Source organism: Rhinopithecus roxellana, chromosome 8, assembly GCF_007565055.1.
Source record: "Rhinopithecus roxellana isolate Shanxi Qingling chromosome 8, ASM756505v1, whole genome shotgun sequence".
NCBI lineage: Eukaryota > Metazoa > Chordata > Mammalia > Primates > Cercopithecidae > Rhinopithecus > Rhinopithecus roxellana.
The window spans coordinates 32,451,060-32,704,274 of NC_044556.1; the positions used below are offsets into that span (position 1 = coordinate 32,451,060).

The 253,215-nt window shown below is 48.7% G+C and overlaps 4 protein-coding genes and 1 pseudogene across 10 annotated transcripts; all 5 read left to right on the top strand.

Moving 5' to 3' along the window:
• The first annotated feature begins 22,043 nt into the window (after positions 1-22,043).
• UBL4B (ubiquitin like 4B) lies at positions 22,044-23,601 on the top strand. The gene has a single exon (XM_010386255.1). The coding sequence runs from the start codon at positions 22,199-22,201 to the stop codon at positions 22,721-22,723; it is 525 nt and encodes a 174-aa protein (XP_010384557.1). The 5' UTR covers positions 22,044-22,198; the 3' UTR covers positions 22,724-23,601.
• A 37,147-nt stretch (positions 23,602-60,748) lies between these two features.
• On the top strand, positions 60,749-61,249 carry LOC104680330 (40S ribosomal protein S16-like). Its single transcript, XM_030936384.1, has 2 exons — positions 60,749-60,847; positions 60,897-61,249. Exons 1-2 carry the CDS (start codon positions 60,749-60,751, stop codon positions 61,185-61,187), a joined length of 390 nt encoding a protein of 129 aa, XP_030792244.1. The 3' UTR covers positions 61,188-61,249.
• Positions 61,250-63,324: 2,075 nt separating this feature from the next.
• On the top strand, positions 63,325-112,688 carry SLC6A17 (solute carrier family 6 member 17). The gene is made up of 12 exons (XM_010386256.2): positions 63,325-63,689; positions 79,767-80,139; positions 84,679-84,836; positions 86,584-86,710; positions 87,390-87,571; positions 89,253-89,363; positions 104,928-105,169; positions 105,454-105,646; positions 107,532-107,724; positions 108,524-108,683; positions 110,379-110,541; positions 111,028-112,688. Exons 2-12 carry the CDS (start codon positions 79,854-79,856, stop codon positions 111,394-111,396), a joined length of 2,184 nt encoding a protein of 727 aa, XP_010384558.1. The 5' UTR covers positions 63,325-63,689; positions 79,767-79,853; the 3' UTR covers positions 111,397-112,688.
• A 94-nt stretch (positions 112,689-112,782) lies between these two features.
• LOC104680332 lies at positions 112,783-115,053 on the top strand (annotated as a pseudogene). Its single transcript, XR_750444.2, has one exon. The product of XR_750444.2 is annotated as an uncharacterized LOC104680332 (transcript).
• An 8,089-nt stretch (positions 115,054-123,142) lies between these two features.
• On the top strand, positions 123,143-173,231 carry KCNC4 (potassium voltage-gated channel subfamily C member 4). Of its 6 annotated transcripts, none has more exons than XM_010386259.2 (4): positions 123,143-125,004; positions 135,798-136,734; positions 138,785-138,988; positions 145,649-146,778. In XM_010386259.2, the coding sequence occupies exons 1-4, from the start codon at positions 124,336-124,338 to the stop codon at positions 145,708-145,710; spliced, it is 1,872 nt and encodes a 623-aa protein (XP_010384561.1). In that variant the 5' UTR covers positions 123,143-124,335; the 3' UTR covers positions 145,711-146,778. The 6 variants fall into 6 exon arrangements, 4 of the variants coding, with proteins under 4 accessions (XP_010384561.1, XP_030792129.1, XP_010384562.1 ...); XM_030936269.1 differs by lacking the exon at positions 145,649-146,778 and adding an exon at positions 173,151-173,231 and having other exon boundaries at positions 124,124-125,004; XM_010386260.2 differs by lacking the exon at positions 145,649-146,778 and adding an exon at positions 160,097-160,139 and having other exon boundaries at positions 124,124-125,004.
• Positions 173,232-253,215: the final 79,984 nt, after the last annotated feature.

Consider the following 253,215-nt stretch of genomic DNA (forward strand, 5'->3'; position numbering starts at 1 on the left):
GCATTTGCAGCATTTGGGGGATACCATTGGTAACAACATCAATTTTGTGGCCTTGAGATGGTAAGAATTGTTTATCAGAGAACTTTTCCCTTTGGTAAAATCCCTGCACAGCAAATCCCAAAGCGGCCTGGAAGAGGGCAGGTTATCCACCTGTGGCCTGCAGGGAGCCGTGAAGGGAACGGGAATGTTCCCATCTTTGGTCTTAGGGTGGCTTGGGTGATTATGAGATTTGTATATGAATATGAGGCTCAGAGCTTATATATATATGTGTGTGTGTGTGTGTGTGTGTGTACAATGAGTTAAAGAAAAATGTTAATGATACAAGTGGCACTCAGATGTGGCAAAAATCATGAAGGTTCTTCTCAAGTCACTAAAGTCTGAAAAACATAGCTCTAAAAGATGCTAAAACAAAAATATGAGCTCTGTCTGTAATCCCAGCACTGGGAGGCCAACACAGGCAGACAGCTTGAGCCCAGGAGTTAGAGACCAGCCTGGGAAACAAAGTGAGACCCCGTCTCTACAAAAAATTCAAAACATAGCCAGGCATGGTGGTGTGTCCCTGTAGTCCCAGCCACTCAGGAGGTTGAGGTGGGAGGATTGCTTGAGCCTCCTCCCTACCCATGTGCCGTATTTTTGGTGACCAGATGTAGCTATCATTTAAAGGACGCATTATAATCAGTCAGGAAAGAGGACGGGAGAAGAATGACTTTCTCACTCTGTGTTGAGGGTGCCAGCTAAAATTATCTCAAGTTCTGCCCAGGGTTACTGAGGGGTTCCATGGGCCTCTCCAGGAGGAATATTTCCCTGGCCACTGACCTAAAGTGTCCCTCTAGGCTCATTCCTGACTGTCCTTTCCCCAGAGCACCCTGCCATCAGACATCTGCTCCACTGCAGCCACATTCTCCACCCCACAGGGGGAAAACGAATGGAGTTGCTGGAGACGGGAGTACTGATATTGCTCAGAATATTCCATCTTTAATGAGGCAACCCTAGAAGGATTGTTTCCACGTTCCTCAGTGGAGCTACAGGGAATCTTCCCAAATGACGATGCGACAATCCCAAGCATGAGAACATGCAGAGAATTCAAGCAACGCTCCCTCTGTGGACAGTTGTTAAATGATTTTCTCAGTTCCACATACTCCCCTGCCTTCTAGACTTGAGTGTCCAGTTGTCCATTGGTCCTCCCCATTGGCAGGCCTAGTGGGCATCTCAAACTTAACCTGTTCAAACAAAGCAGCAACTTTGATTTCCCCCACAAACCAGTTGCTCCCTCAGGTCCCTTCTCAGTTAAAGGCACTGCCAGTTTCCAGATGTTCAGGCCCAAAAGGCTTACATGTCCTTTTATTTTGTCCCCACACTCCAGATCTAATTCAATCATCTGTCCTGTTGGCTCCACCTTCCCAGAATATCCAGAATCCAGTGACCTCTGCTGCCCTCCTGATCCAGTCCGTGCCCCCACCGTCTCTTGCCTGGACTACCCCAAATTCCTCCTAGCTGGTTTCCCTGTCCCTGCTCCTCCCCATTTGCCACACACCAAAGCAAGAGTGGTCTTTTGAAGACTTAAATGTGATTCTATCACCACTTGGCTCAAAATCCTCCAGTGGCTTCTTGTGACACTCAGAGCAAAATCCAGTCTCCTTCCATGCTTTCACTTTTGCCTGCCTTTCCTTCCTGACCTCACAACCCCTGTCCTGGCTCAGCACATGCCAGTCAGGATGAGCCAGCCAGGCTGGCTTCTTTCTGCAGCTCTGACATTCCATCCCACCTCAGGGACTTTGCCCTGCTGTTCTCTCTGCCTGGACCACTCTCCCCTGATCCTCACATGGTTCCTGCCCGTCAGCTACACTTGGTTGGAATATGAATAATAATGGTGAACCATTTACTGAGTAACTACTTCATGCCAAACGGTATTTGATGGTTTTCACATGTGTTAACTCATTTACTCCTCACAAGAACTCTTTGAAGTAAGTATGATTATTATCCTCATTTTGGAGATGAAACTGAGGCACAGAGAGGTTAAGTAACTTATTCAAAGTTGCACAAATACTAAGAAGTAGAGCTAGAATTTGCATCCATGACATATGGCTCCTGAGTCCGTGAGCTTAATGTCTGACTTCTGCCTCTATTTACTTTTTCATTGAGATGCATCTTATGCAAGCAAGGTGCACTGATCCCAGGTGCGCAGCTCAGCAAATATCTGCGTGTGTTACATCTGTGTATCCGCCTCCCAGACCTGGAGCCAGAACTTGGCCAATGTGCCCCAGGCCGCCTGCTATCGCTTCAGTCAGTTGCCTTGAAAGTAACTCCTAGTCTAACCCCTGTCACTGTTGGTTGATATTGGGAAAGACTGTCTTTTATCTAATCCTGTTTGTTTTCTTAAAAAGTGCTGAAATACCTTGTTTTTGTTTGTTCTTTAATGCTCTTGCTTGATTCAATGAAAAGAAAATTAAAGTATTTCATGGACTGGACCGGGCGCAGTGGCTCATGCCTGTAATCCCAGCACTTTGGGAGGCTGAGGCAGGCAGGTCACTTGAGCTTAGGAGTTCAAACCCAGCCTGGTCAACATAGTATTGCAACTGTCTCAACAATTTCTTTTTTTTTTTTTTGAGATGGAGTCTCACTTTATCGCCCAGGCTGGAGTGCAGTGGCATGATCTCGGCTCACTGCAAGCTCCGCCTCCCAGGTTCACGCCATTCTCCTGCCTCAGCCTCCCGAGTAGCTGGGACTACAGGCACCCGCCATCACGCCCGGCTAATTTTTTGTATTTTTAGTAGAGACGGGGTTTCACTGTGTTAGCCAGGATGGTCTCGATCTCCTGACCTTGTGATCCGCCCGCCTCAGCCTCCCAAAGTGCTGGGATTACAGGTGTGAGCCACCGCGCCCAGCTTTTTTTTTTTTAATGAGTGTAGTGACACCTGCCTATAGTCCCAGCTACTTAGGAGGCTGAGATGGAAAGATCGCTTGAGCCCAGAAGTTTAAGGCTGCAGTGAGCTGTGATCACTACTGCACTCTAGCCTGGGTGACAGAATGAAATCCTGTCTCAACAACAACAATAAAAATCTGTTAATACCAAATTTGGGAAGCAGCAATTTAGAGCCCTCACCCCCACCCTGCCTACCTCAGCAGTACCGTCCTTAGTCTCCTAGATTGAGGGAGAGGTGGGCTGTTTGGGGACAATCCTGCATGTTTGTCGCAGTGCTGGGCCTGTGGCAGGTGTTTGGAACACCTGCTGATGGGTTGACCACCTGTGGTAGATGGTGCATCGCTGCCCTTGGAGTTCCTGGAGATTGAGCTTTTTTTGTCTAAGGAGGAGGCACCAAATTGCGGGATGGTGAGGTTAGATGCTCCAGGCTGCCAGCCTTGTACCAGGAACTGTCCTTTCTTTCTGGGGGTCCCTGGGTGGACTCCCACTGTCACCAGCCCGTTCTCACTCAGATGCTCATCACCCTCCTGCACTCCATCTCCATCCGGTGGCCCCTCCCCACATTCCACTAGACCTACCTCTACCTCTCACCTTCCTCATCTTCCTGCTTGGGACAGTTCAGGTTCAAAGCTATGGTGATGTCACAGCCTAGGAATGAGGGCTTTCAAGTGGGGGGGATGGGTGTAGTTCAGAAGGAAGAGAAATCCACAGATGTTTCTTTGCAAGCGGGTTGGGCTCAGCCTCTTACAAGTATTGCACTTGAAAGCCCCAGAGTGCTCTGTGTTCCTGGTCATTCTGTCCATGTGCACACACACACACACACACATGCTAGCATGCATACACACATGCATGCACATGCACGTGCATGCGCGCACACACACACTTCCTAGTGTAGAACAGGGAGCGGGTGGTAAGAGTTGGGTGACCTGAATTCCCAGTCTGAGGATCCCTCCCCACCATCTGCCATTTACCTCCAGCCCCCTCTGTAGTTTTTTTCCAAATCTTTGAAATGCTCAGAGGTGCCTGGGAACCAAGGCATGTTTTTATTGTGACAAATACAGCACAGAAGAGAGACAGCGGGGAAGTGAGAGAGAAAAGGCTGGAGTACAGACCCAGGCTGAGGACATGGAGCAGGCTGCCAGGACATAGAGACAGGCCAGGGAAAGACACCATCCTCCACAGGTTAAAGCTGCTGGGGGACCTTTGAGTGTGCACATGGCCCAGCAAGCGTGGGGCAGCCCTGGCTTTGCCCTAAAGGAGACTGAGAAGCAAGTTTGTACAACTTTGGGGGTGGGGATGTGGAGGAGTCCTGGGCCCTCAGATGATGCTGCCCCTTCCCCTCCATGCTCATCTCACCCCACGTGGCCAAGCTGGTCACAAGCTCCAAGGTTCCCCAGCCTCCTGGGGCGATCCCAGGAGAGACAGGATGAGGATGGAGAGACTCAGGGACCCAGCCTGCATGGCAAGAATCCCTCTCAGACCTATAGCTATCTCCCCTGCTCCAGCCCGACCTAGCACTTGCTTAGAACTTCACAGGCTCAGACTTCCCAATCCCTGGCCTCCCTACTCCTGGGGCCTTTCCCCAGGTGTCAGCAACAATTTCCTGCCAGGCCTGGTGACAGGAGCCTGAGCCAGCCCAGGGGAAACCCAATGCCATGGTGTCAGCAGTGAGCGTCCTTCAGTGTCTGGGGAATGGGGCTGAGAATGTGCAGATCTGAGCAGCTCGAGGGGGCAGGGAGGACTGCTACCGCCCCCACTCCATGAACCCCTGCCCCTTCCACACTTAGTGGAGACCACTGTGCCCACTCCTCTTGCACCCAAGGACCCTGGCAGAGACACCTCTTTCCTGCCTCATAACTGGACCAAGGCTGGAAAGAATCACCCACACCTGGGAGGCAGTGCCTGGGTGGGCAGTGTCCTGCTCTGGGCAAGCTCATCCTTCCGTCTCCATAGTGATGTAAGGATGCTGCTTTGGGGTGGAGTCAGAAGGGCCTTACCCCATCCCCTCCCCTCCCCATTCTAATCTAGCACCAGCATTCAGGGAAATGTCTTCATCTCAGGCTCCTTTGATGACCAGCAGTTCACATCTTCTGCCTTTGGTTTTGCCTAGTTGCTAGATGTGTGCAGGGCACCCACCTTCTCCTGGGGTAGGCCTGGGTCTCCTCTCTCCTCTCCATCCCCCTTAAGATCAGCAGGGCTACTTTCTAAGAACTGGTCCTCGAGCATAGAAGCTGATCACACTCATGTGTGATCTGTACCCTGCTTCCTTTCCCTTTGCATCTGTGTGCTCTCTGTACCCGGAGCTGTGCTAAATACGGACAGAATCTCTGTTCTTGGAGGACCCATTATGTAGTGGCGGAATCAGACTGGAAAACTTATGTAATAGAGTGCGAGAAGGACTGTAATGAAGAAAATGCTGGCTTTAGGGCCAAACATTCACCCTGTAATAATGTGAGCTTGGGAGATTTGTCAATGGTACATAACAGCATAACCCAAATGAGATATTTTATTTAGTCTAATTGCCTCTTAACAGGTTTGGATGCAATAGATACATTGAATACATAGATTCAAAATGTACATTTTATATCCCTAATATATTCAGTCTTTTCCTAGATATTGCATGTGTCCGCCACCCTTGGCACAGAGCAGGGGCTAAGTCAAGGTTTGCTGCATTGGATTGGATTGACTTACCTACAGTGGAAGCAGGAAGGGGAGATGACTCATGATTGTAGGAGACACTCTGAGAAATGAGACTAGTCTCAGCCAGGAGGGGCTGGGAGATGCATCCAGAGGCTTGGGACAGTGGGCAGGGGGCCATTGTTTGGTCTGGTCCCAAGTCCCGGCTGATGTCAGATTAGCTGTTTTCTCTTGGTTGGCAGGCCCTTTGTTGTTGTTGCTATTAGAACTTCTCTTGCATAGGCTGCCTGAGTGAGTGTCTCCCCTGCCTCCCTTCATCAGAAGTCTTCTGCCTGGGGCACAGCTGTGTGCTCAGTGCATGAGACTGGTCCAATACCTGTCTTCCATGAGCTCAGCTGTGGAATGCTGCTGCTGGGATTCATCTCAGAGGTCACCTTATAGTCCTGTCTCCTCCTTTTGCAGAAGAGGAAACTGAGGCTAAACATAAAGTAATTTGCTCAGGCCTGCCTACTTGAGGTTCCAGATTCTAGAGCTCCCAATCCAAGGCCTTGCTGACCCCAGGTATGATGTTGCCTGAGACAGTCATTCTTCTCCCAGCCTCTTGCCCCGCCAGGCCCTTATTCCACCAGCCTGGTCCTGACATTTATTAAGTACTTATAGCACGCAGCACTCTGGACTGTGACTCATGCTAGGTGAGAATGTCTTCAAATAAAACAATGTAGTCGTGGAAGAATCACCTGAGCCCAGGCGGTCAAGGCTGCAGTGAGCTGTGATTGTGCCACTACACTCCAGTTTAGGCGGTGGGATCCTGTCTTGAGGCCACGCTGGCCAACACAGTGAAACCCCCTTCTCTACTAAACATACAAAAATTAGCTGCGTGTGGTGGCAGGCACCTGTAATCCCAGCAACTCGGGAGGCTGAGGCAGGAGAATCACTTGAACCTGGGAGCAGAGGTTGCAGTGAACCAAGATCGCACCACTGCACTCCAGCCTGGGCGACAGAGCTAGACTTCATCTCAAAAAAACAAAAAACCAAAAACAACAACAACCAAAAAGAGAAGGAATGATATCATTTCAAATTTTTTTTTTTTTTTTTTTTGAGACAGAGTCTCGCTCTGTCGCCCAAACTAGAGTGCAGTGGCCGGATCTCAGCTCACTGCAAGCTCCGTCTTTCGGGTTCACGCCATTCTCCTGCCTCAGCCTCCCGAGTAACTGGGACTACAGGCGCCCGCCACCTCGCCCGGCTAGTTTTTTGTATTTTTTAGTAGAGACGGGGTTTCACCGTGTTAGCCAGGATGGTCTCCATCTCCTGACCTTGTGATCCGCCCGTCTCGGCCTCCCAAAGTGCTGGGATTACAGGCTTGAGCCACCGCGCCCAGCCCATTTCAAAATTTTAAACTAAAATGTATAAAATGTAGCTGTACAGAGGATTCACTACTTATTTTTCTGCTTCACCTCAGACTGGTACAAGCATTATCATGGACCAAAACACTTCTGTGGGCCTGAATTAGACCCAGATCTGTCCCAAGGAGCCCATGCTCTGGTCTAAGGTGGGTCCCCCAGCCATCGCCACACAGTCCCCTCTGGGAAAGGGCTGCGCAGAGCATTGGAGTCAGGTTGGGGCATGGGTAGAGCCAACCCAGGCCCTCCTCCTCGTGTCTGGTAAGAGAATGGAGGGCTCCGGGAAGGGCCTCTAGAAGCTCTGCCCTCAATTGTATGACATCATTGTTTCTATCCAGATCCTTTGACCTGCACACTAACCCAAGGCCGTTCCACCCTGGGGTTGGGGCACTGGCTGGATGTGGGCATTTGTACCAGCTGCTTTTCACACCGACTGTGTGACCTTGGACCAGTCCCTGAACCTCTCTGGGTCCCTTTCCTTGGCTCACTGAGCTAATGTTAGGTTAGCCACGAATGTAGCAAATGTACAGTTGTATGGCCATGGGGACTTTTTAAGAAGTGACTAAATGTCCCAGTATCCCAGAACACTTAGCTTGCACCCCACTGCTCTGTCTTATGGGTAAAGAGACCAAGCCTAGTGATAGAGACCCGCTGCTAGCAGCAGATACAGAGTTGATGCTGGGGCCCAGGTTCTTGGCTCCCACTTCAGAGCCCTTCTTCACACCCCACAGCCTCCAGGTCTTCATCCAGCTTGATATCTGCCCAGGAATGTAGTTTTTCTGCAAGCCTCTTGCCCTACCAGGCCTTTGTTCCCTCAACCTGGCCTTGACACCTTCCGCTTTCCACTGGATTCTGCATGTTCAGCTTACTCAGCTGTGTCCTCTCAGTGCCAGAACATCTAGGCACAGAGCTTGAGTCCAGATGCCATTGCTCGGCTGCCACTGGGTGGTGGAGACCATTGTTGACACCCCCCCCCACCTCCTTCCCATCATCCCTCATTCCAAAGGCCAGGAGGTAGCACCTCCTCTGAAAAATTACTCTCCATTGGCTCCTCTAGGTCCCTGGGGTATCCCATGGCTTTCCATTGTCACCTCCCCTCCTGCCTCACTCCAGGACAGGGATTGTGGGCAGCCCTGGTCCCTCTTGACTCTCAGGAAAACCCGTGTCTTCCCTCCCTCCTCCCCATTCTTTTTATCCTCCCTCTGCCCTTGGCCCCAGGTCCTCTCCCCCAGCCTTATCTGCCCAGGATTTGACCTGCAGATGCACTTACTGCTCTGCGTGCTCCTGACCCCAGGATGGCATCACCGCCCAGCCTGCCTGCCCTGGGGCCAGCTCCGGCCTGTTCTCCTTTCCTCTAAAAGCCCCCATGTCTTGAAGCTGATTAAAACAAACACAGCTCATATTTTTGTTCTTAATCCAATTCTGTGCTGGGCTAGGGTCGGAGAGGGAGGATAGGATGACAGAAGCACATTCCTCACTATGCCAGAGGGGAGAGGCAGGGCCAGGTATCTGCCAGGAAGTACCCAGTGTTGGGAGACCATGGTCCAAGTGGGGTGCTGGTGGGCAGAGGTGGATGGGCCCTTCCCCGGGCAGGACTCAGCTGCTGCTCCCCGGTGAGGGGAGCAGAAAGGTCAGAAGTTCTCCAGGGCTTTCCCAGCAGCAGGGGCAACAGGCCTTTCCGGGAACAGCCAGCAGGGGTAGGGGCTCCCAATAGAGGCCTTTATTCTCTCTTGTCTGGGAAAAAGACAGGATCGTCTTGTCTCAGCCGACCCCTTCCCATGACATCCCTCCTCAACACTTTGCCTTAGGGTTCCTCAGGACACACAGACCTGGATATGTGCCATGGACACCTTCATATCCTGTAGGCAGGGCTCACAGGCCTCTGAGTTGGAGGAGAGGGTATGCAATGGTGCATACAGTCTGGAGGCTCAGCACGTGACTGGGTTTGAATCTTGTTCTAAGACACTAGCTGTGTGACTGTGGGCAAATTCTTTAATCTCTTTGCACCTCAGTTTCACCATCTGTAAAATGGGTGTGGTATTAGTACCTACCTCATAGGATCATTGTGGAGAAGTATGGACCTACAGCATGGACGCTAAGAATAATATCTGGCACCATATTGCAGACTATACTAAAAGTCCTCTCTAAAAATATAATAACAAACATGAGTGTGCCTGACACTGTGCATGGCACGTGTTGATTGGATCTTAAAGTTGTGTGATTTCATTGCTAACTGAAACTTTAAGAGACATTTTTGTCCAAGAGAGAAGGGAAGAGATAGTTAACGCAGGGAAAAGGGAAAAGGAGAAAAAGAAAAAATTTTAAAAATAGAATGATTTGGAGGATAAGAGGAATGAGACTACAGAATATGAAAAGGGAAGAGTGAGGAGGGACAGGAAAAACTGCCAGGAAGGGAGGGAGGGAGGGGGCCAGCAAGGAGGGAGGGAAGGAGAAGAAAGCAAACTAGATACGAGGATAAAGAGGGGAGGGGGTAGTGGGAGAAAGATGGGAAGGGGCCCAAAGAGAGGGGACTGCTGGTGAGGGGCCTCAGTGACTGCCTTGGGAATGTGCAGGGCTGGGATTTCTTCCCGTCCACCAGAACATAAGATTTCTTCTTCCCCATCCCCTGGAACAGCCTCATGCCCACGTCCAATCCTCCTCCTCCACCCCTGCCTTGCACTTCGAGTCAGGATCCCTGCGAGAGGTTCCTGGACTAGCTAGGATCAGAGGACCAGCTGGGGAAAATCTCTCTTGGGCAGTAGGTTTATAGTAGGTTCATAGAACTGTAAATTCATAATCTTTCAGGGCTAAAAAAAATGCTGGCATTGATAGCTCACCTGCCTGGCCTCCTCCAGAATGGCCTGTGTACCTCTCAGGACAGGGCCCTCACCACCCATTCGGAGGTGTTTCCTGGGCCCCTTCCGAGGCTGAGCTACAGCTACTATGGCTGCAAATCAGTCGAATGATAAAATTTTGTGAGGACTTATTTTTTGCCCCATGAGAAGGACAGAGGGCAAATCAGAGGGACCCTAGCATATGCTTGGCCCACAGAGGGTGGCTGCATTTTCAGCCTAACTGGTCATCCTTGCCTCCCAAGTTCCAGGGGTCTTTCGTCTCCTTCCACACCCCATGGCTACTTGGCTTGGGCTGTGACAGTTCCCCACACCACAGCTGGAAATCAAGATGTGTCAGCAGGTCAGAGGAAGGGGGACTAGAGATGGCCCATAAAAATCTTGGGCTCCCTGTAAACGGAGAGAGTCTTTGAAAGCCCAAAGCACTTTTATGTGCTAGTTAAAGGGCCTTCCTGTTGTGTCACCAGGATTTATAGGGACGTGGGTCGGGGAATGGGGGAAGGTGAGGCCACGTGCAGCCTCTACCTACACCTCACTTCCTGGGCTTTTTGGAGCTGCTACTCTCTGGGTTCCAGGGGAGAAGGGAGGAAGGGGATATCTTAGTAACTTCTTGGTTATCACATCCCACTTACCAAGCAGGGACTGTGAGGCTCCTCCTTGACGCTTTAAGATCCTAAACCAGCCCCCTGGGGCCACATTGATGACCAAGGCAGCAAGCACATATTCCAGGCCAGCAGTGTCTACAGCTAGGGGGAAGGAGGCGCCAAGACAGAGCCAGAGCTCTCGAGGTGGAGGCCAGGCTACCGTATGCATTGTAAGGGTACAGGACTAGGAGAATCCAACTGTTTCATGGCAACTCTTTCCCATGCCCTGTGCCTGATGCTAGCACCAAGGGATCACAGGGAGTGACCATGTGTCAGTCCCATCTTGATTCTGTCAGTTAGGGATGCCCATCCATTGACCTGCCTCCTCGTGACACTTTGTAGGAATGTGATATCCATGAATTTAAACTTAAAAAGACTGGGCACAGTGGCTCACACTTGTAATCCCAGCACTTTAGGAGGCTGAGGCTGGTGGATCCCTTGAGCCCAGGAATTGGAGATAAGCTTGGACAACATAGTAAGACCCTGTCTCTGTTACAAAAAAAGAGGAAAAAGCTCCACACAATCAATGTGTTATTCCAGCCCACTCTCCCTCTTGGAGTTATGAGCAGCATATTTACTTTCTTTCTGGGAGAGGAGGACCCTCCCTGTCCAGTGTCACGGGAGGAAGCTGCCCCTCCCTGCTGTTCCACAGCAGCCTGCGCTTATACCCTACTGGGCCTGTCACAGTGTCTCTTACAGACCATGGGTTCTCCTAGACTGAGCTCAGTGCCAGTGTTCACTGCTGTCCCCAGAGCCAGGCGTGATGCTGGGGGATTTCTGCACACGGACCCCTTTCACCCTCCCTCTGCCCTGCCGGGGAAATGCTAGTATCCTCCCTGTTTTAGAGTTCAGGATGGGGAGAGCTGGCACCTGCCAACCTCTTCTCCTTTGTCAGCCCTCTTCAAGAAGCAGCACATGTGTTCTCTCCTTTAATCCTCCTGGCCTTCCCGCTGGGTCATATCCACCCCAATTTATACATGAGGAAACTGAGGCTCAAGGAAGTTAGGTAACTGGGGAATGTTCCAGCCAGGTGGAGTCCAGCCCAGAGCTGTTTCCCTGTCCTTTTATTTCCTCTGAGCTATAGGTTTCCTGATCTCCTCCTCCCAGGATGCCGGAACATGGAGAAAATACCTGCTCCCGGCTGATGTCAGAGGTGCCCCAGCGTTTGTTGCTCAGGCCTGCGTGTGTCTGTCTGTCCTGCAGCCCATGCCCTTGGTGGCCCACTCTGGCTGCTCTTCCTGACTTTCTTCATCCTCATGGGGATCTCCCCTGCCTCCTGGGGAGCAGCAACCAGAGCCACACTTGGCCTCCTAAGTCTGGGGCCCCCGGCTCTGTACCCAGGCAGGAGGATTTCTGTACTGGCCTCACCGTGACCTCCGTCTCCAGCCTGCCAGCCAGGGGTGCCCATCGTGGCCTCAGGCCTCTGGCATTCTTCCTTGATGCTGCAGTTCCCCTCTGCTCCTCTGTGACCCTATTGAGTTTCCCCAGGTCCGGCCAACCAAACACTGCCATATGGGGGAGAGTTACATTTCCTGTATATGTGTCAAAATATCTGAGCGGATGTGAAATAGATCAGACATGTATAAAAATAAACTTTTACAGGGTAACTGACTACTCCCCTCCAGGGAGAACCAGCGATTCACTCTTCATCTGGGGCCCAGAAACTTGGCTGGGGCCTTGGGGACCACTCCCCATGCCTGGCTCCCCATGGCCATCCTGCTTCACTTCCTTAGGCTTGGGGCCAGCTCCTCTCCTGGAAAGCATTCTCCCCAGTGCTCTGCTGGCATGGAAACCCCTCCCCAGTGGGCATGGAGTTAGCAAGTCACCTCTCGGGGCCCCAGTTTCTTGATGGGGGTGGTAGGGGTTGCTTTTTCAGCTCACCGTTGTCTCTGACAATCCACGACTCTACAACCTGGGAGTCCCCAGTCTAGGCTACAGCAAGACCATCCAGTCACCTATTCTGGTTTGCAGGAAGCAACATCCCCAGCCTTATATCAGAAATTTCTCCCTAAATGTAATTCTCAATCATTCCGGACTCAGATGCCACCCCTTGTAGAGAAGTAGGGGAGGGGTCAGTTGTAAGTGGGAGCTTGAGGGGGTGCACTGTGGTTTTGGATAGCTCCGGAGATTCCTGCCTTGACCTCTCTGAGACCCTGAAGCAGCTTGGGCAGAAGACCCTATCTGTTCACCTGTGTGATTCCTACCAAATCCCATTCTAGGGCTGTTTCCTCCTGTCTGGTAAAGAATCCAGTCTGGCCATGACATCTGCCTTTGCCCAGCCAAGGGGCTGGAAGGTCCCAGTGCTGAGGACCCAATGCCTGGCACATAAACTTAGTCAGGACCCAGAGGCTGGGTGCTCATTTCTGTTTTCCTGCTACCCCATCCTGGTTGGAGGTCTCTTCTTCCTTCCCAACTGGGCTACCAGGAGGCAGGGAGGGAGGCCAGGGCTACCCCCCATGACTCTTCCACCCTGCTTCCTGGCCTCTGGGACATCACTGCAGGTGCATCACTCCCAACAGAGACTGGCATTGATGGGCACCTGCCAGGAACGTGGTGCCCGAGCTTGGGCTGTGGGACTGGCCCTCAGCCTCAATTCAGCCAGGCCTTCCCATCATCTGACCCCTGCCTGCTGCCTCTGAGGCCTCCTTTGAGTACCTTATGTCCAGGCCAATTGCAAATGCCAGAGATAACTTCAGGCCAGCAGTTACTGATTCTGGGGTCCAGGCTTCTGCTGGGTGGGAGACAAAGGGAGGCAGTATTTTGGAGAGGCCAAAGGAGAGGCAGGGCTGATAGCTGGCTCTCTTCTCTCTCTCTAGTTCTCTGCAGGGCAAAGACCCCATGTAACATTCTTGCCAGCCCCTGCCACCTCCAATTCTGGTGCCAGATGCTCTATACACCCCACCTTACCGCAAGTCCTGTCCCTTCCAAGACACTTACCTCTAAATCAGGTCCCTGTTAATGAAAGTAATGGGGTGACTTGTCTGTGGGTCCTAGGAGCATTTGTTAGGTAATATACTTAATGTACAAAAGGTAGGCCATTGTGTTATTCTTGCAGTGAAGGAGGCACTTCAGGGCAGAAGCTTATATTGGTGACCCCTGGGATGGCCATCAGCTAGGATTTGAGGCTGCTGGTCCAACAGGTAGTCACTTGGGTTTTGATACCAGGAATGACTCCACTGACGTAGTTCTGATGGTCTACTATGGAGCTTGAGGCAGCCCCTGATCAGGCCGGTTTTTCCATACAGTCCATGCTGCTTGTAGGAACATCCAATTAGTAGTTGGCTGGATTTAAATATTCTCCCTCTTGCTTTTGGCTCCAGTTTCTTCTGATGAGTGGCTGCATGTAGTTAGTGCTACCAGCTAGAAGAACAGGAAGTCAAACAACATAATAGGCCAACCCTAACTGTAACCCTAACCCAACATCCCACCTACCAACTGGACTTCCTTAGGGTTAATCAAGCCTAAGTCAAATCCAAGTTTACTAGCGCCTTGTTCAGCTGTAGTTCGGTCTCTCTTCCCCTAGCAGAGATCTGTCTCACAAGTAGCTCAGTTCCCCCAAGCCCAGCTTCACTCTGTTCCCAGCTTTCTCACTGTTTCTCCCTTGGTCCTTCATTTTGGTTCCAGCTTCCTCTGGGGCAGAGGTCATGCAGCTTGTTCCATGCCATCTTCTCTGGCAGGAGCCTGCTTTCCTCAACTGACAGAAGGGGTCTTGTTGGCAAGACTCTCACCCGAGGACTGGCCTTAGCACCCTTAGACAAACGAGAGTCAGGCTGAAAGGCTAGCACAAGCTGCCCTGGTGAAAGACCAGCCTTTGTATCTCGCCAGGAGCAACAAGGACTCTCTTTGGTCCTGCGCGATCCATGTGGCAGCATCTTTAGATTGGCCACAGGCTTCTCCACCCAGACCCGGCTGTAGACTTGTAAGACCAGCAAGAGCAGGAGGTGTTCAGGGCAGGGCTTTGTGGGCCCCTTCTTGGTCCTGGCTTTTAATGCATCATGTTTGATCTTTGCCACATGGTGGAGGGTTCCTGTCACTGTGGTTGATGACACAGATCTTCAAGGAAGCAGTCACCCCTGTAGGAAGGGGAACATTTATCAAAGCCATTCCCAGGGGGGTGCCTGCCAAGTCCAGGCCCTCAGCTGGACCTGTGTAGAATGTCCAGAGTATAGCTACCATTCTGCCTGGCCCAGGAGGCCCTCTGCTTCTCCATCTAATCTGGCCTAGATGGGAAGAAATCTTTTTTTCCTTATTCTTGCAACCAAGATAAAATTGTAGATTTTTCAGGAAGCACTTTAAGAGGAAACAAAAGGGAAAAAAGTACTCAAGAACCAGATGGAGACCAGTGGCTCGTGCCTATAATCCCAGCACTTTGGGAGGCTGAGGCAGGATAGTAAAATTGTAGTGATCCTCCTGCCTCAGCCTCCTCAGTAGCTGGGACTATAGACACACACTACCATGCTCTGTTAATTTTGGTATTTTTATGCAGATGGGGTTTTACCTTGTTTCCCAGGCTGGTGTTAAACTCCTGGGTTCAAGCCATCTGCCTCTTTGCCTCCCAAAGTGCCAGGATTAGGAGTGTGAGCCACCGCGCCTAGCCTGTTTGGTATGTTTAAATGCATGGCAGTCCCACGGCTACAGGTTGAAGCAGACTACTTTTTGTCAGCTGAAATCACACAGCCCAGAGTGCAGACGGGCACAGGAGATGCCCCTGTGTTGATCATGATTAAAGCACCCTTGACAGAGATAATGGGCCACCAGCCAGTGTCTCCTCCAGGGCACACCAGAGAATGCACTGAGGGTGGGAGAAACTCACTCTTGGCACCATAACACTGGCTGGGGTCCTGGTGTTCTGAGAGCCCCAGTAGAACTCAGAGACTGTGTGGGAAAGAAAGCCGCCTGCTGATCCCAGCTTTGGTTAGCAGGGCATGTGTGTGCATGCGTTTGCGTGTGTGTGTGTGTGTGCGTGTGTGTGTAAGAGAGAGAGTGAGCGATAGCTGTGGGCTGCTCCTTGGGGACTCCTTTGCTTGTGCACTGCAGGGATACAGAAGTCTCGGCTCCAGGAAAGAGCTCTTCTGTGAAGGTGATGGCCCTGCCTGTTTCCTGGCTGCCTCACCTCTCTCTCCTTTGCTGAACTCCAGCTCACCGAGTCCCACACTTCCACATGGACTTGCGTGTGCTGGGTCCTCAGTCAGGGCATCCTTCTTCATCAGGGCAACTCCTGTTCGTCCTTCACACCCACCCAAGCTCCCTCCCAGGTGAAGCCTGTGATCAGGCCCCACCTCCTGCTGGAGTTAGAACTTCTTTGCCTCCATAGTAAAGTTTATGCATGGTGCTAAAATGACAGGTTTATGTGTCCCCCTACAGGGACGTGTCTTACTATCCTGTTCCTGCCTCAGTGCTAGGCGATGTCTGTGCTCAGACTATGACCCCTAAAAGGAGGGCAGGAGGATGGCTGGTGATTTGCGGGAGAACCCCTTCTCCCCACATGAGACCTTGTGCCCAGGCCCCAGGCTCCCTTGGTTGGTGTCAGCCGCTGGAACTGGCTGGTGAAGTCACCAGTGACATCTAGTGGTCACAGCAGGCTACAGCTCGGTGAATTCCATGTGGGCTCTGGAGCCAGGTTTCTGAGCTGCTCCCAGCCAGTGTCTGACTTCTCCAGGGCTCCAGGACACCAGCAGAGGGCAGGACTTAGGTTGTCTGGTGTGAGGACTGAGGACTTTCAGATGTTGGACTGCCCACTGTCAGCCAGAGAGGGCTGGGACTGTAAGTGATGTCCCCTGGGCTCCTGTGGTCCCATGAGATCTGCTGCCTTCCTCCTGCTCCAGCTCCTTGGCCCTGCAGGCCCCAGGCTCAGGTTCACCTGGACCTTGGCTCCCTGAGACCCGGGGAGGGAGGAGGCTTTAGGGCCCTCATGGGAGAAGCCACAGACCCATTTTGGTGCAACTGCTGAGACAGCCAGTGCCAGTCAGTGGATGAGGGGCAGGGAGTGGGCCACACCTACTGAGCACCTACTGTGGGCCCGGCACTGTGGAGGGCAGCCTGGGTCAGGGGCCACCTAAAGAGCTGCCAGTCCTGTCCTGCGCTAGGCCTGACAGGGCACAAAGCAGCCCTTTTCCTCATCGGCAGCCCTAATGACAGTTACAGGAGGTGGCACAGGCTGAGTGGGGTCTCCAGCAGCACAGTGGTGGGCCTGGGGCAGCCCTTGCCACAGGGCTGTGTCTGGGGACCTGCTAGTCTTCACCTCACCATTGCAGGTGCAGGCACATCATAGGCGCTCGAGACACACTGTTGAGTGATGCGGGTACATGGGCTGGAGGCAGCAGGCTGTGCTGAGGACCACAGCTTTGTGCTCTCAGCTTCCCAGGTTACACTTTCTCTGCCAAAGTTTCCCCATGAACCATTTGCAGACTGTAAGGAGAGCGGGGAGAAGGACCGTGTTCTTAGAAGGGAGGCCTGCAGCGCTACTGACTGCACTTGGTTTGCATGAACTGTCCCTTCCTGCTCCTGCTTCTCCCGCTCCCCCCACCCTGGTTCTTTCCTTTTCTACTTTCTTCCCTGGTACTGCTCCCCTGCCTGAACTTTTTATTTCATCTGCTTTTCCTTGTGTCCCTTCTGCTGTTCTCTTCTTTCCAAGCACTTCCTGCACTCAGCTTCCTTATTTTCCATTCCCTCTCTGTTTCTCTGTCTTGCTTTTGCCCTCCTCTGTCTCCCCAGGTTCTGCTCCATCCCAGGCACCTTCCTTGGAAGGCCAGCCTGACATCATAAAGTACAATAACTTGATCATTTGCCAGGGAGTGAGGTGGGCAGAGGCCATAGTTTATCTTCTGTATGAGCCTTTCCTGTGGCCCCTGGGAGTGGTTGTAAACTTCCCACCTCCTGGAGCCCCCTTAGCAGTCAGCAGAGGCCTCTGTGCAAGCAGTGGGGCCACCCCGGCCTGTGGGGATTCACACTTTGGGCACAGTTCCAGGCACAGTGGAATCTTCCTTCACTATTGAGGGGTGATGGTAAGAGCTGCCGTTTACATTTATAAATTAAATCTATACCTCTGGATGTCTTCATGGGTCAGACGCTATGTTAGGTTCTGGGGGCATGCCCTGCCTATTTTGGACCTCACAGCAACCCTGCAAGGGAGGCTGGGCAGTGACCACACTCCCATTAGACAGAGGAGGAAAATGGGGCTCGAGGAACAGGATTGCTCAAGGCAGGCCCCAGGCTGGCAGCTGGACACTTGGCTTTTATCCTGAGGAGTTCACACCCTCAGCATTCAATGTCCAGTTCATCTGCTCAGGAGATTGCAAAGGGCTTCTGAGGAACCCAGATGTTCACAGACCTATTCCAAAGCACCCTCCGACACCCATCCATCTCCCTGCCAGACACTGTGCTTGTTTCCCAGTGACACAAATTGCATTTGCAGTTGTTTTCAAGAGGGGTCCAAGCCTAATACTATCCAGCACTGTCTGCACACATTGATTCCTTTCCCCAAGTCACCAGACCCACTTATTCCCAATAATCTTCCCCCACTAATTATGGCAATCATTGTCTGATTGCATGCTCCGATTACACAATTACATTTTCTATTGCTAATTGCATAATTATCACAAGCAATTGCGTGGGAAAACATAAAATTTCCAGGCTCCAAATGTGATTTGAGGGTCCAGCAAGGTGCCTCCACTGTCCCTCTTAGGAAAGGCAATGGGGTCTCCTGGGCATAGACACAGGGGCTGGGTAGTGACCATCTCTCTCAGCTTCTCTAAGCACCATTAATTCTGAAGCTTCTGTCTTCATGGCCCAGCTAGGACTCTCTAGAACAGGTAGCCTGGTGTAGAAAGTATGACCCAGCAGACATGATTCTCTAAGCCCCAGTCACAAGGGCCTCTGCCTGCACACAGCCGCTGGTCTTAGAGAAACAAAGCCTGAGCTGTGGTGCTCATGTGCTTCTAGAAGCCCAGGCCAAGTGTGTCTTCTTCAGTGGCTTCCAGTGTCCTGGGCAACATCTGGCTGGGTGGATGTGTCAGAGGAGGAGATGCTGGAGGCAGGCAGTTGATTTTCATCTTTCTGCTCTGCTCAGGGCATCACCCATGGTGTCGCCCCAATTCTGTCCATCTGATGGTTTGTCCACCACAGAGTCCTCCCCTCTCGAGGCTGGGAGTGCCCACATGCCAAGAAGAAACCTCATCCATCCCCTTGCTCCCTCTGCAGGGAGGCCCTGCAATCAGAGAGTCCACAGGTCTCCCCCACACTGTATGTACAGGTACGTTTACAAATTCTATCTTATTTCAAATGCATCAGAGGAGCTGGCTATTTAAAGAAATGCTATACAAGATCCTTTGGTAAAGACTGGCCTCACTTTCTGATTGATTTTTTATGTAATTTTGTATTTTCATCTCTCTAGGGCAGGAGGTGGGGGTGAGAGAGAGGCTGCAGGTGGGTTTATATCTTTCCACAGCCTGCTGCACTGGACCTGCCTTGCATGCCCCTGGATGGCTCAGCATGTCTCAATTTTATCTTCTTCATTTGACAAGCGGGTATTCAAGGCATTCTGTGTAGGCTCGTGGTGGAAGTGTGGAATAGAAAGGCAGAGAAGACCTAGTCCCAGTCTCTGAGAGCTAAAGAGCGAGACACAGATGTGTGCTAGGTGCATTCACATAAGTATGTTCAAGGGGAGCAATGGTTGCATGCAGGGAGGTGGGATTATCTTTTCCCAGGGCTGGGGAAAGCAGGGAAGCCTTCATGGAGGAGGTGGTTTTAAACCTGAAGTTTCTTTTTTCTTTTTCTTTCGTCCTTTTTTTTTTTTTTTTTTTTAAAAAGAGGCAAGATCTTCTTATGTTATCCAGGCTGGCCTTGGACTCCTGAGCTCAAGCTATCTTTCTTTCTGCCTTGGTTTCCCAAGTAGCTGGGACTATAGGCGTGCATTAACCTGAGTTTTGAAGGATGAGTTGGAAGAGTTCAAATGTGACAAGCAAGTAGAGGAAATACAGATTGGTGTGGCTACAGTGGAGAATGCTAAGTGAGGAGACATGAGGCTGGGTGACAAGCAGGGCTCGGCCAAGGAGATCAGTTTTGATTCCAAAAGCAGAGGAAACTAAACTGGATGGTGTTACTCAGAGGGGTACACAATCTTGCTTTTATTTTGGGAAGATCCCCTTGGCTGTGGTATGAATGGACCCAAGGTGGTGGGACTGGTGGAGGAAATGAACTATGGGCTGGAGGGAGTTGACAGCCTGAACCGGTGGGTGGTGGGGATGCAGAGGAGGAGGAGTGGATTTCAGAGGCATTTTCAGGGAAGAAGGGGAATAACAAGGGGGCTCATTTAGTGGGGGAAAGGAGAGGAGGAAGGAAGTGAGGAAGGGACAGAAGGTCAGGGAATTCCCGACTTGTGAGCTCTAGTTTCCCTGTGGACTAGAATATAAGTCACCCAGCAAGAGTGAACATGGGGCTGGGGTGAGGGGTGAGGGCCAGCTGAGTCTGTGGCATCCATGGATATTTTCTCCTTTTCTTTCTTTTTTTTTTTTTTTTTTTGAGACGGAGTCTCTTTCTGTCACCCAGGCTGGAGTGCAGTGGTGTGATCTTGGTTCATTGCAACCTCTGCCTCCGAGTTTCAAGCGATTCTCCTGCCTCAGCCTCCTGAGTAGCTGGGATTACAGGTATGTGCCACCACGCCCAGCTAATTTTTGTATTTTTAGTAGAGACGGGGTTTCACCATGTTGGTCAGGCTGATCTCGAACTCCTGACCTCGCTATCTGCCTGCCTCGGCCTCCCAAAGTGCTGAGATTACAGGCGTGAGTCACCGTGCCCGGCCCCATGGCTATTTTTACCAGCTACCCTTGGCTGCCAGGTTCAGAAGACAGGGACAGAGCTTGCAGCCACCTTCGGGCAGAGGTCAAGGCTGGGTGCTGCGGAAGGGCAGTTCAGGAAAGTCCAAGGATGTTGACAACAGCATCATGCCACTGTAGCTTCCAGGCAGGTGGAAAAGGAAAGGAGGTTAGATGGGAGGGAGGGAGAGGGTGAGTGAGAAGAAGGGCACAGTCGAGCACAGAGCTGGTTAAGAGTTGAGGGGATCCCTGACAAAATCAGCCCACTGGCTGTGAGATGTTATTCAGGTCTTCTCCAAGGTTGCTCAATTCTAAAATGAGACAGTACTTTCCTCCCAGGCTTAAACGTGACAACATATGTAAAGGGCTTGACCCAGAAGGCCTTCAGCAATGCGTTGCACTGAAAACTACCAAATGCAACAGAAGCTGCAGACACAGAGGAGGCCCAATCAGTATCCTCTTTCATATTCACCTTTGAGCTGAGGGTGCCTGCTCAGGGCCTGGGCCACAAAAGGCACTGAGCAGAGATTTGTTTAGGAGGCAACATGAGGTACCAGTGAAGACACGAGCAATGCTGCCTGCTTGCTATAGGATCAGCCAAGCCTCCACTTTCTCCTCTGGCAGATGGAGATCATGGCAGTGCCTGCCTCGTAGGTTGAGGGGATTCAATTAGGCAGGCCTGTGATGCAGATGCTGTTGGTGGTCCTGCCCCATCACTTCAGCACTCATGTTCCTGAAGGCCCAATGGCTTCCTACTTTTCTCTGATCACAGGAGCATGCTGCTCACACCTGTGGACCAGAAGTGCCAAGGAGGTAGCACTTCCATTGGCCAAAGACAGGAGTCAGAGCATAAAGACACAGCGTCGGCCAGGTGCGGTGGCTCACACCTGCAACCTCAGCACTTTGGGAGGCCAAAGCAGGCAGATTGCTTGAGTCCAGGAGTTCGAGATCAGCCTGGGCAGCATGGAGAAACCCGTCCCTACTAAAAATACAAAAATTAGCCAGGCATAGTGGCGTGCAGCTGTAGCCCCAGCTACTTGGGAGGCTGACACAGGAGAATTACTTGAACCCAGGAAACGGAGGTTACAGTGCGCCGAGATCAAGCCACTGCACTCCAGCCTGGGCAACAGAGTGAAACCCTGTCTCAAAAAACAAAAAAACAAAAATCCACACCTGGTACAACTCAGGTGTGTTCCATGCAACTTCCCAGAGCTCCCCAGCAGAATAACATACTAGTTGCCCACAATGGCAGCCTGCTCATGAATGCACGTTCTGATTTTCCTCCCTTCCTCATCTCACTTCCTCACTCCCCTCCTGGTGCCTCCAGGGATCGCCTCCTAATTGAGTATTTGTGCTCAAATCCCTGTCTCAGGGTCTGCTGCTGGGAAGCCCAATCCAAGAGAGCTTGTAAAGTGCTTGACAGAAAGAGGACACTTGATAAATGTTAGCCGGCTCACTAGTGTGAAAGTGTCATGAAGGCAGAAGGCATCCATTTGAATATGACTGTCTCCCCAGGTCCAGGTGCTGGCACAGAGATGGCACCTAATACACATGTGTTGAAGAAATCGATAGACCTGCTCCTCCGGCCACCCTTCCCTTTCCCGCCCTCCCTTTTCCTAGTCTCACTCTCCTTTCTCCCAGTCCCACATTTTCTCTCCTGGTGCTCTTTTTCTCCTCTCATGGAGGAAGGATGGTCTGGGCCCAAATACCCCTCTGCTGTCCCTAAAGTTCCACTCCGGAAATGAGCCCTCCTGCAGCATTGTGACATCACTGTGCACTAGCCAATGGCTGCCTGCCTAAGCTGGGTTCCTGGTCTCCTGGGACTACTAGCCCTCTGTTGATAGGGAGAAGCCAACATCTCCTGCAGGACCCCTTAATCTTCAGGGCAGCTCCCAGAGCATGGGTCCCTCCTGATTCCACTGTTAGCCTGATGTTCCTCACAGTCAAGCTGCTCCTGGGCCAGAGATGCAATCTGAAGGTGTCAGGGCAAGAGAGTGTATCCACGCTGAAGAAACTGGTATCCAAGCGGCTGAAGGTGCCTGAGGAGCAGCAGCACCTGCTTTTCCGCGGCCAGCTCCTGGAGGATGACAAGCGCCTCTCCGACTACTGCATTGGGCCCAATGCTTCCATCAATGTCATCATGCGGCCCTTGGAGAAGATGGCGCTAAAAGAGGCCCACCAGCCCCAGACCCAGCCCCTGTGGCACCGGCTGGGACCTGTCCTAGCTAAACACTTTGAACCACAGGATGCCAAGGCCGTGCTGCAGCTGCTGAGGCAGGAGCACGAGGAGCGCCTGCAGAAGATAAGCCTGGAGGACCTGGAGCAGCTGGCCCAGTACCTCCTGGCAGAGGAGCAGCATGTGGAGCCAGCTGGAGAGAGGGAGCTCAAGGTGAAGGCATGGCCTCAGAGTTCCTGCGACATGGAGGAGAAGGAGGAGGCAGCAGCTGATCAGTAAACGGGCCATCCTACCCATTTGCACTCTAGAATTCTCTCGGCCTCATCCTTATGTGTTCCCTGGTGACTTTTCCTACTACTTCCTGCTGGTGTGGATGCATCCACACCCCTTTTTGAACCTTCCAAGCAGCTGGAGGGTTTTTGGATCCCTGTCCCCTCTTGGGCCTGAGGTCCTTCCTCCGAAATGCAGAGTGACCCGACCCTCATCACCATCCTTCCCCTAGAAGGGTTCTGATCAGTGGAGGGCAGCCCCAAAGGCCGCAGTCCCCTCCTTTGCTGGCAGCTTTGCCCACACACACCCAGCAGCTCCCCAGGCTGAAAGCAGCCCTGGCCCAGGGTCTCCATGGTTCTAGGCAGACCCTGTTTCTCCTTTGGAACAGAAAGACAATGTGAGTTCGTTTTCCTCCATCCTCAGACCATGACGTCTCCCCTAGTCTCCCCAGCAGCCAAGAGGAGAGGAATGTCAGGTAGCTGCCCCTTGCCTTCTGGGTGAGGCTGTCCCTGATGTTCTCCTGCTTGTGCTTCCAGCTTAAGGGACAGGCACAGCAGAGGTGGGATTGGGAGGAGGGCACCTACCGGGTGCCAGTCCTGGAGCCCTCAGGGAGACAGACACAGACCAAGAATAGCAGGAAACTGAGCCTTGGGCAGAAAAAAAGTTCAGCAAAGTCACACACTCCCTGTGGCCAGCGTGAACAGAGCCATGCCCCACCCTCCCAGACTGATCAGTCAGTAGGTATCACAGCTCACAATACCTGCCAGTGCTGCCAAAGGCTCCCTGGAAGGAAAAATGGTATCGTCAGTGAGGATCCTTGCCCTCACAGAGCACGCAGCCTAGATCCAGAGAACTGGTATACACATGAAAAAAGTGGTGACATGAAACTAGAGTCTAGCCTCTGTGACTGAATGCCCGGCGCCTCACAGGGCCCTGGGTTCAGCATAGAGGGGCCAGTCCCCTGCAGACTACAAGGAAAGCCAGGCCCTTTACTCTGTTCTTGGAGTGAGAGAGTGGCCCTTGCAGAGGCTGAGGAGTCCCACACTCTGTGTGTGGATGGGAGGGAGAGGGGAGCTGTGGTCCCCTGTTCACTGCTGAAGCCCCTGAAATGCTGTTATTGCAAAAGTTTCAGCCCTGAGTGATGCGGATGGAGGGAAGGGGTGGAGGAAAATGTCTTGAACAAGCGGGGCCCCCTTCCCTAGAAAGCATTCTGTCCTTGGCCTGCAGGGCCCCTCGTCTTCTCTTCCAGTCCTAGTCCCGCTGTGTGGCCATGGGTAACCTGCTTTTCCTGTCTGATGTTCAGGTTTCCCACCTGTTACATGGGCATCCTTATAATAGCATCCACTTACCCCATGAGTGTTTGTGAGGGTTAGAGGCAAAGACTATCCAACTGGGAGGGACGTCTTATAGCGGTGGGCTCAGCGGCAGTGACAAGGATGGATGCGGAAAGCATTCTGTTTGTGGGAGCCTGCTTAGCAGCCATCATTCCCTCACTTCCCAGAATAAGACAACCTCGTTCAGCTTATGGCCCAGCTTCTTTCCCAGTGTCCCACCCTCTGTCCCAGCCAAGAGAGGAAACCAGGGACACTGAGGAGACTAATGACCTCTCCCTGGGGCACCAAGGACCCAGCACGCACTGGCTGCAGCCAGCACTCCCAGGCTGGGGTTTAGGGGGCCCAAGCCTGCTCCTTGGTTCCTGTCCTGGTCCTGCTCCTGGGCCCTGCGTCCTCAGCAGGGGAGCCCTCTTGACAGTTCTGTGAGTGTTTTTATGCTGGGTCTGTGCCATTTGCCAAGGGAGATGAGCCTATTATCTTTACATTAGGGGAACTAATAGCCCATTTCCCAGGAAATCCGTGAGTGATAAAAATAAGTGGGTTGTTTTATTCCTTTTGCTGAGAAGCTGGCATGAAGGACAGGGGAAGCCTTTGTTTTCTCTCTAGTTAGTGGGAGTGTCAGGGCTGGCTGAGAGCAGGCCAGGAGAGGCAGTCACCTCCACTGTCTGTGCCCAGCACTGCAGGGGAGGATGTCTCCAATCCCAAACGGGGAAGAAGGAAAGTTGGTTTGCTCTTCCATGCACCTCCCACTATTGACTTCCCCCTTCCCAAGGGCCCTGCTGCCTCTGTTCCTACCTTCAAAACCAGGAGACGATGCACTGTCACTTGGAACTTAGCAGGAACTTGCATCTGTTTGTCACTGCTCCTAGGAATAGTCTTACTCAGTGCTGTGTTTCTCAATGAGAGGTGACAGGCGTTGTCCCCTAAAGGATGTTGTTATAGTCATCAGAGAACAGAGGTTAGGGGTGTATTGAGGGGCTAGGGGCAGGATCAACCCCTAATACTCCAGCGATGGGTTTGGATCCCATCTGTGTTGAGAACCCTAGCTCTTGGGCTGCCTGCTACGGGACCCCTCACCGTACCTAGTTTTGCCCCATTTCAAACTGAAACCTGTACCAGTGCATGCGTTGAAGGCTCCCTATTTCCTCTCTGCTTCACTAGGGGGAAGGCACTTTTTCTAAACTTCAGCCTTGGGCAGAAACTCTTTCCCCTAACTCCCCACAGCACCTCTCCCGTACCTACCCTACAGGTAACAATTTTGCTCCTATTGGGGGCATTTCAGGACATCCACCACATCCAGTAGCCAGCTTTGTGTTTCTATCTACAGGGAAATCTAGCTTCTCATCCAAGCTCCTTCCTGGATCACCTGCAGGCCAACACCCCTCAGTCCACTGGTCCATGGCAAAATAGTCTTTCTGATGGAAATAGGCAGAGCATCCTGGCCCATGTGCTATTTAGTCAGTCCTTTGCTTTTCGATCAATAAACATGTATGGGCCTCTGTCTCAGTCTGTTTGCGCTACTATAATAAAATACCTTAGACTGGGTAATTTACAAACAACAGAAATTTGTCGTTCACAGTTCTGAAGGCTGGGGTTCCCGAGAAGAGGGTGCCAGCAGATGTGGTGTGTGGTGAGGACCTGTTCCTCAGTGACAACGCCTGCTGTGTTTCCTCACATTGCAGAAGGACAAACATACTCCTTTCAGTCTTTTTTTTTTTTTTTTTTTTTTTTTTGATAGGGTCTCCCTCTGTCACCCAGGCTGGGGTGCAGAGGCGTGATCTCAGCTCACTGCAGCCTTGACTTCCCAGGCTCAGGTGATCCCCCGACCTCAGCCTCCCAAGTAGCTGGGACTACAGGTGCACACCACCACACTCAGCTAATTTTTGTATTTTTTGTAGAGACAGGGTTTCACCACATTGCCCAGGCTGGTCTCAAACTGCTGGGCTCAAGTGATCTGCCCATCCTGGCCTCCTGAAGTGCTGGGATTACAGGTACTAATCCCATTCGTGAGGACAAGCCGTTGTGATTAATCATGTCCCCAAAGTCCGTACCTCTTAATACTACCACACTGGGGATTACGTTTCAACATGTGAATTTTGGGGGACACCAACATTCAGACCACAGCATCCTACCATGCGACAGGCTTTGTGCTGAGATTTAGGCTGGTAGACAAGAGTCCTGTCTCCTGGACAGACAGTAGGGCACCCCCTGCTGTCCCTTGCAGCATGGTGCAGCAGAGGGGCTTCGGAAACCCCTGACCTCCAGTCCTGGCCTCTAAATAGGATGCGGTGATGTGTTCGTAGGTAGCTGTGTTGCTTTTACCACTAGTCCTGAAAAATGGGGCAGGCAGTGGTGTGTCAGGATGCAGTCTTGCAGATACGGAAGAAGCTTTCAATGTTCCAGGGCTCCAGAAACCCCGGATGCCTGATTTTAGAAGCAAATCCAGTCCTCTCCTCTCTTTCCACTCTGACTTGCTCCCCTCCATCAGTCTTTGTTCAGGGTTAAATGAGATTTTAGTTATCATATAAAGCTTCCAGCCATTTTAAACTGGGGAAGAGAGGCCTGGGTAGAAGGAAGTGGAGGGCAGGGTGGCACCTCCTCAGAAAAACAGCAGACTCCAGTTGAGGTGTCTGAGGGAAGACATGGTGACATTGTATTGAGATGTACACAGACAGACAGGATGGGCGGGCTCTGGGCATCTTCCTTCTGTGCTGGGAGAGGTGCTGTTATAATGGGCAAGGACTAGGGTAGAGCGTTAGTGTTTTTTTGTTGTTGTTGTTGTTGTTTTTTGAGACGCTGTCTTGCTCTGTTGCCCAGGCTGGAGTACAGTGGTGTAATCATGGCTCACTGCAGGAGCCTTGAACTCCCAGGCTCAAGCAATCCTCCCACCTCAGCTTCCTGAGTAGCTGGGACTACAGGTGTGCACTACATGCCCAGATAATTTTTTTAAATTTTTCTTTCATAGAGATGGTCTTGCTCTGTTGACCAGGACAGTTTTAAGTCCCTGGCCTCAAGCAATCCTCCTGTCTAGACCTTCCAAAGTGCAAGATTACAGGTGTGAGCCACTGCACCCAGTTCAGTTTCTATTTCTCTATCTGGGACTTAGCTTGAACACAACTGTGCTTTTGCTAAATGAAAAATATTGACGCCATAATAAATGCAGTAAGCTCTCTTGGGCGCAGTTCTAAAGCTGTTGAATTCTTCATACTGTGGGGTGGCCCCATTAATGAGAGAATCACTGCAAATGGAAGTCCAGAAGTACTGAGTCTAGGTCTTCACATCAGGACTAGTTTGACAAAAGCACTGGCTGTGAAATGGAATGATCCGGCTGTCCCCTGAGTAGGTGCACTCTGACAGCCAGAGATCCCAATGTGGGAAGCCCTGCACTGGACAGGGACCTGGGACCCAGTCTCGGCTCTACCATTTGCCTTGAGCCTCACACAAGTCACTTTATATCTCTGGACCAGTGACTCCCTCATTTGCAAAATAGAAGAAGGGATTGGATTTGACCCCTAAAGTACCTTCTGACACTAAGGTTCTGTGATGGTGTGAAGTCATGAACAGGAGCTGCTGATGCCCCAGACTGGGGCAAAGCCCTGCACTGGACATGGACCTGGATCCAGTCTTGGCTCTACCATTTGCCTTGAGCCTCACACAAGTCACTTTATATCTCTGGACCAGTGACTCCCTCATTTGCAAAATAGAAGAAGGGATTGGACTTGACCCCTAAAGTACCTTCTGACACTAAGGTTCTGTGATGGTGTGAAGTCATGAACAGGAGCTGCTAATGCCCCAGACTGGGGCAAAGCCCTGCACTGGACATGGACCTGGACCCAGTCTTAGTTCTACCATTTGCCTTGAGGCTCAGACAAGTCACTTTATATCTCTGGACCAGTGACTCCCTCATTTGCAAAATAGAAGAAGGGATTGGACTTGACCCCTAAAGTACCTTCTGACATTAAGGTTCTGTGATGGTGTGAAGTTATGAACAGGAGCTGCTGATGCCCCAGACTGGGGCAAAGAAACAGGAGCTGGCCCTCACGGGGGCACTGTGAGGCCTTGAACACACATCAGGGATGGCCATTTATTATGAGGATAGACAATGGCAGGATGGTCAGGATGACTTGCTACCAAATAGCATGGACAATATAAATGCATTTTTGTAATGAAATATGAAGCTCAAAATCATGCAAAACAACATTACAGATATTATTTAGGGACATATGCCTAAGAAAACATTAATAAATGTTTGGTAGGAAGGGAAATGCAACCAAGGAAACTTTCACGAGGGCTTCAATTATAAAGTTTATTGAGTCAAGTGGTGGGTACATGGGTGTTAGTTTTCTATTACTGTACAGTGAACTATAGTCATCCCTTAGTATACACAGGAGATTGGTTCCAGAACCACATCCCCTCCCCGCATTATACCCAAATCCACACATACTTAAGTGGGCCCTGAGGAACTCGAGTGTACAAAAAGCCCTCTGTATACACGGGTTTTGCATTTTGTGAATATTGTATTTTAAATTTGCAGTTGGCTGGAAAAATTTCATGTATAAGCAGATCTACTCAGTTCAAACCCATGTTGTTCAAGGGTCAACTGTACTGCAAATTTAGCAGTTTTTTAAAACAACACGCGTTATCTCACAGTTCAGTGCCTTGTCTTACCTGGGTCCTCTGCTTAGGGTCTTAGGCTGCTGCTGTGAAGATATTGACTGGGCTGTGTTCTCCTCTGGAGGCCTGGCAGTGGAGGAATTGGCATCCAAATTCCCATGGTTGGCAGAATTGATTTTCTTGCAGTTGTGGGACTGAGGGTCTGGGCTTCTTGCTAGATGTTGGTGGGAGGTCACCCACAGTTCCTAGAGGCTGCCTGCAGTTCCTTGCCACGTGAGCTTTTCTAGCATGGCTGCTTGCTTTAGCAAGGAGAATTTCTAGAGTTAGCTGGCAAGGCCAAGTCTTCTACAACATAATGTAATCATGGGAGTGACACCTCACCACGTTTGCCAGTTCTATTAGTTAGAAGCGAGTCATAGGCCCTGCCCATATTCAGAGGGAGGGGATTATACAAAGGCTTGGATACCAGGAGGTGGAGATCACGGGGGCCCTCCTTATATTCTTTCCAGTGCAGTAGGTGTTGATTATGTCATTACATAATTTTGTGTGTACAAAACCATGATTCATAAACCAATTAAAGTGGTCTGTGGCCCAGGAGCTGTGGGAACATAGCGTAGATGAGGAGGGACTGCTCTCAGATGTGGTCAGGCAGACTTCAAGGTAGCATCTGAGCTGGTGACTACCAAGTGACTTTTCCTGACACCTAGGGGCCCACAACTACACCTGGGGAATTGTTACTTGGCTCAACATGCCCAGCATATGACCTTGCTGGATGCCTCATGACACCCAGAGACATATGAACACACCCAAGGCACGTATCCACAAACACACAGACAACCCCTCCTAACACCTCAAACCCGAAGTGTGGGGGTCTACAGTGGCAGAGCTGGGTTTGCCGTAGTGAACTTTAGGTTCAGCAGCACTTATGGTGTCAGTGGTCCAGACCTTGCCTTTTGGGTTTTAGGCTGTTAGAGCCCCACTGACTCAGCCCAGCCCAGGCAGCCCATCCAGAAGATCTCACAGACCAAATTCAAGGACAGAAGAGGAAGACTTTACAGATTCAAGTTCAGGAACTGCTAGGGCTGAAGAAAGAGGTCACCTAGACCACCTCTGCTATCTTCAAGTGATGCATCATGTAGTCAGGACAGCAGTGTTCATAAGAGTTTATAGGGAGGTCCCCAAGCATATGGAGATGGATGCATGTGTGCACACATTCACGCATTGGTTTCTAGTAGGCTTTCAAGGGTATCTGCACATGCACATCAGTCCATGTATGTCTGAGGGCAGAGACCGCCTTCTCTGTGTGAACTCTCCAAGATGGCATGTTTGCTTTCCTGATTCCTGCTCCAGTCTGGCTCACTCTCCCTGTGCTCTGGGTTGGACTTGGGTGCTGCTAGCCTGTGGCAGGGGAGTGGCCAGAGGGCAGGCTGCCCTGGCTCCTGCTGCCGAGCCAGCTATAACTCATGGAGGCAGCTGAGGCATGAACAGCTGCAAAGCCCCCTTCCTGGTGCCTTTGGAGCAGATGGTGCTCCCTACTGGCTGCCTCGCTCTGCTTCTCTCTTGGGTCACCTTTCTCCTTTCTCTGTATTTTTTCTTTTCTTCTTGTACCTCTTCACTACCATTTCTCTCCTGTCCTCTCTAGTCACATTTGGGGCTAATTTGGCTGCATTGTATGGCTATCTGGGTGCTTCCTTTCAGTTCTTTCTCTTTCTGTTCCTTATATCACTTTCTATCTACGCCCTGCCCACCTTTCTTTCTCCCATTTCTTTCAGCCATCAGTAGCTGCCCTTCTGTTAAACACCATCACCACCACCATCACCATCACCACCATCACCACCACAACTATCATGATCACCACCATCACCATCACTACCACCATCACCATCACCACCATCACAACAACAATCACCACCACCACCACCAACAGCACCACCACCACCATCACTACCATCACCACCATCGACACCACCACCATCACCACCATCACCACCACCACCATCACTACCATCACCACCATCGACACCACCATCACCACCACCACCATCATAACCACCACTATCACCATTACCACCATCTCCACCACCACCATCACCACTACCACCATCACCACCATCACCACCACCACCATCATCACCATGACCACCACCACCATCACCATCACCACCCACTACCACCATCACCACCACCACCATCACTACCATCACAACGACCACCACCACCATCACCACCACCACCACCACCATCACCACCCACTACCACCAACACCACCATCACTACCATCACCACCACCACCATCACCATCAGCACCATCACCGCCACCATCAACACCACCACCACCACCATCATTGCCACCACCACCATCACCACCACTGCCACTGCCACCACTATCACCATCACTACCACCACCCACTACCACCAAAACCACCCCCACCATCACTACCATCACCACCATCACCCCCACTACCACCACCATCACCACCACCATCATCACCACCACTATCACCACCACCATCACCACCACCACCGTCACTACCACCATCACCACCACCAGCATCACCACAACCACCACCACTATCACCACCACCATCAGCACCACCACCATTACCACCACCACCACCACCAGCACCACCACTACCACCAGCACCACTACCATCGCCATCACCATCGCCACCACCATTGCCACCACCAACACCACCATCACCACCACCACCACACCGCCATCACTGCCACCGCCACCACCACTGTCACCGCCACCACCACTGCCACCACCAACACCACCATCGTCACCACCACTGCCACTGCCACCACCATCACCACCACCGCCATCACCATCACCATCACCACCATCACCATCACCATCACCACCACCACCACCACCATCACGACCGTCACCACCACCACCATCACCATCACCACCATCATCACCATCACCACCATCACCATCACTACCACCATCACCACCACCATCACCACCAACACCACCGCCACCACCAGCACCACCACCACCATCATCACCACCACCATCACCATCACCACCATCACCACCACCACTGCCACCACCATCACCACTGCCACCAGTGCCACCAGCACCACCATCACCATCATCACCACCACCATCACCATCACCACCACCACCATCACCGCTGCCACCACCATCACCACCATCACCGCCACCACCATTGCCACCACCACCATTGCCACCACCGCCACTATCACCACCAACACCATCACCACCACCATCAGCACCAGCACCATCACCATCACCACCACCACCACCACCATCACGACCGTCACCACCACCACCATCACCATCACCACCATCATCACCATCACCACCATCACCATCACTACCACCATCACCACCACCATCACCACCAACACCACCGCCACCACCAGCACCACCACCACCATCATCACCACCACCATCACCATCACCACCATCACCACCACCACTGCCACCACCATCACCACTGCCACCAGTGCCACCAGCACCACCATCACCATGATCACCACCACCATCACCATCACCACCACCACCATCACCGCTGCCACCACCATCACCACTGCCACCAGTGCCACCAGCACCACCACCACCATCATCACCACCACCATCACCATCACCACCACCACCATCACCGCTGCCACCACCATCACCACTGCCACCAGTGCCACCAGCACCACCATCACCACCACCACCACCATCGCCACCATCACCACCACCACCACCACCGCCACCACCATCACCGCCACCACCAGCGCCACCACCACCACCACCACCATCGCCACCATCACCGCCACCATCACCGCCACCACCATTGCCACCACCACCATTGCCACCACCGCCACCATCACCACCAACACCATCACCACCACCATCAGCACCACCACCAACACCATCACCACCACCACCACTACCATTACCATCAGCAGCAGCAGCAGCTCTTCTCCTTGTCCTTGTGTGTATCCTCTTTGTTTTATTTTCCCAGACTCACAGTGAGCAGGCATGTGCAGGGATTCAGAACCCACTGGCTTTGAGTATGTGTCTGATGCCTCAGTCCCCACTCACTTACAGTACTTGTTCGTAAGTACTCATAGCCAGCCCAGTGCTCCAGTACAATAAAAAATGGTCTTATTGTATGCATGCACCTATTTGCTGATGTATACCCCTGAACAGACGTGACATATACCCAGAGAAGGGGCACAGACACCTGCACATTCTGGGCCACACGTACACTAGGGGCATCTGACCAGGCAATCTCCCACAGCCACAGCAACCAGCAGGGTGGGTGCTGGGTTCCTGTGCTTCCTCCCATGGCTCTGCCCCTGCCAGCCCAGCCCTCGTTCTCCTGCAATTCCTCCTGGCTCTTCCCCAGGGATGCTGTATGGCCCCTCTGGGTTCCAGGGCTGTAAATCCCCTCTGGAAGGGACTGTAACCTGAGGAGCCAGCAGGAAGCCTGAGCCCCCCGGATGGCTCCTACCTAACCCTCTGCTCCCTCCGACAGCATTTCCCATCACTGTGATTTAAGGGCTCCCTGGCAGCCTTTAGCAGTTCCCACTGCCCTTGTAGAAGGGTGATAAATCTGAGGTAACTACTGTCGGTGGCTGGTCATAAACCCGTCACGGCCTGCTGCAGTGGGGCCAGGCCTGCCTGCTGCAGCCCAGCGGAGTCTGTCTTGTCAGCCAGTTGCCCTTGGATGAGTCCCAGGGCACCCGTGCCTGGGACATTATTTATGAGCCTCAGACCCCAGGATCAAAGCTGCTGTCCATCAGAGAGGGCAGGGCCACCCTGCTGGTCCCTCCTTTCACCCAGACAACCTCAGGCTGCTGCTGCTACTTAACCTTGAACAGTAACACGTTAGACAAAGCCTCAGTACTCCTGGCTTCCCCTGAACCCCCTTCCCCACCATCTCCAAGTGCACCCCACCTTCTGCACCCATCAGGACAAGGAGTCTGGGGGACCTTTGGTGACAGAGTTGGGGCCAGGGCTTCAGCTGGAGAGGGGCCTTTCCTGACCCACTGCTGCCTCTCCCTGCAGCCCAGCCTGGCTAGAAGGAGGGAAGCATTGGGTCCCCAAGGCCCAGGATTTTGTCTAAGCAGCCCTAAACTTCCCTTACTGGGTGGGGAAGTTTGAGGAGGAGGCACTCATCCTAAACAAAGAGAGGGATGTTTCTCCAGACTCTAACTCTCTGGGCTGCCTGATTTCCTGAGGCTGATTTAGCTCCAGACCCTCCCTCATTTGTGCTCGGAAGATGGCAGTCCACGAGGAGAAGGGGGCACAAGGCGGTGACAGAGAACAGTGTTGGACCTGGAATCTGAAGACTTAGGAGTCAGTCTTTAGATACTTCCTAACTGTGCAAATTTGGGTGGGTCACTTGGTCTCTCTAATCATCAGGGGCCTCATCTGTACAGTGGGGATAATAGGGCCCTCCTGGTGGGGTAGTTAAGAGCACCCAGTGATGAGGTATGGGAAAGTGTTTTGTAAATCCTACAGAGCTATGCAGAATTTAGCCTTATTTGTATCCCCCTCTTTCTCTACAGAAATCTCTACTGCAATCAACAGAATACACTTAGGACAGTATATATATAGAAAAATTTATTGAAGAGGTGGGTGGTTTATTGGGAGGGCCAAGGAACCAGACTTGGACACTTAGCCAGAGCACTGCAACCAAGAGGAATGCCTGACACACCATGACCACCTTGCCTGCTGCTTGGCCCTGTGGTTCCAGGGGTGAGAGCCCAAAGCCCCCAGCACGGGTTCTTAGGGGACCCCAGTGGCCCAAGCAGCACCTGGAAGAGCCGTCTCTCACCTGACTTTCTTCCACCCAGAGGTCACATACAGCAGCGTCTGACTGGGAGCAGCCAGATTGCAATGAACCCTAGCTGAAAGGGAGTCCTGGAAATGTAACTTCTAACTTTCCAACAAACTGGAAAGGGAGTTGGGCTGTGGGAAAGCCTGTGCAACAAATGACCCAGTTTCTTCGTCAAATCAATTGCTACAGGAAGAGAGAGACAGAGAGAGAGAAATCTATAGATTAAAAGTAATTGAACAGACATAACAAATAATTACAGTGTGTGGAGTTATCTTCATTCTGATTTGAACAAACTGTTCCAGAAAAAAAGCAAGACAATCAGGGAAATCTGAACATCAATTTGCTATTTGATGCTAGTAAATATTAGTATGCATTTTAAAAATGTGTGATGATAGTATTGTAGTGATGATTTTTAAAAATCATCTTTTAGAAATGCATGGTGAAATATTTTTGGATGAAATGATACATAAGATTTGCTTCAGAATAATCTGGTGAAGTGAGACAGAGGCAGTTTCTGGAGCCATGGAGTGTCAGTGTGATCACCTTAGAAGCTGGGTACAAGGTGCATAGGGTTGTTCATACTACTTCATTTTTGTGTTTGTTTGAAATGTTTGATAACACAAGATTTTGACAAGCTTTACCTCAGTGCTGCTCAGTTTGCTGAAGCCTTGCCTCTGACAGGTGGCATGCTGCACAGCCTCAGCCCTGTCAGTAACAGTTTCATTACAGTGAGCCACCCACCACCAGCAGCCTGTCCTCTGACGCTGACCAGCTCCCTGTTGCCTCCAAATGCAACGTGTTCAGAAAACCAGTCCTAGATTCTCATTTCCTTAAGAGTTTCTTGCTTAGAATCTCTTCTGGTATGAGTTACTGTTCTAAACTGGGGACAACAGATTTCACTCTGGCTGATTTAAGCAGAAAGGAATTTATTAGAGGATATTACATAGAATCTTAGAGGGGGCCAAGACACTGCTACACGGCCCGGAAGAGCACAGTCAGGAGAAATACCCGAGCATCTCACAGGACAGATCTGGTGGAAATACCACTCTGCTGCCCACTCCTTAGGGGAGACATGCTAGAAACCCCCACAGCTGGCCTGGAGGGCTTAATCCCCCTGACCTACCACTGCTTTCCATTTTTTTTTAACTCTATAGTTCCTCTCTCCATCCCCTCCCCAGGTTCACATGGGAATTCTCTTGGTGGAACTGGGTCTCACATGAACCCTACCTGCAAAGGAGTCTGGCAAATGTGGTTACACTCTTTCCAGTCTCTTTGGTGCAGGAAAACAAACTCTGCCTTTGTCTCTAAGACAGCTTTTTCCTTGGTTCTCCAGCTCCCAGCAGAGGGACCTGCCCTCGCCACTGGGTGTTCTTTTGTGCCTGTCAAAGAGGGGGTTATTAAACCCAGGCATTGTTGAGGCAGATGTTCTGCTCAATGTCCTTAACATGTAACATCTTCACAGTCGTAGAGCATATGAAGAGCTCTCATATACTTTTTCTCTGTTAGTCCTCTCAGTAAGCTTGAAAAGTTGTCATTATCATCCCCATTTTATATGTGAGGAGATTGAAACTCAGGTTAAGTGAGTTCCCAAGATCATAGAGCTGGTACATAGCAGATCCAGTATCCAAATTCTTTACTTCCATTCCCTACTCCCCACTTACATAGGTGGAACAATTTATTGCAGCTTTAGTTTGTGGCTTGATCTCGCTTTTATAACTAATCATCCTTCCCCACCTCAGGGCTGCAGCCAGTCCTTTGTGCAGCCTTGCCTTATACCAGATTTTGGTGAGAGATGGCACAGAGTAGCAGTTAGGGCATAGGTCCTTGAGTTAGAATGCTGGGAGCTGCTTGTGAGCTGGGCTGACCTTGGGCATGTTACCTTAACCAAAGTGGCTAATAATAGTGGTGTTATGGTCTGAATATTTGGCCCCACCAAACCTCACATTGAAATTTGATCACCAGTGTTGGAGGTGGGGCCTAATGGGAGGTGTTTGGGTCATTGGGATGGATCCCTCATGAATGGCTTGATGCTATCCTTATGGTAGTGAGTGAGTTCTCGCTCTGTTAGTTCCATGAGAGCTGGTTGTTAAAAAGAGCCTGGTACCTTCCTCATTTCTTTTGTGATTTTGCTCTCTTGCTGTGTGATCCCTGCATGCACCAGGCAGGGATCCCACCATGAGTGGAAGTAGCGTGAAGCCCATACCAGATGTAAATACCAGCACCATGCTTCTTGTACAGCCTGCAGAACCATGAGCCAAATAAACCCGATTTTCTTTATAAATTACCCAGTCTCAGGCATTCTTTATATAGCAACACAGACTGAGAAAACTCATGATATCCTATCTTGTTATCATCCAGACCGAGACAAGTAGCATCTATTACCTTAGTGACTTATAGATAGGATTAAATGAATGGTCACAAGTGAATAGCTTAGAACACAGTAAAAGTACAGTAAATTTTACTCTTGCTACTGTTCGGGGTGGTAGAGCCAAAAGCAGCAATTGTTAATCACTCAGAAGACTGTTCTCACACATTCCTGGCTTTTGTTTTGCCAAAATCTAGGTTCATTGATGAGATTGTCCTGGATTATCTCGGAGAAGGGGGCAGTAGGAGGAAAGTTGGAAGGAAAGCAGACTAAAGGGACGTGTTGGAGGGGGGTCCACGGTAGCTGGGACTGGAGCCATCCTTCCTTATGGGACCCCAGGGAGGTGACAGGGCCTTAGGGCAATGGCTGCAGGGTACCCCATGAAGATTGACTCTCAGCAGAGACCCTTCTCCAAATTGGCCCAGAAACAGGGACCCATCACCCTTCATGAATCATGAGAATTGGTCAATGAGCATACCTGTGTAGACAGAATGTGCAGAGACCAGCAGACTCTCCTCTAAATATTCTGCAATGTGGGAGACCCCAGAGTCTTTGCTTGCCTCTGATGGTGCATGGACAAGGAAGCTTTAATATGGCAAATTGAATTTCCCTCTGGACTGGCAGGATGGAGGCTTGGAGCGGATTACATTTAATCTGGAGAAAGAAACGAGACCTTTTAAACATCATACGTTGGAGAGCAAAATCTCTTACTCATGATACCCTATCTGGTTATCATCCAGAATGAAGTCCCAGCAAAACCAAAATTTAGGCAAAGATTGCCTTGGAAACCTAGGTCTCTATTCCTCTGGCCTTTTCTGGGGTACAGCCAGAAACCAAAGCTCTTTTCTCTTCCCTCTCATTATCAGACTCACACCCCAGTGAGGACCTGAATGAGTCAGGTGAACACAGATTCAGATCCCAGCTCTGCCACTTAGCAGCTGTGTGTGAGGTTAAGTCATCAGTGAAATGAAATAATTAAATTCCCTTCAAAGGTCTGTCATGAGGATGGTGCAAGACAATGGAACTCAAATGCTGTTTGTAAGCTATGCCTGTAGGTCGACGTGCAGTGTGGCTACTGTGCTCTTGTGCAGATTTAAGCCAGTGAGGTATGTGAGGGCTTTGCAGTGTGTTAGCTTGGCCGGTCAAAATTACATTATCCAGAATTCATTCTCCAGTGTGCTTCCGGATAGAGTGGGCCACAAGTGATAGTCTCTCATGAAAGTTGGGGGACAGAAGGAGGCAGGGCCATTTTGTTACATGTACTCCCCTTCTTTCTCTTATTCAGTCAAACACTAATCTAGGTGCTGCTGTAAAGGGATTTTGCACATGTAATTACAGTCCCTAATCAGTTGACTTTAAATTAGGGAGATTATTCTGGGTGGGACTGACTCAATCAGTTTGAAGCCCTTTAAGAGAAGGCTTAGCCCTTCCCTGAGAGAGACTCATGCCTGTGGGATTAAGCCTGCCATGACTTTCCCTTTCTGACCACCAACTCCTCACTTGCATGAGCCAATTTTCTGCAACAAATTCATATACATCTCCTACTGGCTCTGCTTCTCTGTGGGCCTCTGACAGGTACAGGGTGCTTCTCCTGGGACACAGAGTGGTAGGAGGCATTGGGGAACAAGGAATCAGGTGTGTCTGGTGGAGGAACCCCTGTGGAAGCCCCTGCAGTGGTACCAGAGGAATGCATAGGCTGTGGTAGGGCAAGCCCTGCCTCTGCCCACATGTCTACAGTGTTTGTGGAGCCCTTACTGTCCATCTGCTGGCCTGGCACAAACACAGGGCCACATTATGGCATTTAAACACTGAGTGAAACAGGCATCATTATCTCTGCCTTTCAGATAAAGAATCAGACTCAGAACTGAGTGACTGGCCTGAAATCACTTGGCTAATAGGTGGTGGAAGTGAGTCCTGGCTTACCCGAGGGGCCCTCACAGTCACCCAGCAGCACTGTTTGTCTTCTTAGCTGCTTAATAACTGCTCTGCCCCTGAGTGTCAAGTGTCTCTCATGCATGGGCCAGGCCGGAGCTGGGGATGGAGACTTAATAATGTCGGCCAGACCCTTTCCCTGCCCTCCTGGGGCATCTAGTCCAGGGATGCCTCTCTGGGGAATGTGTGGCTGCATCAGGGCTAACACTGGACCTGCAGGAAGCTGCAGAGCTGGCTTTCCTAGCTGGTCCTGGTTGCCCTGAGCAATACTCAGGCTTACTGCCTTCAGGTGAAGCCTCTGCGGAGGTAGATACTCTGGGCCTGCAGGAAGAATGGAGCCTCCTGACACCAGCAGGAAGTGGGTGGCAGTCCCCCAGGGTCCCCTGGGCCTTGTTAGAGGCACTGATAATGACTCTGGAAAGTGCCCTCACGAGGGAGGCCTTGAGGAAGAGGAGTGCAGGATGCAAGGGATTACCTTCCACCTTTCCCTGCAGGCTGCCTCCAAGTAAGCCCTCCTGCCCATCCAGCCCTGAGGGGGCCCTCCACAGATGTGGGGATACTGAGGCAGGTAGATCTTCAGCATCGGTCAGAGTGATGTGTCTCAACACATATCACAGCAAAACTGACAAGAGAGTATTTCCTGATCTGGGTGGTAAATTGCTTAGTTTTAAAACATTAAAAGTTTATCTGTTCTGGCTATCTGTATAAATCAAAGACTAGCTCCTGGCTTCTCCCTACTTAGTATGATATGTGTAGACCAGCTTCTTCCTCACTGACTCAGTAAATATTGTTTGAGGGTCCATGTGCATGCACCCCCACCTAGGCAAGGCCCCACAACTGGCTGAGGTGCTTGCTGAGGGCAAAGGAAACATGGACTGGCCAGTGGAAGAGGTGGTCATAAGCGCCTGCTAGGGCCACATGGCCAGTTGTAGAAACAAGGACTGTATTTCCTTATGAATATGTTTTTACATGTGTTTCCAGTAAGCACTTTTGTTTTCTTTCCCTCCCTCATTTCCTACCATTTAACATAAGATGTCTTGATAGTAGTTAAGTTTTTATCTCAGAACTTAAGTTACAGGATATTAAAGGGGGGAGTATGAATCAATCAGGAGAAGAATGAGTGTCAAACAGCTAAAAGTTCCTACTCTAATTCAGCTTACATTCTAGTCAGGAAGAGAAATAAAGAAACAAATACATAAAATATATAGGTATCAGTTGGTGATAAATGATACAAATTAAAGTAGGGAAGAGGGACAAGGAGCATGCGTGTGCACATGTGCATGCATGTGTGTGTGTGCAAGTGCAGGTGTGTGCATGTACGTGTGTATGTGTGTGTGTGTAATTTCAAACAGGGTGGGTGGGGAGAGAAGACCTTTCTAGAGGTGACATTTGAGCAATAGGAGAGAGCAGGTGCCAAGGTCCCGGGGGAGTGGTGTTAGAGGAGGACTGCTGTGGCTAGAACAGGAAGAAGGAGGCAGAGCACAGCCTGGCAACAGTTGAGAGGTCATGGGGGCTGGATCACACAGGGCCCATGCTGAGGACTTTGGTTTTTTACCCCAGGTGAGATGAGGAGCGGGACAAAACTTTGAGCTGAGGAGTGGCATGCTCTGACTGACTTAGGATTTCATTCTAATGTCATAGCTGCCCTGAAGCCTGACCCTGCACATGGCCATCTAGATAAGGAGGACTGTCCCCCTGGACAGTCACATGGTACTGGCTGCCTCCTGCTTCCCACCCAGACCTATTGCAGGAGTGTCAGAGGCCTGAGGTCCATGGCTTTGTGGACAGGTGGCTAGAGAAGGGGAGTGTGGTGGTGCCTCTGCCTCCTAGCCCAGGGCTCCAGCCCTTTGTTGGCTTTGTAAGGTTTTTGAAAGGCTGATGTGCAAATGAACCTTGTTTGATTCGATTCCATGAACATGAGCCAGGGCCTTCTTCTGGGCAGGGCTGAGCTGAACACTGAAGTTGCAGAGATGCCCAAGGTGCCTCTCTACAAATCAGAGCCTTGTAGAAGGAGACAGACCTGTCTGTGACACACTCACATCAGTGTGACGGAGCCCTTCACATCAGAGGAGGGAGCAGCCATGGTGCTGGGGGTGGGGAGTGAGTGGGGGATTTAGAGAGTGGACCACACTGGAGCGGGAGTGTTAAAGGCTGACCAGAAGGAGGGAACACCGTGAACAAGACCCAGACATGAACATGTGTAGAAGAGTCTCAACCTCAAAATAGATGGGAAGTCAATCAAAGTTCTTTATTTTCTAAAACAGCTTAAATTCTTTCTGTCTCTCCCTCTCTTTCTCTCTCTCTCTCTCTCTCTCTCTCTGTCTCTCTCTCTCTCTCTCTCTCTCTCTCTCTCTCTCTCTCTCTCTCTCTCTCTTTTTAAAGACAGAGTCTCACTCTGTCACCCAGGCTGGAGTGCAGTGGTGCAATCTTAGCTCACCACAACCTCCACCTCCCAGGTTCAAGCAATTCTCTTCCCTCAGCCTCCAGAGTAGCTGAGATTACAGGCACGTGCTACCACGTCCGGCTAATTTTTGTATTTTAGTAGAGATGGGGTTTCCATGTTGGCCAGGCTGGTGTGTAGCTCCTGGCCTCAAGTGATCCTCCCGCTTCAGCCTCCCAAAGTGCTGGGATTACAGGTGTGAGCCACCATGCCCAGCCTAAATTCTCTTTTGACTTTGTTGCTTCAGGGGAGTGAAAACTTAACCTTGGTAATTTTGGGTGGGGACATTTGCCTTTGCCATCGTCTGGTCCTGAAGGCCTGATCTGGTTGCCTTGTAAAGCCCTAATCCCTGACTAGCCCTTGCAGCCTGTGGCTCCTCTGCTCCTTTGACCCCAGTCCGAGGGGGATGCTGGGGTCTCTGAGAGCAAGCGGGAGGGAAGTCTGGTCTCTGAGAACCACATGCTGCAGAGGATTCAGGGTCCCTCCCTGACATCCACCACTCGTGACTCTTTGGGCCTTTGGGGTATGGTTTGGGAAATCCTGTCCCCAGCATACTGTGTCCTAGCCAGATGCCCTGGGCAGGGGTGGGGGTGGGGAAGGGAACACTGGACCAGCTGTGAGAAGTTCCCCCACGTCCCCTCTTGGTGCCCCTTCCTTCTCTGGGCACTGGCCGCTCTCAGGAGTGTGTGCAGGTGCCAAGGTCCTGGGGGAGTGGTGTTAGAGGAGGACTGCTGTGGCTAGAACAGGAAGAAGGAGGCAGAGCACAGCCTGGCAACAGTTGAGAGGTCATGGGGGCTGGAGTGTTTGCAGATGTTCTGGCCAAGGGAGCCTCTGAATGGGGCATTGGGGACCCCGAGACCTCTCAGCAGGCATTCTAGAGGCTTGTCGGCTGGCCCTGCTGTTTGGAGACTCTAAAGAGCTAGGATTTATGTCCCTTCCCCGCTCCCACGCCTCTGGCTGGGGAGGGTGGCTCATTTTTCACGAGTGCCGCGTGACTTTCCAGACTGTATTTTCAGCCTCGGTTTGACGTCAGGCTCTCACGGTCCCAAAGGATGGGCTTTGTACATTTCCAGGCCGCAGGCCGGAGCCTCCCATCCCTTTGGGCCTCTTGGGCGGTCCCTACGGCCACCTCCGGCAGCTCCCTGGGGGTGGGAGGACGCTGGATGAGGGGGGAGGGGAAGTAATGCAGGCAAGGGGCGGTTGGTGGGAAGGAAGTCCAGGTGAGCCAGGCCCAAGTTGGGAGGGGCGTGCGCGGTGTGTCGACCGGCAGGTGGGGGTGGTCCGGGCGCAGGAGGCAGGCAGAAAGCAGGAGCAGCAGGGGGAGCCAGGCTGGCCGAGCTGGGAGGTGGGCACGTTTGTCTCAGGCAGCTCATTGCCTGACACCCTCGGGAACGGTTCTGCCCCAAGGCCTAAAATGAGGGGAGGGAAGATGAGGAAATGGGGGTGGGGACGATGGAGAGGATGGAAGGAGCTGGGGCTGCGGTGGTCTGCGCGGTGCAGCTGCATCCCTGTGGGTTCCCCTCATTTAGTCCTCAAAGCAACCTTGCCGCGGGTTGTGGTTGTCTCTTTTTACAGACGGAGAAAAATTGTTGCGGGGAGACTGCTCTTGGCCTCGCCTCAGCTTTTGTTCAGCATTGAAGGGACATCTGCTCTCTAGTTGGGTGCCCAGGTGTGCCTGAATTTCATCACAGCGGCCCCAAAGTGCTGACCATGGCTGTGTCTGGGTGTCTCCATCCTCATCCGTCTGTGAACTAGGGCTCCATCTGTGCCAGGTACCCCAAATACTGTCAGGAGACGTCAGTTCCATTTTTTGCCCTAACACTTTCTGTGGGACTCCAGGATAGGCATTTACCTGTCTGGGCCTCGACGGCCCCATTGCTTTGTGCCTGAGTAGGTGAGCGTGTCCTGAGCTGAGGAAATTTTCTCTGCAGCCTAGGCCCCATGCTGCTCCTCATCCCACACCTGCTCTCTGGTTAATGTCATCCTTGGCCCTTGGCAGTCCCCAAGCAGGACCTCTGGAGTGGTCCTTCGGCCCTCCCCTGCCTTACCCAATCCAGGCAACTGCCAGGTGCTGCTGAGTGTGCCCATTAAATACCCTGCATTCAGGGTCCTGAATGCTGCCCTCAGCCCAGGCACTCATGGCAGCCATCTGACTGGCCTCTCGCTTCACAGCTGCGCCCCCCTCCAACCACCACCCGCAGCTCATCCTCTGGCTTAAAAAAATCTCCTGTTCACTCATGGAGTAAATTCATTACCTACCTCAGCAGGCAGTGGAGGGGATTAGGTGGGATGATGGACAGAAAGTACTGCACACCAGGCCCGGTGTTTGGTAGATGCCTTTCTTCAAGGCTAGTTTTTGTTTTTGTCACCAGTCCCTCTTTCTGCTATGAAAAGTATCAAGTGATCTGAAAATGTGAGTGTCAGCCAGGCGCGGTGGCTCCACGCCTTTAATCCCAGCATTTTGTGAGGCCAAGGCGGGTGGATCACCTGAGGTCAGGAGTTTGAGACCAGCCTGACCAATATGGTGAAACCCTGTCTCTACTAAAAATAAAAAAATTAGCCAGGCATAGTGGTGTGTACCTGTAATCCCAGCTACTTGGGAGGCTGAGACAGGAGAATCACTTGAACCAGGGAGGTGGAGGTTGCAGTGAGCAGAGATGGCGCCACTGTATTCCAGCCTGGGCGACAGAGTGAAACTGTCTTAAAAAAAAAAAAAAGAGAGATAAATAAATAAATAAATAAATAAAAGAAAATGTGAGTGTCACTGTGACACAGCCGGATTCCTGAGCCTCCCTTCTCACCTCTCTACCTGTCATGGTACCCCAATCCCCACCCCAGCAGCTGAGGCTTTAAAACAGTCTATCACCCAGTTCCCATCACATGGCCTGGGGCCAGGCTCTAGTGGCCCCCTGGGTGGTAGTATGCTAAAGTGGTTAAGCACAGAGGCTTTGGACTCCAACCCCAGTTCTGCCACTAACTAGCTGTGTGACCTGGGCCAAGTTGCTTAATCTCTGTGCTTCAGCCTCTTTACCTGTAAAATGGGAGTGATATTAGATACTATACTTCATAGGCTTGTTACACGAATTACATTAATTTATATATGTAAAGTAGTTAGAACAGTGCCTGGCCCAAAAAAAAGCAACCCACAAAAAAGCATTCAACAAATATTAGCTTTTGTAATTATTGCCTAGAGTACAATAATAACCTCCCAAATGGTATCTTCCTGCTTCCAGTTTTGTCCCCTCCAATACATTCTCCACTCAGCGCCCAGAGAACTTTCTCTGTCGGTCCCATGCAGGATTGCTAGATAAAAGACAGGATGGTCAGTTCACATTCAAATTTAACTGGATGTCTGGTATTCTTATTTGCTAATTTTGGTAATTCTACACCCATGCTTAAAATCTTCCCCTGCTTCTCCATTAGCTTTAAAATAAAATCTAAGCTTTGTAGCATAAAATTCAAGCTCTCCATGCTTCAAGCCCCTGCCTTCGCCATTTAATCTCGTCTCTTTATTTCTTATCACCCACAGCCCCCTCATCTTCTGCTCCAGCCACTTCCAACTGCCTTCCTGGAGTCCCAGAGAATGAATCAGAGCATTTTGGAGCTAGGCAGACCACTTGCCACATTTTCAGCTGAGGCACTTGGGGCCCAGAGAGGTTAAGGGCCTGCCTAATGCCACACAGCCAGTGGGTAAAGCCTACAGTGCTCTTACCAGGACCTCAAACCTTCATTCTGAAACACCAAAAGCCACTGTCAGGCCAGAGAAGGACCCTCTTGAAACAAACGTATTAGCTTTGAAATCCCTGGCCTCAGGAGGATCAGCCATGTGCTTCTCATCTGGGGAGTAGAGGGGAGGCTGGATCTGCTGGCCTGGAGCAGTTCCTAGGGACTGGCCTGGCAGGCTGGAATGCCCAAGAGGTTTTGAGGGGGCAGGAGAGATGACTGGAAGTATTTGGGACTCAGGTAAGGACACACCTAGGGTATAGGAGAGTGCTTCTGGGACTTAAGGCTGGAAAAGCAAGGCCCTATTTGCAGACCTGTACTTGGGGGTTCAGCCTTAAATGGAAACTTATTTCCTTGACTCCAGGCAGCTGAGAGTGAGGACACGTTAGGCTGGGGATTCTGAAATGGGCAGAATAATCCTCTGGGCAAACACTGAGTGGAAGTCATCCTGATGGGACTGGACGCCTTTCCCACTGGGCACCTGGGCAGGTCTCACCATTCTGCAGTCACCCCCAGCATAAAATATGAAGTGGAGCAGCTTCCCTGCCAGATCCCTGGGAGGCTCTGGCTCCGTTACAGCGACTCGATGAAAATATCTCTGCTCAGTGCTGAGAACTTGGTCTTAGTAATTGACTTGTATAATGTCCAAAGACTGTGCATATAACTGGCCCAAAGTGATGCATCATCTTTCGCAAAAAGATTTATCATGGAATCTGCAGCAGCCTCCTGTTTGTCTGGAGCAGAAATAGGAACAACTCCCCTTGCCAGGAGTCATCCTTTGTCTTCAAAGCAAATTCCTCCATGGTTGGAAGCTTCCTGGGCCCAGGCTGAGGCCTATGGCCAACTTCCTGGCCAAGGTCCCAGAGTCCCAGCATCTCTATCTCAGGAACCTCAGCCACAGGCAGCAGCTCCACAGAAAGTGGAACACTGGGTTTAGGAGTCCTGAGTTCTAGGACTGACTCTGCCATCAACTGGCTTGTGACCTTGGACAAGTCACTGAATACCCCCGGGCTTTTCCTTCTCCATCCATAAGATGGAATTTGTGATTTCTGCTTGAACTATCTCACAGGAGAAATGGATGAGGAATTACCCACCACCCACTGTGTAGAGGGGCCTCATAGAATCATGGTTTAGAGCATGGGCTTTGGGATCCGAAGGATCTAGGGTCAAATCCTAACTCTGTTGTTTGGTTATGTCACATTGGACAAGTTTCTTAACCTGTTGAGAAAGTGGGAACACCAACAGTATCTACTTTGCAGCGTTGTAAGGAATAAAATGAACAGATGCACAGGGAGCTCTTAGATTATGCTGATATGCACTCAGGTATTAGCTGGAGCTTTCATTGTGTACCCAGCTGCCTGGGAGCAAACAGGAAGCGTGAGTGCAAATGCTATTATAAGACAGCTCCATCACTACATGTCATATCATTTAAACAAACCCTTCAGTAACTCTAGATGAGGAAACTGTGATTCGGAGAAGGTAACGACTCACACAAGGTCGCCCACCCAGTCAGTGGCAAAGGCAAGCTTTCAATCCATTTCGAACGGACTCCAGTGACTGTGTTTTTCCTGACACACACTGGCTTATAATGTAGCTGGAGAGAGTCAAGGTGTTCAAGTGAGTAACAGTAAGGATGTGGAGCAGTGATGTGCAGCGTGTGTAAGCATGGGACTGTGGGGCTTGGGCTTATTTTGCACTTTTGCCACCTTTTAGCTGTGTGATCATGGTCAAGTCACTTATCCTCTCCAAGTCTCATATATGTCAGGTTCTTGGCACAGTAAATGGTGTTCCATGCGATACTTCTCATTGTTGCTGTTAAAGGCAGGGTGTGCTATGTGCTGAAGGATGGTGCTGCGGCCACTCATAAGTGCTGGCAGAGTTGGCCTGTGGAACATCACTCTGGGTTGGAGGTGATCGAGCAAGACAGGTAGGAGTGACATTTAAATGGGACTTTGAAGGACAGAGAGGCTTTGGATGAGTGGAGCCAAGTGGAAGGACCTTCTGGGCAGAAGGGATGATGCACAGAAAGGTGCTAGGTATGAAGTCTCAGCAGAATTCGAGGTGAGGTGGAAGCTGGAAACCCACAAGGAAATGCTCACATTCATCCACCTACTGTAATAGAAGCAACTGCCTTCAAAATCACTTTCTATGTGCCACTTTGTAATCATCACGTCTACTGTTCACAGCCATTCATCAGGGAGGTGACATTATCCCCTTTTGCAAGATAAGCAGTTGAGGCTCAGATAGACTAAAGAAGGTCCCCAAGGCCATGAAAGTAAGTGACAGCCGGGACTGAGATTCAGATCTGTCTCCAAGGTGTGCCCTGTCTGCACCGGCATGCTAAATACCAACCCCTCCCAGGCCCACCCAGATGACTTTGTACTTCCATTCAATGCCCCCTGTTACAAGCCAGAGGAGGGGTTTATAGAAATAGGTTGGGCGTTGTCTCAGGACTCCAGCACCTTGCAGTTCTGGTAAACACACACAGTGTGGGTGCTCAGCTGGTTGAGAAGCACAGAGGAAGTGTGGCATTCACATGGCTGGCACAGCCTCCCTTATCAGACTACGTGCTCTCACCCTTCCATGTGGGAGGAGGCTGTGATGGTCAGTCTGCTGGCAAACAGATGGTGGGGTGGGGGCAGGTGAGGTGCTCTGCCCTCTGCTTCACCCCTGTCTTCTGCCCTTACCCCTAAGATCCACCAGGACGATCTAAGTGAAGAAGGAGGGAGGCAGAACCTCAGGCTGGGACACTCTAGCTGCTACCAGGCTCCAGCATGGGGAATTTTAACCTCCGTGAAGCCTGCTGGACTGCTGTCTCAAGACCAGGTGGTGACAGAGCTCATAACTGCTGCTGACGGTCTTCCGGCTTATTGATGATGTCTGCTTTGTTCTTGGTCTCTTTCAGGAATATTTCAAAGCAAGTGTTTTTTTGTCTTCTGTGAATCCATCTCCTCCTGGACCCTTGCTGCCAGCTGCTTGCGCCCACGTGATTGAACCATATGAATCAGCTATGCGGTTGGCAGCCGACCTATCTGAAGGCTTGGTCACCTCATTCAAATATACTCTCCCCTACCCCGCCCACTCAATTCCTGCCCCACTATCTGGTGCCCCTGAGAATGCTCCTTCTCATCCACCTGCTGGGCTACCTCCTTCTCCTCACCTCCTCCTGGAAGCCTTCCCCAACTCCGGTGGCCTGTCCTATTTCTAGACCTGAGAACTCCCTGGAGCATAGCTTGTTGGGTAACAACATTCTCTTCTACTTACTTATCCACATGTACATAAGCATGGGAGGTCTGTGAAGGCAGGAAGTGTTCTTTTCTTGCCTCTTCATCTTATCCCCAACACCCATCAAGGAAGGGTACAGGACTTGGTGATGTTTGAGGGATTCAGCAGTGGAGGCAGATCTGAGACATTCTGATCAAAAAGATTTCCACGGATTACCAAGGATGACAGCTAGCTTTGCTCAATAATGCAAGACCTCTCATGATGTGTTAGCCACTGTCTCCCACATTTATTAGCCAAGGGGCCAGGACTGAGCCTTGGCACAGATGAAATGATCTGTTTTCACCTTCTTTGGAGAACCGATGACTCCAACTGTGTTGAACCACCTGGTGATTCAAAGTCCCACTCATCAGAGTCACACTTAAATCTGTGGCCCACTACGGACCCCAGCCCAGAGGCCCCAGTTAGATGGAGAGGAATCTGACAATGACACACAGCCTGGTTCTTGCCCCAGTTTTGCAACTGACTTGCTGTGTGATCTTAGAAGAGTTAGTCTACCTTTCTGGGTCTTCCTGTTTTCATCTGTATAAACAAGGGTAGTGGCCTAGAGGATTGTTACGATGCTTTCCAGCTCTAAACCTTTGATTCCCTGACTCAAAGGCAAGGCTTCTTGAAGAAATATATTCCTCTCCTGACAGCCAGCCTGGGGAAATCGATAATTCTGTCAGAGCATCCTCGCAGTGAACCTAGAGCTCTGCAGTCTCCCCCAAGACTGGAAACTTTATCTTTATTCATTGTTCATCCTTGTTCTCCCTCTCCTCGGCCCTCCCTCCAGCCCTGCTTCACTACCCCACCCCCAATCCAGGACACTGCAACCTGCCATGAATGAAGAGTGGCTGGTCACATGGCCCGGTCACCATGGTGACGGATCCCCGCAGACGAAGTAGGCATCAAAGTCACATGAGAACCCCGGAAAACTGGCTGAGGTATTTATAGAAGCAGCGGCTGGTGCCTTTATGGAAATGGGTCTATATTTGACTCTGATACTGAAACCTCCATGCTGTTCCTGGGGCAAGGCAGGTTTTGCATCTGATTCTCTCTCCTCATGCCTGGTGGGGCAAACATTCCCCTCCCCTTCCTGTTGTCTCCTGGCACAACCCCCCACCCCCACTCCCAGCTGATACCGGTCCTGTCAGAGCTGACTCCCCTAGTCTGTTTACATTGAATGATGCTTCCTTCCAGGCTGGAGTTTGGGGCCCCAGGATGCTGGGTGTGTTGGGAATTTGGGACACCCTTTTCCTCATGTACAAACTGGAGGAATGTCCTTGCTGCTCTCTAAATATTAGAGGGATCCTGTTTTCCTCAAAGCCTTTGCCCCTTGTTTCTTCCTTAAGAGTTTGGAGGTTGCTGGTAAAGGGAGGGAGGATATTTCTGAGTCCAAGCAACAGAAAGGTTCAGCCACCTCTGCCCTTCATGGGTATGGCAGTCGTGTTCCAGAAAAGCGAGCCAGCAGGAACTGTTGTTTTTGTGCACTCACTTTATAAGTCATCTCATGTAATTCTTACCACACCCTATAACAGACTGCTTTTATCCCCATTTTACAGATGAGGACGAGGACACTCAGAGTCAGTGTGAGAACCTGGATCATCCAATTCTAAAGTCTATGCTCTTCCCACGGTCCCCTGCCATGGAGTGTGGCAGATAGTGTGTCCAAAAGGAGGAGGCAGGAGGGAAGGCTGGCGCTGAGGACAGAGTCACAGAAAGGGCAGTCTAGAGGAGCGGGGAGAAATGCATTTTGTTATTTTAATGAACAGGTAACACATACACATAGACAAGAAAAAGAAATCGAACAAAATTAAAATAAGTCCAATACTAAGTTTCCCTTCTCATGGTCCTCTAGTGTCCAGTCCCCCTCTGCAGAGGAAGTCACTGTGGCTGGTTTCAGATATTCTCCTTCTAGAGATCTCATGTGCATATAGGAGCAGATATGGATGTACTGGATATATATGGTACAGACATATGGCATGAAATTCAAATGGTGGATGATGAAAAGTAAATCTTTCTCCCGTGCCTGCCCCCACTCATGCAGTTCTTCACCCTAGAGGCAAGCACTATTATGTTTCTTATGTCCCATTCCAGAAGTATTCAATGCCTCTGTAAGTATATGTATCATATACAAATGGCCATACCCTCTCTACACTATTCTGCTTTTTTTCCACTTAACAATACATCTTGGAGATGTTTCCAGATCAGAACCTATAGGGCAGACCTGTTCACTTTAATGGCTGCAAAGAATTTCATTCCCGGAGGTACCATAAGTTATTTAAATGGTTTCTTGTTGATAGACATCGAATTGTTTCCTTTTTTTTATTATTATTACCAACACTGCTGAAGGGGTATCTTTAAGTGAACATCTTTAAACAAACACATGTGCAAAATGAGTAGGTGACTTCATAATTTTGATAGATATGGCCAAATGATCAATGGGTACGTGCCCGTATAATTTTAATAAATATGGCCTAATTAGCTTCCACAGAGATTGTATCATTTAACTCTTCTCTCATTAGAAACATGTGTGTTATTAACTTTTTGTCATTTGTTTTAATTATTTGCCAACATAATAGGTAAAATGGAATCTCATTATTTTCCAATTTGCATTTCTCTGATTATGAATGAAATTGAACATCTTTTTACATGTGTAAGGGTCTTTATATTTCATTTCTATGAGATTCCTATTCATATCCTTTTCTGTCTCTTTCTTACTTGATTTTCAGGAGCTTTTTGCTCATTAAAGAAATCTGTCCCCCTTCTTTAACAATCACTCAATGAATATTTCTGAACACCTACTATGTGTCAGAACTGTTTTAGGCGCTGGTGATATGGCTTTCATCCAGTTTGCTTTCATCTTCAAACAGATGAACAGGAAAGTGAGTGGAATGCCAGATGGTGATACGTGGTTCAAGAGCAATAAAGCAGGATAAGGCAAAGGGGAAACCAGTGATGATGTCATATTTAGAGAGATCTCACCACCCATTTCACCCAACATGATAACAATTTTTTCTGTTTTTTCTTTTTCCATAGTATTTTTATGATTTTTTCTTAAATTGGACTTTGCAAAAAACAAACTTTTTTTGACACAATTGTACATATTTTTGAGGTACATGGTGATGTTGTAATACGTATAATGTATGGTGATCAGATCAGAGTAATTATCCATGATCTCAAACACTTCTTTCTTTGTGTTGGGAACATTCAATATCTTTCTTCTAGCTATTTGAAATCATATAATATATTATTGTTAACTGTAGCTATAGTTAACTATAATGCTATAGACACTAGAGCTTATTTCTCCTATCTAGCTCCTGTTCCTCCCTTCCTCTACCCTTCCCAGCCTCTGGTATCCCCTTTTGCGAAGAACAAACTTCTGACTTTGGTAATCCTTTCTATTGTATGTTTGCTTTCCTATTTGATTAATTTCTACATTCCCTCTTTCTATTTCCTTCGGGTCTATTTTGTAGTTCTTTCCCTGCATTTTTGAGATGGTTGCTTGGTTCATTGATTTCAACCTTTCTTCTTTTCTATTTAAAGCTATAAATATCCCTCTACGTACCGCTTTTGCTGCATTCCTGTGGCTTAATTTTTTCATATATCAATATTGATATATCTACAATTTATTTTGGTGTGAAGAGTAAGGTAAGGAGTCAAACTTAACTTTTTTCAAATGACCACATCAATATCATTGATTAAAAATCCATCTTTTCTCTGCTCGTTTAAAATATAACCTTTATCATGTTCTAAATGACTGTACCTGAGTTTATTTCTGGACTGTGTGTTCTTCGTCTTGTATTTCTCATAACTAAGTCCATACTTATTTATTTATTTATTTATTTTTGAGACGGGGTCTCACTCTGTCAGCCAGGTTGGAGTGCAGTGGTGCCATCTCTGAGTCCACGCTAATTTAAACTTGTAGCTTTGTAATGTGCCTCACCCTCTGGTAGGCTAATTCCTCACCTGACACCCACTAATTCTCCCTTTCCTAATTCCCCTGCTTTTTCTTTGTTTCTTTTTCTATATGAGGGTTAGTTTAACTAGCTTGTTTAGTTAAAAAGAAGAAAAGCTTTTGTTATTTTCACTGGGGTCATTTTAGAATTATGGATTAATTCTGAGAGAATTAACATGTTTCTTCTGTTTTGTCTGCCACTCTGAGGACATATAATTTCTTTTCCTATATTCACACCTTCTTCTGGATCTCTGAGTAGCATTCGGAAGCTTTCTTCACATAGATTTTTTTTTTTTTTTTTTGAGACGGAGTCTCGCTCTGTCGCCCAGGCTGGAGTGCAGTGGCCGGATCTCAGCTCACTGCAAGCTCCGCCTCCTGGGTTTACGCCATTCTCCTGCCTCAGCCTCCCGAGTAGCTGGGACTACAGGCGCCCGCCACCTCGCCCGGCTAGTTTTTTGTATTTTTTTAGTAGAGACGGGGTTTCACCGTGTTAGCCAGGATGGTCTCGATCTCCTGACCTCGTGATCCGCCCGTCTCGGCCTCCCACAGTGCTGGGATTACAGGCTTGAGCCACCGCGCCCAGCCTCTTCACATAGATTTTCTACAAATCTTTTAAAGTTTGTTCCTAAGTATTTTTCTTTTTTGTTGTTCTTGCTATTGTAACTGAAGCATTTTTTATATCTTCTTACTGGCTGTTGTATATCTGAAGGTGTAGATATTTAATGAGTTAATTTTGTATCCAACCATGTTACTGAATTATCTTGTATAAGTTTTTTTGTTGTAAATTATTTTTTATTTTTATTTTTATTTTTTGAGACAGCGTCTTACTCTGTAGCCCGGACTGGAGTACAGTGGTGCGATCTTGGCTCACTGCAGCTCCACCTCTCAGGTTCAAGCGATTCTCGTGCCTCAGCCTCCCAGGTAGCTGGGATTACAGGCAGCACCACCACACCTGGCTAATTTTTGTATTTTTAGTAGAAACGGGGTTTCACCATGTTGGCCAGATTGATCTTGAACTCCTGACCTCAGGTGATCTACCCGCCTCGCCTCAGCCTCCCAAAGTGCTGGGATTATAGGCATTAGCCATTGAGCCCAGGCAGTTGTAAATTATTTTTTAAATGAAGCTTTCAGCCTTTAAGGGAACAATGCACATTATATTTAAACCCCCCAGGGTAAATGGCTATTTAAGAATTCAATGAGCTAATAAATGTAAGTTGCTTAGAGTAGGGCCTGGCACATCTTACGAGCTATCGCTAATAGCAACAGTGATAATACTGCCTTGAGTTTACAGAGTTTCATCTCATTTAATCTTTCCAATGACCCCCATGAGGTTAGAGGACAGATTTTACTTCCATTTTCCAAATAAAGATTCTGAAGTTCACACATAGTGATATGTCAAAAGTCACCTGCTAGGCCAGACATCGTGTGGCTTATGACTGTAATCCCAGCACTTTAGGAGGCCGAGGTGGGCGGATTGCTTGAGTCCAGGTGTTTGAGACCAGCCTGGGCAACCTAGCAAAACCCCATTTCTACAAAAAATACAAAAAATCAGCTGCGTGTGGTGGTGTGCACCCGTGGTTCCAGCTTCTTGGGAGGCTGAGGTGGGAGGATTGTTTGAATGTGGGAAGTGGAGGTTGCAGTGAGCCGAGATTGTGCCCCTGCACTCCAGCCTGGACGACACAGAGTGAGACTCTGTCTCAAAAAAAAAAAAAAAAATGTCATCTGTCAAGGTAGTGCTTGGGTGAGAACCTAAGTTTTTCTGACTATATACATCACATTGTCTTGAGGAAAAGCAAGAGGGGGTGAATCTTTTTGTAAAGTCAAGGGTCCCTTAGAATCACTTATTCCAAAGGTCTGCTTTGATTTTCACTCCGGATGTTCACACGTAGGTATGTTTAGCTGGGGGCACGCCTGCTCTGCTCGGTAAGGAGTCTGTGGAGTCAGATTCTCCAGGGGCAATGTGCTGTGCCTCTGAGCTCCAGCAAGCCAAAGAGGCACGGCCGCCTTGGGAGTTTGGGCAAGGGGGCCTGACCTTTATTTGCGTGTGCCTCTTGCTCCTGTGAAGAGTCGTCATCTCCTTCATCATTGGGCATGGTGGTTCAGAGGCTCCTCTGAATCACGACGGAGGAAGGTGAGGTGGCAGGCATGGGAAAGGGTTTGGAGGCACTTCCTCTTGTCCTCCAGGGCCTCTGACCCCTCTCTGCCCCTCTCTCTCCTCACATTCCGCCCCATTTCTCCTCCACCTCCCCCAACCCTGCTCGCCACTGGGATTTATTAGTGTCAGGAATCCTCCTCGGACCCTGCAGGGAGGCTTCCATTTTGCAGTCTGAATGAAGAACTTTCTAGAAGTTGCTGTGAGGTGGAACCTGGGAATAGAAATTGATGTCTCCTCTGAAGGAGCAGGGATGCTTCTGAAGGGTTCTGAAGTTTCCACCTCCCATTTAAGCCTAGATAGAAAGTCATCCCCACAATGTCACTATCATGATCTAAAACTTTCAATGGCTCCCTATTATCCTCTGACATAAGCAGAGGCTTTCCACGTCAGGCTTTCCATGTCAGGCCTCCACATTAGAGAATCAAGATCACCTTCCAGCTTTAGTTTCCACTAGTTCCCTAAGCCCACAGCTTCTCAATGGCCCACCTGGATCCAGACCCAGTTCTGTGAGATCGGGGACATGCTGATCTTCCTGAGCTAATCCCTGCTTGTTCTCTGTTTCTTTGCAGTGGTTTCCTAGCTCCAGATAGGAAGCTAGATGTACTTGTTTAATCCTTTTTTTGTCTGAAAAAATGTAATTCTATTAATGCATCTCAAATTTAAGTTTGCTGTTTCAGTGGCTGTTTCACATTGTTGCCTCACTTTTCTTTAGCTTGAAATAAACTAAAACTCTAGGTAGTTTTCATATAAACTCTGATGGAATTGAGAGATATATATGGAGAGGGAGAAAGAGAGAATATCAATTTTATATCCTTCTTCAAAGCAACATAACAAAGTCCCCTTGTCACTGCTTTAGGAAACGTCAGGAAACATCTCGTATATCTGAATGAAGTTTATCACTGTCTCCATTCCTCTGGGGCTGCTTTGGGGCTCTTACTAGGCCCTGGTCCCTACAGAGGAAAGTTCTTTAGCTCCTTGACATCTTCCAAGTTGTCCTTGGATGACTGTATAAACCTTTCCTCTGGATTCTGCCAGGGGCTGGCTGAACTTGGCACAGTACATGACAGACAGTAGATTTCCCCCAAATATGACTTGCTGGACTTGAAACCCAGACCACTGCCTGCAGACAGGAGCAGATGGGCATGGACCTGTGGGAAGGGCTGCCACACCCAAGCTTGGCACCAGGTGGGCCAGGGGAGGGGCAGCTGCCCACTCTCTCCTGACTCTGCCCAAGGAAGTCCCTGTCCCCTTTCAGATTTTCACTGCTCCCTGCTCAACACACGGCTCATGTTGGGACAGATGACCTTCTGGATGGCCTGGCTTGCAAGGCAGAGCTCCCTCTGCGAGATCAAAGTTCTGTTCCATCCACACAGGATCCCGGGATGAAGAGCTCTGACCTGAAGCACCCCTCCCCACCAACCCCCCGCCTTCTAAGCTCCTGATCCTGCCCCTCACCATGTTGTTATCTTCATCTTCATCATCATCATTATCACAGCAGCAGCAGTTTACATATATTGCGTCCTTGTGGTGTGCCAGGCTGCTGTTATAAATGTGTTGCTTGGAAAAATCTCATTTATTAACACCCTGTGAGGGAGGGAACTGTTATTATCTCCATTCCACAAGTGAGGATATGTAGGCCCTGCGACGTCCCAAGCTGCTAATATAGGGTGAGACGATGAACCCTGGCGCCTCCACTCCTGGGTCGAGTTTTTAACCACACCCTCAGTGTGCCATCACACTATGCTGCCCCCTCGTTCCTGCCTCTGAGAGTTGAAGCTTCATGTCTCCTCATTTTCCAACTCAGGATGGCAAACGTGCTTCATTTCTTCTGCTGACTCCAACTGATTGATGACATAATGAGGCCAAGTAGGGTCTCAATGGGAAATCAAACCAAAATGTATTAGGGATGATGGCCATGGGCAAGGAAAGGGAATGAAGGAAACAGAAGTGTCATGGATGTGGGTTAGCCCTGCAGAAGCATGGAGCTCATGTTCCAGGTTCCAGTTTCTACTTCCCCCAGGGAATGACACTGGCATTTGCCTCTTCCTTCAGGTAGAATGCCACCTACCCACACAGATCAGCTTTTTCCTCGGAGGCCACAACAGGATAACCATATCTCAAGGTACCACATAGCCTAGCATTCATTCTACAGATACATTTATACAGTAATGATGGTGGCTGGGGACTTTCTTATCAGCTGTGTTTGAGATTTTGAATGCTAATTTGGTGAGGTTTACTCATCCTCTTTGCTGATCTAACACAATCTAGGAGGATGGGGTTCCTATGATGGCTACGGGAAGAGGCCCCACTTACTGCTTCTAAGCCAGGGGTGAGGGAAGTCACAAAGGTGTGGAGGAGCAGGTGGATAAGTGGTCCCCAATGATCTTGCTACTTCCACACTTATTCAATGATTACATGGCTGTTCTGGTTAGTTACTGCTGCCTAACAAATCCTCCTACAGTGTAGTGGCTTAAAACAACAGTCATTTTTTCTCCGTCATAGTTTCTATGGGTCAGGTGTTTGGGAAGGACTGAGGGGCAGTGGTTTCTGCTTCATGCAGTGTCAGCTGTGAGGCTCGGCTGGAGGCTGGAGGAGCTGCTTCCAAGATAACTCACTCACATGGCTGGCAGGTTGGGGATGGCTGGAGGTCAGGAGCTCAGCCAGGGCTGTGGGCTGAGGGCCTCAGTTTCTCTCCCATGGGCCTCTCCGTAGGCTGCTTGGGCTTTCTCACAGAATGGTAGGTAGATTCCAAGAGCAAGCATACCAAGACAGAGATAATGGAAGCTACTGTGTTCTTATGATCTGTGTCCAGAAATAAACATGATATTAATTATCTTGTTTACATAGTCTCAGAGCGTAGATTCAAAGGGAGGGAATATAGACTTCACTTCTTGAAGACGACACTGTCAAAGAATTTTGAGGCCATGTTTTAAAATATACACAGTGAGGAAACTCTAATAACTGTGCCACCAAAAACAAAGGAGAGGGCGTATCTTAGTATCTGTATGTTTAAGACACTCAGAAACACAAACACGACTTAGGTGAACTGCAACTTGGGTTGATTCCATGTCCTGGGAAAAGGCCAATATGTCCTCCTACATCTTCCTACTTAACATATTTGGGAATAGTATCTTTGAGGCTTATGTAGAAGGAGAGAAACATTAGGAACATCACTTCAATGTCTTTCTTTTCAGGAAAGCAAGCTTGAGTGGATGGGGGATAGCTGGGAAGGAAAGGTTAGCCATACATGTGTCTCTTCTTTCAAGAAGGACCAGTGCTGGGATGAATGGCTTAGGTCATCGTGTTGGACCCACCATGTTTGACAGGGCTGCCCAGTGTGTAAGCTTTGAGTACCTACTATATGTAAGTCATTGTGCTGGGGCTGTATGGCATGAAGCTATGAAGAAGAAAAGGTCCCTCCCCTGTAAGGAATCACACTCTGATTTGAGAGGAAGCCATAGACACGTGAAGGCAGACCTATGTTATAAGGCCCTGAAGGCCAGGATTGAGAACAAGGGCTTTAGACCCAGGATACATCTCACTGTATGACTTGGACAGATTATTTAACCACACTAAGCCTTGATTTCCCCTTTAGTGAAACAGGAATTTGAGTAATATTGACCTTATAATATTACACTGTATAAGTTTATGTATTTCCATATGCCATAGAAAAGGAAGAATTTGTATTCTAGATGCTCAGAGGAAAGCTGGCCACTGAGAGCTGGAGTGTTCAGGAAGATTTCATAGTGGAGGCCTTACTTCCCGTTTCCATCTCAGCCCCTTCCTGTGGTTTCAGGCCCACCTCCCCATGAGTGCTGTCATCGAGGACACCTCTCAGGCTTCATCTTTTTAACTTTGCTGAAGATTTCAACACTGTGAACTAACTTTCCTTCTTACAATTCTCTTTCTTCTGTGATACATGTTATCTTCTCAGCTCTTGACTCTTCTTCTCTGTCTTCTTTCCTGTCCCTTCCTGCCCCTCCTCCCCCTCAGAAATAAGCACTTCCTGCCAAGCCTCTATCCTCATGACTGTCTTCTGCGTACTTCCTTCAGAGGGTCTTGCCTTCCCCCAACCCCTTTATGGTGATGACTTCCAAGTGTGTGTCTCCTGCCCTCTTTCCTGGACTTTCCACCCATATTTCTAACCACATCTTATGTATTCTTTCACCAACTATTTATGGACAGTCCACTGTGTGTTAAAGTTGGGCATGGCCTCTGCCCTGTGAAGCTTCCACATCAACCAAAGAGACTGTCCCTAAGCAACCAGTCATGCCATCAGTACTTAATTACAATTGTGGCAAGGACTAAAAAGGAGGAGAAAAGTCCAACTGGGAGGTTGACCCAGTTCTTCTGCATGGTCAGAAGAGGATCCAGTTCAAGGTGAACTCTATTGGACGAGTGGGCAGGCAGTGAGGGAAGAGGACAAGGGGGACTGAGCAGATCCCTGTCAGAGAGGGCTTATGGGCTAAAGTCTGAGTCAGGAAGGAGTGGGAGGGTGGGAAAAGCTGAGAGAAGGGTGGTGTATTAGGGGGCTACAGGGAAGGCCATCGGGGGAAGGGTGCGAGATGAGGCTAGAGACAGGGAAGGTCCCTGAAAGACATGCTAAAGATGTGGGTGCAACTCTGCAAGCTTGAAAAGGGTGCGATTATATTTGTACTTCTAAAAGATCACTCTTGCTGCTATGTGGAGAGAAGGGAGTAAGACTGGAGTTGGTGTCAAGAGGGGACTGTGAGAGTTCAGGTGAGTGATTATTATGGTTTGGAATAGGCGGTTGGGGGCGGGAGCTGGTGGCAGCAGTATTAAAGAGAAACGCCCAGATCCCAGAGGTATGTAGCAAATAAGATCTCCAGGATTTACTGATAGATTTTATGAAGTGGGGAGTCTCAAGGGTGATTATTGGGGTTTTGTCTGACTCAACTATTCACAGAACCAGGGAGCAAAGGAGGAGGAGTAAGAAGCCAAATGCTGACTGTTCTGCAGGGTAGATCTTTGAATGGTGAGTTCATTTCTTGAACATGTGTAGCTCTGTGGAGCAACTGGAAAGGTGGAGTTGGAGGGTGAGTATGTGGAGCTCAGAAGACTGTCTGGAATGGAGACAGACACGCAGAAGTCATCAGTGTAGGAGATGGTCTAGGAAGGGTACAGAGTGAGAAGAGGTTGGGCTGGGAGATGTCCAATACTTAAAGATCAGCAACGGAAACTGAGGGGTGAGCAGAAAGCTAGGAGGAAAACCTGGGAGTGCAGAGTTCCAGAAAGGGAGGGAAGAGAGTGTCAGAAGGAAGGAGCGGGCATCCATGATAAGCATTACAGAGAAGCCACTAAGATGAGGACTGGAAGATGTCCTGTGGATTTAGTGACACTGGTGACCTTAGTGAGACACTTCTTGGCAGCATGATGGGGCAAAAGTGTGTTAAGCAGTGTGTTGGGGTGAGGAAATGGAGGCAGAGAATGCAGAAGAAATGAGGGATGAGAGCCTAGTGACATTTTTTTTTTTGAGATGGACTCTAGTGACATTTTAAAGGAAGATATTTGCATATGCTCACGAGCTGCTAAAAAGGATCCAGGAGAAAGGGAAAGTTGATGAGACAGACAGGAGAGACTGGATTAACTAATGGGTGGCTGAGGTTCTCAAGAAGGTGTGGGGCCATGGGACCCAGGGGATAGCTGGGGGCTGGTCTAGAGAGAAGGAGAGACTCTCCCTACTGTATCTGGGGAAGAGGGAGAAGAGGGTATGCGCAGATGGAAATGGTTTAATTCTCATTGGAAAACCGAGGGGGCTTCCAAATGAAGTAAGGCAGTTCCTGACACAGCAGGGAAGTATGTGGCATCGGCCGGGGGGCGGCGGGAGGGGGAAGTAGGATGAGTATTTGGGGAGAGTTCTGGTTGGAGCGGCCTTGATCAGAGTGGGGAAGTAAGTTGACAAGAGAATCATACGGAATCCCTTAGGAAGCGTAAGGAGCCCACTTGAAGTTGGTGGCCATGAAGGCAGTCGGAGACTGGGCTGTGGCGTGTTTCTGTCTAGAGAACTTGGCACATAGAAACCAGGTATTAAGTTCTTTCAAGGTTGGGGTTTCACTGGGTGGATGTGATAAAAGGCAGTGAGACAAGGCATCTTCTGGTTGTCACCTTGATATCCCAAGGACATGCCATTTTCAGTATGTCCTAAATCCATTATTTCTTTACCTTATTCCCCAAATCTGCTCCTCTTTCTAAATTCCCCATCTTGGTTAATAACAATACAATCATCTAGTAATACCCCTAATAACAGTTATATATTAAGCACATGGTATCAGATATGATAACAGATATTTTACTATTTTTTTTTTTTTTTTTAGAGATGAGCACTTGCTATGTTGCCCACGCTGGTCTTGAATTCCTGGGCTTAGCTTTTCTGGTTGGAGCGCCGCGCGGTTAGGTTCTCTCTTCCACGCTCGCATCAATGCCGTCCAAGGGCCCGCTGCAGTCGGTGCAGGTCTTCGGACGCAAGAAGACAGCCACAGCTGTGGCGCACTGCAAATGTGGCAATGGTCTCATCAAGGTGAATGGGCGGCCCCTGGAGATGATTGAGCCGCACGCTGCAATACAAGCTGCTGGAGCCAGTTCTGCTTCTCGGCAAGGAGCGATTTGCTGGTGTGGACATCCGTGTCCGTGTGAAGGGTGGTGGTCATGTAGCCCAGATTTATGCTATCCGTCAGTCCATCTCCAAAGCCCTGGTGGCCTATTACCAGAAATATGTGGATGAGGCTTCCAAGAAGGAGATCAAAGACATCCTCATCCAGTATGACCGGACCCTGCTGGTAGCTGATCCCCGTCGCTGCGAGTCCAAAAAGTTTGGAGGCCCTGGTGCCCGTGCTCGCTACCAGAAATCCTACCGATAAGCCCATCATGACTATCAAAATTCTTCTGTGTAATAAACAGTTTTTGAGGGAAAAAAAAAAAAAAAAAAGAATTCCTGGGCTTAAGCAGTCCTCCCAACTTGGCCTCCTAAAGTTCTGGGACTGCAGGTGCAAGCCATCATACCTGGCCAATACCAGATATTTTAGAACAATCATCTCATGATCATCATAACAACCTTATGGGGTACGTATCATTCATTTTACAGACACGGAAACAGAAGTTTGGAGAGGTTATGTCACTAACTGAGGTCTCTAGTAAATGGCAGTCAGGATGAAAACTTAGATCCATGAGCCTCCAAAGTCCTTCCCCCTTCCCATGGCCACACCACCTGTAAGTTCTCTTGCCTTAACACTGCCTGTCTCTGATAGGTTCCTTCCCTCCATCTTCCACACCACGTCAGTTGTCACATTCTATTTGTTCATCTCTGTTCTGTCTCTTGCTACTTCCTGCTATGCCATTCCACCCCATCTGCTTCCCAGGTTGGTTCCACCAGAATGTAAACCCTATAAGGGCAGAGATTATTATCTGTCTCATTTTTTGCTATCTCCTCAGGGCCTGGAACAGTGTAAAGTTACCATTAGGCTCACTAAATAGTTGTTGAAAGCATTTTTTTATCAGGAGATAATTCTCTATGGGTGTCTTGTGTTCCCACAAGTTTTGTGGGCAGGCGCACTGATGGCTTTTTGTTCCCATTATCTTTTGGAGGATGGTTGCATAGCAAACAGCCTCCAATGAGAGCATCTCCCTCGAGCGGAGGGCACTTCTGTTTGCTGTCTAGTATAATAAAGATATGTCTAGGGCAAATGTCGGCCAAGTTTGCTTGCAGCACATTATAAAAGATTGGGGTTTCCTAAACTTGGAGTTCCTCAGTGTGTGTGGTCCAGTCTCATGTCCCTCCCATGGGACTTCAGAGTTAAGGGAAGGTGATCTGAATGTGAAGCTCTTGCAGCCTGCTGTGCCATGAGTAATTAAAGTCCTTTGTGTCTGGCCCAGAGTTTCCTGTCTTCTGCTGGCATCCATGAAACTGGCAGGCTAACTTAGATTGTAAGTGTAAAATCTCAGACCCTTCAGATTTCTTGACAATGCCTCTTACCACCTTTCACTAAGACAGCTGAGACAACCTCCATCTCCCATTCCTCCCAAACACCTGCCTTGAATGCTAAAGGTCCCCTTTGTGTTCCCTAGAGGAGAGGGAATTCATCCAGACTCCCATAACAGCCACCCAAGGCCCTAGCAGGATGGCTCCTGCTTCCCTGTCTAACCTCACCTCTCATCATCCCCACCTCTGCTCCAGTTCAGGCAACCACTACCCCACCCCACGCATACATTTCTACTCTCTTGCATCTATGCCCTTGTCATGCTGTCCACTCCACAGGGGTCATCCTTCTCCCCTTCTGACTGTCCATCCTTTAGGCCAGGATCTTCCAAGAGGCCTACTCAAAAACCAGTCAGAATTTCCCTGTCACTGTCTCCCCACTTTACTCATCTTGTACGGTTCTCCAATCCTTTTGCTTTGTATTGTGAAGACTTGGGTCAACCCACACTGCCTCTCTAGGAGGTTCCATTCCCTCACCTCTGTGATCCTTTCAGCCTCTGCAGCCCCTGGCACACAGTAGGTGCTCAACAGATGAGTGATGTCCTGAAGAGTTGACCTGCACAGGGAACAGCCTTGTGGAATGGTAGGATGGATGGACGGAGGAGTGGAAGGACATCTCAAGGAAAGGGAACAGAAGCACGGAGGTGGAAATGTCCAGGGCAGGGGAAATAACCACATGAATTGAGATTGAGTTCATGAAGGAAGGCGGAAAGAGGTGAGTCTGAAAAGAAGAAAGTGAGGCCCAGGGTCCAGGAGGGCTTTAACCATTGGGACCCCATTCCCCTCCCAGGGCAGAAGCCCTGGCGAGGGCTCCAGGGTCTGCATCTCCTGACGAGTGGCCTCAAGAAGCTAAGCCCCCTGGCAACTCCCTCTCCTGCCCCCCGCCCACCCTCTCCGCCTACGTCGGCCATCAGAACCTCGGTAGCTGCCCGAGAGCCTCGCATTGACGCGGGCCCGCGCGTGAGTCAAGCCTGCGTCACGGCGCCCCGCCGCCAGGGTGGCCTTTCGGAAAGCGAGGGAACAGTGCGCGCAGTGCTCCGCCCAGCTCCGTTCCGCTCCGCAGAGCCGGCGCGGGCAGGGCGCAGGGAGGGCGGCACTCGGCCCCAGTCTTCGCAGCCCCGCGTGCTCTGCCGTGGGACCTGGGTCCCCGCGCCGCTCCCCTGAGCCCCGAGCGCGCGGCGGGCGGGTGCCGGGTTGAGACTGGCGGTGAGACAGGGAGTGAGGAGCGAGCGGAGTCGCGTGCGCCGCCGCGCAGCCCCGGGTCGCCCCAGCCCAGCCGGGGGCCTGTGGCCCAGGGGAGGAGTTGTGCGTCCGCGACCCGTCGGAGACCGCAGCTGCTCGGCCGGAGTGCATGGGCCGAGTCTGCGCGACTACCCACGCGTGACAGGTGAGTCGCTGGCCGCGCCCCACCGGGCTTTACCGGGCCGGCCACTGCAACTTTCCCTGTTCTGGCCCCGCCCCAGCCAGGGAGGGCTGAAAACCAAGGTGCGAGGCGGCGCTGCCCCGGCATCCGCCCGACCCTGCGCTGGTCCCGGGTTCCTCTCGCCGCTCCAGCCGCGGTTGCCTGGCGACGGAGCCCCGAGGCCCGCACTCCTTCGCGCATCGGGGTGCCCAGCGGCGCACGCACGGCTTGGACACCAGGCTTCAGCTTCTGGTGCTCAGAAGGGCCCAAGAACTCCGGAGGAAATGGGCTGACCTGCGGAGGCAACCGCCCGCGGAGAACCGGGAGGGGGCCTGCCCAGTCCATCCACGGCTTGAAACTGCGCGCCCTGGGCGCAATTCCATTGGGAGCCTCCTTCGCAGCTGGAGACCCCCAGCCCCAGCCGCTCGGCCTCAGGCCTGTGACCTTGACAGTAACATTGGCAGGCGAAGCAGAACTCTCACGTCCGAGATGAATATTTAATTATCAGTCCTGGGTCTGGTCCTCGCTGGATTCGGAGCTAGCAGAGAGCCCTTCCTCCCTCGTGGGAAGCGCATCTGGGGAACGGAATGGCTGAGACAGGGAACGTGCGTGGGGTGCCCATCTGGAGTGGGCGCCGTCCTGGCCGGGCGAGAGGCCTCTGCTACATTTGTGCCTGTGTCCGGTGTTCTGAAGCGATGCTGAATGCTCGCAGTACTACAGGGAGGGCCGCTCCCCCAGGGGCGCGGCCGCCTTGGAAAGAAGCGTGATGTTTCCTTTTAAGGCCCAGACAGCCCTGTCAGAAATCAAGTTCAGAAATCCCAAGGCCATTCACCTTACAGGACCTAGGTCCTGTCAAGTTGGCTTTAGAAAATATTTTTTGATCCCATTCCTCTCTCCTTTTTTTTTTTTTTGTTTTGTTTTTCCCAGAAATACTTTAACAGGCGTTTTGGATTAGGAGATTTCTAACCAGAGCTACCTTTGGGGCAATTCAGCTGTAAACTTGAGGCAGGTGGGGGTGGGTTGGGGAGACAGGGAAGTGTTAATGAGAAAGAAGATTCTTTTCCAGGCATTGTCTTTGTTAACGGGAACTTCAGGAACAAAGACAATCCTGTAATGGCTCCAAAAAAATTCAACCAAAAGTTTAGTTAGCGCCTGTTAAGGCCTTGCTGGACACACTCACTTATGTCTGGAGAACAAGGTCAGAATGTGTTGAGGTTTACAGTGGGGAGTTCTTGTGTCTCGTTCTGTGCTTACATTATCCCATGGCTCTGTGAGGCAGACCCATCACCTGGGCAGGAAGAGCTTTGAGGTCACACCTGGTTGTCCTTGGCCATGGCTCATCCACAGGGACCATCAGAGGCTTTAGCTCCACTGCCGGATTTTTCTCTAATGGAACATCTGTGGCTAAGTAGGTGGTTGAGTTTCAGCGAATCTCTGCAGCTCAGCCTGGAGGGTGACTCAGTGCAGGAGGCAAATCATGCCCACTAGCTCTGATTGGAGTGAGTTTGTTTGGCCTGAGTCACACACAGAGTCGTGTGTCAGCTGTTTGTGAGTTGAATGGAGTTCTTTAGCAGGACTCGTGAGCAGGAATGACCTGAGCCCAAGTGTTTTGGGCAGAGGTGGGCAAGTCCTCTGAGGGAGCTAAGCACAGCTCTGGCTGCTGAGCAAGGGTCCTGGAGCTCTGACTCCATGGGAAGGTGAGCAGGGCCAGGCTGGTCTGGGCAGGGAGATGGGGAGAGGTGAAGGGAGGGTGAGGAAAGGCTCTGTGATTGAGGTCAAAACTGGGCCCAGTGTTCTGCCATGTGCCGGTGGGGTGACCTTGGGCAAGTCACTTTACCTCGGGAGTCTCAGTTTCCTCAGTTGTAAAACAGGGATGCCTATGATATTATTTCTGCCGGCCGGCTTATTTTGAGCCAGGTGCTAGACACAGCATGTGCTCATTAGATGTTACTTCCCCATCCCTTCCCTTACGGGCCTTAACCAGAGGCAGTTCTTTCTCATTGCCCCTGCTCCATCATGAAAGGGGATGTGGGGAGACATGAAGGTTCCGTGCTTCTCATGTGATTAAGAAGGACCCAGAAGGCCGGGCGCGGTGGCTCAAGCCTGTAATCCCAGCACTTTGGGAGGCCGAGGCGGGCGGATCACGAGGTCAGGAGATCGAGACCATCCTGGCTAACACGGTGAAACCCCGTCTCTACTAAAAATACAAAAAATTAGCCGGGCGTGGTGGTGCGCGCCTGTAGTCCCAGCTACTTGGAGGCTGAGGCAGGAGAATGGCGTCAACCTGGGAGGCGGAGCTTGCAGTGAGCCAAGATCGCGCCACTGCACTCCAACCTGGGTAACACAGCGAGACTCCGTCTCAAATAGACTTGTTTCCAACCCTCAAGTCTCCCCATGAGACCCTAAATTGGGAAGCCTGATTAAGAGCAGGATTAGTGTTGGGGTAGGGGTGGCGTTCAGCTGTGCTGGGTCTGCTGGCTGCTCTTGGCCACCTGCAACAGCTCTCGGGTGACTCCAGCACAGACCTTGACTCCTTGGGGTTGTTTCTGACTGGCCTGGTCCCAAGCTGCCGCACCTGCTGGGTGGACTTCAGGGGTCATTTCTCTTTGTTCAGGTCTTGCCATCCTCCTCCTCACCCATTATATCCATAAAGAATTGAAAGTTACAAGAGAACTGTTCAGGAGAGCTGAGGCTGGCCTCTCCTGGAGAGGAAAGTGAGGTGTGTGACTCCTGTTTTCCTGAAGGACCCTGAGTCCCTAGTTTTCTCTGTCTGTAAAATGTCCAGATTTGGTGCTGAGCTAAGATGTGTGTGCCTTAAGAGTGAAGGAAATAAGGGGATTCCCACTGCAGCAAGAAAGAAGCCATGCTGGCTCAGGGGACTCCAATCTGCTACTGGAAATGTGTGTGTGTCTGTGCACGCGCGTGCGCGTGCATTGCATTCACCATTCATTCTGGAGCCAATGCCCTCCCCATTGGATCCAGGAGCAAATTCCAAGGATGACAGAAACAGAGATGAGAAGATTCCAGAGAAGCAGGTTCCTTCTGCCTGTATACCCTCCCTTCCTTTATACTCCTTTTCTGTCCAGGTTTGCTGCAGCAGGACAATTCATCATTAATCCCTTTAAAGCTGCTAAGATAAGCAGCGGAATAGTTTGAAGGGAAGATGGATTTAAGCTTTTTTGCTAGAACTAGCTCTGAGTTATCACTCGCTCCCAGGCTGAGCTACAAGAAGTCCTCACAGCCAAACATCTGGAGCACCAGGATGGGGGAAAAAACAACCTGTCACCTCAGCCCCTGTGTTTCCCTTCCCTGACATGTTGCTGGCTGCCAGAGGTCAGAAGCACAGTGCCATAGGTAGAACTGATTGCTAGAGCACTATCCCAAACTCAAGTGGGGCAGTGATCTGTGAGGAAATGCCTACTTTGCATGCTTTTAGGAGGGGCGAGTGCAGTTCTGGATTCCAGTAGCTCACACTGTGCTTGGCACAAATTGATAATATCCAGTTGCTTATTGAGGCTTCTGTGCTGTGCTAAGTGCTTTATTCCCAGACCATCTCATTTAATCTTCACTACAATCCCAGGAGACAGATATTGCTATCTCCAGTTTACAGATGGTAAAATTTAAGGTTCAGAGAGGTTAAATGATTTGTTCAAGGTCACACAGGTAATGAGTGGCAACCAAAGAATTGGAACTCTATCAGTCCAAACTTCATGTTCCTAACCTCTATGTGATACTTTTCCATAATACATTCTTAATAGATGCTGACAACCTAGGCATTTGCCCAAACAAGATTGTCTAGAGCTGTAGGTCCAGTTTTTTTTTTAAGTTAGTGCCCCGGGAAAAGGGGAAATGGGCCTGTACTCATTGGAAATTGGTGGAAAACTAACATAACCAAATGTCCAAGGTTTGGGGAATATGGTATTTGGCTCCAGGTGGGTTGAAATCCAGAAAAAGATCCCAGGCTCCATCTTGGTGCTTTCTTGTCCTTTCCCTGCCCTTCTCTTCCTGACCTCTACTGCCCTTGACCTCATTCCCTTAACATTTGTCCAAGCTAGGGATTCGTGTGTAGACCAGTGAGAGGAGTCAGAGCCAGATGGATGTTGCCCTGAGAATTTCTGCATGTGCAGAATCAAGGACGGCCACTTGCTGATGGGAGCTTGGTGGATCAGGTGTCTCTGCTGGAGAGTGTATGCCAGGGATTTGTAGCCATTTCTGGTGAGGCCCCAGACCCCAGAGAAAAACTGCGAACACTTCAAGGTTATTACAGCAGCTGCTGGCAGGGCTGCTTGGGGAGATGCCACTTGCTTCTTCCTGGTCTTGTCCCATGGAGAGCCCACTTTCTCCTCACTCCAAAACTCTGCCATGCATGTCCGTGGCCGTTCTGGGAAACATGGCACCTGATTCCTCCAGTTTCTCTGTCTCTTCTCTTTCTCTGAAAAATCGCCATCTCCAGAACAGGTCCATGCTGTCCTAGCCTGCCCATCATCTCCAAACCACCTGAGATCTCAGTGGGGAAGTTCCTGCAGGTGAATAACTGAATGTAAGTATTAATGTTCCTCACTGGCAGTGGACGAAGAGGACTTTCCAGAAACCCTTGCTTCATAGGCAGCCATTTTGTGGAGATAAGTCCTTTGATAATTCTCATTCTTTTCCTCCTCCTCCCGTGAGTGATTCTTAAAACATTGCTCATTTATGGGCAAATCCAGTTTTTTTTTTTAAATATATAGTTAAACATTCAATATGTACAGAAAATTAACATGTGAGAACATAAGCTCCGATGCAATATGAATTACTGTATACACTTATTCTCATGTTCAGAACCAGGTGTGTTTTGTTAGAGAATAATTCTGGGTCAGGTGAGTCCTAGGCTACCTGAGTCCCCAACTAGGGAGTTGAGGCACAAAGCCCTGTCCATTCTGTGTCCTCTTGTGGAGTGGGAGTGAGGCACATATAGAGTCAGGGGAGTGAGTACACCAGCTCACAGCTCATTAGCTGCAGTTGTCCCACTGAGCTGCCACTCTGCCTTCCTGAGCCTACCTAGCAGTTTATTTGAAGATAACAAGTTGCCTGTCACTCTACGCCATCGTTTCTATTTACTGGTTTAATTAGAATTTCTGCTGGATTCTGCGTACCACTAATTTACCACCTTCTATTTTGCTTACAAATGGAATTCACTGGTCCACACCCCAAAATTCTGCTGGTTACATTTTTCTTTAATTACAAGATTCCTAGGTTCCTGAGGCTTTAAATCCCACACCAGCTCTAAATGGAGCAGAAGCAATGTTTGCTGAAACTACCTTGCAAGAGGAATGAATAGTCACTCCATAGGGTGGTTAAAGAATGTACTGTCAAGTGAGTATTCATTGAGGACATGGGTCTGCCTTCCTTTGCCCAGATCTAAAGGAAGAAGAGCAGATGTTCTGTACTGTGTGCGCAACCTGGGGCTGGCTCTCAGAAATGACCGGGTGGGCGCTGTCCATGGTCCTGCCACACCACGGGGGCCATCTGCCTGCTAGTAATTTGGGACTCCAAAGAACAGCTGGAAGGAATCTCCTTGACCAGTTCCCCAAATTGCTTTATATTGTGAGTTTTGGAAGAGAACTCGGTCAAGTGAGGAAGATCCTGATCTCTGGGAGAAATGGTGGTAGATGGGTTCAGTCCACAGGTTGACTTCCTGAACGTATCATTTTGCAAGGCTGCATGGAGCACTGCAGAACTTCCCAACCAGTGCTACAGATGGGTAACATGTGGCCCAGAAATAATGATGCCCTCATTCCTTGGAGTAGCTTGGGATGGCCTAGCATGGTGGTGTCCCCTCCATGTACCCCAGTGTGCCATGCTAGTGTTATTTTCTGTGTCATGACATGCAAAAGATCGGAACATACCAGTATGTCAGAAAGAAAATAGCTACAGTTTGGTAGATGACAGTCTGAATCCCTGCTCTTCTATTGTATGGCTGGGTAATCTTGTACGTGATAGAGGCTTCTTTGTCTTGAAGATAAGAATTGTATTTTATCTCAAGTTGTTGTGAGGATAAATAACATATGTAAGCACAGTGGGTCACCTGTGGCTTGTCCCAGTAGGACACTTTTCTGCCCAACACTCTACAAAGCTGCACTGAAGGCTGGTAAGGAAAGAGACATAAACCCTTCTCATTTTCAGGAAAGAGACATCATGCTGGGACTGTAATTAAGGGTTTCTGATCACTATTCCTTCAAGAGCTCTTCAGCAGTCCGTTTGGTAACTCAGGTAATTGGACACCCTTGGTTCCCTCTGTCTCTTTCTGAGACAACAGAAAATAGTGGTTTTAAGACAATCCAGGTCAGATGATTTTTGGCAGATGCCGTGAGGAGTCATCTGTCCCCATGGTGGTCCCCCCATGAATGAGGAAAGAAGGGAATGAGGCTTTCATTAGTTGTTCCTGGACTTTTATATGCATATCTGGTCTTTAAAATTTTTCTTTTTCCAAACTGGTATACTCTCATGGGTCCTTTATCTGTCTGAGACCTGGTGTGCCCTTCAGCACCTCAGGTCCTCAGTTTCCCTTTCTCTTCAAAACTCAAGTCTCATCAACAGCCTGATACACATCACCAATATTGCTTACCTACCCTCCCTGTTTCTTCACTTGTCCTACCAGCAGCCATTGATCCCTATAAAAATAGGTCAGGCGAGGCACGTTGGTTCATACCTGTAATCACAGCACTTTGGGAGGCCGAGGTGGGTAAATCACGAGGTCAGGAGATCCAGACCATCATTGCCAACATGGTGAAACCCCGTCTCTATTAAAAATACAAAAATTAGCCAGGTGTGGTAGCCTGTGTCTGTAATCCCAGCTATTCAGGAGGCTGAGGCAGGAGAATTGCTTGAACCCGGGAGGCGGAGGTTGCAGTGAGCTGAGATTGCGCCACTGCACTCCAGCCTGGGCAACAGAGCAAGGCTCCATCTAAAAAAAAAATAAATAAATAAAAATAAAAATAGTCAGGTCACATTACTCCCCTGCTTGAAAACCTCCAATAGCTTCCTATTAGCCTTGAAAGAAAACCCTAACTCCTTTCCATGCTCCATGAGTCCTGCCTGCTCTGAACACTCACTGTCTTCCTAGCCCAGCACCTCCCACTCTTCTGTTGTTCAGGGTGCTGTAGGCACATGGCCGTCTGTCTGTTCCTTGTACTCACCAGGCATTCAGGTCCTGCCCCAGGGCATTTGCACTTTCTGTTCCCTCTGCTCTGAATGCTTTCCCAGGACATCCACATGGCTCACTCTCTCACTCTGTTCAAGTCTTTATGTCACCTTATCGGAGCATGCTTCCTTCGCCCTATCTCTGTTGCAGCATTCCTGCTATGCTGCACCCCCTCATACTCTATACTGTATATGCTTATTTGATATACTTATATATACTATCAGATATAGTGTATGTTTTTATGTACACTATAAATTATATATTTGTCTGATTTCTATTTGTCCCTCTGCACTAGAATATAAATCCCATGGGGCAGGGACATTATTTGCTCTGTTCTCTGTTGCACGAGAACAGGGCCTAGCACGTAATGTTCAGCAAATATTTGTTGAAAGAAGTAAAGGAAAAGAAGAAGGGAAAGAGATTTAAAAAACAGCAAGAGGAATATTTTAAAATCCCATATTTTAGCAGTACCTCTAGTTTATAGGAGTTGCTGGGCTCTATTCTCCTTCCAGGCCAAAAGGCGAGTAGAAGTCGGAGAACTGAGCCCCAGCATCCCTTGTCAGCCCACTGTGTCCTTGGGCTCACACGTGCATGTCTCACCCAGCTCCAGGGCATTGTGGTATGTGGGTGAGTATGCCTTGATTCCTGGCTAAGCCCATTTCCCACATGTTCTCACGTGAAGGTGGTAGCTGGCACTGGTTGATGGCATGCCCCTGAGGGCCTGGCCTGAGTTGAGCACAACTCTTGTGTTACCTCATTTTATACTCATGACAACCCCACAAGGTGTAGCATCCTTCATTCCTATCTCTTCGGGTCCAGAAAGTAAAGCCAAGAGGGATTATGTACTTTCCCAAAGACTAACATCTCATAAATGGCAGAGCAGGACTTTAGGTTTTCCTGGCTCTGAAACCCATGATAGCATTGAGGTTGAGAGTCAGGCTCCAGGGTCAGTCTGTCAGTGCAGATCCAGGGGCTTTGGATGACTTGCCTTACTTCATCAATTCCAAAATGCATATAATGCATATTTTTGCACATTACCACATCGTAAAATCAGGACATGACATGCAATCAATAGCTGTTTCAACATGGCTGTGGGTCTATGACAGCTCACCCTAGTTGGGTAGAAACCTTCGATGGATCCTTTCTGGTAAGTTCAAGAAAGTGCTAGCATCACAGGATCCTAGATTCAATGAAATATAGGTAATTATCCCTCTGAGCTTCCATATCTTCATTCGTAAAATGGGAATAACAGTGGTATCTACCTGATATAATTACTGGCAGGATTAAAGGAGCTAATATCTGTTTGGTGCTCAGCATGGTGGTTGCCACAGAGATGGGACTCAAGAATTATGGCCTATGTGCTGTGTTATCATTGTTATTATTACTACACCCCACTCTGCCTTCAGAAGTTCCCCCAGTGGATCCCTCAGCACCTGAATTCCAGTAAAGAGAGAATGCATGGGTTGGCAGGGGGTAGGTCCTGGGGCTGCCCTTGTTTACATGCACACAGAGCATGTGTTCTCCCACGTGAGATGGTAAAATGGAACCACAAGATCTGTTTGCACTGGCCACACCCACATTTTTCAGTGCCAGTTCCTCCCCCTCTGGACCATCTGCCCCCTTTCCTGCTTCCCTTCCTTCTTGACTAAGAAAACAAGATATCAACTGAAGAGAACAGACTCGGCAAATGCAACAGGAAGGTAAGAAAGGGCTGCAGAAGGTGCCATTGGCTCCTCAGCTAGATTTCTTGTTTGGAATGGTCCCACAAGTCCAAGCCATGCTGTGCCCACCCAAAGATGATTTCCCTGAGGTGAGGATGGATTCTGTCTATAAAGTAGGGAAGGTACAGCACAAAGACTGGCTCTTTTGAAAGTGGCAAAAAGTCACAAAGGGATGGCCAGGTTTCTTAGTGTATCCTGGCTTTCAAACTGTCACGTGGGGCATCCTTGGGGCATGATATGGTCTTGGCATCAGAATATCGCATCAGGAAATGGAAAAAACTGGAAGCTGGAAAAACACATCAGACTCCAGAAACTTTGGGGAGTTCAAAAATGGATCAATTCGTTTATGCACTCATTCAATTCAATAATGTCATACTTATCATGCTCATATTATAATAAGATACCAGAATTTGGCCTTGCAGATGCGAAGATGGTGTCAATTGAGGTATGAAATGGAAGACCAAAACACAAACCCAACAAATCTGTGAAATGGAGTAAAAAAAATCCCCACTCTGTTCATTTGACTATTCAGTGAGCTTTTGTTTCTCTTTCTCCTTCCATCCATGTGGTAGCCAGATGCAGCTGGGAGGTAAGCAGGCAAGCGCCGCTCCTTATTTTACAGACGGCTTCCAAGTCCTGGGGCTCTCCCCATGTGTGCCACAGGGATGCACCGCATTAGAGTCCCCCTGGCTGGGACATGCAGACTTCCGGTAGATTCATATGTCTCTCTAGTCACTGCTGTTAGTGTTTTACCCTACCTCTTTGTTTCAAAGGTGAGGCAGTAGTAAGATTTCTACATGAGAAGCAGGTTGTTCTGAGAGGATTGGAAGGCAGGGACGCTGGAACACCTGTAAATACCATGTTGTGCCCACAGATAATCTGTGTGTGTGAGGCACTGGGTGGGTAGGAGCAGTGAAGGGTGGGCACAAAGCTGAATGCACCTTCGATCCTGCCTCAAGGAGCTTGCTGTTTAGAAAAGGGATCAGGCATAATGACAACTGGTTGTACCAGACAGCCAAATAGTAAAATAGTGTCAGAGTGTTACGAGGAGTGTGCTGAGAAGGGCAGAGCGTTAATGCTCACTCACAGACTCGCAGGAGCTGTCATAAAGGCGAGGGGACCTAGAAGGCTTCAGCTGTCGGGATGGGAAGTGGTTAGTCTAGAATGAGTGGTGAGTGGGCTGGGAGGAAGTGGAAGCTGAGGCCCAGGAGATAGAACGGGCCCAAATGCCTTGGAAAGGGCCTTGGGCTCCCTTCAGTAGGCAGTGGGAGTGGGGTGGCATGGCATTTCCAGAAGATGTCACCGAAGGCAATGTGTAGGATGCTGGTAGGGAAAGTGAGCTGGGAGCCTGCTGCAGGCATCTAGCCAGAGAGCAGGCTTGAACTAGAGCAGGGGGTTGGGAAGAGGACAGAGCTGAACACACTGACAGGACTTGTGACCTGGGTGGGGGTGGAGGAAAGAGAGGTCAAGAAGGGTGTGTGGTCCCTGCCTGTGTCCTGGGCCAGAACATCCAGGGGCAGAAGCCTCCAAGTCAAGGCCAGGCTCTGTCAGGAGCAGTTTGCCCCAGGTGACTGTCAGAGGTTTTAATAAAACAGTTAAAAATAATTTGTGTCTCTGATAACAGTCCGGCCTGTTTTGGGCTCAGTAAAAGCTCAGAGGCTCTGAGGTAATTAGGAGAACAGTTTGGGCCACAACTGCCTGTCATGAAGAAACCAGGAAGCTGCCCAGCATTCTGACATGGCTCCTACTCACTGCCGATTCTACCTGAGTTAGATGTTGGCTTTGAGGTCCTGAGTAGGGACCACTTCCACTGCTCTCCTCTTCTTGGGGGCTCTTCAGGGTGCCTGTTGGAACACCCTGAAGAGGTGCTTTTTAAGGATGTGCTTGGCCACAGCCACTCTTTACAGAGCCACAAGACCCAAGGGTAGCAGGGTCAGGAGCACGGGCAGGGGCTGGGCAGGGTGGGCCTGTGGTGTCTGTGGTCGTTGTAGTTAGGTGACTGCCTGCTTCCCCAAATTGGTGGCTCCCCCACTCACCTCCCCTGGGGAGTCTAACTCGGAAAGTAAATGATTCTCTTTGTGTTTTGAGTTACCTGAACCTCCCCAGCAAGAAACACCCCAGGCCCAGGAGGCGGGTGCTCAGGGAGCTGCCTTCATCATTACAGAAGGGCACCTCTTCCCTTCTCCTCCGTGGCTGCTGTCGGCTCCAGGCTTTGTCCTGGTGCCAGGGTGAGAGCAGCTATCCCCCACCACCTTGAGCTAATTGCCGGATGGTGTGTTTGAAAAATTTTCATGGAGACCTCACCCCTCTGACAGGAGATATTTTTACCTGTCTGCCTCCCAGTCACACTATTTTTTCTCCTTTCAAGAAGATTCGCAGTTCACTTGCTCCGACCTGTTTCTCTCGCAGGAGCTATTCTGAGCTGCAAGCCACCTCTGTTGCTAAGTGACAAGCTGGCACCGAGGGCTTACTCGGCACTTGCGCCCCTCTGTGCTGTGCTTTCAGGGATGGAGGCACTCCTTTCAGAGAGTACCTTGCAGCTTCATCATCCGACGTGTTGCTCATGAAAGTCACTTCACAACCCGCCCCAGCTACTACGGGGGGTAATTAGAATACAGCTGGGCTGTCATCACATCTCTACCATGCTCCAGTGGGCTCTCAGCTGATGGAGGGCGGCAGGGCAGACAGAACTTACCTTTTGCATCCATTGTTACAGGTGCCTGGGGCAGGTGGCTCCTTGCTCACACCCACAAGCAGGAGGGACTCTCAATGGATATATGCTAGAGCTGAAAGGGGTCTTGGAGGCCATCCGTGCCAACCCATTTTACACACAGGAAAACTGAGGTCTGGGGAAGTTAGGGCAATGGTACCAGTTTGCACAGTAGGTTGGTCGATCCCAGTACCTAGCTGGCCTGCTGATGTCTGGATCGTGGCTGGTTCCATGAGATGCATGGATATGGAAAGAGAGGAATTGCCCCTCTCAGGGTCCTTCTCTGATCCTGATGCTCCTCACAGACAAGGCTTTGGGGTCATTGGCTGGGTACACTTTGGATTTCCAGGCCCTGCCTGCTGTAAAAGCTGACCTTTCACCAGCACATGACTTCAGGGAACTGGGGGTGGGGCAGGGAGGGTTGTTCCAAGTCACTGCCTCCACTGGGGTATGAATTGAATGAGAGCTAAAGAAACAGTACCATTTGTGAGCGCCTCTTGGGTGCTGGCAGGGTTCTAAGACCAGTACAACGTATTCTCCTCACAGTATGGTGAGGTAGGCACCACTGGCACCCTCCCTTGACATATGAGGAAACTGCAGCTCAGGGAGGCTAGAACAGTTGCCCAGGCCAGGTGGCTGGCATGCAGTGAGCCAGGGTTGGAACCCAGGCCATCTTACTCCTGAGCAGGATCACCAACCCATGTTGTAAAAAATAAAAAATGGTTTTAAGTGGTCTCAAGCTATTCCAAACATGAGGTACATTTTAATAACAATAATGCTTAACTTTTAGTACAGGCCTTGTTTTTATTAATAATAATATTGCTGGTCTTTCGGATCCAAGCTGGGAGCCTTTGTCTGGCTTTCTTTGACACTGGGGTGTGGTATGTGGTAGGACTTTCTAGGGGCTGCCCTAGGTGGACACCAGTTCTGGAGAAGAAAGTGGGCATTGCTGAGGTGGTGCAGGATGCTTCTCTCCACCCGCCTCCCCTCCCACGGTCAGCTCTCTTTGGCCTTTCTTGAGAAGAAATGGGATTGATGGGATCAATTATCAATATGGGGACTTACATGTTTTTTAAATGTGTAAAGGTAAACAATGCAAGACTTCCAGGCAGTGGCTGCTACCATTTGGGTCCTTTCTGTGTGCCAAGCTCTGTGCCAGGCACTCTGTGTGTGGCCGCTCCTTGGACCCTCGCAGCAGCCCTCCCTGGGAGATGAGAGGCGTCATTAAATGCAACCTTTTCACCCATGAGAAGACGGATGCTCACATAATTAAAGTGCCGTGTCCAAGAGCACACAGCTAGTGTGTGGCCAAGGCCTCAGAGCTGCCCACCTCCCTCAGAGCACCAGCCCCAGTCCTCACACACAGCACAGCCATGCTCCTCCCTCCCCAGCGCACTTCTCCCTGTCTCTGCCTCTCATTCTGCCCCGTGGCTCTGGCCACCTTGCTGTTCCTGGAATTCCCAGGCTGCTTCCTTTTTGGGAGCTTTGTGTCTGCTGTTCACTCTGCCAGTGCTCTTTCCTGTTATTCATGCCTCTGCTCAAATGTCACCTCCTCAGAGATGCCCTTCCTGACTGCCCCCCGCAATCCCCGCACCCAGCATAAAAGAGCTGCCCGCCAGCTTGCTCCACCTGTCCGGTGTGGTTTTCTTTACAGCATGTTTCACCCCTGGCCATTATATTACACATCGGTTTCTTTAGTATTTGGCCCTTCCACATGAAATGCAAACTCCACAAGAGGAGACACGTTGCCTGTTTTGTTTGCTGCTGTATCCCTCACCTAGAACAGAGGCTGGCATATAGGAGGCACTCAGGAAACGTGTGTCAGGTGAGTGAGTGAGTGAATAAACTCTCAACTCCAGGCCTGTCCAGCTTCACAGCCCATGCTTAACACTCCCACACCCGGTGGTCTTCTCCCTGTGTCCCCCACCCCTACTGAGTCTGACTCTGTTCCAGACAAGGCTCTGGTCAGGGTGTTAGGAGAACCTGAGTAGTTTCGGACAATTCAGTTCCTCTCTCTGGGCCTCAGTTTCCTCAGAGATAAAATGGGAACATTGAGTCAGACAATTGCTAGGTCCCTTAAGCTTTAATTTCTGAGTCTGACCCTGCTGTCACCTGGGCATATTCACTGGACACAGAGGGTTCCAGTCATGACTGCAGCCCAGCCCAGTGCCTTAGCCTGGAGGTTTGTACAAGCTCTTTGCATCCTGCAGACCTAATGGCACAGGAGTCCTTGGGCCCCCATCCCTCAGTGTGGGATGCGCATGGCATCAGTGACATCTTGGGAAAAAGGAGGAAGCTCATGTTAGCTGATGCTCTGTGGTTGCCGGATGCTGCTGTAGGTATCCTTCTCTGGTTTACCAGAATGTCCTTGAGTCCTCCTTGTTTAAAATGATGCTTTTTTTTTTCCTCCCAGCCCTTTCTCATCTTGGTGACCGAAGCTGCCATTCACTAGGCTATTTATGGAGAAACATGTGCTCCAATTGGTCAGCAGCAAGATAAATTCTGCAGACTTGCAGGAAACCCCCTTGGTTTTCTCTAGCTGTGGCTTGATGATCAGTAAATCATACCTAATGCACTGCAGATTGCTCTGCTCAAACCCTGCTGTAGGCAGAGCAGCCGAAGACAGGCTCTGAGCCAAGGAACCCTAGTGATTGTAGGCTCCAGAGGGACCCCCACCCTCTTTCCAGATCTCATCTTTAGTAACAGCTCTGGATGTAAGCTGTAGGGGAGGGGGAGATGCCTTGACAAGCAGCCATTTCTCTGTTTGCACGCCCTGCAGACAGGGGACCTGCTGAGTGAGGAGACAAGCCCATGCTGGCAGCCCAGGCAAAGACACAGGCCTCTCCATTGCGTAACTCCTAGGGCCGCACTTCACTTGTGTAGCACAAGCAACACGGCAGCCCTGGGGGGAGGCTGAGGGCTGAAAGTTCTACAGATGCACAAGTGCCACCCATGGGGCACCCTTCTTGACACAATGGAGTGTTCAACTTACCCGCTGTGACGTGAGTCCCAGCAGAGAGCTTCTTATAGGGAATTCTGTGGTCCTCTAACCAGGCTGGCCCTGTCTTTTCTTGAGGTGTGAGGGGGCAGTCACTAAAGACTCACTGTCCCCTTGGAAGAGGAGGGTAGCAGGTGTCACCTGCTAATGTGGTCCAAGACCTGGCCTAGGGAGGGCTAGCCAACCCCATAAACCTCCCAGCTTTATTACATGTGTAACAGGGCCTGGCTGGCAGGCCCCAGGAGGTCTGGGTTGAGGCTGGCAGGAAGGACAGGCCTGGCCCTTGTACTGCACAGTAACCTTGCCTGTGCCATTCAGGTGGCATGCACCTACGAGGAGAACAAACAGGGAGCCCAGCTTCCAGAGACAGCTCTTTCCCTTAATAAAGTAATTACAGAACTGGGTAAGTTACATCCCTAGAAAGATGCAGGGCAACCGCAGGCTGGGGTGTGTATGTTTAATTTTAAATCCTCCAACCTTCCCTTAATGAGGGGGTGCCTTCAAATGTAACAGAATGGTGGAATTCTTCAAAGGCTTCATTTTCTTGGTGCTTTATTTCTTTAAGGGAAAGCATGAAAGACAAATGAGGACTGGCAGGAGCAGGGGAGGGTTTTGCCTCCCCCGCCCGTGTTGTGCAGACATTATCTGCTGTAAAACTGTCGCCGAAGGATGGAGAACCAGCTCTTGGCTGCAGAAGTCCTCAGATAATGTCAGTGCTGAGCAATGACCCAAGATTCGTTGGCACTGAGCAAACAGCTCTTGGCTTCTGGTGCCAGAATCTTTAGCGGAGCCTGGTCAGCCACTCCAGCCAGGGGAATGGAGATACCATAGGCACTGGTGTCCAGGGGCCCCACGGTGATGGCTCAAGAGCCCTTCTTTTTTTTCTTTCAAATGTTAATATCTCTTTTAATCACCTGGGGATCCTGTAAAAAGGCAGAGATTGATTCAGGAGGTCTGGTGCAAGCCTGAGATGCTGCATTTCTAATCAATTCCTGATATAATCCCTGCATTTTGAATGAAAAGGCCCTAAGGAAGGCAGGCACTGGCTTCCATGGCTCCCACCAGGTGGTTTTGGCTAAGCAGAACACCTGGAAAGGGAAGGCTGTATGGGCCTCCATAGGGGCTTGAGCACTCTAAGCTCTGCAGTACGGAAGAGAGAAATGTCTTCACAGATAACGCTCTACTTGGGTTTGGCGTATGGCTTTGCCTATTTTGCCCCTTTAGGTTTACTTTTCAAATAATGCTTGGGTAAAGCCTGTGGAGAAACTGAGTCTGTAGGCCTTGAGCTCCTCACCGGGCAGCCCCTGATGGGGCGGGACGGCAAGCTCAGGTATTTGAGGCCCTTGACCTGCCTCAGAGTGTGATGGGGAGTTGATTTGGGTTGTGTCCACGTTGGGCTCCTCAGCTACCTGGTGTGGTCAGATAATCCTCTCCTGCTCTCCTGGTTTCCTAGGTCCCTGGATGAGAAGGAGCTGATAGCAGCTGAATTCCATCTTCTCTGTGTGCTGGGGAGCAGGGCTACACGGCCCAGGTGGCATCCATGCCGAAGAATAGCAAAGTGACCCAGCGTGAGCACAGCAGTGAGCATGTCACTGAGTCGGTGGCCGACCTGCTGGCCCTCGAGGAGCCTGTGGACTATAAGCAGAGCGTACTGAATGTGGCTGGCGAGGCAGGCGGCAAGCAGAAGGCAGTGGAGGAGGAGCTGGACGCAGAGGACCGGCCGGCCTGGAACAGTAAGCTGCAGTACATCCTGGCCCAGATTGGCTTCTCTGTGGGCCTCGGCAACATCTGGAGGTTCCCCTACCTGTGCCAGAAAAATGGAGGAGGTAAGAGACAGCTATGCCTGCATCAGGGGTCCCCTGCAAATAGGCCGGACTGAGGGGTGAAAAAGAACACCCCTTTGCTGAGGCAGAACTGGAGCCCTTGTAGGGTGGAGCTCAGGATTCCAGAGTAAGATGCCCCAGGAATAGCTATAATGATGGTTAGTAGCTACCAAGAGACTACAGGACATGATAAGAAAGTGGGCTCTGGCTCCAGACTGCCTGGGTTCAGATTCCAGCCCTGCCAATCAAATTTTGGACCTCCTACAAATTGCTTAACCTCTCTGTGCCTCATCTGCAAAATGAGAATAATAGCAGTTCCTGCCTCACAGGATAGTTGGGAGGATTAAACGAGCTTTACATGCAGAATGGGCAACACACGACCAGACATGGTAAGGGGCACCTGTTGGCCATTATTATAAATGCTTACGAGGTGCTAGGCACTGTTCTAAGGGCTTAATGGATATTAGGGCTAAGTGCCCGAAGCTGCTGATATTTGAGCATCTTAGAACAACCAAAGCACCAATTTTATGTGATTCAACCATCGAATCTTCCCAACAGCCTTATATAAAGGAGTTGTTAGCATCTTTGTTTTAGAGACCACAATACTGAGGCACAAATTGGTTAGATAACTTGTTCAATGTTGTGTGTGACCAAGGTTACAGCTAGTGATAAAGTCAGGATTCAAACCTGGACAGGCTTGCCCAGAGCCTGGGCACTTAGCCTCCACACCTACTGCCTCCAGGGTAAGAGGGGCCTTCACACTGTCCCCTAGGCTTGAATCCTTCTTGAGGATGTTGCCCCTGGTATCAAACCACTACCACCACTTCTAGCCCCCAGGAATTGTCCAAAGGCAGCTTTTCCTGAAACCAGGGATCAACTAACTAAAAATAAAGAAAACCCAATAGGCTGGAAACAAAGAGATTTGCAAGCCCAGACCTCTGGTCCTGAGAAAGTCAACTAGTGAGAGCTCTTGTGTTCCTGAGTCCCTGTGCCTGGCGTGGCATGCTCCAGCCTGTTGGGTGGCCCCACCTTGGCAGGCATTTTACCCCAGCTCCTTCCTTCCTTCCTTGGTTGTGGAACTCTTGCCATGTAGCCTCTTCCAAAGACACAGTCCCCTCCTCTCCAGGATGCACCTTTCCCTAGTTCAGAAGGCCACATTTGACTGGGAGGCTTCTCCTCCTTTCCAGTTTCTTTTGAAGGGCAGGGAGTGAGAATGCCCACCTGAACTCTTGTGATTGAATTAGACCAAAGGGTTCCATCTTTCCCCCATAGCAAGCTATATTAGCTGCATAGTCTCCTTGCTTGAAAGATCTTTTTTACTTTTTAATAAGTAACTGTTGATCAGAGCTTGTGGCCTGCATGGCATGATAACTGAGTTGATATAAGACTAGCCCAAAGCAAAGATATAAAAGTGTATGGTTTCCTTATGCACTGTGAGATGTTGAGAAGAGCTCCAAGGTGCCTAAAATGACTTCAAAGGATATGTGGCATTGGAGGACTTAGCTGGGAATCTCTAACCTTGTTCTTTCTAGCTTAACTGATCAGTTTTGCCTGGGCACTTGGTGATGAATTAGAGTGAGTCCCTTTCTATGCCACACACAAGCACTCACACCCGGGGCGGTGTTCTTGCCACAGTCTGACTGTTCACAATGACACCAGTCACCATGGCACCAGACATAAAGAACTACCCTAGAGGAAAAGCATTGTCAATTCTCAGAATTCTGAGCTTTCCATTCCACATTCCTGCCTTCCTTTTTCTATCTTCTCTGATTCCTGCAATCCCTTTTTATCTCTACCTTTAACTGTCTCATATTTTTACAGGTTTTTGTTTGTTTGTTTGTTTGTTGAGACGGAGTCTATAGCAAGTCGTCTTAAATATTTTTTAGGAGGAGGCAAATTATCATAGGAAGAAGACAGCTGTTTGGTCTGAGAGTTGAGTCTGTGCTTTTGAGCCATAGTCGATCTAATCAAACTTTGCATAGTTCTGGACAGAAACTCTGGAACACTTTCCTTAGCTCCATGAAATGTTGACATCTTCCTAGTTTGCTTTTCCTTCTGTTTATTTTTATGAGAAAAAGGCAAATGTTCAACCATTGCTTACTATGGGTAAGCCACTCATTCAATCTTTGCAACAGCCCTGTGTGATAGATGTTGGGTCAAAGTTTATGAAATGGCCATTTTTGTAAGTCAAAAATGGCCAAATATCAGCAATTTTATACGTAAAATTTTCATCCTCTTCAACCAGATGAGAAAACAGCAGCGCAGAGAGATCAAATATTTTCCCAAAGTTGCACAGCTAGTAAGTCATTAAAACCAGGCGGTCTGACTTCAGGACCTGGCTCTTACCGCCAAGATGGTCTTTTAAACCCCAGGAATAACCTCAGGGTTTGCCAGAAGTGAGGCTTAGAATACTGACCGAGGCATAGATGATAAGAGATCCAGAAGGCCTCAGAGATCCTGGATCCTGGCCCTGTCCTGATAAATCTCCTAACATCCTGAACAGTGCTTCCCGCTATTTGGATGAACAACTTGAGGCTCCCAAAAGCTGTTGAAACATAAAAGGAAATCCAGTTGTGTCCCCAGGTTGTATTTTCTAAGGCGGAAGAGGGTGCTGTTGCATTTTCAAGTGATTGTAACAAAGGTTGATAATGAAAAAGTACCTCTGATTAACCACAAATTCTGCCTATCTTGACCGTGGCCCCCTGAGCACTCTGGTTAGTTTAGGCCTTGGAGTGGTAGAGAGACCTGTAGTCAACTCAGGGCTGGCAGCCTGCCTGAGGTGGACAGAGCCTGGATGGTGATGGGCCAGTACCTTGTCTTTGCACTCCCACCCCTGTCACTCTTTGGCAGCAGTTACCTGGAGGCTTGCCCTGATTCTTTGGGGAGAAAAAAGAGGCATCCATAGAAGGTGCCAACCCACTTTGCAGACACCCTGAAACTCACCTCCCTGCACATCTTGCCCCACCCAGAACACTGGGGTGAAATACAAAACCAGTGAGGCTGTCTCCCTTTGCCCTCCTGCAGCAGATCACTTAGCTCCTCTTCCATTTCCCCACACCCAAGACCAAGAGACTGAGTTAAAGACAGACCTAGGGGTCTAAGCATGTGGCCCTTTGGGCCCTCTGTCCTTTGAGCACCATGATGGGACTGCTTGTTAGTGACGAGTTGAATGTATGTGTGCATGTGTGCATCTAGTGAGTGAGATGCTGTCCTATAAAGCTCGGTGGGTTGCATCCACAGAAGGCTTTCCTGATTAGCTCCATTGGACCCTGGCCCCTTCCTTAGCATGTATGTGCTTGGTTGGCCTGTGTGACTGGTCTGTGGGGGGTGTGTGTGTGTGTGTATACACATGCGTGCTCATATTGATCATGTGACTCTGCCTGCCTCCCCGGCAGATCGTGAACTGTTCTAGGATGGTGTCTGTGCCTTCTGTTACTCCACTGTCCCCCCGCTGCATGTGCATGGCACAGAGTGGACCTGCAGTAAATAGTTAATTATTGCCAAGTGGCAGAATTTGTGCCTAGGAGATGCCCGATTGCCAATGTTCATTGGCAGATTGGGCACGTGTTGATGAATATGTGGGATGTTATGTGATGGGGGCAGAGCAGTGTATCTGGGGGCTTCTGGAGGCTCTCTACCGGCAAGGCTTAGTCAGAGAGTGCTGGGTGACCATCAGGGCCCTGGTGACTGGGGCTGGCCTGACAGTGTTTGACAGATAGGCAGGGCCTTGCTAACAGGACTAGGTTGTTGGCACAGCTCTCAGCGGGGTGCACTCGTCTGTGTCCAGACATGGTTTTAATTCTCCTGCTAAATGCCCTGTCACTTGGAATTGAGATTGTTTCTGCAGTGAGGCCCAGGACAGGACAGCAAGATTAATTTATCATCTGGAATCTTTAGCGAGACCCATTCTATCCTTTATGATCCTCCTGGCCACGCTTTTCTGAACTGCTAATTTCTCTCCAGTTCCTCTCAATTAGCTGGAGATTAATGGCAAAGCTGGTCAGACCCCTCTCTCCCTGGAGAGCTTCCAAGCTCTGCTTCCCTGGAGCTGCCCAGTCTGCTACATCAGCGTCTGGTTCAGACTCTGGGAAGGCTGCACCCAGTGTCTGTGCGTCTGGGGGCGAGTAGGCCCCCATGCCATCTGGGGCTGCTTCTCTGTGGGCAGGAGGGGGTGTGAACAGGTGTCCACGGAGCACCTCATGAGGTGAATGTGTCTGCTGCTTGTGACTTGGCATGTGGATTCTGGAGAGGCAGTGCAATGTCTGTGTGTTTCTGAACCTAGCCTCGTGAGTTGACAAACATACACTTCCTGCCTTAGTGTTTCAGGCCAGGGGAGCCAAGGGGGAGAAGGTGGGTCTGGGTGGGCTGCTGTGTGGTAGGCCACACGTATGGCCAGATCATTCACGGAGGAGCACCGGGACTGGTGACAACTTGCGGATGACCAGAGATGTGGCTGAGACTAGAGGACAAGGCTGCAGCGCCTTCCCTCACTCTGCTGCTGTGCTCCAGAGCCCCTCTGCCATCCCTCTGCTCTCCCTGCAGGTGCTTACCTGGTGCCCTACCTGGTGCTGCTGATCATCATCGGCATCCCCCTCTTCTTCCTAGAGCTGGCCGTGGGCCAGAGGATCCGTCGCGGCAGCATTGGTGTGTGGCACTATGTGTGTCCCCGCCTGGGGGGCATCGGCTTCTCCAGCTGCATAGTGAGTCAAGGGCTGGGGCAGGCCCTGAGCGGGAGGCAGGGGGCTGCTCCTGGGCATTGGAGAGGAGGTCACCGAGTTTCCAGGCCAGAGTCCTATGTCAGGACAAGGGCAGGGAGGGGGATCCTCAACATGGGAATTACTCACAGCTGGGGTTCCAGGACCCCAGTCACCATGTTTCCTAAACTGAAAGTCGACCACATTGCCTGAAACAGTGTGGAAGATTTGCCACTGGTGCTAAGGAGGAAAAGCTGGGACATATTCACGTGGGGCCGCCTGGGACAGCTCAGCCAGAGTTCTCTGGGGACACATGGACTAGCCCAGATGCCCTTCTCTGCTTACCAGTCCCTCAGCTCCCCATGAGGGAGGTCCGTCCTCTTTCCTTAGTCAAAGAGTATTTTAATCAGGCAAGTAGCGAGCTCAGGAAAAGGCAGGCCTGGGGCTCTGGGTCTCCTTGCCATTTTGCTGTGCCAAAGAGCAGAGTTGGAGAACTCACACAGGCAACTTAAGGTCAACCCAAGGCGGGTGAGGCTTTGGAACAGTGAGAGACAGGGAGACTCTCGTGGCCCTGGATGGAGAACTTTGTGAGGTCTCCAGGCTCATCCACAAGGCTGCAGACGAGACCCTGCTCAGAGCTCTAGGTGAGGAAACAGCATCCCTTAAGGGCAAAGCCTATAGGGGCCCATGCTTACTGCTTACACCTGGGATAAAGACTGGAATGAACTTCTGGAAGGGACTAAGGATTCTGCCAGGCCTGGCAGTAGGGCCAGCCCAAACTTGCCTCAGGCAGAGGCTGGGAGTGGGCCTATTGCAGCCCCCTGCTCTCATGGCAGCCATCAGCTTTGCACTGGCCAATGCCATGTGTTCTGCTGGGGCTGGCTGTGTGCTGATACACAGGAGTGTGTGTATGGTCTCCCACTTGTACTGAAATCACACAAGTAAAGGAGGTGGATGTCTCACTCTGTCTATGCTCCCGGAAAGTTCTGCTGTATGAGCAGCTGCTCCTGCACACATATGCTCAGGTGAGACTGATGAAGCAAGTGGCCCTCAGCTCTCACACTGACGCCCGTCTCACTGCCACAGGAGACAGTCATGGCTCTGGAAGGGACCACTCTGTGTCCACAGTGGAGGCAGCAAATCCCTGCCCATAGAAACATTGCTTTCAAAGAAGCCTCTTGAACCCTCAGGCAGAGTCCACGCACTCCTATTTTAAATAAAATTTGACTAACGTTAGTTATTGTGTTTCCAAGAAATGACAAGTGCCATCTTTCTAGAGGCGAGCTGCTAACATGCCCAAGAGAGAGTAGAATCCACAAGAAACACCCACAGAATCTCTAAAAGCACAGCAATCTGGGTCTGTTTACCATAGGGGTCAAAGCTATGCATTCCTTCACAATCCTGGAGGGCATCTCTGCCTTTACAATCCCGAGTCATCAGGAAATGAGGAGGAGAAAGTACTTCAAGTATCTTAGAAGAATTTCAAACTGGAAAGGATTAACATTTTAAGAGTTTGTTGCTTAAAAGAGAGAACTTTAACATCTGAAAAATTCCTTTGTGGATTCCCTGAATACCAGATTAATGGAGTGTGAGGGGAGCTCCTCCACGGCCCACACCCCATCCCTCCTTGCCTCCCTTGAGGCTGTGCTGCTGTGTTCAATGTTGCTGCCCACGTGCTGGGCCTCGGGTTGAGTGTGGGGGCAGGGTGGAGTTGCCTGCAGCCTCAGTGACCCCGCAGTGGGCTTGTCCCCAGGTCTGTCTCTTTGTGGGGCTGTATTATAACGTTATCATCGGGTGGAGCATCTTCTATTTCTTCAAGTCCTTCCAGTACCCGCTGCCCTGGAGTGAATGTCCTGTCGTCAGGAATGGGAGCGTGGCAGGCAAGTATGGGGCCCAGCTGGGGATGCCAGCCTGCCCTGTCCCAGGAAGGGGTCTCACAGGCTTAGTGCCCACATTTGGAATTTCAGACTTGTTGTGTCACCTTGGATAAGTCACTTAACATCTCTGATCCTCATTTCCCCTTCCCCAGTGGGAATGGTCTCTTTTCCAGCCTATTTCTGACAGGATTGAATACAATAATGAGTGTAGGTAAAACTCTGGAAAGTATGACTTTAATTGTTATTACTCACCCTGTTATTCCACCGCACAGATGAGGAAACCGAGGCCCAGAAGTGACTTTCGCATGTTCACACTACTCATCTAACCAGTGATCTGGGATGAGAATCCAGGTCTCTAGCTCCCAGCTCAAGACCTTCCCCAAGGAACTTTAGGCCAATTCAGCCTCACGTTTCCTCCCTTCCATGGAGAGACGTGGGCAGCGGGAGGCATGGGTGGGAATCAGCCAGGCTGGTGTGTCCTGAAGCCTCCCAGACCCCACTGGGAGCCTAGGATTCCTCAGGGTCTGCCAGATCCTGGCTAACCCAGAATGAGCACAGCCCCTCCCAACTGTGCACCCTCAGCTGCTCCCTCACCCGCTACTGCCCTGAGTTGGGGTCCAGCAGAGGAAGTGACCCCATAGGCCCCGCCACTAAGGCACTGTGACCTTTGCTGCTATTTCAGTGGTGGAAGCAGAGTGTGAAAAGAGCTCAGCCACTACCTACTTCTGGTACCGAGAGGCCTTGGACATCTCTGACTCCATCTCGGAGAGTGGGGGCCTCAACTGGAAGATGACCCTGTGCCTCCTCGTGGCCTGGAGCATCGTGGGGATGGCTGTTGTTAAGGGCATCCAGTCCTCGGGGAAGGTGAGTGCTGGGGGGCACCCAGGACCCAAATGGGGAACAGCAGAAAGGCACAGAGGGCACAGGGCAAAGAATTCCAGGCTGCCCCTTGCAGGGTCTTCCGGGTGGGTTTGGGCTCTGGATGGCTCTGGATGATGACAGGGGCCCCCAGAGGAGGGCGTGGAAGTATCATTTCTGTAGTATTGCTCACCATGGACAGCCCACCTGGAATAGAATAGCTAGAAAGTCATTGCCCTGGACCCCAGCCACTTCCATGCTCAGATAACTCAGGCCTGCTCTAATGCAAACATTAGAGAAGAGGAAAATTAGAAGTATTGACCCAGAAACATCTGTCTAGATTCTAGACCCTCAGGTTCCCAAGAGCAAAAGCCCTGGAAGAACCAGCTTTGAGCAGTTTTTGGTGAAAACCAGCAGCTTGCCATGACTACAGCTAAAGGGCCCTTTGAGTGAAGGCGGCCTTGGAGGTCTCAGGGGGGAGCTCCATAGCAGTCTCTGAGGGGTAGACCAGCCAAGCTCCGCACCTCTTCCCAGTATTTCAGATCACCTTTAAATAAGGGCCCTTTCTTACTTGTTACCTGTCAGTATTCATGTGCTGCCAGGGATGGAAAGGACTGGATTAGAGATCCTATATCCCAGGCTACTCATTTTACAGATGAGGAAAGTGAGGCCCAGAGAGGGGAAAGCACCTCAGCTAACATCACACAGCCAGTCAGTCTCAGAGCTGCAGCTAGAACCCTGGTTGTTTGAGGCTTCAGGTTCTTTACTGGATTTGATGAGCAAGGAAGCTAAGCTCTTGAAAGGTAGAGTGACCCCAGCCACTGACCTCTTCTCTTTCCAGAGGCTGAAATAGTAGCTGATGCTTCATGGCACTTCTCAGGTACTGCCACCCATGAATGCGTTTGGTCCACAGCAACGTTATGAGTTAGGGATGATTACACCTGTTTTAGAGATGAGGAGATGGAGGCTCACAGAGGTCAAATGAAATGCCTGAGGTCACATGTTGGTAAATGGTAGAGCCAGGGTTACAATTCAGGCAGCCTAACACCAGACATGCATTCTCCTTAGCCTTTACACCACCCTGCCCAAACAGCCCTCTTCCTTTATTTCAGTGCAGCAAACATTTTGTGAGCATCTCTTTTGTGTGAGGCTGTGTACCACGCACACAGGGATATAGACATGTGCGAGAAATGCTGTGCTAGAGAAGAGCACACGATTCATCCTCACAAGGGGCTAGGGACTTCTTCAGATGTCTTCTGCCTGGGAGCCGTGTCTATAACCTCCTGCAGGTCTTCCGTGAAAGGAGCTCTAAGGACAGGGGAGATCCTTAGGAGGCCCACTGGGGAAATGAGACATGGGAGAATCAGGAGGGGGCAGCAAAGGACTCCCTCACCCTCTTGGCAGCTCTCTGGGGTGAGGAGGCTGTTAGCTCAGCCCCGCCAGCTCTGGAAAGGAGAAAATCAACCCCAGGCACAGTAGCCATGCAGAGTCCAGCTTGTCCTGTTCCTGCTTCTGCCTTGGCTCCCGGCCAGATGTGTGGCAGGCTTGGCCCTATGCCCAGGGGTTCTAGGGCTCTGCTTTCTGCCGCCGTCAGGGGCAGCTCATGTGCCCTAGATGTGAGCAGGGATGGGGGGTGCCAGCTGCAGGAAGGGCTCTGCCTGACGGGGGATGCCTGTCCTCTCTGCAGGTGATGTATTTCAGCTCCCTCTTCCCCTACGTGGTGCTGGCCTGCTTCCTGGTCCGGGGGTTGTTGCTGCGAGGGGCAGTTGATGGCATCCTACACATGTTCACTCCCAAGGTAAGGGTTTGGGGCTCCCACATGCCAGGGAACAGCAACAGGTCTACTGGGCCTGGTCAGCTTCATGCAATTTCATGGAATTTAATGCCCTCCAAATACCTGCTATATGTTGGGTATTGTGCCAGGCCCTGAAGAGATGCACAGGGAAGGGGACATGGGCCCTGACCTCAAGGTTCCAAAGAGAGGCATGTCACATCGATTTGGGTGAAATTAGAAAAGCTTCAGAGAGGAGGTAACAACTGAAAGAGCCTTAGGGAACAGGTAGGATTGCAGTGAACTGCCAAAGGACATTATAATCAAAGGGAACTGCATGAGCAGGGGTATGGAAAAACACTGGACATGCTTGAGGCAATAGTGGGAAGTCAGGTTTGGCTAGGGCATGAGAGCAGGGAGATTCATTCATTCATTCATTCATTCATTCATTCATTCATTTCATTGTATGGCAGCAGGAACCAAGAAGATGCCTAAGAGAAGAAAGCTCCTGGGATTCTCCCCTTGTACCCAAATCAGAGGAAAGAAGTTGCTATTTTATTAAAGATAATAGACTACATGAGTGGTGATTTTAACCTTAGCAAAGCCACTCACACTTCCTCTTAATTCTCTCAATATCCCAGGGAGCAAGATGAGCAGGATCACTGTTCACATTTCACGAAGGGTGCAGCAGAGGCACGGGCATCCTGAAGATGTATATGCAGGTTCCCTAAAGATGGTCTGTCTCCACCCATGGCTTTGCCTGTCTATGACCCTTCAGACCACTGGGCACAACTGGCATGCCTCAGTCCATGGACGAATAAAAGATTTTCAAATGCAGATTGGCATTCCCTTCAAGTTGCCCCAAGCCATGTACACTGGAAACCCCAGCTGGTCAGGCTGAGAGTCCATCTCTAAATGCCAGCTGATCAGTAGCAACCAGCAGGGACCTGGTGAGATTATAGCCCATGGGCACAGGGTCAGAGCTCAGCCAGGCCAGCTTGAAGCCTTCAGTGTTCATTGGTGCCACCTTGCACATGTGTGTACACACACACCCCTTTACACAAACAGTTTGTGCAGGATGACACAGGAAGAAGAACCCACATCTGATAGGGTTGGCAATCCCCGTAGGCTCCTGATGTTTCAGGTGTAGCACTGGTTAGGGCACATGCCACTCCATAGTCACCAGACAGTGCCTAAATGGTCCCTCAGTGTTCTTGGATATATTATGTGAGGTTTACACATGACCAACTTCAAAGATCCACTTTATGAAGCACTTAATGAATCTCCTGAGGCATGAATGTGAATCCTGAGCCATGTGACTGGCCATAGGGTTGTTGTAAACACATGATATCTGACAAAGAAAAAAAATTAACCTGGTTTCTTTGGGAGAAAATAGCCATGAAAAGAAAGCCAACTGTTTTTAACAAATTACAACTGTATCTCTAGAACCATGATCAGTCTAACATGTTCACTTCAGTTTTCCAGTTCAACTTTACTATACTTTAGGAGGAAATTATATGCTCTGGTGTTGCTCTTAAGTGTGGAACTTCACAAAGGTCTCCAGATGGGCTCCTCCATGGTGTTAAGAGCCACCTGTATGTAACTCTAGGAGCAAGAGGAACAGATTCATAGGAGCAGCTGCTGGTCTCAACACACACAATACTGCTCCCCACTGGATTCAGACACACTTTAAATTATCTCTTTAATTATGAAATATCTCAGGCATATAAACACATATCTAATAATATAATAAAAATTCTTAGGAAATAAAATATTACAGATGCCATTAAAGTGTCAGCGTAGCCCTCCCTGATCCCATTCCCTTCCCTGCCCAAAGATAGCAACTGTCTTATTCCATTCCTACTGCTACAACAAAAATTATTTAGACTGGATAATTTATAAACAATTGAAATGTATTGCTCACAGTCCTGGAGGTTGGGAAGTCCAAGATCAAGGCACCCAGCTTCAGTATCTAGTGAGGACTCTGCTTCAAAGATGGCACCTTCTCACTGCATCTTCACATGACAGAGGTTCAGGGGAACTCACTTGAGCCTCTTTTTATAGGGGAACTAATCCCGTCAGGGTTCCACTGTCGTGACTTAATCACCTCCCAAAGACCCCCACCTCTTCATACTATCACACTGAGTATTAGGTTCTGTCATGGGAATTTTGAAGGGATACTAACATTCAGATTATAGCAGCCACTATCCTGAATTTGGGATTTGTCTTGATCATACATTCTTTGAAATTTGTTATACATATATGTGTACCCATAAACAATGTTTAGCATTTCTGCATACTTTTAACCTTTACATAAATGGCATCATATTATATGTATTCTGCAACTTGCTTTTATTTTTGCTTCACGTGATTTTTTAAGATTTACCAATTTTGGTGTATAGCTCTAGTGCATCAGTTTTCATGGATGCATAGTATTTTGCTGTAGGACTAAACTGAAATTTGTTTATTCATTCTCTAGTTAATGATCATTTAAGTTGTTTCCAGTTTTCACCATTGCTAATAATGTTACAATAAACACTACGCAGGTCTTCATGCATACATGTTTCTCTAGGGTATCTATGTTTAGGAGTGGAATTGCTGTCTCAAAGGGTATGCACATCTTCAGTCTTATTTGATGTTGACTAAATTGCACTCCTGAATGGTTGTATCTGCTAACACTCCCACAAGTTGTACATGAAAATCCCAGTTGTTCCACATTTGTCAGTCTTCAATTTTTGCCAATTAGATGGGTGCAAAATGGTTTATGTACACTTTCCTTTCCCTCTCCTCTCCTCTCCTCTTCTCTCTCCTCCTCTCCTCTCCTCTCCTCTCCTCTCCTCTCCTCTCCTCTCCTCTCCTCTCCTCTCCTTTCCCTCCCTTCCCCTCCCCTCCCCTCCCCTTCCATTTCCTTTCCTTTCTTTTTTGAGGCGGAGTTTTGGTCTTGTTGCTTAGTCTGGAGTGCAATGGCGCGATCTCGGCTCACCGCAATGTCCGCCTCCCGGGTTCAAGCTATTCTCCTGCCTCAGCCTCCCAAGTAGCTGGGATTACAGTCATGCGCCACCACGCCCGAGTAATTTTGTATTTTTAGTAGAGACAGGGTTTCTCCATGTTGGTCAGGCTGGTCTCAAACTCCTGACCTCAGGTGATCTGCCTACCTTGGCCTCCCTAAGTGCTGGGATTACAGGCGTGAGCCACTGCGCCTGACCTTGGGGTACTTCTTTCTAAAACGGTTTCCTGGATGTTCAGGAAACCATGTGAATCCACTTTGGCATTTGCAGAGGCCAGGGTCTTCATGAGACTTAAAAAAATCAAACCCAGGAGCCAGGCGCAGTGGCGTGTGCCTGTAATTTCAGCTACTTGGGAGGCTGAGGTGGGAGGATCCCTTGAATCTAAGAGTTAGATACCAGCCTGAGTAACAGTAGTGAAACCCCATCCCCAAAAAGTAATTAATTAATTAAAAATCAACATAAAAATAAAGTGACTCTCCTGAAGCTACATAGCCGGCAAGAAGCAGGGGAAAACCTGAACTCATGTCCACAGACTCCACATCCCATGCTCTCCAGCTGATAAACTGGCTTCATGAAAATTGGTGGCTGAGAGCCAGGTGGCAAGAGTGGAGGGTTAAATAGAAATGTCCCCTACCTTGCAATTTCATCTAAAACCATTCCTTCTTATATTCCTGGGAATGGCTAAAAACAAACCCACATTTGGGAGGTGGGCAGGAGAGGTTTTGCAGGAACAAAAACCCCAGCACACTACTGCTAATCTGCCTTTCCCCATCTCACACCCCATGGTTGAGCTGAGCTGGCTGAGAAGGAAGCTCTGGGGGGCTCCATCCAAGCCCCCTCAGGGAGTCAAGTAAGTGAGGCCAATGGTGATGGCTGGGGTGAGGTTCCTATTTACAAATCCCTCCAAGTCATCTGCAGAAGGATAGGCCAATTCTCAGAAACAAATGCCTGACAGTCTATATGTGGCAAACTACTGTTGCAGAGCTGTGACTGTTTCAGCACAGAACGGGGGAGATATGAGGGGTCTTAGGAGCCATTTCAAGTTCTTGCCCTAGAATGGTGCTGTAAAGTACCAGGTCAATGCCCTAGCTGCCCATGCTGTGCACTGCTCCATTCATATAGACCATAATGTAAATGACATCCCCAAGAGTCATGCTGTCTGGTACCTCTGGCAGAGTCCAAGAGTTTTTGGCCAGGGCATCTCAGAATCCCTGTGGGAGAAGCATTGGCTCTCCATAGATTATGCTCAATGACCTGGAAGGTCTTCCCTTCCATAGAGCCTTCCAACATCGGAAATTATTCAGGCTATCAGACTTGGACTTTGCAGTCCATGTCTTCAAGCAGTTACTGGGTATGATGAATGCAATGTGGCCAGGCTGCCATGATGACCCACTAGCATCATTGATAGGACAGTAACTCGTGGTGACAGCTAATGAACTTCTTGAATTCCTTGGGCAGCTTTTCTCCTGATTACTTTCTTTCCGTGTAGGTAAAAACCCAGGTCAGCATGGGGTACCATGCAATTAAATTAATCATGTGATTTGTTCAATATAAAGTGGTAGACTATGGTAGGATTTTTAACCATCAAAATGTTCAGAGAATGTTTATCAAAATTACAACTGTTCATGTCCTTCAGCCCAATTGAACTTCTACATATTTGTCCTACAGATGTACTTATACATAAGCAAAATGATCAGTGTACAATGTAATGTAATGACCAACATTGCTCATTACAGCATTTGTTTTAGTGGAAAAAGATTGAAAACAACCCAAATAACCACCATTCACCTATTCATTCAACAAAGGTTTATTGAATGCCTGTTACATGCACTGTTCCGAGTCCTAGGATCCAGCAGTGAACAAAGCAGACAGACTTCCTGGTCCTCATGGAGCTTACGTTCTGGTGGAGGGAGACAGATGTTGTCAGATAATATAAGATAAAGAATTGTCATTAACTGTTGATGCCAAGGGGAAAAATAAAGCAGAGAAAGAAGATTTAGGGCATTCGGGGAGAAGAGTTGCACTTATGGACAGTACGGTCAAGGAACGCCTCGCTGAGAAGTGACGTATGAAAGAAGACCTGAAGGAGGTCAGGGAGCAGGCTATGTGGATATTTGGAAGTAATGCATTCCATCCCGAACAGAGAGAACAATGAGTGAAAAGGGCTTGAGACTGGCTGTGGCTGGCATATTCAAGGAGGCCAGTGTGGCTTGAATAGGAGGGGAAAGAGGTAGGACGTATGGTCAGTGGTAATGTACAGCCAGATCATGAGGGTGGTGTGGTTAAGGTAAGAAGTTTGACATTTACTCTGGTGAAAAGGGAGCCATTGAGAGTTCTGAGCAGAGGAGCAGCATGATCTGGCTTCTGTCTTAGGATGATCATTCTAAGCCTCTTAAATGGCTTCTATAGAAAATCTGAGGGAATAAGGACAGGACAGGGAGACCTGCTAGGAGGTCCTCTGGGTGAGAGATGACTGGGGTGTGAGCCCAGGTGATGGCAATGGGAGTGATGAGAGTTGGTTTAATGGAAGATACATTTCAGAAGCAGAGTCAACAGGATTTGCTTTTGGATTGGTTGTGAAGTGTAAGAGGAAGAGAGGAGTCAAGGATGACTGTGGCCCTTTATGTGAGCAGTTGGAAGGATGGAATTGACATTTATGGAGATGGGGAAGACAGTGGAGGGAACGGATTCAGTGGGGAACATCAAGAGTACTCTTTCGGACAGGGCAGGCTTAAAATATCTAACAGATCTCCACATGGAGATGCTGAGAAGGCAGTTGGATGTATGGATCTAGAGGTCAGGTGTGGAGGTCTACATTTGGGAGTCTGGGATAACAGAGAGAATTTAAAGCCACAGATTGGTTTCCAAACACCTAGAGAATGAACAAAGACAGAGAAGAGAGCTGAGCACTGGGGCCCTGGTGTTTAGAGGTTGAGGGAGGGATAGCTGTGGGGGGGTTGGTGGGGGGGTCGAAGAATAGGAGCAGAGAGAGAGACAGGCAGGCTGACAGACAGACATTCTAGACGCAGAGTGAAGAAAATGTTTTAAGAAAGAGGGAACCATCAGCCGTGTCCAAAGCTGCTGAGAGGTCAGGCGATGAGGTCTGAGAATTGACCAAGGGACTTGGCAACAGAGGGGTCACTGGTGACCTCAACAAGAGCTACTTTGGTGGAGTGCTGAGGACAAATCTAATAATAATGGGTTGAAGGGAAAATGGGAGGTGGGGAATTGAAGGGAAAATGGGAGGTGGGGAATTGAAGGGAAAATGGGAGGTGGGGAATTGAAGGGAAAATGGGAGATGGGGAATTGGAGACAAGTAATAGATACCAGTTATTCTCAGGAGTTTTGCTTTAGAGGAACACAGAAATGAGAAATGGGATGGTAACTGGAGAGGGCCATGGGGTCAAGGGTGTTATTTCACAATTTATATGATAAAAATAATCCATCATACACCACTGGTGGGAATGTGAAATGGTATAATGGCTTTGGAAAACAAAGCCTGGCAGTTCCTCAAAAGGTTAAACAGGGTTAGCATATGACCCAGCAATTCCACTCCTAGGCACGTATCCAAGAGAACTGAAAGGATGTTCACACAAAAACTTGTACACAAATGTTCATAGCAGCATTGTGCATTATAGCCAAAACGTAGAAACAACCCAATGTCCGTCAACTGATGAATAAATTTTTAAAATGTGGTATATGCATACAATGGGATATTATCCAGCCATAAAAAGGAATGAGGTAGTGATACACATTGCAACATGCAACTCCTAAAAACTTTAAGCTAAATGAAAGAAGCCAAATACAAAAGACCACACATGGTATGATTCCAATGATATGAAATGTCCAGAATAGGTGAATCTACAGAGAAAGAAGGTGGATTAGTGGTTAGTACTGGGCTTGTGGGGAGGTTGGGGGAGACATGCGGAATGACTCTACGTGTTTGAGTTTTCTTTTGGGGGTGATGAAGAGGTTTTAAAAATTGAGTGTGGTAAAAGTTACACAACAGTGTGATATGCTAAAAACGATTGAATTGTGCATTTAAGAAATTCAAAAAAGAGGAGGAAGTTTATGTTATAGGAGAGGAGAAATAAGCAGGAGGGAGAGACTGCAGTGCTCAGCTGGAGGAGTTGGTCTCAGCTAGGACCACACACAGTCCCCATAGTAGCAGGAGGGATAGGCCGGGCCATGGCGCCTGGACACTGGCAGGTAAGATGGTGTGGGGAGGAGCTTTCTGCCGATTGTGTCATTTTTTTGTCGTGAAGTAGGAGACGAGGTGATCATTTTGAGAGCAGGAAGGGAGGAGGAGGACTTGGAGGGCTAAGGAGGAGTGAGTGTGAAGTAACTGTGTAAGAGATGGGGGAAATGTGTGGGCAGCGGCAGCACGAAGGGCTCCCTGGAGGCTAGGGGTCAGGAGTGTGCAGTGGACTCTCCAACATGGAGATCGCCAACACTTCTGCAACGCCAAGATGGACAGTTTTTCACATTTGAACATCTCTGAAAGCACACTGTTTCCAACCATCAGTGAGGTAATTATATAAGCCTGTTTTTTTTTGGTTGTTTGTTTTTGTTTTTAGGTGGAGTCTCACTCTGTTCCCCAGTGCAGTGGCGCGATCTTGGCTCACTGCAACCTCTGCCTCCCGGGTTCAAATGATTCTCCTGCCTCAGCCTCCCGAGTAGCTGGGACTATAGGCGCATGCCACAATGCCTGGCTATTTTTTTTGTATTTTTAGTAGGGGTTTCATTGTGTTAGCCAGGATGGTCTCAATCTCCTGACCTTGTGATCCGCCCGCCTCGGCCTCCCAAAGTGCTGGGATTACAGGTGTGAGCCACCGCACGCGGCCCACAAGCCTGTGTTTTACAATGGATGGTGCTTACTCTGTGCCAGGCACTTTTGTGTGCACTTTGCACATATTAACCCATTTAAACCTCCTAACAACCCTGGAGAGGTCAGTGATCTCATCACCACTGTGCAGATGGGAAAACTGAAGCACAGAAAGGGCGGATAACTGTAGGGAGGGGGCTGTGAGTGGACAAGAGCAGAAGGGGCAGTGTGCCAGGAGCTCTGGGACTCTGTGGGTTCCCAACTTAGCAAGTTGAGGAAGTGCCGAGGCTGGGAGCAAGGACAGTGGCCCCAGGAGTGTGGAGAGCTCCATGACAGCTCTGGTGTGGACAGCAGGGAAAAAGCGGAACACACCCACTCTTATTCATGTGTGTGTATGTATATGTGCATGTAATGTATGTGTGAGTGTATACTGCTGGTATATGCATAAAATATCACAGGGGGGTACACAGGAAACTGACATCATGCGTACATCTGGAGGAGAAGAACTAGGTGTTACAGGATACAGGGATGAGGAAAAGGAGACCGAGGGATCTGGGGTGTGCATCGACTCCTAGAGAAGAGAAGTGGGATCTCTGCAAGTTCTAAAGGTCCAGGGGTGGAGGTTAGGGGTGGAGCTTCTTGACTCTTACAGTTAGAGAGAGGGCTTCTCAGCAGGAAGATGAAGGAGGCCCAGCCTCATGACCAGAGCATGGGCTCTGGAGCCAGACAATCTGGTTCAGACTCTAGCTCATCACCCAGCAGTTGTTGGGCAAGTTCCTTTGCCCTCAGGGCCTCAGTTTCTGCAATGGCAAGATGGGGTGGACAGTGGCACCTCCCCAACGGGGTTGTCAGGAAAGTGCTTAGGACTGCTCCTGGCAAGTGGAGAGCATGTGGCAAATGTTAGCTATTATTATCCTCATCCCTTGTGAAGGTGACACTGTTCTTGGGCAGCAGGAGCCTGGTGCTCCAGTGCCATCTGGTGCCTCGTGGCCCTGGCTGGCTCCACACCAGCAGGTGCACAGCAGTGCTGAGAAGCAAGGGCGTGTGCTCCTGTCACACATGCACTCAGGCTAGGGCTCAGCAGCTGCTTGTGGATTCAAAAGCATCTTCATGCGCATGAGTCAAACGCCTTGATACACTTTGTTTCCCTGCATGAGGAAGTAGTTCAGCCATCATGCTGAAGAAGTAGCAGGAAGCTGTTCCTCTGTTTTAGAGCAGACACCCCGAGGAGGGGGTGAGCCCTCTTTTCTGAGGGAAAAGCCCATTGCCCATCCTCCTCTTGCAGTCATATCCTGATGCCTGGAAGGGGGGTGGGGTTTTCTGAGTCTGGCCAAGGGTTCATCCTCTGTTGTTGCTTGTTAGAGATCATGCATCATCACCCCAGGAATCCTGGAAAGAGCCTTAAATTCATTATGTACTGAAGGTGCCAGGCTCAATTTACCCCCAGATTAGCACTGGGCATCTGCGGTCATCTCCATCAGCAAGAGTACCCCTCCAAGCTGCAGGCTGGAAGGGAGGACCACCTGCACCAGGCACTTTTCTCCTCAAAGGTCAAGTTCACCCTCAGATGCTTTCCTGGGCCCTATCAGTGTCAGATTTGGTTCCATCAGTTTGCTGGGTGATGCGTATGTGGGTGATGGGTATTCATTACACTATCTTCTCTACTTTTGTACATTTTATAATAAATATTCCATAATTTTTTAGTGGAAAAAGAGCAATCTTAACAAACAAATTTTTGTTCAATCCAAAGTTGTTGACTATTCCATCCTCTGAGAACTCTCCAAGCTATATAGGGCCGGCTCTGATCTGCAGTTTGGCACTGTGGTATCCTCCCAGGAGTGGCTGCCTCCATTTATGAAATTTGGCCCTGAACTGTGACTAGGCTGAGGAATGGATTCACATCTTCATTTATCCTAAACCTTATAGGTTTAGGGAGTGATGGAAATCCTAATGATGGTATGAATTTGGGTCTCACAGGTAGTCTGGACCTTTTTGTAAAAATGATTGACATAGATAAAAAAGGAAATAATTACCAAAAAAAAAAAAAAGAAAGAAAGAAAGAGAAGAGGAAAGGATAATAAAATGAAGCCAGTGTTAAAATAGCCATGTTTTAGAAAGTAGAAGTTTGAAGTCCTAAGATTATCCTCTTGTTCTAGAAAACAGCGTCTTAGCCCAAAAGTCTGGTACGACTTTGCAGCCCCTTGTCTGGTCCCTCCTGCTCAGCTCACAACTCATAGAAAAAGGTCAACTTTTGTCCAGTCTCTCTCTCTCGTGCTCCTGACTCTTTCGTTCTCTCCCACGTGCCAGGCACTATTCATACAAACAGGAGAGGAGATGGGCTCCACCCCTAAGCACAAAGTGTTAAAAGGAAGACAAGACACATAAAACTGTGATGCGGGTATTGACAAGAGCTGTGAGCTCAAGGACCAGAGGCAATCAGGAAAAGCTTTAAAGAAGAGATGATATTCATGCTGGGTTTTGAGAAATATGTGGGAGTTTACCAGAAACTGAGTAGGAGGAAAGGAATTTCAGGAAACAATTACAGCCTAGGCAAAGGCCAGAGGTGTGAAAGACCATGGTGGTTTTGAAGAGGAGTAAGTTACCTGCATTTAGAATGTTCAGAATATAAAGGAATGGAAAAAGATTTTCTAGAAGACAGTGGGGAACCATCAAAGATTTTTCGGCATGCAAGCGACATGACCAAAGCTGTGTTCATCTTGTTAAAACACACACACACACACACACACACACACACACACACCAGCTGGATTAAGATTAAAAGTTTAATTGAACAATGAACAATTCGTGAATCAGGCAGCCTTCTGAGCCAGATTAGGCTCAGAAACTCCAGTGCAGTCATGTGATGGAAGAAGACTTAAGGACAGAAAAAGGAAAGTGACTTATGGAAAACGGAAGTGAGGTACAGAAACAGCTGGATTGGTCACAGCTCCGCGTTTGCCTTATTTGAAGTCGGTTCGAACAGTTGGCCACATTTGATTGGCCAGAACTCAGTGATTGGCACAAGAGTAGGCTACAGTCTGTTTACACCTCCACTTCTTATAGTTCATGATGTACAGAGAAACCTTTAGGCCAAACTTAAAATATGTAAGGAGGCAGCTTTCGGCTAAACTTGATTTAATCATCTCAACATATCTTCTCTTAGAAAATTTCATAATTCTTCGTAGTTAGAACTCACCAAACTGCTCAGAGCCATGAGGTCCTGGTTTCTAGCCTAGGAGAAGCACCCAGGCTCCAGCAGATTGCAGTAGGGCTGTTGTGATTGACATTTGTGAATACCAGAGAAGTCACCCTTATGCCCATTTCTGGAGCATGCTTGAAAAATTATTTTTCAAAAACTCACCCAAGAGATGGGAATGAACACAAGTCCTTTCCCAGTGGAACTATGATTATTTTCTTTTCCTTTTCTATTCTCCAAATTTCTACTAGGCACAGTGCAGGCCCCCATTTCCTTATCCACAATACCAAAATCCAAAGAGTCCTGAAAAACAAAAGTTGGTTTGGTTTGGTTTTGATCCTCCAGAACTCACTTGGAAGCAAAATGACCTGCACAGATGTGAGGCTATTTATAGTCTTTATGGATTCACTTGGTGTGAATATTCATATTTTGCTGCAGAAATACTAATATGTTTGATTACAGGGTGCTGCCCCAGACCCCGCTGGGGGTGTTATGTAATAAAGTAGCATATGCATCACATTACCTCTCTAAAATTAAATTAGAAACAAAAGCTTGCATTCCAAAACCAGTCAGCCCCCAGGGCTTTTAGATAAGGAACCGTGGGCCTGTATTACTTTTGTAAAGAAGGTAACATTTCATCTTACTTTAAAAACCAGACATCCTCCTATGCAAGGGGGTGGGCCCCCAGGAGTACAGGACAGCCCTGCCCTGTTTCTCTGGTCACCTGGCTCTCCCATGCTCTGCTGTGGCTATTTTAAACCCTTCCAATCCTCCACACCCTCTGACCTTCCTTCCGGCATACTCATCCCTAGCAGATGATTTTGCCTCCTGCTTTACAGGGAAAACAGAAGCTGCCAAGAAACTCCCTCAGATGACAGAGACAGAAACTGACCATACAACCTGCCTGCAGCTGCCCCATCCTGTCCTCCCTCCCTTCTCTCTCAAATGAGTAGCCCAAGGGTAGTCCTATAGAGGACAGATTCCCCCCAACCCCGCCCCGCCCAACATCCTACCCTCCAGCTTTTCAAGACACTCCATCGAAAGCAAAAAAAAAAACGAAATCAAGACAACATACAAAAACGCAACCCTTCATGGATTTCATAGCCTTCTTCTGATACTGCTCTTCTCCTCCTGATCCCAGGCTTCCTTCTCTGAGGATCTGCTTATCCACATTGCCTCCATTTCCTCCCCTCTACCTCTCTCCTTTCTTCACTTCCCCTGGCTTCTCACCAGGGGGCAACTCCGAGGAAGCCCTGAAGCCCCCAGCAGCCTCCTGTGCGGACTCCCTTAGGTTCTGTCACTGGCAGCGCTGACCCTTCCTCCTCCTTGCTCTGGGTTTTCTTCTTGCCTCTGCTACTTCTTCTCTGACTCCCTTTCAGGAGACTCTCCCTCTTCCCTGCATTCAGTGTTGGAGATAGGAGCAGGCTCTTGCTTCTTATCCCTCTGTAACTACAGCCACAGCCTCAGCTCCTGCCGGCACACCTGCTACTCAGAAAGTCTATCTCCAGCTTGCCTCTCTCTGACTCCAGGCTCATCTGTCCAGCAGACCACTTGGCATTTCGTTTTAGAGGTCTTAAAGACACATTCACCTCAACCTTTCTACAACTAATGTCTTGATCCTCCCTGCCCAACACCATCAACCTGTTCCTGTCCCACTGTCCCCGTCTCCACCTGCTCAGGTATGCAGGCCAGAGACATGGCCCTCATCTCAGCCTCTCCCTCTCCAGCATCTCCCATCTCCAGTCCATCCCGAAGGTCTCCTTGGTTTGTCCTGCGAAGATCTCTCCATTGGCACCATCCGGCCCCTTAGCAAAGCCACTGTCCCCTCCAGCCTGGACCCCAGAAGCTGCTTCCTCGAAGGTCTGCTGCATCCACTTATTTCTTTTGGAAATGCACATGATTGTGTCGCCACTTCTTTTTTATTTATTTATTTATTTTAATTTATTTTTTATTTTTTGTTATACTTTAAGTTCTCACCATGGAATATTATGCAGCCATAAAAAAGGATGAGTTTGCGTCCTTTGTAGGGACATGGATGCAGCTGGAAACCATCATTCTTAGCAAACTATCACAAGAACAGAAAACCAAACATCGCATGTTTTCACTCATAGGTGGGAACTGAACAATGTGTCGCCACTTCTTTAAATCCCTTGGTGGCTTCTCGGGTTACGTGCTTTCTTAAAGACAAGATCTGTACAGGCCTTTGATCTAACTTCTCTCCTCTCCCAGCCCCACCTGTGCCACCCCCACCTCACCCTCACTGCTTTAGCCACCCTGGCAGCTTCCATTCTCTTTTACACACCATCATCTGTCCCATCTCAGAACCTCTGTCTACGCTTCTTCCCGAATGCTCTACCCTCCCCTCATGGCCTCGCTTTCATCAGCTTTCAGATGTCAGCTTGAGGACCTCTTCCTCTGGCCTGGCCTCCCAACTTGTTCAAATCCCCTTCTTATGGGCTCTCGGAGCACTGGGTGCCCAGCCTTCACAGCCCTTGTCACATTTGCAATTTAGCATTTGTTCGTGGGATCATTTGACCAATGTGTCTCTCTCCAACTAGAGTATAAACTCGGAGACCCTGCTTACCTCTGTTCCCCGTGGTCTCTGCATTGCCTGGCACCAGGCCTGGCCCACAGCAGGTGCTCAGAGATTGATGGATGAGTGGCTATATGTCATTGCTACAGGGAGGCCTTGACACCTTACACCTAATAAGTACCCAGGGGTGGGCTGGGGAGAGGGTCTCCTCATGGATGCCAAGGGGCCCTTAGATCCTTAAGTTCTGGGTTCTGGGCTTTCTTGGTGGACTAAAGATGGTTTTACTTATTTTGTGCTGGATAGGGGACCTTAATCTCCCCTGGAGCACACATGCTCTCTGACCAGACAGTCCTCCTGGTCTCCATTTGTGCCCAGGCCCTGAAGCTCAAAGGCTCGACTGCCATCCCCCACCTCTTTCCCCTCAGCATGGGGGGGTGCCACCCTCAGCCTCACTGCTCTGCCAATCCTCTGAGCTTGCCAACATATCAGCTGGTGGAGTGCTGCCAGGAGTTGAGACGTGCCTAGGAAGCTGCTGAGATGGCGGCAAGTGGGCCCTGTGTCCTGGATGTTATTTAGGGCTGTGATATTAAAGACAGCTAAAGTCCAGATGGACCCTAAAGTCCAACACCTCACTGTTCAGATGTGGACTTACCCACAGGTACTCAGAAGGGGGGGTGCCAGGACCCACACAGGGCTTGTCACCACAGGGAAGTGAACTCTCTAATTGGCTCCTTACCTCCTTAGTCTGTCTGGAGTGAGGTCACTTAGGTTCACCTCAGCAGCACAGGTTGCAGGGGAAAATGCTTTAAAGAGTATAAGTGATAGGCAAACTGAGTCAGGAGCTAGTGCTGGGGTCGGGGGTGGGGGCCTGGCCCAGAATATCTATATTTTAGTAACCACTCTGCCCTGACTAACCAGCTCCATTACCTTGAGCAAGAAATTTCATCTTTGGGGTCTCAGTTTACCCTTTAAAAATGTGAATAGTAATCTTTGCTTCCTGCACCCCCACAAAATACAAAACACCCTGTCCTGACTAGGTCAGCATCATTCTGTTAGGATTGAGTGCCACTATGTACAGGCATTACTTGTTGCTATACATTTGATCCTCACATTCACTCAGAGCCTCTATTACTATTCCCTTTTTTCAGATGAGTAAACCGAGGCTTATAACACAGTCACTGCCACTTCCTGAAGGCTTCATAGCCATTTAAACATGGGAGTCAGGATTTGGATCTGGATCTGTCTGAGACTCTAAAGCTCCATGCTGGGTCCAAGGCTTGGTCCCTGCCCCAAGGAACAAACAGTAAAAGGAAAATGGGTTAGAAAGGGGCTTTGCAAATTGCTCCATGCCATGCAAATGCTGTTGCAGTTCAGGCTTCTGTCAGGTGTGAGGGCAGATGGAGGCTTAGGCGGGGGCCCTTTCTCTAGGAATTGTCTAGGCTCTGTGCTTCCGCTTGGGTGGTGGCGGGGAGAAGCAGGTGGTTTGTTTTTTTTTCCTTCCATGAGGTAGAGGAGTTTGAGGTGGAGAAGGCATCATGGACATTCTGGTATTCTCAGTTTCCTTGTGCTGCTGTGCAAGCTGTTCACTGCAGGACTCTAGGAGGCATCTGTCACACTGTAGTCTAAGTGAATGGCACTCTCTAGAGCTGTGCACTACGTGACCGTATGTGATGGCCTTGATGATGTTCCTTAGTATGATGGCTGCATGGTAAGCCATGGTAGCAGTTAAATTACTATGTAAGCACTCAGCATGTATGTTGTCTTACCAAGGCTTCACAATCATCCTCTGAAGTTGATACTCTTGTGATCTGTATATTGGGGAAACTGAGGCTCACAGGAGTTAGGGAAATTGCCCAAGTTCACACAGCTTCTTACCACTATGGGCTGCTGCCTCTGAACTCTGTTGAGGCTGAGAAAGGGGGTGTGCATGTGAGAAAGGGGGTGTGCATGTGAGAAAGGGGGTGTGCACATGAATAAAACCATCTTCTCTGTGTCTCTGTTATTCCTCCTGCTTGGTCCTCTGCCATAGCTGGACAAGATGCTGGACCCCCAGGTGTGGCGGGAGGCAGCCACCCAGGTCTTCTTTGCCTTGGGCCTGGGCTTTGGTGGTGTAATTGCCTTCTCCAGCTACAACAAGCAGGACAACAACTGCCACTTCGATGCCGCCCTGGTGTCCTTCATCAACTTCTTCACGTCAGTGTTGGCCACCCTCGTGGTATTTGCCGTGCTGGGCTTCAAGGCCAATATCATGAATGAGAAGTGTGTGGTCGAGTAGGTGGCATCTCTCCTCCTGTCCCTCCTTCTCCCTGTCTGCCTTACCTGGGAGTAGGGGGCGGGTGTGTGCATGGGGAGAGAGGTCCCCTCCACTCAGGCTGAGGAATGGAGATCAGAGGAGCATTCTGTCCCCACCAGCTCTGGTCCACAAGGACAAGCTCAGAAATGCCTCTGTTGGTGGCCCATGAGGGTCTCACCTGGGTGCCTGGGAGGAGCCTCCAGGATCTCACCCATTACCCATCCCTGCCTTCTTACCTGGCTCCCTCGCTTTTGTGCTGCAGGAATGCTGAGAAAATCCTAGGGTACCTCAACACCAATGTCCTGAGCCGGGACCTCATCCCACCTCACGTCAACTTCTCCCACCTGACCACAAAGGACTACATGGAGATGTACAATGTCATCATGACCGTGAAGGAAGACCAGTTCTCAGCCCTGGGCCTTGACCCTTGCCTTCTGGAGGATGAGCTGGACAAGGTGCGGGGATAGGCTGCCCTTCCCAGGACAGGCAGGAACCCAGAGAGCAGCTGTCGCTGGCTGGAGCTTGGGCTCAGGCCTCAGGATGCTGACAGGTAGTCATTAGTTTACTTAGTAAGCAAGGATCTGCTATGTGTCCAGAGGGAGTGAAAGGGAAGAAAGGTATTGGCCAAAGTCCCTGCCCAGAGGTAGGCTTGAGCCTAGACAAGGAGTAGGGCAGACACACACCTCTCAGAAGTCACAGTAAGTGTATGGGACGATGTTTCTATTTACTGAGTGGGCTTCTCGTGCACCAGTCACTGCCATAGGTAACGCACTCAGAACAGTGCCTTGACTTGGTATGCATCAAAGAAGTGTTGACGTTAGTGTTTGTCCATTGCTATCTGTCTCCTTTGATGCTCAAGACAGTTCTATGAATTGAGTATTCATATTGTTCCCTACCTTACAGATGAGTAGCCTATGAGGTGGGGGGCTTGATCAAGGTCTCACAACTAGTAAGTGAGAGAGGCTGGGTTCAAATCCAGTTAGTTGGGTCCAGAGCCCATGCTCAGAACCACCCCTTGATGCTTCTAGCCTTCCCCCACCTGTCCCCATTCCAGTCTCACTGCCACAATGATACTTAGACTTTAGGGTGGTGGTGGGGGGTGCTGACTCCTCCTTAATGCTCAGGCCCAAGTTAGGACACCTTGCTTCTATTTATATTTACATAGCTGGACACTTTCAAAATGCCTGTTCTGTTAGAAGGGGTAACAGGAAAGGGACATACCCACAGTGTCTTCGGAACCAGGCTGGAGCCAAGGCTCACATGGGGCAGAGCCAGCTCCCATCAGCCTGGGTCAACCCTGTCCTTCATGGGACTGGGGAAGAGGGTGCTTTCCCTGGGCTCCATGTTAAAAGTCAGCTCCATTGGAATGGCACCGTCCTAATGCTGAGGGAGCTGCATCCTGCACCCTGACCCCTTCCCCGGGGATCAAGAGCAAGAGAGCCCAATCTCGGGTCCCCTGCCCTGGTTTCTTCCCCAGGTGACTGGCAGCATAAAGGACCTCCCCTTTTCACGTTCTCTAAAACCCTGCCCAGTTCTCCTGGGCATGGCCTGGTTCTCTGAATAAAACTAAATTTATAGCAGTGTTTTCATAAAATACAACTCCGATAGCACTCAAATGACAAGAATTATACACTCACTTAGTGGGGAAGAAATGTTCCCTTATAATCACTGAATATTACAGGGCAACGTATAAGTGACAGGCGGCAGTGTGTGTCACCTGAGCCACAAGCATGGCCCAGTCATTAAAGCAGTGATTCTCTACCTTGGCTACCCATTAGAGTTCCTGGGGTTTTTTTGTTTTTGCTTTAAAAAAAAAAAAAAAAAAAATCCGACACCCAGCTTCACCCCAGACCAGTCTAGTCATTGTCCCTGGGGTGAAACCCAGGTGTCGGTGTTTTTAAAGGCTCCAGTGTGCCTCCATTGAGAGCCGAGGCTGAGACCACTGCATGAAGATCTGCAGTTCTGAAGTTCTGAGCTGGAAGCGGCCACAGTGTGGCTGGAGCAATCAGGAAAGACATCTTAGAGGAGGAGGGTCCTGAGCTGGGTGTATTTCTAAACATGAGCATCTTCTTCTGAATCACCTAACTCCTGGTACAACCTGTAGATTCTAGGTCCCATAGGTGAACTCCCAAATTGGTGTTTTTGAGCTACCTCTAGGGGATTCCAATGCCTGCTAAAGTTTGAGACCCACTGGCCAAAATCAACAGGATTTAGGTGGACGTGGGAACCCCTGTGAAAGAGGGAATAGTTATTCCAAAGTTCAAAGGGCAGAAGGAAGGCAGCAGCAGTCTCCCCGGGGAGGGGTGACCTCACAGGTCCTGCTTTCCACCCCACCTTCAGTCCGTGCAGGGCACAGGCCTGGCCTTCATTGCCTTCACTGAGGCCATGACGCACTTCCCCGCCTCCCCGTTCTGGTCTGTCATGTTCTTCCTGATGCTCATCAACCTGGGCCTGGGCAGCATGATCGGGACCATGGCGGGCATCACCACGCCCATCATCGACACCTTCAAGGTACCCAAGGAGATGTTCACAGGTAACTCCTCCCTGCCCCCACGCCCGGGCTCTGCAGGCTGCCCTTGTGGACAGCAATCCTGTTCTGGCTTCTGACTGGGTCCTTCATGACCCCACACCCAGAAGGCTCCACCCTTCACTGGGACACAGCTGGAGCCTGGCTGTGCCACTCAGTGATGAGCACTCACAAGCCAGGAAGAGAAAGCTACTTGGAAATGTGGAGCAAACATGAGCTGGGAGGCCTGCACCTAGGCCCCTTTGTTGGTTCACTTACCCCTCTCCCCAAGGGTCTGCTGAGTCATCTCGGGTAGGGGTGCTGAGTCGTCTTGGGCAGGGGCGCTCACTGGCCTTGCGCCCTGTTCCATCTTTGTTACTCCGGTCCACAGTTCCCTTCGGGGTCTGCTGAGTTGATCTAGGGCCCATATAGGGATACCTCTCACCTGCATCCCTAGAGCGGGTATCTTTCTGTTCTCAAATGGGGAAACTGAGGTGGAGAAAAAGACTGGGAACAATCAGATGAATCATTTAAGTTAAATGCAGCAAGTAAGTAGAGCGCTTGCCATGGGCCAGGCACTGTGCTGGGGCAGAGGCATGGGATGAAAGTTAGACACAATGCCTTCCTCAGTTGCTCCCCCACTAGTAGAGCGGGGCTTAGAACCTGAGCATCTGGATCCCTCGTGCAGGACTGGGCCTGCTGGCAGGAGTGCTGCAGGCATGCGTGGGGGAGGGATGTGATAGGAGGGGCCTGGGTGCCCCAAGACCCCCAGGGCCCCACCCACCCTGCACCTTTGCCCCCACACCGGCCTCCCGGCTCTCTGTAGTGGGCTGCTGTGTCTTTGCATTCTTCGTGGGGCTGTTGTTCGTCCAGCGCTCCGGAAACTACTTTGTCACCATGTTCGATGACTACTCGGCCACCTTGCCACTCACTCTCATCGTCATCCTTGAGAACATCGCTGTGGCCTGGATTTATGGAACCAAGAAGTAAGGGGGACATGGGGGAAAGGTGGGACGGGAGGAGGGGTCTGTCCTGTCATGACTCCCTGGAGAGGCAGATCATAGAGTCACAATGGCAGAGCTGCAAGGGCCCTTACAAGTCATTTAGGGAAACCGAGGCATAGTGCAAGGACAGGGCTGCTTAAGGCCACTTGTCCAGGGAGAAACAGAGCCAGTCTGAGGACTGGGTGTCCTGGGTGCAGGTCCTCGCATCATCCTTAAGTTACCGTAGCACCTTTCCTGGGTACCAACTCTTCAGAATTCTGTTAAGTTTTTATGAAGGGCTTAGTGGGTCTACAATAGGCCCTTGCCCTCGGAGAACGTGTAGACTTCAGCAGCCTGTTCACAGTTGTAAGGGCCTAGATAGGAGTATGAGATGAGGTGTGGTTTTGGCCCCAAGTCTGGGGTCGTGCAGAGTAAAAGGATTCAGCCCTAAGAAAGGATTGGGTCTCACAGCCTAAGCCTAGGGCAGTCGTACACTTACTGTAAGCTCTTGGCCTCATCCCTCAAGTTAGGGCAAATACGTGTTCCCAGGAGTTCTAGAACTACGTCTCTCTGACTCACTTAGCATCGACCGTGACCACATTGTCTTTGTCCTTGGCAAGACCCACCTCCACTAACCCACTCAGTCTGACCCTCCCTGATGCCTGGACCTGGTTTGGCAGTGGGGCTCTTTCACAGGGGCCGTCTGCTTCCTAGGAGAGCACAGGAGGGGACAGGGAGTGGGGGAAAGGACACTCCTCTGCTTCCACCCGCTGTGGGCCAGGGCTGTAAGACACTGCCACAAGGGACTCTGGCTGATTTTTGTGTCCCGCACTCCTTCGGCAGTCTGGTGATGTCCCTGTACTCCTGTTATTGTAAATGCATAAGATAAAATGTGTAGGATTATATAAGAAACTAACAATATTGAAAAATAGCGAAATATTGTTTAAAATCTGTGATACAGTAATGTATGAGCATTTTATTTTTAATGCATTGTTACAAGATCTAGCTATAGATCTAATAACAATAGTAACTTTGAAGTAGTGATGAAAATCAGCCATGACACTACCTTCCATAACTGGGATGTAACATGAAAATATCTGTAATTTAATCTATTGGCGACAGTCACGGGTATTGTTAATACTACTGTGGTTGCTTGCATTCATAATATAATAGAAAGTAATGCAATATTTCAGTTAGGGGTTACTGAGGTAAAGATGATTCTTTTGTATGCCATTCAAGCACAAACCTGCCGGCCGTCCGAATTCTGCTCACCCCTTGGTGAGAAACCCCTGAGTCAGGGCAGCTCTCTACCTTTGGACTCTAGAGAAGTGCACTTCTACTGCTTTTCCAGCAGGGGGAACCTTCAGCCAGGCCAGTGTGAAAGGGCTAGGCACTCCCTGAACACACAAGCTGTCTATACATAAAACAGACGTGCATCTGCCCAGGGTGTGTCTGGTGGGCCCTATCATATCTCTGGATGGGGTGTGATGTGACAGAATCAGAGGAAGTTAGAGGAGGACAGTAGAGCCTTCCCAGGGGCCAGCCAGACCACACACAATGAGCACTGAATGTGAAGAATAGAAGAGCCCAGGAGGGAGGGACTGGGAAACGAAGACTTTCTGGAGGAGATGGTGAAGGGGGAAGAGAGAGGTGTGACTGAGGGATGCCAACTGCTGGATCCTCTGCTATGCCTGGCAGGTTCATGCAGGAGCTGACGGAGATGCTGGGCTTCCGCCCCTACCGCTTCTATTTCTACATGTGGAAGTTCGTGTCTCCACTATGCATGGCTATACTCACCACAGCCAGCGTCATTCAGCTGGGGGTCACGCCCCCGGGCTACAGCGCCTGGATCAAGGAGGAGGTGAGGGTTGGGGCCCCAAACCCCAGGGACATTTGCGTCTTCTCAGGCCTTTAACGCAACCGCTGATAGGGATACACCTTTCTCGGGCAGGTGCTATGTGCCAGGCCCTGCCAGGTGCCTCACACCTAAACCGCAATCCTACAACAGCCCAAAGACAGAGGTGGCATCATCCCTGTGGCACAAATGGGGACACTGAGGCTTAGAAGGATTAATGCACTTATCCAGTCTTTCTAACCCATATTCTCTCTCCATGCCTGTGGAGTGGAATTAGTCCATTTTATAATAGTAGAAATCACCCTAGACCCTTTCACCAAGGTGACCAGGTAAACCCCTGTCAACCCCCATCCTTGGCTATGCCTGACCAGGATGGTGGGAGGGGAGAGGAGTGGAAGGCCATGGGTGAGGGCAGGAGAGCAGTCGTGGAGGGTTTGGGAGGGGAGGGCTGTCACAGTGCCGGCAGCAGCCCTTAAGGCAGCCCACCCGCAGGCGGCCGAGCGCTACCTGTATTTCCCCAACTGGGCCATGGCGCTCCTGATCACCCTCATCGTCGTGGCGACGCTGCCCATCCCTGTGGTGTTCGTCCTGCGACACTTCCACCTGCTCTCTGATGGCTCCAACACCCTCTCCGTGTCCTACAAGAAGGGCCGCATGATGAAGGACATCTCCAACCTGGAGGAGAACGATGAGACCCGCTTCATCCTCAGCAAGGTGCCCAGTGAGGCACCTTCCCCCATGCCCACTCACCGTTCCTATCTGGGGCCCGGCAGCACATCGCCCCTGGAAACCGGTGGTAACCCCAATGGACGCTATGGGAGCGGCTACCTCCTGGCCAGCACCCCTGAGTCGGAGCTGTGACCACTGCCCCAGCCCTGCCCGCCTCTCCCCCCACACTCAACCTGCCCACTCGTCCAGGCCTGGCCTCTTCCTCAAGGTGGTCACCAGGCCCAGGCCAGGCCCTTTGCCCAAGAAGAGAGGGTCTGCCCTGCCTCACTCCCCTCTTCAGTCCCAGAAGACTCTGCTCCCTAGCCCTGAGCAGGAGGCTGGAAGCAGCTCTGTTTCCCAATTCAGGACCCCACTCGTCTAGCCCTCCAAGAGCCTCCGCCAGATTGCAGCCATGTAATTGGAACAACCCATTAGTCCGGCTTCCCAGTCCCTGGAAGATTCCAGGTGGCCACTGCAGGAGTCACTCCCCTCCCTCTCTTCCTGTAACTTGCCACCTGCAGTTCTTAGGGCTCTGGGGTGCCCTGAGCCGCCAGATGGTGGTGGTGAGAGGCCTTGGGGCCAGGGAAGGAGAGTGGACTTCGTTCGGCTCACTCTGCCATGAGAACAGGACACCATCCTGCCCAGCCCAGACGGGGTTGCTCCTAGTCTAAGCGGCTACCTGCTTGAAGGCAGAAGGGCTCAGGGCTCAGACTTGGGAGGGCATAGGCAGAAGCCCCAAGTTCTGTTGTCGGAGGTGGGTGCTGCCCTCGGCTTGAGCATGAGCCTTGGTAGCAGAAGGTGAGGAACATCCTCTGCCCTGGTCCCTGGGTGGAATCTTCCCATGTCTTGGCCCTGCCTGGGGTGGGTGGTGTGTGCTCCTGCATCTTGTCTGGGAGTGCAGTGACTGGGACCAGAACCTTCCCCACCTCAATTAGGACTTAGCCATCTCCCTGTCCCCAGCACCCCTCCCCAGCCCACAGTGGTGGCCTCTGCCTCTTTCCTGGAGAGAGAAGGAAACAATGCAAGGAGAGGTTTCCAGAGCACAAATTGTTGGTTCCCAGCACAAATTAGATAGTTTGGAGCACAATTGTGAAGCACACTTCCCGCCCTCCTCACCTGGGGTCCAATGTTCTGTCTAGTGGCAGCTTTTCCCCTGGAACAGGGGTCCCCGGAGTTCAGGGGCTTATCCCCAGGAAGCCTCACTCCTGGGGAAAGACAGATAATTTCACTGCCCCTTTGAGCCACCACTCACTCTCCTTATTATACAAGCACAGTGTGCACATCATGTGCAGACACCTTGGAAACCTTTCCCAAGCCTTCCTGGCCCATAGTGACCAGTGCTGTGGACAGTAGAGGCTGCCAAAGGCAAGGGCTGGTCTTCAGAATGGAGGCCAGCCTGTGCAGAAGGGTGCAGCTGACAACAGCGACCCCACCCACCATTACCTTCAGGGCCTCCTCTGGAAGAGAACCCATTCTCAGAGTGCAGCCAGGGAGGAACCTGACCCAAGAGTTAATGTCTGCAGAGGGAGGGAGGGAGGGATGGATGGATGGATGGATGGATGGATGGATGGATGGATGGATGGATGGATGGATGGGGTGGGGGAAGGAAGAAAAGGAGGGAGAAAGGAGGGAATACTGGCTCCATCTTTCGGAGAGCTCTGGTGGGCAGGGCAGAAACAGGCCACAGTGCTCAACCCGGACACCCTCACGAAGGGTCCCAAGTCACTCCTGTGGCTCAGACTGCTCTTAGGACCTGGAGGGACAGACCAGAATCAGGGTGTCCTCCTTCACCCCCGAGTTCCTTACTGTCCCCCCAAGCCTGGGAGCGGTCTATCCCCCAACCTGCCATCTCTCTTACACATCCCTCTTCCACACCTTCCCCTTTCTAGCCCCCTCTGCCCTACCTGTCTTTTCTGAGTGTTTGAGGGGAGAGAGAGACCCACCTCTCAAAGAGATGAGCTTTTGGGGCACAACATCCCACCGTAGGCCCCCTCACCTGACAACACCTCCCACCTGGCCCCTTGCCAAATCCCAAGCAGAATTAGCAACAGGAAAAGCAAAGCCCCAGGAGAGACACTCTACTATATATACTCTTCTATATATTCTGTTTCTATTGTATATTCACTCTGTACATGTGGGTGTAAATGCTGTTAAATGACAAACCCAATATTATACTGTGGCTGGTGGACTATTTTCATCCTCAGTGCTGTACAGATCTATTTTCATTGTATATTTGATATATTTTTAATTTTGTAGCGTGTGGCTGGGCCAGGCCCCAGCGGGAGGGGCTGAGCTGGGGCTGTATGCTTGCTAGGTGTGGGCGCGCTAGTGCTCCCTGTAGCTTTTGCTGTGTCTTCGCTGTGTGTTAGACGTAGGGCCCAGAGCTCAGGGTGTGTGTGTGCGTGCGTGTGTGTATGGTGTGCACATACGTGAGTGTGGGTGTGTGTAGCGTGCTGATCTGTGACTCCCAGTGTTCACCACCTTCCTAAAGACCACGCTCCCTCCCCCTGCCTCCTCCTCCTCTCGGCTCTATCTATGGGGAGTCTCAGGGCCAGCAGGGTGCCTCGGGAGCCCCCTGCTATGGGGAAAGGCATGTGTTTCTTGCTGGTGACTCATTGCCTTCACACCACTGGGTTTGCCAGAAACAGGGAAGGAGGGCGTTAGGGGAAAAAAAAATCCTTAAATGTATTTACCAGTCAGCTTCTTGCTGTTCCCAGTAGAATCGCTAGCTCTTCTCCAGAGGAAAAGTACTAGGATTCTTAAGATGGCGAGACCCCAAGAGGGATCTCACAGCACTGCTGCATTTGCCCTTGATGCGGTCCTGACAGTGTTTGGAAAGGGCCACCTGCCCCCTCCCCACTGTACTTCTGATGCCTTTGGAGTCAAAGGCAGGTGGGGTCACCTGATGAGCTAAGAACCAGCCCCAGAATCCTGGAGGAGCAGGAGAGGACCAGGTCCCCAAGTCCTTTCACAGGGTCCCCACCCCCACTGGCTTTGGTGCTGTCCAAACAGTGCCCACCAGAAGGCAGAGGGAACTCCAGGGCCGGGATGTGCCTGAAAGAGTCCACAGTCTCCTGATCCCTTACCTGTGCCTGCCCTCCAGCCCCATCACCAGCTTCTTGCTCAGGGAGCCTTCTGCCCTCCTCACTGAGGCAACATGAAGCCCGAGGCCCAGATGGGGGCTGAACAGGTAGGGCACATCAGTGAATGCCAGTGAGGTCGGCTTCTGCCCTCCAGCAATACATGTGCAGGGGCTGCTGCTTTCCCAGTGCCAGGAGAACCCCCGCTCTGAGTCAGCCTGTGTAGGTCATGGGACTGGGACCCAGGAGCCATGGTCCCAGGCACTGCACAGGTCTACGGTATTACCAGGCAGAAGGGCTGCTTTTCTGCCCTTCCTCACCCCAACTTCCCCATCCCACTTCCCCAGAGTACTCCCCACTGTGAAAACAGCTGGAAACTGAACCAGTTAGAATGAACCTGGCTCCCTGAGCACCCCTGTATCCTTCAAATAGGCCCTGAGATGTGAGGTCTGCTGCTTCACTGGGGCCTGGTGACTTAGGCTGGGGGAGGGGGCCTAGGGCCCCTTCTCACTGAAAGCTCTGCTTTGTACAGACCCAAACACACACACCAGGCTGTCACTTTGGGTTCTGGCATAAGTTCAGAACAATTCAAGTCCCTGTGTCCCAAGGCTGGTCAGAGCCCTGGGTCAAAACAACTCAGCCCAGGGGAGGGGATGAGGCATTGTCACCCTAGACCCTTCTTCCTCTCTCCCCCACCATGGTGTGCAATAAAGTGTCTGTTCTTACCAAACCCTTCTTGCCTTTCTCACCTGCTCTTGCAATGAGGGAGAGGGATGGGTGACCAAGGATCCTGTGGGAAACTTTGGGGGGAAAAGCTTGGACTGGGATGGGTGTACAGGACTGCTGAGGGGGTTGTGGGTGCTGGCTGGCTGAGGAGCAGCGTGGGAAGTGTGGGCAGGTTCATCTCTGTATTTTCCTAGGAACTGTCATAGGTGTTAATAACGCATACACTTGCAGAGGGCCCTACTGGGGTCCAGCGATTCCCCGTATCTAATTTCCTGTCATCTTTGCAACCATTTCCTGAGGGAGATCCTTTGCTGTCTAGATTTTTCCAGGTGAAACTGCATCTGAAATAAGGATGGTATTTGGTGGTCTTTTTTAAAGGACCTTTAGCCACCTTAAGGTGGTTTTTAAAGACCCTGTAGGGGAAACTCCTGTCCCGTCTGACTGCCAGGAAAAGCTATACTTGTCAGCCTGGCAAGGGCGGGGTGTGTGGAGGCCCACCCCAGGGAAGGACAAGGGTGGGAAGGTGCCAGTGTTCAGAGGTCTGAAAGCGAGGACTAGGAGGCAGGGGACTCCTGGGTGCTGTGGGGTGGACTCCCCTGGAACAGGCATATTCTAAAGTTCTGCCCCTCTCTTCAAGATAGCTATCCCTTTTGCAAACTTCAGTAGAAGGTAAAGATGAACTAGGGGATCTGACATCACCCCTGTTCAAACATTCCAGCCCCAAGTGTTCACTTATTAAACACCCACTGAATACTCAGCACTGTGAAGAACGGAATATGCTGGGGTCTGGGGAAGCTCTTCTTCCTGCCTCACCCTCTAGGAGCACCGACACTGAAAGAGGCAAGAAGTCTGACTCCTGGAGGAGGCCTCACCCCCACCCCACCTAGCTCCAGGCTGGAATGATGCTGCTTGCACTCACACACACACACAGCCAAGGACCCTGACGAAACCTGTCATTTTCTTCTCTTGCCATAGAAAGTGTTGTTCCAGGAATAGCCACCAGATGGCAGGAAAACCTTTCTTGCCAGATCGTAGCCTGCTTGCCTTCCTTTCCTCTCCATCATTTATTCCTTTGTGGGTCAGTTTATTTGTTGAACAAACATTTATTACGTACCCACCCTGGACAGGCTCATGCCAGCTATAGATGAATAAAGATAAAATCAGCCCCTGCTCTCCTGAGTTTGGCAGAGGGAGGGGCCCTGCCCTATGACTCCACATCTCCCCATGTATCTTTCAAACCGGGAAATGGCCTGGTGCTGGAAAAGTCACACCTTGTAAAGTATCAGTCTTTTGGTTGAAGATAATGTTTTTGGTTGAGATGCGAGCCCTTCTGCCAGAAGGGGCACCCAGACCCGCCAAGATGCAGCATAGCAAGGGCTTTGGTTCAAAGGAGCTCTAGAGTCATACTTCTAAAGTTCAAGTTCAAATGCCACCCAGCTTCCTGCTTCCTGGGAGGCCTTGAGCAAGTCATGTAATCCCTCTGAGTTTAAATGTCCTAGTCTGTAAAACAGAGATAATAAATAGATTCAGTGAGATAACACATGTTGGTCCAGTTATCTATTGCTGTGTTCCAAGTTACCCCAAATCTGAGTGGCTTAAAACAACCATTCTATCACACAGTTTTGTGAGTAAGGAATTCAGGCAGGACTTGTCTGAGCAACTCTTTTGGTGGCAACCGAGGTCACTCAGTGATATTCAACTAGCAGCGAACTAGTCTGGAGAGTCCAAGGCAGCTGCCTTCACATTCACTCAAATGCCTGGCACTCCAGTGACAACGGCTGGAAGACTGGGTTCAGCTGGGCCTGCCGGCCAGAGTGAGCAGCTACCACTGCCTCTCCAGCATGGCTACTCGGCCAGACTTCTGACTGAGGGGCTAAGGGTGCCCAGAAAGACCATCTCAAGAGACAGGAGGTGGAAGCTGCCAGGTTTTTAAGGCCTGGGCCTGGAAAATGGCACAGTACCTCCACCATCTTCTGTGGGTCACAACATCCGCCCAAATAAAGGGGAGGGCACACAGAAGCCCCCACTTGTTGATGGGGAGTAGGGAAAATCTGGCTGCCCATGTTATGGGCCGATTCTAGAGCGTTAGGGATCTTTGTCATCAGTCACCAGCACCTGGGCGGAAGCTTCCTCCTGAGGGGCTATCAGCTTAGAGACACAGAACTGGACACACAACAGGTCATTTCTGGTGGGGAGGTGAGTGGCTAAGTTTGGGCCCTGGGTGGAGGGAGCAGTTAGGGAGGAGGATGAGAAGGGCATGCGGGAGGACAGGTGAGGCCGCTGCTTCTGCCTCAGGTTTGCCCCAGGGCAGGTGGCATGAGTGGTTTGAATCATGGGTCTGTCACCAACCATACCACCTTGGGGAAGCCACTTAAACCCTGGAACCTCCATTTTCTGATCTGTAAAAGGAGGACGACAATAAAATATCTTCCTTAGAGATGGTATGAGGGAAAAATGAACTTCATCAGTAACATCTACTGGAATACAGTATCGACTTCTTTCTATATGGGGATACAATAGGTGCTCATTAAATATTATCTCCTTCTTGCCATCCTGGGCAAGGCCATGGGGCCTGCTTCATTCTGGGGCCCCATCACCCATGCAATGAGCCATCTCCTAAAGCTATTCACAAAGGACAGTTTCATCCTAAAATCCAGAGAAACCAAGGAAGGAGGGGAGGAAAGGAACTCTCTCCAGGAAAGGAAGTACCAGAGTGTGGGGGTCTCACTGATCCTGTACATTATTGGGTTCACCCCAGCAGTCACCACCAGACAGCTCCAGTCACAGGGACTTGGGCCAAGGCTAAAGTATTCCACAGACCACAAGGCTATGGTGGGGTTTTGTTTTTGTTTTCTTTGTTGTTGTTGTTTTAACAAAAGGCCCCAAATTCTTTTTAATACTTCTCCCATCAAAAGTGGAGTCTATCCTCCTCCTCTTGAATCTGGGTGAGCAAACGCCTCCTCTGACCAACATGATATAGCAGAAATGATGCTATATGACTTTGAAGGCTAGATTAGGAAACGCCATGCCACTTCCACCTGGTGTTCTAGGGATACTGGTTCTAGAGGCAGCCAGCTGCCATGTAAGACGGCCAACTACCCTGAGACTGCCATGGTAGGGAGGCGATATGTTTGCAGATGCTTAGGTTGACAGCTTCAGCTGAGCTTCCAGCCAACAGCCAGTGTCAACTGCCAGCCACATGAACACATCATACTGAATGTTTAGCCCAGCTGAGCTTCAGATGTTTGCAGCCCGCTGACATCTGATTGTAGCTGCATGAGACCCTAATCAAGAACTGTTCAATTGAGCCCTTCCTAATTTCCTGACCCATAAAATAATGAGCAAAATAAAATGACTGTTGGGTTTATACCACTACATACTGGGGGTAATTTGTTTCATAACAATAGTAACCAGAACATGAACCTTACTGATTATCTGGCCAAACCTCCTTGTATAACAATGGGGAAAACTGAGGCCCAAAGAGGAAAAGACCAGATTTCCCACAACCAAGCAAGGGGAAGATTGGGGGCCAATGCCTGGGTTTCTTGACTCCCAATCTAGTGCACTCTCTGCCACACAGCAAGAAACTGACAGGGAGGACTCCTCCCCCGCCACACCCCCACCTCATTAATTCCATGCATCAAGCAAGCATGAATCAGGTATTCGGAGTGCCTGGGATTGTGCTGAGCACTGGGAATATACAAAAGACTAGGCAAGAGTCTCTGGCTCTTATCTTAGGTAGGAAGAAACCTGCGAGATGGGAGACTATGCCTGTCATTCAACCACAAACCCTTACAAAGATTGATCCATGCCAGGCACAGTGCTGGCTGCGGAGCGTAAAGACTCAGTGGGGATCTGCTTTCTGCCCCTGGGTCTGAGCTGCCTGGGTTCTGGGTCCCTCCATTCTGCCCAGGGCTGACCCAAGCAGGGAAGAATCCCTGGACTTCAGGGGCACCCAAGAGGAACCTGAGTTTGGCCTGCCTCTACAGACAGCTGCTTCCCCTTTCCCCAGGACATTGCTGGAGGGAATTGGCCCATCAGGACTAATTAACTACTCTAATGGAATGAACCAATTTTTCCTGGAACTTAGCCCAGGTGGGAGGAATCTGTACTTTTCTAGATGGAGAAATACTAAGTGTCAAAAGGTCTTGCCTGCCGGACTCTGGGCTAGCGTGTGTGCAGCGGGCGGGCGGCTGGCCGGCGGGGGCAGGAGGGTACTCTCTGGATGCAGGCTGAGTTCCCAGCCTAGGAGCCTTAAACAAGGAGGGCTCTAGGGTCCACTCAGCTGGTGGCCCCCACGTCGCTCTCTGTCCTTGGCCCAACCCCAGCCCTAGCTCAGTCTCTCAGAGTTCGCTGCTGCTGCTTAGGCCTGACATCCCTAAGTGGGGGGAATGTGTCCATGAGCTAACACTCAGGTCCCCTCCAACCCTGTGACTCCAGGTCCATAGTGTATGAGGCCCTGAGCCCTGTCCAGGCCTGAGCTTCTGGTCTCTTCTCTTTAACAGCGGGGCCCTCAAAGTTTGCCTTTGAGCCCCAGATACAGCTTCACTGGGATTATATTATCCCAGCAACCCAACCCTGCTTTCAGTCCTGAGGCAGAGCTGTTCTACTGATCTTCACAAGACCTGAATCACTAGGGCTAGGTTCTCCCCAAAGCCCCCTCCCCCCCCAGAACCACCCCCCGCCCCCGCCAGGAAGGCTATCACTTTTGATTTGGAGCCTGCAAGTCTCTGCAGGCTGCTTGGGGTGGGGGGAGGCAGGATGACATGAGCTGAGACGCAGACAGGAGGCTGCCAGCCTGCTCTTGCCTTCCCTTCTCTTGTTCCCCGAGCGGGGAGGCCCTATCACCTTCCAATGACTCTGATAAAGCGATTCAATTTTCCCGGCTGGGAGAGAGCAAGGCATGCTGGGAAAGGATGCTGGCTCCTTGGCCTGGACCTGAAGGAGGAGGGTCAGTCCCTGGCAGGAGCTAGAATACCAAAAAGGGAAAGTGTGAGCACCGCTGGATAGGACCTTGCCTTGGCGTACAGCCCCTCACCACAAACGGGTTTCAAAGAAGGAAGATGGAGAGGAGATTGGATGGCTCCAGTAATTCTAAAGAGGCTGAGCCCATACAAAGCTCCCAGTGTGGAAAGGGGAAGGGTAAATGGCTTTGATTTCAGGCTCTCAGCTTCCTACGGACAGGGTCAGCCTCAGCATTCAGAGGGTGAGGACCTTATTATGGGGGGGGGGTGGGCCTGAAAAGGGTGCAGGTGCTTGACAGCCTCCATCGATGCCCCTCTAGAATCTCCCATGGCCCTCTCTTCCTATTCTTTCGCCACACCCTCACCCCTGATGAGGGAAATCCACTGTGGCTGACACCGTCTGTGAACTGGCTCTCAGACAGGTGCTCTTCCCTGACAGCCTGAAGAAACCAGGACACTCAGGAGAGGACAGAAGAGAAAAGGTGAAACTGAGGGAAAGAAGCTTGGGGAACTAGGAATTTCCAATAGTGGCTGCTTTGTGGTCTTGCTTAAGCCTGTCAGGTATCAAGGTTCTTGGAGGAATGAAGAAGGGAGGGAGTAGGCAGAGTCCCAATGGCAGAGTTAGGCTAGAAGAGGTACCTGAGGTCCTGGAATCAAGAGGAAGCCCAGAATCAGCTGCCACCCCATCTGCCCACATCACAGCCCCCAGAGCTCAGGGCAAGGTCTGGAGCCAGGACATCCTAGCACCACCAGGGGGCAGCACCCTCACATCCATGGTAGGTTGTGTCACAGCAGCCTGGGCAGGGGGCTCTCCTATCCTTCTCCAGCTCTGCGTTTTGAGGAGAACACTAAGACCTCACACAAAGAACCGATGGGGACAAGTCCCATAGTGCTAACTGCAGCATAGCGACTCCCACAGAGAGGCACAGGTAACAGGTGAGCCCAGAGCTCTAGAATAAATCTCCAGTAAGGATGAGGCATTCTCTAGAGGCCTCAGGACTGAGGCTGAGCTCCCCGCTCCGGAGCTGGTCAGTGCACAGAGCCAGGAGACCTGGTCCCATGCACCTTTACCCAGCTGCCTCTCTCAGGCTGGGCCCTCTGTTTTTGTCAGCTCTTCCTAGGTTCCCATGCCCATGTCCCAACTTTCTGATCTCCCTCCCTCCCTCCCCTCCTGGCCTCCTTTTTCCCTGGAAACTTTCTTCCTCTACCCATCTCCCCAGGTGCTCATCACCATCCATAAGCACTGCAGAGTGGAAGCACCAGTTGGACAGATTTACTAGGGCGAGTGGCTGTTTTATTCACTGATGTATTTCCAGTGCCCGGAACTGCTTCTGGCATATCGTAGGTATTCAATAAGTATTCATTGAGTGAATAAGTCAATCAGGGGTGGGATACTATGGGTTTTTTCCCCTTGCCCACTACACTCCCTTTCTTCCAATGACTGAGCTCAGTCATCCTGATTAACGGAAAGCAGGGGAGAGACCCCAAGGGACTTTGCCAGGACACGGACCAGATAGGACTTGAAAGTTATTCATTACATTAATATTCTGTGGTTCTTTCTTCCTCACTCCAGCTTCTGGCATGTCCCGGGTCTTCTCTTCCCAGTTACTCTTGGGATATTTCTTTTCACTGCAGCAAACTCAAAGCCAGCTAAACTCTGAAATACAAACATCAGTTTCGAGGAGCAGGGACTGGGCACAAAGGGGGTGCCAGAAAATGTGTGTTTCTGATTAACACACCTCCCATATGTATCAGTACAGATCATCAAAGATCATTGCCATTTTGGTTTTCTGGCCTCATTAATAACGAGACTTGCTTGTAAAACTCCCTTGCATTGGCACTGGGCTTTTAACCTTTCCTGAGACACACACAGGCCCTTGTCTTGTTTTTCCCAGTTGAGCTAGGTACTGCCTGATCTGGAAATGGGAAGGTGCACAGGTGTCCAGGGTAGGTGTGTCATTTACCTTTCATTTCTGCCTCAAGATCTCCTTACATCATCCAGACAGGCATGGAAGCTGCCTGAAGCTGTAAAAAATTAAAAATTAAAAATTAAAAAAAAAAACATTGGGGATTCATATGAAGATGTAAAATAGGTTCTGGACTTAACAAAAACAAATGAATCTGGAAATTGCTCTTGGGATAGGGCCAGTAAAGTCCTGTTGGTGCCTATGTTTTGGGTACGGCAGCTTCTCAATCACTTAGCAAACAGGTTCTCAGAGGCAGGAACTGTGGGAGCTATCAAGATGGAAAAAGCACAATGCCGCCTGCAGGAGCTCAGGGTTAGGGAGGGGAGAGGAGGCATATACACAGGCAAAGTCAAATTTTAATGGGTGGAATAAGAGTAGAAGCAGGAGGGGGTCATGAGGCAGGACACAGGCACTTCCTATGTGGACCCCAGAGTAATGACGAGCAAAGGCTTTAACTAATGACTTTTCAGGGCCACCCACCCACCCCACATCCATAACACGTTTCGCGATGAACAGAGTCAGAGCTACGGTTTCCTTCCAACTGGCACAAGAGGCGTTTCTCTGCCCAAGGCCACCCGTCCCCCATTCCATCGCGGGGGCTTTGGTGGCTGGGACAGAGGCGAAGAGCATGAAGACCATGGGCGTCTTGGGCTCCGCTGGGCCTCCGAGGCGCAGGATGCGGGGCGGGGTGCTCAGAAGGCCCCAACACGGTGCTTGGGAAAGGAGAGGGCAGCTTGATCCTCTCGACAGCGTCTCTACCCTCTTTCTTCCTTAGCCTTCCATCAGCCGCAGTGAAACCGCAACAGTTCGACCAGTTTGGCGGGGAGGGGGCGACGGAGCCGGGCGGAGGTTAGAGGTCAGGGGTCGAAAGCGCTTCGGTGTCAGCGGGCTGCAGTGGGAGGAGCTGCGGGCCCGGGGGAGGAGGGGAGCAGGGCCGAGGGGGGCGGGAGGGGCTGCCGGCGGAGGCGCGCAGGGGCTGCGCGCTGGGCTGGGCACTGGCGGCGAGGAGGTGACGCGCTTGGTTTGGGCTCGGCTCCGGGGAGGAAGACTGCGCTCGGTCGCCGGGGCCTGCAGCTAGCCAGATCGGCCCCGCGCCGCGCCCCGCCCACCCCGCCCGCGAAGGGCGCGCCTGGGCGAGGCGGGGCCCCGGAGAAAAGGCGCCACTGGAGCGTGGCGGCCGCTGTCAGCGCCGGAGGGAGACCAAGAGCCCCTAGGGCTCCAGCCCACCAGAGCCGAGGCGCCCCCTCCCCTATGCCACCTCGCGCCCGCCCCCTGCCGCGCGCGAGCCAAGGCCGGCGCCCCGCCCGGAGATGGGCAGACGCGTAGATGGCGTGGCTCCCAGCGCCGCCAGATCGCAGGAACCCGGCGCCGGGGCGTTGCGCTGAGGCTCCCTCTCCGCGCGGCGCGGGAAGCCTGCAGGTGTCCTTGGCAGCTCGGCCGCCGCCCCGGGTACTCCTTTGTCAGTGCCCAGAGCCCGGCTCCCTAGAGCAGCCCCGCCCCCCAGGCGCCGCGCAGCGCAGGACGCCCCGTCTGAGGCCCCCCCGCCCCAGCGCGGCCCCCGCAGCGCTGCGCCGGGTCCGGCTCAGCTCCCAGCCGCGGACGCAGGACCCGAGGCTCGCTCCTGCGGGCGTGCTTGTTTTCCAGCTGCCGCCTCGCCCTGCGCAGCCCCCGCCCGCCTGGCCGCAGCGCTCTGCTCTGCCCCGCCTGCCTTCCTCGCCCGGCGCTGGATTTATGAATGGGGGGAAGAGGCCACATGCCGCCGCCGCCGCCTCGTGTTGACCGCAAGCAGCCCGGGCCCACGGAGCTCCGGCTACCGTGAGAGTGTCAGCACGGCCCCGGCAGCCACTCGGAGGACTTGTTGCTGCTGCGCTGCCGCCGCTGCGGGGAAGCCGGCTGCTCCGGGGCTTGGTGCGGTCTGGGAGCCGGAGGGTGGCCCGTGTGAGTGTGAGCGCGCGCGTCCCGGACCTTCGCGGTGCGCCTGAACTGTGCGCTTCCTTGTCTTTGGTCGGGGTGACGGCGGGGGCGTGTCCCCAGCCCAGAGCGTCTGTCTGTCCCGTCCTAGCGGGGGACCGCGTGTGTGCTTGCTTCTACTTCCCCGGGTCCTCCCTCTCTCCGCCTCCCTCTCTCCGGAGCTTCCTGCCCTAACCCCAACCACCTGTGCACCAGAGAAATCCAACTCCTGTCGCTCCGCGTCCTAGGGGGGATAGGCAGGGGCAGGGCCACGCCGCAGAGGGGGCCGCCGCCGCCTCCTGCCTCTTCTTCGTTTCCTCCCCCTCCCCCGTCTGACGCTGCCTCCTCGGGAAGGGTGTTTGGAGGGCAGCGGCCGCCCCAAGCCGGAGCCCCGCAGCGCTTCTTATGATTAGCTCGGTGTGTGTCTCCTCCTACCGCGGGCGCAAGTCGGGGAACAAGCCTCCGTCCAAAACATGTCTGAAGGAGGAGATGGCCAAGGGCGAGGCGTCGGAGAAGATCATCATCAACGTGGGCGGCACGCGACATGAGACCTACCGCAGCACCCTGCGCACCCTACCGGGAACCCGCCTCGCCTGGCTGGCCGACCCCGACGGCGGGGGCCGGCCCGAGACCGATGGCGGCGGCGCGGGCGGCAGCGGCGGCGGGGGCTGCGAGTTCTTCTTCGACAGGCACCCGGGCGTCTTCGCCTACGTGCTCAACTACTACCGCACCGGCAAGCTGCACTGCCCCGCCGACGTGTGCGGGCCGCTCTTCGAGGAGGAGCTCACCTTCTGGGGCATTGACGAGACCGACGTGGAACCCTGCTGCTGGATGACCTACCGGCAGCACCGCGACGCCGAGGAGGCGCTCGACATCTTCGAGAGTCCGGACGGGGGAGGCAGCGGCGCGGGGCCCAGCGACGAGGCCGGCGACGATGAACGGGAGCTGGCCCTGCAGCGATTGGGCCCCCACGAGGGAGGTGCGGGCCACGGCGCCGGGTCTGGAGGCTGCCGCGGCTGGCAGCCCCGCATGTGGGCGCTCTTCGAGGATCCCTACTCCTCACGGGCGGCTAGGGTGAGTGGCAGGAGCCCATGTCTCCCCATCTTGGGTCTGCAAGGGGTCCGTGGTGGGTGGTGTGTAGGGGCCGGGAGGAGCAGGGACCGAGCCTGACTTACCTTACCACCGCAGATTGTTCCCGCCTTCCTCTCATCCCCCCTCCGAGGCCCGCAGGGGAATTACACACTCCCACCCTCTCCCCTGCACGCTCCATCAGGAGATTGCACACACTTGACTTACTACTTGGACCCAGTCCCAGCTGCCTGCTTTGCTGCATCCCCTCCAGTGAGTGGGGTGCCCAGCTCAGCTCCTCCACCACCTTCTTTGGTCTGCACAGGCCGCCCTATCTTCAGCTGCCCTCCACTGCGCACAGGGCTACGGTCCTGGAGAGCTGGAATTTGGCCTTCTGCTGGGGGCAGGCAGGGTTGAGAGGAAGGAAACTAGGGTGGGTTTTGTTAGATGCTTCCATGCGATGCCACCTCATTTACATCCTCCCAGCAGCTCAGTGTGCCCACAACTATGCACTTCAGAGAGGAGGATATAGGCTTCAGCATCTTCAGCTCAGAAGAGGCAAAGCTGAGACCACAATCCGGCCTCCTTTCCAGGTTTAGGAGAGGCCTTCTTTCTCCCAGGGAGAATGCCATGCCCCCCAGGCTTCCTGCACACCTGGGATGTCCTGGCCTCAGCTGGGGTGAGAAGAAAATTAAACAGGAAGGACCTAATGTTCTAGGCCCTGCAGGCTCCCACCGCCAGTGACCAGCCACAGGCTTGCTGGTGATTATACCAGATTTTTGTTGCCGCTTTTCTTTCTGCTGCAGCACAAACTATCTTTCCAGAAAGCCCTGGTTCAGATTACTGCTTGAAATGGGTGTATGAGGGAAGGGGGAAGCACAGGTTGATTTAGGCAAGACCTACTACCTCCTCCCCAAGTAAATCCAGTTTCCCTAACCCCTTTAGGTGGAAGGGGAAAATGGGGGAGGAGATGCTTGCCCCATTATGCTTGGACAGCTAAAAGAAAAAAAGAAAAAAAAAAAAAATCCCTGAAGGATGGCTTTAGATTCTTTAAAGAAAGAAAACTCTGGGGGTTGGTGTCGGATCTCATGGTCAGCAGCAAAGAGCAATGTAACTTGTTGGGTCTGGGGACTGCTGCTTGCTGTGGAACCTGGTTGGTTCTTCCGGCATCCCAAATTGTCATGTTAATGAGTCTCAGAGCGCCCTCCCTTTCCCAGCACTCCTGTGCTGGACTCCGTCCTAGACATAGAAGAAGGCAGGGTAGAGAATTGGGGAACAGGCCTGCAGGGAAAAGCCAGGCTGGCATAAATGCCAGGCCAGGGCAGATACATCTTCTGCTTGGAGGAGAAGGGAGGAGCAGAGGTCTCAGGGGCCGTGGCATACTGGGCTGGGGCTGCAGGCAGCCATGAGAAGGCAGGGATCTTTCGCAGGACTGAGAACAAAGCTAGAGGCAACGGCCTGGGTTTCTTTCCTTGTAGCCCTGAGACCGGCTCAGAAGGTGAGGGCACAGTGATGCCCCTGGTCTGAGTCTGCTGTGAATTCTACGGGCTTCTTATGTAGATCACTAACCTTGCTAGTGTTAGCACTTGGCTATCTGCATTAGGGGAGAGAGACAGGCACACATCATTCAGACTCTTTCAAAGTTGGGGGTGGGGGAGGAGAGAGAGAGAGAGATGGGAAAGGGGACAAACCAGGGAAGCAGGGATGGGATGAGGTCGTTAGGGGAGCTAGGCCCTATTTCTGAGCATTCTGGGATTTCTGGGGGCTTTTCACCTACTCTTGTTCCTCTCTGGAATTCCAAGTGGCACCCTACATATCACTGAGTTTATTTTCTTCCTAACTCACTGCTGAATGGCCAAGCCAGGGGGGCCTCTTTGAGTAAGCTCAGAGCCTGGCCTGCCCCTTGAAGTCTTCCAGGAACCCAAGGTGTGCTTTGCCCCTTTGACATGGAATCACATCAGCCCAGGCATTCCAGTTGCGGTCTTGAAGTTTATGAGTAAGGTTAATTGTTTCATTTAAACATTGAGAAAACCAGGATTCAGAGACATTAAGTTTCTTGCCAAAGACAGTTAACTAATAGCAGAGCCAGGAAACCACCCCTAGTTTCCAGCCTTCTGGTTGTTCATCCTGATGTGAATACCTGGATGGAATTCTGGCCAGCACATGTGCCAAAAGAGGACTTGCCTCCTGCTGAGGAGCCCAGGCAAAGGCAACCCTCACCTGCTCCTGGGACACACAAGTGGGAATACATAATTTTTAAAAATTAATGAAAAACTGCTCATTATTGAGCACCCCAGACAGATACATTGCTGTGTATACTTTACATTAATCTCTAATCCTCCCAATAAACTTAAAACCCAGTGATTATCCCTGTTTAATGGATTGAGGCTGTGAGAAGGTAAACAGTTGCCTGAGATCACATAGCCAGATAGTGGTCAGGCTTTGAATCAAAGCCAGAGTCCCTGACTCCCAAGCCCTTGCTCTTGTGATTACAACACCTTCTTTCCACTGAACTAGGCTGTTTTTGAGGCAGAGAGCTTGTTTCTTACTCTGGCCTGAGAGGTGTCCTGAGGTTCTGTAATTCCTGTGGATGGCATCAGAAAACCCAGGGGCAGATGGAGATGTCAGAAGGAAGACTTACTGTATTACCCCTCCAGGCCTGAGGGTACTGTGCCATGCGGGGAGTTCTGGGGCTGCATTTTCCCCCCTCCATTTGCCCCTGGCTAGTCACACTGTCCGTTTCTTCCCACCCCTGTTCCCCTGGGTATGTGTGCTTCCTTCCCTCGCTCACAGCTACCTCCTTCCTGGAAGGGCCCGCAGCACTGTGGGGTGGTGGGTGAAGAGGGGCAGAGGAGCAGTGCTGTGCCCTGAGGCATCCTTTCGCACACATCAGCCTGGTCATTCGAGTAGTGCATTGTGACAGGAGCAAAATGATACAAATGGAAAGTGAACTGAGCTGATTATGAGAGCCTGTTGCCTAGCTACAGACCTGGCCCAAGGAGCTGTTCCGCTCAGGCAGCCTCCTGGGCTGGGATACTCAACCCTGCTCCACTGTGCTGGGCCCATGGGCAGCTGCTGCTGTGGTTCTGTTTCTGTGGCCTGAGCTGGGAACAGGCACGAGGGGCAGACTGGTTCTGTCCCCACCTGCCTACTGCCCAGGGCAGAGTGAAGGCTCACCATGGAGACTTCACAGCCTCAGGGGGCCCAGTGGAGGTTTGGCAGCGTCCAGAGCTTTAGAAACCTGCACCTTCTTTTCTGAGAGCGGACAAGAGGCCTGAAGAATGGGGCCAGGACGCCTTTCCCCTACCCAAGTCTCCAAGGTCTCCGGGGCAGGGCTGGCTTTAGCTCAGCTATCAGCCTTATAAAGGATTACAGTTCCTCTCCTTTGGCTAAATCAGTGCATTTTTCCTGTGATGTTTCCCTTTTGAGTAGAGGAGGGAACCCATAGGAACTCCCTGCTCCATGAAGGCAGCTCCAGCAGGGTCCTCCCCTTTGTTAAGTGTCAGTTACTATGTGGGAGGCTTGGCCTGTGTTTTCTGCTACTACTCATCCGGCCTAGGTGAGGCAGGTATTGTTAACATCTGTATATCAGTATACAGATGAGGAAACAGGCCTGGTGGGGCTTTCTCAAGGTCGCACCGCTTGTGGTAGAAGTAGGATCCAAACCCAGGTCTCATGAATCTAAGTCCGTGCTCCTCCTATGGCCTCTGGCTCCTGCCCAGAGAGGATCTCTGGCTTCCGGAGGGTGGCTCCTCACCGGAGAGCTTCTTCCTCCACTCTGCTCTTACCTCTTCCTTTACTTCTCACTCCCTAGAATTGCTCAAGTCTAACCTCTCTTCTTACTGTGGGATTTCCATAGGAAAAATGAAGGGAGGCATGATTAGGAGAAAAGACTAAGGGAAGCTCCCTCGCCCAGGCAGAGCATGAAACCAAGGCCTTCTAGGAAAGGAGCGGAGCTGCATTCCTGCCTGCTGCTTCTGAAGTTCCCTGGCTTCTCTGGTCTGGGCATTGCCTGGGGGACAGGTCAGTGGTCACAACAGGCTTTAGAGTGAGGGCCAGTACTCATTGATGCTGTGCCCTCTGAGCTAGGGTGAGCCAGGAACGTGAGCCCAGGAGGGCAGTACCCTGGCTTTCTGAGCTCCCCAGGAGGGCAGTGCCGGCCTGCCCTGGGCAGCCTCTCCACCTCCTTCCTGAGGAGCAGGCAGGGGCCAGGCTGAAGGCTGCAGGACTCCCTGCACACCCTGCCCTCAGGGCAACCTCCCGGTTTCCTCTTGGGTTTGTTTTCTTCTCTTGTTCTGAACAAACCAACATTTGTCTCTGAACATCTTCTCTCTGAATGCTGAGGTGTTTCTGGTTGTCACATTTGGGGTGGGGTGTGGAGTAGGGGAAGGGGAGAAAATAGACAAGCTATTTTGGAGACTTGGGAGAAGAGCAGGCAGGCAGGAGCAGAGCCAGGCAGCTTGGCCTTGAGGGTAGGAGACTCTGGGCCCTTCACCCCCACCCATGGGCAGTGTCAGCCTGGGATGCTGGGCACCAGAGCTCTGTGCCTCCCTTATTCCCTATGCATAACTGACTTGCCATGACCTCTGGCCCTGCTCCCTTCTGGAATTTTCTTCTGGCTAAGGGGTGGTCACCTGGTCTCTAGCAAGGGTCCTTATCAGGAAGTGGACCTGGCTCACCCTGGAGGGCAGCAAAGGTCCTAGGGCCCCAGTCCCTAGAGGTATTACTGGGCATATACCCTTGTCACTTCGTCCCAGTCAGTGGGTCTGACGACCTCTTCTTCTGACAGGCTCACCAGGACCAGGAGAGAGCAGGGGGTCACCTTGGCCCCGGTCATTCAGAAAACACTTACTGCACACTTACCATACACATGCCATACACACATGGGGTTCTAGAAATCCAAAGATGAGTCAGAGGGGGTCCCCTGCTCCTGACGAAAGCCAAGTCGGGTGGAGTAAGTGGCAGTCAAGGGAAATTAGGTGACAAGAAATTGCAACAGTAATACAAGATGGATCAGGAGAGGTGCCACAGGAGTCATAAAAAAGTAAAGTTCAATAGGAAATGAGAGGAGGAATCAATCAATCCCACCTCTACGTGGGATGAGATGTAGGAGGTGTTCAGAGAGGCTTCCACAAAGAAATAGAAGTTGAGTTGGGTGGGCCTTGTAGGATACTGAATTAGCACCTTAAATAATTTTTTAAAGAGGTACATTATAAATACATACATAAATAAATAAAAGTTCCGTATGGGTAGTGCTAAACCACGCAGCATTAGGGAAAGGGGGAATTTTCTGGTCAGGGGACCAGCCCAAGCAGAGCTAGGACATTTTGGGGCCCAGATGGGCAATAACCAGAAATTCTGTTAGACTGAATAGTGGCTTCTTAGTTAGTGATTCAGGCTAAACTGAATTCCTTCTGGGGTAGGGACTCATCTGTTCTGGGCAACCCAGAGGCCCTGAGAGGCCCCAAGTGCTGGCTCATTGGAGGGTGAGCATAGGTAGAGGTGGGTTCTGGACACTGGGATCAGAGGGTCCTGGCTCAGCATGGGGTGGGGGCAGGGCCAGGTCCTGTTCCAGGGCCACGTCCTGTTCCTAGCGGGGAGGAGGGGATGTTTCTCTACTGGGACTTGGGCCTTAGTGCGGGCCCTCAGCCAGGAACCAGGGATAGCTCAGAGATGCTTTGTTTGGCAGACCCTCTCATTTCCTGCCTCTTACCCCCAGGACTGCCCCACTGTCTTCCAGCACTGCCTGGGCATGAGGATCTTGCTTCCCCGGAAGGCTCAGTCCCTCAGTCCCTCACCCCATCCCCACAGATCTTACTCTGCTAGTGTCTTTGGCTGTGTTCTCAATTTTCCTTTCTCCTACACTTCATCCTTAATATAGGTTTTTGGGCCTGAGTCTCCTTATGTTTATCTGTCCATCTGTCTCCCTGGCCCTTCTTCCCTGGGCTCTCCTCCCCTGCCCCCGCTGATTGTATTCAGTTCCCAATGATTGGTGTCTATCACCTCTCCCCTCGACCCAGCCTGTGCCAGATTCCTGGAACGCTCTAGGCTTTGTGCTGAGTTTTACAAGTATCATTCCTTTGCATCCTCAAAACAACTGTACAAAGTAAATACTACTCTCATCCCCTCAAACATAGCAAGCAGATTGTAGCCTCAGGACCCTTGCACTACTCATCCCTTCTGCCTCGAACTTTCTGGGTCTTTGTATGCCTCACTCCCTCACTGTTCAGGGCTGTTCAGGTATCACCTTGTCATTAAGGTGATCTCTCTATTGGAAACAACTCTCTTACCTGATCTCTCTATTGGAAACAACTCCCCTATCCTCACACCCCTTATCTCCTGTTTCTCTTTATTTTTTTCATAACACTTAGACCACCTGACATACTGTGTATTTTGCTTGTTTATTTGTTAACAGTCTGCCTCCGCTAGAATGTAAGGTCCCAGGGGCAAGGGTGGTTGTCTGGTACTTTCCCAAACGCAATGTCTGGTACTTGGTAGGCACTCCCTTTTCCGTTTTATAAATGAAGACCTTAAGGCTTGGAGAGGTTAAGGAACTCATGGAGGTCTCATATACAGTCAGTAGCAGAGCCCAGCTTGAACCCAGAAGTGTGTGACTTTACATTTCTAGGGACAGTCCAACGATGGGGTTGGTGGAGGAGGCTGGTAATAGTGCTGAACACCTGTGCCTTTGCAGATGGATGGGTTTTCAGCAGGACACAGCCAGCCAGTGTGTCTGAGGAGCCCAGGGGGCACAGGGAGTTGGGAGGAGAGACACTCTCCTGCTTGGGTGATGGGAGCCTGCTGTCCAGGGTGCTAAGACCCTCCTGCATCCTCCCAGCAGGAGAGGAGCTGCCCCTAGTGGAGCCAGTTCACTGGCAGTTTTCTACTTGGGAAGTTTTGACTTCCAGCAGAATCCATGCCCTTTGTGGTGGAAAGAACTAGCAGCTTCAGCCATGAAAATCCGGACAAGCCACTCCTCCCTGGGCCTCAGTTTCTTCATCTGTAAAATAGCAGAAATGGAGTTGAACTGGGTAACTTTCTCAGTCTTTTTCACTTCTAAAAAGCAAAGATTCTGTGATATTTTGGCTCCAGATTCAGCTCACCTCCAAAAGCTGCACGCAGAGGACCCTACCCCTCCTCAACTCTTATTTCCATTTTATGGAGCACTTACTGGGTGGGTGCCAGGCATTTACCATGTAGAAGCTCATTTAATCCTACCGTAACACTGTGAAGGGGGTACTAGTACTGTCCCCATTTTATATAGAGGAAACAGGTACAGAGGTTACCATTCATTTACCTGGTTGAGTGGCAGGGCCAGGATGAGAAATCCTGGAAGTCTAAACCCGAGCCCAAGGCTTCTAGTGTAGGGTTCCTCAACTGTTCTCTGCCCTTAGTCTTTCAGCACAGGAGCCCATGGGAGGGAGACTCATCTCCACTGCCAGCTCTGTAGGATGGCAGGATGGTCCAGTGGGGAATGAATAGAAGACTCGAGGCTGAGGCTTTGGCCTCTAAGCAGGGTGGTGTTGCTGCAACCACCTCTTCTTCCCTTGGCCCTGTTTTGTGCTAGGAAGCCCTAGTCAAGGGAGCTGTGTATCCCTGCCTCCAGAGAAGGAGGCCTGGGGAAAAGCACCATTTGCAAGCAGGGTCAACTACTTACGAAATAATTCAGTTTGGGGAGCAACTTAGGTCAGAAAGGAATAATTTGGGCCCTGAAGGGGAACCTATAACCTCAGGGCCCACCTGGAGCAATGTGCCACAGTTCAGGCCGCATCTCTGTCTCCTTGGGGAGGGAGGGCTTCTTGGGGCCTGCTGAGTGCCTGCTGCCCCAGCCCTGGAGAGGCCACAGTGGAGACCGAGGCCCCACTAAGGCTTCACCAAAGGAGGAGGGGATTATACCCACCTGCTTGGTCAGAGGCGCCAATTGGAAAGAGCTTTGAGCTGAGAGTCAGGAGACTTGGCCTCAGTGTGATCCTAAGCAAATCATCTGCTGTCTCTTGTGCCTCTATTTCACTTTAAAAATGGGCACACATGACCACTCTTTAGGTCCCCTCCTCTTCTCAGGGTGGAAGTGAGGGATAGCAGTTAATAGTAGATGGAACAGTTCTGTATTTTGAAAAAAAGCAAAGGTGAGCGGGCAGACAGGAATCCAGAGGGTTGTTCCCTAATCCAGGATGTGGCTGGTACCCATGGGGCCTGAAGGACTCTCTTGCCTGCTGCAGAATGAGCCCGTGGTGGTGGCAGGTGAGGAGGGCAGCGAGGCAGGCTCCCTGGCCCTGCTATGAGAGGATGGCCAGGGCCACGCCGTCCTCCCTCCCTCCCTCTGCTCACCCTCTTGGCAGCTCTTCCTGAACCTGTTTTTCCAAGTCACTAATTAACTTTACGCTCAGTCTCCCAGGTGGGCCTACTCTCCTGGCTAACTTTCCCTCAGAGAGCCAGCTTCTGCTTCCCATTGTTCCTGGCAGAATTGGGATATGCTGTCCCTGCTCCTTACCTCAACCACTCTGTTTTTCAGGGGAGAGGGTGGTGCCAGGACTGGATTCCCGGCATGACCAAGGCCATGGACAGGCACTTTTGACAGCCCACCTATGAATGGCCATGGAGAGCCCACAGGCTGGAGCCATTTACTTAATGCCCACATCAGCCAGTATTGACTTGGCAGCCCCTTTCTCAGAGGAGGAAGAATAAGGCCAGAAAAGGAACTTAAACTTACCTTCACTGGGGAGAAGCAAGCAGGAAAACTCCAGTAATGTTGTAAAATAGGGAAAGTGGGTCTGTGTAATTGTTATTACACACGCATTTCATCTCCATTCATCCCCTGGGCCCAGCCTTCTCCTTCCGTGCTGTTTCTGACCAACCCATCCAAGTTAAAGTGTAAATGAGGTACATTTAGGTGTGTGATGGGGGATTGGTCCTAAGCCCGAGACACACATTCCCATGGGTGAAATAGCAGTCATCAGGGAACTAACTGGGAACAGGATCAGTGATTCAGAGATGGCTTTCCCAGGCCTGTGAATCGACCCTGCCTGGGAGGTGGTGAAAACATTGTGGTATGAAGAAAAGGTACAGCCTTTGAAGTTAAACAGTTCTGAGTTCAAATCTGGTTTTTGCCCCTTCCAGACTGTGTGACCTTAAGCACATATGTAACGTCTCTGATGATCAGTTCATCCTGCATAAAATGGGATGATGAGGCGTGCTGTACAGGGTCATAGGGAGGACTGAAGGCGATTGAAGCATATACAGAGTGCTTAACAGTACCAGGCACGGAAGAGACAGCTGAGGACTGTTCATTCCTAGATCTCCCCCCTCAAACTTTCTCCTACTCCAGAAGCCCTGGAGGTGCTGCTGCTTGCTTCATTTTCCCAGGTCCCCTTGTATTCTTCATTGGTGTTTTGCAGTACTAAGAACAAGGTATGCCTTCCCCATCCCAGTGCAGACTCCCAGGGAGGAAAACCTCTCTGAGTCCTCACTGGATAGGGGATGGGCACATGCCAGTGCCTGCCCACGCAGCCAGGTGGAAATCAGGGTGGGTCAGACAGACATGGGGATTACCAAATGGTACCATGAGGCCACAGACCTCCCTTACCCACCTATTTAGGCACAGCCATATCTGGTCAAGGAGGAAGCCCAGTCCAGCCATCATGCAGGATAGGCCTCAGCAGGAGGCATGAGACTGGACCCCATCAGTGGGCATCCTGACAGTGGTGGATGGCACGGCATGAATAACACATGAAGGCTCCATAATTGGTGTTATTACACATGCATTTCATCTCCATTCATAATGATTGAACACTTAAACCCAGCCGCCGTTCCTCTGCCGAGTGCTGCTGTCATCCTTCTAGCCGAGATCCCAGCAGCTGTTGGGATTAGCCCCTGCCACTCTGATGCTGATGGGTGTGGTTCCTTTTTCTTTGGAGCTCAGAGTTCCAGGAAATGTCAGTTTGTAGGAAGGAGTGAGACTGGTTCTTTTGACCAGACCACCGTCTCCCCTGCCATGGTGCATGTTGTCTGCCTTTGGGGACTTCCTCACCATCTAGGCAGTCAGCGGGGACATCCTAAGGTGCGAGGCAGAAGAAGAGACTATGGCTAATAGGCTCAGCCAGCAGAAAGTGGTCCAGGTCCATTCCTTGCAGCAACCTGCCTCTGAGCATCGCTTCATACAATGGACCTCAAACTAGTATGCATTAGGATTACTTAGAAGGTTTGTTAAAACATTGCTGGATCCTACCCTCGGCATTTCTCACTCAGTAGCTTTAGGTAAAGTTTGAAATTTGCGTTTCTAACCAAAGGACCAGAGACCTAATGCTTCTGGTCCAGGACCATACTTTGAGGACCATTGCCTTAAAGCCCAGTTACTGCAACTGTGGTGCCTGGGCAAAGAGCCTCACCTGGGTGCTTTTTACAAATGCAAAATCATGGGACCTGCCCCAAGCCTCTGGATCAGGAGTGCATTGTAACAAGATACCTGTTGCAGCTTGAGAAGCCTTAAAATGCATATGGGTCAGAGGTGGGCAAAGCTATCAAAGGCAGGTCTGGCAGTTGTAGATCCCTGACCAGTTGCTTCCGGCCAAGAGCAGCTTCAGTCTTCTGTAACAAAGATTGGGAATCATTGCCTGAGAGCCCCCAAGCATATGGATAAAGACCCTCTGAGGAGGGACTTCCAGCCCTGTCTCCACATGTTAATCCCACCTCTCACCCTGGAATGCCCTTTCTGGTAACCTTCATGCAGAAGTCCATGTCCCCAGCTGGGCCCATCCATCCCTGTCTGACAGCTGCCCCCTGCTCTCCTCCCCTGCCCATAGGTAGTGGCCTTTGCCTCTCTCTTCTTCATCCTGGTCTCCATCACCACTTTCTGCCTGGAGACACATGAGGCCTTTAATATCGACCGCAATGTGACAGAGATCCTCCGCGTGGGGAACATCACCAGCGTGCACTTCCGGCGGGAGGTAGAGACAGAGCCCATCCTGACCTACATCGAGGGCGTATGCGTGCTGTGGTTTACGTTGGAGTTCCTGGTGCGCATCGTGTGCTGCCCCGACACGCTGGACTTCATCAAGAATCTGCTCAACATCATCGATTTTGTGGCCATCCTGCCCTTCTACTTGGAGGTGGGGCTGAGCGGCCTGTCATCCAAGGCAGCCCGCGATGTGCTGGGCTTCCTGCGCGTGGTGCGCTTCGTGCGCATCCTGCGTATCTTCAAGCTCACACGCCACTTCGTGGGGCTGCGCGTGCTGGGCCACACGCTGAGGGCCAGCACCAATGAGTTCCTGCTGCTTATCATCTTCCTGGCCCTGGGCGTGCTCATCTTTGCCACCATGATCTACTATGCTGAGCGCATCGGGGCCAGGCCCTCCGACCCTCGGGGTAATGACCACACCGACTTTAAGAACATCCCCATTGGCTTCTGGTGGGCTGTGGTCACCATGACAACACTGGGCTATGGAGACATGTACCCCAAGACGTGGTCAGGCATGCTGGTAGGGGCACTGTGTGCGCTGGCTGGCGTGCTTACCATCGCCATGCCGGTGCCTGTCATCGTCAACAACTTCGGCATGTACTACTCCCTGGCCATGGCCAAGCAGAAGCTGCCCAAGAAGCGGAAGAAGCACGTGCCACGGCCGGCCCAGCTGGAGTCACCCATGTACTGCAAGTCTGAGGAGACCTCCCCCCGGGACAGCACCTACAGTGACACCAGCCCCCCTGCCCGGGAAGAGGGTATGATCGAGAGGAAACGGGCAGGTGAGATTAGGGGTTGGGAAGGAAAATCCCTTTTCCCCCAGTGGCCTAGGGAGTTTCCAAATGAACCTCTCAGCCTTTGGGATTTGGGCGTGTGTTTTGTGTGGGGCTTCCCTAAGCATAAGAGGTGCCTTTATGAGGGCAGGGTGTTGAGGCCGAATTTCTCTATCCTCTGGCTGGGTCTCTGATAGCTTCCCAAACATCAGATCTTTGGACTGAGTATTCCACCCAGGGTAGGGTGTGATGAGCAGTACATGGGGCTGTATATTAGACGCCCTGGTTTTAAATCCAGTCTTGGCCACTGTGTTGTGTGCCCTGAGGCCAGTTACCCCTCCTCTCTAGGCACCTGTAAAATGGGAATAATATCATAGCCTACCCTCAAGATTTTGAGAGACCCAAATGAATGACAGATATGAAAGTACTTTGAGAAGTTAAAACCACTTTACAAATGTCAGGCACTGTCAATATTAGCCAATGAGCAGGGCAGCTGTTCTTCCAAGGTACGTCAACACATGAATCACTTCTTTGCAAACGTTCGAGTCTGGTATCTTGGCCTAATAAATGTGATAACGTAATAGCAGTGGGAGGCTGCCTTCTGTTCAGCACAAGCTAGATTGAGTCCTGGGCTCAGGGTTTGACATGGGATGGAAAGGAACTAAGGAAGGAGTGGCCCAGACAGTGTTGGGAAGAGGAGGAACATGGAAGAAACTAATATCTGTGCCCTGGAAGGGGAGAGCCTGGGCATCTGAATCCTGTCCCTTAAGGACGGGAAAGGCCATCCCAAGAAAGCTCATCTCCACCCCTGAATCAGGAGTTGGGGAATGGAAAACAGCTTAATCCCCAGCAACACGGATTTAGGTTGGAGAGAGGGAAAAGCATCCTGACTGTTATGTGTAGGTTGGGCTCCTGGGAAGGGTATGGAATTCCTGGTATGGGGAGCTGGACTGGAGCCAGGAGACTAAGGGTAAGCTCTGGGGCAAAGTGGGACTGACCCTGCAGGAGAGGCGCCTAGCTTGGGACACTCACCTGTGGCCTTTGGCATGTGCCTATCATACATGCCTGGGTCCACTTATTCCCTGGGGTCATGTCAGGGGCCTGGGTCTTCCAAAGGCCTTGATAGAATAGCACCCATCAGGCTTCCCATTTCTCCCCCACCAAAGTGGCACTGCTTCCTAATTTGTGAATATTAATCTCCTGGGGAATTTCAGCTGCACTCTTGAGGCCCATTCAGCACATAAAGAGAATCCCAGTATTAAAATGTAGAAGTCCTTAAGTCAGCTCCTCAAGGCACACTTAAGTGTGGCCCTGTCAGCCTTGCCCTTAGCCTAACCCTGACAGCAGCCACAGTAAGGGCATGCCTGGCCAATGGCAGGGCCACTGTCTTCAGATAAAGTAGCACCCCCTTCTCCAGATCCAAGGGCCCAGAGGCAAGGGGTGGGGACTAAGCCCACAGCACTTGGGAGCTGCGTTGGAGCTTTTCCCATGGTATCCCCCTCAGACAAAGGTCAGCCCTAATTGCAGAGGGCTCTAGGTCTTTTGGGCACAGGACTCTGGCCTAGATGCCCAGTGAACAAGAATGACTGTCATCCAGGGAGAAAGCATGGATACCACTTTATAGGTTTAACCCTTGCCGTGCCACCCCTCACCCCTAGCAAGCCAGGTACTCTCCAAGGGAATGCAGACTCATCCAAGAGTCAGCCTGAGCCAGACCCAAGGAAGAAGTAGAGTCTGCGGCCTGCTTTGGGCTGATCTCCTGAGGCAGCCGTCAGCAGGCAGATTTGAAGAGTCGCTGCTCTAGGGCCTCTGCGCTGTGGCTTCATCCCCGAGGAGAGACCCTAGGCTGAGGCTAGGAGGGAAGTCATTTTACACCCAAGTGCAGCATCCTGCCTTTTGCCTTCTGCTCCTTGGCTCTGACAACACTGCCTCCCAGGTAGATGCTAGGCCCCTCCTGAGGTTGAGGAAGTAACACTCTGGGTCTGGGAGACCCCACATGACTCATGAGCAAGGCCCGGGTGGCCCCTCACGCAGCCTCCTTTCTGTGTGCCCCCTTCAGACTCTAAGCAGAATGGCGATGCCAACGCAGTGCTGTCCGATGAGGAGGGAGCTGGCCTCACCCAACCCCTGGCCTCCTCCCCCACGCCTGAGGAGCGCCGGGCCCTGCGACGCTCCGCCACTCGAGACAGAAACAAGAAGGCAGCTGCCTGCTTCCTGCTCAGCGCTGGGGACTATGCCTGCGCCGATGGTAGTGTCCGGAAAGGTATGGCTTCCCAAGCTGCACAGGTGGGGAGCCCCCACAAAGCTGAGTCTCCCGAGTCACCCCCCAAGAGCTTGAGGTCCCCCCCTCCCCTGAGAACGTGGCCACCATCTCCTCTGCCTTGGACGCACCCTCACTTTTAGAATGGGTACCTGATCTCCCAGTCCCTGGATTAGAAAGGCCTCCTCCATCTCAAAGGGCACACGGCTCCCGTCCAGCTGCCCATGGGAAAGAGCAGCGCTAGAGGGTTGAGGGCACACAAGGCCAGGGTCCCCGCCCGATGCTTCCATTGCATCTCTTTCTACCTCTCATTCCCGCTGCTGCCCTCAGGCCCCATTCCACACGGTCACTGCCAGCCTTTCCCTAGGCCTCCCTTAAACACAGCTAAGCCTTCCCAAGTAGATCACCCCTCGAGGTGCCAGCAATGTTCAGGAGTCAGGGAGCCCCACACATCCTCCCATCCTGCGCCAGGTGTCCTGGAGCACAGGATGGCCGGACTTCCATCTGCAAGCACCTAGGGGTTGACTGTCCTCTTGAGGCAGTGCCAGAGATGACCAGGGGGTGGGGTAGGTGGGCAGGAAGAGTGGGTCCCATCTGAGGAATGTTCTGAGTATTTGGAGAGATAGAAGGAGCAGTCCATCCTCTGCTTGTCAGAAAAGGCTGAAATTCCATCCCCAGGCCCTAAGCCTGGAGCAAGGCAAGGGCAGAGGTTAGGCTGTGGAGCTAGGGATTCCTGGCCTCGGAAAGAGGCTAGGAGTGACCAAGGATTGTGGAGGGCCCGCAGTGGCTGAGAACCAGGGGTCTTAGGACCAGGCCCTCCTACCCAGTTTTCGATCACTTATTCGTCTCCCTTGCCCTGTCCCTGTTACCTAACCTCCCTCAACATTCTGCCTGTTTCTGGAATAAACCCTGACTCCCTCCAAAACAGAGCTCTTCCCCAGGTTCTCCGCCACTTCTTAACCAGCTGGATTTCCCATCCCCCACATCCCTCTGTCCCCAAATTCCAGACCCAAACTAGGTTGAGTGAGGAAGGGGCAGTGGCAGCTACGGGAATAGCCTGTGATGCCTCTGTCCCTCTGAAGATGTCCCGTGGCCTGCCAGCCCATGCAGGCTCTTGGGCACCTTCTAGTTTCTTTCCCCGCCCTTTCAGTACCACTGTTCCCATGGAAGCCCCAGGCCACCCTGAGTCTAACCAGCCCCTGAAAGGTGTGTGTCCAGCTGTGCTGGGCATGTATTCTGTGGACTGACAGAAACAGGAATCGCGATCTGGTGCCTAAAAGGAGGTGGTCCAGCAACCCCAACAAAAGACTGCAGATGGAGGGTGCTCAGACCTCTACCCTCGCCTGTGTTCCTTTGTTCACCCCTGTGTCCTATCCTTGAGCCCTGGATTTGGCCTTCTCTCTTGCCTACCATCCCAAACAGGCAGTGGGTTCCACTGTGTCCTGTTCAGGCCCAAAGCCTTGCTCTGGCTGGACCACGCTAAGCGGACAATCTGGAACGAGCGGTCACTGTGTAGGACTTGAGCACACAGAGCTGAGTGCCACACACACCTGCTTTCCTCCCTGGGCTGTGAGGGGCTCAGTGGAAATAGGTGTGGCAGAGGCCATGAGGGTAGCAGTCAGGAGGGACCACGAGGTGCTGGGAGTGGACTGCACCTGGGGAAGGAGTTTCATGTGCACATGCATGGGGCAGGGGAGCCAGCATCCCACCATCCAATATCCCTGGGGTTCCTCTGGGGCCTGGCTGCTCTATTTTCAAGATGCCTCCACACTGCTTCTTGGCAACAAGCATGTAGCTCAGCCAATTAGAGTGACCTTCGAGAAGAACAGGTGGGTTGCTGGGAAACAGGCCCTGCTAAGCAAGTGTGGCAGTTAACATCGCCAAACTCCTCATGTGCACTCAGCAACTTTCCCCACACCGTACCGTGCCGCACTTCTCCACACTCAGGTTACGCTTAAGACCAGGAGTGAGTGGGCCTGGGCCTCCTCCACACAAGCCCGTGTGTCAGAGTGTCAGTTCCCTGGGAGGATGGTGGTAGGTGCTAATTATAATTAGGGCTTCTTAGAGTCAAGAAGGCTGATGCTGGAGGCTGTGTGGTCTTTGTCTAGCTGGGCTATCAAGGAGCTAGTGGGGAGCTTAACTGGGGGCAGGACAGGACAAAAGTCAGCTGGGTGTGGGCCCCTGGAGTCTGTCCTCAGGAGTCCAGGAGACCTAGAAGCCAGGGAGAGTCAAGGAGGGCCAGGCCCCTCCACCCCAGCCCAGGGCCACCTGCTCTGCAGTGTCTCCTGGAGCGTGGACCCTGAGGAGCTGCGCCCACTGACCCATGTGCCTTTTCTTCACCAAGGCTATGGAAAGTCCAGGAGTCTAAACAACATAGCTGGAGCAGCTGGAACCAGCCTGGGGCTGTCTCCACTGGTATCACGATACAGCTCACCCTACCCTCTGAGAAAGTTCCTGCTCACCCCCTTCCACCCCCTCACCAGCCCACCCCCTGGTCACTCTGCCCCTTAGCTGCACCTTCCCCTCTGGGCACATGCGCACAAACAGGTGCCCTTCCATGCCCTCAACGCTGACTCCCCAGGGCCCACGGGGGCAGCAGGAGGGAGCAGTCAGGACAGAGAACTTAGGTCCCGAGCCTCTCCTCCATAGCTTTTAGCTTCCCGAAAGGTTCAGCTCTGGAACCGGAGAGCAAAGGGGAGAGCGATCCCAGAGCTTCTCCCCATATTGGACTCTTCCTGGGCTGTAGGTGCACACCCCAGACCTGCCTTTTAGCCTTGCCTCCCTCTTGGGGTCCCACCAGGGCCAGTCTCAGCCACCAGGCGTGTATGTGTGCACAGTGGCCTGGAGCCAGTCAGCCTTGCTGAGCAGTCAGGCCTACGTTAATGTTTTTAATCACTGTGAATGTATTTCCATTCCTCATAGCCTTTAACCAGTAGCCAAACAGCCTGTCTGTCTGTCTGTCCACCCCACACCCAGACCAGCAAGGAACAAGGCTGTCATGTGGGGCATCTCTGCTGGTGTAAAGGTGGTTTCACTCCTTGGAAGGGCAGTGCCTATAGCAGTGCTGCCCTGGGAGAAGAGGCCTGATGTTTTCTATCTCCGGCTTGGGGCGCAGGTGGAGGTCCCTAGCGTTGTAGCCTCAGGCTTGGTGCAGGCTGTGGGCGGGCTGCCTAGGCGAGGGAGGCCCTTCTCTCAGGAAGCCTTTGCCCAGATTCAGTGGTGACTCCCACTGGCAGCACCTGGTGTCCCTTCTGCACCCCGAGCTGCGGCATCGCTCTCCACGTTGCTTCCTCTGCTTCTGCGACAGTTTTTCTTCTCTCTCCCTCTCCCTCAAACTCCCAGCCCTGCCTCTGAGTCACCTGCCGTTCCCACCCAGCCTCTGCGCTCTGTATTCCTGCCAGAACCGGAGACTCATCTAATTTCTATAATTAAGTGTATTCATTTACCTAACGAGCCCAGGAGCACAACAGGTTTGTGAGTCACTGGGTGAGCAGGGGTACACCTTGCGCAGGGGCAGCTGAGGGGAAGTGTGGGGACAGAGGCCATCTTGCCCCCACCTGCTCCTGCCACTCCCAGGAAGAGGGCCCTCCACAGCCTGAGGAACAAGGTTGCCTCAGCCAAGACGTTTCCTGTTTCACCTGATGGGAATTAGACCTGACAGCAGAGCCGTGCGCCTGGCAATTTTTAGAGTCAGATTATGCAACTTTGCGGAGAGAATGACTAAGTAAGGTCCAGATCTGCTCGTTCCATGGTCGGCAAAGATAGGACGGCAGGGCAGCATCAGGGCTGGGCAGAGGCAGAGCAGATTATTGCATGGAGTTGGGGGTGTTGTGTAAAGCCTGTGCCGGGAGTGTCCCCATCTCAGCACCTCCCTCAGTCTTGGGCAGACACAGAAATGTCCTTCTGGAAAGATCTGTTCAGAGTGGGTGCTAGGATTGCCCCTACCCTGCAGTGGTTTGTGGGGCCTGCCTCCCACTTGCTCTCAGAATGAAGTGACCTGACCCCTAAGAGTTGAGAAGAGGGGATGTGGGGGCCTCCATGCAACTGCCCTTCAGGAGGGAGCAGGCCCTTGAAGTGACAGGGATGGGGAAGCCTGTGGAATAGGATGGAGATGCAAGGGCCACTCCCCCAACAGTGACAGGGCTCTTTGGCACAGAGGGCCTGGACTCTGACAGGGACACAACAAGCCGGGTGTGCAGGTTAACAGGGATGCCACTGCTATTTTCTCCTGACTTGCCTTTCTGATTCAGGGAACCGAGGCCGCTATTTCTGTGGCAGCCCTCAAGTTGTCAGGAGCCCAAGTTTCCACGGCACCCACCGCCTCCTTCCCTCTTTTCCCTCCCACAGGGCTGGGCCTGCTCATGGCACCCCTATGGTGGGCACAGATGTCCCTGGGCGACAAGATGCAGCAGTGCCAGGCTGGAGCCCTAATGCCTCGGGGAGCTGGCTCCCACACATCCCTCCTGGCTCTCTGGCTTCATCTGGGAGAGACAGAACCCAGATAGCAGGCGGACTGAGTAGACTGTCTGCCCTTATTACCTCTTAGCACCTCTGGGCCTGCCCAGGGCCCTGGGAAAGGGCAGGGTGAGCCCAGGCATTTGCAGAACCCCTGCATACCAGGCACTGCCGCAGGAAGTGGCTGCCTGCACAGGCGTCAGGCTTACCCAGGCCTTGGGCCTCCCTCCTTGGGAGAAGGCTCTCTCCCACCCACCATCTGAGAGTAGAGTTTGTTTTCCTCAGACTAGACTTGGACCTGCACCCGCTACTTTGCTGTCAGACGCCTTTCCCCTGCAGCTGGAGCTCAGCCCCTTCCCACAGAACTGCGAGGCAGTCTGAGTAGGAGTTCACAACCTCACCTTCCAGTCTATAGCAGGGCTACTGGCAACTTAGAGGCCAATTTTCAGGGCTTCTGAGAGGTAGAACCAGAGGGGAGAGCACTGCAACCTAGTGGCTGGCTGACAGGAGCCAGAGGGGAGGCCATGGACTGGCCGCAGGGCCTAGGCTGCCCTTTCACAGAGCTTCCTGGGAGAGGAGAGCCTGCTCTGCTCTGGCCAGTGTCACGCTCTGAAATCCCTGCCCCACCCCTGGTGGGTCAAATAGGTAAGAATCCAAGACGAGATTCCTAGGAAGACCCTTCCCCAACTCTAAGAGGTCCCTAAGGATGGAGAGTCCATGGAAGCCAGTGGAAAAGCAATCTAAGGCCTTTATCTCAGTATGGGCTGCTCTGCTCCCTGGCTTCTGGGACACTTGACAGCCTTGCTGTGACTCCTTCTGTCTCATACAGTGCCCATCTAAGTCCCCTCAGTAACCCAGGCATTCTCACCAGTGCATCTTAGGGCCTAATTGCCTGCAGGGAGCCCAGAGGCACTCCCCTGTCCCCTAGTGAGTGGGGATCAGTGGCAGGCGTTGCTTAAGTTACGCAGACGGGAGTCCAGGGCAAGACCACAGCTCTGTCTGCGTGTCCTCAGAAATGGGGCTCTGAAGAACCCTGAGCTCCTCTGATTTCAAGGATAGTACTCAGAGGCCCAGAACACTCGTAGCCAAAGGGGCAGTGTTTAAGGAGGTGGCTGGGGCATACAGTCTTAAGAAGATGGAAACAGCATCACCCCAAGATGAGGACACCACTTCCCTAGAAAGGTGATGGAGGCACCCCAAAGCCCAGGATGGAAACTGTGAGGTCTGGATGCCACGTCTGCACTCTGCCTTGACAGGAGGCCTAGCCCTAGACCTCAGACCCAAGAGCTGCAGGGGTTGTCCCAGCGGGTCTGGAACTCCCACCTCCACTATTGACCCAGATCTACAGCTGGGACAGCGGTACTCCTACCTGCCCTACCTGTGCTCCCACTGGTAAGGTAGAGGAAGGAAAGACCCAAGTCGTAGACATCCCAGGCTGAGGATGGGATCCCAAAAGGGCTCTCTGAGGGGTCGGGTTTCTCAATAAGGTACTATTTCCTGACCTTCTCTCCTGAGACAGGCACATTCGTTCTCCGTGACCTTCCCCTTCAACATTCACCTGAGGCTGCATGCCCTCCAACTGCTGGGACTCTATTCCTGCCACATTGAGGAAGGGGGCTGGGCACGACATGGCATCATACTCAGGAGCCTTCTTCACCAGCTCCTTGGGACAATGGAATATCCCAGGGTGGTGACAGCAGATGGAGCTACTTGGGGGAGAACTCGAGTTGGTCAGGCAGCAGCTGGGGTGATGGCCTGTGAGCCACAGGCCACATCAGGAACTTTCCCCACTGCCTCCATGCAAGGCTGCAGAGCTATGGTCCCTTTCTCCACTGCACTGGAGCTTTGAAGACCTAAGAGGCTAGTGGTTCCTGGAGCTAGTGGTTACCTGAACAGATATGGCGATGAGCTACAACATCACCTGAGTCACCAGAGTTGGGTTGGCAGAGGGGTGAAGGGCTCACCCCATTCCCTGACCCATCCATGCTCTTCCTGGCCTTTTAGCCCTGGGTTCCTCATGCCTTCCAGCTCTGCTCCTGGCCTGCTCCTCAGCCTGCACCCTATGGGTCAGCAGCTGACTTCCTTCTAACATCTCATTCTTTGTTTCTCCCTTACTTTTGCTGAACTCCCTCTCCCCCCAACCCAGAAGGCAATGTTGAGCCAAAAGCGTGCGTCCCAGTGTCTCACACCTGTGCTCTTTAAACACAGAGACCTGCCAAGATGCCCTCTCATCCAACTATGCCCAGGCTGAAGTCCTCACCCTCTCTTAAAGCGGCACCAACGTGAGAGAGACAGGCAGACAGACAGAAAGCCAGAGGCTTAGGGAAACTCTGGAACCCAGACAAGAATCTTTTTGCTGAGAAAGACTCAGATATCCTTGTTTGCACAGGACTGGTGGAAAACCTCCCATGCAACCCTTGGGGCCCAGAGCCATCTGGGTCTGATGTTCTGTTCTACTGTACATTGAAGAGATATATATGCACATATAGTATCTATATTCATACATACTATACTCTTGTGTGTAGTGCACGTGCTATTGGTGGTTTGTCTTCTTTGTTAGGCTTTGTCTCCCTAAGCCCTTGCCCCACTCAGAGTTTCCCATCCCTTTCACTGATTTCTGTTGTTTCTGCTGACTGTGTGGGTGGAAAGTCCCAAGAAAAGTGCATCTGGGAATTGCCAGTCCAGCTGGGTGGTCCCAGGCTCCTGTCTTAGGGGTGTTTCCCCTGTCAGCAAGTAACCTGGTGAAGTCTATTGAAGGCCAGACTGCCCCCCATGGTCACTGCTTCACTAGCCCCACCCCACCCCAGATTGGGGTTCTACCTCCCACCCCACACCCTCGTTGTGGGGGGACTTCCAGGGGGCTCCTCTGCAGCCTCCTCCACTCCTTCCTCGACCCCATCTATGTCCTTGACTTAGGGGGGCATTTTGTCTTTTATTTTTGATTTTGTTCTGTCTCCGTCTGTTTGTTGTCAAAGATGCTGCTGGGCAGATGGGCAGGGAAAGGATCTGTCTGCCCATCTGGCCCACGGGGTCTGAGAAGGGAAGCCTTGGGCGAGAGGAAACCAGTTGCAATACTGTACTTCCTGGCCAGTGGCCAGCGGATGCGTGCAATAGCAGAGGCCAGGTGACCCCTTCAGCCTTGGCCTCTGCCCCTCCCTTGGCCTTCCCTCCCTGCTCCTCCGTGGTGTTGGTCAGTCCTTTTCTAAAGCTGTCCTCTCGTGTGTGTCTGGGGCATGCTCAGGCTGGGCCCTGTGCCCTGTCTGCGTGCCTCCAACTGTCATGCTGTGCTCGAGCCCCAATAAAGACATCTGGAGCATCCTGCTGCTCCTGCTGTGTGAGCACCTGCCTCTGCCTCTCCTTTCTGGCTCTGTGTCTATCGGGACCTCCTGGGGCTCTCACCCCTGACACCTGAGGAGTGCACACACTCAGCATAACCCCACTCCAGCAGGAATCATCAGTGCAGCCTGACCCCTGCATTTAACAGGAGAGACTAGTGCTCAGAGAGGACAAGTCATCGGCCCACAGCCACACAAAGAGGACTAACTCAGGACCCCGAGTCCCAGACAATGTTCTAATCTCCACTGCTGTCCCTAATTAAGCCCCTGCCATAACATGGAAGAAAAGACTGTTTTTTGTTTAAGGAATTCCGCTGTATTCCGTTTGTGCAGTGGGCCTCCCCTCCTCCCTGCAATTGTACCAGTTCTAAATGGGCCAAGGCTCTGAGGATGCCAAAGTTATTGACTGGATGGCTGATGAACTGAGGCCAACTAGAGACTGGTGGCACAACTGGGGACCACTTACGGATGGAGAGTGAACACATCCTGGGCCTGGATAGGACAGGGAGATGGCAAGTGATGGTCAGATGTGGCACTTGGCTCTCACTGTTGTTATCCCTCTCACATTCACATAGGGGCACACGCAGGGCCAGCTTCATGGGTGTGCAACCTGTGCGGCCACTCAGAAGGGCCCCACACTGGGTTTAATGCTTGGCTGTTACCATGATGAAATTAATAATGGTTGAAGAGGGGCCCTGCATTTCCATCTTGCACTGGGCTCTGGCGGGTCTGGTTGCCTGCTCACCTCTCCTTATTCTTGTCTTACTCCTCACTCTTACTCTGGGCATCCACGTAGGGCCATAGGGGCCTTAATTTAAAGTCTTGCTTTGCTTCTTGCTAGCTGGGTAACTTGGGGGTGACTCACCAAACCTGTTTCCCTGTTTGTTAGAGGATAATGATGGCCCCTGTTTCAGAGACAGAGTGAAGAGCCTGACCTGGTGTCATGTGTCTACCTGTGACATGACGTATAGTAGCGGTACAGTGTCAGTTCCCTCCCTGCCCTGTTCCTGTCACTCTCAGACTTTTCTCCACAGATTTCTGAGATCTCTGTGTCCAACTGCACCAACAAAGGATAAGAACACACCCGGGAGCTGTCTCGGGCAGTGTAGAACAGCAGGGTGAGGAGGGCATGGCCAGGGAGAGGGAAGAAGCCAGGGGAAGCCTGTTCCTGAAGTGTAAGGAAAGATCGGGCTTGGAGCCTGGGCCAGCCGAGGCAAGGGGGTGGCAGACAGCCAGTGTCAATTAAAGATAAAATCTCTTCTCCGGTAGTGGAGGGCAAACAGCAGCTGTGGCCCCCCTCGACAGGAGAAAGCCATTTGCAGCCAGGCTGGCCTTGGAAAAGCTTGGCCAGGCGATAATGGGACGGGATGCGCTGCTGACTCCGTAATGACATTACGCATCAGGGCCCACGGCCAAAGTGGCTGTTTTTTCTGTAGATGGATGTGGAACCATTTCATGGTCAGGGGCTGAGAACCCAGCCAGCAGCAGGGGTACCAGATACCAGAGTGGTCCTGAGGGAACTGAAGGGGTGGCAGCTGGGGTCCCCAGTGACCCTTTCAGGCTGCCGGAAGAGGAGGGGGCAGTGTGCAGGAGGGTGGAGGGGTGGGCAAGAGAAGCAGCAGATCGCCCCTTCTCCCCACCTCACAGAAACAGCAGGCTGTGCTGTCAAGGAAGAAACGGCTCTGGCTTCCTCCTGTCCCCCAAAGCTGGAGTTGAGCCCAAGGTAGGGAGCTGGTTAAAAGAACAGGACATTGTTTAAAAGAACAAGACAGATTTTTGGAGTCAGGCAGACTTGGGTTTGAGTCCTGACTCCATCACTTCCTTGTCGTGTGACCCTAGGCAAGTTACTCAACCTGTTTGAACCTCTATTTCCTCATCTTTTAAATGTAGTTTCTGCCTGAGGTAGTATCTCCCTCATTGAGCCATGAGGAGAAATGAACCGGCGCCTGCAAAGCCTTGAGCACAGTGCCTAGCACATAACCATTGCTAGAGGGAGAGGGGAGTATTTTGGGTCAATTCACTTTAGTAACAGATGACCAGTTTGGTTTGATGTCCTCACTTTTCAATGGATCAGGCTCATTTCAGTGAAGTCCTTATCTCCTTGTGAAGGAGTAAGAGGGGATGATTAGGCCTAACAGCGAACATTTATTGAGTGCTGGGCAGTACATTTCATGCTTATAAAGATGCATTCGAAGATTAATGTTATCATTACCTTTGTTTCACGAGGAGAAAACCAACACAGCAGTGTCAGGTCATTTCTCCAAAGTCACACAGCCATTAACTAGCAAAGCTGGGATTCAAACTCAAACACAGTCAGGCTCTGTGGGTCCAATGCTTAGCCACTCTCTGAACTGAATGGGCTCGTGAGTCATAACCCCCAGTGTAGGAGTTTGTACTTTTTATGTTATTTCCTTAACTACAGATTCTCATAGCAAAGGTATTGTTTTCCCCCTTTACAGATAAGAAACCAAGGCTTGGAGAAGTGAGTCATTAAACTCACTCTCCCTTTTACGTGTATGTACCACACCCCACACACACAGAAAGAGGAGGAATGACCTCTTGGGATCCATTCATTAAGTAGCAGCAGGTAACACCTAGCTCAGTGACTGCTTGGTTCCTTCACTCTGCGACCCCACTGGAGTTTTATTCTCTGACACACAGGAGTGGGTAAGAGGGGTAGGGCTGCTCTGGAACCCACGTTACGTGAGGAGTGGCTCAAGCTGGAGAAGTCTTGGAAACCTGATCCCAACTACCAGGTGTTTAAAGGGTACCTATGGGGAAGTGGGTTTAGATTATTCTCTGATTGCAGAGAGCAGATCTGGAAATAATAGGTGGAAATATTAGGAGGGCAGATTGGGCTTAAATTTTAAAAAATCTTTTTTTAATGAAATTTTTGATTTGTGATTTTTGTGGGTACATAGTAGGTATATATAAGAACCTTATTTTCTGTTGTTCCCCTTGCTATTATGAATTTAATACTGCCAGGCATGGTGGCTCATGCCTGTAATCCTAACGCTTTGGGAAGCTGAGGAGAGTGGATTGCTTGAGGCCAGAAGTTTTAGACCAGCCTGGATAACGTAACGAGACCCCATCTCTACAAAAAAAAAAAAAAAAAAAGAAAAGAAAAAAAAATTAGCCAGGTGTGATGGCATGTGCCTGTAGTCCCAGCTTCTCGGGAGGATCTCTTGAGCCCAGGAGGTTGAGGCTGCAGTGAGCTATGATCATACCACTGCACTCCAGCCTGGGTGACAAAATGAGACCGTGTCTCAAACATTTATTTAATACAAGGTATTGGAAACCATCCCCATACCAAATCAACAAGGAGTCCCCTGTCACCCTTCCACAGTCCCACTTTCTTTCCCAGAGGTGACACTGTTAACATCTGGTGTGGGTCCTCCCAGGCTTTTTGAAAAAGAAGCTTTCTAACAAAATTACCAAATCAAAATGGGCTTCCCTGCGGGGTAGTGAAGTTCCCTTCCCTGAACATGTTTGGAGACACAGTGGATGATCATGTGCTGCACCAGGGTTTGTGGGAAGGATTTCTGCTTGGCGTGGGAGGTGGAATTAGAAGACTGTTTCCAATCCTAAGACTTTCTGACTCACGTGGCACGCACAGCTAGTTAGTGGTGGAGGCAGGGCCAGAACACAGGTATTCAGACCGGGTTCAGATGAACTCCTTTCCTAGCAAGATTTTCCTTAAATTCTTCTCTGCCTCTTCACCGCCCATCAGGGGTATAGGGCAGGGCAGAGAAACATCTGTGTCTCCTCTAGTCTGGAGTGACGGGAGTGTCCTGGGCCTGGGTCGTGATGCCAACCAGTGCCTACCCTCGTGGGGCTCCTGTGGCATTATTGCAGTGAGCACTTTCCTTTCTTTCCTGGCTCCAAGCCCTGTGTGTGCATACACTGGTACCCACACAAGAGGTAGCACGTGAGCTGGCTCAGTCACTTGGGGCTGTGGTAACCACATTCAAAATGCAGCATCACGCTAAAGGGCTGCCGGGGACTCTGGGGACAAGGCTGTCTCCTGGACAGCCTTAGTTGGGCCTGATCCAGCTTTAGGGGCTGAGGAGAGGGAGCCAAACGGCTATAGCTGCAAGTCAGAGGGGTCAGAGGCCTTCTGATGTTGGCGCTGGAAGCCTCTCCTTTCTTTCCCCACAGGGTTGGGGGGAGCTCCTCCACTCCCTGCTCTTATCTGCCTGCTTCTCCAGGGATCCCTAGAAGAGCAGTGGTTAGCAGGTATATGCTATAGCCCTTTAATACAAGTCCACCAGAAATGTAGGCTTCCACTTGGGGCTGAGTTAGGGTCTCTGCTTCTGAAATTAGCAGAGTTGCTAATTTCTGGTTGCTGGTGGGGGCTAGGGCTTGCTCCCTTTCTCTCTCCACATACTCTTTCCTGGGTGACCTCATCCCCTCCCATTGCCTTAAACATCTTCCAGGTACTGGTGTCATCCACAGATATAGTTCCAGTCCAGAAATCCCCTATCAGCTCTATTCATTCATTTTTTCATTCATTCAGCAAACATATGTGGCATCTCTGTCCCAGGTACTGCTCTACATGCTGGGTGTACAACAGGGACCCAAACAGACACCCCTTCCCCCATGCTCTCCCTGCTCACAAACATGCCTGCGTGGCCGTGCCTGGGTGTCTTCACAGCTCCCTGATGCTGAGCTGTGATCCCACCCTTCTGCCTCCCCGGTCCGCCTCAGTGTGCTGCCACCATCCACCTTGAGGCTGAGACAGATGTTGTCAAAACCACCCTCTCATTCCTTAATTCACTCACTCATTTTTCATGCATTAAATCTTTATTAAACATCTGTACTCTGTCATTAGGGAAACAATGGTGAACAAGACCAACAGGATCCCTGCCCTCATGGGACTTACATTCTAATCAGGGAGAGAGGCCAGAAGACCAATAGACAAAAAATGTCTCCCACCCATATTCCAACCCATTACCAAGTTCTACATTTCTAGCTCTGAAATACATGTTAGGGATTTCGCATTTCCTGCTTTTCACCCCATTCCTGCAGCCGGACTCCTGCAGGAGCCTCCTCCCAGGTCTCCCTGGGTCCCATCTGCCCTTCTGCCACCAGTCTCCACCCAGCCACCAGAGAGAGTCTTCAAATGGAAACTGGATCAGATCATGTCACCCCTGCTTATAACCCTGTCAATGGCTGGGTTCCTACTTCGTGTACAATCTAGACTCTTTAGGAGGGCCTGTGTGAGGCCCTGCTGCTCCTCAGGCCCTTCCTGCCTCCGCAGACCCATTCGTGCCTCTGCTGTCAGCCCGAGACCAGCAGCTCACTTTGCTGTCAGTTTCCCACACATCCCCAGCTCTCTCACCTTCAAGGGTTTTGCAGTTGCTGTTCCCTCACAGGGACCACTTTACCCCCAGCCCAGCCTCACCCCACCTCCTTCTCTTGACGGAGAAGACCTGGCTGTAAATTTCACTTTCTTGGTGAGGCGTTTTCCCCTCACACATCCACGCCCCTCCGCCTCTGTCAGTTTCCATCACTGCAGCCAGTGCATTTTCTTCATGGTACTTAGAGTCCTTTGTAACTATAAATTGTGTATTGCCTGCTTCCCTGTAAGTTGCTAGGGCCTATAGGGGCTCAGTAAATATTTTATGAACAAATGAATGAATGGGCCGGAGATAGGCCTGGCACAAGCAGCTGCTGAACTCCATCCTCTCTTATCCCTCACAAGCCCTGTCTCCAGCTGGCTTTTGCACCTCACTTCTAGGGCATTCCTGGGAGTCCTTGAGGAATAACGTGAAAGCTTTTTTTACATTATGCATTTCCTGCCTGAGAAACTGTCAGAATAATGAGGAAGCCTTAGAGAGAGAGAGTTCCCATAGCCCTTCCTCTCTCTTCCTTTTAGAACCTACCGTTTTTTCTACCTGGTACTTTTTGGTACTTGTCAAATTCCTCTTCCCGCAGTGGCGAGTTGCTCAGAGGTGCTGGTTCATCCCAGCTCCCACTCGAGGGCCAAGCTTGGTGGTCCATAAAGAGTAGGTGCTCAGCACAATGTTGAAGTGAATGGAGAAGATGGTGAGAAAGGAAGCAATGAGTAAGAAGGAAGAGTGAGAAAGAAGGAAAAAGGAAGAGGAGGGAGGGGCAAAGGGGTTGATGAAAAGTGAAGAAGAGAAGGAGGGAGGGAAGTGAGGTCAGGGAGTGGGAAAGAGGGAAAGAGAACCCTGGCCCGGTGTCCACCTCAAGCCAGAACCCTACCCCACCCCTTCCAGTCTTCCTGGACTCAGAGCCTCCTGGGTCTGCCCCAGCCTTGGGTGCGACAGCAGGGCTCCTCCAGCCTGCCACTGACACCGAGGGCACCCTGAGCTCTCAGCTCACAGACCCCGGGCTGCCCGGGGCAGGAGAGGCTGCTCCTGAAGAGACCTCTGGCGGGACCAGAGCCCAGGATTCCTTAACCTGAGGCCCAGTTCCATCTCTGAGATCCCTAGAGACTCCCCTTAGCTCCCTTCCTCTCAGCTCCCTTTCCCTCAGCTCCTCATTTTGAGCCCCTGGTCTAAGGACGATTAACTCCAAATCCAGCATCAGTGATCAAATGTTCATAGCAAACGAAGGAAAACAAATACCGGCTTTCCTCCATGCCTCAGCCCTGGGGCCCCAGAGGCCCGGCTCAGACAGGTGCCTTGCCTCCACCCCATGCCCAGCCCAGGCCTGCCAGCTGCCCTCGAGAAGACCAGGGGCCAGCCTCAGAGGCCCGGAGGATCTGTTCCCAGAGTAGCCGTTGCCACGGTGACCCTCCCTGGGGTGGCGGCTCCTAAGCTGCCATGGGAAGCAGAGTTGTGCCACCACCACCACCAGGGCTGCCACCACAGCAAAGCTGCTCCTGGGGCCTCCCTCCTAATTAGACTGCTGAGAGACCAGTCTGTGCTATCCTCTCACTGCACCGGGCAGCCACAGTACCAGGGAACAGAAGTCACAGTCAGCCCCCTTCCAACACCCCGGCAGCATCCCGCTGTGTGCCCCAGGACCCGCTCCTCCCCTGAGGGGACGACACTATTTGCCCTCCTGGAAAATCGATTAGGGACCTCATTTCTCTCAGCACCCCACTAGAGATGGCAACCAGCTCCCAGGGCGCCCTGGGGCGGGATGTTGAGGGCAACAGTGATACCAGTAAGAAGGCTCCAGTGATACCAGGTTCCCTCTGGGCCTCAGTGCTAGGTGGTGACAAGCTGTGTTTCCCTGGACAGGACTGGAGAGTTGCTCTGTAATACCCTCCATCTTTCTTCTTGGATTCTTTCCCATCCCTGCCAGAGGCTCTTGCTAACTACTATCCCCTTACGTTCTGGCCCCCAAACATACACACACATTTCCAGAGTCGTCCTGCTCTCTTCACTCTCTTCATTTTCTGATCTATGCACAAGAAAATATCTTGTGTCAGTCATCAGCACTCTAGAATGAATTTAGTATGAAAATATTTTATTTCCCAGGAGACAGGACTGTTGACCTTCTCTCAACTTGTGGAGTGAGAGCCTTGTTCTGTGTGATAGGAGGTCCTAGCACTAGAGGGCTCCAAGCAGGATAGATAATTTTTTGATTAGGAGAGGAAGAAATCCAAAACTTCCTGTATGGGTCAAATTAGAGGCCAGAGCTCTGCAAGGAATTCTGGCCTGACTCCAATGGACAAAGAAGGACGTGGCGCACAAAAGAGAAACCCAAAGTGATATGCAATAGAAGCTGCCTATGTCTGGAAGATCTTCCTGCTCCTTGTGCTCCCCTCTTACATTCCACTAGAGTGTCCTCAGCCTGGCAAACTCTTACTCATCCCTCAAGGCCCACTCAACTGTCACCTCTGAGAAGCCTTCCTGGGCTCTCACAGGGAGAATTCCTCTGTCTTTTATGCTCTCACAGAACCTTGTATATTCCTCCATTATAGCACCTACCGCAGTGATAACTTGTTGCTTGTTTACTCATTTATGGATGCCTTCCTTGTTGATGTTTTTACCTCCAACCCCTGCTCAGTGGTCAGGAGCTCAAAGGTGAACAAAGGAATGAGTGAGTGAATAAGGACTGAATGAATTAGCTGCGCTTTGCTGACTTCTGTCCTTCACCCCTGTCATTCTAGTCCATGGTTGGGTCATAAGATTTGTCCAGAATAATTATCTGGGATGCTGGGCCTCTCACTCTGCCATCCCACCACCATGTGCCAGCCAAGTCCCCTCTCACCCACGCCACCCTCACCCTCAGTGCTCCCTTCCAAAGTTCCCCATTCCCCTCAACTCTCCAGGCTTCAGCCATCTGGGCCTTTCTTTCCTGATGTTAGTAGCTACAATTTATATCACAGTCAACTTAGAACAGCAGCGGGGCTCATGTCCTGGGTCCTTTCTCCCTCCATCTTCTTCCTTCTGAGTCTTCATTAGCGGTGTTCTGTGAGCCTCGCACCCACCCCAACTCTCTGAGTGCTAGTTAGGTGCTCAGGTTTGTGCTCTTGGACGAAACTCCTGCTACATAAGTGGACATAGAAAAAGAGCCTGGCAAGGGTTGTTTCCAGAGGGGTCGGAGCCAATCCTGTGCTATTGCTGGGCTTGAGGTTCCACATCTGTGAATGGGAATTAAGCTTCCCCTGCCTTCATCCAAGGTGGGATGATAATTAAGTGAGAGTGGATGGATGGGTCCTTTGGAACTCCTGAAGCACCACTGGAGGCAAAAGGTTATCATTCTTCTGGCTTTCTCTCAAGGACTTGGGTGTTCCTCCAGAGTCAGAGGGCAGGTGCCTCTGGAAGTTATAATAGCTAACATGGATTGAGTGTTTACGACCAGCCCAAGCCCCCTACATGGCTTAATGGATCAGAGCAATGCCAGGAGGTAAGGGCTGTTTTTATCACTCACATTTTACAGGTGAGGAAACCAGAGTAATTTGACGGAGATCTCACAGATAGATTTCACAGGCGATTTTGACCATGCTCCTACGCTGGCTCTGTGGCCAGCCCCTTGGCAGCAGCACCACCACTGCCATCGATTCCTGGTCCACAGCCAGATTGCTAATTCTGGCTCCACTGGCTTTGCCACTTGTGAGCTGCGTGACCTTGGGCAAATGACTTAACCTTTCTAAGCATGGTCTGTGAAATGGAGATAATGATATATGTAGAGATTTTGCCCAGAGGAGTAAATGGAGGTGGCATATGTGAAGTGGCTCTAGACCCAGGCAGTAAACAGTGCTCACTGTGTGTCCTTCCCCATCGACACTGAGAGACCCTGCCTGGCAAGCCTGATTTGCACAACAGAAGCACTGGAAGCCCTTTTCCAGAAATTCCTTGCTAGGGCCACTCACTGTTGATTGAGAGGACGGAGGCAGGTCCAGCTTAAGGCAGGGCCTTGGGACACCAGTGCTGAGGAGGCAACTCACTGTCATGGCCATTTTCCCCTTGGTGACCCAGAAGTGGTGACACCTGTGTGCTTGCTTCCCGAAGCAGTGAGAAGCCAGAGGGAGACTCACACAGCTGCTGGCTCGAAAGGCTGCTCCCTGTGCGAGGGCACCTTAGCCCCATCTTCCATTCCCCTCTTGACCCACTTCCCCAGGACCAGGGGCCAGGAGCTGCCCCCAAGTCCTTTCTACACATACTTGTGAGCTCCTGGGAATGGGATTCAAGGAGGCAGGTAGGTGAGAGGAAGCACAGGGGAAGATTGAAAGCAGATCTCAGAAGCTGAGAAGAGGAAGACGAAGAGGAGGAGGAGGGGGAAGGGAGAGTGGCAGAGAGAGGAGCAGGAGCCACGGAGCAGCGAGAGAGAAAGCAGGCAGGGAAGGGGGAGGGGCAGAAAAGGGGAAGGAGGAGGGACTGCCCGGCTCTGGGCAGAGGCTGCGGGGCCTAAAATGAACTGAACAGGCTGGAAATAGAACAGCTGGGCAAACCCCAAACGCTTTGTTTGGGTGTCTGCTGAGCAAGCACGTGAATGAGCAGAACAGGGACAACAATGCAAGGAAGAAGAGGCTCATTTCACTCTGGAGGTGGGTCAGAACAAGAGGCATGTATTCCAGTCCAGCACAGGTTAGTCAGGGTTCTTTTTCCGGGATGTTTTCTTTATGTAATCATTATTTTTAACAGGCTGGCTTGGTGGCGGGATTAGCCTGACGCCACCCCATCCTTGGCAGGTGGAAGGTTTGGGTTACTTTGAGACCAAGACCACTCTGGGTTCTTACTGTAACTGTGGATGCCACTGGCTTTGGGAGAAGAGATCTTAATCCACTTTCTAAATGGAGGTTTAGGAATCTATGCTGTGTAATGGAATATCATTTTCCTTATTAGAACAAACCCTAACTCGGGTGCTGCGGCACATGTCTGTAGTCCCAGCTCCTCAGCAGGCCGAGATGGGAGGATGGCTTGAGCCCAGGAGTTTGAGGTTGCCGTGCACTATGATAGCACCTCTAAATTAGTCACAGCACCACAGCCTGGGCAACACAGCGAGACTCTGTCTAAAAATAATTTTAAAAAAATAAAGAACAAAACCCAGTTTCAGGACGGGTCAGGACTAGCCTGAGGGGCTCTGCCTGTCTCAGCTCACAGAACTGCACCATGCCTCACACACACCAGCACACTTCACCCTGGGAGGTGCCCAGGCCACCTGAGGCTGTGCCATGGGCTGGTTCCTTCCCTGATCACCAGCAGCGCCACCTCTGTGTTTCTCCCCTCCTCTCCCCACAGCCCCTGACACACAATATGAAGAACCTTCAATCTAGAAATTAGACACGTGACCAGCAGAGGCTATGAAGATAACTGGAGCCAAGTGGCCCCAAGAGCTGCCATTTAGCCCAATCCAAGGTATCCGCACTGTGGGGCATTTGCTCCATCACTGATTTCTCTAGAATTCAGATCAGCTCTACTTGGGACTGAATGTGGACAGGAATTAGGGGGCCTGAACTCTAACCTTGCTTCCACCATGGGCTATGCAGTCTTTGGCAACTTGCTTAACGGCTGAGCTTCAGTTCTCCGTTTGTAAAATTGGGGATAATACTGCCCACCTCAGTGGATTCTCATAAAGCTCTAATGAGATTCTGTGTCTCTTCTACTTAGCTCAATAACTTGACATTTTGTAAGGTTTAATTTCCTTCCTTCCTCTCTCCCTTCTTTTCTGGATGAGCTCTAAGAACCTTTCCCAATTCACTAGACAACCTTTGAGGAAAGCTAAATTGAGGAGAAAAGGAACACAGCCCAGCCCACAGCCTCCCCATGAGGGGCTGGGGCTGGAGGGGTAGGTCTGGCGGAGGAGGGAAGGGGAGAGATGAGTGATCAGAAGGTTTCAACCTAAGTGCTGGCAGCTTCTGTGACAGAGAGGCAACTGAACCTGTATATGGTATTTGGATCACAGCTGGAAATCAGACTGGATTTTGGCTTTAATAAAATATTTGACATTTTGTGGAGCTCAGTTTTAAACATGGGGCTGAGAGCTGGCAGACCTAGATCCATTCCTCAAGTTCTAACTTAGTTCCCCCTGCTGCTCTGGGCTTCAGGATTCTCTGCTCTCTCTGTCATCAGAAGGCATTCACATGAAGACCCAGCTGGTGATCAGTTCACGGCAACAAGTGTCAGAAGCAAGAAGACTTGTCTCTGGTCAGTGTTTTCGACTGGGTAGTTATCCTGCACTTGGTGATCGTACAACCCTAAATGGAAATAGGACCCTAAAGTCCACTCTTTTCCAAGACTAGCCCCTTAGAAACACATCAGCAACCATAAGGAAGCTGATTTAAGACCCCTTGGCCCTGCCCCCATAACACACCCCCAACAGAGTTGGCTTGACTATGGAACCATACCAAAATCTCTCCTCCACACTGCCTCTTCTCTTCCTGTTAGGCAAGTGCTCTTGGCCTGAAGAATCATGCTTAGTGCACGTATCTTGTCTTCAGGTAGAACTAGAAGTTGAGCAAGTCAGTTTCCTCTTTCTGACGTTGAGAGGGTGGGGATCAAGAAGGATGTTTCAGAGAACGAAGAGGTTCTTGGCTCTTTGTACTATCTGTGCCTGTTCCAGCTCTGGCTGCCCTTGTTTGACCTGCTTCTTGCAGGAGGTAGTGACCAGCATCGTAAGGAATGCCCATGAAGTACTCTGGGCTTCTCAGATGTAAAGGGCAAGAAAAATCAAAGCCAGCTCTTATCTCCATCCAGATGATGGGGATAAAAACAGTCCAAGCCCGTTGCTTGCCTCACTTGTTCAGTGGCTAAGCTAATGCCAAACTGGGATTTCTCTGACCTCATGTTAACCCGACCTCAAGGCTGCCAAAGTATCAGCTACTAAATCACCAGTCTATAAAAGTCATCTTGCAGCCTTTTCCAGATCCCAGAAGGAGTTTTTACTCCATCCTGACCTCAGAAGCCACCTTGAACCCTCTGCCAATGCTTTCTTCCTGTATTTAGGAATCACATCTATCATTTGGGGTCCGGAAAATATTTTTAGCTACCAACCATGACTCAGACTTCATCCCCATCTACAACCGTGTGACTAGAGGGTAGGGAGTTGGAGAAGATTCCTCCAGCCACAGGACTAAGAGCTCCTTGAACAAGCTTGTTAAAAAACAAGTCTGGTCATGCCCTTCCTTTTCTGAAAAGTATTCTCTGACTCCCTGCTGGATAAAGGTTAGATGCCTCAGCGTGGCTTCCCCAGAACCTTCACAGTCTGGTCAGCCTCCCTTTTGGGCCTCAGTCAGTCCCTGCCCTCCCTCCCACACACTCGCACTTCAATCCCGTGCACATAGAAGTGTTTGAATGAATGTACTTTCCTGCTTTGGGTCACATGCTTCCCTTAGCTTGGAGTGTCCCCTGGCTTTCCTCCACCTTGTGAATCTGCTCATCCTTTGTGAAGTCTTTTCTTTCTTTTTCTTTTTTTTTTTTGGTACACATTTATTGGATACAAGTGCAATTTTATCACATGCATAGTTGCACAATAGTCACATCAGGGCTTTTAGGGTATCAGTCACTCAAATAACATACATTGCACCCATTAAGTAATTTCTCATTGTCCACCCCTCTCCCACCCTCTCTCCCTCTGAGTCTCCATTGTCCGTCATGCCACTCTCTACATCCATGTGTACACATTTTTAAGCTCCCACTTACGAGTGAGAACATGAGATATTTGTCTTTCTGTGTCTAACTTATTTCACCTCTTGTTCCAGCTATGTTGGTATAAAAGACATAATTTCATTCTTTTTATGGCTGAATAGTATTCCATGTGCATGTGTATCACATTTTCTTTATCTACTAATCATCTGTTGGTAGACAGGGCATATAGGTTGATTCCATATATTTGCTATTGTGAATAGTACTGCAGTAAACATACGAGTGCAGGTATCTTTTTTTTTTTTTTTCTTCAGGCAATGTCTAGCTCTGTCACCGAGACTGGAGTGCAATGATGCCATCACAGCTCACTGCAGCCTTGACCTCTCAGGCCCAAGTGATCCTCCTCTGAGTAGCTGGGACCACATGCCATCATGCCCGGCTAAGTTTTAATTTTTTGTAGAGATGGGGTCTTGCCATGTTACCCAGGCTGGTCTGGAACTTCTGGGCTTGGGCAATCCTCCCGCCTCAGCTTCCCAAAGTGTAGGGATTATAGGTGGGAACCACCAGGCCTGGCTTTCTTTTTGATATATTGATTTCTCTTATGAAGTCTTCTTTTCTCTTCTTTTTCTTTCTTTTTTTTTTTTTTGAGACGGAGTCTTGCTCTGTCACCCAGACTGGAGTGCAGTGGCACGATCTCAGCTCACTGCAACCTCCGCCTTCTGGGTTCAAGCAATTCTTCTGTCTCAGCCTCCTGAGTAGCTGGGACTACAGGTGTGTGCCACCACACTCGGCTAATTTTTGTATTTTTAGTAAAGATGGGGGTTTCACCATATTGGTCGAGTTGGTCTCGAACTCTGACCTTGTGATCCACCCACCTCAGCCTCCCAAAGTGCTGGGATTACAGGTGTGAGCCACCACGCCTGGCCTTGGTAAGTCTTTTCTATTCCACCCTGTCCCACCAGCAGAATGTTTTGCCCCTCAGCCAGTGATATGCCTTTACAAGAGCATTTGTTGCACTAGATGTTTACTCGGCTGCTTTCCACATGCCCTTTCAAGGGCCATAGATTAGACCCACCTTTCCTGTAGCCCTGGCCAACTAGATCACAGGGACCTATGTAGGAAAAATGATCCAAAATGTGACTGTGACCTGGAGGATGCCTGCATGTTCCTTCAATATCATACTAAGGCTTTGTGTGTCATGAAGATTATTAATTCTCTAGAAGTTTGCTATCAACAGATGGCTGTTGGACACTTGAAATGTGGCTAGTGCCTCATGGCAAAATGACAATATTTTGAATGTGTTGAGTTAAATAAATTATTAAAATGAATTTCACCTGTTTGTTTTTACTTTTTCATGTGGCTACTAGAAAAATTTAAATTATATGCCTGGTTCACATTCTATATCCACTGGAAAGTGCTGCAGTAGAAGACAATAATTGTTTGACTTTGTCATTTGCTATTATTAATGAAGAGCTCAGAGTGTGAAGTTACATATTAACTTTATAGGTTTTTTTTTTTGTTTTTTTGTTTTTTTTTGTTTTTTTGTTTTTTGTTTTTTTTGCCTGATAGAGATTCAGATGATTTGTATCCAGTAGGAAAAATAACCCCAGTTTTATTTCCCTATAGGACATTAACTAGATTTGTATTTTTAAAAAATTATTTTGGTGTGCCTTTCTTTTAAATCCCAGTTCTTCAAATGCTCTTTGAATCAACTTTATTATCGTATTGTTTCCCTTGTCAGTTAATGAGTTCAATAAAATCTTTGATACATATTCATGCTTTAACTGTATGAGACTTGTGTTTCTAACTTTTTGGAAATTATACTTTGACATATCTCTGTCTCCTGTTCGGCTTGAGGGCAGAGACTCAATTATTAACATACCTAGTATTAAGTAGGGACTCAGTAAACGTTGAATGAATAAAAAGCACTTGTTTAGAATTGAGGCCGAAATTTTAAACTGCCAGACAAACTTTGTGGTGGGATCCCTATCAGCCACACATATCTGGAGAGTGGCAGATGTGGGAAAGATGAGACCCTCTTTTCAGGATCCTGGACTATTTGGGTAGTTTCCCAGTTTGGGGGCCTGTGATCCCAAGGGGATGCTGGCCAAAGCAAGTCCCTTCTATTAGCTCAAGGGTGAGGTCCTCTCAGGCTTCCCACCCCATCCACCCATCTTGGGTGCTCCAGGAAGTATGGAGCCCAGATAGGACTCTTGTACCTTCCTGCCCCATGGCCAACTACATCACTATGACGATTCTGTCAGACAACCCTAACTGCTTCTCACCATCTGGACACAGAGGCACTTTTGTTGTTAGAGGTCAGTAGCAGAGTAGGCCCCTTTTTTCTGGGGGCCCTGGAAAAAGTTCTTTCGGTCCTGCATCCTGGCAGACAATTGCAAGAATATGTCTCTTCCCCTTTACCCTCCTGTCCGTCTCCACAATAGGGGATGGCAGGCTGGTAACTGAGGGTGAAAGTTGCTTGCAAATTTCTTGAGGACAGAAGCTGTTGATTTGTATGCCTGGCACCTGGTTAGCACGTTGCCTGGCATACAGCAGACACTCAGTGAATGCTAATCTGCCTCCCCTCCCTCGGCCTGACTTCAGCACCAGAGCCAGCTTCCTTCCAATGAACCTGATATATAGACGCCTTGGCCTGGACAGAACACTGATTAATCAGTCCCCCCTCTGGGAGTCTGAGCAGGATCAGCTGATAATTAGGCATCAAGCTCAGGGTTAGTGACCTTTTAGAAGTGTCACTGCTCTTGTCTGCTCTCCTTAAAAGAAAAGAGAAACTGGTAGAGGCTTTGCTTCTGGAAAAGGAGAATAAAAACATTGCTTTAAAAAAAATTGTTGTCAAATAAACATAACCCAAATGTGTTATTTTAACCATTTTTTTTCAGTGACATTAAGCACATTCATATGTTGTGCAACCAATACAGCCATCCATCTCCAGAACTCTTTTTATCTTCCCAAACTGAGACTGTGTACCCATTAAACAGTAACTCCTCATTCTCTTCTCCCCCAGTCCCTAGCAACCAGCATTCTACTGTCTTTGTGAATTTGACTATTACCTCATGTAAGTGGAATCATACGTTTTCAAGTCCCACCTTGAAGCTGTTATCAGTGAACACTTTCCTTAATTAACAATTAACACCTTAGCTAGAATTAGTTGCTGACAACAGGAATGGGTCATCACTCCTTTTCTCATGCCAAATGAAACACTCTCTTCCATATGGTTCCCAGACACAACTTCCCTTCCCAAGCTCCCCCACCTCCCTTCTCCCATATGACCAGGCCTCGCACACTCATCTGGCTAATGCCCACTCAGCTCAACCCTCATCTCCAGCCAGAAGTCCAGACAGACCCCTTGGGGGGGGGGGTCTCTCCTCCCTCCTCCATGTCCTCCAGGCTGCCATCTGGTAGGCCACCCTGTATCTTGCCCTACTGCCTTCTACACTCACTCCCTTTGGCCACAGGCTCCCTAAGGGCACAGTTCCCATCAGTCTCTTTGTATGGCTTGCACCTACCAAACCTTTGAGTTGCTTAGAATAATTCATGTGTCACGTTTGGCACCACTGCACAAGCCTGGGCCACTTTGTGGTTGGAAACTCCCAGGAAAAGAGATGGAGTTGTCCTCTTGGAGAAATATGCCTGCATGGTTGGTGTAAGGAAGGGCCAGAGGCACTGTCAATGTGGATAGAGATTCCCGTCCTGAGGAAAAGCAAATTGCCAAGGGGATGAATTAGTTTTGAGACCTTCAGCACGGTTATTCCTTCCTTTATTGACTCAGTCATCCTACAAACATGCAGTGGCACTTGCTCTGAGTGAGGCACCTGGCAAGGCCCCCAAGGGAAAAGAGGAAAGGAAGAGAAGACCCCTTTGGAGGTACTGTGTGCTCATACACAGCCAGTCTTCTGGGAAAGGACCAGTCTCCTAGGAGAGGCCCTGGGCTTCTCTGGGAGGAGGAGAGGAGTGGCTGGGGTAGGGGAGGCTAGGCCAAGCCCATCAGGTGGGGAAGCAGATGGCTGTTCCTGAAGCCTCAAGCCCATGGACTGCCTTGAAGCCCTGGCCTCACCTCCTGGAGGCTTAGCTATACTCTAGCTTTTGGTCAGTTCTGGGGGACGGGACTAGGGCCATGTAGCAGGCAGAGAGGGGAGACAGGTCCTAGGCAAACAGAAACAGTCAGGTATCCCTTGTGGCAGCTGCTTCTACCCAGAGGGTGGCAGGGGAGTGCCTACAAGGGTAGTCTGGTCTGCTGGCAGGAGTCCCTATAGGACCCCCATGTGAGGGGCCCCAACGTTACTGCATGCTAGTCCAGCTTGGCTTAGAGAGTCTACTTAGAGGACTTCAAGCTCCACAGGCCAAGAACATTGTTATGGTTTGGCTGTGTCCCCACTCAAATCTCATCTTGAATTGTAGCACCCATAATTCCCATGTGTTGGGGAGGGACCTGGTGGGAGATAATTGAATCATTGGGGCAGGTCTTTCCCATGCTGTTCTCATGATGGTGAATACGTCTCATGAGACTGATGGTTTTATAAAGGGGAGTTCCCCTGCACACTGTCTCTTGCCTGCTGCCATGTAAGACATGCCTTTGCTCCTCTTTCACCTTCTGCCATGATGGTGAGGTCTCCCCAGCTATGTGGAACTGTGAGTCCATTAAACCTCTTTCTTTTGTAAATTACTCAGTCTCAGGTATGTCTTCATTAGCAGCTTGGGAACAGACTAATACAGACATGAAGTCTATAGTAGAAAGTGACAGAATTTGAATCTGCTCAGAGGGCAAGCATTTGGGATTATTTACCCAAGAGAGAAGGAGGAACTTAAGTGACTTGGTTATCACGATTACTTTTAAGGTGTTAAGCTGACAACATTAACTCAAATGGTCCTCACAGTAACCCTATGAGAGGAGCAGGGCAGAAACAGCGATCCCATTATGCAGGCAAAGACAACAAGGCACAAAATGTTAAGGCCCTTACTGACCACTCACTTCATCAGTAGAGGAGTTGGGGTTTGACCCCAGTGTTTCCATCCTTGGTCCAGGGTCCTAGCTTAACCAGCCTACCTCTCCTTACTTCATGGGTCTAATGGGGGCCCCACATTAGGGGGACTTTGAGAACAAGCCCATGATGGTGAGTGCTCCAGCTGCTCCAGGCAGCCCTTCTGATGAGGGGCCAAAGGAGGGAACAAGGGGTGGGGCAGGCTCTGAGTCACTCCAGGCCTGCACAGCTCACCAACTTCTCACCCCCATTCCTAATCAAGGTGCTCAGAACCCAGTAAGCCTGGAGTTTGAGTTCATTTATCTTACCAGGCATTGGCAGGGGGAGCTTGGGGAGCTCAGAGGCCTCCTGGCTAGGGGAGGATGTCCAGGTTCTGTGACTCTCAGTGTGCCCGTAAGAAAATAAATCCATTAAAATGATTTCTTTTTCCTTCCAACCAAGAAATGAGGTTCATAACCCATCCTTGGCTACCAGAGCACAGCCCTCTCCCAATTCCTTCCCTACCTTGGTTACAGCTGTTAAATTGGTCATTTGGGTTTCACAGGATGAAAGTCTGCCCTGCAAAACCTGTGGTTGGGCCTGGTTAACTCACTGGCTCAGGCCTGAGAGAAGGGTGGAGAGAGGCTTAGCTTCCCACTGGCTCTCTGTCTTGGGCACAGATGGAACTTGCCTGGATGAAGCACTTAGAAATGTTCTCCCTTGGGCCAGGCGCCGTGGCTCAAGCCTGTAACCCCAGCACTTTGGGAGGCCAAGACGGGCGGATCACGAGGTCAGGAAATCGAGACCATTCTGGCTAATATGGTGAAACCCCATCTCTACTAAAAAATACAAAAAACTAGCCAGGCGAGGTGGCGGGCGCCTGTAGTCACAGCTACCTGGGAGGCTGAGGCAGGAGAATGGCGTAAACCCGGGAGGCAGAGCTTGCAGTGAGCTGAGATCCAGCCACTGCACTCTAGCCTGGGCGACAGAGAGAGACTCCGTCTCAACAACAGCAAAAAAAAAAAAAAAAAAGAAATGTTCTCCCTTGATCACCAGAGACAGGTTGGATGGCTCAGCTGAAACCCTGCCTTTCTGCTCAAGAAATTTCCCAATGCCCTGCCTCCCGAGAATGGCTCTGGTACAATGTCACGTTCATTGAGCATCTACTATGTGCCAAATATTTTACATATCTCATTCAATTCTAACACAATTCTTCAAAAAGCTATTATCTCCACTATAAAAATGAGAAATCTGAGCATCAGGTAAGTTAACTTGTCTGGGTCAGGCAGCTAGTGAGTTGCAGAACCATGGCTTGGATCTATTGTAATCTTACCACAGTCCCTTCAGGTATGTGTTGTTATCAACTTTTCATAGGAGAAGAAATTGGGACTCAGATAGGCTAATTATAGGCCAATTATGCTTGCCCAAGGTAAGCAACTGCCCAATGTATGTTTGTGATCTTATCTCCCTGCTCTCTTAGGCAGGCTGATTCCCTCACCCCATATTTAGTGGGGCCTCCCTGCCTTTGCTAGGTCTCCTCCACTCAACACTATTCCCCAGCCCCATCCTCTCAGCCAACTCTCTGAAGCCAGTATAACTTCCCAGTCCAATGCACAATGGCTCCTTTCACAAAGGCTTCCCTAGCACTTGGAGCCATGCTGACCCCATGCTGATCATCCCTTCCTCCCCTTTCCAATCTCCAAACACATTTACTGACCATGAGGGCACTTCATTGTTGTCTGTTTATGCATCTTCTTTTTTTGCCCATGTATGCCTTGTTCCTGCCCGCTCTGGTCTTCCCTAGAGAATAACAACCAATCATGAGAGATGTCTCATTGCTTACAGCCCAGAGATGTCAACTCTAGATTCTACAAGTGTCTTTGCAGTGGAGGCCATATGCATGCATCTGCCACAGCATTTAGCATAGTGTCAACCACAAACAGAGTGTTGAATAAATTCCACACATCTGTATGTTATTATTCAAAGCACTTGAATGTCCCTTATCTTGATGCATCCTCCTGAGAACAGTGGGAAGTGGGGCCCAGGCTCTGAGGGGCTAGTGCTGTAGCTAAGGTCAGTGGGAGAGCAGGACCAGGACCCAGATTTTCTGATCCTGAGTCTAGGGCTCTTTCCTCTGCTCAGGCCACAGAAATCAACTGTTTCTTGGAACATGTCCTAATCAGCTTATTTTCTCCACGGTTCCTTCTTCCACAGAGCCATGAGAAGGGAGCCTTCCTTGTTGACAGTGTTATCAGACTGGCTCTGAGGGCAGCAGAAGTCAGAGGGCAGGGGTGGTGAAAGCATCTCAGGTGAAGCTCTGAATGACTCCAGTCACCTGGCTAGGCTGAGGTCCTGGTCAAGAGAGGACTTTCCCAGTTCCCCTCAGGGCTTCTTGGGTCTATAGGGCCCCTGCCCTACTTCATGGCCGTGCAGAGAGCCACCAATAGAGGCAGGTGATCAGTTACAGACCAAACTCCAGGTACCCTAAGGATCTTTCCTCTGGCAGGAAGGGGAAGGAAAACCCTCAGAGGCCTGTTACTGCCTCATAAGAAGGAAGAAATAGGCAGAAGTTGGGGGTGGGGGCGGTTGCTGTTGTTGTTTTGCCTGCAGGGGTCCAGGAGCCCCAAGCAGCTCCGCTGTGGATGTCCCCACCAGACATATCTGGAGATGCTTTGTCAGAAAGAAGGATTTGGTTGCATGGAACCATTCCCATTCTCAGCTAGACAGCCTGAAGGATTTGGGTGCATCCAGGAGCCCCTTCTCTCTGCTCTAAGCCAACCAGCCAGCCACCTGGCTGACCCCTGAGGCTTGGGAGGATGACCAGGGTCATTGCGGCATCTTCATGTGATCCAGTGCATCATTTGCACCTCATGTTCCTTCATAGCACCCACTGCACATCCAAGAACATCCCCAGAGAGTCATGGTCATTTTCAATTTCTCCATCTTGTGGCTTATCTGCCATGTGGAGGAGGCCAGGTTGGAGCTAAAGACGGACTGAGTGTGTGACACCTACTTTTTGAGAACAGCCCTGGCACACACAGGCTGCTTTCTCTAAACTCTGTACAGCTTCCTGCCCTGGTAAATGCAGAAATAATTGAATGACATGTGCAGTGATTACGGGAAGAAGATGAGTTGCGGGGAGGACTGTCTGTAGATCCTGCCAAGGAGACTAGGAATAAATTCAAACTATCACCTTATACTGAGCTCCCTTAGCAGGTGTCAGTGTAGCAGTCACCTCGTCTATCCCAAATACAGCACCTTACAGCCTGAGCACGTACTTTGCAGAGCCAGCCAGAGCCTCTGGGAGGCCCACAAGAAGGCTGCAGCAGTGCTGTAGAACAGGCCACAGCAGTTGTAGCAATGTCATTCCAGTCCATCCCATTCCATTCAATTCTGTATTAGCTCACCACCTACTATGTTCTGAAAAGGGTGCCAGCATCATAAGTAAAATAATCGTCAAGTTAAAGAAGCTCACTGCATAGCAGAGGAGACATCCAAGTATATACAGATAGTATTTCTGAACTTGCAGAGATGATTCTGATTTAAGACATTTGGTAAACTCTGGTGAAAGCAGGGAACATACACTCTCTGTTATTCACCCCTGTAATCCCAGGGCCTGGCACAGAGCCTGGAGCAGAGTAGGTGCTTAATAGATGGTTGGCAAATGAGCAAATGCCTAGATCGTCTGAGTTGGACAAACAAGTTCCCTAGAGCTCTGCAGGGAGTTAAGCTCTGCAGACTTGCTCTCTGCTGGCTGTCCCCCTGGAACCCCCTGGTTTCCTCTCAGGAGGTCCTCCTCACTTCATCCTCTTCTCTCCAACACACCCCCTCAGACTTGGGCTCTGCAGTTTTGCATTCACCACCCTACTCCATGTCCCCAAGCACAAGTTGCCAAAGATAACTAATATTAGCAGGTTAGAGTCAGCACAGATATACTTTAAGATGCTTAGTGGGGCTGGAGAGCCCTAGACAGAGCCGGGTGTATTTTTAGCTCTTTGGGTATCTGGAAAGATATTGAGATGCAGTCATTGTTACAGACACCCAGGCAAATCAGTATTCTGCTACTGGCCTCCCTACACCAGGCAGTTTCCATTCAGTGTCTCAAAAGCAAGGGTTGCCATGGAGATTGAGTGCCAGGACAACTGAACTTCCTCTCAGGAAACAACAGCACAGGTGGATCTCTGGGCCAATGGGGATCAAGAAGCTCCTCAGATGGCCACAGCTTTCTCTCCTGAAGGCAAGTGATGGCAGAGGTCCCTGGCACCCTTGGAAGGGGTCAGCCAGAAGATGGAGGACACTGTCTCTGGAACTTCATTCAGGAAGGGGTTGATTCTGTTTCTCACTCACACTCGCTGTGGATGGCTTTAGTTCTCTTCCTGGCCCTTCCTTCCACAAAGGGATCTGGCCACCCAAGAAGCAGTCTGGAAGCTGCTCAGGGAGGAAGGTGGCAGGGTCTTTTTGTAGTAGAGGCCAGTTCTGGCAGATACGTAGAACACAAGCTCTGCATGAGGCTGGGGAAGGCTAGGTCAGTCCTGCAGCCATCAGAATTACAGTAGCCCACTCTTCTGGGTGGCACTGTACAGGACCATCTTATCCTATTCTTGCTATCATCTGGGGAAGCAGCCAAGACAGGTGGCATGATCCTCACTTTCCTCCTGCATTCAACAAACATTTCCTGTGTACCTGACATGTTAGACAACTGAGATGAAAACCCAAAGCTCCAAGAGGCTATGAAACCCTCCTACAGTTACAAAGCTATTAAGGGTGGAACCAGAAAAGCACCTAGATCTCTCCAGTCCATAGATTCAGAGGGATACAAGCCCAAAGAATCTTTTAGAGAATATTTAGTGTGACCCTCACACTTCAGAGAAAATAAACTGAGGCCCCGAAAGAGCACATAACTTGGTCACTCAGAACTTGTAGTGGAGCAAGGCCAAGATCCTTTTGCCCACTCTTCTCATCACCCCTAACTCTTTCCAGATGTTCCAGCTTTTACTGGACATCACCCTGTGTCAGGCAGTGGATCAGCTAAGAATTACATTTAGTTGTGATTAATGAAGACCTGACCACAGTGACTTAAACAGGGGCTTACGTCTCTCTCATAAAAGTCCAGTGGCGACGGGGGCCTCGCTCGCTCCCAGCCGGGTCGCAGCGGTTGCAGTGGAAGAAAGACGAGTCCGCAGTGGACGGGAAGTGCCGTCATGCCCCAGTATTACAAGGACAAGCTGGAGGACCTGTGTGTGTGTCTGTTGCAGTTGAACTGTATGGTCCAGGAAGGAAAATCCACTCTGCAGTGTTTGAAGGAAGGATACGGCAAAGTTTTGAAATACTCATTTTTTGAGTATAAAAGATCAGTGTTGGATACCAGGTCAAGAATCAGAGGAAGAAAGGGATATTGATACATTATGTTGAAGCCAAGATGAAAACAACAAAAGATTTTCTCTGGTCATTAACACAAAGAAGCCAAAACAGGAAACATACTTTTTACTACATCTGTTTGGTTGGACCAGTTTTCCCCTCCGTGGAACACTGAAGAAAATGGATGAGTTCTGTTTTTGAATATGTATAAAGTAAATGATTCTCTTGATCCAACTTATTTTTAGAAGAAAAACCTAATTAAACAGTTATGGGTTGGGAGCATAATAAATGTGTTTTGAGAATTGTTCTAAAACACAGAGAATGGAAAGATTGTTATTTGCAAACTTGACTCTTCAATCGAATTACACAATTTGTACAGGCCACTGATGTGAATGACACAGTTAACATGGAGCCTGTCCAGAAGATGTCAATTGGGAAAGTTTAGGGTAAAACTTTTTCTTCAGTTCAATCTTTCCTATCTAGTTCTAAAATAAATTGTATTTGATTCCCCTCCTCGCCCCCCCCCAAAAAAAAATCCAGGGGCTGGGTGCAGTGGCTCAAGCCTGTAATCCCAGCACTTTGGGAGGCCAAGGTGGGTGGATCACGAGGTCAGGAGATCGAGACCATCCTGGCTAACATGGTGAAACCCCATCTCTACTAAAAATACAAAAAATTAGCCGGGCATGGTGGCAGGCACCTGTAGTCCCAGCTACTTGGAGGCTGAGGCAGGAGAATGACGTGAACCTGGAAGGCGGAGCTTGCAGTGAGCCGAGATCATGCCACTGCACTCCAGCCTGGGCAACACAGCGAGACTCCACCTCAAAAAAAAAAAAAAAAGTCCAGAGGCGGTGTTCCAGGGCTGGTATGGCAGCTTTAACCAAGTCATCAGGGATGCAGCTTTCTTCTAGCTTTTTGCATCACTGTCTTTTGCACACAGCTTTAATCCTAAAACGTCCAAGACTACTGCTGGTGTTTTAGCCATCACATCCACATTTCAGGCAGGAAAAGTGAGAACAGAAAGGAACAAAAGGACATGACGTGCATGCCTGACCTGTCTGCCCCGTTAGGAGTCTTTCTGCAATCCCATCCAAGTTCTACTTATAATCCTTTTGCACTTGCCAGTAAGGGAGGTTAAGACATGTTGTCTTTTACCTGGGCACACTGCTATGCTAAACAGATTTGAGCTTGTGGTAAGAATGAAAAATGATATTGGGAGCAACCAGAAATTTCTGCCATAAACACTTTCGTAGGCACTGTATGGAGACACTATTCATATATCTAGAATCTGTATTTCGCCTAAGATTTATGAAGGGTTTTTGTTTCCTGCTTTTTTTTTTTTTTTTTTTTTTTTGAGATGGAGTCTCTCTTTGTTGCCAGGCAGGAGTGCAGTGGCGCGATCTCAGCTCACTGTAACCTCCACCTCCCCAAGTTCCAGCGATTCTCCTGCGTCAGCCTCCTGAGTAGCTGGGACTACAGGCATGCACCACCACACCCAGCTAATTTTTGTACCTTTAGTAGAGACGAGGTTTCACCATGTGGGCCAGGATGGTCTTGATCTCTTGACCTCATGATCCACCCGCCTTGGCCTCCCAAAGTGCTGGGATTACAGGGGTAAGCCACAGTGCCCGGCCATTTCCTGCATCTTAAAATTGTTCCGTACTTTCTAAATTTTCTTCAGCACGTATATGTTGATTTGACAATGAGAGAAAAAAAACCCATCCATCTTCCTTCAAATCATTCACACAGATGACTATTAACCCTGCCCAGAGTCACCTAGGCTATGCTGCTTTTATGAGGATGGCACAAAAATTCTTAAAACAGGATTTGAGCAAAATATCAATTCTATTCAGCTTGAATGAAATCTACCATATCACCCTTGGAGGAGGCATGGAGCAGAAGTGGCAAATCCTCCAAGGCACTGATGAGAGTCACAGCCTCACGCACAGCCAGCTCCCCAGCCCTCAGCCTCCCCTCCTCCTGCTCCCATCTCCTCTTGTCTGGGAGTGCCTCCCACACAAGGTCTTCTCCACACTGAAATCCAATGCCCTCAGGGGCTGCTGGGCTGCACACCCATCTGGACTCAGAGCTGAATAGCAGGGGTGGATGCTGTGGCTCTGCGGGTGAGGCTTAGCCTTTGCACAGCTTGTCACAGATGGCTCCGTTTCCTTGTGAATCAGTGGTATCCTCCTCAAGCACCCAGAAGGTAGGTCAAGGACCTGGAGGAGTCTCCTTTTCCTCATAGTAAACCAAAGGCTGGGCCCACGCATCCTGACCCCTCCTGTCTGCAAGAAAATTGTTCAGGAATGAATCATAGGCCAGCTCAGCATGTGACTAGGGCACATGAGGAACCCACTCGAAGACTTTCTCTCAATGTGGTGCTTGTCTAAGGCATGATGAACAGGTGTTTGAGAGGGGATGGCGGACAAGCAAGGATCAGTCTATTCTATATGGAATTGAAGCACGGGTGCTTAATTCATGAGATGAGCCCAGACATTCCTACTTATTCCAGAATCTTTCCTCCCCTTCATCTTTCTAAATGGATGTCAATTTTATTTGCTCAGTTGATACCTGATCTCTCAGGCTCTCTTACAGATGTTCACAGTGCTGGACCATGAAATGTAGGTACAGGACTCTGGGACGGGTATGTGTACCTGCAGAGAAAGGCTCAAGAGGAAAATAAGGCTGCATTTGACCTTACCCTTTCCCTTCTTCCCACCTGGAGGAGGAGATGCCTGGGAATGAAGCAGCTGTCTCACACTCCTAAAAAGGAAAGCCCCATGCTAGGATGGTGGGGCAGGAAGCTAGAAGGATCTGAGGTTCTTCTTGACTTTCTTGACAACATCTCTAGACTGTCTACTTCCTGATTTCTTGTTATATGACACAAATAAAAGCCTCATTTGGGTAAGCCAGCATGGTTGGGTTTCTAGTACAGGGAGCCAAATACAATTTTAAGTGATGCCTAAAGATTGTCAAAGAGGGTGCCTTTTTGTGTGATTGCAGACTCACCAACCAATGTGCATTTCCTGTCCAGGTTCTGTTCTCAGGTTCACTTCCTCCTAGGTTGGACCTGGCCAGACTGCATTGTCCCAGCAGAACTCCCAGCAGGCCTGGGCATGCATCTCGGATGAGGCTGAGCTCTTTGACTGTTCATCTGTATTTATCACTCTGGGAGAACTCCTCTCAAGAGAGAATGTGGCATACAAGAAAATGCATCTTGGCTGAGAAGTCCCTGAGAATTAAAAACTTGATCTTCCTGAACTAGGAACAGGAGGGCTTTTCCCTCTCTTTATCAAACCATTTAGGGCATAAGGGTGCTTCCCACTGATAGCCCCATGGATTGTAGATCTTGAAAATCCTTTGGGATCTGTAAGATCTTAGGACTTTGTAAAGAGGAATTGATGATCTTAGGCTAGATAACATGCAAAAAAAAAAAGAGGAAATGATGAATATATCATCTATCAGGTTTCAGGCTTTTCTCAATCAACCAACATGTTTTCGAGTGCCTACCACGTGTCTATATAACCTTCACAAAATGAACAAATGTCTTTAAAAGATTCCTGCAAAGAAATCCGAGTTGGAGATAATATCAATAATAAAAGTATAAAAAACGAAAAGAATATTTCTGGGGTGACCCTTTTCCTTCTTTATAAGTTCTTTATTAGCCACTTTATAAGGCAAAAGTAATGAGAATCCAATCAGATCTGAAAAGAAGTTGACAAAAAAATGCAACATTTAAAAAACAATTATCTCTTTGGGAGGCTGAGGCAGGTGGATCATGAGGTCAGAAGATTGAGACCATCCTGGCTAACACGGTGAAACCCCATCTCTACTAAAAATACAAAAAATTAGCCAGGTGTGGTGGTGGGCGCTTGTAGTCCCAGCTACTCGGGAGGCTGAGGTAGAGAACGGCGTGAACCTGGGAGGCGGAGCTTACAGTGAGTCGAGATTGCGCCACTGCACTCCAGCCTGGGCGACAGAGCGAGAGTAAAAAAGACAATCCTCTGAAACGTGGTTGCCATTTATTATTGTTAATGAAGGATATTGTCCTAAGAGTTTTTGCCTTGAGATATCAGCTAATGATAGCAGAAAATTGCCCAATTAGTAAGATATTTAAAAATTAAGCATCTATACCATGAAGAAAAACTCTCAATTTTTTCATTGATGCTTAAAGTTATTACAATGCTTAATCCGGTATTTAACAACATTTCATTAAATCTAATGATAAACATATGCATGAATCCTTTGCAGTTCTTAGTAACTGCAAAACACAAAAAGCCATATGCCCTTAGGGAAACACTTGCTTTTTCTGCCATGAAAAATGGCTGAAATAAGACATGAAAAACAATATGGCAATAAAAATTGCAATGTTTTGTCAGCAAGCCTTATTGAAAGATGCACTAAAAACATTTCTGAAAAAATTGTAAATGAATATTAGGACAAAGTGTGCCTGATAGGAAATCTGCTATATATTTTATTTAAAGTATAGAGATTTCTAACATCTCAGATAATGGAATTTGCTACATTTTGTTGAAATACGAGAATTATATGAGAAAGCACTATTTTTGAGCCACTAAAGGGAAGATGAGTGAGAAAAGAGTAAATGACTTCCTTAATAAAAATGCTTTACAGAAAAAGTATTGACTGGAATAAAAAGAGGGATCTGGTGCGGTTACAAAGATAGAACCACACTTAATATTCCTTTACGTGGCAGCAAAGAAGTTAAAGCCATAAGTGTGCAAAATGCTGTATTGTCATTGGTAATGTTAATTTCATAAAAAGAAGGTCTGTAAAATATAAAAGAATTCTTACAACACTTTGTAATGGGATATGGAGTGACCAGGGAGGTCTTTTGATTCCCATAAAGGTTTACCAATTTTCTCATGGCAAGTACTTAAGATTTATCAAAATTAAAAAGTTACTTGTTTTTCTTATACAAAACAACAAACATTCCATTTTAAAGGTGATGCTTTATCATCTTTTAAAAATTGACGACATGCTAAGGAAAAAACATTTGAAAACAGATGTTTAGATGTTTCCATCATTACACAATTTTGCCCAAAGCACTGTTTTGTAATACCTTTAAATCTCTCATACCTGTACACTTAGAAAAGAATTGGAAACGAAATTTTCTACCTTATTTTAAAATCTTGTGAATGAGGCCATAGGTTTTGATTCCATTTTATTAAAACTATAAAGATATAATTATATAATAAATGCTTATAAAATATAAAGTTATAAAAATATTTGTTTGCTTAAAAGAACAGACTCTGGGTGCTATAGCGATTACGTGATGCTTATTGTATACTGCCTTAGACCTCTGGCTTCTTATCTCGAACACCTGACCTCAAGCCATCCTTGAGTACTGGGATTGCAGATGTGAGCCGCTACACCCAGCCAACCTTGGGCTTCTTATCATAGAGTACTTTGTCTTTTGATGCAACTGGGAGCTCAGTGACTGCTTCTTCTTCTTTCTGCGCCTTTCCTCTTCCCTAACTTCCCCAACCCTACCCTGCCCCAGCGCCTACCTCTTTGATCTGCAGCCGCTGCATTTGTGAAAGTGAATTTAAAGTTCAGGCCAATAGAGAGTTTCTGGTTCTTGTAGCATACATTTTAAGGCCCATTTACTTGTCCCACTCTGGCTCCCAGAAGGTCATAGGATAAGCTCTAATTTCTTAGCAATACAGCTCTGCTTCTGCCTCACTGTCTCTATCAACCTTGTCAAACCCACCTTTCCCCAGTACTTCTCCAGAAGCCCTTCCTCTCCCCTACTAAGTGGAGGTCTAGATTTGTGACAAGGTACTTCCCAGGTCCCATTTCTTCGGCCCTGACCCCCTCCTTTTGGTCTTTTCCTCTTCTGAGGGCTTTCTGATAGTGCTTACCTGCACAGTCAGGCTTGATAATAAGCATTTGTCATGATGAGGATGTCCTGTCTTTCCCGCCTGTCAGGCCTTGAGCACCTGTGGTGAGACTCCGCGTAACCCCATCATCTAGGATAGCCCTGGGAACAACAGAGGATGCTGTGCACAGGCCCTGTCAGGAAATGCTCATTGGTGACAGCATGACCTCTGGTGTCTGCTTCATGACCTGTTTGCATCTGTCACTTGCACATTTTTCTGTAGTGGAGGGAGTTGACGTGTGCTGTGGTTCTAGAATGGCTGCCTGCCTGATGGCAAAGGGGACATGTGGGGTCAGCAGTGGTGGGGCTTTTCAACCTGTTTTGGGGACAGCCAGCTATCCTGAGCCCAGGAAACTGAGGGCTGGATGCTGGCTCATCCCTTGGGTAAGAGATACGGTAATAACAGCTGTTCTGGGCCAAAATACATTTAGTGACATCCTGGGAGATTTTGGTGCATGAGGCATGCTTTAAAAATACATGAGAATTTAAGGGTTTTTTTCCACACCTGCTGGGGAAACATGTCCACACATCTAGGCTAATATTAGGGCTGTTTATTTCCTAGGGTTGACATTTCCTTGGCTGTCTAAGATTGCTGCTGGAGATAGAATGACCGGTATTCACTTTGGCATCCTTCAGCCAGAAAGGACGATCAAGGTTAAATAGGAGCACGTCTGGGTAACACAGACAGACACCCAGAAATATGTAGGCCACTCCAAACAGGGTCATCAAATGACCCACAGTGTTGCTCAAAGTGGCCCTTACATAAAGGACTCCAGTTTACAGGATACATTTTATATGGGAGACTGATGGTAGGTTCAAAAATCCAGTTTTATACATAGAATAAGAAGCAGCTCTTCCAGTGGGAAAGACTACTTCGGGGAACAAATTGAGGCCTGGAAGGCAACCAGCCTTCCTCTCTATAAAAAAAAAAAAAAAAAAAAAAAAAAAAAAAAAAAAAAAAAAAAAAAGCTCTTGCAAGCTTTCAGTGAGGAGGGGAGCTGAATGGGGGTCTCCATTTGGGGAGAGTCCTTCTCAAGCATCTCTACCTCTGGTCTTTTTCTCTCCTCTGGGTACAAAGCTCCCCCATTCTCGCTGGTCAAATGGATGGGGTGCGGGAGTCTCTTTCCCATGTTATTCTTGGTACAACTGAGGAATTCCAAAAGGGACTTTGCATACAAAAAAAAGAAAGTTTTTTTTTTTTTTTTTTTTTTTTTTTAACTGAACAGGTGTCTTCTGACCCAGGGTAGCAAAGTCAAACACAGACACTGGGACTGCAGCGAGACAAACCAAGACATTTATTGTAGGGCACCAAGCGAAGAGAATTGGGCAGCTAAGGCTTAAGCCCTGAAGTCCTCAGTGGCTTACAGGTAAGAGTTTTTAAAGGCAAGGAGGCAGGCAGAGGTTACAGGCAAAGTCATAAATCAACACATAGAGGTTGTACATTGGTTTGACCTAAAAAGGCAAGACATCTCAAAGTGGGGGAGAGAGGAACAGGTCATAGGTGGACTCAAAGATTTTTTTGATTTGTGATTGGTTAAGGAGGCTTTATCTAAAAATTTGGGAGCAGCAGAAAAGAATATTAGTTCTGGCTCATGGGCATGATCTCCTCCAAGCCCTTTAGGAAGAAATTTAGAAGAAAGAACAGAGGTCGCAGTTCAGTCCTTAGTACCCCCTTATCTGAGGTTGACATGCCAGCAGATCCATTTGGTAGGGGTCCAGGTTTCTGAAAAAAACTCAGGGACATATGTTGAGATGTTATCTTTAGTTTCTACAGGGAACCAAACAGGACTTTAACTTCCTTGGCTATTGTTTTAAGCCGCTGTTACCGTCCTGATTACCAAGTTGCTCATTTACTTCTCAAGGCTAGCCAGGAGCCTGCAATTTTCCTGGAAGGAACTCAAGATTTGTCTTTATTTAGGCCCCTAAGAGGGATCCCTGCTCGTCTCCGGAGAAGGAGGGGGAGAAAGAAGGGGGAGAACGGGCCGGGTCCGGTGGCTCATGCCTGTAATTCCAGCAGTTTGGGAGGCCAGGGCCTCCCAAGGCAGATGGCTGAAGGTTGGGAGTTCGAGATCAACCTGGCCAATGTGGTGAAACCCCATCTCTACTAAAAATACAAAAATTATCCAGACATGGTGGCACGCACCTCTAATCCCAGTTACTCAGGAGGCTGAGGCAGGAGAATCACTTGAACCTGGGAGGCAGAGGTTGCAGTGAGCCGAGATTGTGCCACTGCACTTCAGCCTGGGCAACAGAACAAGACTCCGTCTCAGAAAAAAAAAGAAAGAAAGAAAAAGAAGGGGGAGAGTGAAAAAAAATAAAGTACAAAACCACTTGCAATCAAAACAGAATTTATTGATGCTAGTGACTTGTTTCACCTTGTCCATTCCCCACACTCTTTGAGCATCTTCAGAGAAAGATCTCCTTTATGGTCTTTAGGTTCTTCCTAGGCTAGAAGCCTCGGAAAATAAGTTTACAAGTGACTGATGAGTGAACAGTAGAACTCTCAGGCTCCCTGAGTTTCCAGCAGCAGAAATAAAACATAAAATAAATAAAATAAAATAAAATAAAATATTTCCCACCCAGAGGATGGCCCCTAGCGATCAGGTTTTAGGCTGCTAGAAGGCTGTAGCCAGAGCCCAAAGGAGCTTTTAGAAAGGGCTGCCCAAGAAGTCATCCAGGCCTCTGTTCCCAGGCAACACTGAAGAACTCTGCATTCCTCTGGGCTGCTTGAGTTTCTTGCATTACAACAGTACTTATGTCAAATGTTAACCCTCTCTGGTTTGGAGAAAGCCCCAGTAGTCATCATCTTCCATTTTAGCACCAGGGAGCCTGTTCTGGGGCCCCGAAGAGGAACTCAGAGCCAGGGAAGAGGCCCTTGGAGGTGGGTAGGACAGGGTAGGTCCTGCCGAGCACTAGACCCTCTCCTCCTGAAAACACGGAGAAACTGGGCTGCGGGTGCTCCAGCCCCAGCCCCAGAAAGGCCCTTGGTTCCTTTGTTGACCTTCCCAAGTGACTTGTTGCACCTACCTTCCTACCTTGTTTGTCATTTGTTCATTCATTCATTCTTTCAGCATAGATAGACCCAGCCTACCATGTGATAACATTAAACCTCAGAGGACAGCAGGAATACAAAATAAGCACATGTAGCCTTGTTCCCCTTTTACATGGAGAGCTAGGGACAGGGTGGGGACTGGCTCTTGAAGTTCTATGAAGGCAGAAGAGGCTCTGTGGAGCATTTAATAGATGCAGCCATTCTTCTGCTTAGGTACGATTCACCCAATTCCCCCGACAGCCTTGTGGAATAGGGGGAGAAATAATGGTCAGGAAAGCAAGTTAAGTGGCTGATCAGGGACACAAGTACCAGCTTTGTGGCAACCAGATCCCAACACTGTTGCATGGGGAGAGAGTCTCAGCTGACTGAAAGGATCAGATATTGAAACATTCATAGCCACAACACTGAAACTGCACCCTGGAGGGCTGAGTGAGGAGGAGAGGGGGTGGAGTGCAGAACAAACCTGGTCCCACAAATAAATCCAGTCCCAGGACATCACTTTCCTAATGAGAAGCAGCAAGAATTTCTGCAAGGTTCTTGGAAGACCCTCTGGAAACAGTCATTCATTGTTGGTAACCCTCATTGAGTCCTTAGGAATAGCCAGGCTTGCTCTAAGCACTTTACATGGGATAACTCCCTTAGTCTCCCTAGCAACGCTAGGAAGTAGGTACTATTACTATCCCCATTTTGCTAAAGAGGAAAGGTAAAACGACTTGCCCAAGGGCACAGAACCTGTAAGTGGCAGGGCTGGGATTTGAACCCAGCCTAGCTCCAGTCTCTGCTCCTAGCTATAAGTCTGCCACAGCTGTTGTTGCCATTCTTGACCCAGATTGACCCCCTTGCTCTTTGTATGGGCCCCATTTCTTCCCCTTAAGCCCTTGGCATTTGTACCCCAAGGGACCCGAATACCAGGAGAGACCTAAAGTCTGTGTTCCCCGGACCCAAGGACCCCATGCCTTAATGTGCCATTGTTATGGGGATGTTTGCTCCTTCTGATGTCTCCTTCTTAGCTCCTGGTTAGTTCTCTTGAAGCATCCCACTTTCTCACTTTGGCTTGCTGGGCAGGCTGAGCAAGCACCATCTGCCAAGGGGCCTGCAGCAAAACAAACTGCAGCAGCCCCAGAGGTCTTGTAGCTTCCACTTAGCAGGCAGCCCGCACGCCTCTGTGGGCAGAACCCCTGGGGAGAGGGCTGCTATTCATCACTTGTTTGGCTGTGGGAGGCTCAGGAGTCTGTGTAGGGTGGGCTTTGCTGGGGAGAAAGGCACTGGTTTTCTGGGAGCTGAGGAGGCCACTGGGAGGGGTTGGGGCCCAGGAGGGCTGCTGCTGGACTCCACATTGCTCAGGACCAACGTCTTTTCTCCATTCTGATGCAGAAGAACATTGTGGTTGCTTGTTTGCTATTTATACTACAGTTGCTGTCTAGGGGTTTTCTTTGAAGGGAACGAATAGACTCTGAGGCTCTAAGTACATTTCTGGCTCAGTGCTGTGCTGCACACACCCCAATTCAGCTGATATGAGGCCCATCCTTATTCCCGCTGCCTCCATGTCCTTCTGGCATCCATACATTCCAGATAGCACCACTACCCCAACGCCTCCACCACCCACATGAACACACTCCTAAGGACATTTAGAATCCGGCTCCTGCTTCCTTCCCTGGCCAGCAAAACTTCATTTCAGCCTCTCTTAGGATTAGGTTATACCCTTAGCCATCATCTTATTCTGTTGCTTTTAGCAAGATGCGACCCTCTACCTTGAGTCATTCTTAATCCTCCTTGCCCCACTTCCTATGTATCTCACCACCAGGAAGGGACTGAAATCGCCTTTGCAGAATTCTAAGTAATGAGAGAAATCTAACATGACAGACTGCATCTTGCTTCTAACCTCACAGGCTAAATTGGTTTCTTGCTTATTCTAGTCTGGAGGCCAATACAACCACGAGAGGAATATGGTTTACAGTTAAACTTTGAGGCCAGAAAAACTGCCCCTTCCTTGTTCAGAGATTGAAGTTGCATTTGTAATACGTGGTTAGAATCATGGTAAGGGCTCTAACTTTGCTGAAGAACAGGCATAGTTAAGCAATAACCTGCCACGGCTTAGCATGTTTTTCTTGAAGTTTTTTTACTACCCCAGAGTCATGTAAGCAGGGGTCACAAGATTATAACTTCCCCAGCTATTCCTATTGATGACATCACTATTGTGAATCCTAAAGAACTTCCCCATATGTATCTGAGATATTTTAGAGGTATTTTTTCAGATTTGGCATTTTGGCAGACCAAGAGATGCCACCTGGTCTTGAGACCCCCTCCCAGTACCTGCCTCAGCTGTATAAAGGCAGTTTTAGACACTCCTGTGATCTCATCCCCCGCCAATCAGTTGTTTCAGTTTCCCAGCCCCCTGGCTGTCAGAGTGCCCTTAAGAAACCCTAGCCTTGGAATTCTCCGGAAGACAGGCTTGAGAAGTTTCTCCCGTTACGCTCGTGTGGCTGGCTCTGAGATTATTAAACTCTTTCTTTGCTGCAACAACCTGCTGTTCTCATTGTTTTCTTCAGGGCAACGGGCAAGAAGAACCCATCAGGCTGTGACAGGGCCATCTTTTCAGAAAGCAAATCTCCCTGGGCCTTCCTGTAGCCTGGTACCTAAACTATGTGGTATTTTGTTTTTTGTTTCTTTTTTCATTCAGGCTTATTAAAGTGTAATTTACACCAAGTAAAATACAACTCAAGATTTTTGACAGACACATCAGTTGAGTAGCCACCACCACAATCAAGATACAGAACAATTCCATCACCCCAAAACATTGTCTCATACACCTGTAAAGCCAACAACTTCCCCCATCCCCAGCTTCTCACAACCACCGATCTAATCTGTGGTGGTTTTATTTTTCTCCCCTCAGGTTTCGCCTTTCCCAGAATGTTACATAAACAGATTCTGGAGTCTGGCTTCTTTCACTCAGAGAGATTCAGCCATGGTGTTGCAAGCAGCAGTAGTCCATTGCTAGGTAATATTCTGAAGCATGGATGTACCACAGTTTATCAGTTCACCAGTTGAAGGACATTAGAGTTGTTTCAAGTTTGGGGCAATTATGAATAAAGCTGCTATAAACATTCATGTAGAAATTTTATGTGAACATATGTTTTCATTTCTCCTGGTAAATACCTAGGAATGGGATTTCTGAGTTGTAAGGTAAGTATATATTTAACTTTTTTTTTTTTTTTTTTTTTTTTTGCCAGATCTCAGGCAAGAGGATATATTTAACTTTTAAGAAACTGCCAAACTGTTTTCCAAAGTGGCTGTATTATTTTGCATTTCTCCCAGCAGTGTGTGACAGATCCAGTTATTCTGCATTTTTACAATGTCAGGTATTGCCAGTTTCCCCATTCCAACCTCCCTCCATTCTAAAGATGTGCTACATGACACTTTTGTGATCTATTTTTGTGCTTCTTTTTCTCAAGTGGCAGTCCTAGAAGGCAGGAAATGGGATTTGTTTATTTCTCTATTGCCTACACAGAGTATATCAGGGTAGGAGCTCAATATATCTTTAACACATATATGAATGAACAAATGAAGCTTTCTAGGTTACTTGGCAGTTTCTAGAGGACAGAGCTACTGATGCTCCATCCTTCTCACCTGGAAAAACACTGATGTCTAACCGGCTTCCCTTGGTCATGAGCAGTTCCTGATCTACCTCTGTCCTCACCCCTTCTTGAAGTCATGCCACCCTCAGACTCTCCTCTCTCGGTCCTTTCTGTTTGGATGTTGCCTGCTGCATTGACCTCATTCCGCTAGAAATAAGCTGAGTGCAGAGAGGACCTTCCCCACCAGTACCAGGTTATGATCAGCAGATTCCCCAGGAAACAAGCTACTGGAAAGATTTAAGGACTGTGTGATTAAGAGAGGGAACAGCCGTGAAGAACAGTTGCATCTACCTGGAGTTCAAGCCAAAGCTAAGGAGTTGGATGAGGCTATACTAATAACCTCAGGGTGGACTTAGAGGCAGCCTGATGACCCTGTCCACACAGGCACTGTGAGTCCTACAAGAGTCATGTAAGCAGTCGCCATATGTGGCTACTGAACTTCTTTAGGGAGATAAGCTGCTGACTGGAGGGTGTGAACCAGGAGGCTGAGCGAATGACCTTCAAGAAAGGAACAGGTGCGAGGGAGCTGGTTGTGAGGAAGATAAATAGAAGCAGTATGTGTGGGGAAAACAAGGCTACAAAGGTGGGAAGGGATTGCCTCCAGAGTGCGCCTGGCTCTTCTCACCCAACCACACCGCATCAGAAGTGAGCAACCTATCAGGGCCTGAGGGTCTGAACACAGGATGCCTGGCCTACCCTCTCAGTCACATTGCATTTTTCAGCCCCTGCAGACTGGCTCTGAGGTGGCCTCAATTCAGAGGTACACATTCCAGGACATTGGAGGAGTCTATTGATGTGGAAGTTCAGCTCTTCAGTAGATTTAGACCCTGGGGGGCTGAATGGAACCCTCTTGAAAGATCTTTTCAGGCAGGCTTGGAGGCAAATGGAAGGATCCTGAGGGTGACAGTTCTGGAGAGGGTAGAAATAGAAAACAAACAAACAATGAATGACTCTCCAGAGTCAAAGGCATATGCAGTTCTCCTTGTGTGAACTGGCAAGGGCCAGATGCCACTCAGACCCTGGAGAAATTGAGCACAGAGAAAAGAGAGGTTAAACCTTCAGAGGTGGGAAGGTTGTGAGAGTTCAGGGCATATTCCCGGAGGTGAGGACAGCTGAGCACTGATGGTGTGGTTGGGTAAAAGCTGGGTAACAGAAAGTCAAGAAGAAAAGAGCATTAAAGATCATCTACTCCAAATTCCCTCTTTATACAGGGGAGAGATCTGAAGCCTGGGATCTCTCCCAGGTGGGAAAGGGATAGCCCACAGTTACATTGCTTGTTAGTAGTAGAGCTAAAACTGGAGCCCAGTTTTCTGGACTCTTGAGAGTAGTTTTGAATCCTGGCAGCTCATTAGAAAAATCTAGTCTAGAAAATTTATCTTAAAGAGCAAAAAGCTAAGAATGGGAAGCAAGACTCATGTGAACCCAGATCTGTTTGGACTGGTTTATTCCTATCCCAAATACCTGCACTTGTGTAGCCTCTGATTATAGGGGCTTAAGCTTGTGAGTTCAGTGCCAGCAGACAACTTTCTCATTCTTTAGAAGGCCATTCCAACAAAAAGTGGGCTAGCTGCCTCTGGAAACATTTAGGTCCAGTTTTGCTAGGAAGCAAACAATCATGCAGGGGCTGTTTCTAGTGCAGGGTAGGGAAGAAGGGGGTTGGGGTGTGGGGTTGGGGAGGAGACTGTTCCCATCGCATGCTTTGGGAATCTTCCCTCTTGCTGCCAACTGTACAGTGACTCTGAAAAGCGGCTGAAAGAGGAGGAGGAGGAGGAGGCTCTGTTCACACATGAAAGGCTAAGTCACTTAGGTTATAACACACACTCACCCATAATTACCCCATATTCATCTAAATTATCCACAACAGGATGGACAGAGCCTCCTTCCTGCCACAATTTTCCCTAAAGTTGTGGACCTCTGATGACCTCGAAACTGATCTAACATAGTAATTTTGTTCTGGGGTAGCTGGCCCACTCTTGTCTCCTTCTGTGATCTGTAAGCCCTACTGAAGGGACCAACTCGACTGCCTTATGTGTTCTATGTGACCATCCAGCTACAGCTGGTTGGACCAGAATCAGATCCTGTCTCAATGTTGAACAATCTATTGGCTGGTCAGCAGCCAATCAGATTCACCCTCTTGAGAATTTCAAGTATGTGCTGCACAGCCAGAATGCAACAGAGCTCAAAGGTTACTGAGTGTTGGGAACTTTACCTACAGTCAATGCTGTGAACAGGCTGAAGTTATTAAGAGGCAGAGATGCTTCTTGAACAAGCTGCAGAGAGAAAAATGGCCCAAATGTATAAATAGATGAGACCATAGAGACACCATAGAGGCCCCAGAGAAAGAGAATCAAAGGGAGGGACTATAAGTCATTTCAAAGAGGGCTTGGATGGCTGTGAAACCAGAGCTCTTAAGGTTATAATAAGATGGAAATTTTCCATAGGCTGCTGTAGTCATGCAATAGTGCTGTTTTCTTGAGGAGATAGAAGACTTAGCCACTCATAATCATGACATTTCATTCATAATAATCCATGATTGGAGGTGTGGGAAAGTGAATAGGTATCTCGCAGTTTAAAAAGGGAGAGAGAGGAAAAGAGAAAAAGAGGGGGTGGGGGGGAGAGAGAGAGAGACACAGAGAGAGAGAGAGAGAATACCTTGAGCCCTAACAGTTCAGATTTCTCAGATTCAATTTTCAAAAGGAGACTGGCTGCACATTATTTCCACGAGCTGTCTTAGAACCTTACATTGACTACCTCGTTCATTTTGGTTTGCTTTTCTGTCCTTTGCATGCAGCAAATTCATCCTAAAATTCATTTATCTTCATGTAATCTGATTTCCTTGTATTATAAAGATGCTCACTCCCAAGTCTCCAAGGGATAGTCCTGGAGTTGGTCGTGGTGTCTATCTAAATCTCCACAGTTCCCCTGACAATTGGCCTTGGCAGAACGAAAGACCATTAAGAAGCTGAGCAAGGAGAGGAAGGAGGAAAGCTTCACCTCTGTAACTGCATGTAATGTTTCCTGGAGAAAATGAGCCCAGGAGCTGAAAGAGGGCATCTAGTTAGAGCTACACAGTGCCTTTCATTGACCTGGTGTGGTCCCTAGAGAGAAAGTGCTGTGTGTTTCCTAAACTGGTTCCTTTATTCATTCCATAAACATTTACTGTACATAGATATGGGCCTGACCCCGGGTTTGGTGCTAAGGAAGCAGATAAATACAACACTAAACCTTCACTAAATCATGAATTTCTTCTCATGGTTTAGTGGAGACACTTTGGCATTCTGTTGGTACTGCAACAAAACGGTCTGCCTTCTATGAGAGTTATTTATCTCTGTGTCGGCCTCTTCTTTGAGACAAAGAGTCTGGAAAGCACAGGGACCCTGGGTTATCATCTCTCCTTCCCTCCGCTGAAACTAATGCTGAGCCTGGCACTCAAAAAGTGACTGGAGAATTGGCTACCAGGTTTGGGCTGTGGATTTGAACTGTGTTGCTCCTTCCCGCCCGCTGATGGCCACCCTGGCCCTCTCCTCCCCGCCCACTGATGGCCACACTGGCCCTCTCCTCCCCGCCCGCTGATGGCCACCCTGGCCCTCTCCTCCCCGCCCGCTGATGGCCACCCTGGCCCTCTCCTCCCCGCCCGCTGATGGCCACCCTGGCCCTCTCCTCCCCGCCCGCTGGTGGCCACCCTGGCCCTCTCCTCCCCGCCCGCTGGTGGCCACCCTGGCCCTCTCCTCCCCGCCCGCTGGTGGCCACCCTGGCCCTCTCCTCCCCGCCCGCTGGTGGCCACCCTGGCCCTCTCCTCCCCGCCCGCTGATGGCCACCCTGGCCCTCTCCTCCCCGCCCGCTGGTGGCCACCCTGGCCCTCTCCTCCCCGCCCGCTGGTGGCCACCCTGGCCCTCTCCTCCCCGCCCGCTGGTGGCCACCCTGGCCCTCTCCTCCCCGCCCGCTGATGGCCACCCTGGCCCTCTCCTCCCCGCCCGCTGATGGCCACCCTGGCCCTCTCCTCCCTGCACGCTGATGGCCACCCTGGCCCTCTCCTCCCTGCCCGCTGATGGCCACCCTGGCCCTCTCCTGCCTGCCCGCTGATGGCCATCCTGGCCCTCTCCTCCCTGCCCACTGATGGTCACCCTAGCCCTCTCCAGCAAATCATGGAACTATGTGCTCCTGGTCACAGTGGGAGGCTAAGGAGCATTGAGGAATGTGGATAAACCACTCAAATTCATTTTGGGGGAAGAGCTCAAAGCACATGACCACTGGATATGGGTTAGTGGTGTCTGTAGGGAGGTGCCCTGGAACTTATAGATAAAATCACTCACCTAGAAGTAGAGCAGGTAACAAAACTAGTTGTCCCTGAGTTCTCTGGATGCCATGAGTTTTCTGAGGGAGTCATCCAAACTTCAGAGTCTGCACTGGTGGTAGAGAGGACTCAAAACACTCCCAGAACCAACCCAGGAGCATAAGGAGCTTCCTTAGGACTAAAATGTTGTTAAGAACTTAATGTGGAAGTCAGAGCCAGAGCAATCAGGCAACAGAAAGAAATAAAAGGCATCCAAATTGGAAAAGAGGAAGTCAAATTATTTCTGTTCACTGATGATATGATCTCATATCTAGAAAGCCCCAAGGACTCCTCCAAAAAAACTCTTTGATTTGATAAATAAATTCAGTAAAATTTCAGGATACAAAATCAACATACAAAAATCAGTAACATTTCTATACGCCAATAAAACTCAAGCTGAGAAGCAAATCCAGAACACAATCCCATTTACAATAGCCACCAAAAAAAATTACCTAGGAATGTATTTAACCAAGGAGGTGATACTATTCAGCCATAAAAAGAATGAAATCTCAACGAGGAAAACTACAAAACACTGATGAAAGAAACTGTAGATGATATAAACAAATAGAAAAATATCTCATGCTCATAGATGGAAAGAATTAATATTGTTAAAATGACCATACTTCCCAAAACAATCTACAGATTCAATGCAGTCCTTATCAAAATGCTACTGTCATTTTTCACATAATTAGAAAAAACAAGCCTAAAATTCATATGAGACCTAAAAAGAGCCCAAAGAGCCCAAATAGCCAAAGCAATCCTAAGCAAAAGTAACAAAACTGGAGCCATTACACTACCTGACCTCAAATTATACTACTGGGCTATAGCAACCAAAACAGCATAGCACGGGCATAGAAATAGACACATAGATCAATAGAACAGAATTTAAAAACCCAGAAATAGGCCGGGCGCGGTGGCTCAAGCCTGTAATCCCAGCACTTTGGGAGGCCGAGGTGGGCGGATCACAAGGTCAGGAGGTCGAGACCATCCTGGCTAACACGGTGAAACCCCGTCTCCACTTAAAAAAAAAAAAATACAAAAAAATTAGCCGGGCGAGATGGCGGTGCCTGTAGTCCCAGCTACTCGGGAGGCTGAAGCAGGAGAATGGCGTAAACCCGGGAGGCGGAGCTTGCAGTGAGCTGAGATCTGGCCACTGCACTCCAGCCTGGGTGACAGAGCGAGACTCCGTCTCAAAAAAAAAAAAAAAAACCCAGAAATAAAGCCACATATCTACAGCCAACTGATCTTTGAAAATGTCAACAAAAATATACACGAAGGAAAGGATACCCTTTTCAATAAATGGTGCTGGGGAAATTGGATTGCTATATGCAGAAGAATACAACTGGACCCCTGTCCCTCACCATATACAAAAATCAATTCAAGGTGGATAAATACTTAAATATAAGGCTTGAAACTACAAAAATACTAGAAGAAAACCCAGGGAAAACTCTTCTGGACATTGATCTAGGCGAAGAATTCATGACTAAGACCTCAAAAGCACAAGCAATAAAAACAAAAATAGACAACTAGAACTTAACTAAAACATTTCTGGACAGCAAAAGAAATAATCAACAGGGTGAAGAGACAACATGCAGAATGGAAGAAAATATTTGCAAACTATGCATCTAATAGGAGACTGACGTCCAGAATTTACAAGGAACTCAAACAACAACAAAAGCAAAAAACAACCCCATTAAAAAGTGGGCAAAGGAAATGAATAGACATTTTCAAAAGAAGACAAACAAATGGCCAAGGAGCATATGAAAAAAATGGTCAACATCACTAATCATCAGGTTTTTTTTTTTTTTTTTTTTTGAGACGGAGTCTCGCTCTGTCGCCCGGGCTGGAGTGCAGTGGCGCGATCTCGGCTCACTGCAAGCTCCGCCTCCCGGGTTTACGCCATTCTCCTGCCTCAGCCTCCCGAGTAGCTGGGACTACAGGCGCCTGCCATCTCGCCCGGCTAATTTTTTGTATTTTTTAGTAGAGACGGGGTTTCACCGTGTTAGCCAGGATGGTCTCGATCTCCTGACCTCGTGATCCACCCGTCTCGGCCTCCCAAAGTGCTGGGATTACAGGCTTGAGCCACCGCGCCCGGCCAATCATCAGGTTTTAGTGCAAATTAAAACCACAATGAAGTATCATCTTATACTAATCAGAATAGTTATTATTAAAAAGTCAAAAAAATAGATGTTGGTGAGGATGCAGAGAACAAGGAATGCTTGTACACTATTGGTGGGAATGCAAATTAGTACAACCTTTATGGAAAACAGTATGGCTATTTCTCAAAGAACTAAAAATAGAACTACCATTTGATCCAGAACTTCTACTATTGGTTATCTACCCAAAGGAGAAGAAATCATTATATAAAAAAGATACTTGTACTTGTATGTTTATCACAATAGCAAAAATAGGGAATCAACCTGAGTGTCCATCAATGGAGGGCTGGATAAAGAAAATGTAATATGTATATACCATGGAATACTATTCAGCCACTTAAAAAAGAATGAAATTGGCTGGACACACCTGTAATCCCAGCACTTTGGGAGGCCGAGGCGGGTGGATCATGAAGTCAGGAGATTGAGACCATCCTGGCTAACACAGTGAATCCCTGTCTCTACTAAAAATACAAAAAATTAGCCAGGCATGGTGGCACAGGCCTGTGGTCTCCACCCAGGAGGTGGAGGTTGCAGTGAGCTGAGATCACACCACTGCACTCCAGCCTGGGTGACAGAATGAGACTCTGTCTCAAAAAAAAAAAAAAAAAAAAAAAAAAAAAAGAAAAAGAAAAGAAGAAAAGAAAAGAAAAAAGAAATCATGTATTTTTCAACAAAATGGATGGTACTAGAGATCTTAAGTGAAAAAACCCAGAAGTAAATTCAAATACCACATGTTCTCTTATAAGTTAAATAATGTTTACAGCTGGACACAGAGTGTGGAATGATAGACATTGAAGACACCGAAGGGTGGGAGTGGAGTGAGGGATGAGAAATTGCTTAATGGGTACAATGTACATTATTCAGGTGGAGGTTACACTAAAAGCTCAGACTTCACCACTACGTAATATATCCATGTGAAAAAGCTGTACTCATATCCTTTCAATTTATAAAAAAAAAAAAAAGAAAAAGAAAAAAGGACCTTAGTGCTCTGTGACCTGCATACGTGAAGAATGGGTTAATAGAAATAGCTGGGTGTTCATGGTGTTCAGGCAAACAGGACACCTTGACCAGAGAGAGAAAGAGAATTTCAGTGTCTCCAGCTTTTTCAGAAGGAGAGGGAGCCCTGACTAGCCCCCATGGGTACCTGGACTTCTTGAAAGGACTTTTTCTGGAGTGAAGACATAAGTACCTAGCTCCCATGGCATAATATATTGACCATCAAAAGCATAAACCAACCCCCGTGCCCCACATTCTGCCTCAGGACCATCCAGTTCAGCCTGTTTGAGTTCTATTTCTCATGACAATTCTGATTTATCATTAATCTCTTAGGAGGTTCGTTGGCATGTGTTAGTCCTATAGTGCATCTAAATGCAAGAGCATCATCCTCAGGCAGAGAGAGCAGGACATTTTGTATTCAACACATCTTAGAACAGCCCCAAGAGTTTAGTATCTCATGCAGGAATAGTGCCTCATGTCACCAAGCCGAAAACAAATTAAAGACTGACAAACATGGGCCTTCAAGGGGAAGACTGCAAAAGTGAGTTGATAACAGACAGTTGCCACCAGAAGTTCTCAACAGTGCTGAGAGCCGGGTCATATGTATATACCAATACCACCCACACATTTTTAATTATTAGAGACTCAAATTTCACCAAATTGCAAAGGGCATGTAAACTGTCTTCTTCTGAAGCCTGTGCTTTCAGCATTACCTTCCACCCCACATCCCGCTGAAATCTAAATTTAGCCATCTGTTTTCACCATTCCAATAATCACAGGGACTTAGGCTTACTTGATAGCGGTGATAACGTAAGTGAAGTCAAGAAAGAACACACATCATTAAAAATGTTCAGGCCCAGCCAAATGCCTTTGAAATCACTTGCTTTTTAGCTAGAAATGTGAAATAGCATAGCAGCAGCTTGATGTCCGCAACATCAGGAGGATGATAGAAACGTAATGCTATTCCCTGTGTCACTTTTAATGCCACAGGCAACTCTGGGCTCTAACAAATTAATATTGGGAAGTTCTTTTCTTTAAGAAAGAAGAAAATAAGTTTTATTGGTGAAATGGATAGCCCACCACATTTCTTATTCCATCACCTTACCTGTCCCTGAGGTAGCCCATCTGCTACCCACCTTGGAGCGCTTCCTCTCCAGATGAAACTTACGGCCTTCGTCTTCTTTCAATACCAAGATCTATAAAGTCTGACATTCAAGTCAGTGGCACTGCCATGGGAGCTGAGAGTGACAGTGCTCCTATCTCCAAAACCTGGTACACTTTGTTCTAAACCAGATTCCAGGAAGGTTGGAGTGGGAAGTAACATCGTAAAAGGCCCCAGACCCAGCACTCCCAGGAAAGGGGACAAGAGCAGAGCCCTCTTAATTAAATGTAGGCTAACTCTAAAAGGTTTTATGTGGCTGTGCTATAAGTTGTATGACCTTACTAGGTGCAGATTTATAAGACCATTTCTTTTTGTGTGCAGTGTTATTAGAAGAATTCTTGGCCTGGGCATGGTGGCTCATGGGCCAGGCACACTGGCTCATGCCTGTAATCCCAGCACCTTAGGAGACTGAGGCAAGATTGCTTGAGCCCCAGAGTTTGAGAGCAGCCTGGGCAAATGGTGAAACCCCATCTCTACGAAAATACAAAAAATAGCCAGGTGTAGTGGCATATGCCTGTAGTCCCAGTTATTTGGCAAGCTGAGGCAGAAGGATCACCTGAACCCAGGAGGTCGAGGCTGCTGTGAGCCATGATCGCATCACTACCCTCCAGCCTGGTTGACAGAATGAGATCCTGTTTCAAGAAAGAAGAAAAGAAAGAAAAGAAAAGAAAAAAAAAGAAAAGAAAAGAAAAGAAAAGAAGGACGGAGGGAGAGAGGGAGGGAGGGAGGAAGGGAGGAAAAAAAAAAGAGAATTCTCTAGGGAGAGTCACCAAAGAACATACTAAATGTCCCTTGGGCAGATCACCTTTCTGGACCTCAGTTTCTTTATCCATAGATTGAGATGATGTGAGTCAGTGGTTTTGAACCAGGGTGACTTTGCTTCCTGGGGACATTTGGTATCATCTGGAGATGGAGGTTTTTGGGTTGTAACAGTGAAAGGGAGTATGCAGTGCCTCTATCATCCACAGACGCTACTGATCAGCCTACAATGCACAGGCTCTGTGTGCCAGTATTTGGTTTAAAATATCAATTGTGCCAAGGTTGAGAAACCCTGGAGTAGATGATTTCAAAGTTCTCTCCCATCTATAAGATTTTCTTCCCTTTGGTGTGAGTATTAAAAACCCATGTGAAAGAGTGTAATTGGGATCCCCGGGTTTTAATGGCAAGGCCCAAAATGTATTCCAGGTGCCAGGAAGGCGCCCTGCTTCTGTGCCCATGTCCTGATTTCACCTTCCTAGCAAAGCAGACCTAGGGCCATCTGCTGCCATCATATCTGTCACCGCAGGGTCAACAGAACACCTATTATCATGGAGGACATTCCCAGCTAGAGAAGCTTGATGGGAAGTAGGGACAGAGGTATCACTTGTCACTGGGCTTTTCTAGCTGCCGGCTTCCTCTCATTATCTGGTGAACTCTGTTCCTGTCTGTCAACATGCCTGTCAGGGGCCGAACTGCAATCTACCTTCCGTCTCACGTCTATTTCTTTCCTCTTCTGGGGCTTAGGTCTGCCAGCTCTGAAGACACACCTTCCCCGGCGGGGGCACTCAAGCTCTTCATCACTCCACCCCCTAGGCTCGGCTTCATAGTCCTAAAGAGATTTGAGCTGTGGGCTTTTCTTCCAGGATACAAATGCAAGGAAAGGCTTGATGTGCGTATCAGTGGAACATCTGTGCCGCTTCTCTTTCCTGCACCCATGGCAGACATCACTAATCACCACAAAACTTTTCCCCATTGAACTGGAGCATGGCTAAACATTGCTGTCTACAAAGCCACTTCCAGTTGATAGAGTCGACATTCTGATTTTAACCAACTCACCATCCTATTCTCTGAACCATCCAAGTGAAGATAATAGGGGTTGGGAGAGATAATGAATGAAATGAAATTCTCAACTAGATTGTAAGTTCCTTGCGGGCAAGGGCAAGTTCTGTCTCATTCACTTGTCTATCCCCAGTATACACAGGAGAGGCCCAATAAACATTTGTTGAATGAATGAAGAGCCTCCCAGTTTATGGTCTCCCTGAGATGCACGCTCCCCACCTGGATCCCTAAAATTGGAATGGACTCCAATTCATAGCTTGCCATCTGGACTAATGCTGGGTAGAGTGATCCTGGGAAAGGAGAGATTTGAAAAAGCAAAGACGATATAGTGAGCTCTGTTCTCAGGTGTAAAAGGGGAATGTAGGATGCTTTCCTTTATTTCTAAAAGAGTGATAATGACTGTGAGAGAGAGCTTTGAAAGAGTCTGGTACCTGTGTCACTTCCCCATGTTAATTTTTTTTTATTATCCCTTTCTTGGTTCCCTGTGGTGATTTAAGGGCTTTAGGAGTTTTTTTTTTTTCGTTTTTTTTTTGAGACAGAGTCTCATTCTGTCGCCCGGACTGAAGTGCAGTGGCACGATCTCAGCTCACTTCAACCTCCGTCTCCTGGGTTCAAGTGATTCTCCTGCCTCAGCCTCCCGAGTAGCTGGGATTACAGGTGCCCGCCACTATGCCCAGCTAGTTTTTTGTATTTTTAGTAGAGACGGGGTTTCACCATGTTGGCCAGGCTGGTCTCGATCTCTTGACCTTGTGATCCACCTGCCTCAGCCTCCCAAAGTGCTGGGATTACAGGCATGAACCACTGCACCCGGCCGGAATTTTTAAGCTATCATTTATTGAGTGCTGTGTTCCATCAGCTTTGTAAACACTGACCCACTAGATGATCGCAATAGGTTGGTTCTCTTTTTAACCATTTCTCAGAAATCAAGGCACAGAGGGGTTAATTACATGCCCATGATGCCCAACTAGGGGGTGACTAAGTTCAGATTCATACCCAGGCCAGTGTGCCTCCAAAGCTGGTCTTCATAAAGCCCTTCAAACAGAGAGATTCTGCATGCTTGTGCTTGGTGGCCACAGGGTGGGAGGAGATTGTGCTCTGTCTCTCTGCCAAGTTTGAAGACAGAGAGACTCTGGGGGCGGGAGTGGCAATGGGAGAAGCTAAGGGAAGGTCTCTTCCCTGAGACCTTAGGCAAGGCAGAAACAAGTCCCATGGAATTGGCGTGGGTAGGAAACAGGTCCTGTGTATACAACTCTGCGAAACCCCTGAGGGGAGAGGCCCAGCTCAGAGGACTAGGTGAGTCTAGCTCTTGTCCGCTGCCCACAATCCCCTAATCTCCTGCTGCACCATCTCCTGGTTGTCTCCCCCAACATTTGGGTGGCCAGATTTAGCAAATAAAAATACAGGATGGCCAGTTAACTTTGCAATTCAAATAACAACATTTTTTTTTTTTTAGTGTAAGTATGGCATATTTGGGACAAATACTAAAAAATTATTTGTTGTTTATCTGAAATTCATATTTAATTGGCTGTCTTGTATTTAATGCAGCAATTCTATCTACCATCCTTGGGCACCTCCCACGCCATCCCCTGGTCTGTTGCCCTGCTGTTCCCAGTGGAAATTCCTGGCCCCACATAGACCAAATTGCTGCGTCACAGTCCCTGCCCAGAGCTGCACGGTGATCTTTACCTAGCTTAGTTTCTCCAGGAGCCCTCCTTGAAGCAAACAGTTACATCCCTGAGGACAGGACCGAGAGCATCCCGCCCAAAGTCACTCAGATCCTCCTGGGGGTATTAGGTTCAGGCTCCCTGGGGTGGTGGTGGTGGTGGTGGTGGTACAGGGGATTCTGGATAGCAAAGTAAAGAAGCTAATGAGACAAGAAACCTTGCCTCATAGTTTGGAAAACTTCATCACTTCCCTGGGTCTGGGCCAAAGCAATCATTTTAAGGTGCTTGGACCGGGGAAGGGGGACTGAGAGGAGGGTGGTTTGCTGTGAGTTTCTCCTCCCAGACTTGCCAGCTGCAGACAGGATAGGTTAATGAGCTATGGAAGCAGAATTCACCCAGGAAATGATGTGGGGCCACCCTACACCTGTTCCCAAAGGCTGTGGAGCTCCAGGCTTGGAATAAGTGAAATCTGAAAACTCACTACCTATTTGGGGGCTCCCACTCCTCTCTTCAGACATAAACAGAGAGATGGGAAAGGACTTGGCAGGAACCCATCGATTGAGGAGGATAGCAATGGGGGCAGGAAGAGGGAAGGGGAATTAGAGGAGCTGTGCTTTATCTGACTCCCCACATAGGTACACACACACACACACACACACACACACACACACACACACACACACATTGCACTTACAGCTCAGGAGCTGGGGAGCTGAGTTCTCATGCCTGTTCTGTGGCTCATGGTGAGCCAGTTGCTTCCCTTATCTAGGCCTCAGTTTGCTCATGTATACATTTTAGGAGAAGGGCTAGAATCTTTCGGGCCCCGCCTGCAAAGGTCCAGGAATTTGCTATCCCCACCCAAGTATGAACTCTCTGAGAGCAGGGACTTGGCTTCAATCTCGCGGATGACTGGTCACCCAGAACCCAGCCAGCCTCAGGGAGGGTCCAGCAATGCTGGCTTCTGCTGCTGCTGCTGTCCCTAGAGCTGAAGACTGGCCACAAAACCAGAGGCATTTCCTAATGTGTGAGCCTCTGCACTGGCAGAGGCTGCAGGGGAACCAGAAGCCTAAATTCCCAAGCAGGCAAATTACCCAGTGAGCACCCTGCACCCTAGTGCCTCGGGATCAGTCCAGGAGACGGGGCAGAGGAGGACACATCTGCCAGGTGGCTCCCAGGGTCCCACCCCCGAGTCATTCTCATACCCAGCGCCACTGTGAATGTCTTCCGCTTTAGCTTAATTAAGCCATCTGCCCACATTAAATGGTAAATTATCTCAATCACTCCCTGGATCCCAGAGGGGAGAAAGAGATGAAAGGGAAATGTCATCCCTTGAGTGGAGCTGGAGGACTCTGCCCCGCCTGTGATGACTTCTCCCTCAGCGAGGACAGCCTCCAGTGTTTACAAATCCTTCCGTGTCCTTGAAACTCTAACTCCACCTGTCATCTCTCTGCTTCTTTCTTTTCCTATAGGGAGGAGCGAGGCCCTTGCATGCCTGACCACGGGTAGGAAAAAAGATGAGAGCTTTTCTGTTTTTCCTCTGCCTTAGGGGTGCTTGAGTGTCTGTAATGTTGCTTTCTTCCAATAAGCCTGTTATTTTTTGCACCCCTGTCAGCTCTCAGTTCTGCTGAGGAAGCCCTGTGCTCCCAGTGAAGAGACCTGTGAACACCACTCTGCTCTGCAGGCATGTGGCCAGAGGCTGGAGGATGGAGGGATCTCATTACAGGCATCTGTGAGGTAAGTGGGGAGGTGTCTCCCAGGGTAGAAGCACCTTCTTCAAAGGGTTGCTGTGGACCAGGGGATGGCCCTTGCTTGGCTTTGCAGTTCCAGACATTGGATTTATAAGCATGCTCATAGTTGTTCAGGTTCAAGAATCATTGACTTACAGTCACTAAATCCCTAAGAGACTGATGAACCTGAGTCCAGTAAAAAACTGGGGGACATGACTTAAAAGAGATTGACTCACAATCACAAACTTCTAAGAGACTGAGTGTCTTAGTTCATTTTGTGTTGCTATAGCGGAATGCCTAAGGCTAAGTAATTTATAAAGAAAAGAGGGTATATTTGGCTCCTGGTTCTGCAGGCTGGGAGGTTCAAGAAGCATGGTGCTGGCATCTGCTTGGCTTCTGTGTGGGCTTTCCTACTGTGTTAAGACATGGTGGAAGATCAAAGGGGAAGTGGCCATGTGCAGAGAGGCAAATTTCAAGGAGTGTCCTTGTTCTATTAAAGCCCACTCTCAAGGGAGCATTCCTGTGAGAACAGTCTCGTAGAGAGCAAGCACTGACTGCCACCAAACCATTTATGAGAGATCTGTCCCCACCTGTCACTGAGCCCCACTTCCCACCACATTGGGGATCAGTTTCAACACGCATTTTGGTGGGGTCAAACTCAAACCATAGCACTAAGGAGCCCAAGGTAAATGTAAAATGGTGACAATTCCTACCAAGTATTCCCTTTTTGGTATCAAGCTTACCCAGAAAACTAATAATCAGAAGATTGCTTACTGAGTTCAGAGCAAAGAGACATTAGGTCAGGGGATAGGAAATTATGACTAGCTATATCTGGTCCAGAGCCAGTTGTCTCTCTCAGTGGAACTGGAGACACACTAACTGGTAGTATTATTTGACTGCCCCTTTTCTGGACACCCAGCAGACCCAGATCTTCCAGTTGCCCTACGCTTCCTTCAGTCAGACTCAGGACTACTGACTGGGCCCCAGCTCTCTTTAGCTACATTTAGTCCTGATGACTTTTTTTGGACTTGGGTACTTCTCAGTCTCTTCATTATGCATTTACAAAGCATCATTTAAAGTGGGTCTTTTCTAGGTATGGCTAATGCTTAGCTGTTGTACTTTCTTGAAAATGACTGAAGTCCCAGGTTCTGTCCATCTCTTTCTGTAGCTCCCTAGCTACACAGTTATTTTAAAGAATCATAAGTCATGCCCCTGGATCTCAGACAGACTTCGTATGCTGTTTCAGGGCACACTGGGCTTCTGCTGAAGCATCACTCAATGGAGCCACTTGCTAACTGTGTTACTTTGGGAAGAACACTAAGCCTCTATGAGCCTTGGTTTCCTTGGGATAAAATGGGGATATTAATGATGATCTCACAGGGATACAAAGATCAAGGGAAATGGTCAAGTGTTTTATCTTGATCATGTATCAAAATGGGCTGTGACCTCCTTACAGTGACTGTCATCAGTCAGAAGCCTCAAGGGATGCTTTCCCAGACAGAAATAGTCTTGGGAATATGCTTCATTTGTTTATTCACAAAACACTTATCAAACACCTACTGTTGTGACAAGCATGGCACTTGCAGTGATAGAATAAATTTTCTTAAATGCTGAAATAATTACTTTACCATGAGAGGTGAGGATAGTACATTGACAACTAATATGGGGAACTTATTGTGTGCCAGACAGGCAACTAATTGCAGATATCATTTTATTGAATTCACACAATAGTCAAATGAGGTAGACACTTTTACTATGCCCACTTTGCAGATTAGCACACTGAGCTAATCAAATTCTTTAAGGTCAGACAGCTTGTATGTGGTATAATTAGAACCCTCATCTGAGTGGCTACAAAGATCATGCTCTCAACTAAACTCCAGAGAGGGATAGATTACAAGTGCAAAATCAAGATTGGTACAGACTAGACCCTCTTGCACTGTGTGTGTGATTTTCTTGCATGGTTATTAAATGTAATGTGTTGTATCGAAGCATGACTGTGAGTTTAAGGCGACAATGTTTGGGTGGGTAAAAGGAGGATCTCCTTCAATAGGGTGAATAGTGAAGAAAGAGCCCATAATGGAGACAAAGCGGATTATCAGACTAGAATTCAGGAGGCAGAGGGAATTCCCCATGTAGGTGTGGCCTCCTGGAACATTAAGTGCAAAGGCAGCATCCACCACTTTGAGGTAAGCAGGAATCAGGAAGTGGGGAAGGGGTGGTAGGTCAGGGAGACCTGCCATCTCTCTTAATAAAATCTCAGACCTCCAAAACCAGCATATAAGGAGACCTGGGCCTCACTGCATCCAACCCAGGAATTCAGACTCCCCTCAGGGATGTTGACAATGTTGCCTCTCTCATGGGGCCTCACGTCTAAAGGTCCAGCCCTTGTGTCTAAAGGAAAAAAGATTGTCTTTAAAGCCTATTGCTGAGTGCGTAGGGTGTCTTGAAGTCATGTTCTATGGTCATATTCTGTTGCCTGCATTTAGTTTTTCTCGTTACTCCTAAGCCTTTAGTCAAGTCTCATGTAACTGGCCCAGCCTGATTTCACCATACAAAAGGAAAGGTCTTGTGTTCAGGCTCTAATTGGAGCATTAAAGAGATTGCAGGCTCCCTTCAGCTTTGTGGAGAGAATGTATTCCAGGTTAGAGTGTCATCTGCATCCTCATCAGGAGATGTGCTGGAATGGCCTTGTCACCACAGGACTGCCATGAAGCCTGTGAAGTTCATGGCATCAGTCTAAGGCCCCAACCCACCCTCAGGCCCCAGCAGCGGATGCCCTGCTTTCAGATTCCCATAATGGTTCCAGGTGGTGACCATTACCCAGTACCACACTTTCCAGACTGTGCTCATCTCAGGGGCCAGCCTGACAAACTCATCCCTAGAGTTTGTCAAGAATGCAGAGCCTCGAGCCTACTCCAGACCTCCTGAATCAGAATCTGCATGTTAACAGAGCTCAAATTATTCAGAAGCACAAGGAAGTTTGAGAAGCACAGATCCAGGGCAGGGACTCTTAATCTGGGCCCATGAGCTCAATGGGGGAAAAAATAGTATTACATCTTTTTTTTTTATTTTTATTTTTATTTATTTATTCATTTATTTTGAGACGGAGTCTCGCTCTCTTGCCAGGCTGGAGTGCAGTGCCACTATCTTGGCTCACTGCAACATCTGCCTCCTGGGTTCAAGTGATTCTCCTATCTCAGCCTCCCAAGTAGCTGGGACTACAGACACGCACCACCACGCCCAGCCAAGTTTTGTATTTTTAGTAAAGATGGGGTTTCACCATGTTGGCCAGGATGATCTCGATCTCCTGACTTCGTGATCCGCCCGCCTCGGCTTCCCAAAGTGCTGGGATTACAGGCGTGAGCCACTGCACCTGCCCATGTCTTTATTTTTACCAATCACTAACCAAACATTAGGATTTCCTTCCATTTTGGATGTAGGTTGCAAGTCACGGAAGTGTTCGCGATACTTGTGGCTTTGTCACCAATAGAAATCATGGATATTTTTGTAACACATTACAGTTGTTTTAGACATCTCAAAATAGCATATATGTTCACTACTACTTCAAAATAACAATAGCTATTAGATCTTAAGTTATATTATACTATATAATATAATAGTAACCAAACTTACGTTATTATATCACAAAACTTGAAAAATATTTTTGGTAAGGATGTTAAAGGACTTGACTTCCCTTATTATCCCATGTGTTTTATTTTCTGCATTAGAAACTTTATTCTGAGAAGGGTTCACCAAGTTGCTGAGGGATCCATTACACTAAAAAGGCAAAGAACCTGTGCTCTAAGAAGCACAGCAGGGCCGGAATAGTGTTTAGAGAATTGAAGACATGTGGGGTGAGCATAACTCAATCTGGAAAGCCCCAGAAGTCACATGCCCCTACAGACAGGCAGCCTTCAGAGCAGACCTGACCGGCAGCTAGTGGTCTGCTTCGATGGCTTCTTCATTCTCTCTTCATTAAAAAGTGGGTTTGATAAGGCCCGTGCTAAGGAATAAAACCAAGATTCCAAGTAGGGAATATTGCTCTTGTACAGCCCAGCAAGAAAACCAGGGACCCAACTGAAAGAGTGTCAAAGATTGTTCCTTTTATCAGCCCCTCTCTCTTTTCCCGCAGTGACCCACAGAAAAACGCTTAAAAGGAAAATCACCTGTGTGCCTGTGTTTAGGGGCAGAAAGGAAGGAACCAGTAGGGACACCAGCTCCCTTTGCAGCCAGAGGGGTGAGGAGAGTCCTGGGGAATGAGAGTGGGTGGTGGTAGCTTTAAAAAGAATATCCTGGCCAGGAGCAGTGGCTCATGCCTGTAATCCCAGCACTCTGGGAGGCTGAGGCGGGTGGATCACCTGAGGTCAGGAGATTGCGACTAGCTTGGCCAACATGGTGAAACCCCATCTCTACTGAAAGTAAAAAAATTAGCTGAATGTGGTGGCGCACCTGTAATCCCAGCTACTGGGAGGCTGAGGCAGGAGAATCACTTGAACCCGGGAGGTGGAGGTTTCAGTGAGCTGAGATCGTGCCACTGCACTGCACTCCAGCCTGGGTGACAGAGCAAGACTCCATCTCAAAAAAAAAAAAAAAAAAAGAAAGAAAGAAAAGAAATCCCTTTACACGGTGTTAGGCATGAGTAAAACATAAATAAATAAAAATAAAAAGATCCCATGGTGGGGGAGCAGCATCCCTAGGCCTGAGGGAATGGTGGGGGTGTCTGGGTGAGATGTCACCCTGAGGCCAACAGCAGGCCTGAGCTGGTTGGTCCCCAGAATTCTCTTGAGGAGGGGGAAGTGGCCACTCCTAAAAAAAAGCTCCTCTGGCAAGAGTGTAATGGAAGGGATATTAAGATCAGGGGTCAGTGCTTCTCCCTGGGTCCTCAGCTGGAGGCAGGGTGGGCACAATGAACCAGTCCAGGAGCTGGGATGGACCAACAGCCCTGTGCTCATTGAGGGCCTTGAAAACATGGTCCTATAGGGCTCCTGGCAAAGATGCTTTGGGCCAACAATGGGGCTCTCTAGGGTAAGACTAACCTCATGCTGTCCTTTATGAATAATGATAATAACTTCACAAACTGTTTAATATTTTAGACTTTTCAAAGTTGCCTTAAGGCAACCTGATATGGGAGTGGAAAGAGACCAAAACCGAAATCTACTTCTGCCCATGGGAAAAAATAATAAAGAACGCCATAGCCAAATTTATTTGGCCCTCTTGAGCTTCAGTTCTTTCCATCTGACTGGTGGGGATAACAATAGCTGAGGAACCTGCTCAGTGATTTGTGTGCAGATCAAATGGCGCATGGGCATGAAAGATGAGGGCTTTGCCATGGAAGTGGAAGGTGCTGTTTTATGTGAGCACTGTCACCTCCTGTATGTTTCCTAGTGCTGCTGTAATAAAGTGCCACAGTCAGCGGCCTAAACCACAGGAATGTATTGGCTCGCTGTTCTGGAGGCTGCAAGTCCAAGACCAACGCATTAGCAGGGTTGGTTCCTTCTGAGGGCTGTGCCTCTTCCTTCGCTTCTAGTGGTGGGCTGGCAACTGTTGGAGTTTCTCGGCAAGTGAAACATCACCCTGACCTCTGCCTTCATCTTCACACAGTGTTCTTCTTGGTAGGGTGTCTGTGTCCAATTTCTCCTTTTTATAAGGACACCAGTCATACTGGAGTAGGGGCCTACCCAAATCTAATAAGACCTTATCTTAACTAATTACATTGCAACAACCCCATTTCTAAACAAGGCCATAGAGTGAGGGAGGGGTGGGACATCACGATTTGAGTTTGGGGCCAACACAATTCAGCCCATAACACTCCATTAGCCCACTGATGCTCCTTGGCCGTGGGTAGCCCAGAACACACAGGTCAGGTACAGAGGATGGAGCAGGGTGGAGAAGTTCCAACTCTTCTAGGCAGATTCTACTCTCAGATGAATTGAGATCTTCCACCATCTCTTTTATTAAACGCTTAAACATTTATTAAACATCTACATTATGCCAGATATAGAGAATATAAAATGAATAAATTATTGTCCTTAACTTCAAGGGAAAAGACAGATAGACATGTAAACAAATCATTGCAAGGCAGCATGATTCACACAATAAGAGATTTGTGTGGCAAAAAAGACGGAGTCCAGGACAGGATTGTCAAGGAGGGCTCCTAGGAGGTGGCAACATTGGAACTAAATCTTGAAGACAACTAGGGATTTTCCAGGCAGACAAAAGGCAGAGACATTTCAACTAGACTGAAAGCACCACAGCACAGAAGTGTAAGAGCCTGGCTTGGGTAACTGGTTGAGCTAGAGATGGGAGCAATGGGAGATAGAAGTCAGAGGTAGCTTAGGGCCAGGTTAAGGGGGTTATCCACCAACCTAAAGAAAGTAAGCTTTAGAATGGAAATCCAATAGGACCACCATTGAAAACTTACTATGCTGTAAGTTCTGAAAAGGCAATGATCTCATTGGTTGTGGGAGATGAGGCCAGAGTGCTAACATAGCAGACACTCAATATATACGCAATAAACACATGAATGAATGAATGAATGGTTTTAAACAGCAGAGTGGTATGATAGTCTTAAGAGTAGGGTGCATACTCTTCCAAGACTAAACCAGGAAGAAGTTGAATCCCTGAATAGACCAATAGCAGGCTCTGAAATTGAGGCAATAATTAATAGCCTACCAACCAAAAAAGTCCAGGACCAGATGGATTCACAGCTGAATTCTACCAGAGGTACAAGGAGGAGCTGGTACCATTCCTTCTGAAACTATTCCAATCAATAGAAAAAGAGGGAATCCTCCCTAACTCATTTTATGAGGCCAACATCATCCTGATACCAAAGCCTGGCAGAGACACAACAAAAAAAGAAAATTTTAGACCAATATCCCTGATGAACATCGATGCAAAAATCCTCAATAAAATACTGGCAAACCAGATTCAGCAGCACATCAAAAAGTTTATCCACCATGATCAAGTGGGCTTCATCCCTGGGATGCAAGGCTGGTTCAACATTCGCAAATCAATAAATGTAATCCAGCATATAAACAGAACCAAAAACAAGAACCACATGATTATCTCAATAGATGCAGAAAAGGCTTTTGACAAAATTCAACAGCCCTTCATGCTAAAAACACTCAATAAATTCGGTATTGATGGAACGTACCTCAAAATAATAAGAGCTATTTATGACAAACCCACAGCCAATATCATACTGAATGGGCAAAAACTGGAAAAATTCCCTTTGAAAACTGGCACAAGACAGGGATGCCCTCTCTCACCACTCCTATTCAACATAGTGTTGGAAGTTCTGGCTAGGGCAATCAGGCAAGAGAAAGAAATAAAGGGTGTTCAGTTAGGAAAAGAAGAAGTCAAATTGTCCCTGTTTGCAGATGACATGATTGTATATTTAGAAAACCCCATCGTCTCAGCCCAAAATCTCCTTAAGCTGATGAGCAACTTCAGCAAAGTCTCAGGATACAAAATTAATGTGCAAAAATCACAAGTATTCTTATACACCAGTAACAGACAAACAGAGAGCCAAATCATGAATGAACTTCCATTCACAATTGCCTCAAAGAGAATAAAATACCTAGGAATCCAACTTACAAGGGATGTAAAGGACCTCTTCAAGGAGAACTACAAACCACTGCTCAGTGAAATAAAAGAGGACACAAACAAATGGAAGAACATACCATGCTCATGGATAGGAAGAATCAATATCGTGAAAATGGCCATACTGCCCAAGGTTATTTATAGATTCAATGCCATCCCCATCAAGCTACCAATGAGTTTCTTCACAGAATTGGACAAAACTGTTTTAAAGTTCATATAAAAGTTCACATAAAAACTGTTTTAAAGTTAAAGAGCCTGCATTGCCAAGACAATCCTAAGTCAAAAGAACAAAGCTGGAGGCATCACACTACCTGACTTCAAACTATACTACAAGGCTACAGTAACCAAAACAGCATGGTACTGGTACCAAAACAGAGATATAGACCAATGGAACAGAACAGAATCCTCAGAAATAATACCACACATCTACAGCCATCTGATCTTTGACAACCTGAGAGAAACAAGAAATAGGGAAAGGATTCCCTATTTAATAAATGGTGCTGGGAAAATTGGCTAGCCATAAGTAGAAAGCTGAAACTGGATCCTTTCCTTACTCCTTATAGGAAAATTAATTCAAGATGGATTAGAGACTGAAATGTTAGACCTAATACCATAAAAACCCTAGAAGAGAACCTAGGTAGTACCATTCAGGACATAGGCATGGGCAAGGACTTCATGTCTAAAACACCAAAAGCAACAGCAGCAAAAGCCAAAATTGACAAATGGGATCTAATTAAACTAAAGAGCTTCTGCACAGCAAAAGAAACTACCATCAGAGTGAAAAGGAAACCTACAGAATGGGAGAAAATTTTTGCAATCTACTCATCTGATAAAGGGCTAATATCCAGAACCTACAAAGAACTCAAACAAATTTACAAGAAAAAAACAAACAACCCCATCAAAAAGTGGGCAAAGGATATGAACAGACTTTTCTCAAAAGAAGACATTCATACAGCCAACAGACACATGAAAAAATGCTCATCATCGCTGGCCATCAGAGAAATGCAAATCAAAACCACAATGAGATACCATCTCACACCAGTTAGAATGGCAATCATTAAAAAGTCAGGCAACAACAGGTGCTGGAGAGGATGTGGAGAAATAGGAACACTTTTACACTGTTGGTGGGATTGTAAACTAGTTCAACCATTATGGAAAACAGTATGGCGATTCCTCAAGGATCTAGAACTAGATGTACCATATGACCCAGCCATCCCATTACTGGGTATATACCCAAAGGATTATAAATCATGCTGCTATAAAGACACATGCACACGTACGTTTGTTTGCGGCACTATTCACAATAGCAAAGACTTGGAATCAACCCAAATATCCATCGGTGACAGACTGGATTAAGAAAATGTGGCACATATACACCATGGAATACTATGCAGCCATAAAAAAGGAAGAGTTTGTGTCCTTTGTAGGGACATGGATGCAGCTGGAAACCATCATTCTTAGCAAACTATCACAAGAACAGAAAACCAAACACTGCATGTTCTCACTCATAGGTGGGAACTGAACAATGAGATCACTTGGACTCGGGAAGGGGAACATCACACACTAGGGCCTATCATGGGGAGGGGGAGCGGGGAGGGATCGCATTGGGAGTTATACCTGATGTAAATGACGAGTTGATGGGTGCTGACGAGTTGATGGGTGCAGCACACCAACATGGCACAAGTATACATATGTAACAAACCTGCACGTTATGCACATATACCCTAGAACTTAAAGTATAATAAAAAAAAATAAAAAAGAGTAGGGTGCATATGGAAGCAGATAAACACAGTCAGGATAATTTGCTGTACACCAGGCAAGTGCTGTGAGGGCCTAAATAGCCTTCAAGAAGAGCAGAAACACGTGGCCTTCAATGGGGTGGGAGAGGGTGAAAAAGGTGAAAATAATGGTACATCTGTAGGGGTCTTAAGATTGATTTTTTTTTTTTTTTTTTTGAGACAGGGTCTCGCTCTGTTGCCCAGGCTCGGGTGCAGTGACACGATCTTGGCTCACTGCAACCTCTGCCTCCTGGGCTCAAGCAATCCTCACACCTCAGCCTCCTGACTAGCTGGGACCACAGGTGCACCAAGAATACAAAAATTAGCCACCATGTCCAGCTAATTTTTGTATTCTTTGTAGAAGTGGGGTTTCACCATGTCACCCAGACCGGTCTCAAACTCCTGGGCTCAAGGGATCCTCCTGCCTCAGCCTGCCAAAGTGCTGGGATTATAGGTGTGAGCCACTGCACCCAGCCTTAAGGTTTGATTTGGAGGACTTCCTGCCCCAGACCTCGGCCATCTCTGGGGAGATACTTCCTGAGGGAAATGAAAGAAGAGGCTGTAGGAGGCGCTCTTGCTGAGGAGCACTGAGACCAGCAAAGAGCAGGAGGAGCTAGGAACAGAGCTCAGCTGCCCAAGGCCAAAAGGGAGATAGATGCTCGACTGTGGGCCTGCACTAAGCTTGGGGAATTTGGAATGCAATAGAAGGAAAAAGGGGGATATAGTGGGTTGAATAGTGTCTCCTCAAAATTCATGTCTACCCAGAACCTTAAAACGTGACCTCATTTGGAAACAGGGTCTTCGCAGATGTGAAATGAGATCATACTGAATTAGAATGGGCCCTAAATCCAATGATAGGTGTCATCCTAAGAGACAGGGAAGGACGCAGACACACAGGGAGGAAGACCATGTGAAGAAGGAAGCAGAGACTGGAGCTGTGCTGCCACAAGCCAGGGAAGGCCAGGAGCCACCAGCAGCAGGAACAGGCAAGGAAGTGTTCTCCCCCAGTGCCGTCAGAGAGAGCACGGCCCCACCAACACCTTCATTTTGGACTTCTGGCCTCTGGAACGATGAGAGAATACATTTCCCATTGTTTTAAGCCCTTGAACTTGTGGTACTTTGTTATGGCAGCCCCAGAAAACTCATACAGAGTCAGAATACAAAGGGCTGGTGAAGGTTAGGTCAAATGGTCAACCATGGAGTAGGGACCCAGGCAGGAAAAGAAGGGACATCAGGAGGGACTGGTAGACTCAGAGAGGTTTAGGGCTGAAGGTTTTGAGGAAGAATGACAGGTTTGGGGAAAAGCTGAATGAACAGATTTATATCCTGAGGGTGGTATATTTAAAATTAAGATTTTAGAGGTGTCTGTTAGACAAGAAATCGTAAACAACAACAACAACAAAGATTTCAGCGGTGGAACAGTTCCAGGCGATTATAGGTGTAATCAGATTAATCTCGTTTTTAGTGGAGAAAAGCTACCTGACCAACAGATTTACCCAACCTGGCAAGACAATTTACCCTCCTTGGAATCTGCGTTTTTTTTTTTGTTTTGTTTTGTTTTGTTTTTTTGAGACGGAGTCTCGCTCTGTCACCCAGGCTGGAGTGCAGTGGCCGGATCTCAGCTCACTGCAAGCTCCGCCTCCCAGGTTCACGCCATTCTCCTGCCTCAGCCTCCCAAGTAGCTGGGACTACAGGCGCCCGCCACGTCGCCCGGCTAGTTTTTTTTTTTTTTTTTTTGTATTTTTTAGTAGAGACGGGGTTTCGCCGTGTTAGCCAGGATGGTCTCGATCTCCTGACCTCGCGATCCACCCGTCTCGGCCTCCCAAAGTGCTGGGATTACAGGCTTGAGCCACCGCGCCCGTCCGGAATCTGCGTTTTAAATCCAAGGACTAAAGAAGAGCCTACGTTCTTCTGAGAAATTACTATTAGCTCCCTTCAGGTCGAGGCTTTCAGACACTGCCTGGGAGTTTTGTGTTTTAGGAAGGTCATGGGGTGGGGGACAAGGTCTCAAATTTCAGTCTGTGGGTGAGTCTTCCCAGCCTGGCCCAGGCTTTCAGAGAAAGGCACCCCCCGCCCCGAGGTTTTCAGAAAGGTGTGTTTGTCTGAAGACCCCTGGGACATTAGACGGCAGAGAAAATAAAACCCACCAAAATGGCAAGGCAAACCTGGGCTATTTGAGGAAATTCAGAAGGAAAAACTCCAAATAGAACCTTAAGGTAATGAAGTGACACCTCTGGTGCAAGCCAGAGAAATTCTCAGAGTTGCCCTGGGCCCAGGAATTACTCAATTAAATAGCAAAAGCCCAAAGGGAAATGGAGAAACAGTACCTCTTCCTCCTCTACCTGAAGCTTTGCTCCCCCTATTCCCTTCACCCCATATGCCCTCTGCCAGCCGCTTCTCCCCGCAGGCCCTACCCTCAGACCAGTCTGCCATCACATCCCAGCTGTCAGTACATTCCTCCTTTCCGGCGAGGACACGAGCACTGATTGATCTTCTCTCCTCCTGCTCCTCTCTGGCCCTGGTCCAGGCTGTTTCCTATCACTTTCTCCTTGGAGCATTCTAGCTGATCTTTCCTATCACTTTCCCCCAGGGTGGGGGAGGGTCTCATTTCCACCTTCTCAAGATATTGTCTCCTATTATATATTTATTTTTTCTTTTTTAGCTATCTCCTGAGAGGGTGGTCTCCTACTATTTAAACAGAAAAGAGTGTTTATTTTGAGGCAGAGTGGACAGGCAATAAGGAAGCTACATTTATTTCCTCACACAGTGCCTGAGCCAAGAGGACTCTGGTCCTAGTATCCACGTGACCAGAGCATCCTCAAGCCCACCCTTCAGCCCCTGCACTGTCCCCCACAGGCATTTGCATTTGCCAGCCCAAGACTGTCAGGGGCATAACCCTCTGACCATATCCTCACACTCTCTACAGTTAGCTCATTCTCCTCTCCCTGTGGCATCCTGGGCACCACTTCTTCCTCTCCCTCTTCCCAGCCCTTTCTCCAAATTCCCCAAGTGGGAGGAATAGTTGGGAGCAGAAAGCAGTTTAGCTTTTACAAGCCTGGTGCAAGGATCTGCTAAGAGCTATTCCAAGGACCATGTTTGCCAGAACAGATTTTGTATTTAATCAATGAAGGTGTTTCTCTCCCAGCAGACAGCTAATCTCCAAGAGCCTCACATTCATCTTCTCTTGGTATTTACTCAGATGGGAAAAGTGGCTCCTCTTACCCTTACTGACTGAAGATCATTCTTCCTCTCCCTAGCTTCTCCCCATTCACATGGGGAAATTGTACTATTCGACCAGCTCTCTCCTGTGGGAAGAGTCAGAGGCGGGTGAGAGGATGATGACCTGGGGAGGCAAAGTGACAGAATATGTCAAAAAGCAGTGATAGTCTCTAGGTTGTAAGCTGCCTGGGATGGCATGGGGGATGGTGATTATATTGAGTCACCACTGATGAAATATTTATTGAGCTGTGAAGGAAACACTCCAGGGTAAAGCAGAGAAGCAGTAACTGATTTAAGATGCAGAAGTTCAAGTACTCACACCATTGCCTCACTGTGCAGGAACAGCAAGTTCTTTACCTCCTCTGGGTGTCAGCTCATAGGCCTGGGCTATCGGGGCTGGAAGGGAGCAGAGAGAACTTTTATTGGAACCTCACCTATTAAAGATGGGGCATTGGTGGGTTGCTGATGACAGAACCTGAAAAAACCTACTCCTCTACAGCAGGTTGAATTCATGACCTGAAGCTGAATACTTCCAGCATGTTTGTTCAGGGTGTAGATGGGAATAAAGTATCTTTGCAGTGCTCTGTTCCCTCCGTCTCCCCAGACATCTGACGCCCTAAAAGCCATCCACAGCTATGGAGCCTGAGCGACACCTTGATTTGTGTTGTCACCTGACCAAGCCTAAAGACCTCTAGCTCAGTCCCCCACCTTCATCCCACCCCCCAGATGATAAAATTCAGACCTCTCTCCTGAAAGGCAGAGGTTAAACATTCAGGACTGTTTCTGGCTGAGGACTTCTTCCAATTAAAATCCCCACCGTGGGCTGTCTCCCCTCATTTCACTTTTCTAAAGGGGCAGAGGCTCTTTTAGAAAATAATAACATGCAATGTGTATGATTTACTTTTCTGATCTCTTTGAGAAACAGAGAAATATAAAAATGTGTTCTTAACTCCAGAACCACTCTTTTTGCATAAATACCTCATTGGGCAGCTTTCTAAGTGTGATTTTCCTGAGCCTCCCTTTGTTGGATCTGCCGGAAGACTTGTCGGGGAACCTTTAGTGAGGGTACTTCTTCCTATTTTTCTTCTGTTTTTGGAGGCATACGCATTATGCATAACCAAAACAATGGCTCAGCTGTGTTTAACTTTGTATTTTGATTGTTGAGAACAAAAACAAAAAGTATCAATGTGTATGTGGCTGTTTGTAGTGAGTTCATTGCAGAATGAGGTTGTCCGTGTCCTTAACAAGCTGAGGGGCAGGAGGCACCCTCTCTTATCCCCTCCTCCAAGAGCAGTAGAGAATTTAAGCACAAGCCTATTTGTGAAAGAATATTTTGCTTAAGTGTCATTCATTTTAATCTTGGAATTCCTTCGCAAACGTCAGGGGTTCTTTTAGCTTCCAAACTAGCATACGTATCTGAGTCTGACAGATAGCCTGAACACCATTAAGAGGTGTGGTGTTTTTGCGTTCATTTGTCCTGCTGGGAGAAGTGGCGGTTCATGTGTCATTCCAGTATCTCACGTACTTACACGGGGCAGGGAGGAGGGGGAAACGGGGAACTATATCAAAATTTAAAGATGCTTTGGAAAGCAACCGTGAACACATCAACACAACAACGTCTACGATTACTTGCTATTGACCCTCGGACCCATTTAAGAGAAAGAGACAGTCACTCTTTTTTTTTCTTGAATGATATACACATAGTCATTTTTATCCTATTATAATTGTCTTTTATCTTTATCTAGCACTATGTGGAAAGGGTTTGCATCAGCCTTATAATATACCATACCATTTTTCCCAGCCTTATAATATACCATAAACTCCTACTTCCCTGCTCCTCTCTAATCAGTATTCTTTCATGAGTTCTTTGGTGAAGCCACCTATGTGAAACTAAAATGAACCAAACCCATATTACACTGGTGGTTGGAGAAAACCATAGCCAAAACGATTGTGGCAGGTCTCAGTCTTGGGAGTTTTAAGAAGGAATGTGCCAGAAGCGTTTCCCAAGAACGGAGTTTTGTTTTGTTTTGCAGAGGCATTCAGTGTGTCTAGTGCTTGCTGGCCACAGCAGTTACCACCACAGAGCCTTCTGGGAGGGGCTGTTGTGTTGAAGGAGGCTCCTGCCTGAGGGACAGCATCAGGCAGTGGGCTCTGTAGAGTGAGTACCAGGTGGATGCCTTCTGTGCCCAGCTTAGAGTCCTGCATCACAACAGGACTGCCCAGGCCAAGGGCTACTGATGCAACTTCCACTCATTCCACTCTGTGTAGGGGGCCTTGCGCCTCTCCTGGAAGGGCTCTTGGAGAATGAATTGTAGTTGTGTACAAGTGACCTGGAGAAGGAATTGTAGTTGTGTACAAGTGACCTGAAGGGGAAGCTTTTCTTTTTTTTCTTTTTTTTTTCTGCTCAGACGGAGTCTGGCTCTGTCTCCCAGACTGGAGTGCAGTGGCGCTATCTCGGCTCACTGCAAGCTCTGCTTCCCGAGTTCATGCCATTCTCCTGCCTCAGCCTCCCGAGTAGTTGGGACTACAAGCGCCCGCCACCACACCTGCCTAATTTTTGTATTTTTAGTAGAAATGGGGTTTCACCGTGTTAGCCAGGATGGTCTCAATCTCCTGACCTCGTGATCCGCCCATCTCGACCTCCCAAAGTGCTGGGATTACAGGCGTGAGCCACCGCGCCCGGCCAATGTGAAGCTTTTCTAGATGAGATTAGATTAAATTCCATGTGATTTCTCTTTACCTTTAATTCAGGTTGGGACTCGTTTTTTTCTGGTGGATCACAGCTGCCCAGATGTTGCAACTGATTTTTATGTTTCTGTAGAGAAGTATTTTTCTTGCACCTTCAGGATTTTTTTGCCACCAAAGGAAAACATGGAACTCTGTGTTTCCTCTTGATCGTGATTTCCCAGTGTTGACAGTTAAGTCCTTAGTGTCATAGGTCCCAGCCCACCAATACTATATCAAACACTGTTATGTACATAATGCAGCACTGTGATCTAATTTAAATAATACTTTTTATTATTTGCACTACTATATATAATATACATCAACACTTTTGCTATATAACCTAAGTGATAACCCTCTTTTAGTTACCTGCCAAACTCTGGACTTGGTTTATATTGCAGTTAACACAGTTACAAAGTTGTAATGGTGTCTCTTTTTCCTTTGTAAATGGAATGTGTAAATCAAAGTATATACATTGTGTGGTGTTCCTGTTTCTGGAGTTTCATGAGGATTTACACATGGCATTCAGTGTTCTGTATAGATCTGCCTACCTTTGTGAATTCATCTGTTAACCCCTCTTCCTTTGAGAGAGCACCGGCCATAGTGGTTAACTCCTTGTATTTTCTCTCTCTCATACTGGTTATTCTTGAATTAAGCACAGACTCGTCGGTTCGGTTGCTTTATCACGAATAATGTGTGTGACCTTGCAGTTCTGCCACAGTTCAACAAACAAGTGCTAGCTTCACTGACCAAAAATTAAGGAAAGAAAACACAGTTTTTTAAAATGATCCATCTTTTAACAGCCAAAACTGATGTGTCTATGGTACTGCATTTTGCTGTTGTACTTCTGAAATCAGACCTGTGTGAATGATCATTTCTGACTTAACCGTGAGATGCTCACAAGTACCTTTCCTGTTGTTTTGTTAGCGCTGAAATCAAGACTGTTTATTTGGAATATATACAACAGTGTTTTTCCACTGTATTTCATTTGCAAAAGTTGAGAACTGCTTTCTCTACCTTTTGCAAAATAATTGATATTCCATATTGGATTCTCAAAGACTTCGATATGGTGAACCTATTAAACCTAGAACTTGTATTCATCCTTTCATGACTGTGGCCTGAGTTCCCCAGCCCCTCTCTTGCTTTTTTCAGATGAGATTTAGCACACTCTCAGTTATTTAAACATGCAACATTTCTTGAGTAGGTATGTTGAGGCCATCTGAGCTCATAGCTGATTCCATAACCAGTTTCATGCTGTGCCATTCACACTCACTACTTCATACTGCCACGGTGAAAATGTGGAGGAAAAATGTATCCATGTGTGTCTGGGAAGCCTATACACTTGTACAGTTTTTAATACTCTGATTCTGTAACACTTCCGAGTTTTGTTTTGTTTTACAGAAAAAATGAAGTGATAAAGCAATCAGAAGACCAAGAGGTTTACTATTGATGCTTAGGGTCACCTGACCTTGGCTGGCCAATAGATCTACACAGCCAATTTAATTTACGAGAGTAATAATTTTTCAAAAGTCAATTGTTTTCTGTATTTTCTGTAGGAAACTGCCAATATCATGAATATTAAGGGAGAACCATAAAGGAGAAAGAACATGATGTTCAGTTATGTTCGTGTGAACCTAAAGAAACAATGTGGAGGCAAGCGCGATCAGCCGAACTCTAGGGACTTGATGGTGTTGCTTGGAAGGCATCTATACCTGCATTTTGCATTCTTCGTATGTAATCACATTGCCAAAGACAAACTATTTCATCATTTATTGTAAATAACACTCTTCCCCAGACCTACCACAAAGTTTCTGTGATGTATTGTCTTCCAGTTGCAATAAAAATTACTGAGTTGCATCAATTGGAAAAAAAAAAGATGATGGGGCATTGGACTTGGAGAGGCTGAGCTGCTCCAAACTGTAATTCCAGATGGATGGAGGCAAGGAGAGCATCAAGAGTCAGCCTCCAGTTCCTGGCCACTGTCCTGTCTATCTGCTAATTAGTTTGGGAAAGACCTGAACCTGTTTGATCAGCAAAGAAGCCATTGGCCTTCCTTCCAAGTAGCTCCAAAAAGAGCAGCCTCAGATGAACATTAGGAGGCTTGGTCAGGTCCTGGCAGGAAATAGAATGATCCTCAACTGGGATTATGAAGATAATTGCTTAAGGGAACCATTTGCAGAAGTACGGCAAGGTTAAGGGAATCAACAAGGAATGCTGAGACAGGTAGGGACCAGCAACAACAGGAAGCTCTTCCTACTCTCAGCCTGAGGAGATGCATGGAAGAATGGAGTCCTCAGGACCCAGAAAGTGTTGGAGCCATGCAAGGGGGCTGCCCAGAAGGAGCCGTAGTTGAAGAATTAAAGCAAGGCAGGGGAGGAGGGAGCAGAAGAAACATCCTGACCTGTCTCATGCCTTTGATCTCCTGCCAAAGCTTCCTGTTAATCTAACCCAAACTGGAAGACAGAAGACAGGAGAACCCTGTGATACTATCCACAGAGATTTGTCTCCTGGAGCATGGAGCAGGCAGAAAATGGATCTTGGACTGGGAGCAAAGCAAAATTGCAAAACCAGCAGATGGGGTGTTGTAGATGGTGCACCCCAGTAGAAATAACAAGTCCTTGGAAACTAGTAGTCAGTATGAATCCTGAGTTTCCCGCTTACTAACTGTGTGATCTTGAGCAAGTCACTTTACTCTCTGAGCCTGGGTTTTCCTCTTGGGGCTAATTATACCCCTGTTGATGGAGTAGTTGTGAGGATTAAATGAGACACCTTATGGGAAAGCAACGACCGTGTACAAGGTTCTTATAAAGATTGTTTTTCCTTCCCTTCAGAGCCCCCCCTTCCAAGCTCTGCTGGACTGGAGGCACTGGAGTAGAGTGGAATGAAATACACAGACTTTGGATTCAGACCCTGGCTCCACAGCTACCAGCTGCATGACTTTCCGCAAGTCACTTAACTGCACGACCAGGGGCAGGTTATGTATCCTCTCCAACTTTGTTTTCTTAATGGTAAAAAGGGACTATCCAACTCATACATTGTTGTAAGGATTAGAAATGATGTAAGGTACCTACTAAGGTATTGGGCTCATTGTAGGTAAGCCCCGGAATTAGACTAATTTCAAATCCTGTTTCCCTCCTTATGAACCATGTAATCTTGCACAAGTTTTTGGATCTCTCTGAGCCTCAGTTTCTTCATCTATAAAATGGGGATGATAAAAGCACTTCTTTTTTAGGGTTGTTGATAATGAAGTGAAGTCATGGGCACACAATGAGCCAGGCATAGAGTTGGCCCTTAAAAGTTTGTTGTTATTGATCATTACTATTATCAGTCTTACGATGTTTCTTGTGTATCTTTCCCCAATCAAGCATCCAACTCTTCTACTCAGACCCCCAGAGTCTTTGCTGGAGAAAAGCAAGTAGGGAATGGGACCAGGGGAGACAACTAATTCAGAGGGGATGGGTTCATGGCATAAGGATGGCTCAGCCTGCTTGGCAAATGCCTTTGCACACACATCCAGACATGAGGCGCAGTTGAACACCCGGCCTGTAACTGTTTGGCCTTCCTCTATCAGGTCGCCCAAACAAGAGGATGGCCTATCCTCCAGCTTTCTCGCCCTCACCCTGGGCTGCCTGATGTCATGTTGAGACTGACTGGCTTTCAGTTGGATGAAAACAGAGGGAAAGGGGGAGTGTACAGACCTGACACTGTACACCCCAATCATAATTTGCCGAACCCTTACTATGTGCTAGGCATTGTGGAGACAACGTAATTAGCTCATATCAATTTCAACAATATTGTGAAATTAGTCAAATTGAAATAGTAACATTAGTAATATTGGAAGCTAAATCTCAGAGAGGTTAGGGAACTTGGCCAGCATCACACAGATAGTAACTGGCAGAGTCCACACTTGAAATCAGTTCTAATTGTTCCTAAAGCTCAAGCTTGGGCTGCTGTGCCAGGTGGTCTCCCGGAAGGATGGCTCATATGTTGAACATCAATGTAAGGGTTTAGGGAGAGAATGGGAAGACAGGAGTGAGGAATGAGCCTGGAACAGATGTGAGAACAGCATTGTCTGCCATTGCCGGTCACTTCCCTTGGACACTGAGAATTGCTGAGGCTCCTTTCCCTCTGATACTCTGAGCCAGACCCTAACTGCCAGGGTCCTGGAGAAGAAAGACAAAAATCCAGCTTCCCAAGGCCCCAGAAGCTGGCCTCTTTCTCTCCTCCCCATCCTAGTTCCTTAGGGCTCAGATCACCTTTTCCTACCCTGCGCTGCAGAAAGCCTCTTAGCTAATGGTTTAGTGTGCCACAGAGGGTGCCTAGAAAAAGATGGTGGACTTTCAGATGGGGGCCAGGGGCAAGGGGGCTTTTCCTTACATCATAATGCCCAGGTGCTTTTGACCCCTTAATCTGCCAGCCTCTCAGGCGAAATCTGTGGTCATAAGTGTAAATGGACTAGCCAAAGGGTTGTGGGGAGCACCAGCCGGACTGCTACAGCCTCTGTTGGCCTCTTCAGAGCATACATACTCTTCTTGGAACTTCTGCAGCCAGGAAATGTGGGGGCCCAGCACAGTGAAGGAGCTCAGCCATGGGGTGGGGGAACACACAGCCCTGGATGCCCCTCAGAATGGACCCCCCAGGATGTTCATTGGTTTCCTCACGGATTCCACCAACAGTTTTTGAGAACTTACTTTAGGTGAGCCCTGTGTAGGCCAAATCAGATAGAATCATGCCCTCGAGTTGCTTAGATCTCATGGGGGAGATAAAACGTGCAACACAAAAATACCAAAGCGCTGGGCATGGTGGCTCACGCCTGTGTACCCAGCACTTTGGGAGGTTGAGGTGGGTGGATCACCTGAGATCAGGAGTTCAAGACCAGCCTGACCAACATGGTGCAACCCCCATCTCTACTAAAAATACAAAATTAGCCAGGCGTGGTGTTGCATGCTTGTAATCCCAGCTACTCAGGAGGCTGAGGCAGAAGAATCACTTGAATCCAGGAGGCAGAGGTTGCGTTGAGCCGAGATCGCGCCATTGCACTTCAGCCCGGGCAACAAGAGTGAAACTCCGTCTCAAAAAACAAAAAAGAAAACAAACAACAACAACAAACAAACAAACAAAAAACTGAAAGCGTGGAATGTTATCCAAACCTCTTCTTGGCATTTATAAGTGTTTGAAGGGTTCAGAAAGACAGCAGGTAGGGGGAAGGGGATGCTTCCATAGCACTTACTATATACCAGTCACTGTTCTAAATGTTTTGCATTAACTCTCATAATCCTCACAACCACCCCATCATTCTACAGATGAAGGAACAGGCGTAGAGAGGTTAAGTGACTTTCCTCAGGGCCTAAAGCTGGTAAGTGGATTTCACCCAGGCTGTGTGGCTCAGAGTCTGTGCTCTTACCTAAGTTATTGTGCGGGGTTCCTGCCTTGCCCTCAGGTCTTATCACCTGATTGTTAAAACACAATGATAAAAAAACAAGCACTAATATTTTCACCTGTATTATGCTCAGTTGTTAAAAATCAGTATATCTGCAACATGTTAATATGTGTCATTGTTAGATTATAAGCTACAAAGAATCTCATTCAGCCATACTCATTGAGTGTCTGCCAAGAGCCAGACACTGTTGTAGCTGCTTAGCATATTCTAGGTCAATTCACTTCTTGCAAAAGCCTTGGGAAATAGGTGGCAATTTCCCCCTGGGTTCCAAAGGAAGAAAATGAGAGACAGACAGCAAAGATATTTGCTACATCAGTAACTCCTGGAACTAAGCTTTGGACACAGTTCTTTTAACACCAGTTTTAACTTTTACTGCTTTTAATTTTAAAGATGAATATTAATATGGTTAATCTTCAGTATATAGAACCACCTACAGTATAGCCTATACCTAGTATCTTTTTCATTTGTTTTTGCATGTGAAGTAAGCTTTATTTAATTTTTTTTTTTTTTTTTTTTTTTTAGCACTAGCATCTTAACTCCTAATATTAAAGAGCATGGAATGTGAGCTTTGAGTTTGGCTCTGAGTTTAAGTTTTCTGGTTATCAGTATGAGGATGTAAACTTGGGCAAATCTCCTCACATCTCAGGCTCCTCATCTATAAAATGGGGATTATAATAACCAACTCCAAGAGATTATTGTGAGGATTACATTGAATTTCATACAGAAAGAGCCCAGAATTGTATATGATACCCTATAGACTCCCAGCAAACATAGCTATTCTTTATAGACAGCTATATAGCATGGGTCCAATAAATATGTCGTGGAGTGATGGGTCTTACATAGTCCTCTAATATACATCTTCATTTCATCCCATCAGTATCATTGGGAGAAAGATATTCTCATTTCAGAGATAGATATCCCACATCTAGTAGGATTTGAGATTCCACGTATCTCCTCAATCTCAAATGTGTATCTCGTGACTCATCATTCCGGTGAGCCCTCTGCCTTCCCTCATCTGTTCAATGGGGACAATGGCAATGCTAGTCTTACCATCCATTGTGAGCCTGGGAGATTTGTGTGATGGAACAGTTGCCCAGAAGGATCACAAAACATTAATGGTGACCATATGGTGCTTATGGTGCTACCTCTCTGATGGTGAAGACAGGTGAGGGACTCCAAGGCACATGTACCAAGGTACTGTCCTAGAAATATCAATCCTATGAGGTGTTAAAAAAAAAAAAAGGTTCTTAGCTAAATTTGTTGGCTATGGCCATTGGCTGTGGCCAGTCCTATCTCAGAAAGCCCCTATTTGGTGAATAAGTCCTGACTTAGAAAATTCCTAGGTCTGCAGCTTAGTTAGAAATTCAGTATCTGGAATCTGGCTGTTGCAGCCAGGTGTAGTGGTTTGAGTGAAGGTTTATTTGTTAAGATGATGGCCCACTACCTCCCTGGGTTGAGAGGACATAGGCACCTGAGAAAGGAGAGACTTCTGTTCCCCTCATCCTATCGGACCCCCATTTAGCATTAACTGTGTGATTCAGAGTGTATCTGTGTAAGGTTGGATTTACTTGTTGATCTTACCCTAGTCTTTGTCTAACCCGCTGCCTTCCATCCTACACTTGGTTTTAGCCATAAGGCCAAGAAGCAATGCCTTCTAATCTTTATCTGAGATAAGTAGATGCTCTCCACCATCCTGAGCACTGTCAGGATTCTGTATCTGCTTGCCCTAAGCCGTGTTGATCTTGACTTCCCACACCTTTCTTCTTGGAATGTCACAGTGTTCACTAACATATTAGGGCTCTAAGAAATGTGCTTTAGTTAATCATGGGTCTCTTTATCCTACAACACCTGTTAATAGCCTACAGCCCATAGAACACACTTTGGGAAACATTGTCCTAACGAAAGAGAACCGAGGTTCCATTGCCTAACAGAAGAGAACCCAAATTTCACACACCCCTTAATGAGCCTCCACTTTTGAGTAATCAATAAGAAGGCATTAAAGCTTACTGTGTGCAGGGGTCTGTGGGAGAGCATGGAGAATGTGGGAGGCTACAAAGCTGTGCTGAGCCCCCAGGCCTGCTCTCGAGGAATCCACGGCATGATTGAGAGAGATAAAACGCCCACACAATCAATGCTGAAGGAGGCCGAGTGTGGTTTAGCACCAAGGATGGTGTAGGGAGGGCATCAACGTTGCTCTAGGAGAACTCACCCAGGGAGCAGGCCAGGGGAGAGAGAAGTTGGGAGGTAAATTGATGATAGTCCTGGCACCGTGGGTGTTCTTTCAAAGGAGAAGTTGGTCCCAACTTGAAACCAAAGAAAGCAATCCCAAGTGAGGCTGAGGACCCGGCCAGGTATGCCATCAGGTGTGGAGAGGAAGGCTTGGCAGGGCTCTGGCTGAGCAAGCAGCAGAGCGGTGGAGGAGCAGCCACCACCAAAGCCCTGCACAGCAGGAGCATCCATGAATACGATGTCTCACATCGGCTGCTCCTGGGGATGGAGGAGGCTGTGGGAAGTGGGTCCCAAGAGAGCAGTCCAGAGATGGGGGAGAATATGCTGGCCCTAGCTTTGGAGTCTGTGACTCTAGGTTCATAAGGGGCAGAGTGGGTAGGGAGAAAGGGCATATACCAGTTGCCTATGAGACTTCTTTGCATGGCTCTGTAGACCAGAAAATAAATAATGAAACAGTAAGGACAATGAAACTGAAGTCTGAGCTCAGCTTCATCCAATAACTATGTGCGGAGCACCTACTCTGTGAAAGAGACTGTACCAGCCCCACCTGGGTGTCTGCCCTTCTGAGAGTAGAGGGCTAGGGGTAGAGGCCACACGTGGGAAACAACAGCTTTTAATACCAATTTGTAAAAAGTGCTTGGGAAACTACCAACTGTAGGTCCTGCATTCATTCTCTCATCTGGCTTTGGGCAAGAGAAAGCTTCCTGGGCTAGTGACCAGGTGGACTTCATTCCATTTAGCCAAATTGATATGAATGAGCCCAACATGTGCTGGTTGCTAGGCATGAGTTCAGGGACAGATAAGGAATTTAAAATTGTAAGACCTCACTTAGGTGCTGTGATAAAACCAAAAAGATCCTAGAAGTGTTTGATGGGCCCTCTTTTGTTCTGTCAAAGCACCTATGCCTGGCATTAGGGAGACAAGGGCTATGCCACAGAGATAGTATGCCCGAGCAGATCAGAAAGGCAATGTGGACTAAGGGCGCTGCCTGGTGAGAACAGAAATGGGCAGACTCAGAGGTAGCTCACAGGGAACTGTGAATAATCTTGGCCAAGCCCAGAGGACTAGGCCTTCCATAGGACCGTCACAGCTCAGTGTGGAGTAGAGGGGAAAAGGTGAGTATCCCAGCCTGGTTAGAGTGTGGGCTGGAGAAGAGGAACAAGCATGACAGATCTTCCAAGGCATGCTAAGGAGTCTGGCTTCTACTGGGGAGCCACTGAACATCTATTGGCGGATGTTGCACGGGGCAGGATACCATTAGCTTTGCCCTTTAGAAAGAGCTTTCTGGGCTGGGTGCAGTTGCTTATGCTTGTAATCCCAGCACTTTGAAAGACTAAGGCAAGAGGAGTGCTTGAGCCCAGGAGTTCTAGACCAGCCTGGGCAACATAGTGAGACCCCATCTCTAGAAAAAGTACAAAAGTTTTCTGGGTGCAGTGGCACGCACCTGTAGTCCCATCTACTCAGTAGGCTGAGGCGGGAGGATCTCTAGAGCCTGAGTTTGAGGCTGCAGCAGTGAGCCGTGATGGTGCCTCTGTACTCCAGCCTAGATGTGAGACTCTATTTCAAAAAAAAAAAAAAAAAAAGAAAAAGAAGAAAAGAAAGAAAGAAAAAGAAAAGCTCTTTCTGGTGCCTCAGTTGGTGCGGCCAGAGGCAGAGGACTCCAGTGAAGCTTAAACTGGGACCTGAGGGTGGCTACAGTTCTGGTGTATGGAGAGAGTGGGTCAGCCTTCAAGGCTGGTAGAAAACCCTGGCCTTAAGGAAATGTTAACTCCGGGGATGGAAGTAAGAAGCAGGCTAGACCCCACTTGGCCCCTGGTCCATGGCCCCTGTGGCCACACTGTGCTCCATCTCTTTCCTATCAACTCCCTTTCACCACTTTCAAATACTGTTTTGGGACCAGCCAACCTTGTATCCTGCAGAGAGGATAAAAACCAGCTGTCCCCCAAAGGGGAGGGAGGATAACAGAGGAGAGAAAGAACTATGAGTCAACAGAGGAGGGGAAGGATTCAGTGTAGGTTCTGCCCCTCTAGCTTGGTGCCTGGGCCAAGAGGTGGGCAGGGGGAAGTCTCAAGGGTAAAGCAAGCTCCAGGGACTCAGATGTTGGCTTTGAAGCACTGGCAAGGCAGCTCTGGGCCTAAAGGTCTCTCACGGACCAGAAATGGACAGTCATGTCTGTTGATAATGTTCTCCTTCAATATTTTGAAGTGACAAGAGGATGCAAGATGATGACAATAGGCTTTGAAGCAGAGCTGATTCAGCTGATGTGGGAACCACATGTTAACATGTCAGAGATGACATGTTAGATTCAAAATGAAGCAGGGGTTCCAGGACACCAGAATTAAAGCATTTATAGTGTAGGTAGTCTGGTTAAGGAGCAAGTGAGTGCCATTAGACAGTCTGGGCATGTACTAGGTGAGTGGCAGATGAAATTATGTTTCCCATCCTTGTGCTATGACACTTTTCCCCGAGCATCTTGCAGAATGCTACCACATCAGCCAGACCTCAGTGCCTCAGGTCCTCCTACTGATGGTGGGGCAGTGACCAAAGTCCTATGCCTGGAAACCAAGGGCAGAGAACACAAGGCCCAAGCCCCTTTTGGAGCTGCAGAACTAGGACCATGAAGATTTAGTAATGCTTCCTGGCTGCCTAGCACTCTGCCCAATCTCTCTTCACTACACTGTGCTGCTCAGTCTCAGAGACCCACAGGGATAAATGAGAATCTCAGAGTCCAAAATCTGCCCAAGCCCAAGGGTAGAACTACATAGGCATCCACCAGGGTTCATCCACAGGGCAAAGCTGGGATGGAGCTGAGGGCCCAGGAGTGGTAACAGGCAGAGAATAAGGACGTTTGGCTGAAATGACTATCAACTACTCTACTTCTACTGGGCTGAAACTATGCCTGTGCTGTCTAGTACAGTAGCCACTAGCCACATGTGTCTGATTGGATTTAAATTAGTTAAAATTGAATGCAATTACAAATTCAGTTCCTAAGTCACACTAACCACACTTCAAGTGCTCAGTCGCCACATGTGGCTAGTGGTTACCTTATTGGATAGCACAGGTGGAGAACATTAACTTACTGGATAGCACAGGTGGAGAACATTTCCATCACTGCAGAGGTTCTGTTGGATAGGTCAGTGGCACTCCAAAGTAACTTCCTCCTTTCTTTCTCTGGTCCCCTCCTCCTCAGATGCCTGGGACTCCCTGCTCCGTTATGGCCAGACCTTTGCAGGCAGTGATATTCCTTGCCTGTTGACCTCTCGGTTAGTTCCTCCTCCTAGACCTTGGCTTCCTGACCCCTTCCACAAAAGTGGAGCACAGGAGAATTGCACAGGGGGCACTGCAGTGTGGAGTGTATATTCTGGGCTCCTGCCTTTTTTCCTCCCCTGGTGACTTGGACTGGACCTAAGTTTGCCTGAACCCACCTCATCTGAGCCCAGAGCTGGCCCTAGGTTACCAGGCCTCTCTTCAGAGGGTCCTCTAGACCTTGACAGCACCCTTCCCCTTGACAAGAGCTTCCCAGTTCTTTGAGCCTCCAAGTCAAATACTCCTAGCACATCTTCCCTGCAGGACACCATGCTCCTAAGGTGAGGAGATGGGTGCCTACTAATGCTACCCCATGGTAGCATTGGGATATTGTCCAAGCTCCTGTGTCTTTTCCATCTGTTCCATTCTCAGGTGCTTTTTCCAATCCTCTATCACCAAATGTCCTCTGTGCTTTTAGGCATGTGACAGAGATTGCTGATCCATTGAGATCAAATCCATCTCACCTTCTCTGGCATTTGGCTAGGCTTCATTTCCCAGGTTGCCTTGCAGCTTAGCTGTGTTCTTGGGAATGAGTTTTGGTCAGTGGAATGTGAGGTGATGTGTGCCACTTTCAGACCAGACGATAAAAACATCCCAGTGTGGTCTCAATGTTCTTTCTGCACCCGCTGGACACCAAATCCCAGGGCAGCCTTGGTTAGAGATGGCGAAACCATGGTCACCCAAGTCCCTGAATAACTGAGTAGAGCACAAGCCCCTGCTATCAACCCGGACCTGCCCTGGAGTGAAAGGGGCCAGGAGACATGGTGCATTCACACGTATACATGTATGTGCACAGGCTGTCATCACATCTGGCTGGGGGTGCTCCTCTGGGCTCCTGGCCTGGTACCATTTCTAGTTAACAGGCAGGGCATGTCTGCCTCAAGGATCTGTGGATGAGGGGCCTTCTGCTTCCCCAGACACTTTCCTGTCCATGTCGCCTTTCAAGTTAGTCTGTAAATTGCTTTGGACAATCTTGCTCAGATCCTGAGGCCAGAAAGAACATTTCTTTTCCTGCAGGCTGATGACTTGGCTCTTGCCACTTGGCAAGCTTCTTCCTCTCGCTGTGGAGAAACGGGCCAGGTGATGGTCAGAGGAGGGACCAAGGACTCCAACTGAGACCAGATCTGATTCTAAGCAGTAAAAGGAGGCCCCTAACCTCGGCCTTCCCTGCCTACCTCTTGCAGATAGAGCCCCTGTGTCAGCAAATTTTGATTCAAGTTTCAGAGACTAGATTTGATGCACAGAAAGACCCTGCTTGATTTACCAAAGAGGCACAGGACAGAAGGCCTTCCTCAGGCTGTCTCTGGCAACTTCCTGCTGTCCTGCCCCAGGGATGAGAGGGGCGGTAGTCTCCCCAGACTGTGTCCATGAGTCTGGGGCTCCTTCCCCTTCCACTACTCTGTGATGCCTGCTGGGTGGGGTCGTCGGTGAGGCACATGCTCCAGCTAGTCCAAACTGCGTTAGAAGTAGTTTCTTAAACTACTTCTTAGTCAAGTGCTCATCAAGCCACAAATGAACAGCTGCCTCCTGCCTTGAGCCTGATGCCTGGATTATTCATCCTTTTTGGCTTTCAGATCCTCTTTTTGGATGCAGACAGATACTGCTCCTTCCACAGCCACCTTAGTTTGTAATGTCATCCTCCCAGTCACCCCCTCCCCACTCCTGGCCCTTTTCTCTTTTTGGTTGGGCGCATCTACCTCTTCTCCAGTCCCCTCCTTTCATCCTGGATAGAGTCTCTGGGGCATGGCTCCAGGCTTCTCCTGCTTCTAATCAATTCCTTTCCCCCTTATCCCAGCAGCCTCACATTCATTTTGTTGGCTCCTGTCCATTTTTCTGAGCTTTCCTTAAAATATCTCCTTCCTTTTTATCTATCTCTGTTCCATCCCCTTGGAAGTGTGGTCTTTAGTAGTCCCTTGTTTCTCATGTCTCCTGGGGCTCTTTCCTTCCTCATTACGACCATCCACCTTGTCCAGGTGCCACCCTGCAGCTACTAGAATACATATCACTGATGGAGTGTGGAATATGTGCCAGGCACTATGTAAATGTTTTGCCTGCATTTTTTCATTTCATTTCCTCACAATAACCCCTTGGCAGCAAATACTATCATCCCCTTTTAGAGTGAGGAAACTGAGGGAGAACCACAGAGGTTGAGTAATTTGCCCAGAGCCAGACAGTCCTTGGGAGGAGGAATTCCAATCCAGCTCTCTCATGCTCCCTGCTCACCCTGCCTCACACACACTTCAAGTCAGCAGATATTTATGAAAAGCCTACTGCATACAAAGCACTGTGGGTAATACTTATGTGGGGAGGAAACAGAAAGAAAACAAGATTCTCTGTCTATGCCCTCAAAGAGCATCGCCTAGTGTAGGAGACATGCATACGTATGTATAACACTGCATGGAAAGCCTAAGGGTTAAACATAAGTATAGTTTCTGAGTGCTTAGGAGAGGGAATGGCTTAGCATGAGAGATGGGAATCTCCCTCAGGAGTCTCTTGCTTCCTTGAATCAAAAACCTAAACATGGAACGAGAGTGCATTTCAGGCAGGGATGCTCCAGTCATGACAGGAATGCAGGATTTGTTGCAGAGCATCTTAGATGTTCAGTACTTGAGCTCTGCATCAGATTCCTGATCACGTTGCCCTTGGACAAGGAATCTAACATCTTGAGGTATCAGTTTTTTAATCTGCAAATTGGAGGATGCATACTACCTGCATCATAGGAGTGCTGGATTAATTGAGACAGCACATTTTGAGTAAAGAATTGAGCGTCGTAACTGGTATGTTTTAAGTGCTCAGTGATTATCATTCCCATAACCTTTCTTCTTGCCACAAAGTTTCCTACTCCTATGCAGTGAAAAAGGGCATTTATTGAATATCTTCTTAGAGTGAGGTGGCTTCACATGGGTTAATTCATTCAATTCTCAGAACAAAGCTGTAAGTTTTGTTTGGTGTAGCTGGTTGTCATCATTTTAACAAATGAGGGAACCCAGGCCCGGAGGGCTCAGCAATTTGCTCAAGGTCATCTGGTTAAGAGAGCCTTCATCAGGACTCCAGTGGCTCTGCCTGGCTCTGCAAGGCCATGTATTTTCCCTCTGCATGAGTCACCAAAAAGTCCTGGAGTGGAGTCACCAAGCGGAAGTGGAGGCATCAAGATCTAGGGGGACCTCAGAGTACATCAGGCCCCAAGATGTGGGCCTATGGAAGGAGAGAGCCTAGTGGACTACTTTAAGGCAATGCTGGGCATTCTCCTGGTGACCCTGTGAATACTGAGCTATTTTCCTGCTCACGGTGGGGACAGGCAACCAGAGCATCTGGTTTTCCCTGAAAATGTCTACATTTCCACCATAATCTGCCCAGTCTGCATGTGGAAAAGGTAGGAGGACGTTGTCTATCCTTGCTACAAGGTAATAGGAGGACTCTGGGAGTTGGCATCTTGCTGTAATAGACACAGGATTTGAAGATAGATAGACATGGATTCAAATCTCAGCCCCAAGCCTTGGAAGTCGTGTGACCCTGCATGAGGCACTTCTGACTGGCCCTTGCTTTTCTGTCTGTAAACATGGATGATCATAATCACACCAGTCTCCACTGACTCCAGACAGTGGTCAGTAGATTCAGAGTCAACTCATGGGAGTACACTTTACAGAGTCAGTTATAACCGGGCATTAGTTGTCAAATGAATGAATCGGGTATTTGGGAGAGTTCACTGCCTGAGGAAGGAAATCCAACCAATCCCCTGCCTGAGAGCCAAAAGCAGCCAGCTCCAAGACACCTCGTGGGGGGGGTTTGCAGCCCTCTGGCACTGAGTTCTTTCTTCTCCAACTGCCTACCCCCCCAACATGTTTATAGTCCACACCACATCCATTTCTCACGGTTCAGAAAGTCTTCCATGCCAGCCCATCTGAATCCTTTAATGACACCCCCACAGCTGTTACCCAGCACCACACACAGAGCAGACACTGAGTCACTGCTTATTGACTGAATCAGTAATGGGGTACCTGCCCCTGCCCTGCTTGCTTTCCTTTGCAGAGCCTCCTTCTATCAATACTTTCCCCCTCACATGAAATCCATCCTCACACAGGCCTTTCAGCAGGAAACTTCCCCTGGGCCCCTGTCCAGTGTTTCTTTTCAGAGCTTCATCATTTCCCAGGTGGCTGAGGTTGTAGATTTCAAAGCAAGGCCACAGAACGTAAGCTCCACCAGGCTGGTTTTCACTGTTTCTGCCAGCCCTGCTGCTTACCCTCACACGTCCCTGAAAAGCTTTGGCTGGAACCAGATGCCAATAGGCTAAGGTCCCTATTGCCTGGCCCTCCACAGCATCCAAACCAGCAAACCAGGGGCTTCCCTAGGGCTGAGTGACCTTCTCTGGGAAGTGGGCCAGAGCTCAGCAAAGTGCTGCCTCTTCAGCCACTGTGACTGTGTGAGGCCTGGGCTGAATCCCAAAGAACGAGGGCCCAGCTCTGTGGCTGAGAATCTCAGTAGGGGCAGGGCTACAGGGACCTCCATGGTCAGCAAGCTCAACCTTGTCATTGTCCAGAGGAGGATACTAAGGCCCAAAGAGGGTTGGCAATGTGGATAAGGTAGCAATCTGAGAACAGAGATGTGCTAGGCCATGGTACTCTCTCCCAGTCCGGGGCTATTCACACCACCCAACAGCTCCTAGTGCCTGGACTAGAAGATTCCAAAGCCCAGCTTCCAATTCTTTCCTTTTGAGTTGCTCTTTGGCTTTCCCAGGGAAGAAGATGGCTGCTTAATTTATTCATCCTTCCAATTTCAGACTAAGAGGGACTGGAAAGAACAGGGGCTACAAGGTAAATACTATTATTCTCCCTATTTTATAGATGGGGACACTGAGACTTGGAGATATCAAGTATCTTGCCTAAGGTCCCACAGGTAGTATATGGTGGTGCTGGAATTGCAATGGAGGTGACTGCCTGTATCACATTATGCTGCCAACACTACACGCCTGGCGAATTACCCCTCAACCTGAGAAGCACTTGCTGCTCCTTGGAGCCCTAAGGGTTAGGCTGGAGTGAGAAAAACTTAGTCTGTCTCCCACCTGAGGTTGGGTAACATAAGCAGTGGCTAGAGTTTAGTAGAGAGGATGTAGGCAAAGAGAAATCCCCAAAGAGGCCAAGAGACTCCAAGATTTGAGCAGCTCACCACAGGGTTCCAGCCACTTTCTCCAGATGGTCACAGATGAGGATTCTAGCAGCAATTGCAAATGACAGGAACTTTCCTTCTCCTGGTTCCACTGTTCTCTGAGCCTCAGTTCTATTTATTTTTTAATCAGTAAAACTGGGAACTCAAATTACTTGTCCAAGATTCCTTCCTCATCAATAGCCAACAAGTATTGAGCAAGGTGCTGAGCCTTTACACAGCAGCATCAGCACCCCCCATCCCTCCTGGAGAGGAATAGGCAACAAAGTCCTTGCTCTAAGGTCTTAGATTAGTTGAGAAAACACATTTTGAAGAGTGCATAAACTGGCCCTTGATTGCAGGTTCAAGTGGCCTTTCTAACCATCAGAGTCCATAAGGGAAATGGGAGTTTGGGGAATGGCTCCTTCCCATTCCATCCTCCAGTTTCCTCCCATTCCAGGCCTGTTTCATCTCCTTGATTTCTTAACCCTCAAAGACTTCAAGAGGCCACGCGGGCCTTCACACACTTCCCATCTTTCTGCAGCAGGACTCTATGGGGTCCAGAGAAGCCTGGGGAGAGGTGGCCCACGTGCTTTACCCAGAACAGCATTCCTTCAGGTTGAGTTCACCCTGCCCAGACTGACAGCACAGTGGGCATCCACTCCTCACTTCCATTCTCAGAAAAACATCTGCTTCAACTGTTATCCCAGGTACACAGTCCCCCGACCAGGATGGGAGAGAGCTGGGAAGGAGAAAGAATCGTAATCTGCATGCTTGCTTCATTCTTCCACTTAATACTCACAGTAGTGTCACTAGTTTATAGAAAAGAAAAATCAAGTCTGAAAATGACTTACCCAAGGTCCTATGACATATAGATGGAAAACCAGGACATAAAGGCAAATCTGACTCCGAACCTGCCTCCTAACCACTCAGATATCAGATTTGGCATTCACCCATTCATATCCAGCGAGTTAGCCTTTTACGCACCTCCAAATGGGGGTTTCAGCCCAGCCTAAGGAGAGCCTCAAACTCCTTAAGTGAAGTCCAAGAATTCTCTGAAGCCAACGGCCCCACCCATCCACTGTGGTAGGCCCGGCCTCCCATGGCTCCTCTGTAACACGTAGACTGGGCTGTCCCTGCTGCTTGAAACACTTTGCTGGGAAGAGATCCCTCCAGCCTTCTCCCTGAGCCATCGCATGTTATCAGCCTCAGCCTTCCTTCCCCATGCAGGAGGGAGCGAATTTGCCAGTCCAGAGGTCTGAGGTCTCAGCCTTGCCAGGTGACATCTAGGGCCTCATAGCCCTTGCTGGAGAGGCTATTGCCGGAGAGGCCCAACACGCCCACACCCCTCGGAATGTTTGCAGCTTGGCAGGACTGAGTGACCCAGTTTCCCCGGCGGGGAAGCTCACTTGGCTAGTGGGCGCTGCAGGGTTTGGCATCTGCACGTCTCTCCTGCCCTCTGCTGGTCACCAGGCAGGAGGCTTGCCAGGGCAGGCAATCCCAGGCTGCGTTCGCTGCGGGAATTGGCTCTCAGGCCTGTAAATATTTGCTGAATTAACTGAATGAATGAATGTATTGTGTATAGTTCTAGGGTTTAGGGCCTAAAGTGGCCGAAGAGACAGGAGCTACTCTGGGAAAAGAGTGAATTCTGCTGAGCTAGGCCTGTGTTCCCAGCAGGCCTCCCACTATACTTTCCTCCTGCCTCCCTGTATAACCAGCCCTTCCCTCCCTCTCAGGCCCTCCCCTCCCTCACAGCGTGCTGCCATCCGAGGATGAATTAGATCTTCCCAGGCCCAGGTCAACTAGTTTCATCACCACCTGACTCGTTACATTTCCTCTAACACATTCCCATGGAGTGGTCTCAAATCTCTGTTTGAATGCCTCCAATGGCAGGCACTCACTATCAAGCAGCCCTTTCCACTTTCTGAGGGCTATAAGCAAAAGAATGCTCTTCTTTCTTCAGACCAAATCAGCCCTGACACTTCCACTTAGAGACCCAGTTCTTACCTGTTGGTCACTCAGAAGTCTGACCAGGCCACTCTATGACAGCCTTTCAACTCCTCGAAGATGGCAGTCATATTCCTGAGACTTCTCTTCTCTCCCTGCAAACACACTGGGCTCTCTGCTTCCTGCGATTTATCTTAGCAAGTCTGGAAGACTCGGACAATGACTCTCCAGTGGTGGAATTCTAAAAGATGAAGGGATTTTCAGTCTGAAGACCTTCTGCACTTGTTCTTAGCCAAAAGGCTGAGAAGCGAGTCTGAAGACCTTTTGAAAGGCAACTTTCTGTCTACTCTAGGAGAAGTCCTAAATCACAAAATGGGATAATTCTTTCATCACAGCTTCCAAATTTACAAAGCTCTTTCATAGGCCACATCTCAGTGAGTAAAAGTATTTTCATCCCAATTTTAGGGATGAAAACAGCAAGGCCTCACAGAGAAAAAATGCTTTACTGGTGATCATACAGGAAGCAAAAGCTAAATGGTACTCAGACTCAATCTTCTGATTCCAAGTCTACCATCCTTTCTACAAATGCATTGTTGCTTCTGCCTTTTGAGAATGTAAAAAGAAAAAAAAAAAGGCAGATAACAAGTATTGAGCACTTACTATATGCCAGACATTGTTCTAAGGGGCTTAATATTTATTAACTTCATGTTCAAAATGACCTTGTAAGGTATGTACACTTATTATCATTCCAATTTTATTTTCCAGGGTTAGTGAATTCAAAATCCAGGACACTAACCAGTGTGATTCAGCTCTAGAACTGACACTTAACCATGTCACCGTGGCTCTCCATGCTTGCCTAAGTTTATACGTACATCCATCTTTGTTTCTCTCCTTGCCTCTCATTTATCTGACCAATGATACTGTGGAGAAAGTTAAAGAAGAGTTCCCCAGCGGTGGGAGTGGGGAGACATTCCTTCCTTCCAAGGCAGTGAACCAGAGGCAGTGAATCCTGGCTCTGCCACTTTTCAGCAAGTGACCTTGGGCCAAGTTATTCAACCTCCCTCCTCTCCTCAGTTTCATCATCTGTCAAATGGAGGTGCCACCGGCACCAACTTCATTGGGTTTCTGTGAGTTATGAGTTAATGTTTTTGTAAAGTGGTTAGAGAAGTCCATTTCTATTACTAAATTTGGGCCTTCGGCTGTTTGAGGTGACTGGGGCAAAGTCTAGAGGGTGGGTGAAAGCAGGCACCATCCTGGGGGAACACAGAAGGAAAGAGCCCTGGATGGGCTGGGGGAGGTTGGGTGGAGAGAGAAACTGATGGAGAACCGGGATGACTTTTGGTGGGATCTGACCCTTTCAAGGAGTCACAGTTTCTCTGAGTTAAAAGTATCTTTCTAGGGCATCTAATCTAGTCAAGCAGTGGAGCAGACACAAGTATCTAGTCTCAGCCAGAGGCCTTGGAAGATGAAAAATTCCATTTCCTAAGACTGGGGGCACACTGCATTAAAATAAATGATACTTGGCAGGCTGGAGTTGAGGGAGGTTCTCTCTGGCCTCTTGAAGAAACTAGACAGCAGGGATGTAGGATCCAGATGCCTTTACACCTGGCCTCAATTTGGTCTCATACTCTGTTCGCAGGAACAATACAAATTTGTAGCAGAACTGTATGAGTTCCAAGCTGATGGCACACTGATAATAATAGCTAACACTTATGAGGGATTCCCATGCACTAGATGCAATTCTGAATGCTCACTTGCGTTAACTCATTTAATTTTTACCTCATTGCTTTAATGGTATTAGCCCCACTTTACCCAGGAGGAAATGGATGCACTCGGAAGTTCAAACACTTGATCATCCTGATGCAGCAAGTTATGAACCAAATCACAGGGTGAGAACCAGACCCTCTGACTCCAGGAGCAGTATTCCTAACTGTTATAAAAAGTCAGCCATAGGCGGATCACTTGAGGTCAGGAGTTCAAGACCACCCTGGCCAACATGGTGAAACCCTGTCTCTACTAAAAATACAAAAATTAGCCAGGTGTGGTGGTGGGCGCCTATAATCCCAGCTACTCTGAGGCACGAGAATTGCTTGAACCCGGGGGCGGAGGTTGCAGTGAGCTGAGATCACACCACTGCACTCCAGCCTGGGTGACAGTGAGACTCCATCTCAAAAAAAAAAAAAAAAAAAGCCAGCCATTACCCTCATTTCAGAAATTATTGAAATTGTGTATTAAAGAATATTCATTTTGGAAATGTAACCAAATCTTTAAAGGCTTCAGAGAAGCAGATTTCTCTTGTAGCTTGTGGCAGCATTTTCTCAGAACTGGATAGGGCCACCAGTAGCATCCTTCATTCCTCCAGCACATATCTGGGTGCTTGTTCCATGCAGGCATGGTATTAGGTTCTGGGGATGCTGCACACAGTGACACACACTCCATCACTGCTCTGATGGGATTTTACCACCTGGTGAGGCAGAGAGATACTGGTCAAATAGTCACACCAACATATAATCCACAACTACAATAAATTCTACGAAGGAAAAGTCTAGAATGCTGTAAGAGTGCATTATGGGTAGCAAGAACTGCCCCAAACTGGGGTGCAGGGTTGGGGAGGGATGTGTCAGGAAAAACTTTGCCTCTAGGTTTTTATATAAAAGAATGTATTTGGGCTGGGTGCAGTGGCTCACGCCTGTAATCCCAGTGCTTTGGGAGGCTGAGGTGGAAGGATTGCTTGAACCCAGGAGATTAAGACCAGCCTGGGCAACATAGTGAGACCCTGTCTCTTCAAAACAAAAAAAAGAAAATTAATTAGCCAAATGTGGTGGCACATGCCTATAGTCCCAGCTACTCGAGAGGCTGAGGTGGGAAGATCACTTGAACCCAGGAGGTTGAGGCTGCAGTGAGCTAGGATCAGTCACTGCACTCCAGCCTAGGTGACAGAGTGAGACCTTATCCCTTTAAAAAATGTATTTTCTGGCATAAACCCGGGAGGCGGAGCTTGCAGTGAGCTGAGATCCGGCCACTGCACTCCAGCCTGGGCGACAGAGCGAGACTCTGTCTCAAAAAAAAAAAAAAGTGTATTGTCTCCTAAGGTTATTTCTGAGTTAATGTAAATAATGGACGTGGGCTCAAGTTTCACTTAGAATTTCAATACTTAGACACAGGAAAGCTTCACCAAAAAACAGACTGCATAGTCCCGGGGTAAAGAGGGTCAAAAATGCTTCTGGGGTGTCCATAGTGAGCTGGCATGAAGGAATCTTTATTGATCCCAGGAACTTACAGTGCTCTGGCTCTTCTTTCTAAAAACAACAATCCCTACAGATTGACAGCATGCCCCACCCAGCCTTTAGTAGCAGAGTGATGTTAGAAGCCCTGGCTCTGGAGCCAGATGGACACATGTAGTAAATTCCTTAATTTCTAGAGTCTTCAGTTTCTACTCTGTAAAATGGGTTGATAATAATATCTACTTCCAGGGTTAATGTGAGATGTAAAGGAGATAAGACATAGGAAGTACCTGAGGTTTATGTGGATCGCAGCAAGTGTTCAATCAATGTTAGCTAGTATAGCCTCCAACTCTAACTACAAACGGGCAGGACAGTGAGATAAACCTGTATTTACCTCAAGATATAACAAGGAATTTCATTTCTTTCTAAGCAAACCACTGCTTATTTCCACACAATTGTTTCCTTCTTTTCTTCCTTCCTTTTGTATTTACCTGCCAGTTTACATTATCTAATTCTATAAACCTTCATGGGAAAAGATCACATGACAAAAAATTGCTTAGTATTTCCTATGTGAAAAGACAAAAAAGAATCAATATGGAAATTGAATTCTGTTCAGCATTCCCAATGGTTATTTATAAAATGTACCCAGAGGGAGAGAAAGAATTCTAAATATAAAAATCACATAGAAATTTCCATTTAGGGATCCCCAAAGTACTTTATTTTTAATGTATTATTATGATTGCAGAGGCTATTGTTAAATTTCAGATGCTGTGGTAACGCTGTGGGGGTGGCAAGAAAACCTGCAGGTGGATTTCACCCACAACATCTCTAGGGTCCAGAGGAAGAGGGGGGTCTTCATGAGTGGCTTTCAGAGCGCAACCACACTCTAAGAAACCACCTTGATGGTGGCTCCTGGCAGTGCACTTCAGAAATGCTTTTCTCTCTCCCCAATTTGGAAATGAATCTATAAAGAAAAATATGACCCCATGGGGGATTCCTGCCTAGGTTTGTCCTGTGTGTGGGTGAAAGCTGCATCCAGATTCCTGACCCACTGAGGGCAGGAAAGCAGCTCCTGCTCCCCGAGTCTCTAAGAGAATACTCTATCACTTATCTCCCTCCCTCGACAATGGCTGGAATGCTGCCTCTCCGGGCAAAAGTAATTGCTAACCATAATTATACTTGACATTTAGACAACACTTTATAGCCGCTCATTAGTTAAATGCACACAGCACCCCGTGAGAACAAGAAGGATCCCAGCTCTACTTCCTGGAGGGAAAAGGCCGGGTGGGGAGTAGGACCTCAGGTGCAGCTCGAATCAGAGAGGCACTGTTTCCAGGCACTACTCCCATTGCCTGCCCAGCACAGCAAGCTCTGGGCAGCTATTAATAACAAGGATGTTAGTTTTCTTCTCCCTCAGAAAGACAATGAGGTGAAGGTCCCCTAAAACATTTCTTCTGCTATGGTAATGGTAATACAAACATTACGGTCAGCAATCTCTGCATCAATCCGAAGCCCTGGTAAACTGATTACGAAGCACCTTTCGAGCTCTGACTGTACATCTATCTGTACTTCACCTGTGCGGAACATCGTGGGGAAAAGGCCGGCCTCCATTCCTTCCCTCGAGCTCATAACCTAGCTGCACTGGAGTGGGGCAAAATAGCGGCCATGAAATGATCAGAGGGTAAGTCAACATGGAGAGAATGATGTGGAACGAAGTTTGCTGAAGACTGAATGAAGGAAGGACTTGTTGCTCCAGCTCCTGGGAGTGCCATGAGTGGACAACCAGCAGCTGTCAGCCACTTGGGGATTTCCTCAACTGCACAGAGCTGCCTTGCCCAAGTTCATGCTCCTTTCCATGGTGGCCCATCCAATGACTGGACATTGCAGAAACATAAAGGCTCATCCGTCTTAGCCCACTGTGGAACAACTCTGAAGGAACATTGTAACTCCAGAGCTCCCCACTGAGTCAGCTGAGGCTGTGTTAGGCCTATATTGCAGCTCCACTTTTTCTCCTTCCCAATTCTAGTTCCTTCTCTTCCCTGTCACAGGTGTCCATCTCAAAATAACCTCTTCAGAAAAACCATGCATGCTAAGCTGTGCTTCAGAGTTCACTTCCTAGGGAACCCAATATTAGAAATTTAGATAAATGGACTTCAGTTAGGGGCCCACTCCAGAATTAGGGAAGTGGGATGTGGAACCAACATAAAGGAAGAAGAAAAAATAGGACTTTGTAGCAGATTATTTTCAGAGAGAGAAAAGTCAAACATAAAAGGTTTCAGTCAGCCTACGCAACATGGAGAAACCCTGTCTCTACAAAATATACAAAAATTAGATGGGCATGGTGGCGTGCACCTGTGATCCCAGCTACTCGGAGGGCTAAGGTGAGAGGATGGCTTGAGCCCAGGAGGCAGAGGTCACAGTGAGCCAAGATGGCACCATTGCACTCCAGCCTGGGTGACAGCAAGACGCTGTCTCAAAGAAAAAAAAAGAAAAGAAAAGAAAAATGTTTTAGTCTATGTTTTTTAAAAAAGTTATCATATTACAATAATAATAATAATAATAATAATAATAATGGGATGAGGTTTGTTGTGATAAATTCTCCTTTAGACTTGAATTGACAACAAACTTCTAAGTGGAGAGATCTTGGAGGCAATTGTGTATATAAAATAAGTCAATTTGGGAGCTATGTCAGATTGTTTTTTCCAAAGATGGCCACAACATGTGTTCCCATCCCATGTGTTCTTCTATATTGTCAACTGGCCATTGCCCTCATCAAGAAGTGGAGTCTAATTCCTCCCACCCTCCTTGAATCTGGACCACTTGATACTGCTTTGACTAATTGAGTACAGTAGAGGAGATGTTGTGTGACTTCTGAAGCTAGATCAGAAAAGGTCATGCAACTTGTGCCTGGTTCTCTTGAAATGAAGCCATATGTCATGTAAGAAGTCTGACTACCCCCAGACTACCCTGCTGGAGAGGCTGTGTACAGCACATGACAGCTGGCATCAACTGCCAACCATGCATCTTTATTTATCTTAGCACAGACAAGATAAATAAAGCCCCAACCAACATCTGACTACAACTAAGAGGGAGACCTCAAGTGTGAATCACCCAGCAGAGCCCTTCCCAGATTTCTGACCCACAACTGTTTTAAGCTACTAAGCACTGGAGTAATTTGTTATGTAGCAATAGTAAGGCGGAAAGGGTCATTAGCAGAGAAAAGAATAGGATCTCATCATTCTGTCCTGCACAATACCTTCCTGTCTTCCAGTCTTGCTCCACCCTACACTGCCCTGATTCACCTATCCTACCCTATCACTATCTACCTTCCACATAGTCACCAGGGATCCTTCTTAAGTATGTCCCAGCTAATCTGATCAAATCATTTTTTTTGAAAACCTTCCATGTCCCTAATGGCCTATAAAAGTCCTCAGATTTCAGTGTGCATTCAAAACCATCTATATGATACACAGTATGTATCAGGAACCATCTGTGTGATGGCTAATTTTTGTGTCAACTTGACTGAGCCACAGGGTGTCCAGACATTTGGTCAAATATTATTCTGAGTATGTCTGTGAGGGTGTTTCTGGGTAAGACTAACATTTGGCTGGGCGCAGTGTCTCACACTTGTAATCCCAGCACTTTGGGAGGCCGAGGCAGGCAGATCACTTGAGCCCAAGAGTTCAAAACCAGCCTGGCCAACATGGTGAAACCCCGTCTCTACAAAAAATACAAAAATTAGCCAGGTGGGCATGGTGGCAGGTGCCTGTAATCCCAGCTACTCAAGAGGTTAAGGCACAAGAATCGCTTGGACCTGGGAGGTGGAGGTTGTAGTGAGCTGAGATCATACCACTGAACTCCAGCCTGGGTGACAGAGTGAGGCTCTGTCTCAAACAAACACACTAACACCTAACATTTGACCTAGTAGACTGAGCAAAGCAGACTGCCCTCCGTAATGTGGGTAAACCTCATCTAATCAATTGAAGATCCAAATAGAACAAAAGGGCTGAGTAAAAGGAAACTCCTTCTGCCTGACTACTTGAGCTGCACATGGGTCTTTTCCTGCCTTCAGATTCTCACTAGAAAACGGGTTGTTCTTGGGTCTCAAGCCTGCCAACTTTCAGAATGAAACTAACATCGAGGCCAGGCACCGTGGCGCACACCTGTAATCCCAGTACTTTGGGGCTGAGGCAGGCAGATCACCTGAGGTCGGGAGTTCGAGACCAGCCTGACCAACACGGAGAAACCCGTCTCTACTAAAACTACAAAAAATTAGCTGGGTGTGGTGGCGCATGCCTGTAATCTCAACTACTTGGGATGCTGAGGTAGGAGAATCACTTGAACCCAGAAGGCGGAGGTTGCGGTGAGCTGAGATCTCCACCATTGCACTCCAGCCTGGGCAACAAGAGCAAAACTCCATCTCACAAAAAAACAAAATAAAAGAAACTAACATCATCACCTCTCCTGAGTCTCAAGCTAGCTGACTGCAGATCTTGGGACCTCTGAGCCTCTATAATTGCATAAGCCAATTCCTTATAATAAATCATATACATATGTATACACATACACAGAGTCATAAGCCACATAATGACATTTTGATCAATGATGAACACTGTCTTATAGGACAATGGTCCTATAAGATCATAATACTGTATTTTTGCTATACTTTTTCTAGGTTTAAATATGTTAGATACACAAATACTTCTGTGTTACAATTGCCTACAGTATTTAGTACGTTAACATTCTGTTCAGGTATATAGCCTAGGAGCAATAGGCTTTCCATATAGCCTAGGTTTAGAGTAGACTATGCTATCTGGGTTTGTTTAAATACACTCTACGATGTTTGCAGAACGATGAAATCACCTAATGATGTTTTTCTCAGAACGTATCCCTATTATTAAGTAACCCATAGGATCCAGGAATTTGCTTTTTAAAACAAGATCCCCAAAACAAAAACAATAAATAAATAAAAATAAAATAAAATGAAGATAAAAAAACAAGATCCCCAGGTGATTTTGATTTTGATTCTGACACCAGTTGATAAACCTTAACCTACAGAATACAGTCCTTCAAAACCCATTATTCCACACCCCCTTTTGTTAAACATAAAAATCTCACCGCCATTCTCAAGAGGACAATGGCTTTGCTGCAGAACCTCTGGAACTTCTATATTTACCTATGTTTATCCAGCTTTCCTAGTTTGAGCTTTAATTTATATAATTCATATTATGAAAATAATTTTATTCTCATTCTTGATATATAAATGTATAAAATTGAATCTATATATAAATATTTTGTGTAATGTGGTTTTAAATTTGCATGTGTGTAAAATTTATAAGTTAAATAGCAACAGTAGGAATACATTTTTCATATGCAATCCCCTTTCAGATACGCATTGTTCCCTTCACCATCCCTTCCTTGCCCCCAGAGAATGTAATACTCTGCCTCACTGTGTTGAAAACCACTACTTTAGCTAGTGAGGGCTCCTTGGAGATCCCTGTTTGTGTTATTCTCTCTGCCTGGAAAACTGTTTGTCTCTTTGACAAATATTTGTTGAAAATTTAGCACACGCCAGGCATGGTGCTATGCAATGTACCCCCTCTCCCCATACAGAAGTAATTGATTATTCTCTGAGGGCCACAGGCCCTGAGTGTGCACTTCTATAACAGCCTCTCCACTCCATGATATAGTGAGCTGACTCCTTCACTACACTGTGCGGCCTCTAAGGTCAGGGACGACATCTTGTTCATCTTTGTATCCCGTCACTGGAGCAGTGCCCAACACCCAGTAGGAACTCAATTCATGTTGATGAATGAGTTAATAAACCAATGATGATAGTCCAGTGTCTGACACAGTGTAGATGATCAATAAATATTGGTTGAAATGAAACTGAATTGAAAGTGCAGGTCACAGAAACAAGGGCAGAAAGAATTGAAAGAAAGAGGAGTTGTGACACTGTCAAAAAAGGTACCAAAAGATCAAGGAGGGTAAGCACTGGGGTGAAAAAGAAAAAGAAAACATTGGATTTGACAAAACTGAAGTTAATATTAAGTCCTAGCATTAGCAGCGATGGACAAAACATTTATCACAAAACCAACAAGATCAGTATTTAATTGTCTTCAGAGTGTTCATGGTACTTCTTTAAATCCAGTTACTAGGTATGTAAGTTCCTGTGAATGCTGCAGGTTTATTATGCCTCACTCTTCACTGCATAGCCAGAAAAAATGCTCACATACAAAGATTTCTACTCACACTTGAATTTTAGATTTAACAATATAATTATATTTTCTATGAGAAGATGAGACCACCAGCTAAGGTGTGATCACCCCAGATACTTTCTCTCTCCATTCATTCACCAAACAAATGTTTACTGTGCTACATACCATGCTGAGCAGAGTCCATTCTTCAGCTACTTGTGCAGGTTCTATTTGTAGAACTTGTTTGTGCTTGTGGCACCATTTAAAACATTTTAAATCCTAGACTTGCCTGGATTCCCAAGGCAGCTTGACTCTTGTGAAATTTCTCTCTCTCTCTCTCTCTCTTTTTTTTAAACAGAGTCTCACTCTGTCACCCAGGCTGGAGTGCCGTGGTGCGATCTCAGCTCACTGCAGCCTTCACCTCCTGGGTTCAAGCAATTCTCATGCCTCAGCCTTCCAAGTAGCTGGGACTACAGGCATGCACCACCACACCTGGCTAATTTTTGTATTTTCAGTAAAATATTTCACAGTGTTACCCAGGCTGGTCTCAAACTCCTGACCTCAAGTGATTCACCTGCCTTGGCCTCCCAAAGTGCTGGGATTACAGGCACGAGCCACCATGCCTGGCCAACTATTGGGAAATTTCTTTTACTACACATTTAGGATATTTCCTGCCATTTGCTGCTTCCAGAAACAGCACTAGCATGGGTATCTAAGTTGTCTCTCTTGAGTAGAAGTGTTGCCCACAGTATGTCCTGGTTTATATCCTGTGGTCAAATAAGTTGAGGGCTTCTTTACTGCAGGATTTGCCAATCTTTTATATGAAAATATGTGTGGGGGGTAAAGATGGAGGCTTAAATAATACTGCGTAAAGTGTTTTCTAAAATCATTTAACTTTTTACTCAACTTCATTTTATAAGATATTTGAAAATATCATCATAGATTAGGTTCATTCATTCACTCAGCAACAATTTTTGTGTGCCAGTTATGTGCCTGGCAGTGTGCTAAGACTGGATAAAATAGTGACTAACCAGTCATACAGAGCTGACATTATGAAGACTTGGGGGGAGATACACATGAATCAAATGCACTAAACTGTAAATCAAATAATCATAAGAAACATAAAATTACAATTTTGACAGGTGCAATAAAGAAGAGTCACATTCCATGGCCAAATGAGAGCCTATACTAGGGAGCTTCAGTCTGGTCAGGGAAGGCTGCTCTAAGGAGGTGACCTGGGGCTGATATCTAAAGTATGAGTAGGAGTTCACATGGGGATGAGGGTGGAGAAGAGCATTTGTCCCAGGATGGGATAGAAAGAAAGCCAGTGAAAGAATGGAGAGCAAGATGAGGCTAGAATGATAGAAAAGGTCACACCATATAGGGCCCTATAGGCCATGTTGGGAATTTGTTTTTATCCAAGGAGCATGGAAGCCATTCAAATTGCTGAGTGGAGAACTCATCAGAGGTGAGCCAGAGTGAATCTAGGCGAGCTGTTTAAAAAGCTATTGAAGTGGTTCAGGATGGTGGTAACTTGGCCTAAGATGATGGTGGTGAAAGAGATGCTGAAAAAAAAATCATCTCATGTGTCTAGACCAATCCCTCTTCTACAAAGCAGCTGAACTCACACAGAGCTGGCTTTGTAATAACTCATAGATACCCATTCACTTCTCCAGAAATCTCCCCTCCGTACCTAAAGGATTGGGAATGGAGAAAGAAGTGGTCTGCTCTCACCTCAATTCATTCAAGCAAAGCATTGTGTAGAAACATGTCTTAAAATTAGAGATGTTCTCTGGAACATCTATTATTAGGATCCAAAAAGAGCCACAGGACTCTCTTTCCAGCCTAACACCCACCTGTAACCATGCTCTTTGGGGCCTACCATTTACTCTTCATGACTGCAAGTTTGCTTTATGTATCTGGGAATTTCAAAGCTGGGAGGGATCATAGAAGTCATCACCACCCCCAACCATATGGAAAAATTCCTTCTTTATTTCTGTAAAACATCTCAAACGAGAGTCAACTCATTCTATTCCCAATTATACTAATTATTAGAATCCCAAATACAAGTCTTTCATCCTGTCCCCAAACCTCTGGGGTCTTTAGAGTTTAAGCATCATCTCACAACTGCCCATAGCAATTCCTGACATTCTTACAGTTACCTACTCTCTTATTTACTCACAACAACTCCAGTTTACAGAGAGGTTAAGTGCCATGCCCAAGGTTACACACTAAGGACACTTAGAGTCAGCACCCCTCATAAAACATTGCTTGGAATGTAATCAGAATTCTATACTCTGCATTCTGTACTGTATGGAATGTTACAGTGAACACATGTAACTGGCCTGGTTTCCCCAGTCTGTGTTGATCTACTTTCACTAAATTTTTACACTTGACAACTTTTTTTTTGACAGATAAAATTTTATATATTTATCGCATACAAGATGATATTTTGAAGGCTTAACTTTTAAATATTTATATTTTAATTATTCACTGACTAATTTTTAAGTGTACCTGGTTTTTGTCCCCATATAAGCAAATTCTGGGTAGGAATCATATCATGATTTTCTCCCTGTATTTTAACTGTACTAGAAACATAAAACATGATTAATAATGATTAATTTGTTGATTTATTAAAGGAAATCACAACTTTCTTTTTTTGAGACAGGCTTTTTTTTTGTCACCCAGGCTTGAATGCAGTGACGTGATCTTGGCTCACTGCAACCTCTGCCTCCTGGGCTCAAGTGATTCTACTGCCTCAGCATCCCAAGTAGCTGCGACTACAGGTGCCTGCCACTATGTGTGGCAAACTTTTGTGTTTTTTGTAGAGACGAGTTTTCACTATATTGCCCAGGCTCGTCTCCAACTCTTGATCTCAAGCAATTCACCCACCTCAGCCTCCCAAAGTGCTGGAATTTCAGGTGTCAGCCACCGTGCCCTGCCTGGAACTCACAACTTTAAGATTTCATGGCAATATTGCTTTTACTCATGCTACATATATACAAACATTTGCAGAAATCCACTTTTTTGCTTTTTTTTTTTTCGAGACAGAGTCTCTGTCTGTCACCCAGGCTGGAGTGCAGTGGCTCGATCTCAGCTCACTGCAACCTCCACCTCCCGGGTTGAAGCAATTCTCCTGCCTCAGCCTACTGAGTAGCTGGGATTACAGGCACATGCCACCATGCCTGTATAATTTTTGTATTTTTAGTAGAGACGGGTTTCCTTATGTTGGCCAGGGTGGTCTTGAACTCTTAACCTCAAGGAATCCGCCTGCCTTGGACTCCCAAAATGCTGGGATTATAGGCGTGAGCCATCGCGTGCATCCAAAACTCCACTTTTTTTCTATAAGATGATTTACAGCTGTTTCAAGTGGCTGGATTTCTCTAAACTTGGTCTCATCTTGCTAATAGTGGGCTCACAGAAATAGCTTGTGAGATCTCAGAAGTTGATTGCATTTGACAGACTTTATGTGCTAAAACACCCCAGAAAATAGCTGAATCTACCACTTTTTGTCCAACACAGTTGGCTGGGAGCAGTGGCTCATGCCTATAATCCCAGCACTTTGGGAGACTAACGTGGTCTTCTATTTAATTAATTTTAAAACCATAAAAAAAGAGGAAAAAGAAAAAAGAAACACAGTTGGTAACAGATGTACTCATATTCTAACAACTTTATAACCATACCAGTTTTTATAGGTGGGTGGAATTTCAGATGTGAGAGATAGGAAGACTACATGGAATATACTCTCAAGAGCTCTTTAAATTGGAATCTCCACCAGACACTAGAAGCAGCAAGAGAATTTTGCCTAATACCCAACAAATAGCTGCAAATCAAACTTTTACTGTCTCTGGCTGTAGACGCTTTGCCCAATAATTGAGAGTCCCTGAATCTCCATCTCCTTTGCAAGACGCCTAATTTTTTCCCTGTACACTGTCCACAATCAAGTGAAATACTCTCTTGTGGTTGCTATAAACTACTGAGGTTAAAGTACCACTCTTGAAGCAGGCAATTAATAACATAGTTACTGTATATTTCTACATTACATTTCTATAGAATTGCCTGTACCACTTGTTATCAAATTTCCCCTGTTAAAGTATTGCACTTATTCACAACAAAGAACAGGAGAATGGATATCGGTTAGGCAACAAGCAGTGTCATCCACAATATGGAAGGATGACTTAAAATCAAATGCTTTGCACAGACTGTGGTGGCGGCCAGGGAACCAACCAGGGTACACCTATTATTCTTCTTAAATATTTGTAAAATATATTAGATCTCTAAGCCTCAGTTTCTTTTTCTGAAGAAAAAGGGATTATAAGTCTACCTGTCTCCTAGGGTTGTTATGAGTGTAAAGTAAGCTAATGTGAGGAAAGTTTTAGTGGAGTGCCTGGCATGTAGTATGTGCTCAATAAAGGCTGGCTTTTATTTGTCAGTGAATGGATCATGTGATGATTTATTTGTTCACATTTCTACTTGTGGGAAGGAGAGGCAGTTGCTCAAGACCCATGTCATTTCCAACAACCTGTTTCACATGGGATACTGTGGAAAGTGTCCAGTGGTGATAGTCAGTGGATTTGAGTTCTGTCCCTTGCAGACTTACGTGCCAAATTGGGAAAGTCACAAAACAGAGAATTACAGGGCTTGACGGGGAGAGATTTTTGTCGAGAGAATCTGGGGTTCCTGAATGGTACTACTGCTCCTTTCCCTTCAACTCTACTGCCTCCCTCTTTAAAAACAAAACAAGGCCAGGTGCAGTGGCTCACGCCTGTAATCTCAACACTTTGGTAGGCCAACATGGGTGGATCACCTGAGGTCAGGAGTTTGAGACCAACCTGACCAAAATGCTGAAACCCTGTCTCTACTAAAAATACAAAAAATTAGCCGGGCGTGGTGGCAGGTGCTTGTAATCCCAGCTACTCAGGAGGCTGAGGCAGGAGAATCCCTTGAACCCAAGGGGCAGACATTGCAGTGAGCAGAGGTCGCGCCATTGCACTCCAGCCTGGGCAACAAGAGCGAAACTCCATCTCAAACAAAACAAAACAAAACAACAACAACAACAAAATACCACCACCCGGCTGGGCATGGTGGCTCATGCCTGTAATCCAGGCACTTTGGGAGGCCAAGGTGGGCGGATCACGAGGTCAGGAGATTGAGACCATCCTGGCTAACAGGGTGAAACCCTGTCTCTACTGAAAATACAAAAAAATTAGCCAAGTGTGCTGGCAGGCGCCTGTAGTCCCAGCTACTCAGGAGGCTGAGGCAGGAGAATGGCGTGAACCCGGGAGGCAGAGCTTGCAGTGAGCCGAGATCATGCCACTGCACTCCTGCCTGGGTGACAGAGCAAGACTCTGTCTCAAAAAAACAAAAACAAAAACAAAAAACAAATACCACCACCAACAACCATAATTAGCTGAATTTTAGTTTTCTAATCTGCAATTAAGATATTCATATTTGTCTTTACTCATATAATTACTGTGAGAATAGAATTAGATAATGTAAATCAAATCATGAAATGACATGCTATAACTGAATCCTACTAAGTACCATGGACTTTACATGCATTGTGTCATGTAATTCACCTAGTACAGAGTTGTGGAAAAAACTGCTGGTTGGCCCCAGTGTCTGCTCTTCTCCTTTTCCTTAGATATAAAACCTCTGTTTTTCAGCTGGGCTAAAATAAATTTAAAAATACACTTCCCAGCCTCCCTTGCAGCTAAATGTAGCCAGATGTCTATGTTTTGGCTAATGAGATATAGGTGGAATTTTAGTGTGTCACTTCCAGGTAGTATTGTAAAAGAAAGCCAGCATGCTGCTGTTCCTTCCCTCTTCCCTGTTGGCTGACTGGAATGCTCATCATGGCTGGAACTTGAGAAGCCATATCAGATCATAATGCAGTAGAAGTGCAGAGCAAAAAAACAGAAGGAAATAATCTGTTCCTTGAAAGTTTTCTGAGTCATTTAGAGGAAGTTGGAGATATTCCTTTACCCTTTGTGAACCGGAAGTATCTGAGACAGGTCTCAGTCAATTAGAAAGTTTATTTTGCCAAGGTTAAGGACGCATGCCCATGACACAGCCTCAGGAGGTCCTAACAACATGTCCCCAAGGTGGTCAGGGCACAGCTTGGTTTTATACATTTTAGGGCGACATGAGACATCAATCAATACATGCAAGATGTACATTGGTTTGGTTGCGAAAACTGAGACAGCTTGAATTGGGGAGGCAGCTTCCAGGTCATAGGTAGATAAGAGACAGATGGTTGCATTCTTCTGAGTTTCTGATTAACCTTGCAAAAGGAAGCAATCAGATACGCATTTATCTTAGTGAGCAGAGGGATGACTTTGCGTTCTGTCTGTCCTTTGTCCGCAAGGAATTTCCCTGTGGACAAATTGTGAGTGAGGTATGTAGCTTTTTTTAATCTTAGTAGCTATCTTTTTTTAGGAATAGAACGGGAGGCAGGTTTGCCCTAAGCAGTTCCAAGCTTGATTTTTCCCTTTGGCTTAGTGATTTGCAGATCCCATGATTTATTTTCCTTTCATACCTTAAGTGTTTCAGCATGTATTTCTGACCTTAAAGGCATTATCTTAATAACCCCAGAACACTGATCAAAATCAGGAACTATAACATTGGTACATTACTATTAACTAATTCATAATACATATTCAAATTGTATTAATTGTCCCAGTATGGGCTGAGCATCCTTAACATGAAATTTCAAATGCTCCCAAACCCAAAACTTTTTGAGTACCGACATGAAGCTGCAAGTGGAAATTTCCACAAATAAACATTAACACAAACGTGGTTTCATGCACAAAATTATTATTATTTTATTATTTTTTTTGAGACGAAGTCTTACTGTACTGCCCAGGCTGGAGCGCAGTGGCACCATCTTGGCTCACTGCAACCTCCATCTCCCAGGTTCAAGCGACTCTCCTGTCTCAGCCCTCTAAGCAGCTGGGATTACAGGCACACGCCACCATGCCCAGCTAATTTTTGTATTTTTAGTACAGATGGGGTTTCACCATGTTGGCCAGGCTGGTCTTAAACTCCTGACCTCAGGTGATCCACCCGCCTTGACCTCCCAAAGTGCTGGGATTACAGGTGTGAGCCACCATGCCCAGACAAAATTATTTAAAATACTGTATAAAACTATCTTCAAGCAATAAGGTATATATGAAATATAAATGAATTTCATGTTTAGGCTTGGGTCCCATCCCCAAGATATCTCATTATGTATATGCAAATATTTCAAAATCCAGAAAAAAAAAATCTGAAATTCTTCTGGACCCAAGTATTTTGGATAAGAGATACTCCATCTGTTTTGTGCTTTATAGCTTCTTTTCCCATCTAGGATATAAGGTAGCGTTAGGCATTGATTTTATTGACATGTCTCTCTTTTACTCTGGAAGAAATTCAACTTCTATAATTAAAAACTTGATAGCTAACTGGAATAAAGTGAATTTTCTTAAGGTAAGGATAATAAGAAAACAAACAAAATGTGTAATAAACATCATCTTAAATGGAGAAACATTAGAAGTACTCCTTTTAAAATCAGGAATAATAGGCCAGGCTCAGTGGCTCACACCTGTAATCCCAGCACTTTGGGAGGCTGAGGCAGATGGATCACCTGAGGTCAGGAGTTTGAGACCAGCCTGACCAAAGTGGTGAAACCCCGTCTCTACTAATGTAGCAGGACGAGCCACAGACAAAACCCCTCAGACATTGGGTTAAAGAAGGAAGAGGCTTTATTCGGCTGGGAGCATCAGTAGAATTGCGTCTCAAGAACCAAGCTCCCCGAAGAAAGATTTCCTGGCCATTTTAAGGGCTTACAACTCTAAGGGGTCCACGTGAAAAGGTCGTGATAGATTGAGCAAGCATGGGGTATGTGACTATGTCCACATACATTAGTGGAGGGAGTAAGCAAGGCAAGTATTTCTCCATACCGTTGTCTGTGATCTATAGATAACACGAGTGGTTAGGGTGGGGGGTAATCTTTTTTTTTTTTTTTTTTTTTTTTTAAGATGGAGTCTCGCTGTGTCACCCAGGCTGGAGTGCAGTGGCACAATCTTGGCTCACTGCAAGCTCTGCCTCCCGGGTTCATGCCATTCTCCTACCTCAGCCTCCCGAGTAGCTGGGACTACAGGTGCCCACCACCACGCCCAGGTAATTTTTTTGTATTTTTAGTAGAGACAGGGTTTCACTGTGTTAGCCAGGATGGTTTTAATCTCCTGACCTCTTGATCCGCCCGCCTCGGCCTCCCAAAGTGTGATTACAGGGGTGAGCCACCGCGCCCGGCCAGGGTGAGGGTTAATCTTTAACCGATAGGCCTGGCCAATGGCACTGCTCAGTCTGTTATTTTTTAGTTTTTACTTCCTCCTTTTCTTTGGAGACAGGGGACAGTAGGAGAAATGGCCTCTCTCCTCGCTAAAAATACAAAAAATTAGCCAGGCGTGGTGGCACACGCCTATAATCCCAGTTACTCAGGAGGCTGAGGCAGGGGAATCATCAGAACCCAGGAGGCAGAGGTTGCAGTGAGCCAAGATTGTGCCATTGCACTCCAGCCTGGGCAACAAGACTGAAACTCTGTCTCAAAAAATAAATAAATAAACAAAAAATAAAAATAAAATAAGGAATAATAATTCTTACCATCAATCTTTCTATGTAACATTATATCAAAGATTCTATCAATCAAAGTCAGCACAGTAATGCCAGAAAAGCAAAATCATAAGGATTAGAAAGGAAGAAATACTCTTACTATTTGTAGATTATATGACTGACTACATAAAAAACTAAAAGGGGGTCAGGCACAATGGCTCATGCTTGTAATCCCAACACTTTGGGAAGCCAAGGTGGGGAGATCGCTTGAGCCCAGGAGTTCGAGATCAGCCTGGGCAATACGGTGAAACCTCATCTCTACTAAAAATATAAAAACTGAGGTGAGAGGATCACCTGAGCCCAGGGAGGTCGAGGCTGCAGTCGGCCGGGATCACACCATTGCACTCCAGCCTGGGCAACAGAGTGAGACCCTGTCTCAAAAAAAAAAAAAAAAAAAGGAAATTTAGCAAGGGGCTGTATTTCGAATCCTGACAACAGACAAATAAAAAGCATAATTTAATTTAAAAAGACACCGTTACCAATAGTAACAAACCATACTAAAAGAGATGCAAGAGTACTCATCAAGTGTACACATTTTGCTGAAGGAAACGAGATAAGACCTAATTAAATGAAAAAATATCCATATTCACTGAAATACTTTTTTAATAAGGAAAAATAATTTTTTTATAGGGAAACTTTTTTTTACCTTTTTCTTTCCTTTTTGTGGAGAATGGGGTCTCGCTATGTTGCCCAGGCAGGTCTCAAACTCCTGGGCTCAAGCTATCCTCCCACCTCTGCCTCCCTAAGTGCTGGGATTACAGGTGTGAGCCACTCTGCCTTATAATTTATAAGAAAGAACAAAAATTTCATATAGTCAAATACTGGTGGCAGGGTTGGGGAAAGTGATGAGGATTTCTTAGACAAGATACAGAAAGTGCTAACTATAAAATGATAAATTCAATCTTATTTAAATTAAGAATTTGTTTCTTAAAAATCAGCTTAAATTGTGTGAAAAGATAAGCCACAACTAGAAAAAGATATTTGCCATACATACACCCTGTGAAGGATTAGGATCAAGAACATGTGAAAAACTCATATACCTATAAGAAACATACAATTCAATAGAGGAGCAAAACACATGAATAGATATTTCATAGATGAAGAAATATATATGGCCAGTAAATTTATAAAGAGATATGCAACCTCACTAGTAACCAAGGAAATAAAATATCAAAACCACAGAGACATGCTATTTTATGTCCATTTGATTAAAAAAAGTTATAAAATGTTAGTGACATGGATCAATAAGATCTCTTATACACTACTGATGAGATTGTAAATTGCTAACATCACTTTAGAAAACAATTTGACATTATCCTGTGAAACTGGACATTCAATGCAACCTTTTTTTTTTTTTTTTTTTTTAAGAGACAGGGAGAGTTTCACTATATTACCCAGGCTGACTTCCTGGGCTCAAGTGATCTGTCCACCTTAGCCTCCTGAGTGGCTGGGATTACAGGCCAGCTTCAATATAATATAACTTTTTAATCCAGTAATTCCACTCCTAGGTATCCTTCACCTCCCACCTCTCCATCCTATCCCAGGGGAATTCTTGCATGTGTGCCTCAGGACATATGAATAAGAATCTTCATCATAGCACTGTGTTAGGCCATTCTGCGTTGCTACAAAGGAATACACAAGACTGGGGTAATTTATAAAGAAAAGAGGTTTTAACTGGCTCACAGTTCTGCAGGCTGTACAGGAAGCATGGTGCTGACATCTGCTCAGCTTCTGGTGAGGCCTTGGGCTGCTTACAATCATGGCAGAAGGCAAAGGGGGAGCCAGCATATCACATAGCGAGAGTGGGAGTGAGAGAGAGTGCAGTGACATATACTTTTAAACAACCAGAACTCTGGAGAACTCACTCACTATCACGAGGACAGCACCAAGCCATGAAGGATCCTCCCCCATGATCCAAATGCCTCTCACCAGGCCCCACAACCAACACTGAAGATAACATTTCAACATGAGATTAGAGGGGACAACATTCAAACTATATCAAGCACTCTTCAAAATAGCACAAAAAGTAGACAATATTCATAGCCCAAATCAAAAGAAGAATGGATATACACGTAGTAGTATATTCGATATAATGGAATATTTTACAACAATGGAAATAACTATAGCTACTATATATGATAACATGGAAGAATCATAGTAACACAATAAATGAAAAATGGAAATCTCAGAAAATTATATATAGTATGTTGTTCGAATACAAGTTTGTATAAAGTTCAAAAACAACCAAAACGAAAATAATATACTTTTAAAGTATGTGTGTGCACACATGTGCAAGCACACGCACATATGAATTCTTTAAAATTCTTTTAAAAATTCTTTTACAAGGCAAGGATTGTTAAATGCTAGATTCAAGATATCTATGAAAGTGGGCAGTAGACAGGATAGAGGAGCAGCATTTAGGTAGACGTAAATTACTGGTAATTTTCCATTTGTTTGAGTGCTGGATTGAGTGCTGGGTTCATGGATATTCATTATGTTATTAATAAATAATAAATGTTGAAGGGCACATATATGGACCATTGATAATTGTATACCATGAATTAAGGATTACTATTAATCCAATTCTGTGTACCCAAGTTCAAAGAGAAAATATATTAATAATAGCGATCATTTATATAGTGCTTACCATGTGCCAGGCACTGTTCTAAGCTCTTTATATGGTTTAACCCATTTAATCTTCCCCGTGAGGAGAAAACCAAGGCCCAGAAAGGTTACCAGTAACTCATCTGAGACCCATAGCAGAGCTGGGATTTAATCCAGGCTGGTAGGCTCCAGAGTGTGTACTCTTAATCATTACCCTATAAGGTGTCTAAATAAATAAAAGAGATAATTATATTAGGACTTAGTCATGAAGAAGTTATAGCAGAGTGCTTTCTATAAAAATATTAAGGGAGAAACCACATGGACAGCTCTGTAAGGATGCTAAAACCCCCTGAATTGTATTACTTTGGATGGGTAAACTTTATGGTATATAAATTATATCTTAATAAAGCTGTTAAAAAAAAAAACCTCAGAGACCACAAATAGTGATTTTGTAACACAAACTGGTCCTGAATGATTGTTTGCTACTTTTGGGATTTAATATTTGCCTAAGGGTAAAAAGATACACTTTTTCTGCAGACTAAACAAAATAAACCTCACTGTGAAGACACTACTCACTTTATGGAGGAAGATGAAATAGAAAATTTTAATCTGCTATTATCAGTGGGAAAAAATTTTCAATTCCCAGCTTTAGCCTCTTTTTTGCATCTGCCAGGAAATTGGATGGCTCTCAACTCCCAAGATAAATTTCATATTGCAGTTGTAATTGTGTGTATATTGAGGATATACAAACAATAAAACCTAGGAAAGATGAGGGTGGAAAGAAGACATTTGACTGAAAACATACACAGAAGTTTAAGATGCCAGTATGCTTTCAATCTTTATTAAGCTTAATTTATATACCACAAAGTTTATGCATTTAAAGTATACAATTATAAAATTAGCTGGGTGTGGTTGTGCATACCTGTATCCCAGCTACTTCAGAGGGTGAGGCAGGAGAATCCCCTCAGCCCGGGAGGTGGAGTCTTCAGTGAGCCAAGATTGCACCACTGCACTCCAGCCTAGGCAACTGAGCAACACTCCGTCAAATAAATTAATTAATTAATTAAATAAAGTATACAATTCAGTAGTTTTTTAGTATCCTTACAGAGCTGCTGTGATGCTCAGTGAATCTGCTGGTAACTTAACTGTTTTCTTTTCTTTTTTTTTTTTTTGAGACGGAGTCTTGATCTGTCGTCCAGGCTGGAGTGCTATGGTGCCATTTCAGCTCACTGCAACCTCTGTTTCCTGGGTTCAAGCGATTTTCCTGCCTTAGCCTCCCGAGTAGCTGGGATCACAGGCGTCTACTACCACGCCTGGCTAATTTTTGTATTTTTAGTAAAGACACGGGGTGGGGTTTCACCATATTGGCCATGCTGATCTCCAACTCCTGACCTCAAGTGATACACCTATCTTGGTCTCCCAAAGTGCTGGGATTACAGGCGTCCTAAGCCACTTTGTCCAGCCCTGTTTTCATGACCACCGAAGATCCTCCTCACCTAGGTCAGCTCTCCTCACAAATCTGGCCATTGATCACAAAGAGATCAAATGAAAGCTCGGGTTGCACCTTAACAATTCCATCATCAACAGCAAGAGAAGGGTTCAAAGTCCTGGCCAACTAAAGCATGGGTCACTTTTATCCACTTTTACACATGTGCCCTCTCTAAAGCACATATGTAAACAGAGGATAAAACCTAACTTGGTCGGGTACTGTGGCTCACATCTATAATCCCAGCACTTTGGGGAGGCTGAGATAGGAGGATCACTTGAGGCCAGGAGTTTGAGACACGCCTGGGCAACACGGCTAGACCCCATTGCTACAAAAAATTTAAAAATTAGCTGAGTGTGGTGGTGTGTGCCTGTGGTCCTACCTACATGGGAGGCTGAATGGGGAAGATTGCTTGAGCCCAGGAATTTGAGGTTGCAGTGAGTTATGATTGCACCATTACACTCCAGCCTGGGTGACACAGCAAGTCCCTGTCTCTAAAACTAAAACTAAAACTAAAACAAAACAAAAGAACAAAAAAGAAAAAAAGAAAAGAAAAACTCACTAAGCAGCTTTATGCTTTAAAGCAGGAGTTCCCAGACCCCAGGCTGTGGACCAGTAATGGTCAGTTGCCTGTTAGGACGTGGCTGCACAGCAGGTGAGGGGCAGGGGAGGGAGCATTACTGCCTGAGCTCCACCGCCTGACAGATCAGCAGAGGCATTCGATTCTCAGAGAAGGGCTAACCCTATTGTGGAGTATGTGAGGGATGTGGGTTGTGTGTTCCTTATGAGAATCTAATGCCTGATGATCTGAGGTGGAACAGTTCCATGAAACTGCTCCCTGGTGCCAAAAAGATTGGGGACCACTGCTTTAAGGAACACAAAGGATTTTCAGGTAGTATCTGCTGGGAGCCAGGAAATGGGGTAATTTTGGGGGCAAGAACACAAAAGAAATGAAAACAAATCATTTAACTAAAGCATGGATCCAACTTATGTCATTATTCAGTTGTTGTGGAAACACACACACATGTACACACATACACATCACAGGCAATATTTTGGCTGTTACTGTAATGGAATCTAGGCCTTTTCCATTTAAGCATAACACTTACT

Excerpts from the sequence above, each read along its gene's own strand:
- UBL4B (XM_010386255.1), top strand. The coding sequence starts at position 22,199 with ATGTTCCTCACAGTCAAGCTGCTCCTGGGCCAGAGATGCAATCTGAAG.
- LOC104680330 (XM_030936384.1), top strand. The coding sequence starts at position 60,749 with ATGCCGTCCAAGGGCCCGCTGCAGTCGGTGCAGGTCTTCGGACGCAAG. Across the intron at positions 60,848-60,896 it reads GTGGCAATGGTCTCATCAAG|CTGCTGGAGCCAGTTCTGCT; the intron begins GTGAATGGGCGG and ends CTGCAATACAAG.
- SLC6A17 (XM_010386256.2), top strand. The coding sequence starts at position 79,854 with ATGCCGAAGAATAGCAAAGTGACCCAGCGTGAGCACAGCAGTGAGCAT. Across the intron at positions 86,711-87,389 it reads CAGGAATGGGAGCGTGGCAG|TGGTGGAAGCAGAGTGTGAA; the intron begins GCAAGTATGGGG and ends CTGCTATTTCAG. Across the intron at positions 107,725-108,523 it reads ACCCAAGGAGATGTTCACAG|TGGGCTGCTGTGTCTTTGCA; the intron begins GTAACTCCTCCC and ends GGCTCTCTGTAG.
- KCNC4 (XM_010386258.2), top strand. The coding sequence starts at position 124,336 with ATGATTAGCTCGGTGTGTGTCTCCTCCTACCGCGGGCGCAAGTCGGGG. Across the intron at positions 136,735-138,784 it reads GATCGAGAGGAAACGGGCAG|ACTCTAAGCAGAATGGCGAT; the intron begins GTGAGATTAGGG and ends TGCCCCCTTCAG. Across the intron at positions 138,989-144,959 it reads CGATGGTAGTGTCCGGAAAG|GCACATTCGTTCTCCGTGAC; the intron begins GTATGGCTTCCC and ends CTCCTGAGACAG.